This window comes from Monomorium pharaonis, chromosome 7 (genome assembly GCF_013373865.1).
Source record: "Monomorium pharaonis isolate MP-MQ-018 chromosome 7, ASM1337386v2, whole genome shotgun sequence".
In the NCBI taxonomy this organism is placed as follows: Eukaryota; Metazoa; Arthropoda; class Insecta; order Hymenoptera; family Formicidae; genus Monomorium; species Monomorium pharaonis.
In genome coordinates this window covers 22,380,463-22,639,826 of record NC_050473.1, presented here as the reverse complement: position 1 = coordinate 22,639,826, position 259,364 = coordinate 22,380,463, and the positions used below count along the sequence as shown (strand labels likewise).

At 35.6% G+C, this 259,364-nt stretch overlaps 5 protein-coding genes, 1 long non-coding RNA gene and 1 pseudogene across 13 annotated transcripts; 3 read left to right on the top strand and 4 right to left on the bottom strand.

Moving 5' to 3' along the window:
- Nucleotides 1-1,646: 1,646 nt before the first annotated feature.
- LOC118646675 lies at nucleotides 1,647-2,474 on the bottom strand. Its single transcript, XM_036290127.1, has one exon. It carries the CDS (start codon nucleotides 2,472-2,474, stop codon nucleotides 1,647-1,649), a length of 828 nt encoding a protein of 275 aa, XP_036146020.1.
- A 26,369-nt stretch (nucleotides 2,475-28,843) lies between these two features.
- On the top strand, nucleotides 28,844-209,024 carry LOC105836049. Of its 3 annotated transcripts, none has more exons than XM_036289467.1 (4): nucleotides 28,844-28,951; nucleotides 29,212-29,331; nucleotides 162,597-162,761; nucleotides 208,617-209,024. In XM_036289467.1, exons 2-4 carry the CDS (start codon nucleotides 29,259-29,261, stop codon nucleotides 208,829-208,831), a joined length of 453 nt encoding a protein of 150 aa, XP_036145360.1. In that variant the 5' UTR covers nucleotides 28,844-28,951; nucleotides 29,212-29,258; the 3' UTR covers nucleotides 208,832-209,024. The 3 variants fall into 3 exon arrangements, with proteins under 3 accessions (XP_036145360.1, XP_036145361.1, XP_036145362.1); XM_036289468.1 differs by lacking the exon at nucleotides 28,844-28,951 and adding an exon at nucleotides 28,973-28,990; XM_036289469.1 differs by lacking the exon at nucleotides 28,844-28,951 and adding an exon at nucleotides 145,324-145,430.
- LOC114254196 lies at nucleotides 120,471-123,866 on the bottom strand (annotated as a pseudogene).
- LOC118646476 lies at nucleotides 125,644-127,196 on the bottom strand. Its single transcript, XM_036289470.1, has one exon. It carries the CDS (start codon nucleotides 126,118-126,120, stop codon nucleotides 125,710-125,712), a length of 411 nt encoding a protein of 136 aa, XP_036145363.1. The 5' UTR covers nucleotides 126,121-127,196; the 3' UTR covers nucleotides 125,644-125,709.
- Nucleotides 209,025-231,968: 22,944 nt separating the features above from the next.
- On the top strand, nucleotides 231,969-247,599 carry LOC118646472. Its single transcript, XM_036289449.1, has 2 exons — nucleotides 231,969-231,973; nucleotides 244,719-247,599. The coding sequence occupies exon 2, from the start codon at nucleotides 244,721-244,723 to the stop codon at nucleotides 246,404-246,406; it is 1,686 nt and encodes a 561-aa protein (XP_036145342.1). The 5' UTR covers nucleotides 231,969-231,973; nucleotides 244,719-244,720; the 3' UTR covers nucleotides 246,407-247,599.
- LOC118646479 lies at nucleotides 232,944-239,212 on the bottom strand. The gene is made up of 2 exons (XR_004964054.1): nucleotides 234,211-239,212; nucleotides 232,944-234,123 (listed from the first exon to the last, which is right to left on the bottom strand). It is a non-coding gene; the product is annotated as an uncharacterized LOC118646479 (long non-coding RNA).
- LOC105840177 (trichohyalin) lies at nucleotides 239,230-242,912 on the top strand. Of its 6 annotated transcripts, none has more exons than XR_004964047.1 (2): nucleotides 239,230-241,676; nucleotides 242,411-242,843. XR_004964047.1 is itself a non-coding variant. In XM_036289458.1 (2 exons), exon 2 carries the CDS (start codon nucleotides 242,014-242,016, stop codon nucleotides 242,884-242,886), a length of 873 nt encoding a protein of 290 aa, XP_036145351.1. In that variant the 5' UTR covers nucleotides 239,251-241,676; nucleotides 241,931-242,013; the 3' UTR covers nucleotides 242,887-242,912. The 6 variants fall into 6 exon arrangements, 3 of the variants coding, with proteins under 3 accessions (XP_036145351.1, XP_036145350.1, XP_036145349.1); XR_004964046.1 differs by having other exon boundaries at nucleotides 241,931-242,769; XR_004964045.1 differs by having other exon boundaries at nucleotides 239,230-241,695; nucleotides 241,931-242,769.
- Nucleotides 247,600-259,364: the final 11,765 nt, after the last annotated feature.

The window sequence follows — 259,364 nt, the reverse complement described above, 5'->3', positions numbered from 1 at the left end:
TGTGTTGCGCATAATCAAGTAATGGGTAATAAAAGGTCTAAATATAAAAATATAATTGCACCCTTACTAACAGACACAAAAGTTGTACAAGGTACACTGAGCACTATTACATTAAATGACAACAAGCTCGATTATGTACAATGGGATGATCCCAACGAGCTTGTGCAACGCCTTCGATTGCTCGAGGCCTTACATCAGGCAGGGCACAATGTTCACGACAACGAGATTCTATCAGTTATCGAGGAACTTGATTCAGTTATCGCGAAGCTGATTTTAATTTAAATTAAAACTGCGTGAAACAAATCACTTAGTCAACCTCAAAATGTCAATCAACAAGTTTAGAACATCGCTCGGAAGAAGCGGATCCATACTACCAATGGAGCGGATTAGTCAGAAATTACGTGCGCGATAACGCCCTTTGCGTGGATACCACTGACTATGATGCAAATTCATGCAAGATTCGACGTGTAGCGCTGCCTGTAGACGATAGTGATGCAGCTAATAAACGATACGTGCAGCAGACCACGAAATTTTTTAAAGACCAACAAGATGAAATCAAGAGGAAGATTGAGAGAGTGGCCTTCACGTGGACACAGTACATATGGACACAGTGCAAACGGACACGGTGCAAATGGACACAAAATAATGTACACGTTTCAAATGGACACGGTTCATTTCGACACAGGAATTTTGGACATCGTAATCTTGTACACAGGAAAAAATAAATTCTGGACAAATTACAATTTGGACACGATAAAAATGTACACCGTGCAATTGGACACGTAAAATTTATACACTGCAAAGTTGTACACCGCAAAGTTGTACACCGCAAAGTTGTACACCGCAAAGTTATACACCACAAAGTTTTGCGTGGAAAGTCGCAAACCCATGTGGTGCAGAGAATGGTTTGCACATACACACACACACACACACACACACACACACACACACACACACACCGGGGAAGGGGGGGTGCAAGAGGAGTCTTCGGCCTGCCACTCCCGCACTCACTCCGTCGAAGTCGCTAACCGATGTTGTACATTGCAAATAAAGTAAAGTTTATATGTATTAGCAGATTGCCAATACAATATACACGATGTACAACTTTGCGATGTACAAGTTTGCGGTGTACAACTTTGCGGTGTACAAGTTTGCAGTGTACAACTTTGCGGGTACAAATATTACGTGTCCAATTGCACGGTGTACATTTTTATCGTCCAAATTTTAATTTGTCCAGAATTTATTTTTCCTGTGTGTTATGTGCTAAGTACTGGGAATAGGTCCATGAATGAATGTTTACACCTGAATTGATGTAACTACCGTAATCTTTACTTCACAGAAAACATACAGAAAATGGATACACGGGATCTTAACACGGCCATCTGTTTTCTTCAACTAACTCTCCTATCGGTCCTACCGATTCCGCGCGATTCTTGCACGCCGACTATGCCCTCTCTTGGCATATAAAAATATTCTGTTATCCTAAATACCGATAATCTCTAACCGAGCGAAACTATAAATCTCGACATACTCTTCCCCCTGGAAGACATTCCAGTAGAAATATTATAAAGTCGCTTAATTAAAATTGAATGAAGGGTACAGCCTCCTCGGACTAGCTTGTTGGAGCTCCAGACACCGGCTCGTCGTCATGGAGGGGAACAAGAGTTTTGTGGTCGCTTAAAGGAACGATTATTTGAGCCCTTCAACGTCACAACCCGAGTAACTCCATCCTGTCCAGGGTGTATCTCAGTTATCCGGGCCATTGGCCATTTTAGCGGAAGCGAATGATCCTCACGAACAATAACCAAGGTTCCCGGTTTCAAAAGGTTCACAGTCGGGTCATTCCATTTGTTTCGCATTTGTAGCTTATGTAAGTATTCTATCTTCCATCGGTTCCAAAAGTGCTGTACCAATTGCTGTAGGTGTTGGTAACGATCCAATCGATTTCTGTTGACATCAGTGAGATCTTCCTGGGGTAGCGCCGCTAAGGTATCTTCAATTAAAAAATGTACAGGTGTTAAGGGAATAAGATCAGAAGGATCATCGGATAAAGGAAACAATGGACGGGAATTCAGACAGGATTCTACCTGTGTCAGCACGGTGTACAATTCTTCGTACGTCAAAGAAGTATTAAACAGAACCCTATTTAGATGCCGCTTTGCAGACTTAACAACGCTCTCCCACAACCCTCCAAAGTTTGGCGCAGAAGGGGGAATAAAATGCCAAAGTATTCTATCCTCCTCTAAAAATGCTGTTACACTATTCTGAAATTCGGTCGTCGACAATTTAGCGTACAATTCTGACAATTCAGTTTTCGCCCCAATAAAGTTCGTACCGTTATCGCAATAGATATGTTTACACCTCCCTCGCCTAGCAGTAAACCTTCGCAAGCAATTAAAAAAGGCATTCGTGTTCATATCCGTAGCAAGCTCCAAATGCACGGCCTTGGTCACGGTACAGACGAAAACGCACATGTATGTCTTAATATTAGCAGGACCGCGCACCCGTAGTTTTATAAAAAAAAAGGTCCTGCGTAATCTAGACCACAACAATAAAATGCTCTATTTGGTGTAACTCTATTAACCGGAAGGTCGCCCATAACATATTGTGATGAGGGTGGGTTTATGCGAAAACATCGGCTACAAGACATTATTATATATTTGGCTAATGTTTTTTCTAAAGTTATCCAATACTGTGTTTGTAATGCAGCTAACAGTAATTGAGGCCACGTGTTTGAGATTCAAACTTTAACATAAATATTTTCTGTTTCCCGTCGTGAAATGTTGTCAGGAAATCATCATCTCATCTCGCCGAGCCGGAGCGTGGACCCGTGGATTTCATACGTACACGCCGTGATCGCATGAGGTGCCAGGTCGATCGGCTGCTTGCTCTTCCCCGATGTTCTTTTCCTAACGACGAATATTGGGGGAGGGTAAAACGCGTTACCATTTTTCAGCGCGAATTTTAGGCAGTCTTGCGCTCGCTCTCGCCCGCCAAGCACTTCGATTTTAATAAGGCGGTAGCGCTCAGTGTACCGACTCATTCAAATCTCACTTTCTGAAAAAGTTCAAATCCGGTCCTCTACTTTTTTTAATTACATATTGTGTTGTATCGAGTCACGAATTTCTCCTCCGCGCAGTGCTAATCTTGCGGGAAGCGAAATCGAGCAACGCGCTTGCGATCCAACAGCTGCCTCGCGATCCATCGTCCGTTTCGACCGTGTGCAAGATTTCCGCTACGGTGGGGCGTTGTGAAACACGCTCGGCAAGATATCCGTCGCGAAAATGAAAGGCAGGAGGACAACTGTTTGACCCGAAGATTTCCGCTCGTCAAAATCGGCTCGTCACTCCCGCACGCTTGCGTTCTTCGTGAGTCGCGATCGTTGTACAGTTGAGTGTTAATAAATAAACGGTGCTTGTGAATTTGAAAACTCCTGCATTACTTCATTTGTTCTTGTGCATCCTCCAGCGAGTCCGCGGATTCGCGCAACACGTTCTCCGCTCAAGTCTGAGCGGATCCGGCCTCTAGCGTGCACGGTTGCCGTCGGCAAACGACTTCGCGCGCACACCCCGCATGGAGCATACGAAAGTGACGATGTCGCATGATTAATACCGCGAGTGGACTTTGAGGAGATAGTATCATAGGATGTCTTTGATCATATGGTATTGGCGCATTAATTAATCTACCTCCGACTCTGAGTAAACCCTCTTTGTCAAGGAACGGTCGTAACTTAAGAATTCGACTATGCTTAGGTAACGGCTTATTCTTTCTTAATTCCGCAATTTCGCGAGAAAAATCCTGGCGTTGAGCAATACAAACCAGAACCTTTGTGCCCTTATTTAGTTCCTCTGCATTGAGTGCTCCCACCGATCTCTGAGCACGCGTACTACGAGCATTTTTGACAAATCGAAGACAGTAAGTAACTACTTGAGTAAGTCTTAATAACAATGAAAACCGAGTCAAGAGATAGCATAGATCAAGGTCCGACTTGGTGGAACTCATTAAAAATTGAGATTTGCTTTGTCGAATTTCTGGTATCACTGCAGGTATTCCATTAGGTTGTGTAGACCAACGCTGTTCATCTTCTGCTAACCATGATGGACCATGCCATCATAGCGTAGAATGAGTTAATTCTTGGGCCGTGATACCTCTTGAAATGATGTCCGCAGGATTATGATGAGTAGATACGTGATGCCAATTTTCCGTTGTGAGTTCTTGTATCTCACCAATCCAGTTGGCGACGAAGGTATTCCTCGTCCGGGAGATCCTGCAATCCAGTAAAGTGCTATTTCCGAATCGCTCCACCAATAGAATCTGCTTCGATGTACGTTCAAAGCGTTGCCAATTTTAGATGACAATCTCGCCAATAACAGCGCCAGTTAACTCCAGACGTCACTGGGTGTAAAGGTGCTACTTTCGATTTAGCTGCTAATAGATGTACGGTATGATTACCTTGTTCGTCCGTTGTTCTTATGTAAACGCATGCTCCGATTGCCCTCTCAGAAGCATCGCAAAATCCATGAACTTGAAGAGTATCTGCGTCTCCTCTACGCACTCGTCTGGCTACTACTGTCTCTGGCTACTATGTCCTTCAAATCCTTCCATTGAATCTGATAGTGCAATCACTCGGTGTACATTTCTTGTGGCACCGCCTCATCCCAGGTTATCTTTAACTTCCACAATTTTTGTAGCAATAATTTTGCACAAACTGTGACTGGGCCAATTAGTCCTAGAGATCAAAGATCTGCGAGACAGTGGATAATATCGTCCGTTTTGTCACCTTCGTTGAGAAGTTAATCAAGGTGGTAAACTGCAGGTCCGATTCTAGATCCCACAGCAATCCTAGTGTTTTGGGATCCTTTAAATCCTGGAAATGCCTTGGCCCATGATCTTCCGGTTTATTTTCTAAAATTCGACACTCATTGCTAGCCCACTTTCTTAATTCAAGTTCATCTTGAATATTTGCGTTAAATCCGCCTTCAACTTCCTTGCCTCATTTAAATCTTCAATGTCAAAAAGTCATCCATATAAAAATTGTGTTCAATTACTTGACTAACTAGTGGATTCGTCTGTCGACAATCTTCGGCAATTTGCTTCAAGCATCGGGTAGCCAGATATGGTGCGGCCGCCATACCATACGTTACAGTATTCAATTGGAAGGTTTTTACTTCTTCCCCTTCATTTTCCCGCCAGAGTATTTGCTGAAACCATCACTGGTCTGGGTGAATTAGCATCTGGCGGTACATTTTTGTAATGTCCGCTAATAGAACATAACGGTTCTGTCTAAATCTTAATAGATAGTAGAACAGCTCATCCTGGATGATAAGTCCAACATACTGCACATCGTTGATACTTAGCCCAGTGGAGGTCTTACATGATCCGTCAAACACTACACGAATCTTGGTGCTAGTACTGCTCTCCTTTGTCACGGCGTGATGTGGCAAGTAATATGCTGGTGGTAAGTTGTCCTGATCCGGTGGAATCTCCGACATCTGACCCAAATCTTGGTATTCTCTCATGAAATTGATATATTAATCTCTTAAGTATTGATTTCTTGACAATTTGCGTTTCATCGCTACTAATCGCTTCATGGCAGTAGAGCGTGACTCGCCTAATTCCGATACGCTAGGCTTCAATGGTAGCCTTACCACAAACCGACCTTCTTCATTTCTGGTAGTCGTCTCCTTGAAATGTGATTCACAAAATTGGTCGTCTCTGGACAATCGTCTTAGATTTTGCGTAGAACACTCCTCGAATTCCCAAAATTGGGCTACTTATTCGGACAATTGTTGCATTGTGCTCAGGTGGCACACTCGCCTATGATCCTGTGATGCGGCAGAAATCGGCACCGCTAAGGGACCGACTAAAATCCATCCGAGTTTGGTTTTTTGTAATACTGACTGGGTGGCAGGTAACTTGATCTGGCCCACACATAGCAGGTCCCAGAAAATTTCACCTCCTATCAACAAGTCCACGCTGCCTGATTTATCAAAATCTGGATCCGCTATCGTTATGTTTGCTGGAATGCGCAGCGCTGCGGCATCTATCATCATATTCGGCATATCTTCGAAAATTGTAGAGACCACCAGACACGTGATGGTGATCTTATAATCATTATGCTGTGAACCTATCTGCACTTGAGCCTTATGTTTAATGCGCCGGTTCCATGCTTCCAATCCACCCATCTGATGACAAACTGGAGTTAAAGAGATGCCCAGCAGCTTACACCATCTCATTGTAATGAAGTGAGACTGAGAACAATTATCCAATAATTCTCTACAGTTCCGTGGTTGTCCCTTCGTATTCCAAATATTTACTCTCGCAGTACTACCTTGGGCTCCTGCTCCGCGGCCCTTACCATCATAGTGGTACTATTCGTTGCTATCTTAGACTCTTCCGTTGGAGTAACATCCGCTTGATGTTTCGTTTGATTATTCTGCTCGATATGAAGTAAGGTGTTGTGTCTTAAAGGGCACTTCCTGCATGGGCCCAGCGTACAGTCCGCATTTCGATGCTTGCCTCTTAAACAATTAAAACAGTCGTTTTTATTGCACCTTAGAAATTCTGTCCTTGACGGACAATTTTGCAAATTCCTCACAATTGTACAAGTAATGAGATGACCCACACATTGGGCAGCCGGGTATCTCAGCAGATACATATGTTGCGCTTGCCGTCCCTCTGGTCTGCGATCCTAACTTACCACTCTTTGTTGTCGTGGAAGGTCCTGAGTTTGGTTTGCTAGTCGACCCTTGATCTAAACTCTTCTCTAAGTATTTGCGCTGTTTTGTGAGAAACTCTGTCATAACTCGCAAGGTGGGTTTTTGAGTTAAGCTCAACACGTGTTTTTCCCACTCTCGCCTCGTATAAACATCTAATTTAGTAGACATTAAAAATATTATCAACGTGTCTCACTGATCGGTGGGCTTATCCAGTATTTTTAGTGATTGGAGATTATTTTGTACATCATCAATTAATTGCTGTAAAGCAGCCCTTACTCATGGGGGTTAATTCGAATAACACTTTTATATGATTATCTATTAACGCAGTAGTATCTTCAAAACGGTCCAACAATCTCTTCCATGCACTATCGTAGTTAGCTTCTGAAACCCCTAATGATTCAATTGCGCGTCTTGCATCTTTTTGGAGAGCGGAATCTAAATAATGAAATTTTGGTAATTTTAAGTATGTTCGGGTTGTCATGAATCATGTGTCCCTGAATTTAACTTACTGATCATAGGATCCATCAAATTTTTTCAGTTTAATTATCGGCAACTTTGAACCCACCTTTACCCTCGCCTGACCGTCATCCGTCAGGGTTGCAGGCAGATATTGTTAGGCCGTTGTAATCGTTAACCGAGCCTCTTCCTGCGCACGCAATTTCTTTTCTTTATCCGCTTCTATAAACCTTCGCGCACGCGTGACTAATTCATAAAAGACATCTTCAAACCGCGCTCTCTCTAATTCCTGAATCGGAGCTTGGTCCGTACCTTCCGCAGCTTCTTCTATCTTTAATTGAATAAATTCAAATCTATCAAACAATACTTCTACTTTTTCTAATTTTATAGCTAAACTAATCGTATCTTCCCCGGGTGTCATTTAATCTAACGCAGTCTTAAACCGTGTTAACCTAGCCTTCATCTGGCCTCGCTCAAAAATCAATTGCTTTAATTCAGTCATTTTAATACAATGCTGACACAAGATAGAAATGGATATGGATACTTCCCGGTAAGAAGTGTTGACTATTCGTTGTCACAATGGTTGGTCTCGTCCTCGGATTCTCGTCAGCTCGTTAACTTAACCGTCGTCCTCTCGTTCTCGCTTGCAACGTCGCCTTTTCTCGCTCGCTCGTGCAATCGCCGCTCTCGCTCCCTCGCAGGATCGCCTCTCTCGCTCGCTCGTGCAGTCGCCGCTCTCGTTTTATCGTGCAATCGCCGCTCTCGCTTCCTCGCAGGATCGCCTCTCTCGCTCACTCGTGCAGTCGCCGTTCTCGTTCCCTCGTGCAATCGCCGCTCTCGCTTCCTCGCAGGATCGCCTCTCTCGCTCGCTCGTGCAGTCGCCGCTCTCGCTCCCTCGTGCAATCGCCGATTATTAGTCCCTTGGATTGCAATATCGTTCGTTGAATTTCGAGAACTAGCTGGCTCACGCATGTGGCGCGTGGCTTGCGTCTACACCCTTTCGATTACTTGCAATGTCACAAATCCGGCTCGAAGGACCAAAATGTTATGTGCTAAGTACTGGGAAAAGGTCCATGAATGAATGTTCGCACCTGAATTGATGTAACTACCGTAATCTTTACTTCACAGAAAACATACAGAGAATGGATACACGGGATCTTAACACGGCCATCTTTTTTCTTTAACTAACTTTCCTACCGGTTCTACCGATTCCGCGCGATTCTTGCACGCCGACTATGCCCTCTCTTGGCATATAAAAATACTCTATTATCCTAAATACCGATAATTTCTAACCGAGCGAAAATAAATCTCGACACTGTGTACACAATTACTGTGTCCAAAATTCCTGTGTCAAAATAAATCGTGTCCATTTGAAACATGTATATTATTTTGTGTCCATTTGCACCGTGTCCATTTGCACTGTGTACAAGTGAATCATTCCCGATTGAGACGCTCCAAAGTAAAATGGGAATTGCAGTTCATATGCTAAACGAGTTTCAAAGACAACTCGACGCAGTGACTCATCGTGCAGAGTAAAAAAGTCAGTACATTGCATCATTTACATATCAAACATATCTGAGAAACAATTGCTAGTTGAAAAGTTGCATGCTCCTGCAAGAAGAAATTTTTCTCAAAGACGCATCATAGTTCGCGGATACGATAATCTGTGACAGATGGACCAAACCAAAATACCTTTTTAAAAAAGGTAAAAGAAGCGTGCCAAGTGTGTAATTTTTTTTTTAAGGAAAAAAATTATAAAACCCAAGATAATACTTTTGATCATTTCCAATTCAATCCAAGTGATATATAAAAAAATCCAATAATAGTTTTGATAAATTTAACATAAGTGATATTTTTTTATAACGAAAATAATCACAAATCCGAAATAAAACTTTTGATCAAATTCAACCTATATAAATATACATTTCTAAAATGATATAACTTTGATTATTAAAGTTATACCATTATTTTAAATACAAAATTATTGTATTTACATACACAAATTTTTCTACAAAAATAATGATATGTAAATATTTTGTGCCAATTAAGAATCAAAGATCGGCATCATCGATATTTTCAGTAATATTTTTAGCTTTAATTAATAATTACTTGATTAATAATTAATCAAAGACGAAAATTATTTGATTATTTGATTAATCAGTAATCAGAGACGAAAATTATTTGATTATTTGGTTAATCAATAATCAAAAAAAAAATTATTTGATTACTCGATTAATCAGTAATCAAATTTTTGATTGCTTGATTAATCGGTAATCAAAAACGAAAATTATTTGATTATTTGATTAATCGATAATCAAAGACGAAAATTATTTGATTATTTGATTAATCAATAATCAAAGACGAAAATTATTTAATTACTTGATTAATCGATAATCAAAGACAAAAATTGTTTGATTACTCAATTAATCAGTAATCAAATTTTTGATTACTTGATTAATCAGTAATCAGAGACAAAATTATTTGATTACTTGATTAATCGGTAATCAAAGACGAAAATTACTTGATTATTTAATTAACCGATAATCAAAAACAAAAATTATTTGATTATTTTGTTAATTAATAATTAAAGTAAAAATTTTTAATTACTCGATTAATCAATAACTAGAATCGAAAACTATTGATTACTCGATTAATCAATAATCGCTATTGAAAGTCTTTGATTATTAGATTAACAAGTAATCAGAATAAGATAATTTTTATTATTTGATCAATTAGCATTCAGACCTAAAAATTTGGCAATTACTTTATCGCTCAGTAATCAGGATCAAATGTGAAATATTGAATGAAATGATATTTTGATGAATGAAATAATATCAGCGTAAAGTAGCAATTACACATAGAAAAAAATAATATATTTAAGGAAATGTTTTTCTATTCAATTTACAATATAAATAGTAGATCCCCGGATTCTGCCGTTCCAACAGCTCCAAAACCGCGGCGCGCCCACGGAAGATCTTGAGAGTCACACTGCAGCTTTGTACTGCCTTTGCAGCGCTTTCAGTTCCATCACCCTGAGCCTGGCGTTCTTCCACAATATGATGTCACCGATCGGGCTTTCCAATCATTTTAGCGACTCCGCATCCGTACACCTGACAACCGGTGTTCCCGCCCTTAGAGAGGTGCCGTCCAATCTGGACAAAGTACTCTTCTGGATCTCCTTAAAGACAGCAGCCTTCAGCTACGCCAACCGCTTAGCAATTAGCATTGCGTCGGGGTACCTCTCCGCGATGATCACCTTCGTCAAGGAGTTCGCAGCATTTGCGTAAGCATGGGTTCCCTGGACCCTCTGCTTTTTTGTCGCCCCTTCCGCCGATTATGGGGTCTCGTTGGGGCCTACCGGGGATCTACTAATAAAGTAATTGCCCAATTTTTAGGTCTGAATGCTAATTGATCAAATAATAAAAATTATCTTATTCTGATTACTTGTTAATCTAATAATCAAAGACTTTTAATATTGATTATTGATTAATCGACTAATCAAAAATTTTTACTCTAATTATGGATTAACAAAGTAACCAAATAATTTTCGTCTTTGATTACCGATTAATCAAATAATCAAATAATTTTGTCTCTGATTACTGATTAATCAAGTAATCAAATAATTTTCGTCTTTGATTATCGATTAATCAAATAATCAAATAATTTTCGTCTTTAATTATCGGTTAATCAAATAATCAAATAATATTCCTGATTAATCAAGTTATCAAAAATTTGATTACTGATTAATCGAGTAATCAAATAATTTTTTTCTTTGATTATCGATTAACCAAATAATCATATAATTTTCGTCTCTGATTACTGATTAATCAAGTAATCAAATAATTTTCGTCTTTGATTAATGATTAATCAAGTGATCAAATAATATTAATTTATTATTATTTTTTTGCCGATCCCTGTTAAAAATAGGCACTACAAAATGGGAGTATTAAGTTTTTTCTCTACAAAAATAATGATATGAAGAAATATGCGCCAATCTATAAAAATAGATGTTTATTCTTTGGCTGGCATTCATAGTTTGATTATAAATTACAAATTAAATTACAAATATTACAAATAAATATTTTAATATAAACAAATATTTTACAAAGAAACTTGGCACCGCTAAACCGAATATTTTGCCAGCTCTCTTTCTTTTTCTTTTGTGCGTGCATCTGTGTGTGTGTGTCTTCTGTGTGTGTCTTCATATCATTATTTTCGTAGAGAAAAAACGTAATATTTTCATTTTGTAGTGTTTATTCTTAATTGACACAAAATATTTACATGTCATTATTTTTGTAGAAAAATTAATTTGTATGTGAATACAAAAACTTTTTATTTAAAATAATTGTTACTTTAATAATCAAAGTTATACCATTTTAGAAATTTATATTATTTAGGTTGAATTTGATCAAAAGTTTTATCTTGGATTTGCGATTGTTTTCGTTATAAAAAAATATCACTTATGTTGAATTCATCAAAACTATTCTTGGATTTTTTATATATCACTTAGATTGATTTGGATATGATCAAAAGCATTATCTTGGGTTTTATAATTTTTTTTCTTAAGAAAAAACCACACACTTGACGTGCTTTTTTAATTTTTTTTAGAAAGGTAATTTTGTTTTCAATTTTTCATTGATGTTGATGATTAAATAGATTAGGTGTGATGTATAGAGTTGTGCATTGGTTAAATATAGATAATGTTATAAGGATAAAGACCATCTTTTGTCACCAAGGTACTAACAATTATACATGTCACTAGTAAATCAAAGAATAAAAATTAGTGTTATTAAAAACATTTATTTAAAGTTTTATTATGAAAAACATTTATTTATAGTTTTATTTAAACCAATTAATAGCTATTGATTGACAATTACAGCAACATTTAACTGATTACAATTCTATATTACACAACATTTTATCTATCTCATTGATACCAGTGTAAAATTTGAGTTTTTACTCACTGATTAATTAATTTTACATTAGTGTTGATGATTAAATAGATAAAGTGTGACGTAGAGTTGTGCATTTGTTAAATATTGATAACGCTGTAAGGATAAGAACCATCTTTTGTTACTAAGATAATGGTAATTATATACGTTATTAGTAAACCAAAGAATAAGAATTAGTATTATTAAAAACATTGAAAGTTTTATTCAAGCTAATTAATAGGTAATATTAGAGCAACATTTAACTGATCCACAATTCTATATCACACAATATTTTATCTATCTCACCGATACCAGTGTAAAATTTGAGTTTGTTACTCATTGTCAGTGATTAATTAATTCTACATTGGTGTTGTTGATTAAATATACCCAAGTAGCAAGGTGTCGTCTAATTGACATCATTTTTTGGTCATTTTATGACGAAGCAGACGTCATAAGATGACGTCTAAATCTCGTAAAACTGACATACATTTGTCTCATTTTAACGACGTCTTATATTGACAAAAATATGTCATTATTTTCATATTATTGACGTCATTTTCAAAAAGCTAGTGTCATACATTTCACGGTATTTTATTGTTATTTTTATAACAAGACATAGGTTTTTAGATTACATCTAATAAAGACGACATTTTAACGTCATTTTTATGATTATCCCAGATAGTAAAAACCACTGTTATTTTGACATTTTAGAAAATATTTCGGGTACATGTTCTATATATGCAGTATTTGCATTGTGAAAATATCGAAATAACATAATTATAACGTAAAAAAAAAAATTTACGTTGTTTCTCAACAAGCATTGTTACCCACCACACCATAGTCACATCTGGGATTGCCTAACTTCCGCGGTCACTCATTCAACTCTGAACCGCCGTCGACGTTGCTTGACTTCGAAGATCGTACGCAACCTAACACTTCGTGATGATCCATGAACACTTGATGCTCATAAATACATATTTGTTATAGGTCAGTTCAATAGATGTCAGAAACATGAAACTTGTAGTTAACTCATATTTTTATAAATTGTTGTGCCCCTTATTTCAGAGACACAGTCCTAGTCAGAAATGATTTCTCGAAACGATATCGTTTTGATGTCATTAATATCGAAGAGCTGTCAATTTGAAACTTGTATCGAAATTTCAACATTTTCGAGTAACTAATAATTGTGTATAAATAAAGTATAATGAGAGTTCTCAACATTTTTTAATTTTTTAAGTATATATATGTGATATATAATCTTATATTCCCAAAGATTTCATTCAAAATTCGAATTGATGTTATTTAGATCTCATTTCGACGTTTTGACAGTTGATATTATTTCGATCTTATTTCAACATTTCCGGACGGAGAGAAAATTGACATTTGAATAATTCTGCCAATTAACTAATGCAATTGGTCAATTCTCTTTTCATTCGAGGTTTCAGATCGATTTTTAATATCGGATAAAAGATGCTGTCACCATGGTACAGATTTTTCACGTAAAGTATATCGCGTGATCAATTATATATAGAGATGTAAGGCCCTGCGCACAATAGAGAAAATATTAGGAATAGAAATTAAATATTAAATACCTATTAGGGAAAGAGAAAGAGAAAGAGAAGGATCTTCCCGCGTAATGTTTTTGATTGGTTACACGTAAGGGCTCCCGCACAGACTTTTGCATAACGCATAACATAAATGCATAAGAAATTCGATTGGTTGAATTTTTTATGCACTTTGCTTATAGACCAATCAATTTGTGCTTATGTACATACGTTATGCAAAAGTGTGTGCGGGGGCTCTAACGTAAAAAAGTTCATAATAATATATCTTATATTATTATGCGGAAAGATGCGAATCTTATTGAGGAGCACATATATAAACGCCTACGGTGCACTAACGGCAATCTTCTGAGATGTTACGGGCTGCCAAAAATTCATAAAAGTGATTACCCACTACGTATAATAGTGTTTTCCGTTGGCAGTCCAGTATATAACTTGGCTAGCTTCATACATGACATACTGCACCAAACAATAAAAAAACCTAATTCACACATTGAAAGTGGTTGATCTTTTTCAAATATTATTAGAAACAAATCTATTAATGACGATGAATTGTTAATTTCCTTGGATGTCACAGCATTATATACACAAACATCCCTAAAGAACTAGTCAGACTCAATCACGAATAGATGGGGTGATATAAAAGACCATGTAAAACTTACATTGCAACAGTTTTTATATGCTATCACTTTCGTCTTAGAATCAACTTGCTTTAAATTTAATAACCTCTATTACGAACAAGTTTTTGGCAGCTCTATGGGATCTCCATTGTCACCAATACTAGCTAACATAGTAATGGATCTCGAAACTAAATGTTTGCGCTCTCTTAAATTTACAATACCGTTGTATTATAGATACGTCGATGATATTGTTGCGATAGTCCCGAATGGCAAAATCGATGAAATTTTATCCGTTTTCAATAATTACCCAAATAGCACACGATATTCTACGGATATCCATCCTTGATCCATAAAGTGAAAAGTATATACAGGACATTATACATACATAAAATGAATATTTATGGATGGATATAAATGTATGTACGTCATATGTACATAATATAAATATACTTTGATGGATTAATTATTTATACATCTCCATGTATATTGTATGTATATTGTATTTATATACGTGCAGGTACGTATTGAAACATACATAAATGTACTTTCATGTACATCGGACAAACATATTTTCATGGATTAGTTTAGGATGTTTTTCGATGCATGTCGAATGTTTATTGTATGTATATACGTGCAGATACGTGTCGAAATAAACATAAATGTATATTGGATGAATATACTTTCGTGGATCTGTCTAGGATGTTTTCCAATGTATATCAAACAACTATTGTATGTATATACATGTATGTATGTGTCGAAATGAACATAAATGTATTTTCACGTACATTGGATGAATATACTTTCATAGATCCGTCTAGGATATTTTCTGATACACTTCAAATGTACATTGCATGTATATACATGTACGTATCGAAATGAACATAAATGTACTTTTCATATACATCGGATAAATATACTTTTGTAGATCCGTCTATGATATTTTCTGATGTCAAACGCCTATTGTATATGTATATATATATGTATGTACGCGTTGAAATGAACATATTAAATGTATTTTCACGTACATCGGATGAATATACTTTTATGAATGTCTAGGATATTTTCTGATGCATTTCAAATATACATTGCATATATATACGTGCATATACTTATCGAAATGTATACAAATGTACTTTCTGTGTATATTAAATGAATATACTTTCGTGGATCAGTTATGTATATTTTTTTGCCGGTGAAGGGTTTGAAAACTTGGCGCTGCAAAAAATTTGAAGTCTAAACATATATGATCTATATAGTTAACCATCTAATTAACTATTTAAACGCTTCAAAGTATCAGTGCTAAATAGATCGCAATTTCCATTAAATTATTAAGGTTATGGAAAAAGATAAAAACAATGAAATTAATAAGTAAATAAATTAATGCTATTTATTTTTAATGTTTTACAAAATTTACTTGCTTTTATAAAAAATAATATAATTGCGACAGTATATAACATATAGGTATATGTAGACAATAACAAGTATCCATATCGATGAGTCAAATTGGCGTAGCAGATAGAGTACAAGGTTCGTAATCCTAAGGTCCCGGGTTCAAACCTACCAGCGGCAAGTAAGAATAAAATAAAATAATATATATAATTTAAATTTAATTAATTAATAAAAATTTGTCCTAAATTTAGTATGTACTGTTGATAAAAATAATTAAAAAAAAAAAAATTTTATTTTATTTTTTTAACAACATTTTTTGACAACATATTGTTCACTGGGTATATATATATGATATACATAGAACGTGCATATATAATGTATATACATTGTATATTTTTGTGCTATTTGGGTACCACCAACACCTAAAATTTACGCATGAGCTCGAAAGTGATAAATCTTTCAGTTTTTTGGATATTAACATAATTAGAAAGAATGGAAAATTAATCACTAATTGGTATTAAAAACCTACCTATTCCGGACGATACATAAATTACCTCTCTAATCATCCGGTAAAACATAAAATCAACACCATTAAAAATTTAGTGGATCGAGCCATTCTTTTGTCTGACGATTCTTTTCATTCTGCAAACTTGCATAGTGTCAAAAATATATTAATTAATAATAGCTATCTGTTAGAGTTTATAACAAAACATATTAATAGAAGACTGAGGGATTTAAATTTTTCAACTAGAAGTAAAGAAGTGTCGCCATATACTTTCGACCCACGACATTGAATAGTTCTTCCATACATAAAAAACATTAATTACAATATTCAAATTGCGTATCATAAGTATGGCTTAAAAGTTATTTATACAATTATGAACAAACTAAACTCAATAATAAAGAAAGGCAAAGATAAATTAGACACACCAAAAAAAACAGAAGTAGTATATAAAATAAATTGCAATAATTGTGATGCTTGCTATATCGACCAAACAAAACGTCATTTAATAACATGAATCAATGAACATCGTCATGATATCAAGAAACATGAAAGCAATTTATCTCTTGTAAGTCGACATCGTCTAGATCTTAACCACGACTTTGACTGGGCGTCGCCGAAGATCTTACACAATGAGAAACATTTAAGTAAGCGTGAGATAGCTGAGATGATATTTATTAAAAAGCATAAAACAGTGATAAACTTACAGAAAGAGACTGAGAATTTGAATTGCCTTTATGACAAAATTATAAACCTTACTTAGTTTTAGTTTAATTAACTCATTTACTTACTTATTTATTCATTTTTTTACTTTTCTTACAATTTTTTTCCCCTTCCCCTTTATATTTTAACTGAATTATTAACTTTATATATATATATTTTTTTCCTTCTTCCTCTAACAATTGACACGTAAGTACTGTTTAATATGTTTATCGTCTTTGATTTTTTAATCTTTGTTCCAATGTGAGCTTGACAACAGATTCGTATAACGACTTTAGCGGTCATAGCATTGGAAATTCCCGTTACAAACATTTGTTGATTTCGTATGTTTGAACGTTCAGTCGCTCCGACACGTTTAACAAGATAAGGTGTGCAGACTCATTTTATGGTTATTAATTATGTTTCAATATAAAAAATTTGACAAACTCATCGTGAAACGTGATGCATTTAGTTATAACAGTCAATGTAATTGAAAATTCTCATATTAAATATAAGTCTCAACTGCTCTATCGTATGTCAATGCAATTAATTTTCTAATTAGTGACTCTATTATAGTCTACCACATGCTGGTTTCTTTGGGAAAATCTTCGGTGCAGGTACATGATTAAAGTTTAGCTGCGTTTTCAATTCAAGGTAATTGTATACTTGTAGATTTTACACATTTAAACTTCTGTGAATTACTTTTGTCACATCCGTCCTTGTTTAATGTTAGTATATTATTAAATTTATGTATTTTGTTTATAGACTATCATTTGATAAGGGCCTAAAGTAAGGCCGAAACGTTATGAACATTTACTAATAAACATTACTTAGGTACTGTCGATTATTTAATAATTTTCCAATTTGTCATTGTTCACTGGCTGATTGAAAAAAAGTTTCATATTGAATATATCTTATATTTTTTAAATTCAACCGTCTTTTATCTTAAATAAGTAAAAAATAAAGGAAGAATAATGTTACCTTTCCAACTCGAATCAATGGACGAGTTCAAGTCAGCAAAACGGCTAGGCCTGCCAAGCAGTTGAATATAATTGGTTGGATCCGAAGGTGGAAAACAATCATGTTTAATCGCTCGACAAGCAGACCTAGCCGTTTTGTTGACTTGAACTCGTCCATTGATTCACGTTGGGAAAGTAAAAATATTCTTCCTTTATTTTTGACTTATTTAAGATAAAAAACACTTAAATTCAAAAAATACAAGATTATTATTTATATTATTAATTTATATTATAACCGGCTTGAACTCGCTCAATAAATCAAAGTAATTTCAATTTCTAAATTAATTTCCTAATGAGAAATAGATTCTCGAAACGACGTCGTTTCGATGTCGAAACAAAAGTCGACAATTATTCGAAATTGGAGTCAAAAATCCATTGAATTGAACAGAAATTTCGAAAATTTTCGACTTCTCTTTTCGACATCGAAACGACGTCTTTTCGAGAAATCATTTCTGACTGGGGTATTTAGGGATCGCTACTGTAACTCCTCGGGTCAGGGTCCGTGAGAGATAGAGCCAATTGTAGAATAATACTTCACTATATTTTCTTACACTGAGTTACAGTAATTCGTACAAATAATATGTTGAGCGACACAAATACGTCGCTGTATGACACGCAAGTAAGCCCGCTCGTTGTCTTCCCTGCTTAAAATGACAGATAGATTATGATTGGATCTTACTCAATCACATAGAATTTCTATAATAATTAACACGATATCGTATTAATTACCATAGAAATTCTATCTGATTGAATAAGATCCAATCATAACCTATCTGTCATTTTAAGCAGGGTTTACATCGGTTTATATACACCGATTTTTGGCGTATAACCGGGGAGGGTACTTCCGTGGTCACTGGCCTTCGGTCAGTGCACTTGCTTACCCAGCAATTGCTAGCTACGCAGATTCTACCCCAAAATCAGGAAGTTTTGGGTGTTGTTTATTAAGCAATCGGGTGCGTTGCCCAGTGCGGCGCCTGGTATATAGGCCGGGCGATGTTGCACACGCGAGGTGTCACTTGACACCTTTATCGCTTGCGACATTCTTTGTGTGAGTGCATCACACTCATAACAAAATAAATATAAATTTAGTTTTTTTTCTGATTTTTACACATGCGAAATAACATGTGGAATAACTTATAAAAATATGTTTTTGCTCTGTTCTTTTGATAAAGCTAAATTATATCCCAGACAGCAGGCAATATTTATAAAATACATGTTTATAAAATATTTATAATATTTATTTAAATATTTTATAAATATTTATCTAAAAATTTTATAAACATTTTTGTGGTCTTAGATTTGACAAAATATTTTGTCAAATCATATGATATAAAAATTTATCATAAATTTTATAAAAATATTTATGAAATATTTATAAATATTCACAAAATATTACTTATACAAATCTTTATTTTTTATTTACCATAAATATCATATAAAATATTTAGTCTGTATTTTAATAATATGTTGAATAAAGATTTTTTTCTTCATGTATATAAAATATGTGTAAAATATTTATATAATATTTTGAAAAAATAAATATTAATAAATATTAATAAATATTTATCATAAATATTATGTGCTCTCTGAGATAATTCTAAAATATTGATGGTATTAATTACATAAAATATTATATTAATTATTAATAATGTTGTTTATTAGCCAATCTTTAAATGATTAATAGTTATAGGTAGCAAGGTGTCGTCTACTAGACCTCAATAATTCGTCATTTGAGGTCAAATCGTCAATTATTACAAAGAATTATAGTTAACGTTAGTAATTAGTCACTAATAAAACCTTATTAATATGTCGTTAATTAATTAAAATCAATTAATTGACGTTAATTAGTCAAGAATATGATGTCGGAAATACGTTGTAGGATGGATAAATGACTGACGTAATTAATAGGTCAAAAAATGACGTTACGTCTTATTTTGGTAACATGACGTCCACGAACCTTAAATGACGAATTATTGACGTCCAGTAAACGTCACCTTGCTACCTGGATATGAAGTGTTACGTAGAGTTGTACATCTGTTAGATATTGATAATGTTATAAAGATACTGGCCGCTCTCGCTGTCTTTCTCTCTCTCTTTCTCTCTCTCTCTCTCTCTTTCTTTCACTGCCTCCTTTCCTCTCTCGAAGTTCTTCCATCAATGATCTCACGAGAACCTTAACCCTCGGAGAACACATAGGGTCAATTTGACCTTTACCTCGAATTTGATTGTAAATATCTTGAAAGCATTTTAAAAATTAGCGGGCCTGGGGCCTTCTACCTGTAGTTTGGGGTACTAACTATATGTTAAGATGCTCCTTTTGTACAGCGCAACACCTAATAGGTGTTAGACATTATTCGAAGTCGGTGCAGGGTCATGTTGTGTACTAAGCGTTGGTTTTTCAGTAGTGAGTACGATGGCATATAGTTTGCGGCCACGTATTCACAATGCCTTAGTACGTGTCGAGCAAGAATATTTCGATGGCAACAGTTCTTCTGAGGAAGATAATGTGTCAGTACAGTTAAACACTGACACGTCGTATTTAGATTATAGTGAAGCCGATGCCGACGATAAATAAGTTAACTTTTATCAAGAGTCATTTAAATAATGAAGTATTCACATATATGTAATAAGAAATAAATTTTTCTAAAACTTTTTCACAAAAATGTTTAATTTTTTTTACCTTAAAAATCACTTTCATTACTTAACAAAATAAATACCTTTTTTTTTAAGGTACACTAAAGTACAATTTTTTTTCTTGACTATCTTTCTACTACATTTTAAGAATACACACGTAAATTTTTAGCCAGAAATATTAAAAAAATAAAAAAATACAATTTTTTCCGTAAATTACGTTTTTTTTTTTCAAAATACAATTTCTTTGTGAATTTTTTAAAATATGTAAATAATTCCAACACCATTTTTTATTCATATCAATTGATTTAACAATGTTCCAAGTACATTTGGGAATTTTTTCAAGCTGATCGCACTCGTCAATTTAAAATGGTGAACGATCAAAGTGTGTGTAGGGTCAGTGTTCCGTCGAACAAAGAAATACTTAAGGAATTTGGGAGAGATCCTTCACGTATAGCGTCTCCGTAGATATGTCGACCTTTTCCACATAAAAAAGCGGGGATAACGGACGGAGCGGGGGAATAAGGCAAAACGAGCCTAATATTCGATCTTTTGTTAACCTCACTTCTGTGTAATGCTTCGAAGAGCGAAGTAGTCGAGCCAGTGCGTATTTTATATTACAATCGAATCAGTGCGATACCGAATCGCGTAAGTGTAAAGCAGATCGCAACAACGGTTGTGAGACCGCACTTACAGCGGCGCAAACGTACGCGCCCGATATTATTCGAACGATTATTCGTAAGCGGACCCCCGGCAATCGAAGTATCTCTCTACGAAGGATACTTACATGTGTTAGACGTAACGCGAATCTACCAGCGTCTCCCCATCGAGAGCGAGATGCTTGCGTTAATTGTAACGCAGGTAGCCATGTATCGCATATATGCGTTAAACGTAACGCGAATCTACCAGCGTCTCCCCATCGAGAGCGAGACGCTTGCGTTAATCGTAACGCAGGTAGCCATCATATACGAATTTATTGCTTCATAATTTATCTAATCAAACATTCTTCATTATAATTCATCGTAAGGGGTTTTTATGCCTCCGGGCTTTTCCCCTTTGAGCCAATAAAGGTTATTTCCTTGTGCTCAAATCGTGACATAATTATTTTCTTTACCCACCAAACCTGAACCACGGTAACTTCTCCATGTTGGAGCCGTTCTCCGTTTCCGACCATACAGTCAATGACCTACAGTGTTCTTCGTGATCGAAAAAATAGGTGTGTTCTCCGAGGGTTAAACAATTATCAATAAAGAACAATTCGCGAAACAGAGAAAAACCTCGGAAAAGTTTCTCTCTGGTCTCCAACTGTCTCATGTTGCGTATAAACTTACAGCGAATCAGTATCATGCCTCTCGATGTTTCACATAAAAGACACATCAGTCATTGTTATAGATATAACGATATAAATAACGATATAGTAACTACTTCACGAAACTGTCATAACAACATAACTTCACATTATATACATGTCACTTTACGCAAATCCCTGGCAACCCACATAACTTATTATATTAGGTATACCACTTTGCTTCCGCCGTTTTTTTTTTTCAAAATTCGAGGCTTTATTGTGAAAAACTGGTTATACATTTACGATTCAAAGTATTGTCCATCGCTGGCCTCTTTTCTCCCATCTTTCTGGCAGCATACGAATCCCGCGTCGAAAAAACTGGTCATCTTTTGAGACGATCCACGAATCGATCCAATTTTTCACTTCTTCATAAGAATGGAAGTGCTGGTCAGCCAGGCCGTGTGTCATTGATCGAAACAAGTGATAGTCAGAGGCAGCAATGTCCGGAGAATACGGCGGATAAGTAGAACTTCCCATTTCAACTGTTGTAGTCCCAACCCTCGTTGGGAGTACGTTAGGGATCGCTGCCAGAGATCTCGACCCTCTGAGGAGAGTGAGTCCCAGATGCGCACAGTAATAAACGGACACAGCAAGCTGAGTGAAACGGACACAGACCAAACGGACACAGTAATAAACGGACACAGTGCGAAACGGACACAGTAACAAACGGACACAGTGCGAAACGGACACAGTAACAAACGGACACAGACCAAATGCGCACAGAGCGAAACGGACACAGACCAAATATGCACAGAGCAAAACGGACACAGTGCGAAACGGACACAGACCAAATGCGCACACTGCACATGCGCACGGACCAAATACATACACGGAAAGTCGCAAACCCATGTGATGCAATGAATGCTTTGCACGCACACACACACATACACACACACACGGGGGGGTGCAAGGGGGGCCTTCGGCCCCCCTCCCGCACCCATCCCGTCCAAGTCGCTAACCTATGTGGACTTTACTCTGCTTGCAATGTACATGGATTACATTTGGTCCGTGCGCACGTGCAGTGTGCGCATGTGCAGTGTGCGCATTTGGTCCGTTTCGCTCTGTGCGCATTTGGTCTGTGTCCGTTTGTTACTGTGTCCGTTTCGCACTGTGTCCGTTTCGCTCTGTGCGCATTTGGTCTGTGTCCGTTTGTTACTGTGTCCGTTTCACTCAGCCTGCTGTGTTCGTTTATTATTGTGCGCATCTGGGACGCTCCCTTTGAGAGGAGGGTATTTAGTCACTGTACACCACTCTTTGTGTTGAGCACTTTTATTATAAAGTCTGTTTTTACAGTGTGCGGTTAGATCGCGACCCCGCAAGGCAGAGTGTCGCGTCTATGACTGCACTGTCCACGACCCCGCAAAGCAGAGTATCGTGTGTTATCTCGGATTGTTACTTCGGATTGACCCGTCCCTCACTTTCTTTTGGCGGTTTATATGGCGGTCTGTAAATTCGGTGGTCGAATCGAGAGAAGGGGAGGATTGCGTGAGAGCGTAAATTAGTTAGTATTCCAAATTCTTGCTTAGCAAGTGCTGTCTAAGGAGCATTGCGCTAATTGTCGAGCGGATTGCGCGGAACCTCGCGCAATGCGCTCGATGCTGACTGCTGCAGCTGACCGACTTACGTCATCGGTGCTACTGACACCTTTCTTATCGTTATGAGTGTGTCACTCATAACACAACGTTTTCAAGTATATTTTGACATGAGGTCGAGCATGCTGCAAAATCACTTTATCGTATCTATCGTTGCATTGCGGCCGTTTATCTTTCAGTGCTCGGCTCAAACGCATCAATTACTTTCGATATCAATCGTCTGTGATTGCTTTAGTCGGTTTTAGTAGCTCATAATACACTACGCCAAGCTGGTTCCACCAAATACAGAACATGACCTTGGAGCCGTGAATATTCGGTTTGACCGTCGACTTTCTTATGATTTTCTGCGCTTGGGGTTATCGTAATCAACCCATTTTTCGTCCCCAGTCACAATACGATGCAGAAATCCCTTCCGTCTTTGCCTTGCAAGCAGCTGTTCACAAGCAAACAAACGCCGTTCAATATCTCTCGGCTTCAACTCGTACGGCAATTTCTTTGCTTCTGAATCATTCCATGACTTTCAAGCGTTTTGAAATGGCTTGTTGAGTCACTCCTAATAGTCCTTCCAATTCTTCTTGCGTTTGATAAGAGTCTTGATCAAGTAATGCCTCTAATTCTGCATCTTCTCTCTTCCACCGCTATGCCGGTCTTTGATGTCAAAATCACCGTTCTTGAATCGTTGAAACCACTTTCGGCACGTTCTTTCATTAATAGCGGCCTAACCATACGTATTTGAGAGCATTCGATGAGCTTCAGCCGCAGATTTCTTCATATTAAAGAAAAAAATTAAAACTTTCCACAAATGACAAGAATTTGGCTCGTAAGCTGACATTTTCAATCCAGAATAATTTTATGATGCAGACACAAATTGACTAATACTCTGATTGCGTTATGTTTACGTTTTATTAATCGTATTCTATATTTTAATATTTAGAAATACACTGGCGCAAAGAAAAAATGAGACAAAAATTTTGACCGAATTTTTAGGCAATCTTCAAAGTGATGCAACTTTGCGAAAAATTATCCGAATTACATGTACTTTCTTTTAAATTAAAGGGCAAAGACTCTACTTGGAGAATCCTTAGACAAAAGTTTGATTTGTTAAGTGTGAACTTTTTGTATCGCATAAAAACCAAACATGTTTTTTTTATTTGAAGAAAGTAAAAGTTTGTTATCATTTTTCACACGTTTCTTTCTCGTTAAAATAAGGCTAATATTAATCCAGATTCTTAAAGTTTATTCTTTTCTAAGCAATTTAAAAAAAATATATGTCGATACGATGTTTTTTGTTGATTGCACACGAGTTTGAAATTTGCACTGCATTTTAGGGTATAATTTATAGGGATATTTTAGGGAATAAATACTAAAATATTATATTTTAGGGAATAAATACGGTATTTTTTGAATATCATGAATTTTGAGTATTAATATGACATTGCATATTGATTTTCGTGTTTAACTCAATCATACCGCCGTCATTAAAATGACCCAATATGCACCACATAGAGATTGGCGGTTGGATTTTGCACATCATGTGGCCCTGAAAAGGATTTTTTTAATAAAATTTGAATTTTTATTTTTTATGTATGATTATGTGTATATGTATGTTTACGTGTATGTGTGGTTACGATTATAGATTATAGACGTTATGAGTATAGATGAATGTGATCTTCTTTTGACTTCAGTGAAATTGATACGTCAGCTATCCGTTATATTCAGATCAGTAAGCACAAATTTCTACCGATGAATTTCATTCATCATATCGCTGTCATCAGAGTGACCCGACTACGTGGAGATTGACGGTCGGATTTTGCACATCATGTCTCTGAAATTCATCGGTGGAAATTTGCACTTACTGATCTGAATATAATGGATAGTTGATGCACCAATTTCACTGAAGTCAACAGAAGCTTCGCCATTTTAGCAGCCTGCTCAGATCACACAATAAATATACACATTACTGATACACAAAAAATGAAAATTCAAATTTCATTTAAAAAATCAGCCCTTTTCATATGATGTGTAAAATTAGATCAACTTCCACGTGGTGCACATCGGGTCACTCTGATCACGACGGTATGATCAAGTTAAATACGAATAAAATCAATATGCAATATCGTATCGATACTAAAAATTTACGATATTAAAAAAATATGGTGTTTATTCGCTAAAATAGCCTAAAATGCAGTGCAAATTTCAAACTCGTGTGCAATCAACAAAAAACATCGTATCAACATGTATTTTTTTTAAATTGCTTAAAAAAGAATAAACTTTAAGAATCTGGATTAATATTAGCCTTATTTTAACGAGAAACTTGTGAAAAATGATAACAAACTTTTACTTTTTTCAATTAAAAAAAAACATGTTTGGTTTTCATGCGATACCAAAAGTTCACTTAAGAAATCAAACTTTCGCCTAGAGATTCTCAAAGTAGAGTCTTTGCCCTTTAATTAAAAAAAGATACATGTAATTTGGGTGATTTTTCGTAAAGTTGCATCACTTTGAAGATTGCCTAAAAATTCGGTCAAAATTTTTGTCTCATTTTTTCTTTGCGCCAGTGTATTTCTAAATATTAAAATATAGAATACGTTTAATAAAACTTAAATGCCTTTTTTAAACACATTTTTTGGATATAAACACTTTTTCTGAATATAAAGTTTGAAAAATATCATACGTTTTTTTTCACTTGACAGTGAAACAGCTACATAGAAAAAAAAGGTTATTTTGATATCTTTATTTCAAAATAAAAACCTTGAAATAAGGTAATATTGCGTTAAATCAAAAAAGTTTACTTGAATGAAGATTTATTTTTAAATTTTATGTATTTTAATCAAGAAAATAATATTCTTGTTATTAAAAACAATTTTCTTAAATAGAAAGAAAGAAATGTTAGATAGAAAATATTGTACGTTTAAATCGAAGATTATAGTTTTCTTAGAATAAAATTATCAAAATAATTATAGTATATACTTGAAATAACAATTATAGTATTGAAATAAGACTATAATATTGTTGAAATTTAAGATTTTCAAATTCTTTTAAGAAAATTATATATTGTTGCATGTATATAAAATGAACGCGTTCATATGAGTATATAAGAGTTAATTTTACACTTGCTTTTTTTCTGTGTACATCTATAAAAATATTACTTTTTGAAAAATGTAGCCAAATAATACAGCTATGCAAAATAATGTTTTTTTATAATATTTATGAGTATGGTTTAAAATGTATGATGTATGTATAAATAATGTTATATATATCTTTGTGTGTGTGGAACGTTGAAATCATAACATTTGTATTAAAGTAAATGAATTAAGTATCCGTATCTAATAAATCAATTTCTCCATCAATTTGATATGTCAGAGTACCACCCTCAAGAAAATAATTCTTTAAAATAATTTTTTTTAAAGTGTTATCTTTTACATTCAGGCTTCGATCTCCACATCTAATTTTCCTTGATGATGATTGTACAGAATCCATCTATACAATATAATCCATCGATACAATAATAATAAGCAAATCAAGTTGATATTTTAATTACAGTAATTTTTAGTATACATTGTATTATTTTAAAATAGTGATAAGTCAGAACTTTTTTTACAACTTATTCTAATACAGTAAAATACAAAAAAGAAAGGACTTATGTATAATATTGTGTACAATTTTGTTTTGATAAGTTAATCTAAACCTTTAAAAATTTTATAAAACTGTTTTAATTCAATTCATTACTTAAAAAATTGCAAAATCTTCATAAAAGCCACCAAAACAGCTACTTAAAATGCAATTCAACAAATTTATAATTTAACCACGGACAGGAATAAAACATAGGATTCCATTTGGCATAGAATACACATTGTCGTTTCTTAAACAAAAATTTCATGGGCTTCTAGCAACGAATCAGGTGCTAACTATGACGTATACGCACTTCTGTATCAAACCGCTGAAACTCAGCAAAAAAACATCGTAGAAACAAAATTCAAAAAGAGTTTTAAAGCTTGAAACTTCTTTTTTTAAACGCTTTTTACCGATTTTAATTTTTTTTTTCTGGAGATATGGCATAATGATAAATCTTAAACCTTTAAAATAAAAATTTTTAATGCGACTTTGCTGCGCTGCATCTGACGTGAAAAAAATTATAGAAAATTTTTGTTATTTGTATTTTGTAGCTGGATTTTTCTATTTATTTTGAGTAATTATTTATTGTGCGATTTTTTTGACCGAGTGATTGAGATTTAAAAAAAATGGACATTTTGACTTTAATCGCTTATTACTCGTGAACAGATTAGGGTACAGCGCTCCGCAGAAAAGCAATAGAAAGATGAAAATTTGCACTTTTGAATACTTTTTCATAGATTTTCTCTTTCTAACAACAAATCACGTTCAAAGATTGAGTAAAAAATCACATATTTTTTTATTTAATTCAATATATGTCGTAAAGAAAGATTCAATTACATCTCTAAAGCAAAGTTTTATTGTACAATTACACTATCGTGTGTGTGTGGGGGGGGGGGGGGCATGTTATGTGCATGTTCAATATTGTGTGTTACCTCCTCTTTAATTACTGCTTGTAAACGTTCTCACATGTTTATGCATCTTTCAATAATATCCCATAGAATTTCATACATTCGAAAGTGCAGCCTTTCAGCCTTTTATCGCTTTGTTGCGGAGCGCTGTACGTTGATCAGTTTACGAATATTAAGCGATATGTCAAAATAACTATTTTTTTAAATCTTAATAACTCAAATCTTAAAAATCGCACAGCAATAAACAACCACACAAAATAAAAGAAAATGATTCTGCTACAAGATGCAATTAACAGAAATTCTCTATAATTTTTTTCACGCCAGATACAGCGCAGCAGTTACATTAAAAATTGTTATTTTAATGGATCAAGCTTTATTATTGTGCCATATTTGTAGAAAAAAATTGAAATTGGTAAAAAAGGTTTGAAAAAGTTTTGGACTTTAAAACGCTTTTTAAATTTTGTTTCTACGATAATTTTTTGCTGAGTTCCAACGGTTTAAAGATAACCCAAATTTTTTGTATATAAAAAGTGTTCTCTATTTTTTAGTGGTGTATATATGTAATTAAATAAAAAAATAAATAAATACATAATGACGTAATTATACATAATTATACATTTATTAATATGACATATTATTGTATTAATATTATTAAAAAATAATAATGTATGTATTTTTCCAATATTTTTTATGATGTTATTCCTTTAACAAATTAATTATCAGTAGAAACATTAATTACAAAGTGCTACGAAATATGTATCATAGGACTTATAAGTACAAATCCAAATAAAAGATTTGGTTTAGCGATAGGAAAATCTATTAGTCTTGGAGTTATTCGTAGATGACTCTACTCGCCATGTTCTTCTCCCACTGCCAACCATCTCAATATATTTGCTTTGCTCTCCCTTCCTCAATCAGTGTCAGTATTGTTCAGTGACAGTGTATGACTCCGACGCTAGAGTTAGTGATCTTATGCCACGCCAGAGCAGTATATTAATAGTGCATGCTTTCACAATTTTTTTGATCAAATGATTTCTTTACGTTTTTATAATTATATTTTTTTACTCTTTTTTTGTTTTCACTTTTCCTTTTATTTTTTTTCGTTCTCTTTATATACCTTATTTATTTTTCTATTTATATATATTTTTATTTACTAATGTTGTACCCTATTTGTGAGTATTACAGTATTTCGTCATACGTTAGTGCAACTCTCTTTTCAGTGAACATTTATTTATCAATCGTTCTAAGAAGAAAAAACTAAAGGAAGATGAAGAAAATCTTTAGACTGAGATTTATAATTATCACCCTATGCAGCACTATTTTATTTTTATGCTATGGAGGTAAGTAATAAGAATATATTAAACTATATATTAAAAAATATAAAGTTTTCCAATTTTGTTTTCTGGCGGAAGTAAAATATATTATCAATATTTTTTTGGAGATATTATTGACAAAAGACATTACATCTAAATATTTAATCGTTCCTCCTTAATATTTTAAAGAATACGTTATTAAGTATTAAAATCTCTAAAAGAAAGGACATATTCTTTTACACGTGTCTAATCTCAAGTTTATAAGATAATACATTTTTTTATACGACTAAAGTCTTTAATTAATGTTTCCAATATTATGTATTGTATCAAAAAAGATTTTAGATTTGGTTTTTATAAAAATATAAATGTTAAAAAAATAAATAGTAATATAATAACTTTATTATTCAGCTTTACAAATTTTTTCTTCGTCTATTTTTGAAAAATGTTTATAAATTGTTGAAAAATTGTAATAATTAATTTTTATTATAAACTTGAATATAAATATAAATTTCTTAGACAGAGGTTACATTTCTAAAGCATTTTTTATATTAATAAATAGATTTTTTGGAAATATCATTGAAAAGATAAAGAGATTTTAACTATAAAACAAATCATTCTTAAGTCGTCATTTATTAAACTTGAAATTTGAGCAGCTATGAAGAATATGTTTCTTAGATTTTGATATTTAATGACATATTTTAAAGAAAAAAGTCAATATCAATGACAAACAATATTTATAAATTTTGTAAACAATCATGTACGTATGTAGAGGAAAATTATTATCGCTTTTACTGACATACTTTGTTTTCGGATTATCTCACATAACAAAAAAAAATCTGTAGAATTATGAACTGCCAGAATATTGCAATATCTCAAAGATTCGACTTTTTGCATTAGTTTCATATATTTGATACAGGATGGATTTAAACTAATAAATCTATTGTGAAAGAAAATTTTAGAATTTTCTAACCTTTATAAATCACTCCCAAATAGGAAACTCATCCCTGATACAAAAAAATATAATCTTATTTTTCATTTTATTATCATATTTTGATTTGAAAATTTTGTTTTATTTGATACAGGATGGATTTAAACTAATAAATCTATTGTGAAAGAAAATTTTAGAATTTTCTAACCTTTATAAATCACTCCCAAATAGGAAACTCATCCCTGATACAAAAAAATATAATCTTATTTTTCATTTTATTATCATATTTTGATTTGAAAATTTTGTTTTAGAACACACACACACATACGCACGCGCGCGCGCACACACACACACACACACACACACACACACACACACTGGAATTGCTTCGTCTTCAGGGTTGTAATATTTTTGATATTGTATGATGTATAATCTAATTTTCATACAATTTGATATGCTATATAACTAAAAAGAAGCAATCTTCATATTTGTCCATTTTTTTTACATAGCTTCGCCCTTTCTTTTTAAAATAAAATAAGAACGGTGTCGATAACTTCATTTTTGTGAAAGTTATGATTTTTCAAAGAAGGTGGTACATATATGTATCATTGGCTGTTAGAAAAATATACTAACGTTTTTACTTAAGAAAAGGTAAAAATATATCACAAGTTTAAGTAAAATATATATTTTTTACTTTTGAGATAACCGTGATTATTGCTTCTTAGAAAAAAATTGTGTATACCGATATACATATTATAAAGATTAGAAACTATGAATACTTGTCATGATGTATCTCAATGTATCTCAATTATTTTATATGCATTTCAATTAATTAACACGTAGGTACATTAAACGACTAATATAATATGTACATTAATTTTGCATTTGAAATAACACTAACAATAAAACAATATTGCACAGAATAGAATAAAAATACATTTTATTATATTTATTCAATACAATGTAATAGTTTTATACATCGCATACTAATGTTACTAAAAAAATGAATTTTGTTTTAAACATTTTTAATTTAGAAGAAAGAAGTATCGGCATACTACTTTGTTTTGGGATAATATTTCTCAAATAAAAGTTAAAAATATAAATATAAATTAGAAAGTGTTTTGTATCAAATAGAATATAGTAGTTCTCTCTCTCTCTCTCAATACTATTTCATGTTTTGCAATAATTTTTGCAACACAACTCAAAAACAGCATCTAAGGAAATGGAATCCAAAGACGGCATACGTATACAAAAAATTAATGTTATTTTTTTGTCGATTTATACACTTCATATTATTCTCTAGGCTTTGTGTTGTTTTGTTAGATATACTTAATAGGCAAAATCTTTTTTTCGCATCGTCATACAGTTATGCAATATCGCATTAAAGATAAAGGTTGCCATAAATGAGATCAAAGTTGCCAAACTTTGTCAGCATCCTCTCTCTCTCTCTCTCTCTCTCTCTCTCTCTCTCTCTCTCTCTCTTTCTCTCTCTCTCTCTCTATTAAACGTTTAAATATTTCTGTTGTTCTAAATATAAAAATTTTTGAAGATTGCAATAGACCTATAAAACATTACGATTACTAGATAAAATTACTCAACTTTTGAGCTATTCTTACAAAAAAATATACTTTTTACGTTTAACAGCAATTTTATGTTTTAAACAGGGAGAAGATTGCAAGAAAAATATTATAAAGGAAAGAATATAAACATTGACATTGAGTTTTCGCGTCGGGTTACGTGCGTTATGTAAATACGTTTTCTTCGAATAATTTTCGGTCACTATTAAATAATTAATCGGTAGATAACTAATTAATAACAATAAACAAGATTTGTTCGAGTGTGAGTGTGTAAACCTGCAAGAGCATTGAAACATGATCAAGTGCGTGAGTAAATTCGATGCGTATTGTATAACAAAAAAGAAAAAACTTATCGTATGATTTATCGATGCTTATGGAATTGTTATATGTGAACCCTTACAGAAAGAAACTACAGCCAATAAATATTACAATTGTGTAATTATTACAGGACTGACTGTAGTTATCACAGAAAGGATCACAGTAATCTGTAATTATTACACGCTGTTGTTACCACAGTGCGTGAAATCCCTATAATACGGAATACACGTCTAGCCCATAAAGTGTGTAATCCACTACACGTGTAATCCATTACATGTGTAATATATTACACTGTGGTGACTTGTGTAATAGACTACACGTGTAATCTACAATATGTGTAATACACTACTACACGCGTGTAATGCATTAAACGTGTAATGCCACTAGCAATCCATGAAATTTGAGATAGCGAATCTTATCATATAAATTATTTCCATAAATATTGTTTGACATTTAGATTTATTGTATCACTTTTTAACCACATTGAATGTACCGGCCATAAACAATGTACAAATTTTATGCACGTAATTTTTAAATAAATGATTTTTTCCATTATTTTACATTATATATTTTTTTCTATGTATAATTATACGTTATGGATTATTTTCCTGTAATCCCGCGGTGATATTACAGGCTATTATCCTGTAATCTCGGCAATATATTACAGGCTAGATATTACAGGCAAGATATTACAGGTTATTTTTCTGTCATCCGAGCGTGTAGTGCGAAAATATTACAGAATATTACAATACTTCAGCCTGTAATTTTGTATAATACTTTGATATGTAGTTCCTGTAATATAATTTTCTGTAATCCGCTGTAGTTTTTTTCCATAAGGGAAATATTACTTATAAAGTATAGTTCATTCTTGGTAAAATTATTTATCCGTTAATCAATATGAAGACATCGAATTTCCCATAATCACCCATGTTGGATGGTGAGTTGCGCCGTGAATCTCCATCGCCGTTGATCCTCGGATGTACCGCAAAATCCTTTTGACCAAGGCCCAGTGTCTCATCTTTGGCTTTTCCAGAAACTGTGATGCATAGCTGACCGCAAAGGCGATATCTGGCCAGGTGGTCACTGCCAAATACATCAAGCAACCAATCGCTTTGCGATACGGTGCGGATGTCAAAGTAGTATCATCAGTATCCCTGAGATACTAATCAATAGGCGTTGACACAGGTTTTGCTTCCTCCAAGTTTTCTGTTGAAACGTCGGAGTACCGACTCGGCATATCCCTGCTGATGAATGCTGTGATAGACCCATCTTCTTTTTGAGAAATCTGCAAGTTCAAGAAGCAACCAAACTTCTCAATAGTAATTTCAAACCTTGACTGCAACTGCTTTAGGAACTCCTCGGCGTCATTCTGCTTTGTCGCCGCCACCAACCCGTCATCAACATACAAAACTACTAAAAGTTTATTCCCGTTGACGTTTCTGACGAATAAGCAGGGATCTGCGGTGCTCTCAGTCAGATCAAGAGCTGACAGAGCTTCCTTGAAGCATTGATTCCAGCAGCGAGGAGACTGCTTGAGTCCATATAAGCTCCGTTTTAGCTTGCACACTCGATTAGTTCCATCTGTAACGCCCTCCGGTTGATTCATATAGATGTCTTCGGTGAGATGTCCGTTTAGGAATGCCGTCTTCACATCAAACTGAACGAGATGGAAATGCTCGCTAGCTGCGACACTTAGTACCAATCGAAGAGTATCAAAACGCACCAGGGCTAAAAGTCTCCTGGAAATCCACACCTGGCTTCTGGTTGAAACCGCGCACAACCAGTCTGGCTTTGTATCTGCCAATTTCGCCATTTGGATTCCTTTTGACTTTAAATACCTAGCGATTTGTGATGGCTTTTCGATTAGGAGGCCAATCAAATTTCAAGTAGAGTTCTTTGCCAATGACTGGAGCTCGTCTTCCATGGCAGCTTTCCACGACTCTCTGTCAACAGATTTCATCGCGTCGTTGTAACTTCTTGGCTCAAGCTCAACTATATTCATTTCGGCATAGCGCTCCGGTAGACGCAGTGTCGTTCTATCACGCAGACGTCTGTGACTCACGGACTGATGCACAGGTTCAGGCTTAAAGTTAGCTGCCTGCTCTTCATCAGCTGACCGAAACTCGTCTTTTACATTAACCTCAGGATCTATCTGTTCCATTATGACGCTAGCTTTTGTGCTATCTTCATCGAGCTCAGCCTCTGGTTGAGTTCTTGCGGGAATGACTCGCACTGGTGTCGCTGTAACAATCTTCTGCTCCGTAGATATGACAGCTATGGCTTTCCCTGTCGCTTCAGGCTCAAAGACAACACTTACTCCGTATTTTTTTTCATTTCTAATCCAGACTCTGTACCCGTCGATGTCATGAGAGTACCCGACGAAGACTCCTGGTTGACCCTTCGCATGCCACTTGCAACGCTTCTGCTCAGGAATTTGCACAAAGCAACTTGTTCCAAAAACATGTAGGTTCCGCAAAAATACAGACTTTCCAGTAAAAATCTCGTAAGGCACTTTTTCATCCTCTCCAGCAGGGCCTGATCGATTAAAGAGATAGACAGCGGTGTTCACTGCTTCCGCCCACAGTGACTTAGATAACTTCTTCGCCAAAAGCATTGTGCGAGCAGACTCCACAATTGTACGGCTTGAGCGCTCCGCGCATCCGTTTTGTTCCGGTGAATAAGGGTTGGTAATCACTAGCTGTATTCCGTTGTCTCTTAAAAGACTCTTGACCTTCTCATTGTTGAATTCAAGCCCTCCATCGCTCTGGAAAATCTGCAATGGTCGTCCGCATTGATTTTCAACAAACTTCAACAGGTCCTTGATTTTCCCAGCGACCTCTGACTTCTCTTTCAAGAACTGCACAATGCAAAACCTTGAGTAGTCACACGTTAAACAGATGAAATACTTGGAGCCTCCCAACGACTGCTCTTCCATCGGTCCACAGACATCAGCATGAAATATTTTAACAGCTCTCATTGCTCGTTGCGTCCTCGACTTGAAAGTAGCCCTCTGCTGCTTTTCCTCGACACACGCCGTACAAAAGAAATCATCTCTTGTGACACTTATGGCACGCTCTCACAGGAATTTCTCCACATGCCGTTTGTTTTGGTGGCCCACACGTTCATGCCACACTTGAAAAGACTTAGTAACTGCCAGGTTCTTCACAAAGAGTAAAGCCAGGCCTACTTCACAAAGAGAATTCTGCGCACTCGTTGCGCGAATGTGTAGCTTGAACAACATTCCATATCTCTCACCACACAAACGTACAATTCCATCCTTGACAAACTCGCACCTCTGCTTATTAACTCACGTATCCAAACCTTTATCCAAAAGGACAGCAAGTGACATCAAGTTGCAATGACCATCAGGCACATACATTACGTCATCAATGTGGCAAGTCAACCACTTTCCGTTTACCCAGGCTTCACAGTCGTCCTTCCCTTACCAACAGCGTTCATTGTTGAATTGTTTTCAACGTAAACTGTCACTGGATTTGCAAAAGCTTTATACGACACAAACCATTCTTGATGGAAAGAGTAATGATTTGTAGCTCCCAAATCCATCAATCAAGAGTCCCGCTCGCATTCAGCTTCTATTACAAAAGCAAAATCACTAGCTCCCTGTGAACTACCTGCACCTTGTGAATCCTTGTTATCTTGCGACTTCTTGTCCTTGTTCTTCTTGCAGTCCTTTTTCACGTGCCCTTTTTTACCACAAACGACGCACTTTGGCACTCACTTTTTCAGACTGGTTTCTGCTCTGAGACACGTGTTGAATTAGTAACGCTCTTGTGTTTAATACTATCTGCTGCAAACAATGCTTCCTTTTTTTTTTTGCTTCACCTTGTGCACGTTGCGACGCGAGTCGTCGGCAGTGAGAACTGCAATCAGCTCCGTCAGCGCCTGCTTATCTTCTGGGCGTGCCCACCAAGACTGACGGAAACTCTCGTAACTTTCCGGTAACGTGTCTAATAAACGTACCATAAGCGATAAATCGTCCGGCTTTACGTTCAACTGGCTCAATCTAAGAACAACTCCCTCGAATCTCGCAATATGGCCGACCAAGTCGTCCTCAGACATGCAAAAGCCGAAAAACTCCGATTGCACCGCGTGCGCAGCTAGCTTTGTCTGCTGCTCAAAGACGGCGTGCAGTTTCTCCACATTTCCCTTGCGCTTTCACAAGCGACAAACAATGATAACACTTTTGGATCAAGCGTTCTCACCAAAATTTGAGAAGCCGCACAATCAGCTTTATCCCATTTTTGCAAAAATTCCGTGTGGGCAGCACGCTCCGCGTTATTTGCACTTCCACCAACGGGATCAGGTTTTATCAAGTCGCCGGTGCATACTTCATAAGCTCCCTCAACGGCTCGCAATAAATTCCTTGACGAAAACTTCTACGTGGTCCAATTATTCTTCCCAGTTAACTTTTCAATTTCATGTATAAGCTCCATGCTTCCCAGCGATCACCAGCAAAAAATCTCAGTCCAAAGACAAAATTTCATTCACGTCGAAAAAAAGAAAAAAGAGAAAAAAAAGAGGGTCCGACCACGCAACAGATTTTACTCGAAACAAAAGATCAATTTGCAATCACTTTTCAGAGGAACCACGCTCTGCTACCATGTTGTGGTTTGATTTAAAAAAAAAGGAACAGACAATGATTTTACTTTCACTGTTTATTTTAAGTTTAATACAATAGAAACTCAAAAATCAAAAAACAACAAGCAAGTGTTCGGTACGAATTGTCTGACTCGACTAACTTCCTCTCCATACCACGGAAACGAACAGAAAAAGGTGGGAGTAGAGCGCGCTACAAGCGACGAGATTCGACCAATCAAATCAACCTTACATATATTTAAACGTAATATAACCTATTATGAATAATAGCGAATATCCTAAATCGTTATTTTCCAACACAAAATTTCGAAACATTTCGACTTTACAAAGTCTTCTTCACTCGTAATAAAATAACTACATATATAATTTAAGATAAGAATATAATAAAGCCAAGAGTATAATTAAATTGTTAAAAATTAATAACATTCGAAAAAGAACTTAAAATCATCGCATATTGTCGGTAGAATTGTGCCATACAGATAGTGAGATAGTGATTGTGCCATACAAAAGTGATAGAATAAATAATACAATTTTCAAATTTGTTTTACATGTTGTTGGCAAAAAAGTAGAGTTTACGGTGTTTTTTCCGTTCAATAGAAAAAAAAAACGTAGAATCAGAAAATTAAAAGTGCTGGTATTATCGATCAAAATTAATAGTTACAAAATCTTGTCAAAGAATTTAAAATGGTCAAAACGAAAGGAATATGTGTAATTTATGGACACGATAAACTAATACACGTATTATTAAAAAAACCGACAGTCTTACATATGTTGATTACTAATAATATAATACAGAACAAAAAAAGCTAGATTCAGACAAAGCGTTAAAGAGAGTGTAACGTTCGGCAGTCAGAAGCGATGTGAGCAGACTTATTGTCTGTTACCTATTTTAGACAAAATGTTAAATAAACAATAATATGAACTTATTATCGAGGCACTCTGTGTTTTTTTGTAGATTTATACTGTTAACCTGCTTCTTAATATGAATCATTTCTGAAATTAACTTTTTTTTTGGTAACTTTTTTGGTTCCGAATTTAAGATTTTAACGTTATTCCAATCAAATAAGTGGTCGTTTTTTAACAGGTGTTCTGTTATCACAGAGTGTCTCAACGATTCTAGTTTAAAATGATTCGCATGTTCTTTAATTCTGGTGTCAAGATGTCCTTTTGTCTATCCTATATATGACGCGTTACACTTCTTACTGCATATTTTGTAGACAATGTTTTTCATTAGATTTATGTCGGTTATATCCTTCTGCACTCTGATAAACATGTCTAATTTGTTAAGACAAAAAAATTTTTTCTTAATAAAGTTTTATTTGGATTTTATGTGGGTGATTTGAGAAATAACTTTGTTCGCATACTAATAGAGGGTGAAAATGACATCTGTATATGTGGTCATAAAGTTTCGTTTCTATAGATAAATATTGTACGGTCACAAGTCATTCTGATGTTAAGTCGTTGTTTGCCAGTTGCTTATACACAAGCATTTTAAGTGATAGTAAAAAATGAATAAAATTGGATTTCGTGCTGTGATTTAATTCCTTTTCTGGGAGGAAAAACAGCGAAGAAAATTCATCAAAGAATTTTGCCTACATTGGATGACTCATGCCCTTCCTATGAAACTGTCCGACTTTGGGTAAATTAGTTAAAACGTGGCAAAAAAAGCATCAAAGACTCATCACGTTCCACAGCCCGGAAAACAGTTGTAACGTCAGAAATCATCGATATTGTTTAGGCTGACGGATAAATAAAACTGCACGAGTTAGCAGTAGCCACAGGAATTTCAATTGAGCGGATTAATTTTATTTTGCATAATGAATTACAAATAAAAACACTATGCACAAAATGGATGCCATGTCTGCTCACTCCGGAATAAAAACAAAATCGTATGTGAACATCGGCCGACTGTTTGAAAGTGTTTCAGAAGAATCTAATAGATCTTTTGCAGGGTTTTGTGACCATGGATGAAACTTAAATTTATCACAATACACTGGAAACAGCATCTAAACAGTAGTCTGCACGAGGCGAACCGTCCCCGAAAAGACGCTGGAAGAAAAGGAAGTAATTAATCAGGAAAAAGGAATTTTTCTGATTGACTACTCGGAAAAGAGAAAAACCATTACTGAAGAATATTACGCGTCATTTTGGAAGAGTTTGAAGGCAACGATCGCAGAAAAACATCCGGGAATGACCAAAAGAAAGGTGTTATTCCACCATAACGGTAAACCAGCGCATTCTAGTCGTAACTCTCAATAAAAATTGATTGAACTACGATTTAAAAGAAAGCGGTGCACTTAAACACCGTTCATTTGGACACGTTGCAAGTAGACACGGTTCAAATGAACACGAAATTTTGGACCGTTCACTTGGAGCTTTTTTTATATTTTTTTAACATCTGCTCCTGAAACTCAAAGTTTTTGAGTTTCAAGAGCAGATGTTAATCCGAGGGAGCTAGTTCGGATGAATAGGGTAGATGTAGAAGCAATTTACATCGAGTGGCCTTCACTTGGACACCGTTCAGTTGGACACGTTAAAAGTGACCACGGTTCAAATGGACACATAATTTTAAATACGGTTCAATTGGACACCGTTCATTTGAACACCGTTTACTTGGACACAAAAAATGCGCACTGTTTACTTGGATACCGTTTAGTTGGACACAAAAAGAAACAGACACACACACACAAAGGCATGGGAGGATGGATACAAAGAATTAAATAAAGAGGTTATATCGGAGGTAAGAGTACTGAGAGCCTCGAAGAAACACATCGAGTCTGAAGAAATCACGAATCTGGAGAAACGTTGGCACAAGTGCGTTGAACTTCGAGAGGACTGTGTCGAAAAATAAAGTATGTTATAAAACTCAAATTGTTCTCTTTAATATCAAACTAAGTATTTATCAAACCACGTAAAATTAACGTACGTAAAATTAAAAAATTCAGTCTAAGTAATACACATTAACTTTCTTTACAATAATAATGTAATAATCAAAATATTTTGCGCCAATTATAATAATGGATATTTATATAAACATCTACTCTATTACTATCCTTTGGCCAGTATTCATAATTAAGATATTGGCTGCTTTGCGCCTATACAAGGATGAAATGAAGAATAGTAATGTAAAGCAGACAAATAAATATTTTATTACAACTAAATATTTTATAAATACAAATCAATGAATATATGGGTGATGTGAATCAACGCGGAAATCAGAGCGCCAATAACAAATTTTTTTTTAAAATTTCCAAATTTAATAGAAGAGAAGGTGGTAATATTGCCAGTGCGGATAATATGGCTATCCATATTATCTTTGTTATTAGCTGACGAATTCTAATAATTATTTATGATATTATTTGTTTATTAGCCTACTGTTATATAATAATGATAATATTACAAAACACAACAGGCAACATTTGTCATAAGGCATTTTATTTTTAATTATTTCGAAAATTTTTTAAGGTACATTTTAACTTTTAATTATCTATACTTCCTTATTCTTTTTAAACTTAACCGCATTATCACCCAAATATATGTACACTTGAGTATTATTAACTCTTTATTCGGCTGTATATATTTCAAGTTATATAAAATTAAACGATGATATAGGATGTCAATATAACAATCAAAGTGTGCTAGTGAGATTTTTTCAAGTTAACGTTCTCAAAGCCTATTAATTTAATACTGTTGTTGTGCCCCGTGGGTTTCGAGACACAGTATTGGGGATCGCTGCCGTAACTCCTCGGGTTTCACAAAGATAACGCCGATAGTAGATTAACACTATATATTTTCTCTAAACTTACAACTTATAACAATTCGTTAATTAATAAACCCATACAAAAGATATTATATCGAGCAACATGGTACACAAGTTGCTGTATGGTACACAAGTAAGCCCGCTCGTTATCTTTACATCGGTGTTTATACACACCGATTTTTAGCGTATAACCGGGGAGGATATTTCCGCGGTCACTGGCCTTCGGTCAGTGCATTTGCTTAACCAGCAATTGCTGGCTACACAGATTCCGCCCAAAATCAAGAGATTTTGGATGTTGTTTATTAGACAACAGGGTGCATTGCCCGGTGCGACGCCCGGTATGTAGGCCGGGCGATGTTGCATGCGCGAGGTATCACTTGACATCTTTATCGCTTGCGACATTCTTGGTGTGAATGCATCCCAATCACAATACTGTTAATTAAGACTGTTTAAAAGCTGTAAATTTAAAGGTGTTAATTTTTTTAAAGCCTTTATAAATAAGGTTTATTAGATTTAAGGTTATTTTTATTTAACTTCCATTAAATGTAAATAAAAATCACGTGTTTTGATATAACAACTTATTTGATATAAATATATATGTTTCTAACAAAATACTGTGATCTTTTTAAACAAAATCTTTTTTTTTTACATTTATTTTTGTAGTGGCCATATTATCTTTTTTATTTTTCTTCGCCCATTGTGCAGTATCGTTACATTTTTATAAATAGTATATAATATAATAAGTATTTTATAACTATGAATTGAAAATCTAATGAGCAACACTTTGATGAACATAATCGTAAAATTTCAATTCAAAACGTTGATTATTATATAACAAAGTTATTAATAAATTAAAATATAAATGCGTTAGCATATTACCAGATTATCACCTTCTCCTCTATAAAATAAAAAAATATTAATTTTACTTAAAACATAAAAAAACAACGCTTGGTGTATAAAAGATAACTCGTAACACTTTACAAAACCGTTTGCGTTTCGACTTACTTTAAAGTCATTATCAACAGTGAATAAAAACATTCAAATTGCCGGAGCAGCAAATTAATCATTATTTAACTTTGTGTCACGGAAATCGTTGACAAAAAAGAAGCGTGTGACAACAACGATCCATGGACTCAAACCACGTTGTGAAACATTAATTCCAAAATGTTCATCCAAGTTAGTATACTGGATAAAATTGCAATCGGTGCCATAGATACTCCGTATATCGCACTTTCACAATATGAGTAACAGTTGTCAAAGTAAAAACGTAATACAATAAGTTAAAAATGAATAAATTTGACAGAAATAAACAAATGAATAAAACGATGTTTAAAAATGCGTCAAGTATAAGAGAGTCAGAATAAAAAGAACAATGTTAACAGTCCCGCAGTAAAATAACAAATAAATGTTTTATTATAAATAAATATTTTCAAAAAACTTTGCGCTACTAAACCTTCCGAATAAATATATTATGTTGTGAGCGTTTACTTTGAACGGGAGTTCTTTCCAAAAATAGTTCTGGGATTCGTCCTGCCTTAGGGGTTAGGACCCAAAGGGTAAAGGTTCGGCTCGTCATTTAAATGAAGAACACTTCTTACTTGTTTAATTTGTCTTCTATATTTCTTCGTTCAGTGCTTGCAATCAGCTGTGTTGCACGCCGTGGTGTTAAATGACACTTGCGATAAGGCATATAGTAAACTAGCGTGCTCACGTCGTGCGTGTGTTGTTACTCTCCGCTCGGTCACGGCGTGGTCGCGCTTATATTCGATGGTTTCGTGGCACAATTTTGGGGCCACTGATCGGGCGTCGGTGGCTTTCGCGAGGCTAAGCGTTTCGCTTAGCCTTTCGGTACGCGGTAGCCTTTCGGTCCAATTGTACAGCGTAGGGCTTTATTTCTAGGGTGATACGGAACTGCTTCCGAGCGGTTCCATATCGTGATGTTGTAAGCTTACGGAAGTTGCTTGGCACTTTCGTGAGCGCGACGAATTCCTGTGTGTCTTTCGAAAGAGGTGTTTCTCGCAACGTCTTTCAAAAGATGACGCGTTTCACAATAGTAATTATTGGCTATAATTATAATAATATATTAATTGTCGACTTACAACAATTAATTGTGCATTGAACTCTCTCTCCCCCCCTCCCCCCTCTCTCTTTCTCTCTCTTTCTCTCTCTCTCTCTCTCCCTCTCTTTCTGCTGCGAGATGAACATGTCGAAGGTCGCTCTACGAATGCAGTGCATTTAAAGTGATCAAGAAGTGAAAGAAAATTATAACAAGGTATCGTGGCTGTGAGAACGTAAGGACCATATAGGATCAAAGTTCTCTAACAAGAATGTATGGATCTATATGGAAAATCATATCTATTTCCCATGCGGGTCATACATATCGCGACAGGTAGACATTGATAGTGACGTGTATCTTAATTACAATTACGTGCGTGAGTGGGCGCCCGTATCGATAGGATCGGCGTCAGCCGGTACTTACTAATATGGACGATGAATATGCAGAATATAGATATGCCGCATGTAAGAAGGTAATAAAAAGTCAGGTTGTGACATGTAAGTCATCTGTTAAACTCTTTTTTTCATCCAGGATGTGTAAGTAAACGTAAGATGTATGATAGAAATCGAAAATATGTCATGTCCTGGCCCATTTGAGAAGTTTACAGTTGACAGTGAAAATGATATGGGTGTGAAAAAAACGCCAATACTGACGGGAAGCAGAAGAGAAAGATTGAGTTCAACAGGATTGACAGGAAGTGGCGAAAGTAAAGCGATAGGTGTCAACGTGGGCATGGATACGAAAATTGATTGGCTAGTAAGAACTATGAGAGAGATGAAAGATGAAATGGCATACAAATGAGAAATAAAAATGCTGATTAAGGAGACAGTGCAAGAGAAAATAAAAGCTATTAAACAAGAAATGGAAGACTTACGAAAAGTAATACGAGGAGGAATGTAGGCGTCAGCGGAAAATGTGCGCGGCAGTTTCAGTGAAGCTACGAAGAAAAAGAAAAAAAATATCATAATCATCAAACCGAAGATGCAGCAAAAAAGTGAGGCCATTAAAAAAATAATAAAAGAAAAGGTTGATATTAAGAATATATATATATGCCAATAGGAATAACAAAGGTATAAAAAGAAAGAAAAGGAACAGTAATTCTAGGCTGTAAGACCGGAGAAGAAATAGATAAAGTAAAAGATGTAGTACAGTCTAAGCTAGGTGACAATTATAATGTTACAGAATCACTAAAAAAACGGCGAAAATAAAAATTGTCAATATTAGCGAGGAAGCAATAGAGTTGGATGATGATGAACTAATAGATACAATCAAGAAATAGAATAGTATTGGTCAATCTCGTATAAGCATAGTTTAAAAAATCCCAAAAATAAAATATATGAATGATAGTCAGGCTGGAAGGAAAGGAAGAGAATGTATTATAGATCGAACATAGCGAGAGAACAAGCGTGGCCAGATCGGGACGCGTACCCCCGCACCCTCCCACCGAGGAAATTACTATCCTCTCCACGGACAGGGAGAGCACGCCAAGGAACACCGGCGGCGCCGGGGCGACCACGGGGACGACGAAAAAGCTGCCCAACAAGACTCCGCCGTCCACCAGCCGAGGCAGAGCCACAACGAGGACGAGGAATCGGGCAGCCAGCGTCCTAGTCGAGAATAGCGCTCTGTAGAGCCGGCGGGCAGCTCTGGATTGGACATCGTCCAGAGCGATGGGTAGCGCGACGTCGCGTAGGAAGAGGATATCAACAAGGAAGACCCCAGCGAAACAACCCCCCGTGTGGTCTCCCAGCCTGCCGCCGAACATCAGCGGCAGTCCAGCCGGAGGCCCCAGGAGAATTCCATCTCTCTTGCCCGCGACGTCGCTACAACAACACTGACCACCTGCACGGTGACGACGACGACGTGCGGGAGCCCACTGGACTGCCCGCAGGGGACAGGCAAACGTCACCACGCCTACCCCCTCTCCCGACCATCGTGGAGGCGTCACCGTGCGCGGCGTTCATCATGAAGACTCCCACTAAGCCGAGACCACCAGCACCACCTAGGAGGCAAGTTCAGGAGACGAGGAAATGCCCGGCGCCATCTACAAGACTGGAGAGTGAGGGGAATGAGGGTGAGACGTGGAGGGTGCACCTGGGGAGAAGAGCGGGGAAAAAACGCCTCCCCAACCCCTCGTCTGACTCCGAGTGCCCGTTGGCCGCGTGCGCGCGTACCCCGCCGAACTTTCGCGAAAACGCCAGCCATCGCGAGAGTCTTAATATATTGGACTTAAATAATAATGAAGCTACGGCTCAAAACAGCGAACCTGTCCCATCAACTACGACGGAGGCGGAAAGCTATCGCGAGACATCATCAGACCGTGGGGAGGCAGATAACCGGGAACGTGCTGCACAGGTAGGTGCCATACATCCAAATGTTCTCACATATGTCTGCGGTGTAATGGGTCGGCGGCGTGCAACTGTGTCACCCAACATGCCACTTCGTGAGGAAGGTGACGCACCTCCAGCCCCGGTCGTCACGGGGTCGGGAGTGGCACGACGGTCGGCGGCGTGCCGACATTCCAGCTGGCCAGCCGCCGCGGGATCACCCGGCGCCTGCGACCGTCGCAAGGCAGCGTATCCAGGCGTTGTACAGGTCGAATCGTCGTAAGGCGGTTTGAGAGGTGCTCCAAGGTCCCGCCGAGTCGTGCCAGGTGTCGATTCGACGGGTTCAGGAGTACTTCGAACGACTATACTCCGGCTACCGAGAGAACCTGTCCGGCGCCGAGGTGCGCAAGGCTAATCACACTGACTCCTCGTGGCGGGGTAATTTTCCTATCTCCTGGATCCCTTCACGCAGCGAGAGGTGGACCGTCGGCTCCGGCGTATGAGTAACTCTGCGCCGGATTCAGACAGTGTCTCCTACAAAGACCTGGTGGAGCGGATCCGGGCGCTGGGCTCCTCAGCACAGTATTTAATGCGTGTCTGCATCTCGAGGCGGTTCCCGCGTCCTGGAAGACCTCCAACACTCTTCTTATTATAAGAAGGGTGACCAGAACGTGTTGGAGAATTAGCAATCTCTCGCTCTGGCACACTGTCCCTAAGCTTTTCGCCGCGCTCTTGACCGACTAGTCGATCGCCTACGGCCTTAGTCCCGCTCAGAAAGGCTTCCTGCGGGACGAGGGGTGCTATGAGCACAACTTCGTCCTTCAGGAGGTCTTGAACGACGCGCGGAGGACCCGGAAGCAAGCGGTCATCGCGTGGCTGGACCTGTCCAATGCGTTTGGATCGATCCCGCACGAGACGATCCGTCATGCGCTAACTGGAGCGGGTGTTCCACGGGGTCTCATAGCGATATGAGATTCCATGTACGATGGTTGCACGACGCGGGTGCGTGTCGCCAACGGATTCACGGCGCCAATCCGCAATTTCGCTCAGGCGTCAAAAAGGGTTGTCCGCCAAGCCCTAATGTATTTAACATCGCCATCGACTCGGTGCTGCGTGCAGCCACCAAATTCGATGACGGATATCAGCTCTACGGCTACCGCTGGAGCACATTGACTTACGTGGATGACATTGCACTCCTGTCATCGACGCCCGAGGGAATGCGAAGACTACTCAATGCAGGAAACGGAGGCAGCGTCGGTAGGGCTGCAGTTCAACCCTGCCAAATGTGCCACATCGGTGCAGGCAATGGCGACAGGGTCCTGCCGACGTCATTTCGTATCCAGAGCCAACCGATACGTCCGCTGTTAGAAAATGAATTCTATGAACATCTTGGGGGGGTTCCAATAGGATTCTCCGACCAGACGCCCTACGCCACTGTCGGGGACATCGTCTTCGACCTCCTAGCGGTTGACCGTTCCCTCCTCACTGGCAGAAATTTGATGTAATGGCCACTTTTATCCCGCCCCGTTTAGATTTTCTGCTGCGGGGAACCAGGGTCTTGAAGCGTCCTCTCATGACCGTAGACAAAACCATCCATCGCTACGCGAAATCCTGGATGAATCTCTCTCAACGAGCGAGTGCGGAGGGTGTCTACGTGCCTCCCAAATGGGTGGGGATATGGATTCCTCCTGCTCTCAGATCTTGCCGACGTCTTCTTCACCGCTCACGTTTTCTGTATGCTTACGGTCCGCGGTCAGGATGGTGGCGTGGAAATCGTTAAGGGGAGTGGTTCATCGCAGGATCGGCCACGTCCCTAGTTGCGAAAATATCGTCAGTTTCCTCTCCGGCTCGCTGGAAGGGAACCTGAGGGACGAAGGGGAGGCTTCGCTGGATGGCACTCACTTGGACACGGTTCAAATGGACACGGTGCTTTTGGACACAATATCTTGCGCACGGTTCAAATGACCACGGTGCATTTGCATACGGTGCATTTGCACACTGTCTATTTGGACACAAAGAAATTCTATTAAAAATACACCAGTTATATGCACGTGACCACCGGATATTTGCACACGAAAAAATAATCACCGTTTACTTGGACACGTGTAAAAGTTGCACACCATTCATTTGCACACTATTTACTTGCACACCGTATTTGCCTACCACTCATTTGCACACCAAAAAATGCGCACCGATCATTTGCACACGGAAAGATGCACACCAATCATTTGCACACGGAAAGATGCGCACTGATCATTTGCACACGGAAAGATGCACACCGATTATATGCACACCGTTCATTTGGACACGGTGCTTTTGGACACCGTTTATTTGCACACCATTTAAGTCGCAAACCTATGTGGTGCAGTGAATGCTTTACACACACACGCGCGCGCGCGCGGGGGAGTACAAGAGGGGTTTTCAGCCCCCCTCCCGCATGTACACATTGCAAACGCAGCCATAATGTATGAATATTTAATATGCGTTTGATTGAACGTTGTGCAATTGAACGGTGTGCAACTGAGCGGTGTGCAAATAAACGGTGTCCAAAAGCACCGTGTCCAAATGAACGGTGTGCATCTTTCCGTGTGCAAATAATCGGTGCACATTTCTTGGTGTGCAAATGAGTGATGGGCAAGTGAACGGTGTGCAAGTAAATAATGTGCAAGTGAGCGGTGTGCAAATAAATGGTGTGCAACTTTTACGTGTCCAAGTAAACTGTGGGCATTTTTTCGTGTGCAAATATCCGATGGTCAAATTTTATGTGTGCATATAATTGGTGTAATGTTTTTAATAAAATTTCTTTTGTGTTCAAATGCACAGTGTGCAAATGTACACTGTGCAAATACACCATGGCCATTTGAATCGTGCGCAAGATATCGTGTCCAAAAGCACCGTGTCCATTTGAACCGTGTGCAAGTGTACCGCTCTCGGCTTCGCTCTGGTCGAGGACTCGGAACGCCGCACGGAGACAGTCCGAGAGGTTGTTGCTGCGATGGCGGTGGGTCGGTGGAGATGGAGGAGATGATTGGAATGCCGAGGTCCCAGAGGAGCGGCGATTAAGATTCCGCCTGGAGCGCGCGGCCAGGTCGTGGGTCGGTAGCCCTCAGCTGTAGCAGAGTACTACGCGAGCACTTTGCTCGCGAAAAAGGACCAGGGAAAGGTCTTCGAGGTGTCGTCGCGGTGCCGAGTGAGCAATCACTTTATCCGCCGCGGCAGCTTCACTCGCTTTGCCGATTGGCGCTTTATTCATAAGGCCCATCTCGACGTTTTGCCCCTCAACGGCGCGCGACGTTGGAGGGAAGGAGACAAGTGCTGTCGGCGGTGCGGTGAAGTATCGAAGACAGTTCTTTCTGTTACTGCGGTGTCCACTCTGCCGCAATAAAGCTGAGGCACAAAGCCGCATTGCACCGCCTCTGGAGGGCTTACCGTCTACTAGGGGAAAAGCGGGTTAACCAATCGAGTGAATCGACGGGGAACTTGGGGAGCTACGACCTGATCTCGTGATCAGGCACGAGCCCTCCAGGAGTGTCGTCATATGCGACGTGACGGTGCCCGTTGGCAGACTTTCGAGGACGCTCGCGCGAGGAAAATCGCCAAGTACTCGCCACTAGCGGAGGAGCTCCAACGCAAAGAGTACTGTGTGGTCGTGACGGCTTTCGTCGTCGGTACTGTCGGGTCATGGGATCCGAGAAACGAAGTGGTGTTGAGACTCTTGCGAGTTGGCGCCCCGTACGCGTCTATGATGCACCGTCTGATAGTCTCGGATACCATACGTTGGTCTAGGGACATATATGTGGAGCATGTGTCCGGCATCAGGCAGTACGAAGCTCTTTCTCACGTTGCCGGGGATGGACTCGTGACACCGCCTCGAGCCGTTCGCTGACGCTGGCTCGCCGGAGAAATGGAACAGTGGCGCATCGCATAATCGTATGAGTGAATGTCGCTTAATTTAACATAGTCTTTGTCTTGGCCCCGTCTTTTAACCGTAGAGGAGGGAGCGGTCCAAAATGCACTTTATTATATTTTTAAGGAAAAGCATTATTATTAGTATTATTAATATTATTTGATTAGTGCATGGCGCCCCTCTTGACTGGTTTTATCTATCTATTTATTTATTTATTTATTTATTCTGTCTTTTTAAGTTATCTGACTCTATCTTCTCTTTTATCTATTTACTTATTTATTCTTCTGTACTTATTTATTTTATTTCTACTATTTATTTATTTATTTTTATTATTTACTTATTTATTCTATTTATTTTATTTATTCTATTTATTCTATTTTTATTTTTTACCTATTTATTTCCTTTTAATCTTTACTCCTTTGTTAGTGGGGCCCTAAATAGCCGAGTGTAAATGTTGCGAAAATCATATTTTAGCGTGTGTTTTAGCGTGTGCAAATTGCGTTGTGAACTGATTTAATTTTTAATTTATATGTAATGCCGCGCGTACCCCTGGGACTTTTATTATTTCTGACGACCGTTTTCTGTGATATTCGCAGGGGGCGCCCATTTTTCTGTGATAACGAATCTCCCCAGCATGCGAGCTGGAGGGATGAAAATATGTGATAATAGCGCGGGCTGGGGGAAGCGTCTCTCAGCCCTTAATTAGTTATTATACCTACTGGCGAAGGGGGGGGGCATTGCACCTACCCATAAATTAGCTAAGTTTTTGCGCGCGGCCTAGCCCGCTCATCCGAGTGAGTCCCAGATGCGCACAGTAATAAACGGACACAGCAGGCTGAGTGAAACGGACACAGTAACAAACGGACACAAACCAAACGGACACAGTAATAAACGGACACAGTGCGAAACGGACACAGTAACAAACGGACACAGAAACAAACGGGCACAATAATAAACGGACACAGTAATAAACGGACACAGTAACAAACAGACACAGACCAAATGCGCACAGACCAAATGCGCACAGACTAAACGGACACAGTAACAAACGGACACAGTAACAAACGGACACAGTAACAAACGGACACAGTAACAAACGGACACAGTAACAAACGGACACAGTAACAAACGGACACAGACCAAATGCGCACAGACCAAACGGACACAGTAATAAACGGACACAGTAACAAACGGACACAGTAACAAACGGACACATTAACAAACGCACACAGACCAAATACGCACAGAGCGAAACGGACACAGTGCGAAACGGACACAGACCAAATGCGCACACTGCACATGCGCACGGACCAAATGCATACACAGAAAGTCGCAAACCCATGTGATGCAGTGAATGCTTTGCACGCACACACACACACACACACACACGGAGGGTGCAAGGGAGGCCTTCGGCCCCCCTCCCGCACCCACCCCGTCCAAGTCGCTAACCTATGTGGACTTTACTCTGCTTGCAATGTACATGAATTGCATTTTGTCCGTGCGCACGTGCAGTGTGCGCATGTGCAGTGTGCGCATTTGGTCTGTGTGCATTTGGTCCGTGCGCATTTAGTCTGTGTCCGTTTCGCACTGTGTCCGTTCGCTCTGTGCGCATTTGGTCTGTGTCCGTTTGTTACTGTGTCCGTTTCGCTCAATGCGCATTTGGTCTGTGTCCGTTTGTTACTGTGTCCGTTTCACTCAGCCTGCTGTGTCCGTTTATTACTGTGCGCATCTGGGACGCTCCCGCTCATCCTATGTACCTGCCCCAGGGGGGATTTGTTCCTTCTGGGGACTATCTTTTAAAAATATAGATCTATAATAATTGAAGTAGATGAAATAACACATGAATTAATGTTAAAAAAAGAAAAGTTGAATATAGGCTGAAAAAAATGTCCTGTGTTCAATCACTTTAGCATAAAGAGATGTTTTAAGTGCTGGGGATTCTACCACATTACAAAAAACTGTACGAGAGATGAAACGTGTCATAAATGTGCAGGAAAGCATAAAGCAAATGAATGTAGAGAGAAGCATAACAAATGTGTAAACTGTATGTTTAAAATAAAACCACATAATTTAAAAATAAAAGGCGATCATTATGCTCTGGATCCGGAATGTCCGACATATAAGAGGGCTATCAAAGAAGAAAAGAGGAGAGGTGGATAAGGAACCAAAAAATAGCAACTACAGAAGGAAGAAGAACAAATAATATATACAAATGCGCAAAATTTAATGGCATACAAGCACGAGATACAGCACAAGATTATGAAGAAATTAAATCCTGCAGTCATAACATATTCGGAGTCTAGACTGATCGCTGAAATTGAAGATAGTGAAATAAGTGTACCGGGATACCGTGTGGTTAGATGCGACGCGGAAAATAGAAATACAGGGAGGATTGCTTTATATATAAAAGACAATATTAAGTATGAGATAGTAGCATTGAAATAATTAGAAAGAATCGTTTGGTGCGTTGCAATAGAAGTAAAAGAAAAATTGTTTAAAGAAGTGTTAATGGTAATATATCATTCACCGAGAGCGTCACGTGGAGAGTTTATAGGATTCTTAGAGGAAATAGTAAAAGAATTAACGATAAAAGAAGAGTGTATAATATTAGGAGACTTTAAAATAGATTGTATGACAGATTCTTTTTATACAAATAAACTACTAACGACTATGCAAAGTCTAGGTATGAAGCAATATGTTGATAAACCAACGAGAGTTACCGAAAATAGTAAAACAATTATAGATCTAGTTTTTGTGAATAGTTTTTGCGAAAGAAATAAATGTACTAGTAGATTATAAATCTAAGATAACGGATCATGCGTGGATAAAAGTCGTGATAAATATGAACAAGATTGTAAATAAATATAAAGAATTCAGTGGCAGGGATTATAGTAGATATAACGCAGATGAATTTGTTATGCTAGTGGAGAGTAAGGAAGAAAAGGACAAGAGTTAGATATTAATATAAGAGCAAGGAAATTAATCAATATAGTAGATCATAATCAGTATAGTAGATGCGCTTGATATCTCGGCACTTAAGAAAATTTTTAGAAGACCGAAAATATGAGAAGGAAAAAAATGGTATTCAAAGGAAGTAGAAGAGTTAGCGACTAAAAGAGATGAGGCATACAGAAAAGCACAGTACGATAGCACGGAACAAAACTAACAACAATTTAAAATTGAAAGAAATGCACTAGTTAATTTAATTAGAACAAAGAAAAAAGAATACTATGAAAGCATGATTGATCATAATAGTAACACAATCTCACAACTATGTGGAAAACACTAAAAGAAATTATTAGAAGAGGATCAATAGGCGCAAAAGATGTAGAAAATATAGATTTTGAGATATTAGACAATAATATAGAGTGCGGTATAGCTGATAAATTTAACTTATATTATATACGGAGTATTAAAGACAATAAAATCTATAGATAGGAATTATACAACGAGCACAAATAAGAGAACTATTTATTGTATTCAAAAGAAGGGAGAGATTGAAAAATTTGAATCAATTACGACAGAACAGTTAAAAGTAACCATTAGGGAATTACCAAAAAAGAAAGGTACAGAAGGAGGAATAACTAGCGATATATTAAAAACGGTGTTGTGTGTCATAGAAGAAGAATATTGTCATATAATAAATAAGTCATTGAGTGAGGGTTGTTTTTTGAAAGAGTGGAAAACATCCACGATAATTCCAATACCAAAAATAGAAAAACCAAAAAGGGCAAGTGATTATAGACCTATTAATATACTACCAATATATGAAAATATATTAGTGATAATAGTTAAAAAACTGAACTTTACCTAGAAAGTAATAATATCATAACGGAACATCAGTCGGGCTTCAGAAAAAGTTATTCGTGTGAAACAGCATTCAAACAGTTATAGATGAATGGAAATTGACTATTAGTAAGAGGCAAATAGTAGGAGTTATTTTTGTAGATCTTAAACGAGCATTCGAGATAATTCATAGAGAAAGATTATTAGAGAAATTATATCAGTACGGTATTACAGGAACAGTTCTAGAATGATTTAGGTCGTACTTAAAAGATAGAATGTAACAAGTTCAGTTTAATAATGAATGGTCTAAAATACTGACTACGGAATACGGAGTGCCACAGAGTTCGGTATTAGACCCATTGTTGTTTATAATATATGAATTATATTGTTAATGTTTGCTCGGAGGTATGTAGTATAACAATGTTGCGGACGATACCTCAATATATGTAACAGGTGAGAGTAGTGCGGAAGTAGAGAGAGAATTGAACATTGCATTTAACGTAGTTGAGGAATGAATGAATACTAATAAACTGAAGATAAATGCGAGGAAAACGAAATATTGTTAGTTAGAAGTATAAGAAAAGAATTGAAAGGCAAGACTATTGTGAGGTGTTTAGATGGAAATGAGATTAAGCGCGTAGAAATGATAAAGTACTTAGGTGTAGTTATTGATGATAGACTTAGATTCAGCGGTCACTGCGATTACATGCTAAAAAAAATAGGAAAAAGAACAAGTTTTTTAAATAGAATAGAGAACTATATCTCTGCTTACACTAGAATCTAGTGTAAGCCGAGACTAAATGTACGACATATAAAACAATTATAGCACCTTACTTTAAGTATTGTGCGACGCTACTAATTGATATGGGAGATACACAGCTAAGTAGGCTTCAAAAAGCGCAAAATAGAGCCATGAGAGTCATATTGCAATGTGACAGACGTACCAAAGTTAAATGCTCCAAACGCTGCAATTTATGACCATAAGACAAAGGCTGTACTATAATATGTGCACATTTATTTTTAAATCTTAGATAATATGATGCCGGAGCAATTTAGTAATAGACTTAGAATAGTAGAGGAAGAACACGAAACTATTAAACAATTAAACATTGTAATCGTTTAGAAATGTTTAAACGAATGTTGAAAGAGTTTGTCATAAATGATGTAGCATAAGATTGTATATCTATTGAAAATAGCTGAGAAAGTTTATAAAAGTCAATCTCTCCCCCTCTCTCTCTCTCTCTCTCTCTCTCTCTCTCTCTCTTTCTCTCTGCGCATGTGAGTATATGGATTGATGTGCCGCTTGTTGTCCTCCGAGGCCTTTGTTCGCATATTCTCTGTCAAGGGCGATTTCACTTGACTCCGTCAGTACTCTGTGAGTACCTCCACTTGCATCATACTGCAGTATTCTATATTTTTTCGGATTTAGTTCTCTTGGGTCCTTCTGGAATAATTTTGTCGGAATGATGTTGCCGTTGTCTCCGCGCCTGCGCTCTTTGCTGTTTTCTCGGTCGGGGATCTTGCCTCGTATGTGACAATATCACGGACGCTGCTTGTTTGGGAGCGCGTTAGCTGAGCGTGCTTGCTGTCACCATGCGATATGACTCTCTCTTGTAAAACCTGTAAAAAGTTTGTTGCTACTTACGCTTTGCACTGCGTGTGCAATCCTAAGCACGTTTTTCATGCGGAATCCGTGCACTTCTCCCACGACTGGTCGACTGATAAAGGTCTCGTAGATGCTATTAATCTTCGCTGCCCTATTTGCGGGGCTTGCAGTCTCGTCGGTCCGCGTGGCCCGTCTGCATCTGTGGTTGCTGCGTCGGAGGCTAAAGGTATTAATTCTGGCTCTTTCAGGAAGCTGATGTCGAAGCTTTTCGAGAAGGCTTCGAGCATCGAGTCCAAGCTCGATGAGGGGAGTGGTTCACTTGGACACAGTACAAATGGACACGGTGCAAATGGACACAAAATAATGTACACGTTTTAAATGGACACGGTTCATTTTGACACAGGAATTTTGGACACAGTAATTTTGTACACATGAAACATAAATTCTGGACAAATTACAATTTGGACACGATAAAAATGTACACCGTGCAATTGGACACGTAAAATTTGTACACCGCATAGTTGTACACCGCCAAGTTATACACCGTAAAGTTGTACACGGTAAAATTGTACACCGTTCATTTAGACACGTAAAGATTGTACACCGCAAACTTGTACACCGCAAAGTTGTACACCGTGTATATTGTATTGGAAATCTGGAAACACATATAAACTTCACTTTGTTTGCAATGTACAACATGGGTTAGCGACTTCGGCGGATGGGTGCAGGAGGAGGGGGGGCGAAGGCCCCTTTTGCACCCTCCTTGTGTGTGTGTGCGCGCGCGCGCGCGCAAACCATTCACTGCACCACATGGGTTTGCGACTTTTTACACAAAACTTTGTGGTGTACAATTTTGCGGTGTACAACTTTGCGGCATACAACTTTGCGGTACACAAGTTTGCGGTGCACAAGTTTGCGGTGTACAAGTTTGCGGTGTACAAATTTTACTTGTCCAATTGCACAGTGTACATTTTTATTGTGTCCAAATTGTAATTTGTACAGAATTTATTTTTTCTGTGTACAAAATTACTGTGTCCAAAATTTCTGTGTCGAAATGAACCGTATCCATTTGAAACCTGTACATTATTTTGTGTCCATTTGCACCGTGTCCATTTGCACTGTGTCCAAGTGAAGGCCACTCGAGAAGAAGGGTGGAAGATTGATATTAGTGTTCATGGATATGAAGGCGGCTTTTGACTCGTTGGATAGGGAGGTACTGATGAAAGCGATGCAAGAGAGAAGGATTAGGGAAGGATTGGTGAGGAGATATGAGGACGTATTAAGGGAGTCGGTAAATAGGGTAAGAGTCGGGAGGTGCGAAGGAAACAAATTCTGGACGGAAAGGGGGTTGAGACAGGGCTGTCCATTAAGTCCGTTTTTATTTATTAAATGTTAAACAACATTGCTTTCGCCGTTTTCCAATAGATGGCTGTAGCGGTAAGTGATGGTCAAAATAAATAGACATCATACAACAAGCTTAGGCATTTGTAAACATAACGCCATCAAAATATTAGTCGATTTGTGTCCGCATCACAAAGTTATTCTCAATTGAAAATGTCAGCTTACGAGCCAAATTCTCGTCATTTGTGAGAGGTTTTAATTTTTTGCTTTAATATAAAGAAATCTACGGGTGAAGCTCATCGAATGCTCTCAAATACGCATGGTGAGGCCGCTATTAGTGAAAAAACGTGCCGAGAGTGGTTTTAACGCTTCAAGAACGATGATTTTGACATCAAAGCCTAACATGGCGGTGGAAGAGGAAAGGTTTTCGAAGATGCAGAATTGGAGGCATTACTTGATCGAGACTTGTGTCAAACGCAAGAAGAATTGGCAGGATCATTGGGACTGACTCAACAAGCCATTTCCAAACGCCTGAAAATCATGGGAATGATTCAGAAGCAAAGAAATTGGGTGCCGTACGAGTTGAAGCCGAGATATGTTGAACGGCATTCGTTTACTTGTGAACAGCTGCTTGCAAGGCAAAAACGGAAGGGATTTCTGTATCGTGACTGGGGACAAAAAATGGGTTCATTACGATAACGTCAAGCGCAGAAAATCATGAGGACTTCCCGGCCATGCTTCCACGTCGACGGCAAAATCGAATATTCACGGCTCCAAGGTCATGCTTTGTATTTGTTGGGACCAGCTCGTGTATTATGAGCTACTAAAACCGACTGAAACAATCACAGGCGATCGGTATCGAAAACAATTGATGCGTTTGAGCCGAGCACTGAAAGACAAAAGGTCGCAATACAACGGTAGACACGATGAAGTGATTTTTCAGCACGACAATGCTCAACCCCATGTCGCAAAGGCCGTCAAAACATACTTGGAAACGTTGAAATGGAAAGTCCTATTTCACCTGCTGTATTCTCCGGACATTGCTCCTTCTGACTATCACTTGTTTTGATCATTAACACACGGCCTGACTGACCAGCACTTCCGTTCTTATGAAGAAGTGAAAAATTGGATCGATTCGTGGATCGTCTCAAAAAATGACCAGTTTTTTCGACGCGAAATTCGTATGTTGCCAGAAAGATGAGAGAAAGTAGTGGCCAGCGATGGACAATACTTTGAATCGAAAATGTATAACCAGTTTTTCACAATAAAGCTTCGAATTTTGGAGAAAAACGGCGGAAGCAAAATTGTACACCTAATACTATACTGCTGGCGGATATAGATAAAGAGTTGAGTAAAGGAGGTTGGGGCGGAGTAGAGGTAAGAGGAAGAAAAATATACTCGTTAGCGTACGCGGACGATGTGGTGTTGCTGGCAAAGGATGAAGAAGGAATGATAGGGATGTTAGGGAAGTTAAAAGGGTATTTCGATGGGAAGGGATTGGAGGTGAATACAGGAAAGGCAAAGGTAATGAGATGTGGTAGAGGGGAGGGAGGAAGAAGAAAAAGATAAATTGGAGATGGAAAGGCGTGAAGGTAAAAGAAGTCAATAGTTTCAAGTATTTGGGATACACGGTGACGGCGAACGGGAGGCAGGAGACGCACGTGGAGGAAAGAGTCAGAAAAGGGGCGGCGATACTAAGTCAGGTATGGGAAATAGGAAAAAGGAGGTTCAGGAAGGAGTGGAGAAGGAGAATTTGGTTATTTGATAAGTTGGTGTGGTCAGTGGTGAGTTACGGGGTGGAAATTTGGGGTCGGATAAGGAGAAATGAATCGAAAGATTACAAGAAAGGTACTTAAGATGGTTATTGGTAGTGGAAAGAAATGAACCGAGTACATGGTTTATGAAGAGCTGCAAAGGGATAAATTGAAAGGAAAGGCGGGATTGAGAGTATGGGGTTACTAAAAGCTAGAAGAGAGGGGTGGAGAGTTAGCAAGAGGATGTTAGGAAGAGATATAAAAAAGAGCAGGGAAAGGTAGAGCAAAGGCAGGATGGAAGGAAAGGCGGAGAAACTATGAAAAAAGAGTTTGGGTGTCGAGGAGTTGGAGAGACTAAGATAGGAGGGGTTGTTAAGAGGGAAAGATGTGATAAAGAGAGAAAAGAATAGACACAGGAAGGAGAGATAGGAGAGGATCGGTAGTTCGTGTTTTAATAGATGATATAGTAGAATCAAAGGTAAGAATATTCCGGAGTACTTAAAAAGAAACTGGGATGAAAAAAGGTGGCAGAGAATAGCAAAGTATAGGTTAGGTAGTGAAATGAGGAGGGAATGTATTGGGATGATGAAGCCGGGAGGTGTTGTAGGATGTGTGGGTGGGGAGAGGAGACATGGAAACACATTTGGGAGGAATGCGTAGACTGGGGGAAGGAAAGAGGATGGCAGAAGATGGTTGACGAGGTGTTGGGAAAGAAGGGTGAGGGAGAGCGGTGACTGAAGAGATTGGATAACATATGGGAGAAAAGGAGGAGAGAGAACGGGGAAGAGAGAATTCCGGGGCGAAAAAAGGGAAGGGAATGAATGTGGACAGAGTAGTGAAGAATGAGGAATGAATGGGATGAGCGGCTGAAGCGGAGGTCCACGAATGAATATGAGATGAACGGATGGTAGAATGTATGTGATCTCTCTCTCTCTCTCTCTCTCTCTCTCTCTCTCTCTCTCTCTCTCTCTCGCGAAATAAGATTAAATAGTATACGCCGATGAAACGGCATTTGTTGTAAGCGGAGTGGGAGTTCGCCTGTACTCTGCAAAGAAATGGCAATAAACTATTTATCTATCTATTAAAAAAGATGAATAACACGATAAAATATTTAAAAAATTGATTTTATAATATAAATATTATAGTTTTAATTTATATATTCTGTCATAGTTAAATATTTTGTAGATACCGATATTAAATGGCAGTATTGCCTCATTATTTTTTAACACACTTATTTCAGAGGTGGAATGCTTTTTCAAAATATTTTGTGCAGATTGTAATATACTATTATTGCTGCACTTTCTTTTAGCGGCAATATCTTTCAAAAGCGATAAATCCTTCATTGGCTTATTATTTTTAAATTTTATTATGGGCAGCGTTTTTGAATATAGTTTTTGAATAGGTTTTGCCATCTTTATCAGAATCAATAATTTTTTTCTCTATTACGACAGCTTTTTTGTATTCTCGACATCAGATATCTAATCAATGTCCGAAGACGGCTCAGCCAGTTTTACTTTTGCAATTCCACTTTTATATGAATCTGGAATATTACAAAGTAATTAAAATGCAATTAAAATTAATGCAATTCTGATTTTTTTCTTATTAAGTTATAACTTTTTTTTATTTAACGTTTTTATTGTTTACATTTAGACTGATAACGCAAACGTGATATAAATATCTATTATTTAAATATGCATCTGGAGCAGTCACTTGTTTATTATACTCACTTATTGTCCCAAAAATGCGGATAACTCTTACAATGTCCCAATTTATGGTATCTGGTTCCTCACATTCAGAAATATTTTACGAAATCTTTTTATGTTTCCGTAGGTTGGTCAGAAGCATTCCAATGTTCCTTTTAACCAACTGAAAGAAACTAATTTTAGTCCGTTCTCAAATTCGATGATAGAAAATCGATTCATCTTTTCTTGTGTAATGTATTCTGCAATATAAAATCTTAGTGAAGTATTTATATAATACGGTATACATATGTACAATGCACATGTCCAGAATGAAAGTAAAACGTCTTTGGATAAGATTTTAGACGCGCAGCTATTTTGATATAAAATTACAGTTAATATCTATAGATATACACACACGCACATAATATATGTATATAAATATGTACATATATATTAGAAGAGAAGGTGATAATATAACCAGTGCGGATAATATGGCTACCCATATTATCTCTGTTATTAGCTAACGAAATCTAGTAGTTATTTATGATATTATTTGTTTAGTAGCATACTGTTATATAATGATGCTAATATGACAAACACAATAGTCAACATTTGTTATAAGGCAGTTTTACTTTTAAGAGAGAAATTTCGAGAAATTTTTAAGGTATGTTTTAACATTTAATTACACATACTTCCTCATTCTTTTTAAACTTAACCGCATTATTACCTAAATGTACCCACACAGCACGGGGAGCTCCCAGGGAGCTCCCGAGAAGCTCACAAAATTTTTCATAAGGTTCATTTAAGCTTCAAAAAAACTCACACGGAGATCTCCGGGAGCTTCTATGTCTGTTTTTGGAAGCTTTCTGAGAGCTTCATTTAAGCTCGCAGGAAGTTCAAAAATCATGTTTTAAGAGCTCCCTGCGAGCTTTAAAATAATTCCCGGGAAGCTTCCATATAAGCTCGCTGGGAGCTTCATCTAAGTTTGCAAGGAATTCAGAAACTATGTTTTAAGAGCTTCTGTGAGCTTCAAAATAGTTCTTGGGAAGTTTCCATATAAGCTTCCTGAAAGCTTTTATGTCCGAATTTGAGAGCTCCCTGAGAACTTTATTTAAACTCGCAGGGAGTTCAGAAATCATGTTTTAAGAGCTCCCTGTGAGCGTCAAAGTAGTTCCCGCGGAGCTTCCATATAACCTCACGGGGAGCTCGTATGTCTACTAATTGCGCGCTCCCTGGAAGTAGCGATTATGGGTTACAGCAAAGTATTTATAGTCCTCATTTCTCAAGATTAGTCTGTCTTTGCCTCGCCTATTGCGTTTTACTATACGCGAAACAAAAACAAACTGATCTTGAGAATTGAGGTTAGTGATAAACAAAGTGATAAACAAAGCTTTGTCGGCGAAAATTCTTTTAGGGACTTTCTTTTCTAATCAAGGGTAAGCTTTGGTTAAAATTTCAGCGTGATCGGAGGTTTCACCTTTTCGGAAGTTTATCTACATAAAAACACAATCTAAAATTATGGTATTATAATACATCATACTTAAACTGAAAATATGAAAAAAGATAATATCAATTTTGACAAAACACGATTAAACAGACATTTATGAAAGATGAATACAAAATTATATAATAAATATAATGTACGAAACTTTATGTGAACATTTTCCGTATTCATAGTCGTTTGACTATGAATACGGAAAATGTTCACATAAAGTTTCGTACATTATATTTATTATATAATTTTGTATTCATCTTTCATAAATGTCTGTTTAATCGTGTTTTGTCAAAATTGATATTATCTTTTTTCATATTTTCAGTTTAAGTATGATGTATTATAATACCATAATTTTAGATTGTGTTTTTATGTAGATAAACTTCCGAAAAGGTGAAACCTCCGATCACGCTGAAATTTTAACCAAAGCTTACCCTTGATTAGAAAAGAAAGTCCCTAAAAGAATTTTCGCCGACAAAGCTTTGTTTATCACTTTCTTTATCACTTCCTAAAGTTGCAAACATTTTTACTGTATATCTCTGAAAATATTGATTTTAAAGAAAAAAATTTCAAACAAAAAATGAAGCTCATAAAAAGCTCAACAAAAAAGGTTATATACATTTTTGTCGACAAACTTCTTTTTCTTCGATTTATGGGACCCGAAATTCTATGTCTGGATTCGATGCAAGTTGCACAGAATTATATATAAGCACGTTGCACCGGTCGCACGTTGTCGCAACTCAAGCGACCAATCACCAATCAAGCGCGCCTGACCGACGTCATACGCTATTGGGTATGTTCGCGTCACATGCCCCGACATGCTCCTATTATATGTGATTGGATCTTTCTTTACAACAATACCTTGAACTAAATGAAAACCGTAAAATATGCGATCTTTTACGTCAATTTTGAACGCGATTTGTTAGAAAAAGTAAATCTGTAAAAAAAATTAATAACAGCATTCAAAAGTGCAAACTTTTAGCTTTTCAACGCTTTTTTGCTGAGCGCTGTTGATTTGTTCACGAGTAACAAACGATGAAAGTCAAAATGACCATTTTTTATTAAAATCTCAATAACTCGGTCAAAAAAAATTGTACAGCAATGAACAACCACTCAAATTAAAGGGAAAAGTTCCCGCTCTAAGATGCAAGTAACAAAAATATTCTATGATTTTTTTCACGCGAGATGCAGCGCAGCAAATTCGCATAAAAAATTTTCATTTTAACGGGTCAAGCTTCATCGTGCCACGTTGGTAAAAAAAAGATAACTAAAATCGCCAAAAAGCATTTGAAAGAAGATATTTCAAGCTTTAAAACGCTCTTTGGATTTTGTTTCTACGATGATTTTTACTGAGTTGCAGCAGTTTGAAAATAGTCTAAATTTTCGGTATACAAAAAGTGTTCCCTATTTTTTTTTTGAGTGGTGTATTTCAAGTTAAACAAAATTGAACAATGATATATGATGTTGTCAATATGGCCATCTAAGTGTGTTAGTAATATGGTCACTTTCGAGATCTTCATATCGACAAAATTCCTCGATAAATCGATTAAAGGCTTAATTTAAGGCTGTTAATTTTATTAAAATCATTTATACAAATAAGGTTCTTTAGATTTAAAGTTATTTTTATTTAACTTCTACTAAATGTGAATAAAAATCAGCTGTTTCGATATAACAACCTGTTTATAAATATATACGTTTCTAACAAAATATGTGACCTTTTTAAACAAAACCAATTTTTTTTACATTTATTTTTGTGGTGGCCATATTACCCTCCCTATTTCTCTTCGGCCCATTATGCAGTATTGTTACATTTTTATAAATAATATATAATATAATAAATATTTTATAACTTTGAATTAAAAATCTAATAAGCAACACTTTAATGAATATAATCGTGAAATTTCAACTCAAAACATTGTTATTAACAAAATTATTAAATAAAATATAAATGAGTGGCCATATTACTACCTTCTCCTCTATATATGCGCAATTCGGGCTATTACTTTGAAACTTTCCTAGTACACAATACATTGACAGTACATTGGTTAATATTGGCTAAACATTGATTATATTGGGAATGCATCGGCAAATGTTTTCCTAATGTAACACCAATATTGATCATAAAATATTGGTTTCAAATTAGAATGCAATTAACATTCAATATAAAAAATTGATCGGTTCAACATTCACCCAATGTTGAACCAATATTGGGAATATTGCTTTTACATTACTTCTCAATATTGCACCAATGTTTTGTGCTACTAAGGTTGTACAAACACACTATCGGTCTGTTTTAAGTATGTATCACTGGGAAAACGAGTTAATTTTGATTATAGGGAATTTTCTACATTTTATTTCAAATATTCTTACACGACCAAAGGCATACAGCAGTGTCTTCACGCATAATTTGTACACTCAATTGTTCTGACGCGAGGATAGACAGGATCAGAAAACAAATTTTCACTACTTTAAGCTTTCTGTTAATTATAATTTTTTTATTGTCGTTACGTTTAACTAAATTCAAAACTGACACTACAGTTCTATTTTCAAATAGAATATAAATACAATTATTACTTGTGCTATTGGAATGAATCGTATGATTTGCGTAATATTTTCTATTGAAAAGAAAAGTTACGAGCATCTATTAAAGATCCGTTTGAGTGAACTTTTTTAAAACAAACTTTATTATTTTTTATTGCTTCCTTAATAGGCATATTAAAATTATTGAGTTTAGAGTACCTTCTTGACAATTGTTGAAGAGGTTTCTCATTTTTTCAAACCATTTTCTTTATGTTTGACATATAATTTTCAAATCTGAAAGCATTAAACTCGTCAACTGATCCGTACTTCCGTATGTCAGAACAAATATGTAACAAATTATGCAAATTATGAGACATAAATTTAGCTCTGTAAACTTTTTTGAAACATTTTAAAAAGTACTCTATTAACATTTGGGCTCATATAATATTATTATTATCTTTCGAAAGAACAGGACTGGCAAAGATTGTTACGACAATTAGTAATGTTACAAAATTGATATACATATCTTTCCTTAATATGCCTCATTAGCGGTAGAATTAGATTGTTCATTAGTTGGCTATTTTACATTTATTCTATTTTATGCATGCGTTTTAACTTAATTAATTCGATGTTCAGTGCGGGTTTAAAACGCGCACTTCTTTTCCGAGATACGCGTATATAAACTTGCCCTGCAATATCTTTAGCGGCGCTCTGATAACAAAACGGAAGAGGACGAAAAAGAAAGCGAGAAAGACAATATGGCAAACACGCTATACTGTAACGACATAATCACTAAGCCAAACATGGTCCTTCAACCTGGATCTGGGTGCAGAGGAAGGTTGAAATAACTATTGAGCCATAGCAGCTCGCAAAGAAGTTAAGTTTGCAAACCGACGAAAAGGTCGTTGTGGAAAGGGAGAACTTACGAGAAGCATCCTTGTTACGGAATATAAAGGCCCTTCGTCCCGGGGGTCCATTGAGAACTTTATCAACGGAAGAATCGCAAGCGTGCACATTGCGTAAAGGATATTACAGCGTTTCATACGCGTGAACGACGGTTTAATTGTAAGGTTAGATAAAATGTGATCTTACGAACGATAAGAAATATCACTTTAAAATATGGCGAAGTCTATCAACGTGGAATTAGCGGGATCAAAATCTCGAAAAAGGAAAGACTGGTTTATCGCGGTTTAAAACGTATCGCGGCTTGAATTCGATAAATCGAATAGTAAAAATAAATGAGATTTCTCTTAGAATCTCTAAATTATAAGAAAATTACAAAATATTTTTAGAAGCACAAATTCATATAACCGCACTCGATGATACTATTTTTGCAGACAATCTTGATGCGGAAACAGCTATAGCGGAAGATAAATATATAAGACTAAATTTAACAGCGGAAAGGATAATTGCAAAAAGAAGTAATAATCTTTCAGAAGACAATAATTTGAATGAAACAGTCGTAGAAGTCCACGATGTCGGTAGTCCAAGCAATGTAGCTTTTCGTGAAAAAAATAATGCGTACGTAAATAGTCATATTCGTTTGCCGAAAATAGAGCTGCAGACGTTCGCAGGCGATTACGCAAATTGGTACGGTTTTTATGATATGTTCAATTCATTAGTACATTCAAACCAAGCAATAAATGATATACAAAGATCCCATTACTCAAAATCGTCATTAAAAGGGAAAGCTGCAGAAATTATATCGTCTTTGGAAATATCAAGAGCGAATTATGCTGATGCAGAGAAAGATATGATAATAAACGTTTAATGATGCAAAATCACATAAAAACGATTTTTGACTTACCAACGATAAAAAAGGAAAAAAAACGGTACTACTATGAGGCAGTTGTTAAACGTAATTGTAAAACACACCAGAGCTTTAAAGGCGCTAAAGAGCCGAACACTGGGACGATCTGCTAATCTACGTGGTAACTACTAAATTGGATAGAAGGTCTGTACAAGAAGAGACCCACATAAAAATGAAACCTCCAATAGACATCCATTAGACGTCTGCCATGGAAGTTTGAACTTCCAGTGAACGTCCATTAGACGTCCAATATATAGAGCCATTAGAAATCCACAGTTCCGCATTGCGTACGTCTATTAGACCTCCATTAGACGTCGTCTAAACATCGACGATGTTTTGTAGATCATTAGTAGAGACTTCATGGAGCCTCGATAGATGATTGACGAAATAAAAATTTAAAATAAAAATTTTATTTTTAAAAAATTATTTTTATCAACAGTACATACTAAATTTAGGACAAATTTTTATTAATTAATTAAATTTAAATTGCATTATTTTACTTTATTCTTATTTGCCACTAGTAGGTTTTGAACCGGGGACCTTAGGATGACGAACTTTGTACTCTATCCGTTACGCCAATTTGACTCATCCTATATGTTATAAACTGACGCAATTATATTATTTTTTATAAAAGCAATTAAATTTTGCAAAACATATTAAAAATAAATAGCATTAATTTATTTACTTATTAATTTTATTGTTAAATTTATCTTTTTCCATAACCTTAATAATTTGATGGAAATTGCGATCTATTTAGCATTAATAATTTGAAGCGTTCAAATGGTTAATTAGATGGTTAACTATATAGATCATATATTCTAAAAAAAATTGAACAGTACATTTATTATTCTGTTTTTGTTCAGTACATGATGAATTTAGATTTTGTGCATTTTTTTGTGCGCAGTAATTGTAGACAAACCGTTATTTTTGAAAACATTATCTTTATGACAATTTTTTTAAATATCAAATGGATCTCTCATTCAGGATGTTATAGTGTTGTCTGATTTCTGAGTCAACTACGACACGCATGGACGGCTCAAAAATCGGACAGCATTGTGATATCTTTTATGAGACATTAAGCTGATATCATTTAGCTGATGTCATAAGGATAACATTTTCAAGAAACTTAAATAAAACTCTTCAATGAGATATCTCGAAGACCTTTTTTAGTACACGTCTCTGATAAATGTTATCATTTTGACATCATTTCCAAGATATTTAAATATTTTCTTAAAAAAGTTCTCTTAAAGTTTTCATTCTGACAAGCGTGTTATTTCGGTAACTTCCACCATGGAAGTAAATGTTCCATACAGTTATGGAAGTTTAATGGATCCCTAATGGACGTCTATCTAACCTCCGCCATGGAGGTAATGTCCAATGGAGCTAAAGAAGTTTACTAAACCTCTAATGGACATCCCATGTGACTTCTACCATGGACATAGACGTCCGACGGCTCTATGAAGGTTTAATGGACGTCCATTGGACATCCACTGGATGCCAATTTCTATATGGGAAAAGTGCCATAGAAACCAATGCAATTCCAAATCTCTCCGAACTGATTTTTTGTCTAAACGATGTCACATGCTCAAGGCTATCGCAAAACGAGTATAAGTAAGTACTAACCCACGTTCAATTAATCACGTAAAATCCGCATCCGCACATGCATCCATTGTAAGTATAAAATGTACCTATTGTCAAGGAGGGCATGCATTACATCGGTTAAAAAAATTTCAGAGGCTATTAATACCCGACAGATCTGATCATATTAAAGTTAAAGAATTGTGTATAAATTATCTTAAAGGCAAGCATCTCGCTAAAGATTAGTTGTGTCGGAAGTCGATTCGGAAGTTCTTCTCGGAGGAGTAATGGTGATTCGTCCTGCTTTAGAGGTTAGGACCCAAAGGATGAAGGTTCGACTCGTGATTTTAAATGTTAAACACTCTTTACTTGTTCAGCTCTTGAGCTTTATTCTTGACTCAGGCTTGCAATCAGCTGTTGTGCGTAATGATATTAAGTGCCACTTGCGTATAGTAAACCGTAGTAGTAAACATAAGGTGTATAGTAAATCGACGTAGCTTGGGCGTGTTATTTTACTCTCCGATCACTGCGCGTATTGGCATATATAGCCCTTTGTTAGTTTAGCGCGATTTTAGGGGCCAGTGACTGGGTGTGTTGAGCAACTCCCGCGAGGCTAAGCGTTTCGACATTCGTACGCGGTAGCCTCGCGACTTACTTGTGCTGCGTAAGATTATTATTTAGGTCGATGCGGAACTGCGTTCGAGCTGTTCGAATTTTGTGAGATCACGGAAGTTAGCAGAAACTTCTACGAGCACGGCGGATTTCAAAGGCATTGCGAACAATGACTTTTTTCGCAACGTCTTTCGTCACCTACGTTGTAGTTCAGGCTATAACAGATTGTTTATATAGTAACTGTAAGATTTATGGCGGCAGACCTAATTCATTATTACACAATGAAAACGATACGTCGAAAAAAATTGCAAAACCTAAAACATCCAATAGGCTTCAAGTGGCAGCGAGACATTATAAAGAAAACGTTATTTGTAGTTACTCAAGAGCCGAAAAAGTTAGCAGATCAAATATTATTGTCTATAGCGCTAGTCAAAATAAAAGACGTTGATGGAAATTATGTAAAGGCTAGTATTCTACTGGACAGTGGTTCGCAATCTAGTTTTGTTTCTGAATAACTAGTTGATAGATTAAAAGTTATAAGGCGCAAATTGAAGTAAAGAGTATTAATCACAACAAGTATCTCACGCGTTAAAAACAGTAAAATTATACAGACCTGTAATGTATTATATTGCCTATAAAATAACTCAATACGCGCCGATCGTAAAAACGAACATATCTAACTTAAGCATTCCTAATAATCTTAGACTTGCCGATCGGCAATTCAACGTGCCAAAACCAATAAATCTATATATATAAGTCGCGATGTATGTATGTCCGTAACTCTTCGGACTGCTTCGTCATTTGTGGTCCGATCTTAACGCCACTGGTGTCAAAATTTAACAAATTTTCCGGAGACTGCTACCATGGGCTCGAATTTTTCAAAAACAGATTGTTTAAAAAATGATGGGCAAAAATATACGTTTTTTGGACTAAAGTTTGTATTCTAATGAACTCCTCCGTCATTTGTGGTCCGATTCCTCTTGCAACTGGTCTCAAAATTTAGCATTTTTTCCGGGAATGGCGCCTATGGACTCGGATTTTTCAAAAACAGGGTGTTTCAAAAATGATAGGCCTTAATATACGTATAAATGACTGAATTCTGTTTGCCCGCGAACTACTCCGTTCTTTTTGGTTCGATCCTCTTGCAATTGGTCTCAAAATTTAGCATTTTTTCAGGGGACGGATACTAAGGGCTCAAATTTTTCAAAAAAGGGTGTTTCAAAACTGATTGGCAAAAATATTTATGACTGAAGTCTGTATGCCCGCGAACTACTTCGACATTTGTCTACCAATCTTAATGCAAATGGTCTCAAAATTTAGCTTTTTTTCCGGGGATGGCTACGATAGACTCCAATTTTTAAAAAACAAGGTGTTTAAAAAATGATAGGCCAAAATATATGTATAAATAATTGAAGTCTGTATGCCCGCGAACTATTTCGTCATTTTTCTGGGGAAGGCTTTTATGGACTCAAATTTTTCAAAAACAGGGTGTTTCAAAAATGATAGGCCAAAATATACGTATGAATGATTGAAGTCTGTATGCCCGCGAACCACTCCGTCATTTGTGGTCCGATTTTAATGCAAGAGATCTTATTTTATTCCAAATTTTACGAGGATTGCTGCTATGGGTTTGGTTCTTCGAAATACAAAGTTTTTCAAAAATTATCTATATTAATTAGTAACGAATAAGCGTTTGTCTGTATAACCGCGAACAACATCGTCATTTGTAGCTCGAATCTCTAACAAATGGTCTCATTTTATTCCAAATTTAATGAGTAAGGCTGCAATGGGATTGGATTTTCCATATACAAGGTGTTTCATTTAAAGACTTACATTTCTTAAAGTTACGCCATTCATTTATAAAACACCCTGCAGTATACGGAAAACCCAAACCCATGGCTGCCATCCTTAAAAAATTTGAAATAAAATAAGATCATTTGCAAGTGGTTTAGGTCACAAATGACGGTGTAGTTCGCGTCATACAGATAAACGCATATCCATTACTAATCTATATAAAAAAAATTTTCGAAACGACGTTAAAGTCAGAATGTCATTAAGAGGTCAACTAACGTTTTCAGAAAAATGTTTTTAATTTAACTCAGCGAGCACAGAAAGAGTAAATGTAAAAGACGGGAATGTTTTATTAACGTTATTTTATGTCAACACGGATTAATCGGGCCTTATATTTTATAAATCCAATAACATTATAACAATATTTTAAATATAGGTACCACCGAATTCTGAAAAACTGCAGTATTTAATATGATTTATCTAAAAGTAAAAGAAGAGGGAGGTAGTTTTTTTACCGAGATATATTACAAATTACATAATTGTAATTGAGCAACAAAAAATTGTTAACAAAAGAAGTATTATGAGATTTTTTTGATAAAACGTATTTTTAACAAGTTCGTAAATAATATCAACTATAATCCTTCATATCTCAGAAATAAAAGGTATGCTCAATTCGAAATTTTTAGGTGATAAACGTTTGATAATATGCAATCATTTACCACCAAAATCGTATCAAAACTCGATGTCCACGAAACAGGCGATTAATGCGGACGCTCTTTAACCCTCTGCTTACACACCTTATTTTTCTCCCGATTCCTACAAAAAGGGGTTACGCAAACCCCAAAATTTCGTTAACTTACATCTCCAAATGTATATAATCAATTTTAACTTCTTTTTTTTTTTTAATTGAAAAGAAAAAATCTCAGAATTATGATGGTCTTGGCTGAAAAGTCGAAGATATAAAAAGAAAAGAGATTTTTTAAAAAGAATGAGAAAGGAACGAAAAATTTTAGAAAAAAAATTGCCTTTCTTTCAAACGCCCGTATTTACTAGAAAAAAATAGATAAAGTAATTAAAATGGTGATTAATGGAAAGGGGAAGAGTTGTACTTTAAGAATCTATCGTAATTTTTATGATTCTGTTCAAAAAATATATTTATTTCGTAATGTGAATTTAGTAAAAAATGAATGCAGTTCAAACACAATAATAAAAGAAAATAGTAATATTTATTTAAAAACCATAATTATTAATACACAAAAACATAATTATTAATACAAAAAATATTTATTACAGAAGATTTTATTTGTTATAGAAAAAATTTTTAATTTGTAATGCTACAATTGCAGTATATTTTCACAAAGTGATTGCGACATTGGTAATATATATAAGTACTGTATGCGTAAATGATACATAATGAACAAAAAAATGACTTTTATTTACCCTTCAAATTTGGAAATTTTGAAATTTTTTGTTACGTTGATATGAATAGATAAAAATATTTGCCAAGTTTTAATTGTCTTCACTACACCGTTTAAAAAAAATAAAATATAACTTGAGATACTTGTGCATTTTCACTGTCAAAAGTTTAAACTCATAAGTGAAAAAAATCGCAAATATGTGAAAAATACCTTTGTAAAAGTAAAATTAAGACTCCAACTATCGTTCAAGTTTCTTACATTTACTATATAGATTTACTATGCGTTAGGCGTAAATATTTAAGTATTTCAAATTATATGTACTTTTGTCTAAGATTGTATGTCCGATACATCCTTAAATCATCAGAGGGAGTCTAAACAATCGAAATCTGAGATAATGATTAGAAAAATAAAATGAGTAATAAATACATAAATAAATGAATAAATCAGTTAAAATATAAGTTGAAAGATTCATTGCATGTTATTTTGAAAAAGATTAAAAATTTTATTATAATAAAAAAATTTTTTAATTTAGAAGAAGGTTTAGAGGATTTAATTATAATAGAAGAAAGTAATTGATGTTAAAAAAAATGAAAAACATTTCGACGATGTATAAAGCGGTATTTCGAAATACAGGTTGATTCAAAGAAGAATTTTTAAACAATGTTACTGCCAACATTACAGAAACAACCTGTATTTACATGCGAGTATTTAGAGTCCGCGGGCATACAAACCCGGTACTTATATATGTGTGCGCGTGAAGAAAGAGCTTTTGAGCCCGCGCGAAGAGCGGGCGAAAAAGCTAGTTTATTAATAAGGGCCGAGATGTTTGGGATTTGTTGTGCATGAGCCAAATAAAACTCGGCAAATATAAATCCACATTGCAAAAGACCTTGCTGAGGTAGATAGTATTATATCTGATAGGGTCGAAGTGTATGTATTTAATTTATTATTAATTAATTTTATAAATCAATATTTTGTTATTTTTTTCTAAAAGCTGCCATAGATTTAGTAATCCATTCAAATAACTGTTTTAAATAAGTTCCTTTTTTTTCAATAAAATAACAGCCATCTTTATTTTCTTTATTACCTTAATTTAAACACAATAGAACGATTTTTCTGGTTAGGAAAGTATGGTATGTACTGTCTGCCTAACATATTATATTAATTTTTCTTAAATTAGAACGTTTTTTAAAGTTTAATATCCTGTAAATTTCTTTTTTTCTTTATCTTAGTTCTCCGAAAGTTTTTAAATACATATTGAAAGCTGCCATTGATTCTAAATTGTCATATACAGGCTAAAAGAAACATTCTCAAATTAAAGGCCTGCATTTATAAAACGACCAGTAATAACTCTAATATTCATTTATTCACGTACTTCTAACTAAATTCAATACAACATTGTGTTAAAATTTCAAAAATATCAGTGAAAACCATTTTTTACACTTAAATTATGGCCATCATTTTTGAAACACCCGATATATCCAAAATCAAACCCCATAAGAACACTCCCGTTTTCGAATGCAACATTGTGTCAAAATTTCAAATCCTGCCATTGGTTCTAAATTGTCATATACAGGCTAAAAGAAACATTCTCAAATTAAAGGCCTGCATTTATGAAACGACCAGTGATAATTCTAATATTCATTTATTCACGTACTTCTAACTAAATTAAATACAACATTGTGTCTAAATTTTAATGATATTAATGAAAAACTATTTTTTACACTTAAATTATGGCCATCATTTTTTAAACACCCGGTATATCCAAAATCATACCCCATAAGAACACTCCCGTTTTCGAATGCAACATTGTGTCAAAATTTCAAATCCTGCCATTGATTTTAAATTGTCATATACACGCTAAAAGAAACATTCTCAAATTAAAAGCCTGCATTTATGAAACGACCAGTAATAAATCTAATATTTATAAAACCTTTCCGGATATATGGCATATTTTTTATTAAAAAACTGCAGTCTTGCGATTCGGAAATCCGCACACAAAAAAATGATTACTGGTATCAGTGTTACCTAATGTGCACCGTGGGGAGGTTGCTCGATCGAATTTTGGACATTATGTGACCCTGAAAAAAGCGAATTTAGATATATTGCATGAAGATGTTGAATGACTTTGAGGGTGTCTGTTTTTATGCTTGCGCGCATCCTCTGGTGTGTGTGTAATGGAAATCAGGACACTGGGATTTGTCACTTCCCCAGTATTTTTTTATTCCAAACCCTCTCTGCTACACTTGTGTGTGTGTGTGTGTGTGTGTGTGTGTGTGTGTGTGTGTGTGCGTGCGTGCGTGCGTGCGTGTGTGCGTGCGTGTGTGCGTGCGTGCGTGCGTGCGTGCGTGCGTGCGTACATGCGTGCGTGCGTGCGTGCGTGCGTGCGCGCGCGCGCGTGTGTGTGTGTGTGTGTGTGTGTAATGGAAATCAGGACTCTGGGATTCGTCACTGTTTCAGTATTTTTTGATTCCAAACCCTCTCCGTTACATTTGTGTGTGTGTGTGTGTTTTAATACCTGCTGGTATTACCTCCGTTTGCTTCGATGATGGCTTGCAAACGTTGCCTCATGTTAATGCAACGAGCAATGTCGTTTTGTAGGACTTGATCCCAAATTTCTACTAAAGTGTCAGCTAACTTTTGTAAATTATGAGACTGTGGTTGTCTTTGTCTGAGTCGTCTACCAAGCGTGTCTCAGACATGTTCGATGGGATTCAGGTTTGAGCTAACAGGCGGATTAGACCGAGACCCACATAGAAATTGACATCCAGTGGATGTCCAATGGACGTCCATTAAACCTCCATAGATCCATGGGACGTCTATGTCCATGGTGGAAGTCAGATGGACGTCCATTAGAGGTCTAGTAAACTTCCTTAGCTCCATTGGAGGTTTACCTCCATGGCGGAAGTTAGGTAGACGTCCATTAGGGATCCAGTAAACTTCCATGGCTCCATTGAAGGATTACCTCCATGGCGGAAGTTAGACAGACGTCCATTAAAGATCCAGTAAACGTCCATGGCTCCATTGGAGGTTTACCTCCATGGTGGAAGTTAGATAGACATCCATTAGGGATCCATTAAACATCCATAGCTCCATTGGATGTTTTCTTCCATAGTGGAAGTTAGATGGATGTCTATTAGGGATCCACTAAACTTCCATAGCTCTATGGAACATTATTTCCATGATGGAAGTTATACAGACGTCCATTAAGGATCCATTAAACTTCCATAGCTCTATGGAACATTTATTTTCATGGTAAAAGTTACCCAGACAACACGCTTGTCAGAATGAAAACTTTAAGAGAACTTTTTTAAGAAAACATTTAGATATCTTGGAAGTGATGTCCAAATGGTAACATTTATCAGAGACGTCTACTAAAATAGGTCTTTGAGATATCTCATGGAAGAGTTTCATTTAAGTTTCTTGAAAATGTTATCCTTATGATATCACAGCTAAATGATATCAGCTTAATATCTCATAAAAGATATCACAATGCTGTCCGATTTTTGAGCCGTCCATGCGCGTCGTAGTTGACTCAGAAATCAGACAACACTATAGCATCCTGAATGAGAGATCTATTTGATATTAAAAAAAATTATCATAAAGATAATGTTTTCCAAAATAACGGTTTGTCTACAATTACTGCGCACAAAAAATGCACAAAATCTAAATTTATCATGTACTGAATACAAAAACAGAATAATAAACTATTCAATTTTTCTTAAAATATATGATTTATATAGTTAAAATTATCTAATTAACCATTTGAACGCTTCAAAGTATTAATGCTAAATAGATCGCAATTTCCATCAAATTATTAAGGTTATGGAAAAAGATAAATTTAACAATGAAATTAATAAGTAAATAAATTAATGCTATTTATTTTTAATATGTTTTGCAAAATTTAATTGCTTTTATAAAAAATAATATAATTGCGTCAGTTTATAACATATATGTATATGTAGACAATAACAAGTACCCATATCGATGAGTCAAATTGGCATAGCAGATAGAGTACAAGGTTTGTAATCCTAAGGTCCCGGGTTCCAAACCAGAGGCAAGTAAGAATAAAATAAAATAATTTAATTTAAATTTAATTAATTAATAAAAATTTGTCCTAAATTTAGTATGTACTGTTGATAAAAATAATTTAAAAGAAATAAAATTTTTATTTTAAATTTTTATTTTGTCAATCATCCATCGAGGCTCCGTGAAGCCTCTATTAATGATCCACACAACGTCTAATAGACCTCTTTGACGACCTCTATTGAAGGTCTAATAGACGTCCACAGTGCGGAACTGTGGATTTCTAATGGCTCTATATAGGACGTCTAATGGACGTCCACTGGAAGTTTAAACTTCCATGGCAGACGTCCATTAGACGTCTACTGGAGGTTTCATTTCTATGTGGGGAGCTAGCTACATAAAAATAGTATTAATAAGCATCATGGAAAGTCTCTAGCTAAAAAGAGTCCTTTGGTATTGCCGAACACTAAATCGCCAGTCTGCCTGAGCGATCAGGAAGATTAAGGGGGAGGGGCGGGCGGATAAAGATAGTAAATTTCATGATAAAAAAAGAATAAGATTCAAGCATAAAATCTGCGGAAATGTTTAGTGTTTATTGAAACAAAATGTCATAATTATTGGCAGACTGTTTGCTGGAAGAGAAAGTGTCATAATTATTGGCAGACCGCTTCAAAGTGGCAAAAAATTAGTAGTAAAAAAAATCATAAGGTTCAAGGCTAAAAATTAATATAATAATTGTTTATACGTTTAGAAAACGATATGCAAAAAGGCAGACTGAAAAGTGAAAGATAACATCGAGGCAGACTGCGATAAAGAGCGCGAATCGTAGTTCGGGTGATCGCAGTGTGCGCTTGTTGCGCTTAGCAAATAATAGTAAAATAATAGCAGAGAATAATAAAATTTAAGCTAAAAACTTGCGCTACCTCCTTAATAATTTTAAAATAAGTTCAATAAACCAAAGCAGATCAAAATTCAGATGCTAATATATTCGTAGAGTTAAATGAATGTAGTGAGTGCTAATAATACGCGATTTTACCATTCTCTTTACACTGAAGTATTCATTTTTTAAATGATTTTCTAAACCTAGATGTGTGAGATGAACTTGTAACAATACATCACAGACGCGCGCTAATTGACTTTTTATTTTTTACTTTTTAAAAATAAATTGCAACGATGATTGTATAGATAATCATCTATAAAAATTTGACAGCTGTAAAAATTCAATGTATTTAACGTTAATTGTAACAATTAAATAAATGTAATTTATTCAACGTTGGCAGTTTTTAATAAACACAAAAAAATTTGCAGAGAGTCAAAAGTAAAACCATGATTAAATTATATATTTGACGAAATCAAAAATTTTTTGGTGTTTCTCTCTTTTTTTCTCTCTTGCTATCTCTAGTTAAATTCTTTTTTATAATATTCTTTGTTTTCTTTATAAAAAAGTAGATATTATTTTCTATAATATTTATGCTGTCAGATATAAATTTCTAAAATTTATATAACAATTAAACGATAACAATCTTTCTAGTATTTTCTGAGATATTAAATTATTTATTTACACATTAATTATAATTTATTTACATATATAAATGATTTACTTTATTTTACTTTTTTTCTTTTTTTTCTTATTTCTTCTTAAGTATTTTTAATTTCGTTTTTCTTGTGAAAAACTGTCAACAATGAAATCACTTACATGGCTTTTTAAGGGGCTTCGGCCCCTTCCCGCATCCACCCCGTCCAAGTCGCTAACCCATGTACTATCTGTAATGCGAAATCGTATCGTGTGCAATCGGGTCCGTGTGCAAACGGGTCGGTGCGCAATCGGGTCCGTGTGCAATGGGGTCCGTGTGCAATCGAGTCCGTGTCCAATCGGGTTCGTGTCCAATCGAGTCCGTGTCCAATCGGATCTGTGTCCAATCAAGTCCGTGTCCAATCGCGACTGTGTCCAATCGAGAAATACTACTGTGTCCAATCGCTTATGTGCGCAATCGGGACAGCCCCTTCGTCAACAGGATGGTCGATAAAGAATAATACAAAACACTCTGATCAGTCTTGCAGCTTAACAATGTAATATATTTGATATCACAATCAATTAATTAGGTAATGCGGTTCGACAGTTCAATACGACAAAAGACACGACGATCGACATGAGGATCGACAATTCACACGACATGTAGGTTTGTTTTTTATTCCTGTACTGCTGCACTAGTGCAATAAGTTAGAATGAGAAAAAATATATTTGTCTTATTCTAACTTATTGCACCAGTGCAGCAGTGCAGGAATAAAAAACAAACATAATTATACGACACGCAGACTTTCTGACACGTACATACACGACGTGTGGTACCCAGTTTGATATAGAGTGTCGAAAGTTGAAGCACGCGGCAAAAACACAGCCCGATATTCTAGAACGCTCGATAACGTCATCTCCGGTGAGATTAGCGCCGGCGGAAATCACCTCGCAGCGATTTACTAACCTTAATATCGCGTTTTCACTAGCTCGATTAAGTTAGGCCTCTTACACATGCGTGAAACGGAATGCATTCAAGCTCGAACTCGGGCTATGCCGTATTTGTGCAATGTTAGGCCTTGTCTACAATAAAGATTTAAGCTTTAAGCCATAAAAAATTGATTAGTCAGTATTTTTATAAAAATACTTAATTGTAATTAGTCAATTTCTTACGGTTTAAAGCTTAAGTCTTCATTGTAGACTGCGCCTAAACGTTAGAATGTTAGAGTGATCTAGGTTGCGTTCCAAAATTCATTGCCAGTACTGAATATCTGGTAGTGTACATATATACGATGAGTCTTTTGTTGTATACGTAACATGAGCTAGGGCAGTGATTTTTGGAACACAGCCCTGATTGTGGTTGGTGAAATTGGCCCTAAAGATGGTGACTTCAGCCTCATTAGTGACATATTATAACGCATGAATGAAAAACATACAAATTTTAAAATACTACAAAATTTTACCTAAAAACCGCTAGAAAAAGCTAGAAAAATATTTCATAAAGTTAGAATTACCGCTATCCGCATTTTTAAAATTTACCAGCTAGATGAGCTTTGAAAAATGCTAGATCTAACGGGAAAACCGCTAAATTGGCATCACTGGGGCTCGCGCTGCGCTTTCACTTGGCGCGAGCCACTACCGTGTCTCTTGATTGGAAATCTGCAAACACATGTAAATGTGTGTGTGTGTGTGTGTGTGTGTGTGTGTGTGTGTGTGTGTGTGTGTGTGTGTGTGTGTGTGTGTGTGTGTGTGTGTGTGTGTGTGTGTGTGTGTGTGTGTGTGTGTGTGTGTTCCCAACCGTGCGGTGTCCAATAATGCGGTGTCCAATCGTGCAGTGTCAAATCGAGCCGTGTCCAATCGTTACGTGTCCAAACGGGATACTCCACACTTAGCATTCCCTTAAGGGTATACTAAAGCTGCTCTGTTTTATCGATTATTTTGTGTATTTTTAATTCACTAATCCTTTAATTGTATTTACAGAATTAAAAATCCTTTTCCACAATTAAAGTTTAGACGGTAACATTATGCACACGTAAGAATTTTATATAAAAAACAAAAAAAATTTTAATTTGTAAATTTATACTTTAATTGTGGAAAAGGATTTTTAATTCTGTAAATACAATTAAAAGATTAATGAACTGAAAATAATAAAAATAATCGATAAAACAGAACAGCTTTAGGACTAAAAACAGCGACTCTTTTATTTGAGTTCTATAAAGTATCAGAAATTTATTATTTTATTAGTAAATATTTTTTAAATTATTTTATAGTAAATGAAATAATTTAATTTTAACAAATTCCTATGTATATTTAATTTTTCAATAAAAATATTTTTAAAAAAGTTTAAATCTATTTCTATTTCTATTTCTATTTATTTCGAATAAAAAAACTTTTAAAATTGTTTATTTAAACATAGATTGTGTAAGTACCTACCCAAATTCATGTTGATGCAACACTATACACTCTACACAGGAAAAAAAATTGAATCTGTAACCGTGGAACGAAACTAACAAGGCGACTGTTCAAGTGCAATTGTTTTTTTATTTTGTGGCGATCGCGTCGCCACATGCCTGCAAACCGGCAGGTTGTTGCCCGAAAATAAGCGCGCGAACAGCGACGAGAAAAATTGACAAAGCCGCGAAAACGAAAAACAACGATAGTTAAAATCGGGCAACAAACCACAATAACAAATCAAAGACGGAATCCCAGGAAGGGATAAGTGCGGAGAGAACGGAAAAACACGGGTTAACAAGAAGTCGTCTACGAAATACCGAATGATTAAGACCTACACGTCGCGTCTGGTGTACTAGCGGATTCGAATAAAGATTAATATACTCGCAAATCGTCCATCTCGTAATTTCGTCCGGTAACTCTCCCACACGTACACTCCAACCCTTTCACGCTAAAATTTATTTTCGCAACGGTTTCTATTTACTACGAAATGTCTGGTATTTCACCTATTGTCGTCCTGCTCATCAATGTATCAACACTATAATAGAATATGCAAAACGCGGTCGATTGTATTAGCAACATTCCAGTTATATACAATATATTATATTATGTAAATGCGAGATTATTTTGTAAATTAGATATTAAGAAAATTATAATAAAATTATTTTTTCATAATAATTTGAAAAATGTTTTTTATTATAAATGTACAATCATAACTGGTTAAAAAAATTTTTTTTAATTTTTTTAATAATTAAAAAAAATTTTTGTTAATAAAAAATTATTTTATTTTGTCCATTAGTTGCTAAAAAAAAAACGATTTTTTTCTGCCGCTTCAGATATAGCAGCGCGGACTTGCGCGCGAGCTGGACTCATAATGCACATGCGCCATTATGGGTCCAGCTCGCGCGAAAGTCCGGTCTCTCATTCAAACATTAAAAAACGCTTGCATTTTAATATTTGTTTCATCGGAATTTGTCATCAGTTGCTCTCGTAAATAAAACATATAGAAATTTCAGGTTTCCTCTACACAATTAAATATCAGCTCTTAATGTTATTAATAAACGTCACAGTGATTTAAAACAAAATCATTATCTCCGGTCCTAATAAACATAGAATAAATTATTTTTTTAATGCAAAAAAAAAATTTTAGTAATCGAATGACCGATTTGGTTTTTTAACATAATGAATACCCCGATAGCACAGAGAGTTCAAAAAGAACTCAATTTTATGTCATCAATTATGAATTCTTTTTGCATCTTAAAAAGAATTTATAATTGGTGACATACAATTGATTTCTTTTTGAACTCTCTGTGCTATCTGGGTATACAGCTGCTTCATTTATTTATGAGAAAAAATAAACCTTGTTTCAAGCCCTTTTTAAATAATTTACATAAACATTTTACTTAGCTTTCAAGTGCACATGGAAGCATAACTTAAGAAATAAAACGCACCCTCGCAAGATAATGTATGATGGCTCTATACTGTAGAGTAACGTTGCAAAGAAAGCATTTTTTTAATAATTACCTTTGTGCTAAATGTTATAAATGTTTGAAGCTAAAATTTTCAGGACTTGCGGAGAATAATAAACGCTGTTATTTAAGCCCTATAACAAGAATTTACCATAACTTGTTTATTAGTTATTAACAATGAAAGAAAAAGCAAATTTTAGCTGTTTTTAATTTTTTCTTCTTAAAAAATAAACCAATTGTAACCTTTGACGGCTTATTTAATAGACATTTTTAATACCTATAAGCTCATATTTTTTATTTCTCGCTAACAATAACAAATTTCTTTTTATTGCCAAAAAAAAAGAAAATTTTCACTTTCTTTCATTGTTTACACAATAATTCCCAACTTTTTTCGAAATGCATTTTTGTTTAATATGTTCATATGATTCTTTCGAATAAGAATCTGCAATAAAAGTGTAATTTATATTAAAATGCGTAGACAAGGTATATATTTAATAGCATTTTATTAAATATGTAGTTATTGATTTTGAATTTATTTAAGAACGTGTAAAATTCTTTTTCTACCTTAAAATTCGTGATACTGTTAAGTTGCTTTTTAATGATGTTATAAATCTCAATAATTATCATTATTTAAATTGTGTTCGGTATATTATTTAATTGTATTGAATTACGAAATCTGTTAATGATTATTATTAATCTATATCTGTAATTCAATTCTTTGTCAGAATTAAAATTCTTGTGTTCCTTCACTGCTGGCTTATTATTACTTGTGAGTTTCGTAGAACTTTAGTTCTTACGAAACAGTGTAGAAAGTCGAAAATCCATAAAATAAAATTTTAAATATAGAATTAAACTCACATTTATCTTGTAAATCTTTTTTGATTATAACTTTTTAACGAATTACAAGAGACGGTTAAACTTTTTGAAACTCACTCAGCGTTATGACCTAACAACGTGTGTCAAGGTCAAGATCATTGGAGCTGGCGCCCACCATTGCCATATTTTCTTCAGCGTCTATCTCTGCGCCTATTATTGATCTTTCATTGCTTTTCATCTCTCTACACGTCTTTCCAAGTAGTTGCGTGGCTATTCATGGTTTCGTGTATTCGAGCTACGATCCACCAAGAAAAATCATGGTTGATTACGAAGCTGGGAGGGGGTCCAAAAATGACCAAAAATAGGGCACATGATTTATGGACGGCTACCAACAAGGAAACTTTGCAAACCCAAAAATTTCAATTTTAATGAAACTTGGCATAAATGTAAAAGGGGTAAATATGGTAATACATATTTATGGGGTATATGAATTTAGAAATGTTTCGTTTGGACTCAAAAACGGTGAAGCGGTGAAATCACCCTTTAAACTTTAAAGGGAAAGACATTTTTGCCTTTTCACGATATGTCTTGTAAAATATCAAAATATCCAAAAATGTTTAATACCAAAGTTTTACAGCATAAATACTTCTGTTTAACTATGTTATTTATTTAAAAAAATTTTTTTAACATTTTTTTAAAAAATAAATAGCTTAATTAAATAGAGGTATTTATGCTGTAAAATTTTTGTATAAAACATTTTTGAATATTTTGTTTAGTTTACGAGATGTATCAAAAGAAAACAAAAATATTGTTGCCTTTAAAGGATGGTTTCACCTCTTCAAACCATTTTTGAGCCCAAACGGAAAATTTCTAAATTCTTTTGCAAAGTTTTCTTGTAAGTTATTTAGCTATTTACTTGTTGTCAATTTGTATGTATAGTCGTACTACTAATTTGTTACCCCCTTTCCAGCTCCCTACAGGGTAAATAAGCCACTTTTGGCCCTTGGGTCCATGGGAACTTTCATTCAGAAAGTTATGAAGCGTAACTTATCACAATATCAACCATTTCGACAGGTTTCCAAAAGTCCATAAGGTGGATCCGTAGTCTTTTATATTAGTTAAATAATTTAGCTTGAGGATATTTTTATAAGAAAAGAAATATGAAATCACGAAAAATAAAGATGAAAATTCTTTTATGCTCCATTATAACTTTCTTTAATATCTATTACTTTTTGATTGCAAATATTTTCTTTATATAAATCTTTAAGGGATATCTTTAACGCTTGATATGCATTTTAAATTAAAAAATGTGTATAGTTAATCTTATTTCCAAAACGTAACTGCTATTGCGTAACTTCTATTGCGTAAGTTATGTAATTACATTAATTTTTTAATAATTTTTAGAGTAACATAATTAAAGACAGTAAACTACATATACTTATATGATAATAATCACCCGAGACAAATATTTTATATATAAATATATATGTTTATGCTAGCTTCTTTTCTTTTGTAAAATTTCTGCTTGATATAAAAAATAATAATCATACTGACAAGACAGAAACTAATTAAAAAATTAATTTTTATATATTTTTAAATTTTATGTATATTTATATACGTTTTATATAAAACATTTTTTCCCGTGTAATTAATGAAAATAATATAATATAATATAATTGTTTGTACATATAATGATTAATGAGCCAATGAATTATATATTGTTAAATTTTAAATTATATTTATTTTCTCTCTCTCTCTCTCTCTCTCTCTCTCTCTCTCTCTCTCTCTCTCTTTGTAATAAAAAATTCTTCCTCTCCTCTTATTTGTTTGATAATAAAAACAATTTTACATTATTACAAGGAATTAAATAAGAAAATTAAATGTAATTGAAGACATTTTTTATAATAAATATTTTATAATTATATATATTTTGTATATATAAATATTTTCTTACAAATTTTTAATTATTTTTATAGTTTGAGACAGAGTCGTGTATACAAACTTAGGTAGTTATTATCTAAATAATATATGTCATGCGGAAAGTCAAGATTATATATAGTTAATGTTGATAATGCGCCTGCTTATCTTCTTTCTGTTATGATCTTTAACCTTGTTGTCACATGATAATAACTGTGTTAAGAATAATTTTGTAAAAAAGCATTATAGCGTTTGCTTATTTTATTTTAAGTCCAGAGTTCCTACGTTCTTAGTGGCCTTTTTTAATGAAAAAAATCATGTCACAAAATCATGTCACAAAATTACATAACGAGATTATGTAACAAATCACATAAGTAATGACGACTAAGCACGTAACAAAATGTTTCAAACTGTTACCTGAGTTTTAAAAATCATGTAATTTGAAAAATTGCATGATTTTTTTAAAAATTATGTAATTTTGTAGAAGTACATTCTTTGAAAAGTTAAAGAATTTAATCTACTATTTTTTTATAGACAAAATCATAATTCCCAAAGCATTATGTGACTTCTTAAAATGACAATTTTTCAAATAACGTATTTCTTCAAAATTACATAATATTCTTTAAAATCATGTAATTTTTCAAATTACGTGATTTTAAAAAGTCAGGTAACAATTTGAAACATTTTGTTACGTGTTTAGTCGTCATTAATTACGTGATTTGTTACGTAATTTCATTATGTGATTTTGTAACGTGATTTTTTTGAATTTTTTGTCATTTATTTGAATTTTTACTTTTTACTTTTAATTTACGTCATTTATTTGAATTTTTACTTTTTCACCTAAAGATATTGAATATACCTTTTAAATGATATAAGCCCATTTCTACCAATGTAGATTAACTTTAATCTCGGATTAACTTACTCTTTATCTCTTTCTAATTTTTGGAACTAGAATGAGATAACAAGTAAATTAAATAAAGATTAAAGTTAATCTACGTTGGTAGAAATTGGCCATAATTGAATTAAATTTGATGACTAAATGTACATATATCCGACATATAAGAACGCTTTATGCAGTCTATTAGTGGTATCCTACATTACTCTATTCCTATTATATTTTATAAGCTAATTTCTTTATTGCTTCAATCTTTTGTTTATTATATTTACTCTGGAAGACTTTTATCTATAATACAATGGTACATATCAATTTATTTGTACTAAATTTCTATTATATGTTACACACATAAATACTTACTCAGATAATTAAAAAACAAAATATTTTGTAATCTTCTTTTTCAATTTTTTGTATTATTTTGTAGGAACCCAAATAGAACATAAATATCACAATGACATCATGATGACAGCACTTAAAAGTAATTTCAGGAGTCATAATGATTTCATTTGATACATTTTTGGTGATGTTTTAATGACATATTTTTGATACATAAATGACTTTAATATGATTTTCAAGAAGAAGAATATTACACAAAATTAAATAATAGTAACCTTTATTATATTTTATATTTAATATCAAATTATAATATTATTATTGCTATAAAAAGTAATCCATAAATTTTATTTAAAACTTATTAAAAAATATATATTTTTTATATATATAATATGTATTTATATATTTTTTTAATGTACATATATACAATACATAACAAATTAAAATAAAACAAATAATAAATCTTTATGTCAAACATGTATATGAAGAACTGCTCTCGTTTCGGTTGTACGAATGTGTTGAGGCTAATTAAAATGTAAAATCAAATTATTTTGCTTACCTAGTATTTGGTTTACTTAGAGTTATATCAAATATTAATATATAATATATAATAAGGAACAATCAAAACGTATCACATATTTATTTGTATAACTAAATTTTTCGCTGATTGCTTGTTTGTAATCAACATGACATTTTTTTCTCCGCTTGTGTTATATTGCTATTAGGAAATGCCTTTAAAACAGCACCTATATACAAAATAGAGATCAATTATGTTATTTATCTGAAAACATAAAGTATTATTAATAAAATTAAACTTACAAATAATTGCTTCATGGCTCCGTATTTTCAAATTTTAGCTTCACTGATTCAAAAAAATTTGTCATACAAACCAAAGAATTTTTTATAACTTTTGGCAGAATACGGCCGACAGCTGTATATTTATCGGTCTGTTCATCAACTTTTATTAGGTTGTGAAAATAAACTACCTGAAAAAAAAAGAAAGGGCATAGCGGAATAAGCAGGTAAAATCTGCCCCCGCACTAATCAAGCTCAAATTGATATCATTAGTTGGCACTCTTGAGATGTAAAACTTTTCCAAATATTAGTTACAAAATTGCATTTTTGGGGGAGTTATGGAGGGGGAAAGAAAAATAAAGAAAGTGGTTTTTTTCGAAAATGGTTGGACCGATTTTAATGAAAAAAATATATGTTGCAAACATCGTTTAGACAAGTTTGAGAAAATTTTAAGTAATTTTTGTGGTAAAAAAAAACCCGATAAAAAAATTTTTGAATTTTTTATGAATTTTTTTGGGGGTGATAGTTCTGAGATACCACTTTTATATTTTCACAAAAACATCTCTAGATCTTCTTCTTTAACACATTTTTTTTTTAAATTAATCGGAGTGGTGGAACATGATTAAAAATAATAATTCACACCGCGCCGCCGTGCCGCGCCGCGCCGGCTGGGCGACCGGGCCGCGGCGCACGGCGATTGTTGTCATGTTGAACTTACATACTAGTTGCAGTGTTGCAATGTTTAGTTGCCAAGAAAAATTATAATATAATAATATAAAATATAATAACACATATAATATTTCCAGGACGTCTGCAATAGGAGCGTCCTAGATGCGCACAGTAATAAATGGACACAGCAGGCTGAGTGAAACGGACACAGACCAAATGCACACAGAACAAATGCGCACAGACAAAATGCGCACGGACCAGATGCATACGGAACAAATGCGCACGGACCAAATGCACACAGACCAAACGGACACAGTAACCTACAAACTTATTACATGGGTTGCGACTTTTCGGGCATCTCTATCGACGGGGTGGGTGCGAGAGGAGGGCGAAACCCCCACTTGCACCCCACATGTGCGCGTGCGTGCGTGCGTGCGTGCGTGCGTGCGTGCGTGCGTGCGTGCGTGTGCGTGCGTGCGTGCGTGTGTGTGTGTGTGTGTGTGTGTGTGTGTGTGTGTGTAAAGCATTCTCTGCACCATATAGGTTTGCAACTGTGCGCATTTGGTCCGTGCGCATTTGGCCCGTGTGCATCTGGTCCGTGTGCATTTGGTCTGTGCACATTTGGTCTGTGTCCGTTTCACTCAGCCTGCTGTGTCCGTTTAATACTGTGCGCATCTGGGACTCAGTCTCTGCAATTAGGCTATAAAACTTATCGTTTCGGAAGTTCATCACGAAGAGATTGCAGTACGTTTTTAAATTCCATATGTTCGGGGTGCTTTTTTAATGTGAGTCCCCTTGCCTCTTACATTATTTATCATCGGTGTGCTTTTTTAATGTGAGTTCTTTTGCCTCTCACATTATCTATTATCGGCGTGCTTTTTTAAAGTGAGTCCCCTCGCCTCTTACATTATTTATTATCGGGGTGCTTTTTTAATGTGAGTTTTCTCGCCTCTCACATTATCTATTATCGGAGTGCTTTTTTAAAGTGAGTCCCCTCGCCTCTTACATTATTTATTATCGGGGTGCTTTTTTAATGTGAGTTTTCTCGCCTTTCACATTATCTATCATCGAGGTGCTTTTTTAATGTGAGTCCATTCGCCAAAAAGATAATGTGAGAGGCAAAGGGACTCACATTAAAAAAGCACCCCGATGATAAATAATGTGAGAGGCGAGGGGACTCATTTTAAAAAAGCACCCCGATGATAGATAATGTGAGAGGCAAGAGGACTCACTTTAAAAAAGCACCCCGATAATAGATAATGTGAGAGGCGAGGGGAATTACTTTGAAAAAGGACCTCGGTAATAGATAATGTAGGAGGCGAGGGGACTCACTTTAAAAAAGCACCCCGATAATAGATAATGTGAGAGGCAAGGGAACTCACATTAAAAAAGCACCTCGATGATAGATAATGTGAGAGGCGATTTCCTCGTGGTAAACTGCCGAAACGATAAGTTTTATAGGCTAATTGCAGACGTCCTGGAAATATTATATGTGTTATTATATTTTATATTATATTATAATTTTTCTTGGCAACTAAACATTGCAACACTGCAACTAGTATGTAAGTTGCCCGGTCGCCCAGCCGGCGCGGCGCGGCACGGCGGCGCAGTGTGAATTATTATTTTTAACCATGTTCCATCACTCCGATTAATTTAAAAAAAAATGTGTTAAAGAAGAAAATCTAGAGATGTTTTTTGAAAATATAAAAGTGGTATCTCAGAACTATCACCCCCAAAAAAATTTATAAAAAATTCAAAAAATTTTTTATCGGGTTTTTTTTTACTACAAAAATTACTTAAAATTTTCTCAAACTTGTCTAAATCATGTTTACAACATATATTTTTTTCATTAAAATCGGTCCAACCATTTTCGAAAAAAAACCACTTTCTTTATTTTTCTTTCCCCCTCCATAACTTTCCCAAAAATGCAATTTTGTAATTAATATTTGGGGAAGTTTTACATCTCAAGGGTGCCAACTAATGATATCAATTTGAGCTCGATTAGTGCGGGGGCAGATTTCACCTGCTTATTCCGCTATGCCCTTTAATTTTCAATACCGTTTTTAAATTATAAGTAAGCGCATGTTCCAAATAAAAAATTTTTTATTAAAATATAAATTTTATAAAAATATATAAAATAAAATAATTATAATAAATAAATACCCAGATATTATAGAAAATCTTCATAATAATTATTGCATTTACAAAAGTAAAAATCATATTTTTTGTTATAAAGGAATTTTGTGATTATAATGATATTGAAATAGTATGATGTTTCATTCATGCTACTTCAAATTTCTTGTAAAATTTTTATTTTAAAAATGTTTGAATAATTATTGTACAATTTCATATTGTAAAATAAATATTTTTCTTTTGTTTTGCAATAACTTGTTTTATAATATTTGTTTTATAATTACAAAATTATTTTCTAAAGTATATTAAGCAATAATTATTTAAGTTAAGATCATTTTCCGTTGTATTACAATTATAGCTACATATAACTACATGTATTACATATACGAATATATATATATATATATATATATATATATATATATATATATATGTATATATATATAACTACATTTATTTCTAGCATTAACTTTTTAAAGCACATATTTTTTACTACATATTATAAAAATTAAATTTAGAATTTAAAATAATTTAAAAAATTAGGTTTTTAAGATTAGATTTATAATTATGACAATATATCATACATTATATTTTAAAATTAAAATAATACTAAATTTGTTTGCATACTTTCCTGTCTGGGAAATAAATATAAAACAAAGTTATTATTGTAATAAAAAAACTTAAATATAGCTATTGATTTTAATTTGCCAACAAATAATATCACTATTACAAAACAAGTAATAAAATTATACTTACTAACAGATAGAAGTTATCATCGGACATTAGGAACTGTTAAATTCTAAGAGCCTCTCCATCCTTTAAAGGAAGTGCAGGAAGTCCTTTTGGTATAATAATTTTTTCTTCCTTTAGGGTTAACTTGTGATAAATTCTTTGAAGTATCAGGATTACATGTTCTATTTTTCCATTCAGTTCTTCCTATCTATCTACTAAAACTTGGAGAACAGCAGCAACATGAAAATCTAAAATATGAGTAATATGATAATCAAATAAAATCAAATGAAAACTTTTAAAAAATTAAATAATGTTTTTATGTTAAATAAAACGAAAAATAATTTATCAATAATAATAAAGTTTATTCCGGGCTTTCTTCTGGAGTGCCGGGGTGTTTTCAAGGGGTGCACCAAACCCCGTACATCTCTTTCAATCACATACGTATACATATATATCGTAACATTTCCTTTCTTACAATCATTTCTATTCCCCCTACGCGTCCTGGCCATTGGGCAGTCTCACAACTCATAACTCTCTCCCCTCCTCGCCCTCTCTACAACAATTCACCCTTCTCCCCATTTCCCCTCTTCGTCTCTCCTCTTCTTTCTGTCCTTCCTCTTCTATCCTCCCTTATTCCTTCTTCCCTTTTCTCCAACTTTTTTCTCCTTCATCCCATGTCCATCTTACTCCTTCTACCCAATTTCCTCCCCTTGGTGCCCTTTTCATCCTCTATCCCCCAACTACTTCCCCTCCGCTTTTCATCCCTTTCCTTCCTCCCCTATTGTTTCCTTGCTATTCCCCTCCCTCTGCTTCTACTCATCCATTTTCTTCTCATTCCCCTCTCCACCCCTCACTACTTGTCATTACCTTTTTTCCCTTTTCCCCTTTCCTTCTTGGCCACTCTCATGATTCTCCCTGTTCCTTCCTCGTTCTTCTTTGTCATCCACTCCTTCCCCTTCTATCCCTCCGTCCTCGTCTCCTTGCCTTTCTCCCTTCTTCCACCACTTTCCTCTCCTCTCTCTTTCACTCTTCCCCCTTTTCAGATCATCAGCCATCCTCTTATCATTGCCGTTATATCCTCTCCCTTTTTCTTCTCCAACCTGTGCTCCGTACTTCTCCTCCTGCTCCTGTTTTCGTTCAGCCTCCTTTACATCTCCGTCTCCGGCACCTCCTCTCCTTCCGTTCGTTGATCCCCCTCCTCCTTTCTCCTCTCTTTCACTTCTCCTCTTCTCTTCTCTCCCCTCTCCTCTCCCGTCAGTCCTGCCCGATCCTTCCTGTCCTCATCTCTTCTTTCCTCTTTATACTCTCTTTTTGCGACTTTCTTTCTCTACCCTCTTTGCCTTTAACGTTTCTCTCCTCCTTTGCCGCTGCTCTCCTCCCATCCATACTTTCACCTTCACTCTCCGACCTGTCACATCCGTACTTCTCCGACCTGTCACATCCGTACTTCTCCGTCTCCTCCTTCTGTTTCTGTTCTGCCACCTCTCTCCCTCTCTCCATCTCCGGCACCTCCTTTGCTCCTTCTTTCCTCTCCCCTCTTCCCTTCTCACTTCCTTCAGCTCCTTTATTTCTCTCCAATTCTCCATTTCTCCTCATATTTTTTCTCTCTCCTCTAAATTCCTATTTATCTCGGCGGACCACGTGCCAGTATTATTCTGTTGCGTTCCTAAACCACGCTACCGCCGTCCCTGTCCAGTGTTGCCAACTTTTTTCTTTCACCTTATCTACCAATCCACTTTCATCTCTCTCTCTCTCCATTGGCCACTGCTTCAATAACTCGATACACCTCGTAACGATCCCGCTCCACAGTCCTGCCATCTACGATCTCTACTGCCTTCTCGGGCTCTCCTTCGCTATCCCCTCTCCTTGGTCTCAACCGTTGCTCCATTACTTGCCTTCTCATCTTCTTTCCCAACTCCAAAATTTCTCATTTTCACTGCAACTCTTCTACTTCCTTTCGCATCTTCTCTCCAATTCCACCTGTGTCCCTTGGCACTTTCTCCAACATTATCCACTTTCTGACTCTCTTAAATCCTCGCATCTCCACTTTTCAAACACAAAACTCCAGAGCACTCAAAACCACTTCAACACTCCATCTTCCATCTTCTCCAAATAATTTATCAATATTCAACAAAAATATATACAACAAGTATTCAAGAAACGATCAAAATAGCTAGTTAATTTATTTAATGTATATTTTTCATCAATGATGACAAAGAAGCTGAAACATTAAATAATAATATGCTTTAATAGTCAAATCATGATATATTAGTATAATTAATCATAAAATGGATTTCATTTACTAGTTAGTAAAAATTTGTTATAGTCTAATAACACAAATTACACTTGATTGAAAAATTTCATAGTTATGGGACGTAGAATTAATATCTTTGTTTGTAGAGATATTCCCAACAGAATTTGTTTTTGCGAGATATGAGGATGTTTCATATGTATGATTTTTTTCCACGGGTGAATTATTTGATGGTGGTTTAACAGATAAATTATTGAAATACAATAGATTGTTGTTTACTGTAACGAATAATTAATTAGAAGTCAATATTCGATAAACTCATATGATTAAATAACAAATAATGTTAATTTGTGCAATATTAATACAAATAGTATTAATAATATCATATATAAGAAAATTGAATATAAGAAAATTATACAATAGATACCTACGGTTTGAATAGAATTTCGAAGTTGTAACTTTTATGGATAAATAAGTTTTAACTGCAGAAGAGTTTTTATCCAAAACTGCAGGTGAAGTACGCATTTCCGTAACTTCTGAAAATAAGTAATATAAAAATTTTTAGATGTATATAATAAAAATAAAATAAGTTAAAACCAAAAACTTTTTAAGATAAAAATAAAACAATAAAATTTGATTTAAGAAAAATTTGGTACCAAGTTTTACTTTGTTAATCTACTTTCTTGTAAAAATGTAATAAATAGTATATTATCATTAAAATAATATTTTAATATACACGTAAAACGATTTTAGTATACGATGTATGTAAAATTTCAACAAACGAATCAAGTATATGATTTGTGTAAAGTAGAAACATACCATCATTGAAAAGAGATTTCCTGGAGAGTTTTCCTTATCTTTGAGACAAGTATTTTGCAATGAAGAAGATGAAGACTGTAATTGTGACACATTAGATACAGTACAATAGGACGGAGGAACAACTTTACGCTTTATCTAAAATTTTTTTTATCTTCCCGTTAAAAGGAAAGGAGATGGGCTTTTATTTTTCAAAAGTGTTTTTACTTTTGCTTTAATATCATCTGCTGTAGAAATGTCTGTATCACTGTTATCAGTAATGACACACATTAAGGGAGGAATACTTTATATTCCTTAATTTCTTCGGAGCAAAATCATCAATTTCTGAACTATCAGATTCTTGATATCTTGCAGGTTTGCGTCTTTTTCTACATTTCTCTACATCAGTTTCTGCAGCAGCAGTATCGATGATGCTTTCTTCTTCTGCTTTAAAACAAGCTTTACGTGCTTTTGCATAAGTGACTGAAATAAAAAGCAATTAATTATAAAGAAAGGATGCTAATTAATAAAAAAGTTTCTTTTAATTATAAAATAAATTAAACATATATATTCCACAGATCAACAATTTATGAATACAATTTAAAAAATGTTATTTTTGTACTTAATGCTTTAATTGAAAATTTTGACAATGTTTTTTGATAAAAAAATATAGATACTTAAAAAAATAAAAATACATCATTATAAAAAGAATTCGGTTTTTTTAATATAAACTTGTTTTTATTAAGTAAAGAAAAAGAAAAAATAAATGTTATAAATAAATAAGAAAATAATATAAATAACATGCTATTTTTATTCTATTTCTTGTAAATTATTATATTAAATCCTATAAATGCATTATTGCTTTATTATTATATTACTAGATAAAGCAATGTTTACCATATGTAGTATACATGATTTCCATTGGTATACCTTCGAAATCATCTTTTGGTTCCGTTAAACTCATAACCAATCTGCTGATTCTATCACTCGGAAATTTTTTGGTGGCCATTTGTAAATGTTGAGATGATAATTTATCCATGATGATGGAACAACAGCTACAGTTTCTTTTTGTTTGTCATCCAAGCAAGGAAAGGTAATTATGCAGATAGAGGGCAATCTCACTGATTTCAATGACCTTGATATATGTTGCCAGGGTCATTATTCTGAACAACGTTTCCCTATATCCCCTACATGTTACCGTCGCTCGGCCTTAGTTTCCGAGTTGTATACAAAAATTTTTTTTTTAACTTCTTGCTGTAATTTCATTAGTTTTGAAACAAAAAGGAGAGTACCCAGGCAGCAAGGTGACATCCACTGGACGTCATTATAATTCGTCATTTAAGGTCGCGGACGTCATGTTACCAAATTAAGACGTAATAGTAACGTCATTTTTTGACCTATTAATTACGTCATTCATTTATCCATCCTACAACGTATTTCCGACGTCATATGCTTGACTAATTAATAACGTCAGTTAATTGATATTTTATAAATATTTTATAAATATTGCGTGCTGTCTAGAGTATAATTTAGCTTTATTAAAAGAACAGAGCAAAAATTTTTATAAGTTATTCCACATGTTATTTCGCATATGTAAAAATCAGGAAAAAAACTGTAAATTTATATTTATCTATAAAAATATTAGTTAACTACAAGTTTCATGTTTCTAACATCTATTGAACTGATCTATAACAAATATATATGTATTCATGAGCATCAAGTGTTTAGGGATCATCACGAAGTGCTACATACGATCTTCGAAGTCAAGCAACGTCGACGGCGGTTCAGAATTGAATAGGTGACCGCGGAAGTTAGGCAATCCCAGATGCGACCATGGTGTGGTGGGTAACGATGTTGTTGAGAAACAACGTAAATTTTTTTTTTTTTAATTATATTATGTTATTTCAATATTTTCACAATGCAAGTACTGCATATGTAGAACATATACCCAAAATATTTTCTAAAAAGTCAAAATAACGACGACTTTTACTACATGGGATAGTCATAAAAATGACGTTAAAATGTCGTCTTTATTGTGACGTCAACGGTCTGTGACATTAAACCGTCATTTTAATGTCATTAAGACGTCAATTAGTGACGTCTGCTTCGTCATAAAATGACCAAAAAATGACGTCAATTAGACGACACCTTGCTACCTGGATAGAGTGCAGAAAACTCGTAGGAGAGGTGCAGAAAGAGAGGCATCGTCCCTCTGCTTTGCTCTGTAAGCAGGGGGAGGTGTAAAAAATGGGGGTAAAAAAGATTAAAAAATGTATCATTGTTTTCTGACTGAATATGGAATGAAATTTGTGAAAAGTCCTAAAGTTATGTGGTATAGAGAACGCGTGGGCTCCGTCCCTTCCCCTGCAACCCCTCCTGTAATTTTCCCTAACCCTAACCTACCAATTTTATGTCGTTATTTGGTTAATGCAAAAACATTGGAAACGAACAGCGTGGAAAGTCGCAAACCTATATGGAACTGTCCCAGGTAGCAAGGTGACATTAATACGACGTTAATAATTCGTTATTTAAGGTCGCGGACGTCATGTTACCAAATTAAGACGTAATAATAACGTCATTTCTTGACCTATTAATTACGTCAGTCATTTATCCATCCTACAACGTATTTCCGACGTCATATTCTTGACTAATTAATAACGTCAGTTAATTGATCATTTTACGACGTATTAATAAGGTTTTATTAGTGACTAATTACTGACGTTAACTATAATTCTTTGTAATAGTTGACGATTTGCCCTCAAATGACGAATTATTGAGGTCTACTGGACGACACCTTGCTACCTATAACTATTAATCATTATTTAGAGATGGTTAATAAACAACATTATTAAAATAGATATAATATTTTATATAATTAATACTATCAATATTTTAGAATCATCCCAGACAGCACATAATATTTATGATAAATATTTATTAATATTTATTAATATTTATTTTTTCAAAATATTATATAAATATTTTACACATATTTTATATATACAAAGAAAAAAATCTTTATTCAACATATTGTTGTACCCCTCGTTGTGAGTACGACTACCCCGCAAGGCAGAGTGTCGCGTCTATGAGCTCGTTGTCCACGACCTCGCAAAGCAGAGTGTCGTGGTTGTGTATTTACAATGAGTTATATCGGCAATACACGACCCCGCAAAGCAGAGTGTCGTGTGTTGTCTTAGTTTGTCTACTTCGGATTGACCCGTTCCTCATCTTCTTTCGCCGGTTTATATATCCGATAATTCGGTAGTTGGATCGAAAGAAGGGGAGGATTGCGTGAGGGCGTAAATCGGTCAGTATTCCAAATTATTGCATAGACAGCAAGTGCTGTCTAAGGAGCATTGCGCTAATTGTCGAGCGGATTGCGCGAAACCTCGCGCGATGCGCTCGATGCTGACTGCTGCAGCTGACCGACTTACGTCATCGTGCTACTGACACCTTTTTTATCGTTATGAGTGTCACTCATAACAATATTAAAATATAGACTAAATATTTTATATAATATTTATGGTAAATAAAAGATAAAGATTTGTATAAGTAATATTTTGTAAATATTTATAAATATTTCATAAATATTTTTATAATATTTATGATAAATCTTTATGATTTGTCAAATCTAAGACCACAAAAATATTTATAAAATATTTAAATAAATATTTATAAAATATTTAAATAAATATTATAAATATTTTATAAATATTTTATAAATATTGCGTTCTGTCTGAGGTATAATTTAGCTTTATCAAAAGAACAGAGCAAAAACATATTTTTATAAGTTATTCCACATGTTCCCAGCTAGCCAGGCCTGTTAAAATCACATATCGTGAAAGCTTTACAGCAAGGATTGTTTCAATTTTGACAACAATTTTATGACAAGTAATTGTCTGTTGCTTTGTTTTCTAAAAGTTTTGAGCAAATTTACGGCAAAAGTTTTCATTACACGATGCTGCAAATAACAGAGAAAGACTTGTACATAAATATTACGTATAGAAATTACAAGATTTGTTCCGACACGATAAAATGCAAAATTTAAGCAAATAACAGAGCAAACCTTGCTACACGACATGACAATAAATTTATGGCAGAAACAGGAAATCTTGTTAAGCCCAGAATAACGGCAAATTAGTAGCAAGAACAAAATAAAACTTGCCGAGCATACTTTCGCAACAAAATTGCGACAAGGTGTGTCCGTAAACAGCTTAGTTTTTGTTGGCAAGGCTTGTCGCAAATAGTATGACGCACATTTTATGCAAATAACAGGGTTGCATTACCGGGTTTTAAATTTTATTTCTGACTTTACTATCTATCTCGAGATGGCGCATTTCTCGTGAAAAAGATTTACCTACTGGATTAATAAAAGGGGCTCGTCGAGAACAGAGAACCAAGTACAATTGCACCATTCACATTTGATATTGGACTAATCAGTCTAATATTTTATTTTTGTTGATCTAAATTTCGACAATATTTGTTCTGTTCTTGCCACAAATTTGCTATCATATTGTGCATAGCAAGGTTTGCCTTGTTTTTGCCACAAATTTACTATCATGCTAAGTACAGCAAGGTTTGCTCTATTCTTGCCACAAATTTGTTATCATATTGTGTACAGCAAGGTTTGCCTTGTTCTTGTTTCAAATTTGTTGTTATGCTTTACTAGCAAATTTTACCCTGTTATTTGCATAAAATATGCGTCATACTATTTACAACAAGCCTTCCCAGCAAAAGCTAAGCTTAATGCGGACACACCTTGTCGTAATTTTGTTGCAAAGGTTTGCTCGAGTTTGCGGCAAACTTCGCGCAAAGTTTGCGTCATTTTGCTAGCTGGGTTATTTCGCATATGTAAAAATCAGGAAAAAAACTGTAAATTTATATTTATTTATAAAAATATTAACTACAAGTTAACTACAAGTTTCATGTTTCTCGCATCTATTGAACTGATCTATAACAAATATGTATTCATGAGCATTAAGTGTTCATTACTTTTTCCAAAGTAATGAACTCACCATTAGTGCTCATTACTTACCAACCTACCATTAGTGAGGACTAAAAAGTGGCGCTCGTTTGCTATTCCTTAGGATGTCCTGAGGACGTCCCGGGATAAAATCAAGACGTCCTCAGGATATCCAAGAAGTCCGTCCTGGACGTTCTGAGGACGTCCTAAGGACGTCCGTGTGCTATCTGGGTATATAGGACATGTACCCGAAATATTTTCTAAAACGTCAAAATAACGGCTTTTACTACCTGAGACAGTCATAAAAATGACGTTAAAATGTCGTCTTTATTAAATGTAATCTAAAACCTATGTTTTATCATAAAAATAACAATAAAATACCGTCAAATGTATGATATTAGCTTCTTGAAAATGACGTCAATAATATGAAAATAATGACGTATTTTTGACGTCAATTTATATGACGTCGTTAAGATGAGACAAATGTACGTCAGTTTTACAACGTCATTTAGACGTCATTTTATCTCGACATTATGACGTCTGATTCGTCATAAAATGATCAAAAAATGCCGTTAATTAGACGACACCTTGCTACCTGGGGTACAAGCGTGGACGTCGTTTACTTTACGTTTCATAAATACAATACATGATATCAGTGTTTTATGTAAAGTAAACGACGTCCACGCTTATACAGTACCACATGGGTTTGCGACTTTCCACGCTGTTTGTTTCCAATGTTTTCCAATGTACGCATTAACCAAATAGCGACATAATTTGTTTTAATACAAAATCGCTTTCTTACAAACTAATTTATATATTAAATTAATACATATAACATTATACACCCACGTATAAAAGAAAGAGAGAAAAAGAGAAACATTTAAACGTACGCACGCATAAAAGACTAAAATATTAAAAATCACTTCCTTATAATTTTGTAAATTATATACTAAACACACACACACACACACACACACACACACACACACACACACACACACACACACATCCCGATGCACGCACAAAAGAAAAAGAAAGAGAGCTGGCAAATTATTCGGTTTAGCTTTTCCAAGTTTTTGTAACAAAATATTTATTCCTATTAAAATATTTATTTGTAATATTTGTAATTTATTCGTATTATAATACTTATTTGCCAGCTCAATATTATGTCCTTTATTTCTTGCTAATATGCTTCCTGACAATTGTATTTTACAGGCGCGCAGCAGCCAATAATTTAATACGAAAGGCTGATATTTATAGTTTGACCTTGTATTTAAGATTTTCTTAAATTTATAATTAAATTACCTTTATAGTTAACAAAATTGTATCTAAAGATAAACTTAAGACAATCTTAAAGCCATATCAGACTAAAAATTGAAATTGAGATTAAATTGGAATTTGATCGTTCAAAGCAAAGTTAAAAAATATTGGTTTTGTTCCTAATTGGTTACATTTCAATTTAGTCTCAATATCAATCTTTAGTCTGATGCAAGCTTAATGAAAAATCAAACTATGAATATTTTTAATTGGCGCAAAATATTTACATATCATTATTTTTGTAGAGAAATTAATTTGTTTGTGTAAATACAATAATTTTTTATTTAAAATAATTATCACTTTAATAATCAAAGGTATACCATTTCAGGAATGTATATTACTTAAGTAAAATTTGACACACTTACAATTAGTATATATTACTTAGGTTGAACTTGACACACTTAGTATATAATACTTAAGTTGAACCATCCAAAAGTATATACCACTTAGGTTTAATTTGATTAAAAGTTTTCTTGAATTTGTGATTTTTTTTTCTTATATTACTTAGGTTGAACCATCCAATAATTTTTTGCTTAAAAGAAAAACCAAACACTTGGCGCCTTTTTTACCTTTTTTAAAAAGATAATTTTGTTGGATATCACGCATTTTGTAGTGTTTATAGACCACTTAGATTAAATTTGATGTATATATCACTTAGATTGAATTTAATGAAAAATGTCTTATTTGATACATAAATTAATTATTTTTTTCCATTCCATATATCACTTAAGTTGAAGTTGATCAAAAGTTTTATCTTGAATTTTATAAATTTTTTGTTAAAGGAAAACCACACACTTGGCGCTTTCTTTTACCCTTTTTAAAAAGGTAATTTTATTTGGATATCACGCATTTTGTAGTGTTTATAGACCACTTAGATTAAATTTGATGTATATATCACTTAGATTGAATTTAATGAAAAATGTCTTATTTGATACATAAATAAATTATTTTTTTCCATTCCATATATCACTTAGGTTGAAGTTGATCAAAAGTTTTATCTTAAATTTTATAAATTTTTCGTTAAAGGAAAACCACACACTTGGCGCTTTCTTTTACCCTTTTTAAAAAGGTAATTTTGTTTGGATATCACGCATTTTGTATTTTTTTATAAACTACTTGGGTTTATAGACCACTTAAGATTACACTCTAAAACTTTCTCTTTGAGAAAAGTTTTACTAAAAAGCTAAAGTTTATGTAACGGATATAATACTATAAATTTTTAAATAAAATTTTTCTTTAGAGCATGTTTTGGAGCCAGGCCTAAGTTGAATTTGATCAAAACGATTATCTTGAATTTGTGTCTTTCCTTAAAGAAGCCCACATCTTTTTACCTTTTTTTAAAGGATAATTATGTTTGGTCACTAAAATGTTATTTGATGTGACATAGACTAAGTGATATTTTATTTTAAGGAAAAAATCCTAAATCCAAGATAAAACTTTTAATCAAATTCAACTTAAATAATATATACCTTTGGATAGAAAAAATCACATTTACCTAATCAGCAAGCAATATTTTTAAAATGTTTTTCAAATATTTATTTTTAATTATTTTTACATTATTAATGTTTATTGTACAAATAATATTTATTTAATATTTATTTAACATTTATTTTATATAAATTATTCATTTTAAATAACGATTTAGAAAAAAATATTTATAAAATGTTTATTTAACGTTTATTTAATATTTAAAAATAATTAATTTTTTATTAAAAATAGTTTTAAAAAATTATTTATTTAATGTTTATTTAATATTTATTTTATATTTAAAAAAATATCTAAAATAAAGTTTTTAAAGATATTTATTTAATATTAATTTAATATTTATATTTCAATCATTAATTATTTAAAATCTCGATTTCGGACAAATATTTATATAGTATTTAATTAATATTTATTTAATATATTGACTTTACATTTTAATAAATTGTTTAAAATAATATTTACGTAACATTATTTATTAAATGTTTATGTAATATTTATTTTATCTTTAAAATAATATTATTTAAAGTAGTACTTTAAAAATATTTTTTTTATATTAATATAATATTTATGTTACAATGATTAATTATTTGAAATAATAATTTAGGACAAATATTTATATAATGTTTAATTTATATTTATTTAAAATTAATTTAACAATTTAATAAATCGTTTAAAATAATATTTATATAACATTTATTTAATGTTTATGTTATATATTTATTTTATTTAAAAAAAAATACTAAAAATAATATTTTATATTTATTTATCTAATATTAATTTAATATTTAAGTTACAATATAATTATTGTAACTTAAATATTAAATCAATATTAGATAAATAAATATAAAATATTATTTTAAATATTTTTTTGTAAATTATAAATTATAAATTATAATTAATGATTTAGGACAAATATTTATATAATATTTAATTAATGTTTATTTATTATTAATTAATATTTTAATAAATTATTTAAAATAATATTTACGTAACATTTATTTAATGTTTATGTAATTCTTTTGCATTTAAAAAGTTGTTTAAAATAATATTTTAAAAAATATTTAAATAATGGTTAGAAAGCTTCATTAATTATGTAGCGTAAATCAAGTGTAAAGAGGAAGTGAATCTATGTAATGAAAGATTCACAAAAGTGTATAAATAAAACCTCTGAGATTGAAACATCGGAACATAAAGAAAGTGGAGATTAAGACAACATTGCACTTATTGAAACAATATGGCATATTAACAATACTCAAAAATTATAAGAAATAACATTTATTTTTTATTTTTTTACGAACAGAGCAAAAATAGACCTTTCCATATTTCATATACTATTTCACACACGTGAAAACCAGTAAAAAATTGTAATACTTTATATTTATTTATAAAAATATAAGTTAACTATACATGTTTCATCCTTCTGACAACATCTATTGAAATAATGTATAACAAATATGTATGCATTAACATAAAGTATTCATGGATTATCACGAAGCATTGGGATGCATGATCTTCGAAGTCAAGCAACGTCGGGAGTGGTTGACACTTGGATGGTTGACCGTTTTTTCAGGCGCAGAAATTAAATATGTTCTAACAGGTACTGTGGCTGTGGGGCTTGGCTGAAATATGTATAGTCTTTTCCCCTTTACAAAATTATCGTAGAAATTTATTAGATTGATGAGGTTACGTTGAATTTATCAAAATTATTTAATAATGCAATCAATTTTTTGCTTTTGTTATGAATATGTTTAGTAAATATTTAAAAAATCATTTACCAAATGTCAAAAAAATATTTTCTTAAATTTTAAAACAAATATTTATTAAATGTTAAAAAAATATCCCAACATTTAAAAAAACGTTTTTTTAATTTAAAAAGGGGAACTTATCTCATTATTTTTAATGTTTTTAGAAATGTTTTTTAAAATGTTTTTTAAATACCATTGAAAACATTTTTGTTAATATTGTTTTGCTGATTGGGGTATAGTCCCTTGTACAGTGCACTTTTCACATGCATAATAGCCACCATGTGCAATAAATTGTTTTACAAATGAACGAGCTTCAGCATCCAAGACATAATTACTAATTCTAAATTGATATATATTACCATTGCTCCATTTAAACCCATTTTCTTGTAAATCTGATACTTCAGTAGCAAATTTCTCCAGATAAATATTAACACCATAAGGTTTCCCAGGGCTCAAATAAATGACAATTATAAAAGGATGTTTAAAATAAAGAATAGGTCAGAAATGTTTTTCTGAACTTTTATATAAAGAAATATCATCTATACTAACATCTATTATTATTTTATCATGTTGATAAATATATCCATCAATAAGTAATTGTTGAATATTAAGTTTTATTCTCCTTTGTACCAGAACAATCCATCACCGATATTGCAGATATTAACTTTTCTTGAAGCAATAGAGTCTTGTGACTCTTGGGTAGAAAAGGAAAAATTGGCTGTAATAAAGCTAATAATTCATCTACTTTTTTTGACACTCCACGCAAAGCCCATTTTTTAACTTTTTAAATAAATTGTTTTGTTATTCTTTGTCTTTAAAATTCGATGTTACATCCATATCACCTTCATAAACTCGCCCACCATCATCTTTATCTTTGTTATCGTTTATATGACCTTTAACAACCTTATTTTCACTGTTATTAATGGAATTATCAGAAGAAATGCTACTTAAACTATAAGAATTTGAATTTAAACTATCAGTTTCCTGAAAATCTACTTCTCTTCCATTATTCTCATTTCTACTAGAATTATTAAAGAATCAAAATTGCTACGTAAATTTGAATTGGAGGTATCCATTTTTTAAAAAACCTCTCTTCCTTTCAAAAGAACTCTCAAGTTCAGAATCAACATCAGTAAAATTTTTACAACTTTTATTGTCACTGTTATTATCATTACTACTGTCAAATATATCAGATTTTGTAGCTTTTGTTTTAAACTTTGTTAATCTGATTCGTTTCGCAGCACTACTTCTATATTTTAATGCTATCTTTCGTTTCGTAGAGGCAACCTGTCAGATTAAAATTGATATCAAATTAAATATGATATGGCATAATGAAGTCAATATAAATTAAAAAATAAACTCAAAAAACAATTAATTGTAAAAAACTCACTCCACAAATGTACTCTCCCCAATAAAACAGTATACGAAATCCACGTTAAATCCACATAGAATCCATATAGAAACGTAGATTCCATGTGAAAACAAAGTGGATTCACATACTGTTTTATTGGAAGGAGAGAGAGAGAGAGAGAGAGAGATTGATTGATTGATCTTTTATTAGCTTTCTCAGCTATTTTCAATACATATATATACAATCTTATGCTACATTATTTAAAACAAACTCTTTTAACATTCGTTTAAACATTTCTAAACGATTACAATGTTTAACTTCGGGTGGTAATGCGTTGTACATTAACACACCCTCATAAAATAAACTTTTTTGCGCGCTTCTTGTTTTTCGAAATTCAATAACAATATCCCCTGTCTGCCTAGTTTCGGGTTCTCCCTCTACTATTCTAAGTCTATTACTAAAGTGCTCCGGCATCATATTATTTAAGATCTTAAAAATAAACATACACATATTGTAATACAGCCTTTGCCTTATGGTCATAAATTACAACGCTTGGTGCATACATTTAACTTTGGTACGTCTGTCACATTGCAATATGACTCTCATAGCTCTATTTTGCGCTTTTTGGAGCCTACTTAACTGTGTATCTCCCATATTTATTTGTAGCGTCGCACAATACTCAAAGTGAGGTGCTATAATTGTCTTATATATCGTACATCTGGTGTAAGCCGAGATAAAGTTCCCTATTCTATTTAAAAAACTTATTTTCTTCCTTATTTTCTTTAGCATGTAATCACAGTGATCGCTGAATCTAGGTCTATCATCAATAATTATACCCAAGTACTTTATTATTTCTACGCGCTCAATCTCATTTCCATCCAAACATCTCACAATAGTATTGCCTCTCAATTCTTTTCTTATACCTCTAACTAACATATATTTTGTTTTCCCCGCATTCATCCTCAGTTTATTAATATTCATCCATTCCTCTACTACGTTAAATGCAATATTCAATTTCTTCTCTACTTCCGCACTACTCTTACCTGTTACATATATTAAAGTATCGTCCGCAAACGTTTTTATATTACACATATCCGAGCAAACGTTAACAATATCATTCATATATATTATAAACAACAATGGATCCAATACCGAACCCTGTGGCACTCCGTATTCCGTAGTCAGTATCTTAGACCATCTATCATTAAATTGAACTTGTTGCATTCTATTTTTTAAGTACGACCTAAACCATTCTAGAACTGTTCCTATAATACCATACTGGTATAATTTCTCTACTCATCTTTCTCTATCAATTGTCTCGAAAGCTCGTTTAAGATCTACAAAAATTACTCCTACTATTTGTCTCTCACTAATAATCAATTTCCATTCATCTATAACTGTTTGAATTGCTGTTTCACACGAATAATTTTTCCTGAAGCCCGACTGATGTTCCGTTATGATATTATTACTTTCTAGGACCTCAATTTGCTTTTTAACTATTATCTCTAATACTTTTTCATATATTGGTAATATATTAATAGGCCTATAATCACTTGCCCTCTTAGGTTTCTCTACTTTTGGTATTGGAATTATCATGGATGTTTTCCACTCTTTCAAAAAAACAACCCTCACTCAATGACTTATTTATTATATCGCAATATTTCTCTCCTATGACACAAAACACCGTTTTTAATATATCGCTAGTTGTTCCTTCTTCTGTATCTTTCTTTTTTGGTTATTCCCTAATAATTATTTTTACTTGTTCTGTCGTGATTGACTCAAATTTTTCTAGCTCTCCCTTCTTTTCAATACAATAAATAGTTCTCTTATTTGTGCTCGTTGTATAATTCTTATCTATAGATTTTATTATGTCTTTAATACTTTGTATATAATATAAGTTAAATTTATCAGCTATATCACACTCTATATTATTGTCTAATATTTCAAAATCTATTTTTCCTACAACTTTCGCGCCTATTGGTCTTCCTCTAATAATTTATTTTAATGATTTCCACATAGTTGTGGGATTGTTACTATTATGATCAATCATGTTTTCATAATATTCTTTTTTCTTTATTCTAATTAAATTAACTACTGCATTTTTTTCTATTTTAAATTGTTGCCAGTTTTGTTCCGTGCTATCGTACAGTGCTTTTCTATAAGCCTCATTTCTTCTAGTCGCTAGCTCTTCTATTTCCTTTGAATACCATTTTTCCCTTTCCCATATTTTCGGTATTGTAAAAATTTTCTTAGGTGCTAAGATGTCTAGCGCATCTACAATACTATTAATTAAATTCTTTGCCCTTACATTAATATCTAACTCATTAATATCTAAATCATATCCTTTTTCTAAATTACTCTCCACTAGCTTAACAAACTCATCCGCATTATATCTACTATAATTCCTGCCACTGAATTCTTTATATTTATTTGCAATCTTGTTCGTATTTATCACGACTTTTATCCACGCATGATCCGTTATCTTAGGTTCGTACTTGACTTCTACATTTATATCTTTATTCGCAAAAACTAGATCTATAATTGTTTTACTATTTTCGGTAACTCTCGTTGGTTTATCCACATATTGCTTCATACCTAGACTTTGCATAGTCGTTAGTAGTTTATTTGTATAATAAGAGTCTGTCATACAATCTATATTAAAGTCTCCTAATATTATACACTCTTCTTTTATCGTTAATTCTTCTACTATCTCCTCTAAGAACCCTATAAACTCTCCATGTGACGCACTCGGTGAATGATATATTACCATTAACACACCTTTAAACAATTTCTCTTTTACTTTTATTGCAATGCACCACACAATCCTTTCTAATTTTTTCAATACTACTATTTCATACTTGATATCATCTCTTACATACAGAGCAACCCCCCCCTGTATTTCTATTTTCCGCGTCGCATCTAATCACACTGTATCCCGATACACTTATTTCACTGTCTTCAATTTCCGCAATTAGTCTCGACTCCGACAATGCAATAACTGCCGGATTTAATTTCTTCATAATCTGATGCTGTATCTCGTCCTTATGTGCCATTAAACTTTGCGCATTTGTATATAGTATATGTTCCTCTTTCTTCTGTGATTGCTATTTTGCATCCTCCCAGCCGGCCCTTCTCTTTTCCTCTTGTAGAACTCTCTTGAACGTCGGACATTCCGGACTCACAAGGGAACGGACAGAACTGTCCCTCACCGACTTTAATGAGCTTCGGATATGTTGTAGAAGATAAGAAAATATTAGACCCATATTTTTTTTATCTGCGTATCTCGACGTTTAGGGGTTGAAACCACCTCTCGAAAATAACGCATTTTTTCGTTTTTTGCGAATATCTTTGAAAATATAAGGTTTATGAAAAAATGTTTTATATGAAAGTTTTATGGTATTTTATACTTTTTACAATTGTATATTTATATTTTTTAAAAATTTCAAATTTTTTAATTTATCCCACCCCCACCCCCTTTTTTTAACATTTTAAAAATTTTGTAAGGACAAAAATTAAAGAGCATTAAAAGCCGAATCCACCCATATATAATAACATATTGGTTCCATCATTCTCAATTATTAGCAAAACGAAATAGTAATCTCACACTATAGGTGCCGCTCTAGAAGTAGTGTTGCGTTATTTCTTTAGTCGCGTTACACTCAATAACTGCCTCTTCTGCGTATATTTTTATATTAAAACATAAAAATGGATTAATCTTAATTATATAATACGCAACGTATTACACGATATAAAGCATAAATGCATATATATAACAAAAGTAGCATATATATACGTATGTGCCTACATACATTTTCATTGTTACAAATGCGAATATAAATTAATATGAAGCAAAATATTTTTTAACATTTAAAACTGCAAATACAACATAACGAAATATATAACATCAAAAGAAAAATATAAAACATAAACTGCAATAACTATTTGCATGATTATATTATTTACACTATATGCACGTAGCACGCTCTGATAATAAAGATAATATAAGTATATAAGTATATAATTTAATTTAATTTGAAGTTTGAAAATACATTATACGAATGTATATATACATTTTGCATATGACACGGACAAATAACTTTAATATCAGTGTTGATAGAGGGACCGGTTGTTTTTGCGCAAGCGCATCACGTGAGGCTTCAATAAAATATCTATTAGTAATAGGAAGAAGATCTTTGATCGTACATCTTGCACACGACGTATAAATATAGTAACAGTGATAGACGGATCGGTTGTTCTCGCACAGGGGAGAGGCTTCAATAAAATATCTATTAGTAATAGGAAGGAGATGTTTGGTCCCCATACAATTTTGCAAAAAATCTTATCAGTATTTATCAAATAAAATACAATATTTATAAATTATTCTATTTAATACAAGAAAATATACATGCGTGTTTAATATGTGAAATGTGTTCACGTTTTTATAAATTTGCAAAAAAATTGTATGGGGATTAAATATCTCCTTCCTATTACTAATAGATGCTTTATTGAAGCCTGCGCGAGAACAATCGATCCGTCTATCACTGTTACTATATTTATACGTTGTCATGTGCAAGATGTACGATCAAAGATCTCCTTCCTATTACTAATGGATATTTTATTGAAGCCTCACGTGATGCGCTTGCGCGAAAACAACCGGTCCCTCTATCAACACTGATATTAAAGTTATTTGTCCGTGTCATATGCAAAATGTATATATACATTCGTATAAATGTATTTTCAAACTTCAAATTAAATTAAATTATATACTCTATATATATTATCTTTATTATCAGAGCGTGCTACGTGCATATAGTGTAAATAATATAATTATGCAAATAGTTATTGCAGTTTATGTTTTATATTTTTCTCTTGATGTTATATATTTCGTTATGCTGTATTTGCAGTTTTAAATGTTAAAAAATATTTTGCTTCATATTAATTTATATTCGCATTTGTAACAATGAAAATGTACGTAGACACATACGTATATATATGCTACTTTTGTTATATATATGCATTTATGATTTATATCGTGTAATACGTTGCGTATTATATAATTAAGATTAATCCATTTTTATGTTTTAATTTAAAAATATACGCAGAAGAGGCAGTTATTGAGTGTGACGCGACTAAAGAAATAACGCTACTTCTAGCGCGGCACCTATAGTGCGAGATTACTATTTCGTTTTGCTAATAATTGAGAATGATGGAACCCATATGTTATTATATATGGGTGGATTCGGCTTTTAATGCTCTTTAATTTTTGTCCTTACAAAATTTTTAAAATGTTGAAAAAAGGGGTGGGGGGTGGGATAAATTAAAAAATTTAAAATTTTTTAAAAATATAAATCTACTATTGTAAAGAGTATAAAATACCATAAAATTTTCGTATAGAACATTTTTTCATAAACCTTATATTTTCAAAGATATTCGCAAAAAACGAAAAAATGCGTTATTTTCGAGGGGTGGTTTCAACCCCTAAACGTCGAGATACGCAGATAAAAAAAAATAGGGGTCGAATATTTTCTTATGTTCTACAACATATCAGAAGCTCATTAAAATCGGTGAGGGACAGTTCTGTCCGTTCCCTTGTCAGTGCATCATGGTTATCTTTTATCTTCAGGTTGTACGTTTGGTTTTTATTATTTATAAAAATATTAATAATATTTATGCTATTCTAATCCAAAAATATAAAAAATATTTCGAGTTTATGTACCAAAAATATTTTTTAGTATATTTTAAAAATATATTTTATACATTGTTAATAATAATTTTTGTATTATTTCTAAATAATTTATGAAAAATGATTATATAACTTTAAAATAATGTTTTTTATAAATAAATTTGTAAAATGTTTATAAAAATTTATGTTAAATTTTTTGTGTTATCTAGGTTGTTTTTGCATTATTTTGCGATGCGAAATCGTATCATGTGCAATCGGGCCTGTGTGCAAACGGGTCGGTGCGCAATCGGATCCGTGTCCAATCGGGTCTGTGTCCAATCAAATCCGTGTCCAATCGGGTTTGTGTGCAAACGGGTCGTGTGCAATCGGGTTGGTGCGCAATCGAGTTCGTGTGCAAACGGATCGGTGCGCAATCGAATCCATGTGCAATCAGGTTCGTGTGCAAACGGATCGGTGCGCAATCGGGTCCGTGTGCAATCGGGTCTGTGTGCAAACGGGTCGTGTGCAATTAGGTCGATGCGCAATCGGTTCCGTGTGCAAACGGGTCGGTGCGCAATCGGGTCCGTGCGCAATCGGGTCTGTGTGCAAACGGGTCGTGTGCAATTAGGTCGATCCGCAATCGGTTCCGTGTGCAAACGGGTCGGTGCGCAATCGGGTCCGTGTGCAATCGGGTCTGTGTCCAATCGGGTCCGTGTCCAATCTGGTCTGTGTCCAATCAAGTCCGTGTCCAATCGGGTCCGTGTCCAATCGGGTCCGTGTCTAATCGGGTCCGTGTCCAATCGGGTCTGTGTCTAATCGGAAAATACTACTGTGTCCTCACTCCTTTTGTATCAATTTTGTTTAGATACTTTTAAGTGACAAGTAAAGTCATAATGTCATTATGATGTCATTGTGAGATTTATGTTCTATTCTACCTGGGAATCACCATAGGGAGAATAGAAAAGTCAGAAAAATGTCAAAGTGATGTCATAATGTAGTCGAATTTTACTATATTAAAATATCAAAGTGCATCAAATATTAATTTTCTAGATATTTATGTGACATAATTTTAATTATTATTATTATTATTTTTGTACAGAAGATTAATGTGTGTGTGTATAATTCTTTATTTAAAGTAATTGTTATTTTAATAATTACAATTACATTTTGGTTGGAATAAGAAGGCCTTGATATACATCACTTACAACTAACACTACCCAAGTGCACCACGCCGATCTTCTTGAAACTTTATACCTACATAGTACATCAAAAAATATTAATGCGTGTTCTTTTTATTTTGGCTAACAAGGCGTTTTAAGGTTAGAAAACGCATTCAAAAATTTAACACCCCATAGCACAAAAGTGAGTCCCAGATACGCACGGTGTAAAATGGACACCACCAATCAAATTTTATAAATTTATCCTAACTTTAACTAAAGCAGTAATCTGATTGGTGTCCGCTTTATTGTGTGCGCATCTGGAATACTCCCTAGCACAATGATAACGCTACTTCTGAGCGTCATTCTCTTGCAGCTTTTACAACATTACTCTATATTTGATTTCATTGCCCAGATAACAATTTGTGCGGGGTCATGTTATCTTCATGGCGCGGCGCGATTATCACACCGTGCATGCACGAACCCCACAAAATAATTTAATATACACTGTATATATACTATGTATATACATTTATGTATATTGTATATACTATGTATATGGTTTTGTACTACACCGTACATACATTGCATATGAAATGTATATGCAAATGTTACAAGAAAAATATCCATTACAGATCGGAAGTATATTCACATGTACATGATTCGTATATTACATGCATATACATCATGTATGTCTATTTATGTATATTCTATGTATATGGTTCTGTATTACACCGTATGTCCATTGCATATGAAATGTATATGCAAATGTTACAAGGAAATCCATTACAGATCGGAACAATATACACATGTACATGATTCGTATATTACATGCATATACATCATGTATGTCCATTTATTATTTATTGCACATACATAACATGTACATAGAATATACATGATACAAATTTATGGGAGATTGTTGCGTGCGGTACCGTACTTGAGGCACAGTAATAAAAATGAGATATAGTTATATCTAAAAAGCGAGCGCGGCGTGTGCTTGTGCAGAGGGAGGTATGTGGTAATGATTCGGATCGCAACATGTATGTAAATGAGCTGCTCCCTAAAGAATTATACGAATTACTGAAACTGACTAAGCGTGTCGCCAAGGACAGATCATACAAGTATGTTTGGGTGCGTGGAGGTTGCATTAATGTGAGACACTCTGACGGCAAGCCTGTTATACAAGTCAATTCTAAAGCTGATCTTGACAGGCTTGTTTGACATTCCGTTGATCCCTCAACTTCTGTCCTGTTGAATGTCTCGGGTTTAAGTACTGCTCAATTTCATGTGGCTCAGTTTAATGCGAACTCCTTGCTTGGACATATTGATCTTATTAGACTAAAATTCAATTCTAATTATCACCATATAATTTCTGTATCTGAAACTTGGCTTCACGCGGGTGTTTTTGATGACCTTGTAGCTTTAAACGACTACTTTTTAATTCGTAATGATCGTGTTGGACGAAGAGGTGGAGGTGTTGCCTGCTATATTCACAGCTCACTACGTGTTACGGTTATTACAACTTCTCAGGGATCTGACATCGATGCTCCTGAGATCTTATTATGGAGCTACGCTTGCTGAACAGTGAGACTGTATTATTCGCGTCTGTTTATAGGAGACCCAAGGGTCTTCTCTTAAATGAATTCATTGATGCGCTTACCAGTGTCTCCCACTCATATAAGAACATAATTATTGGTGGAGACTTAAATTGCAACCTTCTCTTTACCAACTTTGAGGCTAATCATCTGAGAGAACTTATGTCAAGCGTATCAATGCATATTGTGCACTCGGATGCTACACATCACACAACCACTACTGACTCGTGGCTTGATGTCATGGTTGTGGACGACAGCGAGAAGGTCCTGAGGTTTGTCAGGTCTGAGTCCCCATTTATAGCTGGTCACGATCTCATTGAGCTGTCTCTCTCCTTCGGCATGAACGCGGAAATTGAGCGTACCATTTTGAGGCATAATCTTAGGGACATTGATAGTGATAGGTTAAATGTTTATCTTCAGTCCATCCTTGAGAGTTCTACGTTTTGTGCTTCCTTCCATGCCATCTTTGATAATGGTTGTGATGAACTTGATGATCCGACTAACGTCACTAGCGTAGATGGACTTTGTGCGGTGCTCTGTGGAGCTCTGCATGACGCGTTGGATGCATTTGCTCCAAAGCGCGAATTTGTCATCAGGAAGCCCCCTGTGCGTGCCTCTTGGCTCACAAACGAATTCAGAACACGTCTTTGTACACGTAATCAATTGTATAGGAGGGCAAAACGTTTTGATGATTTACTTGCTTATGCCACTTACAGATTATTTAGAAACAGACTTAACGCAGATATTAAACGTACGAAAAATGAGTTTCAGTTAAACTCTCTTAAAAATATTACAGATCTTGCTAAACTATGGAGAGAGTTAGCTCGTCTAGGTCTAGTGAAGTCAACTTTTGTTTCTCCTCTGCAATTTTTTACACCTGATCAATTAAACTTGTTTTATGTATCTGTTTCTAATGCTCAGTTGCCTTGCTTGGAAACTGATTTCATTTCTACTATCACTCGTGGTTGTCTGTTCATCTCAATATCCTGAATTTGTTTTCTACGCTGTATCGCTTAGAGATGTTCTTAAACTTATGTCTGCGAGACCGCTACATTCCTATGCGTCGGGTTCTGATGGCATACCTCTTTACTTCCTGCGTATTGCTTGGCCTACAATCTCACAATCTTACCTACAATCTTACCAATCTATTTAATTACTCACTGAAAAGGTCGTCGTTTCCGTCTCAATGGAAACGTGCTCTCATTCGTCCTCTTTCGAAAATCCGGATATCTTCATCTCCGTCGGATACAAGACCAATTGCAAACCTGCCAGAGCTTTCTAAAATACTTGAAAGAATTGTCGCTGCACAAATCACGGATTATTTAACTAAATACAATCTCCTAAATCCAAGACAGTCAGCATATCGACTGGGCCATAGTACTCAGTCAGCACTTTTGCGAGTATGTGACGATATTAAGGAGGGTATTGATAGTGGACTCATCACAATCTTGGTCCTTTTTGATTTTAGTAAAGCGTTTGATACGGTTCCACATTTAGGCTTGCTTGTTAAACTCAAGCGGATTGGATTCTCTGATGCTGTCCTCACATGGATTTTTTCGTATCTGACTGGACGTTCTCAAGCGGTGATGAGCGATACGGGTGAATTCTCAAACTGGCTGTCTACGTCATCTGGTGTCCCGCAGGGCTCAGTACTTGGTCCACTCCTATTCTCACTCTTTATTAATGATATTAGTAATGTGTTGCAATATTCGTCTCACATGATGTTTGCGGATGATATTCAAATCTATCTCTCCTGCCGATTGACAGATATACATCAAAGTCTTGAATTGGTGTCGCAGGATGCAAATGCGATATTCAGTTATGCCGAGTCAAACGGTCTTAAATTGAATTCTGCTAAATCAAGTGTGCTTATTTGTGGCAGTCAAGCTTATGTGAAAAGCATTAATCTTAACGCTCTTCCACCTATCATAGTAAATCATGTGCCTCTTTCTTTTGTGAACGAGGTTAGGAACTTGGGTGTTGCTTTCACATCTACTCTTTCTTGGAAGAAACATGCTTTGCAGGTGTCACAGAGGGTTCAGTATGCGTTTCATAGACTAAAATTTAATAGAAATTCCTTTTCCACTAATTTAAGAATTAAGTTAGTAACGACATTGATTATCCCGCTGATTGATTATTGTTGCCTGGTATATCATAACTTGAGCAAGGATTTGAATGCCAGATTGCAGAGAACTGTTAATTGCTGTATACGTTTTATTTTTAATCTTAGATGGGATGAGCGCATTACGCCATATAGACGTCGATTGGGATGGCTTTCTGTTGAGAATAGAAGACTATATTTTCTTAGCTGTCAGATGTACCGTATTGTTTTCTTACAGTCTCCATCTTATCTGAGCGAGCTTTTCTCTCGACCTGACCCCTCATTGAGGAGTTCTGGTCGCCTTGCAGCTTTATCACAGACCTTTCATATACCTTTTTGTAGAACCACCGTGTACATGCGCTCTTTTCGTCTTTCTTCAATACGTTTTTGGCATTCTATTCCTAGCAACATCAGATCTTCACCCTCCCTTGCATCCTTCAAGAACCTTCTCTACTCGTACTTACATCAGTCTGAATCTAATTAAGTATTCTGTTCTTCTAAACTTCGACTCTGTCTGATTATCTTGTTAAAAATGTCATATCAATGATTCTATGTAAGCTGCTATCTACTCTAATCATTGTTGAAGTTGCGCTTGTAACTATTAAAATAGATCTTAAGCTTTAATTTTAGTATGTTATTAATTTTAAGTGATGTATTTGTGTGCAATTTTCGATACTTCGAAAAATTTTCTATAGTTATTAATTAAAATTGTTTAAATTTAAGTAGGTTAAGTTGCACTATATTTTCTATCGATATAAAACGGCGTAGTGCATTATTAAAATCTTTAAGTAGAGCTATACCCTTTATTTTTGTTTTAGTTTAAACTGCGTTTGTACTATTACTAGTTTTAGTCTTAATTTTAGTTGATATCAGTTTATGTGATACGCTATTTTTTTATTACTTCCTTTATGTTTCCATTGTTTATTAGTTGTAACTGTTGAATTTTTAGTTGTCTCAGGCTTTATTAATTACTTGGCTTAAATCGCCTTATGTTGAGTCATATGTGGGAAAGATCTTGTTATTCTGCTTAAATTTTTATAACTGCTATGTTATTTGCTGAACTTGCATTCCTTATGTACTGCTATGTACTATCTTTGCCCTTTAGCTAATGCTTGGGCATAAATAAACACAATAAATCCCCCCCCCCCTCTCTCTTTATCCGCTCATCGATCGCTTTCCCTCCTCCTCCTCTGCTATCTCTCTCGCTCGATACTCCATTCTCTCTCCTCTCCTCTCCTCCCTCTCCCTCTCCCTCGCCCCTCTCTCTTCCCTCTCTCCTCTCCCTCTCCCTCTCCCATCTCCCTCTCCCTCCCCTCGCCCCACTCCCTCTCCCCTCCCGCTCCTCTCCCTCTCCCTCTCCTCTCCCTCTCCCTCTCCCCCCTCCCTCTCCCTCCTTCTCTCCCTCTCTCCTCCGTCTCTCTCTCCTTCTCCTCCCCTCTCCCTCTCACCCTCTCCCTCTCCCTCCCTCTCCCTCTCCCTCTCCCTCTCCCTCTCCCTCTCCCTCTCCTCTCCCCTCTCCCTCTCCCTCTCCCTCTCTACTCTCTTCTCTCCCTCTCCCTCTCCCTCTCCCTCTCCCTCTCCCTCTCCCTCTCCCTCTCCTCTCCCTCCCTCTCTCTCTCTCTCTCTCTCTCTCTCTCTCTCTCTCTCACTCTCTCTCATTATACAAATAAACTACTAACGACTATGCAAAGTCTAGGTATGAAGCAATATGTGGATAAACCAACGAGAGTTACCGAAAATAGTAAAACAATTATAGATCTAGTTTTTGCGAATAAAGATATAAATGTAGAAGTCAAGTACGAACCTAAGATAACGGATCATGCGTGGATAAAAGTCGTGATAAATACGAACAAGATTGCAAATAAATATAAAGAATTCAGTGGCAGGAATTATAGTAGATATAATGCGGATGAGTTTGTTAAGCTAGTGGAGAGTAATTTAGAAAAAGGATATGATTTAGATATTAATGAGTTAGATATTAATGTAAGGACAAAGAATTTAATTAATAGTATTGTAGATGCGCTAGACATCTTAACACCAAGAAAATTTTTAGAATACCGAAAATATGGGAAGGAAAAAAATGGTATTCAAAGGAAATAGAAGAGCTAGCGACTAGAAGAGATGAGGCTTATAGAAAAGCACTGTACGATAGCACGGAACAAAACTGGCAACAATTTAAAATAGAAAGAAATGCAGTAGTTAATTTAATTAGAATAAAGAAAAAAGAATATTATGAAAACATGATTGATCATAATAGTAACAATCCCACAACTATGTGGAAATCATTAAAAGAAATTATTAGAGGAAGACCAATAGGCGCGAAAGTTGTAGGGAAAATAGATTTTGAAATATTAGACAATAATATAGAGTGTGATATAGCTGATAAATTTAACTTATATTATATACAAAGTATTAAAAACATAATAAAATCTATAGATAAGAATTATACAACGAGCACAAATAAGAGAATTATTTATTGTATTAAAAAGAAGGGAGAGCTAAAAAAATTTGAGTCAATCACGACAGAACAAGTAAAAATAATTATTAGGGAATAACCAAAAAAGAAAGGTACAGAAGAAGGAACAACTAGCGATATATTAAAAACGGTGTTTTGTGTCATAGGAGAGGAATATTGCGATATAATAAATAAGTCATTGAGTGAGGGTTGTTTTTTGAAAGAGTGGAAAACATCCACGATAATTCCAATACCAAAAGTAAAAAAACCTAAGAGGGCAAGTGATTATAGGCCTATTAATATAATACCAATATATGAAAAAGTATTAGAGATAATAGTTAAAAAGCAAATTGAGGTCTACCTAGAAAATAATAATATTATAACGGAACATCAGTCGGGCTTTAGGAAAAATTATTTGTGTGAAACAGCAATTCAAACAGTTACAAATGAATGGAAATTGATTATTAGTGAGAGACAAATAGTAGGAGTTATTTTTGTAGATCTTAAACGGGCTTTCGAGACAATTGATAGAGGAAGATTATTAGAGAAATTATACCAGTATGGTATTACAGGAACAGTTCTAGAATGGTTTAGGTCGTACTTAAAAGATAGAATGCAACAAGTTCAATTTAATGATAGATGGTCTAAGATACTGAGTACGGAATACGGAGTGCCACAGAATTCGGTATTGGGCCCATTGTTGTTTATAATATATATGAATGATATTGTTAACGTTTGCTCGGATGTGTGTAATATAAAAATGTTTGCGGACGATACGTTAATATGTGTAACAGGTGAGAGTAGTGCGGAGATAGAGAGGAAATTGAATATTGCATTTAACGTAGTGGAGGAATGGATGAATATTAATAACTGAAGATGAATGCGGGGAAAACAAAATATATGTTAGTTAGAGGTATAAGAAAAGAATTGAGAGGCAATACTATTGTGAGATGTTTGGATGGAAATGAGATTGAGCGCGTAGAAATAATAAAGTACTTGGGTATAATTATTGATGATAGACTTAGATTCAGCGGTCACTGTGATTACATGCTAAAGAAAATAGGGAAGAAAATAAGTTTTTTAAATAGAATAGGGAACTTTATCTCGGCTTACACCAGATGTACGATATACAAGACAATTATAGCACCTCACTTTGAGTATTGTGCGACGCTACCAATAGATATGGGAGATACACAGTTAAGTAGGCTCCAAATAGTGCAAAATAGAGCTATGAGAGTAATATTGCAATGTCACAGACGTACCAAAGTTAAATGTATGCACCAAGCGTTGCAATTTATGACCATAAGACAAAGGCTGTATTACAATATGTGTATGTTTATTTTTAAGATCTTAAATAATATGATGCCCGAGCAATTTAGTAACAGACTTAGAATAGTAGAGGGAGAACGCGAAACTAGGCAAACAGGGGATATTGTTATTGAATTTCGAAAAACAAGGAGCGCGCAAAAAAGTTTATTTTACAAGGGTGTGTTAATGTACAACGCCTGAAGTATTACCACCTGAAGTTAAACATTGTAATCGTTTAGAAATGTTTAAACGAATGCTAAAAGAGTTTGTTTTTAATGATGTAGCATAAAATTGTATATATATGTATTGAAAATAGTTGAGAAAGCTAATAAAAGATCAATCAATCAATCAATCTCTCTCTCTCTCTCTCTCTCTCTCTCTCTCTCTCTCTCTCTCTCTTTCTCTTTCTCTTTCTTTCGCTTTCTCTCAATTTGACAATAACACTTTTTAACATACATTAATTATAATTTATTTATATGTGTATATATGTGACTTACTTTATTTTATTATTCTTACTTTTCCTTCTTTTTTTTTTAACTATTAAAATTTTTTTTCTTTCTCTCTTCTTACCAATTCTTTCTTTCTTTTATCTATTCTTCTTCTATTCTACTTTACCTTCATATACAGTGTTTCTTCATATTGACTGATCTCAAAATAATTATTTCCATTTAAAAAAATGAAAATTTTATATAATATACTTATCTGATTGTATAACGGATATTACGTTATACTATTTCGCAATCTAATATGTGTACAGAAACTAAATAAAAACTTGCTCGCCATTAACCTTGGGCACGTCATATCATTAATCCCGAACTGTCACATTATCGCCGTGAAACTCGCCGCGGACTCGTCTGCTAACGTCAAAGTATATTCGATTACGAACGCGCATTTCTCATCGGATCTACGAGACTTTTCTTATAAGAAATTATTAACCGTACGATTTACAGATATATCACTTGACAGCGATTTATCATCATATCAATATGCAGTATATATTTTATACGAAACTAGCTGTCACAAGTAAATCTTAGAAGAGCCCTCTCGTGTTGAATTCGTGTACTCGACAAAGACCAACAACATATCTTAAATGAAAAATTTACATTTTGGACTTTGCGTCGCTATATCTCCGCTCGTAGAGCACGCACAAAAAAAATAAAAACATTTTTTTTATAAATCAAATCCAAGCTTTTGATTGAACCTAGTTAGAACTCGATCGATTAAATCGTTATTGAGATCTGATAATCTCAGGTGATCGCAAGTCGCGTACTCGCGTAAATGTACGGTGGTCTCGCGCTGCGCGTTCACTTGGTGCGAAACACTACCGTGTCTCTTGATCTTTTAATTAATTTATCTATACTACTCGATTCAGAGTTTTAGCTTGATTGGACAGCAATTTCATGAAAGAAAATAAGATTTAAACAAAACAAAATTATAATTTTTTCGAAATTTTTTTCCAAAAATGATTATAAAGAAAGTTTGATTTGTTAAATAAAAAAACTGACATCAGATTTGGGAGAAACAGACTTCAAAGATATAGAATTCCAATTTTTATCAAGATCCCGCGACGTTTTTAATATTATAATTAAATTTATTTTTCCGAAAATTTAAGAAGAATTGTGGCCTTTTCGGCGTAAACGAGTTAAGACATCTTGAGACGGTCTTTAAATAAGATTAGAGTATAAATACCTGCAATACATGTATATTTGTTACACTCTAATTTATTATATTATAGTGTTTTCTATCAGACAAAATCAAGCTGGGTTAACCTATTTCTTTTTCTTCTAGAACTGGCCTATCACAGTTATTCTATTTTTTAATAAAATGGCTGTGATTAACCTTATAACATCATTGAGCTAGTTTACACCGCGCGACCTGACCTATGTCCTGACCTATACCCCGACCTAAGGTATTCTACTTGTAGTAACAAATTTTTTACACCGTGTAGACCTATACATAAGTGTGGACTAATGTAGGTAAGTAGTTTACATGTGAACGCTATAAAGCAGGTCCATCTATTAGCATTTACTGGTACACTTACACCGCTTTATAGTACGCGTTACGTTGTATGGCCTAAGATGGGTCAGGGATCGTGAAAAAGTGGCCTGACCCAAACAAGTTCACGAGTGTTTACCATATATGTAATACTTCTATATTGCTAACGTCCTAAGATAGCACGGTGCAGACGTATATATCGTGTCTTTCTCCCGTTGGTTACATTTTGCGTTGCGCGCATGCGTTGGCTCTCTCTCAAACGACTAATGGTATACTTTTTACACAGGCGTCGCAAGCGATATATGAATACAATGTATAAATTAATTACGATTTAAAAAAACCGGCAGCAGCTGCTTATAACAGTGCTATGTTATTATGTTATTAGTGAAGAGGAAAAAAACCAAGAGAAAAATCCAGGTATGTATATGAGTATTAATATCTACGATTATACGTGCCAATGTAAGACGTTTGTGGCTATTTTCGGCTTTAGTCATTTTATCATCGCTTGCGACGCCTATGTAAGATAAAAAGTATGCCATTGGTCGTTTGAGAGAGAGCCAACGCATGCGCACAACGCAAAATGTAACCAGCGGGAGAGAGACACGAGTATACACGTCTGCACCGTGCTATCTTACAGCTTTCAAAGGACGTTAGCAATATAGGAGTATTACATATATGGTGTTTACCCATCGTTGTAACCTATCGTATTTGAGTCGAATATAGTGTATAGGTCGCGGACTAAACGTACGGTATAAACTAGGTCATTAACCGCTCCCCGAGCGATTAACCTAAGGCCGGTCAAAAACGCTATTAGTGTAGCAATGCAACGAAAAAGAACAGACCTATAGTCTCGCACTGTGCGTTTACTACCCTTACGGAAAAAACACTCTAATTTTGAGAGTTTACACTCAAAATTGAGTGTTAATACTCGATTTTGGGAGTTTACTCCCAAATTTAGGTGTATACGGTCAAATCTTGAGTATTTACACTAAAGATTAAGTTGATTTATACTCGAACATTTGTGTGTACACCCAATGATTGAGTGTTCATACTAAAGTTTGAATTTAAATACTGAATATTTAAAAGTATTGTGGCGGCTATGACTGCTGACAGTTGACAGCTGCACATGTTCCGAATGTCACTCTGTCTGAAATTATCTTCAGGCAGATTGAGGAAATTCTTCCTGCCGACAGACGTCGCATTATGAATTAACTCGTAATTAAGATGACTAATCAGATAATATATAAGAAGGGACGAATCGACGTCTCTTCGCACATCGAGCAAATGTAGTACTAGCTCCAACTAAAACGAAGATCTCCATGACCGAGCGATATTCCGAATACCTACCTTGGAGGTTGATTCCAATTGATCTACCGGAGCCGAGACTCTATTGACGCCTCAATCCAGACAACTCATCAAGAGGCTTCAACTCAAACCGAACCCCTGGAACTACAAGCGGAGGAAGCGACTTCTCGGAAGAAACTGAAAAAGGCTTATCTTCCAGAAACCTCGACAGAAGAGGAAGAAGAAGGAAGAGAGAGATACGGGCCGATCCTAGTCACATTAACCAAGCCTCACATCTCCTATAGGGAGAAGAAAATTTAAATACATTTTTCTCGCGCTGAAAGGCGCACTTAAGCAATAAAAATTAATTTCAGGAAATAAATATAAAAAACGAAGTCGACCTTGTCTAATTTCTGGCGAGGAGGTTCTCCTTAAGTATACTCTCAACATTTAGATATAACACATAATAAATGAGTGTATACTTCCAACATAAAGTGTGACCACTGAAACGTTGGGGATGTACACTCAACATCTATCGGTTGAAGATACACTTAATATTGAATGTGCACTCTCAAACATTGGATTAGAAAATATTAAATAAAAACAAAAGCAAAAAAAGCAAGTTCAACCGAGATTAAAATTAATCTACATTGATAAAAATGGACATAAAACGAATATCTAAAATAAACATTTAACTAGAATGTTCAGCTGGCTTTGAGTATTAATTTGAGTATTATTTTTAACTTGGACGTTTGCCATCTAATTGAATGTTAATTTCAGTGTTATTCTTAAATTTAGGACTAACATTGAAATTAACACTCAATTAGATGGCGAACATTCAAGTTGAGAGTAATAACACTCTAATTAAAAGTAAATTAAAGAACGAACACTCAAGTTGAGTGTTTACACTGAATTGAGTATTTACCCCTTGTCCCAAATTATACTCAATTTGAGTATTTTTTTAAGTGTTATTTTCAGTGTTTTTTCCGTAAGGGTAGCGCAGGACGTAACACATATGCAGTATCATAGACAAACTATAGACGGAGCGTTTTACGAAGGGTAAGAGACGATCACGGTAAGGGGAATGCTAGTGCTAGATCGGCCATTTTCGTCACCAACTGGAAATATTCGGCTTTCTCTTCTTGGCTGTTAGCTTTCAGGGTGCGCCGGCTCTTACGGAAAATACACTAAAAATAATACTTAAAAAAATACTCAAGTTGAGTATAATTTGGGACAAGGGGTAAACACTCAATTCAGTGTAAACACTTAACTTGAGTGTTCGCTCTTTAATTTACTTTTAATTAGAGTGTTATTACTCTCAACTTGAATGTTCGCCATCTAATAGAGTGTTAATTCCAATGTTAATCCTAAATTTAAGAATAACACTGAAATTACCACTTAATTAGATGGCAAACATCCAAGTTGAAAGTAATACTCAAATTAATACTCAAAGCCTGCTAAACACTTTATAGTTGAATGTTTATTTTAGATATTCGTTTTATGTCCATTTCTACCAATGCAGATAAATTTTAATCTCGGTTGAACTTGCTTTTCTTGCTTTTGTTGTTATTTAACATTTTCTAATCCAATGTTTGAGAGTGCACACTCAATATTAAGTGTATACCTTCAACCAATAGATGTTGAGTGTACGTCCCCAACGTTTCAGTGTTCACACTTTATGTTGGAAGTATACATTCATTTATTGAGTATCATATCCATATGTTAAGAGTATACTTTCAAATATTCAGTATTTAAATCCAAACTTTGGTATGAACACTCAATCATTGGGTGTACACACTCAATGTTCGAGTATAAACACTAAATCTTTAGTGTAAATACTCAAGATTTGAGCGTATACACCTAAATTTCCGAGTAAACTCCCAAAATCGAGTATTAACACTCAATTTTGAGTGTAAACTCTCAAAATTAGAGTGTTTTTTTCGTAAGAGTATATATTATCTGATTAGTTGTGAGTTAATTCATAATGCGACGTCTGTCGGCAAGAAGAATTTCCTCAATCTGCCTGAAGTCAATTTCAGACAGAGTGAAATTAGGAACATGTGCGGCTGTCAACTGTCAGCAGTCATCGCCGCCACAATACTTTTAAATATTCTGTATTTAAATCGAAACTTTAGTATGAACACTCAATCATTGGGTGTACACACAAATGTTCGAGTATAAACACTCAATCTTTAGTGTAAATACTCAAAATTTGAGCGTATACACCTAAATTTGGGAGTAAACTCCCAAAATCGAGTATTAACACTCAATTTTGAGTGTAAACTTTCAAAATTAGAGTGTTTTTTTCGTAAGGGGAGTTTTTCTCTTTTTCTCTATTCCCTGTTCCTCTCTCTTGGTGATCCGCCCCTCCACTTCTCATTTCACAACATATGTTAGCCGAACATAATCGAGTCTTACGAAATAAACCGAGCTGGCACGAGTGCTCTTCTCCTCGCAAATCACAGCTCTCCTAGTAGGGTTTTTTATGGTGATAACATGCATTTTCTTTGGAACAGATTGAAGCGATTGAAGATTGCATATTGTTGTTGCAATTACTCGCCTGGCGCTTGGAACATTTTTTCCGTTCTTTTGTTTGCTCTTTTTCAATGTTATTATTTTTATTTAATTGTTTGCAAAGGAAAAATATTCTTGTGGTTAGAAAAAATCGTATAATTATGTGCGTAACCTCGTTGCCATGTTTTGTACAACTGACTATAGATAGAGGTAATAGTTCATTTTTTTCATTTGTGATGTTGAATAATGTATCAGCATTAATGTCACACGTTTTAACCGCTTCAATTGTTTCTCGTTCTAAAATCGATATCAAGTCGACTAGTGCAGCCGATGGATGTTTAAGGTTTTCTTTTGTTTTTAGCAATATTAATCGATGTTTCTCTGGTATTAGATCATTCAGTCCTAATACAAACGTTTTGAGACAATCCTGGCACACTGTGGATTGCTTATCGTCTCCAAATTTGACAAACCTCAGACCTTTCCTAGCAACATATCCAGCAATATAACTTAATACATAGTCGGAGCCCCCCTCCCGCACCCACCCCGTCCAAGTCGCTAACCTATGTGGACTTTACTCTGCTTGCAATGTACATGAATTGCATTTGGTCCGTGCGCGCGTGCAGTGTGCGCATGTGCAGTGTGCGCATTTGGTCCGTGCGCATTTAGTCTGTGTCCGTTTCGTACTGTGTCCGTTTCGCTCTGTGCGCATTTGGTCTGTGTCCGCTTCGCACTGTGTCCGTTTCGCTCTGTGCGCATTTGGTCTGTGTCCGTTTGTTACTGTGTCCGTTTTGCACTGTGTCCGTTTGTTACTGTGTCCGTTTCGCACTGTGTCCGTTTATTACTGTGTCCGTTTGGTCTGTGTCCGTTTGTTACTGTGTCCGTTTCACTCAGCTTGCTGTGTCCGTTTATTACTGTGCGCATCTGGGACTCACTCGGATTTTTTATGTCTTTAATATGTAAAAGAACATTTAAAAGTTCTCCGCCAGATATGTTACATCTTAGTGGTATTACTAGCAAATATGTTGGTACTGATTTATACATTTGAATGAAAAGCTGAGAGTCCGGATATTCGTTGGATTTACAGCAATGCCGCATGATGCTGAAAAATGCTGAAATAGAAGAATACGATTATATGCAAATAATATAATAATACCATAAGTTTAAAAGTAAAACGATTGTATACCTCTAGATTGTCTTAGTTTAGACGTGCAGTCATTAAAAATTTGAAATCACATTTTTGTACAAGAAAAGTGTAAATTTCTAAAGCTGCTTTCAAGAATACTTTTAATCTATAGCATGTTGATTTTGTTATAAATTCATAATCTTTTTCTTTAGCTACTTTTTCTCATGCTTGCAAATATTGAAAAATGTTTTCTATGTCCTAGACCAGTGAAAAAAAGTTTGAAGTTAATAATAGTACTCGTGCAATATATTTATAAAATATGAATTATGGAAACTATTACTTTCCATGATTGATTGTCTGATTTTAATGCATCAATCGGCGTTCGACTATTCATTACTATAATCAATGCTTTAACCCTGTTACCTTATAAAACTTTATAGATCCATCACAATCCATTAGATTTAAATGATCATTTTTGAACAATTTCACTGCATCAACGACCCTGAAAAACTGCAAAAACAATCATTCTTACTTGTTGGAATACATTTGTAATATACTTGTACTAAAATTGATAATTTTAATTACTTGAAATGCCAGCGCAACGTTCATTTTCTGGTAGTATTTCGGATTTATATGTTGTTCTGTTAATTTATATTTAACTTTGAGATTAAAAGATTTTGGATTTTCTATCGCAAGTAAAGCGTACCAATGTTTTAACGACACGGCACCATCTGGTGTCTAGAAACAACAAAAAGCACAACGATAACAATGAAATCTTGTATTAATTTATGCACACGTTAGTAGTATAGAGAGGAGAGTTCTGAGCCATGGAGCTCCGAGCGGGGTGCGGGGCGCGGGGAGTATTTGTAGGCGCTGCGGAGGTATGACGTCACGCGGGGAAGGGTAAGGGTCAGGATGATATCATCCAGACCTTTTAAAAAAATTCCGGTTTTATGGGGAAAAACTGTTCTTGTGAGATAACAATAGATTATATTTGTTATGGGTAGAAGGCTGATATCTGTAACCTTTTTTCTCTCTCGTGCGCTCTCACTCTCTATTCATTGCGATAGTATCTAGTATGCATCAAGCATGTGTGTGTGACATATATATATATATATGTATGTTTTACCATCTCTTTACATATTTTATTAAGATGTTTATTATTATTATTATTATTAATGTTTATAAATATAAACAGTTTCTTCGCGCCAATATTTCGGCTGCGCTAGGTAAGAAAAAGTATAGCGTTGAATTACGACTTTTAGAAACGTCTACCTAAGGTACATAGTACAAAAATGTGTACAACAATGTTATCAGTTTTTTTCATCAGACCTGGCTCGAACGTAAACTGCTTTAACGTATTACTCTTAACCGAAAAATTCATGTAAAAAATCATATCCTCACGTTCAGGTCAAGGGATATAGACGAAATATAACTGCTTAGAAAGTGCATAGAGCTACAGTCGGTGTGAGACCTTTGACGCAAAGAATCGAAGTAATTCTCAAAAATGGCTCTGAATAACGCGGAAGTAATTGATATCGCGAACGATGCAATGGTGGTAGATATCGAGGACGACGTGGATAATGTGATAGACATCGTGGATAATGTTCAAAATAACGAGGAAGATGTCATCGTGGACGATGCTGACGACATTATAGATGTTAACTTTGAGGATGTGATGGACGATGAGGATGAAGAAAGCGTAATATCAGAGGACAGCAATTATGCTAGTGATCACAGTGAAGCATTTAACGATACTCTCGAGAAACATCTAACACATGCAGAAATAAATACGATAACCTTGCGTACAAAACATTGTGCGATATATTTTTATTATACAACAGGAGGCACTTATTCAGCATGTGCTGAGTGTATAATGCGAATAGCAGACACAGATTTCCAAATAATGCACCGCAAGCTTTCGCAAGCATGTAACTAACGCGTTTGGTAGGCTGGATAGCAAGTATTGTTCGAATTGCAGACAGCCTATGTTCGTGCTAATTCCATGCAATATGTGCCCAGTGTGCACACAGTAAAAAGACGTTGTAAAAAAAAGAAAACATGGAACAACTTGATCAAGTAAGTTTTTTTAGATATATATTTAAAGTATATATATATATATATAATGTTAAATTAAGAAATTAATTAATAATTTATTTTTTTCCCAGCCATGCATATGGAGAATATGGATTGACAGATGTATGGGATCAATTATTTGGAATGCCACCGTTAATGGATAAAAAATCATGAAGTTTTGGAATTAACAAAATATATACTTGAATTTAATTATTAAATAATGTATTATTAAAAAAAAATATATGTATTAAATATATATAAAATGCAAGTTTCACTTTCCCATCCAACAATATATCTCGTTCGCTCTCTCACCCTCATTCCTCACATGCTCTTGCTCTCACTCATCGCTTTTACCCATCGCACGTTCTCGCTCTCACTCGCACTCATCACACGCTCTCGCTCCCACCCGTTACATACATATTCCCGCACGCTCACTCGCTCACTCACTCATTGTGTACGCTCTCGTTTGCTATATTTTTTTTTATTAAGGAAAAAAAAAGATATATGAAATAAAGAAAAAAACAAGTAATATAAGTTTTACAAATATTTATTTTTTTTTTTATATTTATACATATAAAGAGATGTAATAATTTTTCTTACATATTAAACGCTAAAGCTAGGAGCTCACAATCGACGAGCCGATGTTTATCAAAAGTGTCACTGCTGCGTATCGCGTTAGGTATTTGATCAGGATTTGTTATGTTGGACGCGATATTGGAGAACCACGTAAACTGTATGTCGACATTATCGACGATTTTAAATAGTCGATCAAACGTTAATTCGATACAATCATCAAACTCGAACATACAGCGTATGGTCGGCTCAGTCATTATCATGCGTACGTTGTTAGATTCTAAACGTATAAAGTTGGCGTCGTTGATCATACAAATTCTAGCCGTTAACGGTCCAACGTTTATGAAGTTGTTTGCGTTTTTGTAATTAGTCCGAAGGAGATTGAGAACGTTCAGTCGCTGCTCGTAGAGTCCCTTCCACATTTTGAAAGACATTATCAGTTCGTTCCCCCGATGATCTCCTATGGATATCTCCACGTAACTAGGTGGACCAACATTGATGCCAATCTTAAGATATTTGTACCATGTACTTGTTAGCGGGTATCGCCTGCTTAGTATGCGAATCGCGCGACACTCCAACAAAGTACTGTAGAAAAAGCAATAATATAAAAGTAATATTTTACAAGTAATAATATAAATGTTGAAAAATAAAAGTAATAATATTTTACAAGTAATAATATAAATGTTGAAAAATAAGAGTTCACAAAAATCAAACTTACACGTCACATTTCTTCTCACACAACATAGTATCGTAACAACGTTTCGTACCACTGCTGCTGCTTTCTTTGGCGGAGAACATTTCGTTCGAGTAGGTCATACAATACTGATCGTATGAAAAATAGTCTGACTTACCAGTTACGGTAGAGGGGGAAAATTTTTTTTAAGAGAGGGAAAAATTCTTCAAAGAAAGGGAGACACAAATGTTGAAATTTAATATCCTTCCTTCGGGAAATAATCTCGAACATGTTTCGATTCAAAAGTAAAAAATGCTAAGAGAATGTAAATAAACGTACAAGAACATTAAAAAACGTTAAGTGTAAAACGTGAACAAACGTTAAACGTATGTGAACGAACGTGAAACGTATTTTTAACGTTTGTTCACGTTTTTTCACGTACGTTTCACATTAGTTCACGTTCATTTATATTTGTTTCACATTCTTTTACGTTTTACATTTAACGTTTATTACGTACTTTACGTTTTTCACATACGTTTAACGTTCACGTTTATTTACGTTCGTTTCACGTACATACCCATACAGCACGGGGAGCTCCCAGGGAGCTCCCGAGGAGCTCACAAAATTTTTCATAAGCTTCATTTAAGCTTCCAAAAGATTCGCCCGCAGCTGCTATGTCCGCTTTTGAGAGCTCCTTGAGAGCTTCATTTGAACTCGCAGGGAGTTTATAAATCATGTTTTAAGAGTTCCCTGCGAGCTTCAAAGTAATTCCCGGGAAATTTCTATATAAGCTTTCCGGGAGCTCTTATGTCCGCTTTTGGGAGCTCCCTGAGAGCTTAGATGAAACTATCAGGGAGCTTATATAAAAGCTTCACGGGAATTATTTTGAAGCTCGCAGGGAGTTCTTAAAACATTATTTCTGAACTCCCTGCGAGCTTAAATAAAGCTCTCAGGGAGTTCTTAAAAGCGGACATTGGAGCTGCCGGAAAAAATTTTATTTTTATATTTTCTCAATTTTCGGAAGCTCTCTCTGAGTTGCGAAGGCCCACGAACTCTCTTCGTGTAACAAAAACAATATATATTACACTTTGCTGCTAGTGAAGTACTAACTGCTAGGTAAGCCGTGAGTGATGGTTTTCTTTTATAAGCCTTTTGGAGTAAATTTTCTCACGAGAAGGAAGAGCGCCGTGCCTTCGCTTAGTGGTGATCTTGCGAACTACTCGCGGCTTATGACTATACATGCAGTACATTAATTTACCCGATATGTTCAATCTCTGGGAGTTTGTTTTGTCAAATTTTGTAAACTTCTTAAAAACTCAGCAAAACGAACTCCCTGAGAGCTTGTTTTGTCGAATTTTGTAAGCTTCTCGGAAACTCAGCAAAATGAACTCCCTGGGAGCTTGTTCTGTCAAATTTTGTAAGCTTCTCGGGAGCTCAGCAAAATAAACTCCTTGGGAGCTTGTTTTGTCGAATTTTGTAAGCTCCCCGGGAACTCAGCAAAATGAACTCCCTGGGAGCTTGTTCTGTCAAATTTTGTAAGCTTCTCGGGAGCTCAGCAAAATGAACTCCCTGGGAGCTTGTTCTGTCAAATTTTGTAAGCTTCTCGGGAGCTCAGCAAAATGAACTCTTTGGGAGCTTGTTTTGTCAAATTTTGTAAGCTTCTCGGGAGCTCAGCAAAATGAACTCCCTGGGAGCTTGTTTTGTCGAATTTTGTAAGCTTCTCGGGAGCTCAGCAAAATGAACTCCCTGGGAGCTTAATCGGAGCTTTGTGCTGTATGGGTACATAAACGTGAACGAACGTTAAACGTATGTGAAAAAAAAAACGTAAAGAACGTAATAAATGTTAAATGTAAAATGTAAAAGAATGTGAAACAAATATAAATGAACGTGAATTAATGTGAAACGTACATGAAAAAAAACGTGAACGAACGTAAACAAACGTACAAGAACGTGAACAAACGTACAAGAACGTTAAACAACGCTAAAAAGTGTAAAGAACCTAATAAACGTTAAATGTAAACGTAAAAGAACCTGAAAGAAAGTTAAAAACCGGAAAAATAACGTAAACAGATTGCAAGGATGGGGATAATAAGAAAAAAATGATATATTTAGATATATGTTTATTTAGATAAAGAGTATATATTTATTTATGACAATGCCACCAATTAAATATTTTAAATACATTTTGTAAAGCGCAATTTGTCACATGTTGTGTACAACGTAAGGTATGCGTAACATCCATCTCGTTTAAAAATCCTATATCTTCATAGTGTGCCTCAATATTTTCAACGTATATGTCTTCTCTCGCGTCATCCAGGAGTAAATTCTGCAACCACTTTCGTTTGTCGTGTCCTTTGACGTATACGACGGGCGATGTTTCGTTCTTAGTCAGCGTCGTTGTAATCAATTTCTTAGCCATGTCATATAAAATTATTCCATCATTCCATTGTAATCCATGATGATGCGTAAGCAACCACAATGCCTGACGTTTGTCGGCGTTGTTGAGTCGATGTCATGGCATGGAATTTCGAAAAATGTAGTGGGAAAGTTCAAATCCATCTCCGAGAGCGGCAAACTCCTTAACAATAAACTTTCCTCTAACAAAAAAACCTTGCAAGTTCACGAACGTTGGTACGGACATGACGGTGTCTCTGTATAGGTAATCGAGAAGACTGCGTTCGACCTTCGATGCATTGTAGATTTATATACCGTCTCCAAATTGATTTCAGGAGAAAAGTATGGCGGTACACTTAGGTGATTTTACGCACAACGTTGGTCAATGGGTTGTACTGAACCACGCGATCGTGTATGATAAGACAGTACGCGGTGGCGCTCGCGAGTACGTTCTCTTTGCATTCAAACTCTAAGCGCACATCCACGGTCGCGCTTTTGACCGATTCATTTTGTCGAGAGCAATCGATGATTACGAACGGGCCTTTTTGCCGAAAAGTTGTGACAGTTTGATTCGGCTCGAGATAATCATATCCGTAATAGGTTTTACAGAAACGTGTGTATGTGTCGTAGAGAATCGACCATTTATTTTTTGCAAAATCCAGATTCATATCGTCATACGGATAACATTCCGAGTTTAGATATAGTTTTACGTTTGTCAATTTGCAATGATCGAATCGACTCGCGTTCTCGAGCATGACGTTCTTCCAACCGGCTTGCAGAGCGAAAATGATATATCGTGGCTTTTCGAGTTAAGTAGCAATCTTAATGGCCCACGAATGTTGGGTTGTGCGTTGCAACAGCGGAAACCCCCTACAGATCCCATGAACGAAAAGCCATGCTCAGATATCGTCCACTTTCGAGAGCACGCAACATCGACAGTTTATTTATCTCGTTCAGCAGTACGTGTGGCATTCGCCACTGTACTTTGAATAATTCAATTTCAGGCTCTCTCGTCGGTTCACCAACTAAACAATTGTTGTCGTTGCGCGCGCGTATCAAGATCAACTCATGACGGGCGTTAATCACCACGCGTCTGTAATTTTTGCAAAATCCCAGTAGCATGTTGAGTGGTACACAAAAATTAAAATATCCGTTCGGGGGATTCCATGGATCCCAGCCGGCGTTCCTTGCGATTACGCTTCTGTCGGATGACATAGTTACATAGTTCTTGAGAGAGCTGGTTATTCCAACGTTTCTGTTGCGATCAATCTCCACACCGTTGAGCTCGTATCAAATCTCATCGAACATGAACGCAATGCAATTATTTCCCAATGTCACATCAGATCCCTCAGCTGGTTTTTTTATCGTAAGTTTTCCCTCAATGTATAAAAAACTTTCCGATGGTAACGTGTATAAATCTTGCTGTTGTATAGGTATTCTTATCTCATCGCTGTATTCGAACGTTGTGTTGGCGAACGGATTATATGTGTGAGTCGCGATCTTGACGATGCGATCGTCAAAGATGGGCTTGTCCTCAACATTTAAAATGCTAGTCATTGTCGCACCACAAATCCCAGAGATTTTAAAAATTCAACGTTTGACACGGTAAGCCTCTTTTTCTTGGAAGTCTGATGACAGAATATTACCCAAAGGTATAGCAGGAATATCGGATGACTTTTGTAACGTTAGTGCTTTCGTCGTAAAGATGTTTATTCTTCTCGCCCGTTCCGATGCGTTCAGTACGAGCATTTCACGTTTACGTTATCGTTGCAGCCGTCGTTGCACGTGCAATCTGACGGTGATTTCTTCTCCTCGAAAATCAACCAATCGTCCGTTCTGATCGACAACGCGTATCGTCAGATCCATAACGCTTCGCACAATGATCGGCAGGTAAATGATTTGCGACGGTCTTTCCGAGATCTTATATCCAGGCGGCACATTCGATGAAAACTCGTCTATCGTGTGCACGCTTTTGTCGTTGCTGTACGCACCCGCGGTCACGTTGCACTCTACGCGGATAATGTTCACATTCATTATGTTGATCGACACGTCCGACTCGTGCCATATTCGCGGTTCCAATATACGCTTCGACGTGAATCTCAACAGCGAGCCGATGTTGTTGGGTTTACCAAAGTTTATTTTATAGGCACATTTGATCTCACATCTCATCGTATTATAGTTTGCACGAATCGTTATCGGGTATTCTCTGTCTTCATCTCCACCATTATTGACTTTAATCGCGATGTCACCGTGCGGACGTATTTGCGAAATTTCGCGTTTCAAAAATTCATTTATGGCATGCAGCTCGTACGATCCCTCGGGAATCGTAATCTCCACGTTGTCTTTGCCAAAGTAAAATTTATTGTTCGAAGCATTCACGTTCGGTATCGTGTTATATGTTTCAAAGATCGCTAGACCTAGCTCGTAGTAGTCGTCACTCAAATCTATGGCCGGAGAGTACCTAGCCGCGAAGATGCTGCTTTTGCCGCTCAGCATAAGCGTCATCGACATGTTTGAACGAATACTGAGTTTAAACAGCGCAATGTCAGTCTTTAAATCGATTATAAAAATAGCAGGCAAAGTTGTCCACGGATACTCTGATCATAGGTTTGGTAAGACGTTTAGTTATACTCCATCGTTGTTACATTGTTCCCAAAGTATCGCACCAGTTCTCTAGGCGGTCTAAGATTGCCGAAACTGTCGAAATACACAACGCGATTTTTCCTCTTTGCGTACGCTACCCAATGAGTACCAGGACTCGTTACATCGCCTAGGTTTACGATACCGCTCTCATTTAGACGCACACCGCTCATTGGTAACGCGTTACGCATAAACACTTCTCTGAAATATGGAATACGCATACGAATAGCCAGTTGCAATAATTGTACATTCGTCGTCGCACCCGTGGGTATTTTTAACGTTTCTTTGATGTTTTTTTTTTATTTTACACCTTTTCCATACTTGTACGGGGCGAAGTACAGCCCTCGCCCACCTTGGTACGGGGCGAGATACACTCCGCGACTTTCCATCGCGTGATTGTGACGCTGCAGCTCCTCAAGCTGACGTCGCGAGGCTTACTTGTCGTTCACCGCCTTTGCCACGCTGGCCGCTCCGCCTATCAATGATCCGAGTGCGCCTAGTATTTTTTGGTAAAATCGGTAATGCACCGCCTCGTTTTGCTGTCGGAAGTATACGTTTTTTTTTCTTCGTAGTCGTCTTCTTCTTCACACCCATACCGATCTTTGTCTTGGCTTTCATGGCTGCCCAGACGGCAGCAGCGGCGGCTCTTTCTCCGAGAGCCGAATCTTTCGCGATTACGCGTTTTCGTGCTTTGTTGGCGAGTATCTTGTCCGCTGCGTGTCTGTCGGCAAGCTCGTTGCTCTGAGAATATGCAATGTCGTGTTCGCGGCACGCCGCGTCCAACGGATTTATACCCCGATCGCCTCTAGCTAATCGCTTTTCCAAGTGCGTTCCCGGCCCGCAAAACTGATAGCCTGGGATATGTAACTCGAAAGGAAGCGCGTTTATAGCGCGATTCAACAGATGACCGCAGCCGCTTTTTACCGATTTGTTCGTCGCGAAAGCTGACATTCGCTACAATTCTTGATCAACGGTGCTGGGCCGTCGATGTGCATTTGCTGCCACGGTTGATTGTAATGCTCGTTACAGCGACGATAGCTTCGAACCTCTTGATCCGCTTTTAAATGTTCCGGAAGCTTATCCCACACGTGATCGATATAGTTGCTGTACTCGCGTAATAGAATAATCTTTGACACGAATTGTAACTGCTCGGTGCTTAAATCGAGAATATTGGAAGGATGTGATAGTATAAGATACATGTTAGATACTGAGTGATGCGCGGCTTCGCACACTTATAAATAGGGTGTACGATCATTCTCTGTAACCATATTCTAAGAACATGAGATTCGTGCGACAACTGTTGACGATTTGCGTTACAAATTACGATGACAAGTTACGGCTAATGAAAGGTGATGGGGAGAGGTGTAAACATGTTGCCGAATACTATACGCGCCATCATTTGCGGCCCCTCGAATTGCGGTAAAACCAACGTACTCATAAGCTTGTTGGAAAGTCCGCACGGCGTACGTTTTGAGAACGTGTACGTGTACTCGAAATCGTTGCAACAACTTAAATATCAATATTTGGAGAATTTGTTGACGTCGATCGACGAAATTGGTTACTTTACATTCTCCAATAACAGTGACGTGATTTTACCCAGCGAGGTGCGTCCGAACTCAATCTTTGTCTTCGACGACGTTGCATGTGACAAGCAAAATACCATAAGAGAATACTTTTCAATGGGTCGACACTCGAACGTTGACTGCTTTTATCTCTGTCAATCGTACGCGAGAATACCAAAACATCTTATACGCGACAACGCAAACCTGCTGATTTTGTTTAAGCAGGATGGTACCAATCTGAAGCATGTGTACAACGATCATGTGAACACCGATATGTCATACGATGATTTCAGTGAATTATGTCACGATTGTTGGCAGCGTGATTATGTATTTCTAGTAATAGACAAGGACAGTGCGTTTACTAACGGACAATACAGAAAAGAATTTAACAAGTTTGCGGTGCCACGGAGCAGTTAGTCGTTGTCGATACGTTAACGTTGGACGAACGTCGACATGGTTGAGAACAAAGATATGCGCGAGCGTGAGAAAATCGCTAGAGAGATTGAGAAAACGAGCGAATCGATCCGAAAAAAATATCGCGCTTTGAAAACCGGTAGAATCGAGGAGAATATCGCGACCAAAAGACATTTTGAACCATTGATCGAACCGCTGCAAAAGATTATTGACAATTCCGGCGTGCGCGCGATAAATGACGAGCCGCGGGACAATGACGTAGACGTCGAGACATCGTTTGCTCAGAAGAATGCGATACAGAGTAAGCAGAGAAGTTTGCAAACACCTGAGGGTGCAAAAGCGTTGTCGCAGCACTTTGGTCCATTAAGTCAAGAGTACATCGGAGATTTCCTCAGCGGTCATGGTGAAAAAGAGAAAATTATAGATATCGTTTACGGTGTTTATCTGGGCAAGGATGGAATGATGCTTGGTAGTAAAAAATTTGACGTGGAAAGCGAAGATAACATAATTGTCGACGGCATGCAATACGTTGGCACACCGGGTCTTTACGAGCTGATCTTTAAGAGATATCCCGATGATTCTCTCTACACGGAAAAACGAAAATATAAAAACATATTGTTGGTTACAAACGCGCATAAACGAAATCACGTTTCACACGGTCGATTATTAAGCAACAAGGGATATAAGTATAAATATGTGATTGCACCATTATTAAAAGATGAATTTAAGATTGGAAAAGGATTATCTCACGTTATGACACTAAATGATAACGCGATCGATTACGTGCACTGGGACGATCCCAACGAGTTGGTGGATCGCCTGCGATTGCTCGAAGCCTCGCATCGAGCCGGTAACAATGCACATGGCAACGAGATGTTATCCATCATCGAGGAACTTCGCGAAGCTGATCTTATTATAAATTAACTCTCACATCACCAAAACAAATTAGTCGATCGACGTCACTCGCATCGCATCAACGTCAGAAACAGCAACAATGAGCAACGAACGACGAAGGGACGGTTACGAACGTTTAACGAACAACTACGAACGGTTCCTGAATCAACAAAGGACTCAGGAACGATTGTCAGACGGCTATCATATGGTACAGGATCGCTATCGAACGACTCAGGAAAAATTATCGAATAGTTATCAAACAGCCATGGATCGGGTCAGAAATGGTTACGAACACATATCTAATTGATCGGTGCCGGAAGGCAAAGAACGGCTATTGAAGGATGATAGAAAAAAATAAAAAATATCGTTTAAAACGAAATATAAATCGTAGTATAAGTTCATCGCATGTTATTACGCGATCGATAGTTGCGTGCGAAACATGAGACCGTCAAAATCCAATGTTAGTTCCGAGAGGCAGCAGCTTGTCGAGGAACTGCACGCTCCGGCAAGAAGAAATTTTCCACGAAGACGCGTCATAGTTTGTGGATACGATGATCTATGGCAGGCTGATATCGTCGAGATGATTCCATATTCACGTTTCAACAGAGGCTACCACTATATTCTCACTGTCATCGATGTATTAAGCAAACGCGCGTGGGGTGTACCTCTCAAGAGCAAGGGCGGAAGCGAGACGTCTGACGCTATCTCTGAAATAATTCGAGAGAGCGGAAGACGCCCGAAAAATTTACAGACCGATATGGGGAAGGAGCTGTTCTGTGGAAAAACTGGTGGCGTTGCACACAAACACGCACACCGCGGTTTCGCGTAAAGGTCCTTGGTTAAAGGTTTATGGTCAATGAGATTAACACTATATTTACACTATATCACAGTTTATTATCTATGTACAAACGCGAGTTATATATCGCGCTATTATGCAGTCCGGTGTACAGTTTATTAACGTTTGAGGACCACCGTATCCTAAATTGTACGTTTCAAGTTCGTATAGTTGTTCGCATTCGCGCACAAGATCGACTTACAATGTTCGCACTCGCGTATAAGACCGATTTATAATGTTCGCATTTGCATATAAGATCGACTTAACACTTTTTGTATTCGCGTATAAGATCGACTTAGACTGTTCGTATTCGCATATAAGATCGACTTAACACTTTTCGTATTCGCGTATAAGATCGACTTATGATTATTCGCATTCGCATATAAGACCGACTGAACTGATGTCTACACGTAACAACGCATCTACTTAGACTGCTCGAAAGCCTGACGAGATCTTCCTTGGCGACAACCCCTTCCGCTGGTGTAATTTTTCCGCATTGCGATTCGATGATGAACCACGAATTGACGTGCTTTGATTTGAAGAAGAGCGGCGTATGGACCAATAAGCGATTTGTGTGATGGTCTTAGCGGGGGACGGGAGAAGAGTGTTTTCGCGAACACGTTTGTTCATGTTTTCTCGCGTGCCGCCAGGAAATCTTCGGCGTAGATACGATGGGACAAGCAAATTTACGATCTGCATTGTCCTGTGACACCTGTCACATAATTTAGGTTATTTATCGATGTTTTTTTGGACGGACCGGGAGGCACCACCCGGATCCGCTGCGTGACATACGCTTGGAGTCCGTAGACCTGCGTCACGTCTTAATTGTATCGATATGCGTGCACGACTTCGCTTTCGTACAGGAGCCATTTTACAACGCCAATGTGCAGAAAGTATTGAAGAAACACAACATTAATCATTATTCCACGTATTCGGTAATGAAGGCGTCGGTCGTCGAACGCTTTAACCGCACACTGAAAAACATGTGGAAAATGTTTACGCTCAACAGTAATTATAAGTGGATTGACTTGTTACCGCGCCTCGTGTCGAATTACAACACTCGAAGACACCGAACGATCGGTATGCGACCCGTCGATGTAACCCCCGCTGTGGCAGAAAGACTATTGACTACGGTGTACAACACTATAAAAATTGCGGGTCCGGCGAAATTTAAAGTGAGCGATTCGGTACGCGTGAGCAAGTACAAAACGGTCTTTGAAAAGGGCTACACGCCAAATTGGACAACCGAGGTGTTAAAAATTCTTAAAGTATAGCATACCAATCCCGTGACTTATCTACTCAAAGACTATCGAGGAAAATCTATAGCAGGAGCGTTCTACGAGTATGAGTTGCATCGCGCGACTCACCCTGACGTATATCTCGTGGAAAAAATATTGCGCAGGAAGAGAGACAAAGTCTATGTAAAGTGGCTGGGATTCGATGGATCGCACAATTCATGGATTGACAAGAAAAATGTAATTTGATTCGTACAAAAAGTTTTTTTTATTATAAACATATAAAAGTACAATGCAACTATATAAAAGTATAATGTAACCATATGAAAATAAAATACATTTTATAGTATACACAAACACACATGATGCTTGTTTATTATCCTTCAATCATACATCCTTAATACATGTAAAAAATCTTAATTCTTACGAGTTTTAGACATATAAAATACGCATGAAAATGCAAATTATGAAATAAAAAATTACAAAATATAAAAAATTTATAAAACTACATAAAACGTAAAATATAAAATGTAAAATAAATGTAAAAGGTAAATTATATAAAGCGCTAAATGTAAAATTATAAAATAAGTGTAAAATGTAAAATATGTAAAATATAAATTATAAAATATATGAAACGTAAAATGTAAAATTAGTAAATATATGTAGAATATAAAATACATTGAATGTAAACTACAAGATACATATAATATTACAAAGGTATCCGATAATGTCCCCACGGCAATGTCTCGACCAAATCAGGTATGAGATATCGTTTGTCGTCATACGGACTTAGAGCAATTTTCGTTTCGGATATTGTATATACATCGTGTAGCACATATCTTATGCATGACTGACGACGCGTCATCTCGATCTCATCTCTTAAACAGCGTGTGTAATCATCAAATGTAATAGTACGCGCCACGACGCTACATTTTACACCTTTTGCCTTTTTAGTATCGTTCCTTCCATCCACCTTCAATGCGTACATCTTTGCTTTAAGTCCAACGAACTCGGTCATTATTGCGCCATTGTTCTCGTCTTTCATTAAACCAGACATACCGTACGCGTTGTCGACGGGATAATCGCTCGTGTCAAACTTAGCGATATCGCGTTTCATTATCTCGTAAATATCCTCACTCGACGTGGTATATGAGACTGTCGGTGTCGGTGTACATAACTTTACATTTGTTTTTGTACAGCAGTAGCATGTATTCATGGTGAAATTCATATAAACATGTTTTAGAAATATCTAAGATACACATGCCTACGTAGATCGGTTTGTAGAATTTCACCTGAAGTTTTTTGAGTTCGATAGCAATTAAATTTTCGGCAAAAATACTTCGACTGTGAAAATTGGGTTTCGCAATCATTGCCTCCGCACCATACTGACCCTTCCATTTCGTCAATAATTTAACGTCTACATGATTGCGCACATTCTCCATGGTTTTTCCGAATACTGCATTATTCATCAATTTATACAAGTTTTTTTCAAAATCATTTTTTGCACGGATTTGGAATTGCGTGTTTAACTCTATGTATTTACAGAGCCATGGAGATTGTGCGAATTTTAACACGCGGTGTATCTCTGCAATACGAAGACCGTGACGCGTGCACTGCTGCAGGTTTCGATAGTGGATGACGTAACGTTTCTTTTTATATAAGGTTGCTAGAAGTTTATTTTCACGCTTGCCGGGTGATTTATCGCGCGTCGGGCAGAAGAGTAGGTCGGTGTGCGAATCGTGAAGGTCTCGAGGATACTCGAGATTGACCTCAAGAATATATCCTGTGGGTGAATCCGGAGCGATTGCGTTTACGTTGAAATTTGAAACATCCTCGATCCATTGAAATTCGGTGTATGGTAATGGTTGACACATTGCCCAGCCGTACAAGTTATTAACGTCAAAATACATAAGTTATGACGATGGTTTCAATGGATCATACGTTTGCATGTCTTGTTATTAGCCTGCGCGTATCTGCCAGAACATTGACTTAGACCACCACGTATACCGCGCTCGATGAACATTACCATGTCTATGTCAGTAAGCAATTCAAAAGTGATATTAGTATATTTTAACATCGCACCCCACGTGTATCCGGGGAGAGTGTAATAATGCGCCGGATCGAGAGCATAACTTTCGATATATTTATCGCGGAAATTTTCAAAAACGTCGGCTAATAATAAAACATCTGTTTTTAAATACAAATCGCTGTATTCACCCATAGTTTGGATGGAGAACCGATGCCAGACATTAACGGCGTGCGCGTAATCGCTTTCAGATACTGTGTTATCGGTCAGGGAACTGAAAAATGATTCGCGCGGCGGTAAACACGTGTCCTGCAACTTATCCACGCAATCCACGTACTCGTACGGAAATATACCCTTTCGTGTCAGTAAATCGAAATCCTCGTCGGACAAGTGTGAAAATTTTGAACGTACAATTTTTAATTTTTCTTTATCTAGAAATGATACCAATTTTTCGAGACTAGTATTAAAAAATTTGTAGGAGTCTATAAACCGTAGCTTTATATGATTTTGTGGGTCTAATTTATTTGCGGTACTTATAACATGCTTTGTGAATGAAATGTACTTTTCTTTTGTGATGGGTAACAAGTCAATTTTTCCTTTAAATATTGTCGCTATTTCCTTAATAATAAAATGCGAATCGTATCCGGATAAATTATGGAAGACTACCGGTATGTACAATACATTTTGATAATTTAAGTTGCAAGAAGAATGCGCGGGACCGCGGTAACGACCGGTCAGATGGCAATGATCACGCACCCGTTTATCATCTGGTGCAAACGATTTTTCACAGATATGACACTGTGTAGCGTTACGGTATGCCTCCAATTGCTCTTTTGATAACGTTTCCATGGGAACATTAGCGGATAAAATACATTTAACTCGATGCGCCAATTCTTCGAGTTGTTTGGCGAACCATGTGACACAATCTTTATTGCGACAAAACCGGTATACGGATAACGCGTCGTCATACAAGCATCGCACGTAGTATCCAATGCTGAATACCTCATGTTGTTGATAGGCACACGTCATCGGCTCCGTATCAGGCTGTGTCTTCCGCAGTACGCATTCCAGGTCAGCGTAGACGATGAAGGGTACTCGCTCCTTGTAGTTTACGTTGCGGAAAGTTAGCCACTTGTCCTTTTCCGCCGGCAATATGATGGTGCAATCATTCATCTTTTGACAGTCTACAGTGTGTGATTGCAGCCTCTCACAAGATGAAAAATAGTGCAAGCACCTGTAAAGATATATATATATTTTTTTTAAATATATAGAAACACGAGAGTATTTATTTTTTATATAATATACATACCGATCACAAATGTATTTTTTTCCATTATGCTTGCTCACTTGCAAGCTCACTAGGCAGGATAGATTCCTAAAGCATGCAAAGTGTCCCACGCTGTCTTCGCGCGAATCTTCCACGTATAGAAGATTAACATGCTTCTCCCTCTTGTTACCCGTTAGTCGTAGTGTATAAATCTCCACCTGTGCGACAGAGGCGATAATTCTCATCCCGTAAACGTTGACTGACACATCGTTGAGTCTCTCAAATTTCTTACTATCCTTTAATGTAACGGGAAACTTGATGTCATCGAACTTTAAAACCGTTGTATAATGCGGATACGATGACTCCCGATACGAATATTCTTTAGCAGGGTGCAAAGCGGCGACCACCGACCACGCAAAACACGCATTGTCCATCGATTTTACATTCACTACCGCTTTTTTCAAAATTATTTCTTGCGGCAATGTCACGTAACACCCTGCGTGTAAAGGATTGTACTTATTTATATTAATAGTCAAATTTAATATACGTGAAAGCGCCCACCCGCTATCGCGTTCCTGAAACTCTTCGAGCGACGCTAACGTAGGCTCGATGACGTGTCGCTCGTACCAGTCGTTCAAGTCCAATGTTCGGAATAATTCACAATTTTTCGTGGTAATGCTTTTGTTAGCGCGCTTTTCACCCGTTACAAATTTACCGTTAAACGCGGTATTCACTTTTATACTGTCATGTGTTTCTAAAACGTTCCGCACTCGCTCTATCACTGTAGCCCTATCACCTGCGTCTTCGAGAAACTATCGCGGTTCGATGTAATTTGTGTTAATTATCGCACCAATTAGAACGCGGTTTTCAAACGCGGTATCTATCTCGCGCCATACGAGTCTTTCCTCGTTATCACTCGCGTAATTACCGCCGACGTGCTCGAAATGTTTTCGTAATCGCGTCTTTTCACCTTCGAGTCGCGCGATCCTCGCCACTAACGATTGTCTCTGTCCGACGGTGACTCGAGGACGCTTGACGCGACTACGTTCCTCAAGCCGCTGTATAAATTCATCGCATTGTTGCAACCATGCACAATATTCAACTAGAGTAGCGACTCTGCCAGCTTGCTCCAGGAGCTCAAGTTCCTCTTGATCAAATTGTTCCATGTTTTTTTTCAACACCTTTTTAACACTTTTTAGCAATCAATTACTTCCACGTTATTCAGAGAATTACTTCGATTCTTTGCGTCAAAGGTCTCACACCGACTGTAGCCCTATGCACTTTCTAAGCAGTTATATTTCGTCTATATCTCTTGACCTGAACGTGAGGATATGGATTTTACATGAATTTCAGTATACCTCGGTCAAGGATAATTTTCGTAGCAGTTTTCGTTTGAGCCAGGTCTGATGAAAAAAACTGATAACAGTATTGTACACATTTTTGTACTATGCATCTTAGGTAGACGTTTCTAAAAGTTGTAATTCAACGCTATACCTTTTCTTACCTGAGCGCAGCCGAAATATCGAAGAAACTGTTTATATTTATAAACATTAATAATAATAATAATAATAAACATCTTAATAAAATATGTGAGATGGTAAAACATACATATATATATATATATATATATGTCACACACACATGCTTGATGCATACCGGATACTATCGCAATGAATAGAGAGTGAGAGCGCACGAGAGAGAAAAAAGGTTACAGATATCAGCCTTCTATCCATAATTTATGGATTTTTAAAAAATAACAAATATAATCTATTGTTATCTCACAAGAACAGTTTTTCCCCATAAAACCGGAATTTTTTTAAAAGGTCTGCATGATATCATCCTGACCCTTACCCCTCCCCGCGTAACATCATACCCCCGCAGCGCCTATAAATACCCCCCGCGCCCCGCACCCCGCTCGGAGCTCCATGGCTCAGAACTCTCTTCTCTATACTACTCACATTCATAGAATTAATACATGGTTCGCTGTTACTAACCCAAATATTCTCGTACCGATTGTGCTTGCAGAAGAAATTTCTCAAGCATTTTATTAAATGGGGGAAATCTGAAAAAACCACAGGCGTCGTTCCGGGTCCATGATATGCGGAACACTGACTTCCTTTTCCGTTATTCTAAATTTGTCCCACATAGAGCGGTTCTAAGAAGCACCATCTGATGTTACCTCGTCAACTTTAAAGCCGGATTTCTCGACCAAAATTATGCATTTTATAATAATTTGGTGCAAAACTGTTTCACATGCATTTCCACAACTAAGAAAGCATCCTAGTGTTTGCATCCACTTGCCTTTAAAAAATTGAAACATAAGCACTAATGTGTGGTCTCCTTTTTTTCCTGTCTGGTGTTTTGGAGTGTATTTTCCCAAATTTGTAAAACCCTCAAGTTGAAGATTGTTACGATTAAATGCGATTGTTTTGAAAACTTTCATCTCATCTAACAGCAAAACGCAATAAAAACGTAGAAATTAAATAATATAATAGAAATATATAATAACCCAGCTAACCATTTGCTGTCAAATTGTCAGCAGACTGCTAAAAATTTCTTGCGGAATCAGGCTGCCAAAACCATGGCCTACTGTGTCCTCGAGTGCGTCCCAATTGCAAGCAAAAAGTGTTATCAAATTGGGTGCAACACCAGAGCAGACCTGTCACTAGCAATACAATGACAAATTCACGCAGCAAATTGAGAACAGATGTTGCAACGTAAACTCACAGCAGATTTGCGCCAAATATGCAGCATATCTGTATTCATAAATGATGACAGATTGGCGACAGATTTGTCAAATCTTTTCATTTTCACAGTTATGATTTTATTTGAGAATCGATGTAAGCAGTCTCCTGGGAAGATTTATTAATTCAGGAATAGGAACAGATTGAATAACCCGGGAAAAAATGTATATATCTAATTATATATAATTTTGTATAACTTTGTAGATCTAATTATGTATGGATTTTGACCTGATCTAATTAGATCTAATTAGATCTACAAATTTATACAAAATTATATATAATTAGATATATACATTTTTTTCTCGGGCAGAGAGAAAAGTTTTTTGGGATTTAATAAATTTTCTTATAAAGGATTTGTTACCAAAGCTAAAATTTAGCCATGACAGCTAAGATGTGTCTTTAAGACGTAATAAAAAATACATATGTCCCGAAAGCTCACTACGATAGCATAGGTTGATCCGGTTTCTGTCACCGTGGATGGTCTGCTCATGTAGCCTTTGGAGTGTAAATTGCATTAGGAGAAAGGTGCCGCATGAGTCGCCTAGCGGCAATCCGCGAACTACATACTTTTTAAATTTATATAATATAGAAGTTAGAAATTTAATTACATTCACCATAATTGTGATTGCATTTATTATATAAAAATGGTTAATTCGATTGACTATAATTTCTATTTGATATTCTACTATATTATTATTTTAAATTATTATAATTTATAGTAAAATTTTTACCCTGTTTGGGACAACTATACATATATGGTTATTTACACTAACATTATTGATTATAGCAATAATAACTATAAGAATAATATTTGCAACTATAATTATTTTACTATGCAATTATAATTTCAAATACTAGATACTTTTCTCTCAGTATATATGCACACATAATTAGATATAATTATATGTTTTTAAATTAGATCAAATTTTTAATGGGTCCCATTTAATAGATCACATTTTTGTGGTAAATATGGTAAATTAAAATATATTTTTATGAATAGAAGATTATTTATTTATACTTATATTCATTTACATAAACATTCTTATATAAAATATTTTATACATATACAAAAAAATATTGCTCAAATTGTGCAATAAAATAAATCAACATTATTAATAAAAAAATTTTTTAATTAAAATTTGTCTAAAATTATAAAATATTATAAATTATAAAATTTATGATATGCAATAGAAATTAATCTTCCCAGATAGCACAGAGTTCAAAAGGAATTCAATTGTATGTCACCAATTATGTTACCAATTATGAATTCTTTTTAAGATCTTATTTATAAAAATAATTCTTTTTGTCTTATTATATCTTAAAAAGAATTCATAATTGATGACATATTATTGAGTTCTTTTTGAATCTCTGTGCTATCTCTGTGCCATCTCTGTGCCATATCTGTGCTTCAATTATGTGAACGATAAACTCTGTGTACGCACGCATACATATATTGTGCGCGTGAATGCGTTGTCGACGGCGTACGCTCGCGCTGAATGCCGGAACCACTCAGAGTTGAGCGCGGAGGGCTTGTTGCGCGAATCCGGGGACTCGCTGTAGGAAAGGATGAGCACAAAAAATGTAGACTACTCAGAAGTTGTTTCGTTTAATTCACAGTCACTCCTTTATTGGTAATAACACACAAAAAAAGATGTCAATGTATTTTCTAGTCGAACGCTCGGTTCCTGCCTATCGTCGTCGCGACGGAAATCTTACCGGGCGCGTGTCAAAACGCCCTAACAGGACGGAAATCTTGAGCGCGAACGAGACGGAAGGATTTTACGCGAGGTAGACGTTTGATCGCGAACGCGAGATCAATGTCGCTTCTCGGAAAGTTAGCACTATGCACTTCGCACTCGCGATCCGCGACAATTCTACAATACAAAAGAAGGAAACCTTAAATTCAAAATGAATTGAGTTCAAGTTTGATACTTGAGACGAGGAATACCGCCGAGTAGCGGATGTGTTAGAGTTTTAGAGAAGGCGAAAAACCGAAAGAAAATTGTAAGTTGCTTGGCGGGCAAGAGCAGGCGCAAGACTGACGATCGGTGATCGCGCCGAAACGTAGTGCGATCACCAAACGCGGAAAATCATGCGGTCCTCGGATGACACGCACGGACTCACAGAGTCTCGAGTCATGCCGGGAGCGAGTGATCGCTGTGTTACCGTTCGCTCATCGCCGAAAGCCGTTGACACGGCACGTCGACGACGCGCGAAATGAAGCAACGAAAACTCGTGTTTAGAGCTCGAGCTCTAAACATATATGAAAATAAAATTACTTATTCTATAATATAAAAATGGTATTTTTATGCAAATTTAATGCAAACACATTATTATATATATTTTAATCAAACATAAAAGTATATATAAATTTGTATATAATTTAAATTGAAAAAATTACAATATAACTTTGAATAATATGATATGGAATTATAAAAATATTTTGATATAATTATATATAATTATTTAATCAAAATAGAATTCTAATATAATGGTGTATAATTCAATATGGGTTTATAAATATCTTGATATAATTATATATATTTATTTACTCGAAAAGTAATTTTAATAAAATGTTGTATAATTCAATATGGGTTTATAAATATCTTGATATAATTATATATATTTATTTACTCGAAAAGTAATTTTAATAAAATGTTGTATAATTCAATATGGGGTTATAAATATTTTGATACAATTATATATAATTATCCACTCAAAAATATAATTTTGCGTAATTTGATATAAAGTTATAAATATTTTGATATAATTATATATAAATTAATGTATAAATTGATCTTATTATATGTAATTATATATAATATGATAAAATTATACATAATTAGATATAAACTTTTTTTCCCGGGAATTTACCCCACTTTCTCTTTAGCATCTAATATTTCCTATAGAGGGACCTCAATTGACCTATCTATTTTCTCCCTTTATATTGCAGGTATATCATCTATTCTAGGTGCAATTAATTGGTAGTTCTGTATCGTAAAAGTATAATGTGGCGGTCCTCCGCCACATCGGACTCCTCCGCAGGCGCAGCGAAGGAAGGTAATTTTTGCTTACCTTAGTCGCGCTGCGAGTGGTCTTTATGTAGCAAGTTGACTGCATTTTACTCCCGAGAAAGTAGGCCGTCTATCGACGGTGCCGCACTTTTTATTGCCAATTTGACATTTCGACAGATCTGCTGCGTTTCTGATATCAATCTGTCGCGTACTTTAACACACAAATGTTGTTGCATTTCTACAGACAATTTGCTGACATTGTTTGCACTTTGGTGTTTGTCGTCAATCTATTATCAATACTTTCAATAAATCTGCTCGCAGTTCACTATTATTTTATCATGTATTCTGATGACAGACGTTGCTAAATATTTGCTGAATATCTGCTAATAGTGTTTGCAAGATATGTTTCTCATTTGTCGCCTTTTTGGCAACAGAATTTGTTGCCAACATTTGTCACAGCAGAAATGGTTATCGGGGAATATAATCACAATAATATAATTAGTATAATATTAGTATAATTAGTCTAATATAATTTGTAGTAAAAGAAACGTTAAATTATATAACATACATTATATATATTAGTACTTTAACAAAATTAACGTACCACACACATTAGAGGGTTCCATTTTTGCACTTTTTTCTTTTAATACTTTAAACGTACTTTTTTGGAATCCGTAGCAACTTGCAAAATTAATTGCTTTAATGTACTGATTTAACGTATCGATACACACATAAAAAAGTAAGGATGCTGTGATTTCGAAGGTGGTTATACGTTGTCTTGCTTTTGATCTACAATAACAAGCATTCATATACCCACTGTGTGGTGTATCTTATGCCTTTATTATTTTTTACTTTAGAAGTTGTAAGACATGCTTGCACAGACAATTGCTAATTAATGGGAAGTTTTAATATAGCATCTTCTACTGCCTGTGTATTTGCCTGAGCGCATTTCTTTCTTATACATTCTACTTGTTTTTTTAGACTTACAACCTATATTATAAAAAAAACATCACGAAATAAACCAATAAAAACTACTGAAACAACATTTTTACTTACAGATAGTTAATGATCAGAAAAATATTCAAAAATGTTTAGAAAATTTTCCTTCTTTTAAAGTCTTACATTATTTAAAAAATATTTTTACATTTTTCACGGAGATATTTATCATTTTTGGACAATTTTTGTAGTAGTGTGGGCATCTTTAATGTTTTACGTATTTTTCTATAATCCCATACAGCACCGAAACTTTCAACAACAGTGCTGCAACGTTACAATATTACGAGTTGCAATGTAATATTGCAGAGACGCTTCAGAAACATGCAATATCAATATTACGCCGGAACTTTCCAGTAATGTTGTAGAAATATTATAAAATTCCAAAAATATACATATTAAAAAATATGCATCAAGTGTTCCAATATACGTGCAACTTCGTGTAAGAAGACATTTGTGACATTTTTAAATAGTTTTGTGAGATTTACATATTTGGATTTGTGTGCAATATTTATACCAAAGATTATAATCTTTTTAAGATTTATAATAGAACAATAAATTAAACAATTTTTTAAATAAAAAATTGTTAAATTTTACTATTATTTTATAAACCTCAAAAAGTGCAATTAATCGGCTATAAATATTAATGCTAAAATTTTTATATGTATTTATTAATATTATTGCTTTTGACAATAACTAAAATAATGCTACTTAATAAAAATAATGCTACTTAGATAATAGAATATTCTGTAAATTTTTATTTCTATATAAAATGTAATAATAATTTTCTAATTTTCTACTATGCTTCTAATATATTTTAATAGGTAAACTTTGAAAATGTATAAAAATATTTAAGAGAAATTTTAAAAAATTCATTGCAATTGCGTAAATTCACAATTTGTTATCGGAATTTTGGATGGAAAAAGATTATAAAGTTACACAAATTGCAACAAATTTCTTTTTAACTCTCTTGCCTTTATATATTCTCAAAGTTTATCTATTAAATTTAAAGCGTTATGCATACTTATAGCAACGCGTTTTAATGCATCAAGTACATTACAGTGATCTTACATTGTAATATTTCTCAGGGCGGACATTTTAGCGTTGCCGCAAACTTGCAGTAACAGTGCAGAAACATTTCGCAACGTCTATGCAATATTACAATATTTTAATGTAAGGTTTCTGCAATGTTTTTGTAATCTTTCGGTACTGTATGGGATGTTTTGTACTGTTATGAGTGACACACTCATAAGGATAAAAAAGATGTCAGTAACACGATGATGTAAGTCGGTCAGTTGCAGCAGTCAGCATCGAGCGTATCGCGCAAGGTTTCGCGCAATCCGTTCGACAATTAGCGCAATGCTCCTTAGACAGCACTTGCTGTCTAAGCAATAATTTGGAATACTGACCGATTTACGCCATCACGCAATCCTCTTCTTCTTTCGATCCAACTACCGAATTATCGGATATATAAACCGGCGAAAGAAGGTGAGAAACGGGTCAATCCGAAGTAGACAAACTAAGATAACACACGACACTCTGCTTTGCGGGGTCGTGTATCGCCGATACAAATCATTCTAAATACACAACCACGACACTCTGCCTTGCGGGGTCGTGGACAGCGAGCTCATAGACGCGACACTCTGCCTTGCGGGGTCGCGATCTATTCACTGTAAACGAATAATACAATAAAAGTGCTCAAGACAAATAACGGTGTAAGTGACCAAATACCTTCCTCGCGAGATCTCTGGCAGCGATCCCTAATCGTACTCACAACGAGGGGTACAACAGTACATGGTAAACATCTTTGGCGCTGCCCACCACGTACTGAACTATCTCTTATCACATCCAATATCACTTATCACATAATTTTGAACTAAAAAGATGAACAACAATGTAATAAATAGAAATATAGAAAACTAAACTTCGTATTTTCAATTAAAGAAAATATACAAATAAAAAATTTCCCATTACAATATTATTTTTAAAAAGTTAAACACATGATGATAGTAAATAAATATTCACAAGTACCATCTGATTCATATTCAGGTCGCACGGAAAAGAAACAATTAACAATATTCTTTAATTGATCTGTAATGCTCGTTTCTTCATTCTGTTCTTTTAATTTCTCCTTATTAATGGGGCTCAATACATTATAGTACATAATCACTAGTGGAAAAATAAATGAAACAACATTTTCTTTCAAATTCGGTACCTTACGTTGCACCATAATAATTGTACCGTCTGCCATATGAAAGATATCTTCTTTGATAATGTCATCTTTCTGAAAATGCAAATCACAGATGCAACTTGTTATGCTAAAAGTATTAATATCCTTTGCAACAATTTCACTGTCACGCCAATTATTGAACATTTTTTCCGTGCAAGCTGTAAAAAGGCTTTTTCTTTTAGAAGTTTTTTTTTCTACCTTTTGTAATACATCCACGTATTCAACATGCCATTTTACAATATTTTATTAATACAGGTAAACAAACAGAGATACAGCCGGACTAATCGGGTAAGATTAATTATTGCAAATGGCAGCCATGGCTATGAATCCATTCTTTCAACGAACCTTCTAATTAGGGTCTAAAAACAAGGTCACTTTTGTTTTACAGAGATCGTACTCCTTACTCTTACTCCGTGATCTATAGTCTATGTGCAGTATAGCACATAAGCGCCTCTTGTATCAAAAGTGGGGCTTATTGAGCCTAAGTCGATCGGTTTAGCCGTTTTTGAAATCCGAAATTTCAAGTGCTCGCAAGTCGTGTATTCGCGTATAAAACGGTCGGCTTGTTTACTTGGTGCGAGCCACTACTGTGTCTCTTGATTCTCAATATACTTTTATGATACTTTTATAGTAGAGGTACATTTACGATTATTACATTACATATCATAACTACTTCTTGCACTTCTCGCACTGTGATTGACTGCCAAGTGGTCAATAGCGAACGCGCTATAAGATATACTTAGAAATTTTATTCCGCTCAGTCTCTCAGCATCTCAGCAATAAAAAATGCAAAATAAATACTTGGGCTTGTATTCCGATTTCACTTTTATAAAATAAAAGTGCCGATCAAAGTACTATAACTGTGGCAATACAAGTTATCATATCTGAACCAGGGTTGAGAACTATAGTTCTCAGTTATAACTCGTTATAACGAGTCACTTGTAACGAAGTTACAGTTACTTTTTTTGGTAACTTATAACTTAACTTCTTTACTTTTCTCCATCTGTAACTTAACGCAGTTACATTTTTTTGGCAACTAATAACTATTTTGATAGTTACTTTAATAGTTGCTTTTTTTGGAACATGCGCCAAAATTTTTAATCAACAACCACAAATAACTCATTATAACGAAGTTACAGTTACTTTTTTTGGTAACTTATAACTTAACTTCTTTACTTTTCTCCATCTGTAACTTAACGCAGTTACATTTTTTGGCAACTAATAACTATTTTGATAGTTACTTTAATAGTTGGTTTTTTTGGAACATGCGCCAAAATTTTTAATCAACAACCAGAGAAAGTCAAGTTCACAGAAGAGGAATTGTATCGATTCTTAAAATCGAATAATTGCAGTATTAATATGCTAAATAATTATACTGCAATTAGGAAACTTTTTATTAAATATAACACAGGTATTCCGAGTTCTGTATCTGTGGAATACATGTTTAGCATTGGTGGCCATAAAGAGGTTATCTTAATGATGATATATTTGAATATCAAATTCTATAAAATTTATAAAAATTTTTATAAAAATTTTATAACAAAAAAATATTCTTTGCGGAAAGGAACTACAGCGGATTACAAAAAATTATATTACAGGAACTACATAAAAGTATTACACGAAATTACAGGCTAAAGTATTGTAATATTTTGTAATATTTTCGCACTACACGCTCGAATTATAGGAAAATAACCTGTAATATCTAGCCTGTAATATATTGCCAACATTACAGGTTAATAGCCTGTACCCAGATAGCCAAGCGAGATTGAGCATATCGGGCAAATTAATGCACTGCATGTATGTTGTGAACTTGCCCACAATTTGCTGTCATTGTAATTTAACGTGGAACAAAGTTAGCATCAGGAGGGCAAATAACCTTCATGAGTTTATGAAATTGTAAGTGCATGCATTGAGGAATAATAAACTTATCACATTGACAGCAATTTTATGTACACTAAATGAGAACTTTGTAAAGGTAAAAGTCTAAATCGTATATTACTGTTATAAGAATTAAATAAAATATATGCATGCATGTTGACAACTTGCCGTCAGTTTGTTCAATTCTAACGAAGAATTTTACATAATATCAGAACAATAGACAGTTTGAGGAAACACCTTGGCTTTAGTTTGATGAAATTAATAGGGAATAAGTGACAGCAAAATGACAACACGTTGCCTTCATTTGGCTATCTGGGTAATATCACAGCGGGATTACAGGAAAATAATCTGTAAAGTATAATTATACATGGAAAAAAAGTATATAATGTAAAATAATGAAAAAATTATTTAATTAAAAATTACATGCATGAAATTTGTTCACGGCCGGTGGCCAACATCCAATGTAATCAATATTTATATAAATAATTTATATGATAAGACTCGCTATCTCAAATTTTATGGATGGCATTACACGTGTAATGCATTACACGTGTGTAGTATATTACACATGCAATGGATTACACGTATAGTGAATTACACACTTCATGGACTAGACGTGTATTCCGTACTACAGGAATTTCACGCACTGTAGTAATAACAGCGTGGAATAACTATAGATTACTGCGATCCTTTCTATAATAACTACAGAGTCCTGTAATAAATACACAACTGTAATATTTATTGACTGTAGTTTCTTTCCGTAAGGAATATGAATCAATGTTTGACAACCAATAAAACATTATATTTTATTTAATTCTGATAACAGTAATATACGATTTAGACTTTTACATTTACAAAGTTCTCATTTAGTGTACATAAAATAACTTGTTAAAGAACATAATTAAGCACATAATATACAACAATTATTAAAGCATAAAATGTAAGATTCTTATTTCTTATATTTAAAATAATGTACAATCATTTAAGAAAAAAGTAACTAAAAAGTAACGATTTGTTATTTTTTTAGTAATTGTAACTGTAACAAGTTATTTTTTTTATCGATAATTTGTAACTGTAATTAGTTACTTTTTCAATGAAAAAACTATAATTATTTACTTTTACAAAGTAACTTTCCCCGACTCTGTTCTGAACGCACTTTTACTTTTAAACACGGATCGCCAGGCACTGCATAAAAGTGCGATTTATCGCAAAAATACTATTCTAAACTACTTTTATAGCACATTTATACAATTTTTAATAAATGTATTATTAATATTTTTTTATAAATTTTTATTAAATGTGCCCAAGTCTCTACATTTTTTTAATATAAAAGTACAACTTTAAATAACTCTAATGGTATTTATATGATAGATTTTTTTAATAAAAAATAAAATAAAATAAACAATAAAATAAATAATTAAATAATAAAATAAAATATACTGTTTATTATATTTTATTTTATTATTGCTTTACTATCATGATACTATAATGATATGGTTAATGGTTCTCGTTTCCTTTATCCGGAACTGGGATGTTCCAACAAAAATTAAAATATTACAATGCAATAAATAAATAATGTATAAATTAAAAAATAGGCAAAAATAGGCAGTTGATTACGTCAGCAATATTCAAAATTTTGATCAATACTCATTTGCACGCAATGGTGCCTGACAAATAACTGAAAACACGATCGACAACAGCGTACTTTAAGTGCAAAATATGTTGCACTTTAATTTCACCTTTGCACTTATAATCCTTTATGAAAAAAACTATTGAGATCCAATAATAACTGTTCAGAAAAACTATTGGCAAATTTTCAGTAGTTTTTTGGCGGACTACTAAGGAAACTATTTGGGACTAAATAGTATTTTCCAATAGTAACTATTCACAAAACTATTAACAAATAGTTTCCTATAAGAAAATACTATTGAGATTCAATAGTAACTATTCATGAAACTATTGACAGTTACAATGTAAATAGTTACTACTAGAGAATTAGTGGCTTAAATAGAACTCTCTAACAATAAGTATTCGCAAGGCTATTGATGAATAGTTACTATTCAGATGTGAATAGTTACTATTGAAAGATTATTGACTTGAAGAGTAATAGCCCTAATCATAACTTTTGCCAGATTGTAGATGTTGAAGAATGGTTTTGCCATTTAATTCAAAATTAATTATTTAGAAATTATACATTTTTACATCAATGTTTTTCACAAATGAATAATTATGAATAATTTAAGTACAGTAATCAGAGCCCCCGCAGGGATTTTGCCGCAGTATCCTCTATCACCAAAATTCCAACTCTACTGTACGAACACACGTCCACTCTCTACTCACCTCACGCCGGAAGTCCTTATAATTTAAGTACAGTGAACATACGTATTTGTAAAAATAAATAATTACTGAATAATTTTAAACTAAATAACCATTCGTCAACGATCTGGCAAATAAAGTTATTTTATCAAATAGATTTTATCAATATATTAATATATCTTTTCTAATTAATGTTAATCAATCATGTGAATCAAATAATCAAAAATCGAATATATTATATATTATCTTACAAAGTGAACATTATAAGAAATGTAAGAAATAAAATAATTTATTATAGAATATTGTTTTTTATAATTTTGTAGAAAATTTTTCCGCCAGGGAACTGTGTAATAATTCTTTCTGATAATATCATGTATAATACTATATTAGTACTTTTTCTGAATATATTAATTACCCAATATTAATAAAATAATACAATAACTATCGTCATATATTATATAATATATATAATATATAACTTGTCGTTTTCTAATAATTATCGAATCTCCATTGTTCAATAGTTCTATTGAAATTAATGCTTCATTAGTATTCTAATTATCAATAGTAACATCACCAATAGTATGCTGCATAGTTTGTACAGCATACTATTCCTCAATAGTAACACTAGTAGTAGTCACAGTTGTATAAAACTGATAGTCAAATAGTGTACCATTCGTCAATAGTAACACCACCAGTAGTCATATTTTATGAAACTAATGGATCAATAGTATACTATTTGTCAGTGGTAACTCCCTCAATAGTTACAGTTTATGAAACTATTGGATTAATAGTATACTATTCGTCGTACAGCAACACTGCTAAAAGTGTACTCTTCGTCAGTAGTAAACTGTCAAAAGTTACTATTAACCCATTAACACTCAAAAGACACGCAATTTTTCGTTTATTTTTGAGCTTTATTCTCAATAGGAAAAATGGAAAATATTTTGACCAAAACCATGTATCTTGCTATTTTTGAGTGTGCTCTTTCGATTTCCGGAGTTAAAATTGCATTCTTATGTCTCAGAAAACCAATATAGCAGACTTTAAGTGGAAAAATACTGAAAAATTGGAAAAAAAAATTTTAATAATTTTTTTCGAGTAGAAAAAGTATTAAGATCTATTTCTAACCGCGTCCAAAGGTGGATAAAATAATTGAAGTTTAATGAGAAGTTTTTTTTTAACTCCAATTCACTTCAACTTTTTCAAAATGGCGGAAATTGCAAGAAATTTAGTGAAATATAGATTTTTTCTCAATAATTCTATGAAAATCAAGCATTGTCAAGCTTCATAGTATGAATTTTGGATGAATTTAACATTATTGTTCATGTTTCATCAGAATTTACAATCTTAATAATAGCGGATCCAAGATGGCGAATGGAAAATCAGAAAATGTCAGAATTTCCAAATAAAAAATATCGTATTCTATAAAAAAATTTCTTGAAGAAAGTATTCTTATCAATTTTTCATTGGATGCATTGTTTTTAAGAAAATAAAATTATAAAGTTTTGAAATTATAATCACTATAACACTTATTCTTGAACTATCAGGCCAAAGAAGACTATCCTTCGTACGTTTCTACTATAAACTATTTTAAGGGTTTCTGAGGTTGCTGATTCCAAATTTGGTGATAGATTTTTAAAATTCATAATGGTGGATTTAATATAATGGATGGAATATAAAAATGTCAGAATTGTTAATAAAAAAAGAAGTCCCGCAATTTTAGTATTTTTCAAGTAATGTACTTAAAATTTCCGTCCGTTAGCCGTTACTCATGAATGTTTTCCAACTCTTACCACGTGGACGGTTAAGAGTCTTTGTTTTTTTTTTTATTTTAAAACTTGATATTTTTTAAATTTTGTATTTTTTAATATATTTTTTAAAAATAACTATTGCTGAAACAAAACTTACAATAATATAGATTACACGTATTACAATATTTCTGAGTTCTAATCACACATGTTTCTGAGGAAAATTTCTTCTTGAGAGTTTTAGTATAAACATCGTGCGATTTCGAACGAAGTTTTTTACCATTGTCAATACCATATGCGTTGACGTACATGATGGTCACTGCAATAATATTTTGCCATGCATACGTTCAAAAAAATGGACGTGGGTAGTTTGGATAAGACTAACTCAAACTGCGATTGTTAACTCAGTAGTGATGTACAACGCATCTGACTTAGAGAGAAAAAAATAGGATCAAAAGAATTTGCAATGAGTATTGCGAGACATTACCTTGACAATGGTAAAAAACATCGTTCAAAATCGCACGATATCTATACTAAAACTCATAAAAAGAAATTCCTCTAAAACATGTGTAATTAGGACGCAAAAATATTGTAATACATGTAGTTTATATTATTGTAAGTCTTGTTTCAGCAATAGTTATTAAAAAAAAATACAAAATTTAAAAAACAAAGAAACATACCAAAAATTTTAAAATCCAAAAAAAACAAAAACTTTTAACCGTCCACCTCCACGTGGTAAGAGTTGGAAAACGTTTATAAGTAACGGCTAATAGACGGAAGCTTCATCAAGTACATTACTTGACAATACTAAGTTTCTTGTTTTATTGAGAATTCTGACCTTTTTATATTCCATTATATTAAATCCGCCAATTTAAATTTTAAAAATCTGTCACCAAATTTGGAATCAGCAGCCTTTAAAATAGTTTATAGTAGAAACGTACGAAGAATAGTTAGATTATTCATATGTACGCATTTTTTACGCAGTAGATAATGATTATAATTCACTTAATGAGTTGTTTTATACATGTATACGCGCTTTTAATTTATAGATTTTCTTAAGTAAAAAAAAATTTTGTATTAAATATATTTTGAAGCTTTTCCCTTTTTTTACCTAAAATTATTATTACCGTTATATTTTTTTCTTTTTCTCTTTTTTTTCCTAAGAAATATTTTAGAATCACGTGAGTGTCAACTAGGTCTTTTTGTTTTCCTTTTTTCCTCGTTTTTTTTTCCCATTAAGAACGGATTTTGTCCAAAGACAATTGAGTGTTTCTCGATCCTGTGCATCGTATTCCACAGGCATATCAACATTTGTTGATATGGTTGTGTCGCCAGTTTTACCACTGTTATACTTTTTATATTGATTCAAATAAAATTCTTTTATATTAATCTCAGGAGAGCGACAAATAATCAATTCATCCTGCCGATATCTTCGCGCACGAACAGAGTAGTTATGATTTTGTAGAAGATGAGTTCTCAAACAGAGCAACACATCTGAGCAGCATTAAGTGCTGAAATTGGATCAGATAATCAATTAACGAGGTTGCATTCTTCGCTTAAAATTTTTAAGAGTAAAGCGGCATTATGCCGGATTTGTTTTTAGACACTCAGGTGATCTATTTAAATTATTATTATTCAAATAAGTTATTCTAACTTATTTTTTTGTCTAAGCATTTATTATTTTATTTTTATATATTTCTTTTGATAGAAAAGGAAAAACTTCTGAAACACTATGATTATTTGTCTTATAGTAACATTTAAATTCTAAAGTTATCTTATTTTGGCAATATGGAACAGTGTTATGTAATAAGTTTTCGTAACGTTATATCTTACATAAATATGCAATATAAATTTTAATCTTAAATTAATGTTTATAAAACAATGAAGATATAAAATTATGAATACATGTAACTTTAATGTCGATAAAAATATTGATAGAGAAGAAAGGTTTCTTAAAAATGAATTTCTATATTCATTAATGTCTGATTCGCTTAAGTTATATTATATTTTCTTGGTTATTTTTCTACTTTGTTTTATAATTTAACTTGATTTATATATGAAGAAAAGACGCAATTACAGCATGGACAATTATTGTATTTATCATTCATTCGACTTGTCACGCGAAATTTCTAAACGGGATATTTTGTTTTGACGCAATAATAACGATTACTTAGATTATAGAATCTTATCAAACTAAGATTTTATTAGGCTTATAAACAAGATTGAATATTGAGTTAAAGCTTGTAGCTTAGTTAAAACCTTTCAATTAGATTGAATTGAATATATTGATTTTTTAACACAAATATTTTTTTTTACAAATTTTAGGAATATTTTCAATTTTAGAAAAATATTAATAATTAAAGATTCTTAGTTTTTTTAAATTTTGTTATCTATATATTTTTTTATTTTTTATCTAATTATTATTCAACCTTGGTTATGTAATTATTATTCTATTTGTTATCCTTTCAATTATAAGCTAAAATTATATGTTATTTTGTCGTGAAAATAAAGGTATTATAAGAATAAAACTAACAATTGACATTATTAAAGAATTTTACAATTATCTATTCCTTATCTACTTATAAATCTACTCATAAATTTATATTCAATATGCTGCTATCCTTTGTGATGTGCTGGATGTCTTTCATGTTGATTCCAGCCAATAGTTATTTGTTTGTTTTTGCTCTCGCTATGATGCTCGAGCTTAAATTATTGTTGCGTTTATTGTCCTTTTTTCTAAGGATTCGTATTTATTCTTCTCGGTTCCTTTTCATGCGGCGAGATAATTGTTTAAAAATGATGAAGAAGGATGTAGTGTGTAAATTTTTCTACATGACGTGCATGTGATTCAAGGATCCATTAAATGGATAGAAATACATGTCGCAGCATGTGATTTAAAAGTAAGGTAATGTAACTGATTATTTTGCAAAATATTTTTGAGTTTAGAGGTTTTTTATGGATTCCAAATATTGTCAATCCTTTTATCTCTTGTTGATAAGTAGGCTGTATAATTTTTTAAATTTTATCTTTGGTTTATTCAATGTAAGAAAACTTGGAATTAGAATCTTGGTTTTTTTTTTTATTTCCATAGGCTGGGATCTAAAGATTTCTCGTCGATATAGTTGAAGTGCGTATATTATTTTTTGTGTAATATTAACAAATTGTGGATATCTGTTGTAATATTTTTATATAGTTGTATATTGGAGAATTTATTCGTAACTTGCTTAGAATTTGATTTTGTTTATCCTTGTTTAGTTCTTCGTCCTTGTCGCGTGTTCTTCCATCATCTTTGGCATCATTTATTTTGTCTGGTGGATTATTTCTATCTTCAATTTTATTTTTTTGTCCTTGCGAATCTAGTTGTTCCTTGTCTTCTATGTCTTCGTCATCTTCAGCAAGGTATCCTTTGTCCGAGGGATTATTTCTGTCCTCAATTTCTTCAGGTTTATATTTATTTTTCTTCGAGCTCTTGAATAATTTTTGTTGACAAATGTGATGATAAACGTATAACAATGTAGTAATAATACTAATAACGTAGTATAAAATAGTAATAAGCTTATAATTTCTTCGGTCTTGAAATTGTATTTTGTTAGATTTAAGAGACTCGTGGACTAATATCTTCTCTTTAATTTGTAATTTTAGCGGTTGATACATTTCCTCGTGTATAAATAATATTTGGTTAGAGTTCCTAGCAGGTACATCGTTAGATAACGAATCTCCCATTTTTTCATCAAGAGAAGTTGAGTTTGAGGTCTTCGTAGCTTTCGTCCTTTTTATTGGAGTCTTTCAGTATCGTGGAAATTAATTTCGCATTTTCCGGATCATTAAGGTTAAGAATTTCATCGCCATTAATTTCATTGCCGTTTATTTCTTCTTTATGTTTCGATTTTCTTCTCCGCATAAATTTTTCTATTGTCTTCTGTGATTGGATTTGCATTGATACAAGGATTTTTGAAAGTGGTTTATTTTTCTTCTTGGAATCATATAATTTCCTTGCATTATAAAATTTAGTTATTCTTATGAGCTCTTCAATAGCAATATAAAAGATTTTATTTTTATTATATTTATTTTTTATATTTATTCCAATTCTTGGGAATTTTAATTTTTTCAGATAAACTAAGGAGCTCTTTGTTTTTTACTTCTTTAGGAAAAATCGTGTTGTATCACATAGTAAGGTTTGGTTACTTTCCTTTTTGCAATCGACTGAAGAATACATTAAAGAATTTTGGAGATCTTCCTCTATTGTATCATAATTTCCAAGGGGGACTTGATATTCCTTTCCCTTTAAGATTTCAGAATTATTTATTGATTTACGAGGGGTTTGGTAACTTCCCCCTCCAAGGATTTCTGGATCCCTGGGCAGCCCGAGGAATGTTTGAAAATCTCCTCCCTCATAGATTTTTGGACCTCTGGTCAATTCAAGAGAGGTAACTTCCCTCTTCAAGAATTCTTGGATCCCTGGGCAATCCAAGAGAGATATGGAAATCTTCATTTCCAAGGACTTTTGGATCACTACTTAATTCACGAGGGGTTTGATAACTTCCTCTTCCAACTCGGGAATCTAGAACTTCGGGAGAGGCATAGGAGCCTGATTTTTGTTCCAGAATAGATTTTTCCTTCAAATTTTTATTTTTTTGTGTTAGTGTATGTTTATCTTTTTCTTTAATTTCAATTTCGTCTTCGGGTTTGTTTTTAATTATCCCTTCTTTTTTATTTAACATTTGAATTTCTTTATTTATTGTTTTATTCTCTTCTTCTATTATGTTTTTATTTTCATTTATAATTTCGTCTTCATCGTTTTTCAAATTTACGTTATAATTGTTGTTCGTTTTATCTTTATTATTAATATTGTCTTTTATTTCTTCCTCATCAACTTCATGATCAACAAATAATAAGGATTTAAGACGTAGGGTTGGTACCTGAACTTCTATTTCTTCGTCCAAGTTACTTACAACATTTATATACGTCTTTCCTAAGATAACTTCCGCTATAGTTTCTATCGCATAAATTCCATGCGCTATTTTTAATCTAGGTATATACCCGACTTTTATTTCAGAGTTTTCTACTCTCATATAAAATGGTGATTTTAATCGTGATGCTACTACAATCATTTCAGGTGAAAAGAAGGGTATATTAATTCCAAAAACGTCTAAATGTCCCTTTGCATAATTTATTTTTGCGGAAGTTTGGTAAAAAAAATCATTGCCTAATATACTTGGTTGTAAGATCGGAAAGTCGTTAGTTACAATGTGAAAAGTTATTTCCTTTCCGTAAAAAAGTAAATTAATTTCTCTTAGAGTGTAAGTTGGATAATTGTAAATACCATTTAATTCTAATATGTTGTAATTAATTGTTTTATTTTTGGGCACAAAATTTTCTTTAATTAAATTTATTTCATAACCTGTATCTAATGCAAAAGTTATAGGAGAAGTTGATTCACAAATTTTTATCTGAACAGTAGGCGGATGGCTATGCTTGTCGAGATTTATCATTATGGGGTTCCCAAGCGTTTTTGTTAACATTTTCTGTGACGCCCATGGATGTGAAACTCGTTCGGTCCCCTATTGCATACCTGACTTCGAAGGAGCCGTCGGAGTTTTCCGGCTCATACATATAATTGTTACTCGTGATACGTAGTTCGTATCATTATCATATTTCGTAGATACGAAATATAGGTCAACGTGCCGATAGGCCCGCTATAACCCGTTTCGAGTCGTATGTCCGTCGGTCCAAGTTTCGAGTCAACGAATTGAATCGCTTTAACTCGGAATCGGACCAGGTGCAGTCTTTGTTCGGGATAAGGGAAGGTCGTTGAAATGTAAATGAATGATAAAATTTACGTAAAATTAACAAAGTATTTATTCTAATAACACATAAAAATTAAAATAAAAAGAAAGTACAAATGAGTGCTGAAGTCGTGGTTTGACATAATTTGTTGGCTATGAATTTATAAAGATTAAATTACAAGAATGGTTCTAAATAAATTGCGCAAGAGTTTACAAAGTTTAAAAATACGCAAAAGGTTATAAAAATAGATTTTCGGTTGAGTTTACAAAAGTTTTAAAGTTTAACAAAGGGTTATTAATAAAATTTTAAAAATACACAAAGGTTATTAATATAAATTTTGGAAGTGTAAAACTAATGGGCAGCTTTTTGCTTGTGAGTGACATTATATCTTAAATAATTCATTATAAATTAAATAATTGAACGGCAGCCTCGGAATCCGCGCACTGAAATGGCCGGTCGGACTCTCGAGCGGGGGTCAGGGCTCGCATCTGCAAACCGGGGAAAGAAGGGGGACGAAAAACTCTAAGAGGGAATTATTTATAAATAATAGGAGCTTGTCTTAAAAAATTAAAACAGAAGGGAGTAGCTGAATAACGTAAAAACAAAGAAAGAAATTGTGATTGTGGGACTTACTGGTTCTCGAATAAATCCGTTGGAATCGAAGGGATTTCTTGACCGGATGGAACGGCACTAAAGTTTATTCGCGCACTGATTCTACATGATTACTAACTAACTGACTAACCAACAACTCACTTACTCATTGACCAACTAACTAACAACTGACAACTCTCTCCGTAACTCTAAAAACTCTAGACGTAACTAAACTTACAACTAACTCGTTTTCTTCAAGATTTGGTATTATATATATTGAGTCTTACAAGGGGAGGATCCAGATGTAGGTGGTTCAAATATTCTAATTGGTAGGACTCTTTTTCAGGATTGTGTAGTGAATTCTAAGTTTTCTTATTGGAGAAATAGTTTTTCCTCTTTGCCCAATCATACGTTGAGTAATCTGTCGAAAGTTTCTTTGTTTCCTCTCACATTCCTTAATTTTATCGAAGGGATCCTATCGCATAAGTTATCTTCCCTTTGGGTTTAAGAGATAAATAATGTTTTCTATCGTGCTAGACGTGCTACGGTATGGTTTGCAGATGGAGGAAACGGTTATTTATTTTTTGCTTATGTTTAGATACTTTATTGCTCATTTTTTGTGAGGAAACGTGAAACTTTGCTTAGATTCCATGTTTGGTTTTGAATTGCTATCTTCAGAATTTCTTATTTGTTGACTCAATATTCAAAAGGAGTCGGAATTATCAACTTGGTCGTTTCGTCCATCCATGTTTGTCATCACGTTTCTAACAGACTAATCCTTGACGCATAAAAAATTATCGGAGACCGTTGAAACGAAATTTCTTTTGTAAATTATTTATTTCTCTGACGAAGGGAAATCGTGGAGTCTGCCGGACGTGTGAACACATTTAATTTATTAATAAATTCTATTGTAAAAAGATTTTTGTTTACCATTGATGAGGCTAACTCGAAATATTTTTGATAAAAGACAATATAAAATTTATTTTGCTTTATTATTTGCTTTTTAATCTTGTTAATCTCATTTATTAATATTCCTGACTCTTTATATTATATTATTCTTTTTTTTTATATGTACTCTTGTAATAATTGTTTTTTTACTATATTCAAATTGTTTTATAAGCGACTGAAAAGGTGACTTTGTAAAGTCGAAACGTTTCGCAATTTTAAATCTAATTTACGCCAAGTTGTTTCGAATAAAATTACATATTGTTTTTATTAAATTTAATTTTAGTAATAGTTGTATTAAGAATTAAAAATAAACTGTTTAATAATTATTAGTTATTAGAAATATTTATAGCACGTTTATTATATAATGTATTTATAATAATTTATATAAAAGTTATCGATTAATTACTTCTATGTTAAAAATGGACCAAAATATTAATCAAAGATTAAAAATAATTACTTAAAAATTACAATTTGATCAATTAAACTATTAGATTGTAATCCTAATTCATTTTATTTAAATTAGTTGAATCCTAATCTCTAATTTACAATCTTCTATTTAATATTTAAAAACAATTAACTTTTTATTTAAAAAATTGTTTTACCTAATTGCTGGATATATATTTCTAAAATATTTTAGGTGCAACTAAGTTACAATTAAGATATTTATAAAATAATTCTGTATTATTTTCGAACATTAAAATATTTTATATTTATTTTACAGGTGATGCTATGCAATGTTATCAGTGTAATAGCCGCAATAATAGCCAATGTGCCGAACTTGTTCCTCCAGATTCCATGAAGATAGATTGTTCAGATCTTAAAGATGGTGCAAAATATACAATGTGCCGAAAAATTACACAAGTCATTGAATTTAGTGTCAATGGATGTATGTAAATAATACTATAATATTATGTATATAATTTATTTAACATATTTATATTAGTTAAATTATGTCATAATATTTACTCCTCTATATTAAAAGCATTAATTTATTTTAAAAAAAAATAACTCAACGTTTTATTGAAGGATATATACGAAAGGTTACAAAAAACAAACAAATCTAAAAAATTAAACAAAAATGTTTTTATTTGTAAACTATTTATTGTGAAAATAATTTTTCTCTGTATAATATATAAGTATAAAAAAAATTGTAAGCTCTGATTATTACTTTGAAACTACTATTGAAGATACAGTGGAACCCCGCATTAGTGAACTCTGCGTTAGTAGAAACTATCCCCTCCATATACTCTCAATGTATGTGAGTAACGTGAGTGGGGGATAGCAAGACAGTCGCGTAGTAACCAGTTTTCGTAGTTACGACGTGTTTATAAAGATCGAGATTGGTGCGAAACTGACTTGATCTGAGACATCGCTCTGCTTGCAATTTTATGATTAACAGACCCCAAAAAACAAGAAAAGGGTTGACAAAAAATGCGCAGTTCGGAACTACGTTTTGTAGCGGCTTGCCAAAAAGATCGCCGTCGCCAATGCGCCGCTTTGATCCTACAGCCGAATGGATTGCCACTGCGACGCGGGCACATTAAAAAAAATACGGAAACAATCAAATTTTCCACATTTGGTTTTATAAATCAAGTGCCGAATACATTTAATCTTGAAGTGTAAACATAAACTGACTAGATGGTAATACCGCCACGTCCCTGAATTTCACAGAGTTGGAGTGATCACCCCACGTTAGTAGACTCAAAGCCCCAAACAGTCTACTAACGCGGGGTTCCACTGTAGTTCTGTCACGTAGGACCGGATTTTGTGATACTTGAGAGACCTATTAAATTTGCCAGAAAAAAATTTTTATTGCTCATAATTAGGAATATAAAGTTTACTTAAGCTACTACTTTTGTGTTACAAGTGTAATAGGTCAGATATTCCTTGCGAATGCGGAGAGTTTATCTGCACGGGTGAAAATAACCGATTCGCATATGTTACACACAATATTTTTTGTTACTTGTGCCTTGAAGTGTGGACCTTGAGTGCTTTTGCGTCCTTACGAATTAATAGGTACCATTAGGTTCGCGAAATTCTGCGAGAATTACCATGTGTGTCGCGAGATAGCATGCGCATGCGAGTGAAATAATAAAGCTAGACGTAAATAAATTCAGTTTGTCGTGGATTAAATTAGGCGATAGTGCTGAAAGAAATACTATTTTCACGCTATCTATTAAGAACACAAAAACAGTGAAGTACTGGGTTATCGGTAAATGACGACTTTGTGGACGGAAGAGAGCAACGAGGATAATTTTCGACGCACGTGCAACAAAATAGTACATTATACAATAATAAAGGCGCAAATTCAGCCTTCTATGCAGGTGTGCAAAAAGTCATTACACCCGTGTTGCATATCGTATTTTTTGTTACTTGTGTGTCGATAGTTCCTTGAGTGTCTTGAGCTCTCAAAAATTGACAGGTTAACTGAGGTTAAGTTTGCAAAAGCGGCAAAGCGTAGATAAATTCTGTAAGAGTTTTACCATATGCATATCGCGAAACGGCGTGCAGTGTTTAAATGATTAAACGTGCTAAAAAAGTCATGCTGAAATGTTTTTCACGCTATCTATTAGAGGACAAGAACTGCAATAATGTTAAATGCTGAAATTGGTGACTTACTCACAAAAATGTGACACGAAAAGAACCACTTTCGACGTACATGTAATAAAAAATAAATTTTTTAAATAAATTTATGATTGTACACTTTTCAATGTATATGTGTCATTTTCTGTAACTACATCTATGGCTACGATTTTCTAGCTCTCTAACAAGGGAACGGACAGAACTGTCCCTCACCGATTTTAATGAGCTTCGGATATGTTGTAGAACATAAGAAAATATTATACCCATATTTTTTTTTATCTGCGTATCTCGACATTTAGGGGTTGAAACCACCCCTCGAAAATAACGCATTTTTTCGTTTTTTGCGAATATCTTTGAAACTATAAGGTTTATGAAAAAATGTTCTATACAAAAGTTTTATGGAATTTTATACTCTTTACAACAGTATATTTATATTTTTTAAAAATTTCAAATTTTTTAATTTAACCCACCCCCATCCCTTTTTTTCAACATTTTAAAAATTTTGTAAGGACAAAAATTAAAGAGCATTAAAAGCCGAATCCACCCATATATAATAACATATGGGTTCCATCATTCTCAATTATTAGCAAAACGAGATAGTAATCTCGCGCTATAGGTGCTGCGCTAGAAGTAGTGTTGCGTTATTTCTTTAGTCGCGTCACACTCAATAACTGCCTCTTCTGCGTATATTTTTATATTAAAACATAAAAATGGATTAATCTTAATTATATAATACGCAACGTATTACACGATATAAAGCATAAATGCATATATATAACAAAAGTAGCATATATATACGTATGTGCCTACGTACATTTTCATTGTTACAAATGCGAATATAAATTAATATTAAGCAAAATATTTTTTAACATTTAAAACTGCAAATACAATATAACAAAATATATAATATCAAGAGAAAAATATAAAACATAAACTGCAATAACTATTTGCATAATTATATTATTTACACTATATGCACGTAGCACGCTCTGATAATAAAGATAATATAAGTATATAAGTATATAATTTAATTTAATTTGAAGTTTGAAAATACATTTATACGGATGTATATATACATTTTGCATACGACACGGACAAATAACTTTAATATCAGTGTTGATAGAGGGACCGGTTGTTTTCGCGCAAGTGCATCACGTGAGGCTTCAAAAAAATATCCATTAGTAATAGGAAGGAGATCTTTGATCGTACATCTTGCACACGACAACGTATAAATATAGTAACAGTGATAGACGGATCGGTTGTTCTCGCGCAGGCGTGAGGCTTCAATAAAGCATCATCTCCTTCCTATTACTAATAGATACTTTATTGAAGCCTCTCGCCTGCGCGAGAACAACCGATCCGTCTATCACTGTTACTATATTTATACGTCGTGTGCAAGATGTACGATCAAAGATCTCCTTCCTATTACTAATGGATATTTTATTGAAGCCTCACGTGATGTGCTTGCGCGAAAACAACCGGTCCCTCTATCAACACTGATATTAAAGTTATTTGTCCGTGTCGTATGCAAAATGTATATATACATCCGTATAAATGTATTTTCAAACTTCAAATTAAATTAAATTATATACTTATATACTTACATTATCTTTATTATCAGAGCGTGCTACGTGCATATAGTGTAAATAATATAATTATGCAAATAGTTATTGCAGTTTATGTTTTATATTTTTCTCTTGATATTATATATTTTGTTATATTGTATTTGCAGTTTTAAATGTTAAAAAATATTTTGCTTAATATTAATTTATATTCGCATTTGTAACAATGAAAATGTACGTAGGCACATACGTATATATATGCTACTTTGTTATATATATGCATTTATGCTTTATATCGTGTAATACGTTGCGTATTATATAATTAAGATTAATCCATTTTTATGTTTTAATATAAAAATATACGCAGAAAGAGGCAGTTATTGAGTGTGACGCGACTAAAGAAATAACGCAACACTACTTCTAGCGCAGCACCTATAGCGCGAGATTACTATCTCGTTTTGCTAATAATTGAGAATGATGGAACCCATATGTTATTATATATGGGTGGATTCGGCTTTTAATGCTCTTTAATTTTTGTCCTTACAAAATTTTTAAAATGTTGAAAAAAAGGGATGAAGGGTGGGTTAAATTAAAAAATTTGAAATTTTTAAAAAATATAAATATACTGTTGTAAAGAGTATAAAATGCCATAAAACTTTCGTATAGAACATTTTTTTATAAACCTTATATTTTCAAAGATATTCGCAAAAAACGAAAAAATGCGTTATTTTCGAGGGGTGGTTTCAACCCCTAAATGTCGAGATACGCAGATAAAAAAAAATATGGATCTAATATTTTCTTATGTTCTATAACATATCCGAAGCTCATTAAAATCGGTGAGGGACAGTTCTGTCCGTTCCCTTGTAAGACTACATTCTCTTTGGCGCTCACGATGCTTGTAAGCATCATTTGTCCTTGTTTAATATTTGATGGACAACAAAGACAAAATAATACTCACAGCGCTGTAAACTTCAAAGAGAATGCAGCCTAAGTCTCTATAAGTCTCTATGCTTGCGTATTAAATGTATACAAGTATATAGCGTGTTGAACGAGTTGGTAAAACATTTTTTGTACTTTTTGTTTTCTTATCGGCGAATATTGTTAAGATATATCACGTTAAAATAAATTGCGTCCACATATGCACGGTGAATGGGTAATTTGGAGATTTCCAAACACTGATAAATAAAAAATGTCAATTTCAGAATTCTTTTTACACAAAACGAGCTTGTTGAAAACATAGCAACACCGGCGTTAGCTGTCAAGAAGATGAAAAAAATTGATCTACATTATTATAACAAATGATTATTTAATTCAAAAATTGACAATAACAATCCACATTATATTTTTATTTGATTTCAATAAAAACTTATTTCTCTTTCATTCTTACGTGGATAATTTTTATAAAAATTATCGTAAAATATTAACTTTTCCCTACAAATTGAAAAAAAAATTAAAGTCTGTACGATCTTTTTGGAGTTATTAAGATTTTAAGAAAAAATGGTCATTTTAATTTTCATCGCTTATTACTCGTGAATAGATCAACGTATAGCGCTCCGCAAAAAAACAATGGAAAATTGAAAATTTGCACTTCCAAATATTAATTGATAAGTTGGGAAAAGCGCTTAGGCAAATTTGGCACAAAATTCCGCAGAAAATTATTCAGAGGTACATAAACATATAAGAACGTTTACAAGCAGTAATTGATCAAAGAACTTTAGTATTTATTATTGGGGAGTAATCGTACTATAAAACTTTGCTTTAGCGACGTGATTGGATCCTTTTTCACGACAATAATTGAAATAAATAAAAACCGTAAAATATGCAATTTTTTATGTAATCTTTAAAAATGCGATTTGTTGTTAGAAAAAATAAATCTATGTAAAAATTAATAATAGCATTTGAAAGTGCAAACTTTCAGCTTTCCAATACTTTTTTGCTGAGCGCTGTACGTTGATCTGTTCACGAGTAACAAGCGATAAAAGTCAAAGTAACCATTTTTCCTTAAAATTGTAATAATTTCGCAAAAAAAATCGTACAGAATTCGATTTTTTTCAATTTGTAGGGAAAAGTTCATATTTTACGATAATTTTTATAAAATTTGCGAGAAAAATTCACTGCACCCCATGGAGCGCGTCAAAGTATAAAAATTTTTGAAGACAAAACACGTTCTTATTCTTAAAGAGATGCCGAAAAGGGAAAAGGAGAGGATCAAAATCTGACAAATGCTCTTTAAAGTAGAGACATCAAGCTTTAAAATGAAAAAAAGAACTTTCGAATAGGATAAGTTTTTGCGAAGTTACAATTATTTAAATTTGAGTGAAATTTTGGTAAAAATTTTTGTTACGTTAATTTTGTTGCTCAGTGTATATATAAACTATTTAAAAAATCTGTAAATGTGCTTAACATTATAAAATGTATGATATCCAAACAAAATTACTTTTTTTAACTTTTTTAAAAGTAATTTTGTTTGGATGTTACTTTAGTGTTAAAGATCTTTTTTACAGAGTTAATATATACACTGGCGCAAAAAAAACGAGACAAAAATTTTGACCGATTTTTGGGCAATCTTCAAAGTAATGCAACTTTGCGAAAAATCGTCCAAGTTACACGTACTTTTTTTTAAATTAAAGGGCAAAGACTCTACTTTGAGAATCCCTAGGCGAAAGTTTGATTTGTTAAGTGCAAACTTTTGTATCGCATGAAAACCAAACATGTTTTTTTTAATTAAAAAAAGTAAAAGTTTGTTATCATTTTTCACAAGTTTTTCGTTAAAATCTGGCTAATATTAATCCAGATTCTTAAAGTTCATTCTTTTCTAAGCAATTTAAAAAAATACATGTCGATTCGATGTTTTTTGTTGATTGCACACGAGTTTGAAATTTGTACTGTATTTTAGGGCATTTTAGCGAATAAATACGGTATTTTTTGAATATCATGAATTTTGAGTATCAATATGATATTGCACATTGATTTTATTCGTGTTTAACTCAATCATATCGCCGTCATCAAAGTGACCTGATGTGCATCACGTGGAGAATGACGGTCGAATTTTGTACATCATATGGCTCTGAAATTCATCAGTAGAAATTTGTACTTACTGATCTGAATATAACGGATAGCTGACGCACCAAATTCACTGAAGTCAACAGAAGATCACATTCCTCTATATTCATAAACCCACACATACACGTAAACATACATATACACATACTCATACATAAAAAATAAAAGTTCAAATTTTATTTAAAAAAATCAGCCTTTTAAGGGCCACATGAAGTACGAAATCCGACCGTTATTCTCCACGTGGTGCACATTGAATCACCTTGATGACGACGGTATGATTGAGTTAAACACAAATAAAATCAATGTACAATATCATATTGATACTCAAAATTCATGATAATAAAAAAATACCGTATTTATTCGCTAAAATGCCCTAAAATACAGTGCAAATTTCAAACTCGTGTGCAATCAAAAAACATCGTATCGACATGTTTTTTTTTTAACTTGCTTAGAAAAGAATGAACTTTAAGAATCTGGATTAATATTAGCCAGATTTTAACGAGAAATTTGTGAAAAATGATAACAAACTTTTACTTTTTTCAATTAAAGAAACATGTTTGGTTTTCATGCGATACAATAGGTTCGCACTTAACAAATCAAATTTTCGCCTAGGGATTCTCAAAGTAGAGTCTTTGCCCTTTAATTTTAAAAAAAGTACGTGTAATTTGGATGATTTTTCGCAAAGTTGCATTACTTTGAAGATTGCCTAAAAATCGGTCAAAATTTTTGTCTCGTTTCTTTTTGCGCCTGTGTATATATAAGAAAAGTTGTGTAGACCCGAGAAGTGCGCGTTTTATCATCGCTTTCCCGCTTACGTGATTAACAGTCGAGTCCGCGACGAGTTTTATGGCGATGATGTGACAGTTTGTGGTGTATTTACACAAATATTTATTAATGTTTTTCACATACTTTGCAACATTTTTATTACTTTTAATTTCAAAAAACAATATTCTTGTTTATAAATTTGTATTCTTCCTATATATTTGCTGGAGCCGTTAATTCCAAAAATCGCCACGGATATTACTACAATCAATTTTAGAGATGTGCACGAAGCGAATAGACTGAGGTTGACTTGACATTACAAATGCTTCGAAGTATCTGCGTAAACTCAACTGTAGCTGTAGCTCACTATGTTCAACATTGGTCTGTTTTTAGTAGCTGCATTAAATTGATATAATTAGAATGAAAAAAATATGGAAATTATTCAATTTAGAGGAGGGAGCTCCGATGACCTCGACCTTGATATGTTGTCAAGATCACCCTCCTGAATGATTTTTAAAAGATTTTAACCATCACTCGTGATTCATTAAGAAGTTATTAACAAAAAAAGTAATAAGATATTTTTCGTTTTATTTATTAAAGCACCAAATATTAAGTTAAAAACCTATGTGGTATGGCACAAATGCGGACATCGTTTCGCTGTGTAAGCAGAAAGGATATGGGTGGAACTCACTTTGCGTAAAAAATCGAAAACTCATGTGGTGCAAAAAAAACATGGGCGAGATGCAGAGGCAAGGACTTCGCTTCTCTTCTTACATTCTCGCATTAATATTTATAACATATTTTATCTCCGTGGCGCAGAACAATGTGGAAACAAACAATGTGAATGTTGTTTGACGTAAAAAGTTGCAAACCTATAGGGGAGCGGTGGACAAAACGGTGAGTTAGGAATATTTTCCGAACAACGCAGCGACATCTAACAGGAGCGACATGAATTTTGAGGAAAAAGGTTCCCGATGTAATTTTAAACAGGTTAAATAATTTCTTACATTCCAATGCAAATTTGTAACAAATGCACCTTGTTTTTGGGCCTTCGCCGAACTTTTTCCGGATCATTTAATGCAAGTAAGTATTGAAAATCTTTTTTTAATACAAAAACAAGTTTTATTTCGTGAAAGTGAACCCCTTAAAAAATAAATTAAGCTTTTGTTCGTTAAAAATATTAATTTGCCATTACATAATACATTGTCACTCGTAAATATGATTCGGAGGCAGAACGAGGAGGGGCAAAATGGGGAGATTTATGGGCTTCTTTTTAGAATGCAAAAAATAACTAATCGCATACGTATGTGTTCCAGAATAGTACGGAATTATAAAAAAAAAACATCGAGGCAGTTAGAGTAAGGATGACAGGTCGCTGTTTTAAGTGTCGTTACGGGTGTAAGCAATACCCCAACTGCTGTTGCTGCTCGGCGTTCCTCAAACAACTTTGAACGACACGTAAAAAAATGCGAAACGATCTTGAGTGCGAGGTAGAGAAAAAAATGGGCCATTTTACTAGAGTTTTCAGCTTTGAACAGGAGAAGGAACTGGTTCAATTTTTGATTTCAATGGAAGCCTGACGTATGAAAAATTCCGCAAAATTGCATATCAACTAACTAAAAGGAATAACATTCTACATCCATTTAAAAAAGGCGATAAAGCTGGAATTGACTAGCTGAAAAATTTTATGAAACGCAATATGGAACTGAGTCTGCGCACGCCCGAAGCTACGTCAGCTCATGAGGATTCAAACGAGTATCGGTATAACAATTTTTCGACATTTTGTGTTCTTTTTATGAGAAATACGGCTTCATTCCCAATAGAATTTTCAACTGCGACGAGACCGGAATTTCTATAAATCCTAAGGGACCCGCTCGAATCATTGCAATGAAAGGTCGGCGTCAAGTTGGGGTAGTAACATCGTCAGAAAGAAGCGAAACTGTAACGGTGAAAATTTGTTTTTCGGTGACCGGTACTTACGCGCCGCCAATGTTCATTTTTCCAAGAAAAAGAATGCAACCATCATTCCAAATGGGGCTTCCGCCAGCTGCATTCTCAAAATGCAGTGAATCAGGTTGGATGATCAAAGAGCTTTTTCTCAAATGGTTTAGGCACTTCGTCGCTTTTACAGGAGCAACTCCCGAGGCCTGTTTTGTTGATCCTCGACGGACATTCAACTTACACAAAAAACATCGATGTTATCGACAAAGCTCGGAAAAACGGCGTCATTTTGTTCTGTTTGCCGCCTCATTGTTTCCACAAGTTACAACCGCTTGATATTGCTTTTATGAAACCACTGAACAAGTTTTTGGATGACCAAATCCGCATGTTTCTTCGAGGGAATCCTGAAAAAGTGGTAACATTGGCTCACGTCTCATCGCTCTTTGATGCAGCATATGCAAGAGCGACAATTATGACAACCGCAATCAATGGTTTCAAAACTGGAATTTTTCCATTGAATTCCAGCGTTTTTATTGTGTCCAGCGTGTTCATTTTGCTCCTTCGTTGACAACTGACATTAAACTTTCCAGCGAAGCATTAGCAGCGTCCGAGCTTGTCTTGGAAAACGCTCGTAAAACACCAATCCCGTCGACATCAACTACTGAACGGTGTAGCAGTCAACCTGACAACTCCAACAGCAGTACTTTGAAGCGATTACGCTGCAGGAGATTATGCCTATTCGACGAATTGCTCAAGGTACTCAACGTGTCAGTAAAAGACGAGGAAAAACTGCAGTACTCATTTCGTCACATACAAAACACAGCTGCTCGAAGAAATTGCTCAGAAACAGGCAAAAAAAAAAGAGAATGCTCCAAATGAGCTTTTATCAGATCCCAGAAGAGGCCGAGGCCGACCTGCAACCAAAAGTCCAAAGACTCCTAAAAGAGGTCGAGGCCGACCTCCGGTCCGAGTCAAGTAAGAAAGATAGCCAGCTCTATGTGTTTCTATTTATTGCAAAAACTGTTTCACTTGATTTTTCAATAATTTTCGACAAGTATACTAATGTAACAATTCCATTTGAACAATAAATTGTTTATTAATTATGTGTTATTACTGCTTTTAAGTGATCCCCGCTCCTGGGACAAAATGGGGAAAAAGTCGCCTTTTAGGAAAAACAATATTTTATGAGGTTCTCTAAAAATATATGTACTTTTTTGTACTTTGTTAAGTGTTTTATCGGACAACACTTTTATGGACAAGTATTTATACAGTATTCGTAAAATGATTTATTTTTCTTACAGAAGAAAAATTGCATTGAATGTTACGGTCCCTGTTCTGTCCCTCGCTGCCCTACGGTGCAAAAAACGTGTAAGCGAGATGCAAAGGGTGAGGCCTTTGACCCTTCCCCTATATCCTCACATTATTACAATATTGACAATTTTTTCGTTAATTTTTTAATAAACAAACGTCAATTAAAACTTTTTGACAGTAACTTAGGAGAGTAATAAATATTGACTTTATAATATTAGCAACATATGTATAGTCAAGGTCATCGGAACTATCTCTCTTATACTGAATAATTACCGTACATCGTATTTATGAAACTTTCTTTGTTAATAACTTTCTAACAAATCACGAGCCTCAAAAAAAATTTTTGTTTAATACTAATCCGGCGGACCAGACTAGTCAATCCTTATGTATTTTGACTCGCCAAATCCAAAGTCCAAATTGCAAAATTAGCTCACATTTTCTAACCTAAAAAAAATTCTTTTTTAATGTTAGTCTGGCGGACCAGACTAGTCTATCCCTATGTATTTTGACCCGCTGAATCCAAACTCAAGGTCAGAATTGCTGAATTGGCTCATTTTTTCTTAAATTTAAAACAATTTCTTATAATGTTGATCCGGTGGACTAGTATATTTTTACTTATTTTAACCCGCTGAATCCAAATTCAAGGTCAGAATTGCTGAATTAGCTCATTTTTTCTTAACCTCAAAAAAACACCTTGTAAAAAAAGTTTGGGTTACAAATGTATAATCCAGAGCGTGCAAGCTTGCATAACCACATTACCCGGGGAAAATTCAATAGGTATGACAAGTTTGAGCTTCTGTGAATAAATAGCGTGGAAAATTCACTTCCTTTTTCTAATACCCAGATAGTCAAGTAAAGGCAACGTGTTGTTATTTTGCTGTCACTTATTCCCTATTAATTTTATCAAACTAAAGCCAAGGTGTTTCCTCAAACTGTCTTTTGTTCTGACATCATGTAAAATTCTACATTAGAATTCAACAAACTGACGGCAAGTTGTCAACATGCATGCACAATTGCTGTCAATGTGACAAGTTTATTATTCTTCAATGCATGCACTTATAATTTTATAAACTCATGAAGGTTATTTGCTCTTCTGATGTTAACTTCGTTCTACGTTAAATTACAATGACAGCAAATTGTGGGCAAGTTCACAACATACATGTAGTGCATTAATTTGCCCGATATGCTTAATCTCGCTTGGCTATCTGGGTAGCAAGGTCTATCTCCCCCTGCTTACAGAGCGAAACAACGTCCACGCCTATACTTTACTACAAGGGTTTGCGACTTTAGATTTAAAATTGTGGCCAAATAGCGAATTAAAAATGTTTGAGTTAGGTTAGGAAAAAATACGGGGAGGGGGTGCAGGGAGAGGGGCGGAGCGCCCCCTCCCGTCCACACGTTCTTTAATCACATTTAAATTTATGTTTGTGTAAAAATTCGGCGCCCAATATTCCGTCGTATTTCACAGGAACATTATGAATTACATATACCGAGTGGCTAATTTTTCCTTCTCGAATCGGAATACGTATACGAGTTTTTCCTATAGTTGTAATTGAGTGTCCGGTAAGGCCGGTAATTTCGATTTTTACTTTATGAATAATGGCGTCATCTTTTAATGTTTCTAGTTTTATGAAAGAAATGGTTGCGCCGGCATTGATGATAAATTTGATTCTTCTTCGTTCGCCTTCGCATACGGGCAGTGCTAGCATGTCCAAGTCTGTGTCACTGTCCATACGCTTTACGTGCGTAATCTGATACGCTGCGGCTGTGCGCGTCGAACTTGAGACATTGCTCGAGCTCTCGTCGTTGTCGCTGCTCGCTAATTCCGAGCATCTTGTCATTTTAATTTCTTTATTCTTATTTTTGCTATTTTTAGCCTTTTTATAGTTTTTGGCTCTTCCTTTGGGTCACCTTCCTTTTTAGGGTGCCCGTGTAATTTCCAGCATTTGTTCCGGGCGTGTCCGGATTTTTTGCAGTAATCGCAATATGCATTTAGTGTATTTATGCAAGAGCGTCCTTTCGGTTTCGGTAATTTAAACTGATTGACATGTCGACTGTTGCGACATTCTCGTTCATCGTGGCCAGTTTTCCCGCACTTTTCACATTGGAGAGTCTGTTTATGATTATTCTGCTAAGATTCAGTGTGGGCCTCTTTTCTGTGTGCATTGGTTCGTGCATTAGGTCCCTTGACCTTTCCTTCTACGCTCGCTTTTGCGATTGTTTCATAATGTTGAGTTGCCCGATCCCTCGAAGTCTTATTAATCTCGGGGATTATATTCCATGCTTCTTTTAAGCTTAAATATTGGATGTGAGATCCGCGCTGGTGCCATAAATCTCTAAGCAATTGCGCATGTGAAATATCTAGCGCGTGGCTAGTAAGGCGTCGCGTATTCCTGGCCATTTTCCTTGGCAGAGAGTGGAGTTTGTTTCGATTTCCAAGTTGAGAACGAAGTTCGCGAATTTCAAATAATAGCTCATGGAGCATGTTCTTCATGGGGTGTATCAATCGCCTATTTATTTGTGGCGCTGCCGGTGTATTTCCATTTTGCTCGTGTGAGTCCCGAACCTCTTGTGATTCTTCTTCGGGTTTTTCCCGAATTACGCGGGGTGACGCATTTGGCGGGAAGCGTGTCGACGGTCGCGCTACGTCTATCCCGCTGTGTTGGTGAACGTGTGTCCATGTTGTCGTTATTTATTATACTAAAGACTCTGGTCCCTGTATTGGGAACACGCGTTCGATTGTTATATTCGGAGAGTTCGCTCGACTATCCAAAATTCGAATCGCGTTATCCAATATTGCTGTTAACGCGTCTTGAACTACGTTAAATGCTGTATTAATGTTTTGCTCGGTGAACATGGACGTTCGGTTATAAGCATGCGTGCTGAGTTCGCGTTACGGCTTATTTATCGCGTATGTCGCGTTGCGCTAGTACGTTTGCATTCGTATGCCTTTTGAATTACGGTAGCTATCCTAGTTATTTCTTTTACGGTAATCGCAGTTACCGGGGGTCAACCGATATTTTGTTCTATTCGCATTACAATTTTGTATCGTCCTACGCTGGTTCCATGTTACAATTTAATGTGTGTCGGACTTACATAAGTATGACGATAAGCTGCATGGTGCGGCGATCAGCTGAACCTCGTCGCGGTAGGTCTCGGCGTCGTCTCGAGTTTCACTGTTATCGCTGACGCGTTGTGTATGCTCCGACGTGACTGGCTTTCTGGCCTGTACAGCTGATTGTTCGGTGACGCTCGGCTCCTCTTGGATCTTCTTTTGGTAGTGTAAATCCCACGGTTGTCACCACTGTTGTACCCCTCGTTGGGAGTACGTTGGGGATCGCTGCCCGCGATCTCGCGAGGAAAGTTTTTAGTCACTCACACCGTTCTTCGTTTTGAACACTTTATTGTAATGTCTGTTTACAGTGTGCGGTTAGATCGCGACCCCGCAAGCCAGAGTGTCGCGTCTATGAGTTCACTGTCCACGACCCCGCAAGGCAGAGTGTCGTAGTTGTATATAATACAATGTTTTGTGTCGGCGATACACGACCCCGCAAAGCAGAGTGTCGGGTGTTATGTCAGTTTGACCGCTTCGGATTGGCCCATCTCTTGACGACTTCTGGTTGACCCGTCTCTTGACAGCTTCTGGTTGACCCGTCCCTCACTTTCTTTTTGCGGTTCATATATCCGTTAATTTGGTAGTCGGATCGAGAGAAGGAGATGATTGCGTGAGGTCGTAAGTCGGTCAGTGTTCCAAAATCTTGCTTAGACAGCAAGTGCTGTCTAAGAAGCATTGCGCTAATTGTCGAGCGGATTGCGCGGAACCTCGCGCTATGCATTCGATGCTGACTACTGCAGCTGACTGACTTACGTCATTGGTGCTACTAACACCTTTCTTATCGGTATGAGTGTGTCACTCATAACACTATGTGAATGAGGTAGTAGAGATTGAACGAACCATAGCATAAGAAAAAAATGGCCGACAAGGACGTCTTTGCAACCTGGGTCTAAAAACATCATAAATAACGTTAGTTGAGTTTTCAAAAGTTCTTCTTTCACCTCTTCATATTAAATTAGGACTCATAAAACAATGGGTGAAAGCTCTAAATAAAAAGGGTGAATGTTATCAGTATTTACAAGAAAAATTTTCCAACGTCTTTGATGCAAAATTGCGGAGAGAAATTTTCGATGAACTTCAAATACGTAAAATGTTGAGAGACGACAATTGTGTCACCAAAATAAATGAAGACGAAAGAGCAGCATGGCTGAGTTTCAAAGGTGTCATAGAAAATTTTCTAGGAAACCACAAAAGTCAAGATTACAGAGAAAGGATGGCGGAAATAATGGAGAACTATAGAAAACTAAGTTGCAATGAATCTTAAGTTGCATTTCTTGGATTATCGACTACTTCCCAGTAAATCTAGATGATTATAGTAAAGAACAGGGAAAAAGATTTCATCAGAACATCAAGGAGATGAAGAATCGATATCAAAGCAAGTGGAATGTGAACATGATGGCTGATTTCTGCTGAACGTTCAAACGAGATGTCTCCGTGAAAGGGAAAAAATATAAGAGAAAGTCATTGCACAGAACCTTTAAAAATAAAAAAAGTTAGATATAATAGAAGGAGTAAATTTTCTACGCTATTCATTCACAGAAGCTCATACTTGTCATACATATTGAATTTTCTCCAGGTAATGTGGCTACGCAAGCCTGCATGCTCTGGATTATACATTTGTAACCCAAACTGCTTTTATAAGGTGTTTTTTTCAGGTTAGAAAAAAATGAGCCAATTCAGCAATTCTGACCTTGAATTTCGATTTAGCGGGTCACATGTGCAATAAAGATGTTGACATGTTTTGCTACATTTGTGGTAAATTTGAAGTTCCAAACAATCATAAGAACATAACTACCAAAATCAAAGATTTTTATAAAGTATGCTTTGGTTTAGAAATTGCGAACCAAGAAACTAATTAGGTTTCTTGATTTGCAGGTAGGTACCAAGTAGTATTATTAACTACCTAACTTCATGGTTAAAAAGAAACAACTTAGTGCCAAGAAAGGTAAAAGCTTCTTATTATCGTGAGAGAAAGAATTTTAGAAATACTTTACTCAAAATAAAGATATTTCACTAGTATATGATATGCTATAATATAAAGGTATTGATGAATAAATTGAAACCTGATTGTTACAAGAGCGATAAGTGGAAGTTATTTATTGACTCTTCCAAACAAATCTTGAAAGCAATCTTGCTACACAATACAAATGTGTATGCTCCCATCCCTGTGGCGCATTCAATTGCAACAAAAAAAGAATATAGGAAATTGAAAACAGTTTTAGCAAAAATTAAGTATACCGAGCACTGGCAAATCTGTAAGAATTTGAAAATTATAACTATGATATTGATACGACAATTAGGTTACACAAAAGAGCCGTGCTTCTTGTGTGAATGGGACAGTAGAAATCGTCAGAACTATTACTCGAAAAAAATGTGACCAAGAAGAACGTCATTACATCTTGGACATATAAATGTTACAAACGATTCCTTAGTGGCTTAATAGATCCTTCAAAACTTTTCTCTCACCCCTTCATATTAAATTGGATCTAATAAAACAGTTAGTTAAGGCTTTAAATAAAGACGGTGAATGCTTCCAATATCTTCAAGAGAAGTTTACGCACATCTTCGATGCCAAATTAAGGGAACATAGCAGTTTGTCGGATTCAAAAAATCAATTTTTTTATTGCATTTTTCGACAGTTTGAACCTTTAAAAATGTTGTCCTAAAACTGTTTTTTTTTAAATTCCAATAAGTAAAAAAGTTACACAATATATTTTGTCGGGCAGTGCACAGGCGTGCGCTTGCCTTTTCTAACATACGGGCACAGCACGCGACGCGGGAAACTCGCATAAGTCGGTGTCTCTCTAAAAATCAACAAAAAGAGACAGATCTTGAACAGGAGAGTTTCCTGTATGGCCTAGGAATTGACGATGATAAGTTGAATAAATTCAGTTTTACAATAGAGTAACATCGTTCGAAAATTTTTAACGCGTTTTTTCTCAAAACCGTGTTTTTAAAATTGGTAACAACGATAACTTGAAGACGGATCAACCGATCTACCTTTTTTTTAACTGAAAACTTATGAAATTTGCTTGTCGTTGTCGTATCCGATTTTTAAAATTCGAATTTTTTTTCTTTTTTTTTTAACAAACAAAAAAAGATTTTTGGTCAAAAATCGGCATTCTGATTTTAAAAGTCCGTCATTTTGTTTAAAACTTGAATTTTAAAAATCGGATACGACAACGACAAGGAAATTTATTCTTTTTTAAGATCCCGTTTGGTTTTTGTGTTTCGGATAAACAGGCAAGGAGATATTATTGTTACCGCGGAATCATGCGTGGCGCGCACGGTAATTACACGACGGTGAAAGGAGGGAATTTTTCAACTAAACTGGTATAATAAAATTTGTACGAGAATTACAAAAGGTGTACTTTATTATGAAAAAAGTTTCATTTTTATAGTTAGTCTCTTGGCTCTGAAAAAAAAATTCATGAAGAATACCTTTTTTTGGTAGCGCCAAGCTGCTATGCCCCCTTAAAAAGAGTTTTCAATGTCAAATTAAAATACTGTTAAGGGATAAAACTTTTGTCACTAAAATAAATACTGAAAAAAATGCTTGGCTGAGTTTTAAAAATCAAAAATTTTCTAGAAAATCACAGGAGAGCAATATACAAAAAAATAGTATTCGAAACCCACATAGAAATAAAACCACCAATGGATGTCCATTGGACATCTGTCACGGAAGTTTGGAACTTCCAGTGAACGTCCACTGGACATCCAATACGGGGCCGTTGGAAATCCACAGTTCCGCATTGCGTACGTCCATTGGGGAGCGGTACACTTTTGGACACGATATCTTGCGCACGGTTTAAATGGCTACGATGCATTTGCACACTGTGCATTTGGACATAAAGAAATTTTATTAAAAATGTACACCAGTTATATGCACATGTAAAATTTGCGACCACCGGATATTTGCACACGAAAAAATGCCTACCATTCACTTGGACACGTAAAAGTTGTACACATTCATTTGCACACCATTCATTTGCACACCAAGAAATGCGCACCGATCATTTGCACATAGAAAGATGCACACCGATCATTTGCACACGGAAAGATGCGCACTGATTATTTGCACAGGGAAAGATGTGCACTAATCATTTGCACACGGAAAGATGCGCACTGATCATTTGCACACGGAAAGATGCACACCGTTCATTTAGACACGGTGCTTTTGGACACCGTTTATTTGCATACCGCTCAGTTGCACACCGTTCAATTGCACACCGTTCAATCAAACGCATATTAAATATTCATACATTATGACTGCGTTTGCAATGTGTACATGGGTTAGCGACTTGGACGGGGTGGGTGCGGGAGAGGGGCCGAAGGCCCCCCTCGCACCCTCCATGTGTGCGTGCGTGCGTGCGTGCGTGCGTGCGTGCGTGCGTGCGTGCGTGCGTGCGTGCGTGCGTGCGTGTGTGTGTGTGTGTAAAGCATTCACTGCACCACATGGGTTTGCGACTTAAATGGTGTGCAATTGAACGGTGTGCAACTGAGCAATGTGCAAATAAACGGTGTCCAAAAGCACCGTGTCCAAATGAATGGTGTGCAAATAATCGGTGTGCATCTTTCCGTGTGCAAATGATCAGTGCGCATCTTTCCGTGTGCAAATGATTAGTGCGCATTTTTCCGTGTGCAAATGATCGGTATGCATTTTTTCGTGTGCAAATGATCGGTGCGCATTTCTTGGTGTGCAAATAAGTGGTGGGTAAGTAAACGGTGTGTAAGTGAATGGTTTGCAAGTGAGCGGTGTGCAAATTGTTGTGGGCGAGGCACTCACAACCGATAGAAAAATTAAATATTATAGTATAATATTGAATAATATAATAACATTAAATCTGAATTAAGAAAGATGTTAGAATAGCTCGCCGAGGAAGGCTACTTATCGCGAGGTGTCAAGTAACTCGTGCGTTGCCGGTCGACCATCACACCGGTCAACGCACCGGGCATCGCATGGAATTTAGCGAAGTTCAGTTTAGCAACGATCATGCCACCGGAAATACATATTTGCGTTTTGGCAATTGTTGCTAAGCTCGCGAATATTTCCCGCGCGCCGGATGCGCGCTGTTATGACCATATATGGTCATGCAAAGAGCTTATTACCCCATTATTATACCAAATCTGCGGCACTACTTAAGCCGCTGCCGGACAGCGGGCCGCGGGATCAGTCGTAGTCAATTAAGCCGATACGTACGGCCCGCGAAATTAGCATACGAACTTAGAGTTCGGGACTTAGTTCCAACGTATCTCGAGCGAGCAGATATACAGCGCGCTATCTCAGAGCCGCGCGCCGTATCTTATCACCTCTGAGTAAAACGACACAGCACCTTCGCCGATCGCAAGTGTAAAGAAAGCCTTGTAACTACAGAGAATAAACACTTCTTTTGTTAATTACTAATAACAAGTGTGTTGGTGATTCGAGGACCCTGCCAACGAAAGCCTCCTTTCGCAAGTTCCTACTCCTAAGGTAGCAACAAACCCAACAAGATTATTTGTCGCACCGCAAAGTACGGCAAAATCATTCTGTTGCACCGCAAGGTACAACAAAATTGGTGGCAGCGGTGGGATTCGACTGCCAGGAAGGACGTGCATTTACGAAGTCAAATACAATCAAAGGCCAAGGGACCTACGTCACGAGCCGAGAGCAGCTGGACGACATCAAGAATCAGCTGACCGAACGAGCCCGCCGAGCGGAATTTAGCCACGGCCCAACGCAGCGTTATCAGCGACACCGGAGCACTGACCTACCGCACTACGCAGCTGACGGCATGGAGCGAATCGCAGCGTTATTGTAAGTCGAAACATATTTGTAAAAGCGTATACGAAGGGCAAAACGATAAGCCCTAATAACGTAACGTGCTGATCCCCCGGTAATCGAAAACTGGTTATCGTAAACGTAATTAATAGACGTGAATGTCGGAAAATAACGACGCCGCTATAGCAAACAACTCGTGGTTGCATAGCGACCAAGCCACCCAAGCTATTCAGTATTGCGCACAAGACTTCGAAGAAGCACACAACAGAATCCGTACAGAACTAGACCCCTACGATAACGAGCTACCCGAAAACGTCGTCCGCGAACGAGAATTCCCATTCGCGAACGTCGACGCGAGTTTATTTCACTATAACGAACTCAACGCGACACGACAACACCGTGTAGAACGACGGACGAGACCGTATGAGAGCCGCACCCCTAGCCGCGTTTTATCACGAGGCGAGTTTTCACTCACTTCCTACGAGTCCGATATTTTCGACCCAGCGGAACTTTTCCAAACGAACACGATGAATAACGACGAGCAAACGGAAACTCAACAGTTCATCGTCGGTGCAGAACAAGAGATACAGAACCTGTACCGAGAATTAAGCACAAATGCGCCAAGACCCGCACGCACAACTGCTACGTAAAGAGAAGACGTGCAGGAAATAAGGGAAGCCCTACGCGTAATGATGCACGAAGTCAGGATACTGCCGAGATTGACGAGGTGCAAGAGACGAATTCGCGAACACTACGTACAAACGCACCTCGACAAACGCGATATAGCTGGCATGAAACCGCGTTCGAATACTCAGACAACGACGTGCGCCGACAGAGAGGCCGCTGAATTTTGTCGTTAAAAGAAGCCCGCGGCATGATACCCGAGTTCGACGGCAACGCAAATAAATTGCAAAAATTTCTGAGTGCACCTACGCGATCGAGAATGTAGACCCGTCGGATGAAGTATCCTAATTAGGGGCAATATTATGCACTAAACTAGAAGGACGCGCCATGTTAGATTTCCAGAAGCGTAAGCGATTTCCTACAATTAAAAACGGAACTGGAAGCATGTTATGCGAGCAAACGAAGCACAACGCATTTACAGCTCGATTTTAATACTCTGAAGCAAAAACCTGGGGAAAGCGCTCGAGCTTACGGACTGCGTATAGATAAGCTTACGATAGATCTGTACGAGTCAATGATCGAAGGCCGATAACAATACACGGCAGAGCATAAGCGCATCATTTAAAAAATGCTGCAGCAAACATTATTTTATAAACTTATGTAAATGCAACTTTTAAAAAATATAACTTTATTACTTTTGCAACTTTTACATACAGAAAACGTTAGCATATTAACAATAAATTACCACAAATAAATGATATAAAAAATTTATTTATACATTCTTATACTCCCTATCTTGAGCTTAAAAAACCTAAACAATTATAAAATTATTATAAAATTATTTATTAATCTATTCTCATTAAAGTTTAAAGTTTCCCACAAATAAATGATATTAAAAAATATAGCTATAAAATTGGATATTTATACAAATCAAAAAGTTTTTTACTTTACTAATACTTTGCAATATTATCATTTGACGATTAACTTATTATAGTTTAACAGAAGGTAAAGAAATGTAATAAAAATAAATGTTTAAATATATAATATATACACCACATTACAAGCAATAATATGAATATTATTTAATTTATTATAAAATATAAAAATATTGTGTATTGAGTGTTTTTATATTAAATTTTATATTACAATAAATTAATGTGCTTTATTTATATTGTTATTTAATGTTATATTTTTAAAATATTTTCTAAAAAATTATTTATTTTAATAAAAGTTTTATAAATAAAATATATAACGTTAAATAATTATTACATAACAATGAAAATTTTAATCAAAAATTGTATACAATTAAAATACATAGGCAGTATAAAAGACATTCTTTACAAACATTATTTTATAAACTTATGTAAATGCAACTTTTAAAAAATATAACTTTACTACTTTTGCAACTTTTACATACAGAAAACGTTAGCATATTAACAATAAATTACCACAAATAAATGATATAAAAAATTTATTTATACATTCTTATACTCCCTATCTTGATCTTAAAAAACCTAAACAATTATAAAATTATTATAAAATTATTTATTAATCTATTCTCATTAAAGTTTAAAGTTTCCCACAAATAAATGATATTAAAAAATATAGCTATAAAATTGGATATTTATACAAATCAAAAAGTTTTTTACTTTACTAATACTTTGCAATATTATCATTTGACGATTAACTTATTATAGTTAAAAGAAGGTAAAGAAATGTAATAAAAATAAATGTTTAAATATATAATATATACACAATATTACAAGCAATAATATGAATATTATTTAATTTATTATAAAATATAAAAATATTGTATATTGAGTGTTTTTATATTAAATTTTATATTAGAATAAATTAATGTGCTTTATTTATATTGTTATTTAATGTTATATTTTAAAAATATTTTCTAAAAAATTATTTATTTTAATAAAAGTTTTATAAATAAAATATATAACGTTAAATAATTATTACATAACAAGAAAATTTTAATCAAAAATTGTATACAATTAAAATACATAGGCAGTATAAAAGACATTCTTTACAGACATTATTTTATAAACTTATGTAAATGCAACTTTTAAAAAATATAACTTTACTACTTTTGCAACTTTTACATACAGAAAACGTTAGCATATTAACAATAAATTACCACAAATAAATGATATAAAAAATTTATTTATACATTCTTATACTCCCTATCTTGATCTTAAAAAACCTAAACAATTATAAAATTATTATAAAATTATTTATTAATCTATTCTCTTTAAAGTTTAAAGTTTCCCACAAATAAATGATATTAAAAAATATAGCTATGAAATTGGATATTTATACAATTCAAAAAGTTTTTTACTTTACTAATCTTTGCAATATTATCATTTGACGATTAACTTATTATAACAGAAGTTTAACAGAAGGTAAAGAAATGTAATAAAAATAAATGTTTAAATATATAATATATACACAATATTACAAGCAATAATATGAATATTATTTAATTTATTATAAAATATAAAAATATTGTATATTGAGTGTTTTTATATTGAATTTTATATTACAATAAATTAATGTGCTTTATTTATATTGTTATTTAATGTTATATTTTAAAAATATTTTCTAAAAAATTATTTATTTTTATCTTTTACAAATTAATTATAGATAAACATTATGTGATTTACTTTGTAATATTACATTAAATTTTTCAACAATAAATATTCATACGGTTTTAATGTACTGTAATGTACATAAAGGAAAGAGATTCTTTCTTACTTTTGACTCTTCTGTAATTCTTCTCTATTAGAGGCTCCTCCCTCGCTTTATTTTTTTTCTCAAGTGAAAGATTTCTTTCTTATTTGCTTTCTTTTTTTTAATGAAATTTTTATTTATAGTATCCTGTTTTCTCTATAAAAGAAGTTGATATTGTATTTTATAGTATTAAGCTTTATCAGATATTTTAAACATGTAAATAATTTATTTTATTTTACTCACACACACACACACACACACACACACACACACACACACACACACACACACACACACACACACACACACACACACACACGCATAATATAAAAAAATAGTAATTAAAATTAATTTATTTAAACACACGCATACACGCGCGCAGACACACGCCCATACACGCATAATAAAAAAATAGTAATTAAAATTAATTAATTTATACACACGCATGCACGCGCAGACACACAAATTAAAATTAATTATCTTTTTTACAAACTGCTATTATGCAAAATGTTTACTCCACTCACAAACAGTTATCGTCACGTTAGCACAACTTTTCAAGTAATACTGCTAATTCCGTTTTATTTACATCACGTTACTATGTTACATTGCTATGTTACCCATAAGTTTGTTTATATTTTATAATAAAAATTGAATTACTGTATTATTATACAAGGTGTCAAATAGCGCGTCTGTGGTCTAATAATATATATAAAATAATAAATATAAAATACAATTGAATCATGCACATACACAGGCACAGCCACGCGCGCACGAACACACCCACGCACGAATGCACGCACGCACGTACGCACAAATAATTTTTTTCACAGACATACTTTGTCACGCAAACACATAAACAAAATTATAATTAATTACTTTTTAATAAAAAAAAAATTAAAATTAATTTATTTACACACGCATGGCAATATAATGATCCAGGAGCTCTAGCAGTGAGCGGCATTTATACTAATAATGAACTTGAAAATTTGAGAGATCACATTATGTTTTCGGCAGAAAAGAACAGTATATTAAATACAATGGCACGCGGCGTAAAAGGAGAACCAACGTTATCTCAAGGAATATCACTATCACACCTTTTGGACGAAAATTCTTTGGAAAAAATAACAGAAAGTACATGGAAAAAAATCTGGGGAACATTTTTATCAGTCGGAAACGCAAGCGCAGGAGTAATTGGAATATACTTCTTTATTAGAACAGTTAAACTTATCATAGACACTGTTATTCATGGATATGCATTACATACAATCTATGGATGGTCAATTCATCTTATTGGAGCATTATGGGACTCAGTGACAAATTTATTATTACATCTGGCTAAAATAGGAAATGAAGAAAAATCAAGAGGAAACAAGAATGAAGAATCAAAAGAAGAAAATCAAAACTCTGAAGAATTTAAAGAAGATCAAACACCTAAACTTGAAAAAGAAAACGCAAAAATAAACACTTACAACATTCAACATAAACAAATTGCAAGTTATCACATTGAAAATGAAAAAGAAAAGATAATCCACAATGAAGTACCAAAATTATACCCATCGTTATAATTTATAAATAATTTGTTTAAATTTGTAAAAGAACAATAAGTGGAAAAACCTTTTAATTAACATTTACTAAAAGATTAATTTTCAAATAGATCATTCAATACATTTTTAAATAACCGCTTATTGTACTTAGCAGCCGCAAGCGCAGAAGAGAGAATCAAGGGTCCCGCCGTGAGTAACACGAGACGGAAACCCGACTCGCCGAAGCACGACTACAAGTCAGATGCCCGTCGCCGAAATTGCGACAAATACGGCCATTATAGTAAAGATTGCCGGAATAACAGGAGCGGTAACCGACACGCCCTGCCGCAACCCGACAAACGCATAAACGCAATAGACAAACATTGCAAAAAGCGCGGACACACTTGCAACGAGTGTTCGGATCTCCACGGACGGCAAAGGTACCGAACGCGCAAGGAAAGATGCAAAGCGCCGAGATAAGGGGAGCAAGAAAGAAAGCGATAACGCAGAAAAAGAACTCCGACTCCGAGCATAGTAGCGAGGAAGAGGGAGAGACGAGCGATAAGCAGAGTACGCGCGCTCGAGGGTATCATGTGACGCACGTAAGATAAGACACCGCATGATGCGATGGTCTTGACCTAATTACGCTCCCAATCAAAGACACGCACGCTGGCGAACTCGACGTGTTGTTCGATTCAGGCGCGACGCTCTCTTTAATAAAGGTAAAAAACCTAAAAGGAAAAACAAAAATCTATCCCGAAAAAGTAGTCTTGGTAGGAATAACTGGCCACCGAGTGCATACTATCGGAAAGATGCAAGCCACCATTAAGATAGGCGAGCGAGAAATTAAACACGCCATTTATGTGGTAAAGGACGATTTCCCTATGGAATACGAGGAAATAATCGGCCAAATAACAAAAAAAGAAGAAACAAACACTACACACTACACTTAAATTATAACTTATGAACTCCAACTAAAAACTAAGAGAGGGAGGAAGTTCCAGTGTTTACTCCTCTGCCTCTCTGCCCCCCTCTTCCGAGGAGTCCTCATACTAAGGATAACGTTCCTCTAGGGAACCAAAATCGCACTTCCACTCTTTCTCAAAGTCAGAAAATTGTTCTAACAAATAGTCAACAAGACTCCGGGGCGGAGGAACCACGAAAGGGTCACCAAAGTCTAACCCCTCGTCCTCCCCCTCAGATTACTCCTCTTCGTCAGAGGAACGACATCCCGCTCCTCTTCGTCCGAAGCATCTTCACACACAATAAAATCGCCCGATTTAGACGACGGGAGCGGCAATGCCGGCACTAAAACTTTCATTTTTTTTACGCGAGAGACGACGAATAAAAAACATCTCGCACGACAGCTCGGACAAGACTGAGAGCAGTCAAAGATAGTTGACCAAAGGCGACTGCAATAGTAGCTGAGATAAATAAACATTACACCTTTCTCACGCACAATTAAAGAAGAGCATAACGTCAACGAGATAAAATAATGCTGATTAATAAGATGCGAGGTAGTAATGATAAACCACCTTGCAGGGGACTTCTCACATGTATCTACCCTTAACAACAGTCAAGGAAGCGACACGCCGTATCAAGTGGAGAGATTTACCCATCATCCGGAGATATACTATGAAAAAATAGGAAGACTCCGACAAATTGAATCGCAATGGAAATTAATAATTAAAATAAATACTGCGTCTTTATTAAAAAGACTGACGCAAATTGAAAAATATGTGCAAAAAACAGACAATTTACGTAGCGATAATAAATAAAGCCATATGCGACAGCTTCAACGCAGCCATAACAAAAGAATACCAAAGGACAAACCGACTGATCCGTATAACTGATACATATAAAACGCCGACAGTACAAAAACGAGGACTGATCGACGGAGTAGGTTCAATAGCCACATCGCTATTCGGTACCATGGACGCCGACGACAAAAAAGTAATTGACGAGCGACTCGCAATGCTACACGATGCACAACAAAGCACGCAGTACAAAATCAACTAAAAATAATACAGGCGACTATAGCACACATCGACGAAACTGAAAAGACGATACAACATAACGAATACCTCCTCGCAAACGCGACCAAAAACTTAAAGCTAGAATTACTAGAAAGCGAACGCGCAAACAACATACAATCGAATTTTATAATTATCAACACCGTACTATCAGATTTAACTCGCGATGCGGAAGACGTTTTAAATTACGTCACATTATTAAATAAGGGTATGATGCACTTCAGATTAACGCCTATAGACCACATAATACAATTGCTTAAAGACGCGAACTCCCAACTCCCGGAAGGACTCTATTTTCCGTTTAGAGCGAACCAAGAAGAATGGTTAACCATTAAATAATTTGCAATTGTAAGCGCGTACTGCGATAGCACAAATATATACACGATTTTGCGTTTTCCATTAATATCAGCGTCTAAATACGAAATATTAAATGTAATTGCACTACCTGTGCCAGAGTGTAACAACACATTTTTAATAATAGATATCAGTTACCCTACCATAGCGACAGACGGGGACCAGCACACGTACATAACTTTGTCGCGTATCGATTTACAAAATTGTATAAAAATAAATAAAGATTACCTATGCGAGCGAAACTATCCTGCGAATAGGATTAATCCGCACTCTGTACGCGAAATCAAAACATTTCTAGAAACCGATAGGTATAACGAAAATTGTAATATTAAAAACATAGCATCTAACTAATTTTTGGATAGCATTAAGCGACTCGCACTCATGGCTATACTCCGTACAAGAAAAACAAACTGTAACATTATACTGTAAAGACCACGGACAGATAAAGGAAGTCATTGAAGAAACAGGTAAAATAACATTGAAGAATAACTGCAAATTAATGACTGAAGACACAATAATAAAGTCACCTAAGTTATTACACGAAATAGAAACGTATCTACCACAGTATAATATTTCGATACTAGAGAACGAAACAAAACTAATCACAGATGCAGTGCAACCGATAAAATTAAAAAATATTTTCCTACATTCCTCAAAATTAGAGGACTTAAACAAAAAAATTATTAAAATGGACAAAAAATTAAATGAAGTATCAAATTCAATTTTTCAGTCACCGCACTTTATCTATCCAACGGCTACCAGCGGAACAATTATTGTAATAATACTAGCAATAATAATAATCGTTATTGTTATAAAAAAGAAAAAACGAAATAGCCCTGAGAAGCGAGTCGCATTAGATATAGATGCGGAATATACAATTTCCAGATCTATTTTAAAGCGTAGCAGTAGCACGCGTTTTTAATTAAAATATACAAATACTTCGTACCTCCGTTTTTGTTTTTTCAACAGGGGAGGGATGTTGTGAGCGAGCCACTCACAACCGATAGTAAAATTAAATATTATAGTATAATATTGGATAATATAATAATATTAAATCTGAATTAAGAAATATGTTAGAATAGCTCTCCGAGGAAGGCTTCTTATCGCGAGGTGTCAAGTAACATGCCTCGTGCGCTGCCGGCCGACCATCGCACCGGGCATCGCGTGGAATTTAGCGAAGTTTAGCTTAACGATCATGCCACCGGAAATGCATATTTGCGTTTTGGCAGTTGTTGCTAAGCTCGCGAATATTTCCCGCACGCCGGATGCCCGATTTCTTTGTAGTACATAACGTAATTTCCTTTACCTCCTCTATTTTCTTTCCCCTCTACCTCCAATTCACCATTTTCCATCTTCCTCCATCTTTTCTAAATCTCATTATCTTCGTCTTTTCACATTTAGTACCAGCTCCTTCTCCTATAAATAATTTTCCAATCTATCATACTCCGCATTTCCCCTTCCTTCTTTGCCATTAACACTATATCATCTGCATAAGCGTATACACCTTTTCTCCTCCCAACTCTATCCCCCCCTCCCCCATCTCATTCTGCTCATTTCTTCCTCTAAATTTGCTATTAGCACATTAAATAAAATTAGACTTAATGGGCATCCCTGCCTTAGCCCCCTCGCTGTCCAAAATTCACTATTAATCTCCTCTCCCACCCTCACTCTACTCTTTGTCCCTCTCAACAATTCTTCCACCCTCTCTCTCTCTCTCTCTCTCTCTCTCTCTCTCTCTCTCTCTCTCTCTCTCTCTCTCTCTCTCTCTCTCATTGGCCGAATGGGTGGCGGCGTTGCTTGCTATGTCCATAAATCGCTTGGAGCTTCCATTGTCGCCATGTCTGACAGCGGTCATGTAAACGATCCGGAGTATCTAATTATTGATATTCGCTTGCCGCACAATGATTCTGTCTTGTTCGCATCCATTTACAGGAGACCCAAAGGCTGCTTCCTTCATGACTTTGTTACATCGCTTACTAGCTTCTCTCATCTGTATAAAAATATTATTATTGGTGGCGACCTCAATTGTAACCTGTTGACCAACCAAGTAGAAGCATCTTATCTACGCGATCTTATGTATAGCCTGTCTCTTCATATTGTTCACTCTGATGCCACTTTTCACACGGCCACTTCCGACTCGTGGCTTGATGTCTTGATTGTTAATGACCGAGATAAAATATCATCTTTTTCTAAATCATTATGTCCTTTCATTGCGGGCCACGACCTTCTTTCTCTCTCGTTCTCTATTAAGACTTTTATCAGCACCGAGCGCTCCATTCTGCGGCGCTGTTATAGACACATTGACAATTCTGAGTTCCTCGAGCTCCTTAATGTTAATGTCGAGAAAGTTTCTGCCACATGTAATATTTTGTCTGACAGTGCCATTGTTAATGAATCATGCGAAACGCTTTCTAACGTACTTTGTAATGCGCTCGATGTATGTGCACCCGCCCGCGCTTTCGTGATCAGGAGGCCACCGGCACGATGGCTGACTGATGACTTGAAGTGTCGTCTTCGTGCTCGCAACACGAAGTATGTATAAGCAAGCTAAGAGTTCAGGCAGTCTGCTTGGTTACTTGAGATACAGACATTTTAGAAATCAGCTAAACTCCGACATTAAACGTGCAAAGAGTGAATTCCTTGCTGACTCTCTCGATAATATTGATGATCCGGCTAAGTTGTGGAGAGAGCTTGCCCGTCTTGGTCTTGTAAAGTCCACTTTGGCTTCCCCTCTTCATTTCTTTACCTTATCCCAGTTAAATTCGTACTATGTCTCAGTCTCTTTCGATCTTCCATTGAGTCATTCTGACCTCAGCTCAGCCATTTCATTTATTTTTATACCTTTACCTGTCCACCCACACGCCCAGAGTTTTCGTTTTCTCCTATCACTTCTAGTATGATTTACAAGCTCATTGTTGCCAGCCCTCTTCACTCTTACGCTTCTGGTGTCGACGGCATTCCTCCTTTTATACTACGCATTGCTTGGCCGTGCATTTCGTCCTGGCTTACTGAGCTTTTCAACAATTCATTGAAATTCTCTTCTTTTCCAACTGCTTGGAAGCGCGCTCTTATTCGTCCGCTTTCTAAAATCAGCAAACCGACGTCCCCATCTGACACTCGACCGATAGCCAATCTGCCAGCGATGTCCAAACTCCTTAAAAGAATTGTGGCTGATCAAATGGTAGATTATTTAAACGAACATAATCTTTTTGATCCAAGGCAATCGGCATACCGCTCTAGCTATAATACACAGTCTGCTTTATTGCGTGTTTGCAATGATATCAAGGAGGGAATAGATGCTGGACTTGTTACCATCATGGTACTTTTTGATTTCAGTAAGGCATTTGACACCGTTCCGCATCTTCTACTTCTCACCAAGCTTAAAAAATATGGTTTTTCTGATGCGGTGATCATGTGGTTTTACTCATATCTCACTGGCCGTTCCCAAGCAGTAATTGACGATGTCGGAATCTGCTCAGAATGGCTTCCTACTTCCTTAGGAGTTCCTCAGGGTTCTGTGCTGGGTCCCTTATTGTTCTCCCTTTTTATCAATGACATTAGCAATGCTTTGACCTTCTCAAGCCATATGCTCTTCGCTGACGACTTGCAGATATATCTTTCCTGCTCTCCGAAAGATATTCTGCGTGGCCTTGAATTAATATCAAGGGACGCTGAGGCTATATCTGAATATGCTGTAGCAAATGGCTTTAAATTAAATCTTACCAAGTCCAAGTCGATCATCTTTGCTAGCCATGCTTACTTCAATTATATTGATACTTCCCTTCTTCCTAAAATTACTGTCGACTCTACACCTTTGAGTTTTGTTAGTGAAGTGAAGAATCTGGGTGTAATTTTTTCCTCTAACATGTCATGGAGTAAGCATGTCAGACGAGTGTCTAGAAATGTTTATTTTGCCTTAAATAGGTTAAAGTTCAACAGGAACTCTCTCTCAACTGAGCTTCGAATTAAACTAGTGAGCACTCTGATACTGCCTCACATCGACTATTGCTGTTTGGTCTATCATGGACTTAGCAATGATTTAAATATCAAGTTGCAAAGACTTGTGAATTGTTGCATTAGATTCATCTTTAGTTTGAGGCGAGATGAACATATCACACCATTTAGACGTCGACTTGTGTGGCTTTCCGTCGAAAATAAGAGGCTGTTCTTCCTTGGTTGCCTAATCTACCGCATTCTCAATCATCAGTCCCCTTCATATCTCAGTGAACTCTTCATTCCTCTTGATCCTTCATTAAGAAGATCTAATCGCACAATGACATCATCACATATTTTTCATATTCCTAATCATAGAACTACTTCATATCGTAATTCCTTTCATTTATCGGCGATTTATTTCTGGCATTCTCTTCCAGACAACATTGTTTCCGCTCCCTCACTTGCATCTTTCAAGACTCTCCTGCGATCATTTCTTCTAGTATCGGAGTTAGCATGATCTCTGCTGCACCATCGAAGCACGCCTGTTCACGCCTGTTTACCGTTATTTTTATTTTCATTTTTATTTTTTATTTTATTTTTATTTTTACTTATATTTCTAAACTTATTTGTACTTAATTTTACTTTTTTTCTTATACTTTTTGCTTACTCTTGATTCTTAGTCTTGCTTTGACTCGTCCTTCTTTGCGTTATATAGTTTTAGTTTTAGTTTACATTAGTTTTAGTTAGGTTAGATTAGTTTAAGTTAACCTACCTTGTATTCTTATGTTGCGTTTATTATTCTGCGTTTTACCTAACTTTTGTTCTTGATATTTTTTCTTTACTCCATGTAACTTATTCTTTGCCCTTTAGCTTATGCTTGGGCATAATAAATATCTCTCTCTCTCTCTCTCTCTCTCTCTCTCTCTCTCTCTCTCTCTCTCTCTCTTTCTCTCATTGTCCTACATAGTACTTTCCTATCTACTAAATCAAATGCTGCTTTTAAATCTACAAATAGCGCTACCAGTCTACCTTTTCCTTTTTCTATTTGCTTATTAATCAGATAATTCAGCACGTATATGTTGTTTATCGTTCCCATTCCCTTCCTAAAGCCTGTCTGATTATGTGGTATTATCCTTTTTCCTTCTATCTCTTCCTTCAGCCGCTAATATTGCTGTGTAAATTTTATATGCCGTTGGCATCAGTGTCACCCCTCTATAATCCCCCACTACCTCTCTTTCTCCCTTCTTCAATATCAAAATCACCTCTCCTTCCATATCTCCGGCCACCCTTCTCGTTTCCATATTCTATTACAGAATTCCCAAATCCAATCTTTCATTCTTTTCCCCCATATTTTCATACCTCATTTGCCACTTCATCTACCCCCGCTGCCTTTTTTTCTTTCAACCTTTTTATTATTTCTTCCATCTCCTTTCTTCTTATTTCTTCCTTTTCATACCTCTCTCTTCCTTTCTTCTTTCTTCTTGTTACTTGCCCTTCTACTCCTCCCAGCAAATCCATAAAATAATTCCTCCATTCCCTTCCTTCTATCCCCTCATTTCCACTCTCTCTTCTCTTTCTCTCCCTGTTTACTATTTCCCACACCTGTTCTTCCGTTCTTGCCTCTTGCGTTATCCTTATCCATCTTTCCGTTTCTTCCCTTTTCTCCCTCCTACATAACTCCTGATACTTTTTTCACTCTTAATTTTTGCTCCTTTTCTCTCCCCCTCCTTCTATTCCCTCAGTTTCCTTCTTGCTATCCTCTTTCCCTCCCTGCATTCCTTGCCCCACCACTCCCTCCCTTTTCCTCTCCTACATCTCCTCTCTTCCTCTATTTTTTCTACCGTTCTCTTAATCTTATCCCTAGCCTGCCCCATTCCTCCTGTATCCTCTTCCCTAACCATACTTCCTCCATTTCTCTTCTAAACATCTACGCTCCTTCCTCATCCCACCATCCTCTCCATTCCCTTCTTTCTTTGTTTTTCCTTCTTCCCCCCATCCTTCTCCCTATAAGCGTTACTTCCACAGAGTGATGGTCCGAGTCTATCTTCTCTCCTATCTCCAACCTAACAATCTTTTCTCTTATTTCCTCATTTCTTATAACGTAATCTACAACCGTATTTCCTCTGCTTCCTGTATACGTAAATTCCCCTTCCTCATCTTCCCCCCCCCCTCCATTAAATATATTTCACCCCCCTCCTCCACAAATTCAACAAATCTTTTTCCCATCCTATTTATTTTCTTATCCTTTGATCTTCTCCCTTTCTCCTCCTCTTCTCCCTCCCCTTAACCCCCTTCCCATCCGCCTCCCCTTCTTCCATTTTCGCGTTAAAGTCCCCTCCTATAAACGTTACTACCTCCTTTTCTCTCTCTTCTACCCTCCACTTCCGTCTCTATCTCCGTCCCTTTTTCTACCAGTTTTATTCTCATCAAGATCCCACCCATCGCCCTTCCTTTCTTATTCTTCCTTCCCACAAATTGTACCCCCCATTTATATCCTTTCGGTAAATTCTTTTTCAACTTTCTCTATTTCTTTGAGGCCTATAATACTCTCTCTAAATCTCCATTTACATACACCCCTACTATTCTCAACCTTTCCTTTTCCAATTTAACCATCCCCACGATCATCTCCACTTCCGTCCTCTATCTTCGTCCCTTTTTCTATCAGTTCCAATTTTATTCCCATCAAGATTCCTCCCATCGCCCTTCTTTTCTTATTCTTTTTTCCCGCAAGTTGTACCCCCCCATTTATATTTTTTCGGGAAATTCTTTTTCAACTTTCTCCATTTCTTTTTCTCCACTATAGTCTCTAACAACACTATCACCTCCCATCTTTCTAATCCCTTCCAAAAATCTCTGTCTTTGTTTACCAGTCCGGCCACGTTCCAATAACATACTCTCCATTCCTCTCTCCTCCCCTTCTCCCTTCCTCTCTCTCTCTATCGCTCAACTACCTGTTCCCTTCTCCCTCTTCCTAGTTCCTTTCCCCCTTTTATTTCTTCTCCCTTACTTTACCCTCTTTGCTTCTTAATACTTCCTCCCCTTCGTCCCAAGCCCACCACTCTCCGTCAATGTTTATCTTTCCATAACTCACCCACGCTCTTCTCCCCGTCTCTTTTTCCACCTTTGCTATTTCCTGCAGCCTCCATTTAATCCTCTTTTTCCTCCATGTTAAGTCCTCCCCTATCTTTTCCCTTCTTCCCTTCGGTATCTTTTTCTTATTCATTATTTTCCTCTTCTGCTCTTCATTTTCTAATTTTATCAACAGTATGTCTCTCCCTCCCTCTCTACTCTACTCACCTCCTCCAATTTTGCTCCTACTCCTATCTCATTTAACAAATCTTTCACCGCTTCTCTCTTTTTTCCTTCCTTAATCTCTAGTCCCCTAATTATCACGTTCCTCCTTCTCTCTTTTCTCTCTCTCATTTCCCATTCCTTTTCTAACCTCCTCATTCTCTCTTCCACCCTTTCCCCACCTTCTCTATTTTTGTCTCTCTCTTCTCTCCTTCCATCTCCCCCACCCTCTTTTCTAATTCCTCAATTCTACTCATTAATTCTTTTCTTTCTTCCTACCACCTTTTATCTCTTTCCATTTGTTCCCTTCACATCATTTCCATTCTTTCCTCTAACATTTTTAATCCCCCTCTCACACCCTCAACCCCTCTTCTTTTATCCGGGTGGCACTCACTTAGACACGGTTCAAATGACCACGGTGCATTTGCACACTGTGCATTTGGACACAAAAGAAATTTTATTAAAAATGTACACTAGTTATATGCACACGTAAAATTTGACCACCGGATATTTGCACACGAAAAAATAACCACCGTTCACTTGGACACGTAAAAGTTGCACACCATTCATTTACACACCGCTCACTTGCACACCATTCACTTGCACACCGTTCACTTGCCCACCACTCATTTGTACACCAAGAAATGCGCACCGATCATTTGCACACGGAAAGATGCACACCAATCATTTGCACACGGAAAGATGCGCACTGATCATTTGCACACGAAAAGATGCGCACTGATCATTTGCACACGGAAAGATGCACACTGATCATTTGCACACGGAAAGATGCACCCCGATCATATGCACACCGTTCATTTAGACACGGTGCTTTTGGACACGGTGCTTTTGGACACGGTGCTTTTGGACACCGTTCAATTTCACACCGCTCAGTTGCACACCTTTCAATTGCACACCGTTCAAGTCGCAAACCCATGTTCAGTGAATGCTTTACACACACACACACACACACTGGAATTGCTTCGTCTTCAGGGTTGTAATATTTTTGATATTGTATGATGTATAATCTATGTATGAATATTTAATATGCGTTTGATTGAACGTTGTGCAATTGAACGGTGTGCAACTGAGCAGTGTGCAAATAAACGGTTTTCAAAAGCACCGTGTTTAAATGAACGGTGTGCAAATGATCGGTGTGCATTTTTTGATGTGCAAATAATCAGTGCGCATCTTTCCGTGTGCAAATAATCAGTGTGCATTTTTCCGTGTGCAAATGATCGGTGCACATCTTTCTGTGTGCAAATAATCGGTGTGCATCTTTCCGTGTGCAAATGATCGGTGCGCATTTCTTGGTGCAAATGAGTAGTGGACAAGTGAATTGTGTCCAAATGAGCGGTGTGCAAATGAATGATGTGCAACTTTTACGTGTCCAAGTGAATTGTGGGCATTTTTTCATGTGCAAATATCCGGTGGTCAAATTTTACGAGTGCATATAACTGGTGTACATTTTTATTAAAATTTCTTTTGTGTCCAAATGCACAGTATGCAAATGCACCGTGTGCAAATGCACCATGGCCATTTGAACCGTGTGCAAGTGCACCGCTCCCTTTTTATCCTGCCACATATTTTCCATCATCTTTTTTAAATCCTTTATCTCTTTTATACTACCCTCCCCCTCTCTTCTAGCTTTTCCACCTTCCACTTCCCCCCCGCCTCTCTCTCTTTCTTTCTCTCTCTCTCTCTCCCTCTCTCCCTCTTTCTCTCTTTCTCTCTCTCTCTCTCTCTCTCTCTCTCTCTCTCTCTCTCTCTCTCTCTCTCTCTCTCTCTCTCTCTCTCTCTCTCTCTCTCTCTCTCTTTCTCTCCTCTCCCACCCTTGTCGGCGGTCCCGGCGTTTTCTTACTCCTATGAAATAGGCTCCCCCCTTCTTCTTCTTCTCTTCATCCGGCTCCTCTCTTTTCCTTTTCATATACTCATTTACACTACCCATGCTCCCTATGCTACTACATCTCTCTCTTTGTTTTCTCTCTAGTAAGTTGCCTACTCCCTGCTCTCTTTCCACGCTCTCACCCTCTACGCTTCCCCGTCCGGCTAGACTCATCTTCTCTATCTAATTACTCTCTATGCCTAACTGTCACCTACTCTCTTCTTATCTTCCCTCTCACAACTCTTATTCTATGCTTTACCCGTCACTTACAACTCGCTACCTACTCTTTATCCTCTCTTTTCTTCCTGCGTCCTTTTCCTAATCCTTCTTCTTATTTACTCTTTTCACTCTCCTCTTTCTATCTCACTCACTCTCACCTTGCATTAATTCTTACTTTCGCTCTATGCACCTTATAATGCTCTCACGAGATAACCGCGTGTTCGCATGCGTCGCACTGGAAACGGAAGTTCTAAATTCTGTCTATATTTTTGGTATTATCTTTTTACTCTTTACTTTGTCCTTAAGTCTTTTCTCTATACAGTATCATTGTATATATTTTATACGGCGCGTTTTATTCTTCTGTAGTTTTTGACATTCTCCCTATCTTCCTTTCTGGCGCTATCACTCTTTCTTTCCATCGCTCTGGTGGTCCGTCTCCACGTCACATTTTGTTAATTGTTTCTGTTAATCTTCTGACGAATTTTGGGTTTCTATATATCCAAGTTTTATTTTTAATTTTATCTCCTTTTGCTGCTTTACTTTTCTTTAACCTGTCGATTTGCTTCTTTACTTCGGCTTTATTTATTTGGTTATCTTCCGGTTCCGCTCTTTGCTCTTCTTTTCGCGCTCTTGTACACGTGTCTTCTCCGTTCAATAGATCCTTAAAATATTTTCTCCATTCTTCTATATTTATTTCTGTTGTAATTCCTATTTACTTCTTTCTTTCTCTATTAATATAAGTTAATGCTTGACTTTTCTTCTTTATTTATGTGATCTTTTCTTCTACTTTTTCTTGTAGTATTCTTTTCTTGTCTTCACAGACATTTCTATACTTCTTTCTTTTTTGTAAATATTTTTTTTATTTTCTAGTCCTTTTTCCATCTTTTTAACGTTTACTTGCTTCCACTTTGTTATACAATCTTTATCCCATCATCTACTGTATCCTATTTTACACTTTTTAATCAAAATTTTCTTCTTTGCATTGTTTATTTTTTGTAATCTTTTTTATTATATCCTTAACTTCTTCTTTGTCAAAATTTATTAACTTCTATATATTAGATTTTCCCATCTTCTTCTCTCTCTCCACCTCTCTTCTTCTATTTTCTTTTCTCCTATTTTCTCTTGATATAGTTTGACAATCAGTGGGAGGTGGTCTGATTCCATTTCTTTTCCTACCTTGAAATTTTTTATTTTATTTTTCGCCTTTAAATTTGTCACTATATAATCAATTACCAAATTACCTCTTGCTCCTAAGTATGTAAATTCTTTATTTTTGTTCTCTTCTACATTTCCATTAAGAATGTCCCATTCTTTTTGTTCCACCTGTTACGTCCAGTTTTATAAAATTTAACTCTATTTGGTTGGAAGGATAATTCAGGGAGAACAGGTAAGGCAGGGAAGGACGTAACAAAACGTAGAATTCCCGTAGACACACAAATTAAGAAATGGTAGGTGCCTCGGTTCGAACGCACTTTTTGCGACTGATAAATGTGGGTCAACGTGCCGGTAAGCTCATTATAACTCGTTTTCAAGTCGTGCGTCCGTCGGTCCAAGTTTTGAGTCAACGAATTAAATCGCTTTAACTCGAGATCGGATCAAGTGCTATCTTTGTTCGGGATATTTCAGTGAGAGGGGAGGTCGTAAAAACTTAAATAAATGACGAAGTTTTACATAAAATTAACAAAAATATTTATTCTAATAACAAAATAAAAAATAAAAAATAAAGAAAATACAAATAAGCGCTGAAGTCGTGATTTGACAATTTTGTAATAACAGTGGTATAATCGAATTAAAAACGCATAGTGAGTACGTATATGCAACGAACCTCCTCGTCCGCCGGCTTCCATCGTCCGCGCACGAGCCGACCGAGCGTCCGTCGGGTCGCTATACGGGCACCGGCCCGTCATAAAAATCCACATTTCGTTGAGACGATTTTTAATCCGCGGGCTTTCCCCGTCGCTCTCCCGATCGTCAAGGGAATCGAGTGCAAGCGGAGCCTCTCTCGAAAATCCCCAAACCTCCACCCGGACGGGTATAAAAGGCCATCCCGATGGAGTAGAACTTCACTTCTCGACCGACCGTATTCTGGGATTCCGTTCCGCCCAATACGCCGAGAAGCCCCTGCGATCAAGTCCCAGAGTGAAGAGTCTCCGCTTTCGCCAAGCGCTTTTGGCCACGATCGCCTCCAATATCTTTATCCTGAGCTCACCAGTCGAGAGTGAAGTGTTCTCCGTCTTTGCCGAGGCAGTCTCGGCCACAGCTTACTCCGATCCATCTCACGGCCCGGTCACACGAGATCGAGAGCAAACACGGAGCAAAGAAATAGTCGAAGGGTTTACTAAATGGTTACAAGGGGAAAACAGAGATGCTTAAGATTGTGAGATAGTGTAAGGATATCTTGAAGATCGCATGGGGGTTCCTCAAGAATGTGAGATGTTATAAGGATATTTTGAGGATTGCGCTGGGGTTCCTCAAGATTTTGAGCCGGTGGAGGTATTCTTAAAGAATCCAAGTACTCGGAGTAGACAGCGTCGAGTAGTGCGCGAGCTCGCCGATTAAACTCTAAGAGGGAATTATTTATAAATAATAGGAGCGTATCTTAAAAAATTAAAACGGAAAGGAATAGATGCGTAACGTAAAAACAAAAGAAATTGTGATTGTGGTACTTACTCATTACTGATTCTCAAACAAATCTGTCGGAATCGAAGAAATTTCTTGACCGGATGGAACAGCACTAAAGTTTATTCGCGCATTGATTCTACACGATTATATTCTTTAACTAACTAAAGCCTTCGGCAGACGATACGATTTTTCATGCTAAATCGCATACGAGGCGTTTTACTACGTATTCTCATTGGCTTACGATTGGTGACACAATCATCCGAGCCAATCAAGACATGTATTAAGATGCCTCGTATGTGATCTAGCATGAAAAATTGTATCGTGTGCCGATGTCTTTAGACTCACTAATTGGGTAACTGTTTGGTAACTAACTGCTGCTCTTCAAGATTTGGTATTACATATATAGAGTCTTACAGAGGGAAAATCCATGTAGGTGGTTCAAATATTCTAATTGGTTGGACTCTTTTTCAGGATTGATTTTTCAGTGTGATGGGTGAATTCTAAGATTTTTTATTGGAGAAATAGTTTTTCTTTTTTGACAAAAGTTTCTCTGTTTCTTCCCACATTCCTTTAATTTTATCGAAGGAATCCGACCTATCGCGTAGGTTATCTTCCCTTTGGGTTTAAAAGATAAATAATTCTTTATCGTGCTAGACGTGCTACGGTGTGGTTTGCAGATGGAGGAAACGGTTATTTATTTTTTACTAATGTTTAGATTCTTTATTGCTCATTTTTTTGTGAGGAAACGTGAAACCTTGCTTTGAACCCGAGTTTGTTTTTGTATTTCTACCTTCAGAATTTATTGTTTGTTAACTCGATATTCAAAAGGAGTTGAAATTATCAACTTGGTCGTTTCGTCATTCATGTTTGTCGTCACGTTTCTAATAGACTAATTCTAGGCGCATAAAAAATTATCGGAGACCGTTGAAACGGAATTTCTTTTGTAATCTTATTTGTTTCTCTGACGAAGGGAAATCGTGGAGTCTGCCGGACGTAACACACAATTTTTTAGAAAATCTTTTCTTTTTTATTAATTGTATTGTCTTTTGAGATTCCTTACTCTTTATCTATTTTTTTTTCTTTACATAAATTGTCCCTGAAGCCAATTCTTATGTTGAAGTCTCCTCCTATTATTAATTTTGTCCTATCTAGTTTTTCTATTATTTTTTCTAATTTCTGTCTTAATTCTTACCTTTGGTTATATAAGTATGGATTGCCAGTAGCTAACTTCAGATTAGTAGCTAAGATGTGTCGCGCCATCATCGACCAATTGAGAAATTCGAGAACTAAAATAACGTCAGCTGTTATGAAGCTTGTTCTCAGAGCGTTTAGTTTGTCAACAGTATTCCGAATTATATATTAGTATTAATGAAACGGATGTTTATTAAAGTAACATTTTTACTATTTTTTTAGGTTTTCCAGTGATAAAAATAATACGAAAGTTATAATTTTTTGGTATCCGCGATTAGATACGTATAATATAATAATCGTTACAGCGCAAGTTTTCAATTCTTTTAGAATAAATAAAAAGTAAAATGTTCCAAATGTGTTTAATAAGATACATTAAGAAATGTTAATAAATCTATTTAATAATTTTAATACGCATTCTCATGAATTTACGGAAATTCTCAGCATAATAGAAAACCACGGATTTATATTAATAAAATTAATTCCTCAGTTATTTTTTAAAATAAAATTATATTATTATGGAAAACATGTTACTTAAAAAATGCATAATACATTTCTTCGACATAACTTAATAAAAACTATTATTTTTTAATACTTATATATTGAAAAATAATAGTTTTTGTTAGGTTATGTCGAAGAAATGTTCAACTATTATTATTTATTATATATTTTATATTGTATTAAAAATCTTATGTTAAAATTTTGTTTTATTAAATATATCTTAATTTTAAATATCTGAATACATATGCTATATTTTAATTATTTACGTTTAACAATAAAAGTTTTTTATATATATTTGTGTAACTTATTTACACTTTAAATTTTTCTTCTGACATTATATTATCTTTATTTTATTAGTTTATTTTCATTAAAGCCTATAATTAATATTGATGTTCTATATTACTTATAAACTGATGTTCATAGTTAGCATCTAGATTTAAAATCATTTTTAGTTTATTTTCACATACTACAAAAATTATTTCATTTGTTACGGTCTTAAATATACAATCCGACTAAAAACACTAGTTATAAAATATAAAATATATTTTATTTTAGTTAATGCTTTTTATGATGTGTTTATAATATTTCCCGCTCTTTGGTTGATGGGGCAAAACCTAAATCTCGGAGAAATTGGCTACGGATTTCAATACGGAAATGAATGGGAAAAGTAGGGCACTAGCAGTCCATACTTATAGTATAGTCCTCGACTAAGAGGAATAATGAAAGAAATAGAAGAAGAAGAAGAAATAATAGATAACAGTCAAGAAAGAAGATTGAAAATAGAGAAGAAAAATAGAGAATTTTACTGCACATATTAACAGAAACATGTAAGAATTTATTTAATAATACGATTTGACTCTACTATAAGTATAGTCAAAAATTCTTACATGTTTCTGTTATGTGCAGTAAAATTCTCCATTTTCTTCTCTATCTTCAATCTTCTTTCTTGACTGTTATCTATTATTTCTTCTTCTTCTTCTATTTCTTTCATTATTCCTCTTAGTCGCAGACTTTATCATTTTAACTTTCTCGACAATCTTTAAAATTATAATTACAAGAAATGTAATACGTAATATAGAAAATTAGATATGAAAATATATAAAATATAAATTACTTAATGAAAAAGACATATTTTTCGTATTATTACATAAAAAAATACTCACACATGCATATGTATATATATATATATATATATATATATATATATATATATATATATTGTTGCGTACGCCCGGCGAGACCGCACTCTCTCTCTCTCTCTCTCTCTCTCTCTCTCTCTCTCTCTCTCTCTCTCTCTCTCTCGCGCGCGCGCGCGCGCGCGCACTCCCGCTCGGAATAAAGAAAGACACTCTTTCTCGAGAAACTCTTTAATGTAACTTGTGAATACAAATAATCTAACACAAACAGAGAAACAGAGTACTTTAGTTTGGATTGACAGCTCCGAGTCAAATCACACGAGCGTATCCGCATAAACAACGCGGTTGCTAAGAAGAACGCCGCGCAATTGAGATCCGAAATACACCGAGCGTCCAGCGTGTTCGCAACAATATTTATATATTGTCACTTTTTTCTCCACGCGGGCTCCAAAGCCGCGATCAAAAAGGCAACAGCGACGAAGGAATACCAAAGACCAAAACGGCCCGCGTGCCTACCCTGGTGAAAATGTAAAATCGGAGCGTAAGTCAAATGTAAAGAGAGAGTAATAGAAGCGTTAACAAACCTTCTACAAAGCGTTTCAATTTACGCTTCGTAGAAGGTTTGTTAACGCTTCTATTACTCTCCCTTTACATTTGACTTACGCTCTAATTTTACATTTTCACCAGGGTAATATCTCGCGTGCGAATCTCGATTGCGAATGAACGACCGGGTTGAGCGCCAGACGTGCTCAACGGCACGTCAATTCGCGAAATTCACCACAAGAAAAGCCTTAATCCACGCGCGAAAAACGGCCAGCTCACCTAAGAGACGGGCAAGGTCTAGGAGAGGCGCATACTACACGATAGTGCGGAACGCGACGGAAGTCAAATAATTACACGGCAGATAGAATAACAAATAACAAAGTTTATGGCTTGAGAAAAAAAGGAAATAAATAATGGACCGAACAGATAATGGATCGTATTAGACGACCTCCGCACGCACGAATATCCCACTCGATAATTCCGACCGTCCTGCAGCGCGCTAACGCGGTATTTACTACGCATCATACGATTTATCTCGGACGAGCGTAACGTGTCGACAATTCCGGCAACAATGGATTGCAGAATTTGCGAGGCCGGATTACGACCACGCGCTCTCCGTTATTTGACCCGCGACGTTTTTCCCGATACCGATCTTAGCACGAAAAATACTCGCGAACGATATCCGAGGGGACTACTTTTCCCACGCAGCGCTACACGGCTCGCACGGGCGAGGGCTTTGCGGCGCACGCGGATCGCTAACTTCCCGGGAGAACCGCCAACGAGATCCGCTCTCCTCCTTGGCCACAGTACCCGACACAATACAGCCCCCTCGCTTGAATCCGACTCGACACCAAAATCGTGAGGCCGCCCTGCGGCTGACGCAACACTAACACAAATTCACGTGCAAAATTCGGATGCAGAACGGGGTGGCTCGCTGGTCAGTGGCTTTACACACGATGGACGCGAAAGATACGGGGCGCCTCATATAACTTCCTCCTGGCTCGTCCTCTTCTCCGCCACCAAGTCCCCGTCTGTGGGCGAGTCCACCAACGCCGCCGCCTCTCCGGTAACGATAATCATATCACCAAGTTCGCCGAATTCGGAAAGGCGCTCTGATACGCACGCGAAAGCCCGGGGGATTGCGGTCGATCCGCGATCGACACCGCGAACCCCCACTAAGGGCTGCGCGTTGACCTTCGCGCATCGCATAGCCTTATCCTTCTAGAGGCTTTTGCGAAGACAGAATTTTCCGTCGCCTTCCTCCGGCGCCTCTCGCCAGCCCTTGCCACCCTCCGCTTCTCGCGAGAGAGGCCCGCATTCAGTGGGAGGCAATTCCGCGGCTTCTGCCCCCATGTCGCCACTTCCGGTGTGCCCACGTTTTATTCTCAGCCAGGGGCACCGACTTTTTCCATCCGCCGGCCTCGGCTTTCCCGGCTACATTGCGCTCGCTCGCGCTCTGTCCGTTCGCCTCGCCTCTCTAATGGTTTCTTGCTCCTCGTCGCCGTTACTAGTCGAGCCGGCGAAATTCCTTCGGCTTACTCCTCCTTCCGCACTCGTCCCTGGCTCGCCACTGAACTCCTTGGTGATTACGCGGCGAGGTACCCGTCGCAATAACCGAAAAAAACCGAAATACTTAAACCTAATTAATCTATTCCCTTCGTAATTCCCCCGGGAGATCTGTTTCTCGCTTCTCGCTCGTCCGCCCGGCGCGAATTTGCAGCCTATGATGGGGAGGAACGTTGCTCGTCGTGGCAGCGAAACTGTCATGTCATTATATGTGTGTGTGTTTTGTATCGCATGAAAACCAAACATGTTTGTTTTAATTGAAAAAAGTAAAAGTTTGTTATCATTTTTCACAAGTTTCTCGTTAAAATCTGGCTAATAATTAATATATATATAATTAATATATATATATATATATATATATATATTAATTATATATATATATATTAATTATTAGCCAGATTTTAACGAGAAACTTGTGAAAAATGATAACAAGCTTTCACTTTTTTTAATTAAAAAAAACATGTTTGGTTTTCATGCGATACAAAAGGTTCACACTTAACAAATTAAACTTTCGCCTAGGGATTCTTAAAGTAGAGTCCTTTCCCTTTAATTTAAAAAAAGTACGTGTAATTTGGATGATTTTTCGCAAAGTTGCATTACTTTGAAGATTGCCTAAAAATGGGTCAAAATTTTTGTCTCGTTTTTTTTGCGTCAGTGTGTATACATATATATATATATATATATATATGTATATATATATATATATATATATATATATATATACACACACATACATATTTATAACTACTTTTCTACTAATTTCCCGAATATACATATTTTATATCATTCATTAACTCACAAAATGGATTCCTTCAATTTTTTTTATTTCATACCACCACAGATATTCACACATATAATCAACTAACATTTTCTCTAACATCACCTCTACTTAAACGAACTCGTAAAGTACGCCACAATGATTTCATCAATAGTTTGTGTGTAAGCTCCACTTTTCGGATCCACAAAATTCTCCGAATGATTTACAGTTTTATGAACGTAACCATGTTTCTCTAAATTTATATATCCTTTCCAGCAATCACTATGAACTTCTGTACTTATTGCTATATGCTTTTGTATTAAAGGTAACAATGTATTTTCATCTCGTTTATTATAAAAAAAATTTCCAAACGATACTTATGTCCTCCACGCTCTATCATACTTATCAATTTTTACATACAAACGATAAAAATTAAATATAAACATACTCAAAATCAATATAACATTAATTAAATTATAATGAACAATTGAAAAAATCATACCAAATATCCATGATCCCTCACGCAAACATCCTTTTTCAAATTTTTTCCGACCAATTTTGCACTCATCAATTTCAACATTATTCTAGGATTACCAAGTAATCTTTCTGTTTCATATCGTCTATCAAGAGCTATGGTGAAAATTTCTCTACAGAATGAAAATCTATCTACAATTGTTTCGTAAGAAACTGTCTCACCATCAACAATACTACATTCATGTATATATTGCCTGCTCATAAAAAAATTTTCATGCAAAAGCATATGTTATTATTATACGACTTTCAAGACTTTGATGACAAAACTCGAACCATGTATTATGTGCTGCTGGTATATTATGATCATATTTTCCAGATTTATAGCGTCAAAAATAACCCAAACTTCTTTTTGATTCAAAATAAATAATCTTTTTTTTATGTTTTCCACATCATTTTTTAGTAGGAATTAATTGTAATTCTCTAAGCCACTCGTTGACAATTGTCATTTGACGATCACTTAACTTCTTCATAAGAAAAAATAAATTGACACGATTTGACATTTTAAACTTTGTTGAAACATACGTCTGTACACAGCACTCGTTATGAATCACTGTCTTCTAATACTACAAGCTAAACTATTAACTCGCGAACAATATAAACAATACATACCCTCAATATAATACACATAGCTGAGTCAAGGACAAAGTGTCAATTTCCAGCCCCCGTTGGGGAATTACCCCCGTCAACATATGTCAAACATCATCAAAACATTGTATATTAAAATATACAGAAAATATAAAAAATAATTTAAAAAGTGGCTTAACCTTTGAGTCGCCAAAAATCCTTTTAGTACACTTTTTTTCTATCCAAATGAAAGCTATTTATAAAATTTGAATAAAATCGGAGCTGTACTCTTCTCACTTATTCAAGCCCGCCGCCCAGACCTTAGATCCCGCAGCTATCCGTAGCCAATCAGCACACGAGATCCACGGTTACAGCCTAGATAGAAAAGATTTATTAACGTAACTTAAATTACAAAGAACGAATTTGTTTGGTTTTTGTAAAAAATCTTTCATATATAATTAAAACAACAGCGTTATGTATTAAACTTTTGTAAAACCGGAATAAAATTTTTATAACATTAAAATATTTAATTATGCTTTAGTTATACTCAATTATGTTTATACAGAATTTATATTAACATAAAACAAATTTATTTTTAAGATAAAAAAATTGATATTTTTTACAGTACCACCTGATACGCGAGTTATTCGAGGATGCGGATGGGACGAGTCAAATTATAAGGGCAAGTGTTATCAACGAAGTGGCTTCGGTGGTAGACAAGAAGTTTGCTCCTGTTTGACTGATTATTGCAATTCAGCAACACCTGGACCAGGAGTTTTGCTACCCCAACGCTTTATTTCTTCATGTATTCTAATCAGCTTACTGTTAACGTTCTTGTAGAATTAAATATTCTTAAAAAATAGTCAAATTTTCTGTAGAATTTAGTTGTAAGACTATAATGAAAATTAGATTAGGAATAAAAGAAAAATTAATATCTTATTAATAAAATTAATATCTTATTATAGCTTTCTACTGAGATTGTAAGCACTAATAATTAAAATAATAAAATTATTCATATTAAAACGCAGAAAAAGAAATCGGGAAAACAATTTTATATAATACAGATAATTAAGAGAAAAAGTTATGTGTTGCATCAAGTTCGCGCGCAATAACAAAGCAAATAGCTAATTGTAAGTATATCTATATATGCGTTACCTATTTACCAGAATTGAATCTCAAGTTTTTAAATTAAACTGATTAAGTTCTCTTATTGGACAACACAGGGAACCAGGTAAAACTTTATGCAAATGTTTATAAGGAGGTAGACCGCATTAACCCTTTGAGTCATAGTCGGACTCTGGAGTCCCAACTTTTTCAAATTACTTTTTTAATTATTTAGGGCACTAAAACCTGAATTTTTTTCTGTTTTTGGGATTTTAATCTCATCAATATCTTTATTAACATTAAGGTGCATGTTATTTTCACAAATTATTTATAAAATTATTGCATTGTTAAGGGGATGCTAAACTGCTCGTCAAACTTGATCGAGGTCGATAATGTAGTCATTTAGGCACGTCATTAACAAAATTTTGTATGTATTTCTTTCATAGATTTAGAAATCCTTTTCCAGAATTAAAGTTTATGTATTCCGCACACTGTTATCGTCTATATTTTAATTGTGGAGAAGAATTTTGGAACAAATTGTACAATTTTGTCGATAAAACAGACAGGAGCCCCTTAAACACGTAAAACTTTTTTTCTAAAGTTCCTAGGCTTATTCTAAAAACACAGTATTGTTCTTTGCTGAAATGCCAAGTGCGCCTCATGCTTATTTTATATGTACAAAGTCTAAAACTTTTATACGCAGCAAATGTTTTCACGAATCGACTACAGAAATCGATAACAAAATTATAATTTTCTAACTTTCTTTCGTTTTTCGTATGAAATTGATCGCAGCACACCGCGTTACTATCTGTACTTTAATTTTGGAGAAGGATTTTCAGTTCCATGCAATCAATAAAAAGATTTCAGTGTCCGAAAAATTAGTGATAAAACAGAACAGTTTAATATTAATAATTAATCAACAAAAAATGCTTTTTTTACAGAAAAAATTTATATCAGAACGAACATTACGTAATATTAATATGACAATTGTAATCTAGTGGTTTTTGGAGTTGTTGATTATGAATCCGATATTAGAATTTCAAAATTCAAAATGGCAGATTTAATATGGAGGACCGAAAATATTTTAATTTAGTTTATTTGGATAAAATTTATAATACAAGGGTTTTTGGGATTGCTGATTACAAATCTGACATCAGAATTTTAAAATTAAAAATAGCGGATCCAACACGGCAAATCAACATTTTTTAAATTTTGTTTATTTGAATAATATTTTTAATTCAGAGGTGTATGGGGTAATAACTACAAACCTTACATTAATGTTTAACTTATTAATTTATGTTATTATAAAGAAGGGTGTTAAAAAAAGTCAATTTTTGCCTATCACATGCAACCTATACGAACCTTATTTTTCTATTCTATGGGTCATATGTATTGTAAAAACAATAGTTATAAATGTATATTATAATTGGAACATTTTAGAATTCATTCAGATTTAAAGCAAAGTGATTGTATTGAAATAAACATCTTATAATGTGCTGCGTAAAGAGCAACGACACCGCGGTTTGTCACATCTACATTATTTTACGACTCAAAACTGCCTCTTTACGTATATACGAGTATCTAGGTGTCATTTAGATGTTATCTAGGTACTGTCTCGGAAACTCCTAAAAACTAATATATATTGATCTTGAAGAACTTAAAAAAACCATTTAGCGTACTATATATTAGATCTGCCATTTTAAGTTTTGAATATTTTTAATCAGATTTGCAATCAGGAATTCAAAGAACTCCTATACATCAAATTTTAACAAAAGCAATAAACTTGGGAATTTTATGATTCTCTGTTGGATTCGCCATTTTGAAATTTAAAATTCTGATGTCAGATTCGTAATCAGCAACCCCGAAAACCCCTGTATTATGCATTTTACTCAAATAAACTAAATGATACAGGACAATGTTAGAAATTGTCGATTTTCGGCATCACTTGCAAATGGAAAAAACCTATTCCATATGATTCTTAGACCCATATACAATGCGAAAATACAGCTCAGAAAGCGGGAAACCCTGGGGAAAACTTTTGCCAAGTAAATTTGTATGTCAAAAATGACTTTGCAAGGTGCTGAACATTATACATCCATCTTGATTTTCTCAATGAGAATTAAAAGGAAAAAGTTCATGGAAAAAAATTAAGACTTTGGTCGCTGAATCGCTGTGCTTAAAAAAATTGTACCTTGCTCTTCAAAAGTAAGAGTAGCATCACGACTCGCTTTATAAGAGGACCAAAGTCCTAATCTTTTTTCCATAAACATTTTCCTGTAAATAATTCTCATTGAGAAAATCGAGATGAATAGTATAATGTTTTATTCAAAAGCATCACAAGCATATAATATTTACAAGAAAAAGACATTATTAAATCTACATTGTTTTTAATCTATGTTGAAGAATAATTAAAATAAATAGTTCATAAAAAGAGTTGATAATGTTTGCCTGGTAACTATTTTTTTCCATGTTTTCACCATTACATATTTTCAATTAGCTTAATATGGTAATTGATTAAGTATTTAAGATTAAGCATAGAAGATGGCTTAATAAAGTCTATATTTTAGATTCTATCCAACAAAAATGATTTGACAAAGATTAATAAGAACTATCATATCTCATTTTCATTAAATTCTCTAAACGTTTCGTTCTAACTCCATTGTCTTTATTAGAGATTAAAATGTATTTTGAAACTCAAGACTGATGAAATTTATTATATACATGATTTTAAAAAGTATTCAGACAATAAATAAGCGAAGAAAAGCTCATCGTCGGTGACATCGTACTTGCGCTGGTGCGTATGTTAACAATTAACCACACGGTCAGTATTTGGATAAGTTAATGGCATAGAAAGACAAAAACTGATCTGTAACATATCCCACATAGAAATAAAACCTCCAGTAGACGTCTAATGGACGTCTGCCATGGAAATATAAACTTCCAGTGGACGTCCATTAGACGTCCAATATAGAGCTATTAGAAATCCACAGTTCCGCATTGTGGACGTCCATTAGACCTTCATTACAGGTCGTCAAAGAGGTCTATTAGACGTTGTGTGGATCATTAATAGAGGCTTCACGGAGCCTCGATGGATGACTGACGGACGTTTCGTGGATCATTAGTAGAAGCTTCATGGAGCCTCGATAGATGATTGACAAAATAAAAATTTAAAATAAAAATTTTATTTCTTTTAAATTATTTTTATCAACAGTACATATTAAATTTAGGACAAATTTTTATTAATTAATTAAATTTAAATTATATTATTTTATTTTATTTTTACTTGCCTCTGGTTTTGAACCCGGGACCTTAGGATTACGAACCTTGTACTCTATCTGCTATGCCAATTTGACTCATCGATATGGGTACTTGTTATTGTCTACATATACATATATGTTATAAACTGACGCAATTATATTACTTTTTATAAAAGCAATTAAATTTTGCAAAACATATTAAAAATAAATAGCATTAATTTATTTACTTATTAATTTCATTGTTAAATTTATCTTTTTCCATAACCTTAATAATTTGATGGAAATTGCGATCTATTTAGCATTAATACTTTGAAGCGTTCAAATGGTTAGTTAGATAATTTTAACTATATAGATCACACATATATTCTAAGAAAAATTGAATAGTACACTTATTATTCTGTTTTTGTATTCAGTACATGATAAATTTAGATTTTGTGCATTTTTTTGTGCGCAGTAATTGTAGACAAACCGTTATTTTTGAAAACATTATCTTTATGATAATTTTTTTTAATATCAAATGGATCTTTCATTCAGGATGTTATAGTGTTGTCTGATTTCTGAGTCAACTACGACGCGCATGGACGGTTCAAAAATCGGACAGCATTGTGATATCTTTTATGAGATATTAAGCTGATATCATTTAGCTGATATCATAAGGATAACATTTTCAAGAAACTTAAATGAAATTCTTTCATGAAATATCTCAAAGACCTCTCTTAGCAGACGTCTCTGATAAATGTTACTATTTGGACATCATTTCCAAGATATCTAAATGTTTTCTTAAAAAAGTTCTCTTAAAGTTTTCATTCTGACAAGCGTGTTGTCTGGGTTAACTTCTATCATAAAAATAAATGTTCCATACAGCTATGGAAGTTTAATGGATACCCAATGGAGCCATGGACGTTTACCGGATCTTTAATGGGCGTCTGTCTAACTTCCGCCATGGAGGTAAACCTTCAACGGAGCCATGGAAGTTTACTGAATCCCTAATGGACGTCTATCTAACTTCCATCATAGAAGTAAATATTTCATAGAGCTATGGAAGTTTAATAGATCCTTAATGGACGTCTGTCTAACTTCCATCATAGAAATAATGTTCCATAGAGCTATGGAAGTTTAGTGGATCCCTAATAGACGTCCATCTAACTTCCATTATGGAAGAAAACATCCAATGGAGCTATGGATGTTTAATGGATTCCTAATGGATGTCTATCTAACTTTCATCATGGAAATAATGTTCCATAGAGCTATGGAAGTTTAGTAGATCCCTAATAGACGTTCATCTAACTTCCACTATAGAAGAAAACATCCAATGGAGCTATGGATGTTTACCGGATCTTTAATGGGCGTCTGTCTAACTTCCGCCATGGAGGTAAACCTTCAACGGAGCCATGGAAGTTTACTGAATCCCTAATGGACGTCTAGCTAACTTCCGCCATGGAGGTAGACCTCCAGTGGAGCTAAGAAAGTTTACTAGACCTCTAATGAACGTCCATCTGACTTCCACCATGGACATAGACGTCCCATGGATCTATGGAGGTTTAATGGACGTCCATTGGACATCCACTGGATGCCAATTTCTATGTGGGATGTAAATGACCTTTCTCGGTCATAAAACAAGTAAATAAATAAATGAATAAATAAACTAGGCATGTGTCAGAGGACATTAAACCCACAAAAGCAGCACCTTGCAAAGTCATTTTTGACATACAAATTTACTTGGCAAAAGTTTTCCCCAGGGTTTTCCGCTTTCTGAGCTGTATTTTCGTATTGTATATGGGTCTAAAAATCATATGGAATAGGTTTTTCCCGTTTGCAAGTGGGGCCGAAAATCGATGATTTCTAACATTGTCCTTTTTCGATCCGCTATATTGAATACGCCATTTTAAATTCTAAAATTCTGATGTCAAACTCATAATCAGCGATTCCAAAAACCTATATATGTATATGATGTTTATATTTCATAAAAGTATCTGTAAAAATTCGTGACTCAAAGGATTAAACTGAACTTCTGTTCAGAAAAGTCCTTTACCGTTTTGCAATTTTCGCAATAGTTAAGGGGTTATTGACTTGTAAAATTTACTTAACCCGGCCTACCGGCAAATGCAAGCGTGCCGGGCGCCCGGCAAATACGCGACGAAATGCGATCGATTCCCCAGCGCTTGAGCCTTGAGATTGCTAAGCGCGCGGGGAGAATTGTTCATAACAAGTGGCAATGACTACGCACAATCCACGCGATGGATTCTTCTATTGAGTTAGAATGGTTCCTTGCTTTTTTTTAATAAAAATAAAATTTTCTAACGACAAAAAACATGTGTGTACGTGTACATACATGTGTACAAAAAGATATTAATTCTAATGCTTAAAAGAGGAAACTCATATAAACAGCCTATTTTTTAAGAATTTTTTTTGAAAAATGTAACGCATAGATTGATTTAAAATTTAAGGTACAATTTATGGACATTACAGTAGTAGTTGATACTAGGCCGGTTCTAACCCTGGTGCTCCGAGGGGGGAGCGGGTGTGCGGGGGAAACTCGTAGACGTGCGGGGGCATGACGTCACGCGGATCAAGGGGTCTCGCGGCGCGGGAATTGCTAACGCGGGATTTTCGGGTCCGCGACCGGTAGAGGGGGAATCGGGGTCCGCCGCCGCCGCCCGCCGCCGCGCGCCGCCAATCGCCGAGTGCATGAGAATACATACGCGATGGGTGGGAGCGAGAGAACGCGATGTGCAGTATGCGATAGGTAGTATGCAATGTGTGTGAGTGAGAGCGTGCAAGAAATGAGAGCAAGAGAACGCGATGGATAATATCATGCAATAAGTGTGAGTGAGAGAGCGTGTGATAAGTGTGAGTGAGAGAGCGTGCGAGAATATGTATGTAACGGGTGCGAGCAAGAGCGTGTGATGAGTGCGAGTGAGAGCGATAGCATACAAAGTATAAGAGAATGACGATAACATTGTGGAAAACGGGAGCAAGAGAACGTGAGTATAAGAGAGAATATGAAAGAGAGAAAACAAGTGTATGAAAGAGCAAAAGAGCGGGAGCGCACGGGAATACCAGAGAAAATGGGAGAGGATAGTATGATGTGTAAGAGTTAGAGCGAGAGCACGCAAAGTATGATAGAGAACGATAATTTTATAATAATCATTTAAAGAGCGCAATAACGGAATGAAGAACAATACGCGTACATAAAAATAATCTGAACTATTTATCGAGGATTGAAGTGCGAGTGAAAGAGCGTGCGGGAATATGTATGTAACGGGTGGGTGAGAGAGCATGCGATGAGTGCAAGTGAGAGCGATAGCATACAAAGTATGAGAGAGAACGATGATAACATTGTGGAGAACGCGAGCAAGAGAATGTGAGTATAAGAGAGAGAATATGAAAGAAAGAAGACAAGTGTATGAAAGAGCGAGAGAGCGGGAGCGCACGAGAATATAAGAGAAAATGAGAGAGGATAGTATAATGTGTGAGAGTTAGAGCGAGAGCGCGCAAAGTACAATAGAGAATGATGATTTTATAATAATCATTTAAAGAGCGCAATAACGGAATGAAGAACAATACGCGTACATAAAAATAATCTAAACTATTTATCGAGGATTGAAGTGTGAGTGAAAGAGCGTGCGGGAATATGTATGTAACGGGTTCGAGCGAAAACGTGTGATGAGTGTGAGTGAGAGATCTTGCAGGAATATGTATGTAACGGGTAGGTGAGAGAACATGCGATGAGTGCAAGTGAGAGCGATAGCATACAAAGTATAAGAGAACGACGATAATATTGTGGAGAACGCAAGCAAGAGAACGTGAGTATAAAAGAAAATATGAAAGAGAGAAGACAAATGTATGAAAGAGCGAGAGAGCGGGAGCGCACGGGAATACAAGAGAAAGAGGGAGAGGATAGTATGATGTGTGAGAGTTAAAGCGCGCAAAGTACGATAGAGAATGACGATTTTATAATAATCATTTAAAGAGCGGAATAACGAGATGAAAAACAATACGCGTACATAAAAATAGTCTAAAACTATTTATTGAGGAATGAAGTAATCACTCACCGGAAAAGCAGCCCCATGCCTCAGCCCAAGAACTAGTTCATAAAAGAACAAAAACTACACTAAACTATCATTATACTACTATCACTACACTGAAACTATCACTACTAAAAACTACTAAAACTACTAAAACTACTATCAATTAATACTATAATTATAAAAAATAATGTTAGAGGAGAAAGTCACTCCTCCCCCTCTTTGGGGGAGTCATTATCTCCCTCGTCCTCCTCCTCCTCCTCCTCAAAGTCTGATACCCCCATGTAGTCCATATTGGGGACAACAAGGGGTTGGAGGACCTCACGGGGGTCACTGTCACTGTCACTGTCACTGTCACGGTCACTGTCACGGTCACGGTCACGGTAACTGTCACTGTCACTGTCACTGTCACTGTCACTGTCACTCTCTTCTCGATCGGAGACTTTGCGAAGGTCTATAAATTCATCCACTATTTCCCCCGCATCTTCATCAGCGTCTACAATTGCCAAAATGCCCGGAATGGGCGATGCGGGGGGTGATGGAATATATACATGCATGATATAAGTACACGACGCGATGCACACCGTAAAAAACAGTGGACGACTAACATAGAGAACTGAGAAGACAGCACGACAGTCGCAAGAAAGCTTAAAAGAGCTGACATATCAAAATGATAGGCTTCAGAGAAAGCGGGATCACATATCTCAATCATGACACGATAATCCGCCTTAATCTTTTATACCTGCATGCACTTTAACGAAGGACCACGTTTACGAATACGAATATGTCTATGAAACTACATTGCATAGTATTGAACTGGACGCTAACATAGAGAACTGAGAAGACAGCCCGACAGTTGTGCACCTTAACGAAGGACTACCAAGCAATTCACAATATCGAATAGAAAATTAATAGTTTTTGCAACCCTTTCTTGTTCATTCTCATTCTCTCTCACCCTCATGCGATCTCTATTTTACATACGGTTAGATAGAAGTATGAGATGATAACATGATAGAGAACTCGAGCAAGAGAACGTGGGTAAGAGAAAACATGAATAAATATGGTTTTATTTTATTTCCGTTGATGCGAGTGCGTGACATCATGCAGATCGGAGTGGTCTTGCGGCACATCACTTTCATTTTCAGATTATATTTTATAAACATTACAGATTTTATTAAACATTTACAAGGAAAAGCAAAGAAAACATTTTATTTTTGAAAAAAATTAATCGTTTGAATGTTACATCGAACGGCTGATTGGGAGGAGATCACGTTTCGCAGGCACGTTTGTCACCATGGAACAAGGAGGAGGAAATCGCCCCTCCGAGGTCTGCGTTCGCCAGCATCACCATGATGCTCTTTTCCTCTTATGTACTGCGGTTTTCATGATTTCTCTTACACTCATTCGTATATGGTCATCTCCGTCGACTTACATGTTATCTCTCGCTCCCACCCGTACGCAATGTCTCCAACCGTACGCTCATACTGTCTTATCATTCCGGGTCTCTCATCCACTGTATTCACTGTATTTTTCATATGCAATCACCTATGAACATACATGTGTTTCCATCCATCACACCTTATCTATGTACCTCCTACTCAGTCCTACATGTGCCATTTTACCTCTAAAGGAACAAGAATTATGGAAAACAATTTCGAAAAATTAAATTGTATTCAGAAAAATGTGTATGATTCATCAAAGATATAGTCTTAATGAATTTATATCAGTCTAAGTAAAGAGCACATTAAACATGAATCGAACGTATTATACATCAATGAAATACATCCACCAACCGCTAAAGAAGCATAGAAGCGAGAAAATAAACTAAATAATTATTTATAATTATTTTCATTTATTTGTCATGCAAAGTGTTATATTATACAAAATATTATAATACAAAGCGTAAGCAATTATTTACTTCTATGAGACAAGTTTCATCATATTTTTTATGCAATAATTTTACAGCATTGCTTTTATGAAATTATTCGTTTGACATTGCAGCGAACAGCTAATTGGGAGGAGATCGTGTTTCGCAAGCGCGTTCCGCGCATCTTCACCTGAGAGTCTCCAAGTGAGACACGCGTTTGACTAGACGCGGAGTTGAGCGTAAAAAGAATAGTCGCTTGATAAATTTTACTGAACTACATCAAACATCAAACATTAAACCACCATCATACATCTATGTTTGCTTTTCAATGCATTCTTGTTCTCTCTCTTTCTCCCATTCATTACGTTCATACACGATCATCTCCGTCAACTTTATGATATCTATCGTTCCAACCCGTACGCAATGTCTCCGACCGTGCACTCATACAGTCCTATCATTCTAACTCTCTTTCATCCGTTGCATTCACTCTTCATCTATGTACTCAACCCTCCTCCTCCTCCTCCTCAGTCCTGAACAAACCATATTACCGCTAAGGGAACAAAGATAGTGAAAAACAATCTCAAAAAATTATTTATAAATATTTTGAAAAACATGCAACACGTAACTTATCATATCCCTTACAAGAATTTATCTCAGTCAAAATAAAGAGCACGCAAATCAAACATATAATATATCAATCAAATCACATTATATCATACATATCAAACCACGTTGTATATCTATTGAACCGTTATCATTGTGGATCAGTACAGCCAATTATAAGCGGACTGTGCAGATTCGATGTGCGAGCAAAATTCAAGAACTATCGATACCAGCGGTCCTAGCACATCTTCGGTGTGAAATTACATGCAAACGTTTAAAAAAAATAAAAATTCAATACGAATTGTAAAGAATAAAATTGTAAAAAAGCAATAATGTATTAGATTATTACATAAACCGATATAATATAAACGTTAATGAGAAAATTTCTCTATACTAAACACATCCAGTGCTACCGCATCATCAATATCCTCCTCATTGTTCAAAAATATCTCTACACACACTCTACAATCTTGCGCAGGTTTAACTTCAATCAGTTTTTTGTCACAGAAAGAACACTCTATCACAGTTGCCAATGGATCATCCTGCGATAATTTGCTTCTAAATCCATGTGATTCTGGAGTTCGACACCAGCTTCTGAATCTTCCCGGCTGATAGCATCTAAAACATTGGCGTCTCCAAGGAAATTCAGTCTCAATGAAGCATCTTTCCATGGGCTTTATGCATAGATCCGTCAAGATATTTGCATATCTTTCAGGATAGTCTTCTGGGCGCACCCTATCAAATTGTCTCACCTCTTCAGGGGACTTGTTCAAGGGAATCTTCATCTATAAACATTATCTATTAAACTCTCTCTATATATTTATTTTAATGTCTTAAAGTCTACTTTATTTTGTATTGTAAAATTACCTTTATTTTCTCAATCGTTGACTAAACTTCTTAGATTTGCACTGTTCTTGTAATCTCTCACTCGCTGACTTCTCAGACTTGTAGTGGACGTTTGACGTGAAACAGCGGACCACTTCATTTTATATCATGAAAATACATGTGTCTTACATATGAAATAATTTAGACTCAGCTTCTGACGTGGAATTTTTTTATCTGGTGACCACCAGTTAAATATATTAAATACATTTTGTAATACAATTCTTAACATGTTTTTCATATCATGTAGCGTATCACCGACGTCATATAATATTACTTTATACTGAAATTATTCGTTTGACATTGCAGCGAATAGCTGATTGGGAGGAGATCTCTCAGTCCTACGCAAACCATATTACTTGCTAAGAAAACAAAGATGGTGAAAAACAATCTCTAAAAATTATTTATAAATTGTATTCTGAAAAACACGTATAATTTATTATATCCCTTACATTATCTCAGTGAATTTATCTCACAAGGGAACGGACAGAACTGTCCCTCACCGATTTTAATGAGCTTCGGATATGTTATAGAACATAAGAAAATATTAGACCCATATTTTTTTTTATCTGCGTATCTCGACATTTAGGGGTTGAAACCACCCCTCGAAAATAACGCATTTTTTCGTTTTTTGCGAATATCTTTGAAAATATAAGGTTTATGAAAAAATGTTCTATACGAAAGTTTTATGGCATTTTATACTCTTTACAACAGTATATTTATATTTTTTAAAAATTTCAAATTTTTTAATTTAACCCACCCTTCATCCCTTTTTTTCAACATTTTAAAAATTTTGTAAGGACAAAAATTAAAGAGCATTAAAAGCCGAATCCACCCATATATAATAACATATGGGTTCCATCATTCTCAATTATTAGCAAAACGAGATAGTAATCTCGCGCTATAGGTGCTGCGCTAGAAGTAGTGTTGCGTTATTTCTTTAGTCGCGTCACACTCAATAACTGCCTCTTCTGCGTATATTTTTATATTAAAACATAAAAATGGATTAATCTTAATTATATAATACGCAACGTATTACACGATATAAAGCATAAATGCATATATATAACAAAAGTAGCATATATATACGTATGTGCCTACGTACATTTTCATTGTTACAAATGCGAATATAAATTAATATTAAGCAAAATATTTCTTAACATTTAAAACTGCAAATACAATATAACAAAATATATAATATCAAGAGAAAAATATAAAACATAAACTGCAATAACTATTTGCATAATTATATTATTTACACTATATGCACGTAGCACGCTCTGATAATAAAGATAATGTAAGTATATAAGTATATAATTTAATTTAATTTGAAGTTTGAAAATACATTTATACGGATGTATATATACATTTTGCATACGACACGGACAAATAACTTTAATATCAGTGTTGATAGAGGGACCGGTTGTTTTCGCGCAAGCACATCACGTGAGGCTTCAATAAAATATCCATTAGTAATAGGAAGGAGATCTTTGATCGTACATCTTGCACACGACGTATAAATATAGTAACAGTGATAGACGGATCGGTTGTTCTCGCGCAGGCGAGAGGCTTCAATAAAGTATCTATTAGTAATAGGAAGGAGATGATGCTTTATTGAAGCCTCTCGCCTGCGCGAGAACAACCGATCCGTCTATCACTGTTACTATATTTATACGTCGTGTGCAAGATGTACGATCAAAGATCTCCTTCCTATTACTAATGGATATTTTTTTGAAGCCTCACGTGATGCACTTGCGCGAAAACAACCGGTCCCTCTATCAACACTGATATTAAAGTTATTTGTCCGTGTCGTATGCAAAATGTATATATACATCCGTATAAATGTATTTTCAAACTTCAAATTAAATTAAATTATATACTTATATACTTATATTATCTTTATTATCAGAGCGTGCTACGTGCATATAGTGTAAATAATATAATTATGCAAATAGTTATTGCAGTTTATGTTTTATATTTTTCTCTTGATATTATATATTTTGTTATATTGTATTTGCAGTTTTAAATGTTAAAAAATATTTTGCTTAATATTAATTTATATTCGCATTTGTAACAATGAAAATGTACGTAGGCACATACGTATATATATGCTACTTTTGTTATATATATGCATTTATGCTTTATATCGTGTAATACGTTGCGTATTATATAATTAAGATTAATCCATTTTTATGTTTTAATATAAAAATATACGCAGAAGAGGCAGTTATTGAGTGTAACGCGACTAAAGAAATAACGCAACACTACTTCTAGCGCAGCACCTATAGCGCGAGATTACTATCTCGTTTTGCTAATAATTGAGAATGATGGAACCCATATGTTATTATATATGGGTGGATTCGGCTTTTAATGCTCTTTAATTTTTGTCCTTACAAAATTTTTAAAATGTTGAAAAAAAGGGATGAAGGGTGGGTTAAATTAAAAAATTTGAAATTTTTAAAAAATATAAATATACTGTTGTAAAGAGTATAAAATGCCATAAAACTTTCGTATAGAACATTTTTTCATAAACCTTATATTTTCAAAGATATTCGCAAAAAACGAAAAAATGCGTTATTTTCGAGGGGTGGTTTCAACCCCTAAATGTCGAGATACGCAGATAAAAAAAAATATGGGTCTAATATTTTCTTATGTTCTATAACATATCCGAAGCTCATTAAAATCGGTGAGGGACAGTTCTGTCCGTTCCCTTGTCAGTCAAAATAAAGAGCACATAAATCGAACATATTATGCACCAATCAAATCACATTATACATATCAAACCACATCGTATATCTATTGAATGCGTTATCTATGCGTTATCAAACCGCATGGTATCGAACTACTATTAAACCGCTATCGAACCGTTATCTTTGTGGATCAGTACAGACAATTATAAGCGGACTGTGCAGATTCGATGTGCAAGCAAAATTCGGGAACTATCGATACCAGTGGTCCTAGCACATCTTTGTGTGAAATTACATGTATTACGTTCAAAAAATCTGAACGCAATACAAATTGTAAAGAACACCAATACGAACGGCTAAAAATTTATTATCGACTTGAAGGCAGTTTGCGTTATCAACTGTACTTTACTTCTGAAGTGCTCCTGTAATTAAGGACATATTTTGGTAACTTTTAAATCATCTAAAATTTTTACAACTACCACAATCGAATGTGTATTGAATGTGTATTACATATTATATGATAGGAGATAACTATGAAAAAATTAAGAACGCACAATCGCGTATGTATAATATAACAAATCCTGTTAGTGGTGTAATGTTATTACCTTATTTATACATGTCGCATTGGTATTTGTTAATTATTAATTTAAATGAAAATACAATTCTTTATTTAGATCCACGATTCGTAGAAAGTCCTGATAAACAACGAGTAATTAGAGCATTTAAAAGTTATATTAAGGAAAGTTCTTTGTTAGACATATCAGGCAAAAATATATGTAATACACGATGGCGCGAAGTAACATGCAGTGATAGAACACTCCAAAATGATTCTTTTAACTGTGGAATACTTGTAATACATTACTTAGTATAATACACAACAAATCGTTTGATATGTTGTTCAAACCTAACAAATATAGAACTACAATCGCTACCTCGTTATTAAAATCATCTAGATGCATGAAAGATATATGCCAATATTGCTTCAGTGATCGTAACATAGCTTTGGTCATGTGCAATACCTGTCGCCGTTGGGTACATCAATTGTGCCTGAAAAGAAAATTTAACGAGACAACAAATTGGGAGCATCAAGATGCAAAATATAGATGCTTATTATATTCCAAAGGTTTTCGACCATGGATGAAATATGTTAAGTAAATTTTAAAATAACAAATAAATGTGTATTTTATTTGTCTTCAATTTTTTAACTTTTTGACATATTCGCACTATTATATTTAGGTAATGCAGATCAAATAATATATGTCATTTAAATAACTGTATTTTGCAATAAAAATAGGTATCCTTAAAAAGACTATACATCTCGGTTAAGGAATTCATTTTCGGCGAAGTTAGAATTTTTTCAGTCATTTCGGGGGTGGTTTTTCAAGTATAAGGGTGTCTTCGGGTGTATCGGAATATTATGTTTAATGAATTACTATTGTACACTGTTTTTACATCTATTTAATGTGTTTTGTTTATTTTTTGTATTGTAATAAATTCGCTCCAGGAACATTCCAAACTTCAATCAGCTAGAAAAAGCGGGATCACATATCTCAATCATGTAACGATAGCCCACCTTAATCATCACTTATACCTGCACGCATCTCAACGAAGGACTACCAAGCGACTCACAATATCGAATAGAAAAAACTCATAGTTTTCGCAATCTTTCTTTGTTATGTTCTTCTTTCTGCTTATTATTACTTAAATATTTATTTAAATAATTTATTTAAATAATGAATATATACTACTAAAAAAAAATAGGGAACACTTTTTGTATACCGAAAATTTAGGCTATTTTCAAACTGTTGCAGGCAAATGTCTACGCGGCATTTTGAAAATTTCGTATACGAGCTCAATACACTACGAGAGTCGTCTGTGTACTGAACATTTATTTCAAAGTCTCTTTGTACGTAAACATTACTTGTAAACATTACGGTATGTATGTGAGTAAGTAATCATAATGTTTACATGTAATGTTTATGTATAGAAGCTTTAAAACAGATGTTTTAACAAACACACAGACGATTCTCGTCGAGTATTGAGTTTGTATACGAAATTTTCAAAATGCCGCGTAGACATTTGAACGCATTTAAAACAACATAAAACGACATCTAAGAAGTCGCAAGGAACAGCCGCGAGCGCGCGCGTGACGAACCGCGAGGTTTTTACCTTTGCTGAGAAACACACACACATGCACACGGAGTGAGTCCCAGATGCGCACAGTAATAAACGGACACAGCAAGCTGAGTGAAACGGACACAGTAACAAACGGACACAGACCAAACGGACACAGTAATAAACGGACACAGTGCGAAACGGACACAGTAACAAACGGACACAGTGCGAAACGGACACAGTAACAAACGGACACAGCCCAAATGCGCACAGAGCGAAACGGACACAGTGCGAAACGGACACAGACCAAATGCGCACAAAGCGAAACGGACACAGTGCGAAACGGACACAGAATGCGCACACTGCACATGCGCACGGACCAAATGCACACACGGAAATTCGCAAACCCATGTGATGCAGTGAATGCTTTGCACGCACACACACACACACACACACACACACACACACACACACACACACACACACACACACGGGGGGGGTGCAAGGGGGGCCTTTGGCCTCCCTCCCGCACCCACCTCGTCCAAGTCGCTAACCTATGAAGACTTTACTCTGCTTGCAATGTATGTACATGGATTGCATTTGGTCCGTGCACACGTGCAGTGTGCGCATTTGGTCCGTGTGCATTTGGTCCGTGCGCATTTGGTCTGTGTCCGTTTCGCACTGTGTCCGTTTCGCTCTGTGCGCATTTGGTCTGTGTCCGTTTGTTACTGTTTCCGTTTATTACTGTGTCCGTTTGGTCTGTGTCCGTTTGTTACTGTGTCCGTTTCATTCAGCTTGCTGTGTCCGTTTATTACTGTGCGCATCTGGGACGCTCCCCGCACACGTGCGCGCGTGCAATGTGCACAATCCGACCGGCATCTTTCACGTGGTGCAAATTGGATAACGCTAATGCCGGCGGTAAGCGTTATTTAAAAAGATATGTAAGGTTGACTTTGTAACTTGGTCAAAAGGTGTAGAAAAATTGTTGAAAAAACGTTTTAAGCAATTTCAGCAACTTTAAGAATGATAAACACGTGGAATACAAATGTTTTATTTCATGAACGTTAGTGTTTATTACTGGGGAGTAATCGTACTATTAAACTTTGCTTAAGCGATGTGATTGGATCTTTCTTCATGTTGTACCCCTCGTTGTGAGTACAATTTTGGGATCGCTGCCAGAGATCTCGCGAGGAAGGTATTTCGTCACATACACCGTTATTTGTCTTGAACACTTTTATTCTTGTATTCAGTTACAATGGGTAGATCGCGACCCCGCAAGGCAGAGTGTCGCGTCTATTAGCTCGTTGTCCACGACCCCGCAAGGCAGAGCGTCGTGGTTGTGTGTTTACAACAAGTTATCTCGGCGATACACGACCCCGCAAAGCAGAGTGTCGTGTGTAGTCTTAGTTTGTCTACTTCGAATTGACCCGATCCTCACCTTCTTTCGCCGGTTTATATATCCGATAATTCGGTAGTTGGATCGAAAGAAGGGGAGGATTGCGTGAGGGCGTAAATCAGGCAGTATTCCAAATTATTGCTTAGACAGCAAGTGCTGTCTAAGGAGCATTGCGCTAATTGTCGAGCGGATTGCGCGAAACCTCGCGCGATGCGCTCGATGCTGACTGCAGCTGACCGACTTACGTCATCGTGTTACTGACACCTTATCGTTATGAGTGTGTCACTCATAACATCCCTCCCCCCTGATAAAAAGAAAATAAGGGTACTGAATTTTCGCTTTTTCGCTTATAGTTATATCGCGTCGTCAGATTGTTTACAATTTTCGTTTTTTCGACGCTTATAAACTATATATAATTACAATAATAATTACAATAATTACATTACAAGGTGTCGGATGTCGTATATACAATCTTTCGTAAAAAAAAATTTTCTTTTGACTTAAATGACGAATTATGCGCAAAATAGAATGTTTAATTTTGGGTGCCCTATTATAAAATTTGTTTCTGTCTTCTTTTGAGGTATTCTCCTCGTTTCGGTTTTACTTTCTTTCTTTTTCATTATGCTTCTATGAACGGTTTTAGTCTATTTGTGTGTACACGTGTTGACGTCCTGCCCTTTTTTATTGTATAATTTGCGTCTGAGTGTTTTTCAGTGATTACGTAGGGTCCCGTCCATTTTGCGTCTAGTTTTTTAGATCTCACGCGGCGGAGAGCCTCATCATACAGGAGTACTTTATCTCCTATCTTGTATTTTATTTCTTTAGTAGTTTTATCATAATATTTCTTGGCCTTTTGTTTTTCTTTTTTAATTTTTTCCCTCGCGATCTGGTTCGTTGCCCTTATTTTTTCTCGCAGTTCCTGTGCGTAATCCTCGTAGTTATACGTAGGATTCGGGGGTCTGCTCAGGGCTGTCGGTAGTTCGGCTTGTCTTCCGAAAACTAGTTCAAACGGAGTGAATCCAGTCGCCGTGTGGGGGGTAGTATTATACGTATGCATTGCATACGGGATCCATTCGTCCCAGTCCGTCTGCTCTTTATTTATAAAATGTCGCAGATATTCCGCTAATGTTCGGTGCGATCTCTCAAGGGTGCCGTTGCTCTCAGGGTGGTAAGCAGTGGTTTGGATTTTGTCTATTTTCAGTAGCTTACACGCGTTTTTGAAGATTTCGCTTGTAAAATTTGTCCCTTGATCTGTCAAGATACATTCAGGTGTACCGTATTCTAGGACAATCTTTGTGACAAACTCCTTGCTTACCGTGTTTGCCTCTTGATTTGGAATCGGCATCGCCTTGCGGAATTTTGTCAGGTGATCTTGGAACGTTAGCAGGTACTTATTTCCATTTGCTGTCTCTGTCAGTGGTCCCACGATGTCCAGAGCGCATTTTTCGAATGGTCGGCTGGGGGTATCCGTAATTACTAACGGTATCTTATTTCTTTTAGATAGTTTGTTTTTCTGGCAGAGTTCGCATTTTTTAATATGCTTTTCTACGTCTGCCGTTATTCCGGGCCAGTTATATTTTAACCGTATCCTTTTTAGGGTTCTTTCGACCCCTTGATGCCCTCCGGTGGGTGCATCATGGTATTCGTGTAATATTTGCCGCTTTTCTTCTTCCGTGTAGCTTTGCGCGGTTTCATTATTTTCGTTTTCTTCGTCTCTCGTGTGTATTTGACTGTGCTCTCTGTCTTTGTCTAACGCGAGCATTTTATCAGTTGTCTCCGTAATGTGAATCTCTGGTTTCACGTTACGGCTCAACGCATCGGCGTTTGCGTTCGCGCGTCCGGCCTTATGTACGATTTCGTAATCGTATTCTTCCAATTTTAAACGCCACCGGATTAATCTCGATCCAGGGTCGTTCACACTGAATAGCCATACAAGGGGCTTGTGGTCAGTGATAATTTTAAACTTAGTGCCGTATATGTACGGTCTGAAATGCTTGACGGCCCATACTATAGCCAGTAATTCTTTTTCTGTTGTGCTATAGTTTTGTTCTGCACGGTTTAGCACTCGACTCGCATATGCTATGGGGCGGTCTTTGCCTATCGGTCCTTGCGATAGTACGGCTCCTACTGCGTAGTCGGAGGCATCCGTTGTTACGTTGAATTCTTTTGAGAAATCAGGATACTGAAGTACCGGTGCGGTCATTAGCTTCTCTTTTAGTATGTCGAAAGCAATCTGTTGCTCCGTGGACCATACAAATTTTTCTGACTTTTTTGTCAGTTTAGTTAGCGGCTTAGCTATCCTCGAAAATTCGTTGATGAACTTTCGGTAATATCCGGCGAGGCCTATGAAAGATTGCACGTCTTTCACCTTCTGAGGTGCCGGGAAATCTTTTATCGCCTGTAATTTGGCGGGATCAGGGGAGATTCCCTCTTCTGAGATTATGTGTCCCAGGTAATTTACTTCTTTCCGCAGGAACTCACATTTGTCCGGCTGCAGTTTTAAATTGGCTTTTCGTAAGCGCTGTAGTACTTCCTTTAGACGTTTATTATGGTCTTCCAGACTTGAGCCATAAATAACTATATCGTCTAAGTATACAAGGCTTTTTAGCCCTTGCATTCCCGTGAGAACTGAGTTCATCAGCCTCTGGAATGTTGCAGGTGCATTTTTTAAACCAAATGGCATTCGATTAAATTCGTAATGTCCATATGGGGTGGAGAACGCTGTCTTTTGCCTATCGCGTTCTGCCATGGGTATTTGGTGATACCCTGACGCTAAATCTAGCGTAGTAAAATACTTGGCGTTTCCTAGTTGGTCCAAAATTTCTTCGATATTGGGCAATGGAAACGAGTCGCCGATCGTTAGATCGTTTAATTTTCGGAAGTCGATGACTATCCGTAGTCGCGGTTTTCCGCTTGAGTCAGCTTTTTTGGGAACCACTAATAAGGGTGCATTCCACTGACTCGTACTTGCTCTGATTATTCCATCCGTGAGCATCTGCTTCATTTGATTATTTACTTCCTCCTTGTGCTTGGTGGGGAGGCGATACGGCCGTACGTTTACAGGTGCCGTGTCAGCGCGCGTGTGGACCTCGTGTTGCACGGCGGCCGTGCAAGACAGGGGTTCTCCGCTCAGATGGAAGACGTCTTGATAATCTTCGCATAAGCGCAGGAGGGCCTGCCGTTCCTCTGAGTTGAGGTGTTGCGTTCGTAGCATTTGTCAAATCCGCTCCTTCCGAGGGAGGTGAGATTTGTTTTTTGGTTCAGCGACCACGGTGTAAATCTCGTGAGGATTTTTCTCGCTTAAATCCTCTACAGTAACGACCGGTGTGTTGATCCGTATTGTCTTATCACTGGTATTGATTACACTGATCGGACATGAAAAATTTTTTGGTTTTACAAGGCATCTGCCAATGTAAACCCCTGGAGCTGGTTCCTGGGCCCGTACGACTCCAGTTGTGTTTCGATTAGTCACGGCCCTTACAATTGTTTCGCTGCGAGGTTTTAACATGGTTTGTTGATATGATTTAAATTTCAGAGTAACGTCTCTTATTGTTAACTTTTTCTGATTATAATCGCACGTTACTTGTTGCTTTCGTAGGAAATCTAATCCTAGGATGCCATCGTATTCTAGCGGAAAATCATCCTTTACTACGTATATCGGATGCTTTATCTTATGCTTGCCTAGCTCTATTGTTGCCTGTATTTTTTCTATGGTGTAGACCTTGTGGCCTGTTATCCCGACGAGGGCTATTCTTTCATGGCGAATTTTGGTTTCGCCTTTTAAATTTTTTACTTTTATTAACGAGAGTGTGGCTCCGGAATCGAATAACATGTCGATTTTTCCTGATTTGGTTTCTCGTATTGAAAGTGTGACTAAGTCGAGTCCGCTATCTTTGTGTGCGTCTCGCTTTACATGCGTAACTTGATACGCGGCGGCGGTGCCCGTCGTGCTCGAGTCATCGTCCGAGCTCTCGTCGCTACTTGCCGTATCGGCATGTTTTATCATTTTGACGGCCTTACTTGTACGCTGTTTAGCGTCCTTTTCTATTTTCCTTTTTGGCTTTGCTTCCGGGCGATCCTCGTCTTTCGGTGGAGGTCGTCCATGCAGGGTCCAGCAGTCGTTTCGGCTATGGCCCGTTTTCTTGCAGTAACTGCATTGTTGTACTGCTGTATTTACTCGTGGCCGTCCTTCCGGTCGGGGTAATTCGAACCGGTTGGCGTATCTGCTGCTTCGGCAGTCTCTTCCATCGTGCCCGATTTTTCCGCACTTTCCGCAACGGATGGTCGGAGCACGGTTATTGCGTTGGGCATTTGGCATATCCCGCCTATTGCCGTTGAGGCGCGTGCTTGCCCCCTTAACTTTTTCTTCCGCACTAGCTCCTGCGATTGCTTCTTGAAGCGTGTACCGTTGGGCTCGAACTAATAGCTTTATTTCTTCGTGTAGCCCTATCTGGTAGTTGTAAAGGGCTTGTTCCTTGATGCTCTCAAGTATCGCCCGCTGCTGTTCTATTGTATGGTTTTTTCCTTCCTCCATGGATTCGTACAACTCCATGGCCAAGTTGTCTACTCTTCGTCCAAATTCTTGAGCGGTTTCATTTGACTTTTGTTTCAGGGAGTTAAATTCGAGCTGCAAATGGGCGGTGCTGCGCTTGCCCAGATATTCATTTTCTAATTCCCTTTTTAACTGGTCGTAGTTTTCTATATCGCGAGTGTGGAAATCCATCATCGCCTTGCCCTTGAATTTAGTACATAGTATCGCGTCGAGGAGTATGAATTCGTCCGACGGATGTATGTTTTTCATCGCATAGGAGCTGGCGTTTAAAAATTCTCGTACTCGTTCCCTCGAAGTTCCATTAATTTCGGGGATCATATTTCGCGCTTCTTTCAAGCTTAAATTGTAAGTGTTGGTCCCATGCCGATGTCGTACATCTCGGGGTGAGTGCCCATACGACAGATCTAACGCATAGTTAGTCGGTTGTCGCGTATTTCTAGCCGTTTCTCGCGGCGGCGGCTGTGCTTCGTGTCGGTTTCCAAGCTGGAAACGAAGCTCGCGAATTTCGAATAGCAGGTCATGGAGCATCATATTCTCCATGGGATGCATCGGTCGCCTATGAATTTGTGGCGCCGTCGGTGAACTTCCGCTTTGTTCACTCAAATTATTACGGAGCTCTTGTGCTTCCTCTTCGGGTTCTTCCCGGATTACGCGAGGCGACGCATGTGGTAGGGAGCGTGTCGACGGTCCCGCTACGTCTGTCCGCGTTGTTGAACGTGTGTCCATATTGTCGTTTATTAGACTAAAGTCTGGTCCCTGTATCGGGAACGCGCGTTCAGTCGTGATATTTGGCAAATTTGCTCGACTATTCAAAAGTCGAAGCGCGTTATCGAATATTTCTTCTAACGCGTCTTGAACAACGTTAAGCGCTGTATCAGTGTTTTGGTCGGACATTTACGTTCGAGTGTAAGCGCGTGTGCTGAGTTCGCGTTTTATTTCGCGGTATCGTATGTCGCGTTGCGCTAGTGCGTTTGCATTCGTATGCCTTTGAAGTACAGTAGCTATCTTAGCTATGTCTTTTTACGGTAATCGCGGTTACCGGGGGTCAACCGATATTTTGCTCTATTCGTGTTACAATTTTATGTCGTCCTACGCTTGTTTCGCGTTACAATTTAATGTTTGTCGGACTTACATAAGTACGATGAGCTGCATGGTGCGGCGATCAGCTGAGCCTTGTCGCGGTAGGTCTCGGCGTCGTCTCGAGTTTCACTCTTATCGCTGACGCGCTATGTACGCTCCGGCGTGGCTGGCTTCCTGGCCTGTACAGCTGATTGCTCGGTGACGCTTGGTTCCTCTTGGATCTTCCTTTTGGCAGTGCAAATCCCCACCGCTGCCACCACTGTTGTACCCCTCGTTGTGAGTACGATTTTGGGATCGCTGCCAGAGATCTCGCGAGGAAGGTATTTCGTCACATACACCGTTATTTGTCTTGAACACTTTTATTCTTGTATTCAGTTACAATGGGTAGATTGCGACCCCGCAAGGCAGAGTGTCGCGTCTATTAGCTCGTTGTCCACGACCCCGCAAGGCAGAGCGTCGTGGTTGTGTGTTTACAACAAGTTATCTCGGCGATACACGACCCCGCAAAGCAGAGTGTCGTGTGTAGCCTTAGTTTGTCTACTTCGAATTGACCCGATCCTCACCTTCTTTCGCCGATTTATATATCCGATAATTCGGTAGTTGGATCGAAAGAAGGGAAGGATTGCGTGAGGGCGTAAATCGGTCAGTATTCCAAATTATTGCTTAGACAGCAAGTGCTGTCTAAGGAGCATTGCGCTAATTGTCGAGCGGATTGCGCAAAACCTCGCGCGATGCGCTCGATGCTGACTGCAGCTGACCGACTTACGTCATTGTGTTACTGACACCTTATCGTTATGAGTGTGTCACTCATAACATTCACAACAGTACCTTGAATTAAATGAAAACCATAAAATATGCGATTTTTTACGTAATCTTAGAACGCGATTTGTTGTTAGAAAAAGTAAATCTGTGAAAAAATTGATAACAGCATTCAAAAGTTCAAACTTTCAGCTTTCCAACGCTTTTTTGCTGAGTGTTGTATGTTGATTTGTTATCGAGTAACAAGCGATGAAAGTCAAAATGATTTTTTATTAAAATCTCAATAACTCGGTCAAAAAAAATCGTACAGCAATGAACACCCACTCAAATTAAAGAGAAAAGTTCCCGCTCTAAGATGCAAGTAACAAAAATACTCTATGATTTTTTTCACGTGAGATGCAGCGCAGCAAATTTGCATTAAAAAATTTTATTTTAACGGGTCAAGCTTCATCATTGTGCCACGTTGGTTAAAAAAAATATAACTTAAATTGCCAAAAAGCGTTTAAAAGAAGAAGTTTCAAGCTTTAAAACGCTTTTTGGATTTTGTTTCTACGATAATTTTTCGCTGAGTTGCAGCAGATTGAAGAGCCTAAATTTTTGGTATACAAAAAGTGTTCCCTACTTTTTTTTTTTTTTAGTAGTGTATATCTTGCGACACATCATTCTCATTTTCAGATTATATTTATTTTTGAAATGTTTAATTGTAAAATAAAATTAATCTTACCGAATTCGGTCGACCGATCGCGAAATGCAGGGGTATAACGTCACGCGGATCGAGGGGGGGGGGAGATCTCGCGCCGCGCCGAAATGAGTTCGAACTGTTTGAAAGGGGATCGCGTTTCCCAGTCACGTTTCAGGGTCCGCGACCACCGTCGCCGACGCCACCGCGGTACTTGCGTTTTCCCTCTATAATTTCTCTCTCTCTCTCGCCCGTACGTTATATCTTTAACCGTACAGTCTTATCATTCTCTCGCTCTTTCTCTTTTATTCGTTGAGCTCTTTCATACACAGTCTCCCATTCACATACGTGCGCTCCTGCCTATCTTATCTATGTACCTCAGTTCTGCACACCTCTTACTGCATACCTTCTACTCAGTTCTGCACATGCCATTATACCGCAAAGAAATAGGGGAAGAAAAACTGAGTTAGAATTATTTATAAATTTGCTTCATTTTGTTAAAGCTCATTTATATTGATTATTGTCATTACTATCCAATTGTCAAAGAAAATAAATCATTTAAAGAAGTTAATAATACATTAAAATATAAAGTTTGTAAACTAAAATGGTTAGCATATAAGAAAAAATATTAGTAGAACTGAGAGTAATGGAGAGGGGGGAGAGGGATTATGATATTCTAAAGAAACAATCCTGAGGGAAAATAATTTCAAGTAATGATTTAATAGTAAGAAAAGTAAAAGAAAGTAAAACATTATTTATATATAAAGTATAATTTTAATTATATATAAAGTATAAAGTATAAAAAAGTATATATAAAAAGTATAATAATAAAAAGTAATAATAAAATGTAATAATAAAGAAGTATAAAATAATAATATTTAAAATAATAAATTTTAATAAAATAAAGTACTTGGGATTACTCCCGATCCTTATCGAACAACGGTTTCATGCCGAATAGTCTTCTCAGGTCCCATACGTCGGCATCGAGACCGTATTCCCCGTATGCGTATTCGATGTTTTGCTCGTTCCTCCATTGGTCGGTTTGGCAGAAGTATCGTCTCCACCAAGCTGCAGCTATATTAATAAATCCTGGGATTCTAATTTCTTCAAATCCAAAATACGGCTGAAAAAAGAAATGACATTTTTAATCACGCTGTGCTCAAGCTGCACCCAAAACAAATTTTGGCATCTTATATTATATTTTATATACCTGTTGACCAGTGGGCCCACGTATTGACAGCATTTCATTCAGCCTTATAATTGAGGTGTGGCTGGACGGCACCCTTACGTATGTACGGCCGTAAATGGCCGTTGTCGATCAATGAGGGATGTCGCCCACGTACTGAAAAAATTTAAAAACTGATAATAAATAATCACGCGAATATTCACTCATAACGTACAAAACTGGATAGAAAATACTACATATTTAAATCAAAGATTATAATTTTTCTTAGAATAAAATTATTAAAACAATTATATTCTTAAGATAACACTTACAGTATAATAAAAATGTAATAATAAAAGTATTGAAACAAAACTATAATATTTTAAAATTCAAGATTTTCTTCTAAGAAGATTATATTGCTTATATGAACCAATAATCGCGTTAATTTGGAAGTAATTTTTTTCCATGTACTTACCCCCACAATCGGATATTCAATTCGAATTCTGTACATCGTTGTTCAATCGTATGTTTGTTCAATCGTATCAATTCTAAACACTAGCAGTCGATGGCGCGAGACACTGCGAATTGACGTTGAGGAGCTTGACTAACGTTGAAGAGCAGACCCCATCATTATATACTAAAGATGTACGTGACTTTCATTTGAGAAATAAATTTGAAAAAGATTCTCAGCAATATCAACTTTGTAGAATTTTTTTTCTGCGCTTACCATTGTCTAACAAGAACTAAAACGTATGAGATTTATCAACAAGATCGTTTGATATAGTGTTCGTTTGATATAATGGTCAACACCTCGGTCAACGTCTCGGTCAACGTCTCTGTCAAAGTAAAGCATATTAAATATCATATCAAATCACTTCATATACATCAAATTGCATTATACAGCTGTCAAACCACCATCGAATCGCATTGTATATCTGTTGAACCCACAATTGAACTACAATTGAACCGTTATCAAACCGCATTAGGTCTATAGAACAAGATCATACAGCTATCGAACCGCATCATATATCGAACTATTGAACCGTTATCAAATCGCATCGTACAGCAGTCGAACACATCTATCAAACCACAATTGAACTATCACTTGAGAAATAAATTTGAAAAAAATATGTTCTCAGCCACGCCAGCTTCGTAGAATTTTTAATCTGCCATTGTCTAACGAAACATACGCGATTTATCAACGAGATCGTCTTATATGATGTCTCGGTCAATGCCTCGGTCAACGTCTCTGTCAAAGTAAAGAACTGCTATCGAACTATTATTCAACCGTTATCAAACCGTATTATACAGTTATCGATCCACTATTGAACCACTATTGAACCACTATCGAACTGCATCATATAGCTATCAAATCGATATCAAATTGCATCATACAGTTATCGAACCGCATCGTACAGCTATCGAACCGTTATCAATCTGCATCATACAGCTACCAAACTGCTATCAAATCGCTATCGAACCATTATTAAACATCTATAGGGAAAGGGTAGAAATAAAAAAATTTTAATGCGTTTATATATTTTTATTTAAAAAAATTTTGCAATTATTTTGGTGTTACGACCACCAGTTAAATATTTTAAATACATTTTGTAAAGCGCAATTCTTAACATGTTTTTCACATTGTATAGTATTACTAACATCCAGATTTTTCAAAGATTCAATGTCTTCGTAATCGGCATCTAATGTCTTGATATATATCCCATCATCGGTATCAAGCATGTCCGCCAACCATTCTCGTTTCTGTCCCTTAACGTATACGATAGCATTGTCGTTATCCTCTCCCGTATTACACACAGCAGATGTAATCAGACGTTCGCCATGCTGTACGGGATCACCCCGTCCTTCCATCGCAATTTATGATGATAGGCAATTAACCAAGAAGCGCAAGACTTGTCGGATTTTGTAAGAACATGCCATGACATGGGGCTCGCAAAAATGTAATGCGTGAGAACGGCTTCTTTTCTCAGTACCGCTACTTCCTTTACGACAAATTTATTAGCGATAACGAATCCTTGCAGATCCACAAATCGGTATGATCATGACGAGTAACTTTTCAAGACTGTACTTTAACGTCAAATATCTCAGTTTTTATCTGTTTGATGTTACATGATTTTGCGCACTACGTTGGACAACGGACAGTATTCAATTATGCCACGCAATTATTTCCAAGATTTGTCTCATCCTTGTCTTTATCATCTTTCTTCTTCATCACCAATCTTCCTTCGACATAGAGAAAACTTTCACATGGCAATGTGTATAAATCCTGCTGTTGTATGGGTATCTTTATTTCAGCCCTGTATCCAAACGTAGTGTTGGCGTACGGATTGTACATGTGAGTCACAATCTTGATGATGCTATCGTCAAAGATTGGCTCGCCTCCAATGTTTAAGATGTTAGCCATCTTAGATATTTCGTACGGCAAATCCTAATGATTTAAAAAATTCAACGCTTGATGCAGTGAGTTTGTTTTTATCAGACGATTAAATATTTTTAACTGATGTAAAAATTGTGTTAGACGATCGAATATTCTTGATTGGTGTAAAAGTTGTGTCTTGCATCTGATCATTCAACACGAGCATCTCACGTTATCGTCTTTGTATGTGTAATTCCTCTCCGCAAAAATCAAGTAATCGTCCTAATCCACAATGCGAATCGTCAAATCAGTAATGCTCCGTGCGACGATTGGAAGATAAATGATCTGTGCAAGCGTTTCCGGTATCTTATAACCTGGTGGTACACTCGGTGATAACTCGTGTGTACACATTTGTCGTTGTTGTATGCACCTGCAGTCACACCTGCAGTCACACATGCAGTTACATTCTATGCGAATAATGTTTACGTTTATAATATTTATAGGTACATCTGATTCATGCTACAGTCGTGATTGAAGAATATGATGCGACGAAAGTCCCAACAGCGATCCAATGTTGTTAAATTTAGTAAAATTTATCCGTTCGATAAGCACACATAATTTCGCTCTTCATTGTATTATTGTTGGCGCAAATCACCAGCGAATACTCGCTCTCTTCATCTTCTTTGTGAAACGACCTCTTTCCCGCAACATCGGAATGCGATTGTAAAATTATGCGTTTCAAATATCTATCTATATCACGCAATTCATACGAGCCTTCGGGAATAACAATTTCCTTGTCGTCTTTGTCGTAGTAAAATTTGTTATTTGTCGAATTTACATTAGGTATGGTACAGTATGTTTCAAAATCTGTGAGACCAAACTCGTAATCGCCATCGTTCAAATCTACGGCTAGAAAATAGCTTACCGCGAGGATGCTATTCTTGCCGGTTAGCGTAAACGTCAGTGACATGTTGAAACGAATACTGAATTAAATTGTGCAATGTTAGCCTTTAAATCGATTAAATTATTAACTGTGTAACGCACCTCCCGTCCGCCGGCACCACCGACCACGCGCGGTCCGGCCGAACACCCGCCGGACCGCAAAAACGGGCACCGGCCCCGTCTTAATCGCCGCATAAAAAGCGTCAAGACGAATCATCGTCTCCGCTCCGCGTTTCTCCCCGCGCTCTCCCCAACCTCCACGGGAGGAGAGCAAGTACGGGGAAACCCGAAAATCCAAGAGAATCCCCGATCCTCTACCCGAGAGGGTATAAAAAGCCGCTCCGGTGGAGGCTGCGACCAGTGTTGCTGTTCGTGCCGCTTTTTTCGCGCAAAGAGTGCCAGTTCAGTCACGTACGAAGTATGAGAAAAGCGAGGTACTATTATGTCCCCTGCTTAAACATTGTGAAAAAAAAAAATTTAATTAAATTAATAAAAAGAATATAATAAATTTAGCCCCAAACCGACCCCCTCGGTCGGACTTACGCCTTTATGACGAGCGCGACCGGACGCGTCACGTCACAGCATATACCAGGATATCAATTTTGTGGTCCGGGTACTTGGCTGAAAAAGTGATTGGTTAGAGGTGATCGGAGTATTAATCCGTTGGACGCGGCGTATCGCGAACACGACATTGCGTGCTCTCGAAGCAACGAACTCAGACACGCGGCTGACAACATACTCGCTGCAGAAGCGCGAAAACGAATTACAGCAAACGATTCAACTTTCGGAGAAAGAGCTGCCATTGGGCTATGAAAACCAAGACGAAAGTTGATAAGGGTTTGAAAAAGAAAAAAAGTGATAAAAAAAGTAAGTAAACGAATACTTCCGGTAGCGAAACGCGGTGGTGTTGTACCGTTATTGGAAGTTCTCGGGTCATTGGTTGGCGGAGCGGCGGGAGTTGCAAAGGTTGTGAATGATAACAAGGCAGCGCAGCGTCAGCTGGAAGAATTGAAACGTCATAAACGCGCCATGGAAAGTCATGGAGTTTATCTCGCTCCATACAAGCGTGGACGAGTAGTTTCGACGAAAAAAAAACGTCGAAAAGACGTTAAAAATGCCAAAAGGTGTAACTACCGACATACAATTATTACAGTTAGTGAAACATATGCGCATTCCATACTTTAGAGGAATTTTCATGCGTACATTACCGACGACAGGAACATATCGAAACGAGAGCGGTATTGTAAATTTAGATAATGCTGAAGGATTGGGCACATACTGGGTGGCGTACGCGGAAAGAGGAAATCGTGCTATATACTTTAGCAGTTTCATAATCTTTGACTGCCGAAAGAACTGACGCGATATTTAGACGTAACGCGAATAGTAGAATAAAGTACAACCACACGCCTTATCAACGTTACGATCCAAGCAACTGTGGTCAACTGTGTCTGCGTTTTCTCCAAACAGTTGTAACGGACCGTATTTCCTACGCGGACTAGCTCGCCGGGATCGGGTGTAGGAAGGGTCCCTGAGACAATAGACTCGATATACGAAATAAAATAAGATAATATATTTAAAAATCTTTGATATGTACAGCTATTTACAGGTAAAGTGTATATGTGTTCATGTGTATCATGTGTCGCTCGGCGACACGGCTATTTACAAGAGAGGTGTGCGTGTGTCTGTGTGTATTACGTGTCGTTCGGTGAAACAGCTGTTTTCGCTGTCAAGCGTGTAGACGGTTCGGTGATGGTCGCGGTGCGAGGCGACGAGCCGGCGGGCAATGCCCTGACGCGTGAATCGGCGCTTCGTGGCGCGGTGAGGTGGGCGGCACGGTGAGCGGTACTATCGGAGTCTCGAGCCCGGTGGTGTGCGGTGCGCGGCGTGAAGCGCGGGGTGTTTTGGCCGTGCGAGGATTTCGAGACGTATGTAGCGATCGAGAAGATGCCGGTCTCGATCTCGAGATCTCTCGAGGGAGACGGAGAACCCTCCACCTCCGTTGTGTTCGAGCCGGGTGATCGGGCGTTTTTTTAAGGAAGGTCTGTAGCCGAGAACTCTCAGCGAAGGCGGAGTACGCTCTACCCTCTGCTACGGAGACGAACTAGAAGTTAAAATGCGAGCGGTACCGAGAGCTCTCGGTTAAGACAGAGAACACTCTACCCTATTTACCGATTGTAGGAAGCTTCTCAGGATCGTACTCTGGTCGGGATCGGGATCCAGCGTACGGTCGGAGCGAGAAGTGTCGCAGCCAGTGTTGCTGTTCGTGCCGCTTTTTTCGCGCATGCGCAGCACAATGACGGTTGACGCCGGCGTGATACAGCGGTGTAATGTGGACTCAATACGTGGGCGCAACAAGGGCACGAAGTATTTTGACGGGCTGCTGCTGGCTGCTGCTTCTGACAGTGAGATGGTAGGTCTGATATGTAAGTTAAGATGTAAGTTAGGAGATAAGTTAGGAAGTAAGTTAGTATGTAAGTGTTTTATGTAAGTGTTTTACGTAAGTGTTTAATTAATTAACTTTTTTTGTATATTTTATTTTATATATTTTATATAATGGAAAATTTAAATAAAAAAGGAGCTAATAAAAAAGTAATAAATCGGGAATTTAAAACTTGTTGACTAGATGAAGATATATTTAAAGGCTGGCTGACTCCCCATCCTACAGAGAATAAGGCATTATGTAGTTTATGTAATAAATCCATCAGATGCTGCAAAACAGATTTAGTAAGGCATTCGCAGAGGGCTAAACATATAGAAAAAATTAAAGAAAATTGTCAAAGTCTTGATAACAATAATAATAGTAATGATAATAATGTAATTTCACACTCGGATAAAGTTAAACGTGCAGAAATAAAATTAGCAGCGTTTTATGCAGAGCATAATGTTGCTCTTTATACCGCAGATCATTTAATACCTTTGTTAAAAGATATTTTTATAGATTCAAAAATTATGCACGATCTTACACTAGCTCGATCTAAGTGCGGCCAAATTATAAAAGAAGTAATTGCAAAACGTGAGACAGAAAAATTAGTTAATATTTTACAAAATCATAAATTTTCAATATTAATTGACGAAAGCACTGACATTGCAGACACAAAACTTATGTGCGTTCTTGTTAAATTTGTTTCACCTTTAGATAAAAAAGTAAAGACACAATTATTAGAATTAGTCTCATTAAATGCATCCGACTGCTCAGCAAATAAAATTTTTGATACTTTTAAGAAACTTTTAGAAGAAAAAGAAATCCCGATAAAAAATATAATTGGAATAACAAGCGATAACGCGTCAGTTATGATTGGATGCAAGAATTCATTTTTTTCTCGTCTGCAATCAGAAGTACCAAGTGTCATATTACTAAATTGTACTTGCCATTCTTCCGCGATTATTGCTAGCAAAGCTTGTGAAAAATTACCGTCATCGTGTGAAAGTTTAATAAGAGGAGTTGCAACTTATATATCGGGTAGTGCTAAGAGATGTGCTATTTTACGCGAATTCCAGGATTTTTTTAATGTTGAAAAAAATAAAATTTTAAAATTATCAAATACAAGATGGCTTGTTTTACATAAATGTGTTGTCAGGCTTCTCAACAATTGGGACGTTTTAAAACATTATTTTCTTTTTTCAGTAGCCGAAGATAATAGTAGATCTGCGGAAATTATTCTAACTCAATTAAATGACAACACAATTAAAGCTTATTTATTATTTTTGAAATATTCATTAAATTTTTTAAATAGCTTTAACGGTCTTTTTCAGTCACGCCAAATTATGATTCATCAATTATTTGAAGAAAGTCGAAAATTAATTCATCAAATTGCTCAAAATTTTGTAAAACCCGATGCTTTAAAAAATATTGTTACTCTGAACATAGATGATGACAAAAATATACAACACCTTAATAATATATATTTGGGGCCCGAATGCGAATGTTTATTAGTTACACAATCTGTAGAATGCGCGCAAGAAATTAGAATAAATTGTTTAGATTTTTAGGACTTCCGTTTCCGGTGTCATAGAGAGTGACAGGTGTGTGTGTGGCGTGTGAAAGAGCGAGTGAGTAAGGTGGTTAAGAAGCAGAGAATAATTGCGAGAGGGGTGGCAGTGAGAGAAGGTACGTTAGGTGGAGTAGGGGAAGAAGAGTAGGAGAGGAGAAATTAGTAATTAGTTAATTAGAGACGAAAGAGAATTGAGTGGGCAGGTTAGAGAACATAGAGAAGGTAGGGGCTAGAGAGAGGCAAGCGAAGAGAAATAGCGGGTAGGAGGGAGACACGAGCGACGCGAGTGGACGGGCGGAGAGTTAGAGAGGCAGGCGAGTGAGTTCGTAGGAGCGGTATAGAAAGAAGTAAGTAAGTTAGGAGTACAATAAGGAGGATATGGTGGAAAACGAAAATAGAGAGGAGGAGGGATTAGGAGGAGAGGAACAGGTGGGGGAAGAGGGAGATAAGGGGGGAGGATTAAAAAACAAGGGGGATGTAGCGAAAAAGAAGGGGAGGCCGACAAATTTAGAAAGGCTGACTAGGGAAAGAACAAGAAGCATGAATAGCATAGAAGAAATGTTGATAAGGGGAAAAAGGAAGGAACGAGAGCAGGATGAGGAGGGGATGGAGATAATGGAAGAGGAGGAGATACTTAAAAGAAGCAGAATAGGAAAGGGGTCTCCGGAAACGAATGAGTGTAGAGGGGGCAATTTGGGTAAAATATTAGAGGAATTAGGAAAGCTGGGAAAGAAAATGGATGAAGGAAAGGAGGAGTTGAAGAAACAGATAGCAGATCTAAAAAATAGGTGGGAGGAGGAAAGGAGAGAAATGAGGGATAGGATAGAGTTGATGGAAAAAAGAATAGAAGACTTAGAAGAGAAATTGGAGAAGGAGGGGGATAAAAGGAGGGAAATTTTAAAAGAAGAGGGGAGAAAGGAAGGAAAGGAGGGGGCAGGGGAGATAACGAGAAGAATGAGAGAGGTCGAAGTAAGGTTAGACAAAAGGGAGAGGGAATCAAGGAGAAATAATATAATAGTCAAAGGAATTAAGATAGGAGAGGGAAAGGTGGAAGAGACAATAAAGGAGCTTTGGGGGGAAATGGGTATAGAAGAGAGCCTAAGAGAGGTAAGGAGAGTAGGAGGGGTAGACAGAGAGGGGAGAGGGATGATGTTAGTAAAGTTAGGAAGCTTGGAGAGCAAGAGGAGAGTGATGGAGGCAAAGAAGAGACTAAAAGGTAGAAGGGAGAGGATAGATGACGATTTAACGAGAGAGGAGAGAAGAGCGAGATGGAAAATAGAAAGGGAAGCAGATAAAGAGAGGGAAAAAGGGAAGAGAGTTAATGTAGGATATATGAGGATGTGGGTAGATGGGAAAGTAAAGATATGGGATGAGATAGGAGAAATGTGGTTTGGAGATAAGGTAAACGAGTAAGGAGAGGCAGTATGAGGGGAGGAAAAGGGGAAGGAGGAGAGGGGAAGGAGAGAAGGGGAGGGGGGATGGAACGAGGAGGGGGGGGATATAAAGTAGGATTTTGGAACGTAGCAGGGTTGGGGAATAAAGACAAAGACTTCTGGGAAGGATTGAAGGATTGGGATGTAATAGTAATGAGTGAGACGTGGGTGGATAAGGGGGGATGGGTAAAAGTGAAGGAAAAGTTACCGAAGGGTTATGCGTGGGAGGCACAGTGGGCGGGTAGAGATAAATTAAAGGGGAGGGCAAAAGGGGGGATGGTGATAGGAATAAGAAAGGAGATAAAAATAGATAGAAGTGAGCAGGGGGGGGGAGATAGAGGGGGTGTTGGTAAAGAAAATATGTTTAGGAGATGATTGGTGGAGGGTGATAGGAGTTTATGTAAATAAAGACCTAGAAGCTAAAATGGAGTCGTTGAAAGGGTGGATGGAAGGGAGAGAGGAGGGAGTGAGGATGATTATAGGAGGAGATTTCAATGTAAGAACGGGTAGAGAGGGGGGAAGATATATGGAAGGTGAGGGGAAGAGAGAATCGAGAGATGTTACGGTAAATAGTGAAGGGAGGAAGTTCTGTAGGTTTATAGGAGAGATGGGATACGCGATTATAAATGGGGATGTGAAGGGGGATGAGAGAGGGGAATGGACGCATGTGGGATGGAAGGGAGGATCGGTAATTGATTACGTGATCGGGGACGAGGAAATGAGAGAAAGGCTGATTAAAATGGAGGTGGAGGATAAAATAGATTCGGATCATCAGCCAGTGTCGGTGTGGCTAAAAGGAAGGAGGAAAGAGAGGAGGAACAGAGAAGAAAAAGATAGAGGGAGAGAGAAAGTAGTGTGGTCGGAGGAAGGGAGGAAAAGATTTGCGGAGAAGTATGGGGTTATAAATTCGGGGGACATAGAGGTGGAGGAAGAATGGGGAAGGATGAAAAGGAAGATAGAAGAGGCTATGGGGAACATGGTAAAGAAAAGAGTTGGGGGGGGGAGGAAGGGATGGTGGGATGAGGAGTGTAGAGAGGGGAAGAGGAGAGTGAGAAGGGAACTAAGGAGGTGGAAAAGAAAGGGAGGGGATGGGGAGGAGTTCAGGAGGGAAAAAGGGAAATACAAGAGACTATGTGAGGAAAAGAAGGATAAGGAGAGAGAAGAGTGGGAGAAGGAGGTAGCGAGGGCGAGGTCGGAGGGGCAGGTATGGAAGATAGTAAATAGGGAGCGGAAGAAGAGAGGGAGGGTGGATGAGTCAATAGAAATAGAAGAATGGGACGGTTACTTTAGAAAGTTGTTGGGAGGGGTGGAAGAGAGGGTAAGGATGGAATGGATAGGAGAGAGGGTGGAGGATGAGGAGGAGGAAATAGGTAGGGAAGAGATAAGGAGGGTAGTGAAAGGTTTGAAGGTGGGGAAGGCATCGGGAGAAGATGGGATACCGAATGAGGTGTGGAAATATGGAGGGGAGGAGTTGGAGACTAGTTTGTGGAAATTATGTAATAGGGTATGGAAAGGAGAGGGTTGGCCAGAAGGGTGGAAGGAAGGAATAGTAGTACCTATAGTGAAAAAGGGGGAAGGAGTAAAAGTAGAGGAGTACAGAGGAGTAACGTTATTGCAAACGGCGTATAAGGTGTACACGGCAGTATTGGCAGAAAGGTTAAGGATAGAGTTAGAAGAGAAAAGTATTTTGCCGCCGAGTCAAGCGGGGTTCAGAAGGGGATGGGGTACAGTGGATAATGTGTACGTCCTGAACTATTTGATGAACAGGCAATTAGAGAAGAGGGGGGGGGGAATTAATCTTATTATTTGTAGACATGAAGGCGGCTTTTGACTCGGTAGACAGAGAAGTTTTGGTGACAGCAATGAGAAAGAGAGGAGTAAGAGAGGGGCTAGTCAAGAGATGTGGAGAGGTGCTAAAAGAGACAGGAAGTAGGGTAAGGGTAGGAAAAACGGGAGGGAAAAAGTTTTGGACAGAAAGGGGTGTAAGACAGGGGTGCCCGTTGAGTCCGTACCTGTTTACCTTGCTTTTGGCGGATATAGATGAAAAATTTGAGAAAGGAGGATGGGGGGGAATTGAATTGGGGGGAAAGAAAATATATTCGCTGGCATATGCAGATGATGTGGTGCTAATAGCGAAGGATGAAGAGGGAATGAAAGGGATGATGGGTAAATTGGAGAGTTATCTGGATGGGAAGAAGTTGGAAGTAAATACGGAGAAAACAAAGATTATGAGATGTAAAAGAGGTGGGGGGAGAAGGAAAAAGATAAACTGGAGATGGAAAGGAAAGAAGTTAGAGGAGGTAAATAGGTTTAAATACCTGGGGTACACGTTGCTGGCAAATGGAAAACAGGATGGGCATGTAGAAGAAAGAGTAAAAAAAGGTTCGGCTATTTTAGGACAGATCTGGGGAATAGGGAAAAGGAGGTTTGGAAGAGACTGGGGGAGAAGGCTATGGTTATTTGATAGGTTGGTGTGGTCGGTGGTAAGTTACGGTGTAGAGATTTGGGGATGGAAGAGGAGAATAGGGGTAGAAAGATTGCAGGAGAGATACTTGAGATGGATGTTAGGAGTAGAGAGAAGTGTACCAGGATATATGATAAGAGAAGAATTGCAAAGGGATAGATTGGAGGGAAGAGCGGGAATGAGAGCATGGGGTTATGAAAAGAAGTTAGAAGAGGGAGGAGGGGGAGAGCTGGCAAGGAGATGTTGGATGGAGATAAAGAAGAAAGCGAGGGAGGGCAAGGCGAAGTCGGGGTGGGAAGTAGAAAGGATAAATTTCTATAAAGAGAGGGGATGGGAGATGGAGGAGGTGGAGAGGCTAAGGGAGAAAGGGAAGCTAAGAGGAGAGGAGTTGGTAAGGAGAGAGAGGGAAAAGCAAAGAAAGGAAAGATGGGAGGGAATCAGGGATTCAAAATACAATGGGTGGTATTGGAGAGTAAAAGGGGAGGGGATTCCGGAATATTTAAAAAGGAATTGGGAGGAGAAAAGATGGCAAAGGATGGCAAGGTATAGGTTAGGGGGAGTAATGAGGGGGGGGAGATATTGGGAGGAGGAGGAGAGGAGGACATGTAGGTTATGCGGATGGGGGGAGGAGACGTGGGAGCATGTTTGGGAAGAGTGTATAGACTGGGGGGTACAAAAAAGCTGGCAGGAGATGGTGGAGGAATTATTAGGGGAGGAGGGGGAGGGAGAGTGGTGGATGGAGAGGTTAGATAGACTAAGAGAGGACAGGAGGATAGAAGAGGAGGGAGGGGAAAAGGGAGGGGGAGAAAAGAAGGTAGAGCGCGTGTGGATGAATGAATGTAAAGGAAATAGAATGGAAGAAATGTACAGCGGAAACGGAGGTCCAAGTGTGAATGGCTGTGGAGGTATGAATGCTCTTTCTCTCTCTCAAGCGAGTGTGAATGTGAATGCGAGTAGAGCGGCGGATAATAGTTTAAGGGAGGCGAAGAATTATTGTGAGCGGAGCGGAGGTCCGCTTGTACCCCGCAAGGGATAGCAATAAATATTATTATTATTATTATTGTTTAGATTTTTATAAGACGGCAATCCGCGAAATATTAAAACGATTACCTTATAAAACTGCTTTTTTCGAACAATTAGCTTTTTTAAATCATAAGATAGCTCTTTTTGATGATAGTAGAATTAAATTTAGAGATTTATTTTGTATTGGTTCACATATAGATTCCATAGATGTAACAAAATTAGCATTTGAATGGAGAATTCTGCCGTCAGTTTTTAATGATTTTGAGAAAAATGAATTAGCTTCCTTGCCGATAGATGAAATGTGGAAAAAAATTTTAGATTTTAAAGATCATAATGGGGAAAAAATGTTTCCAAATTTAGAGTTATTAGTTCATGCCGTTTTTTCGCTTCCTCACTCAAATGCCGAAGCCGAACGAATTTTTTCAATAGTTACAGATGTAAAAAACAAAAAAAGAAATCGATTATCTATTGATATGATTTCCGCGCTTTGTGTAGCTCGATCCAGTTTTCAGGCTGACGGCATTAATTGTTTACAATTTGATGATATTGATTCGAGACATTTGGAATTACATAATCCACAAAATTTAAATTCAAAACAAGGCAGTTCATCTGATGGAAATTAATTTTTTTCATCTAATTTTGTGTTATTTTTTATTTTGTAAAATAAAATGTCAGTTGTGTATATTGATATAAAATAGTGTTTTTAGTTTTATGTATTGATAACTTGAAAATTTTGTTTCTTTTTGTTCTTTTTAAATATCTGTTATTGTTTATTATTATTTTTTATAGATTTATGTCCGTCTAGCCAACTTCTTTTTAATGGATGTTACAAACTTATTTCTCTTGTATCAAATATGCCACTAATTCATACTTTTATGTTACAGATTTAATAGGCACATATTATTAATGTTATAATTTTATTTAATATTGCCATATAATATTAATTTGTTTTTAATTTTAAATTTTAGTCAATAATCAAAAACATAATATATAACATTGTTAAATTTGAATATTTGCTTTTTCTTATTATTTATGTACAAAGTGCAATACATAACATAATTATATTTTAGTATGAAAGAATGTATTTTTATTATATGAATACTGGTAAGGTTTTTGGCAGTTTTCCTTACCCTTGCAACAAATGTTGGTATTCGATTTTTAATATGATTCTGCCAAATTAAATATTTTTTATTCTTTACACAAAAATGTGGTCATAGGGTGCGTTCGGGGAGCTCACTATTAGCGCTACGCAGCACTACCGCTGTTCGCGGAGACGCTGGATAGCGCTATCAAAATTATGATGACGTCACTGTCCGTAGCGTTTGACGTCATAAACGCGCGCTATCCATGCTACTGCTTCAGAGGTAGTGCATGGATAGCGTTTGGCTCAATCCCCACCATTGTCTGTTTAAACATCACGTGCTATCTCTCTTTTAAGGTTAGAGAAAATTTATGCGTGATCTTGAAAGAAGAAAATAAGAAATTGTTTATATGTCCTAATGAAAATATTTAATTAAAAATCTCTCTTCATTGAGAGAGAGAGAGAGAGAGAGAGAGAGAGAGAGAGAGAGATCTGTTTCATTAAAATTTATTAAATTTATTAAAATATATTAAAATTCTTTAATATATACTCATTTAAATTTGTTAAAATTTCTTAAAATTCATAAAATTTATTTTATTACATTGTTATTTATTATATAAATAAATTTTATAAATTTTAATAAATGTTAAATATTAATTTTTAATAAATTTTAATGCATTTTAATAAATCTTAATAAATAATAAAAAGGGATTAAATAAAAAAGTTTCTGTGAAATATTTCATTAATATATTTCTATCAAGATGATCAAGACTGGATCTTTGAGTTTAATATTATTTTTCATCAAAATATGTATATAATAATATATACTATTTTGATTCATTACACTGCATGTACTGTTTGTCTTAAAATGCAATCCTTTTCTGTACCAATTGCAAATATGTAAATGACTTAAGTATCATTATCAATTTAATTATCAATTAAATTAATAACGTAATCATATATTATTTTAAAATTTTAGTTTAAATAATTAATGCAATTCAAGAGCGACAGTATACGACATAGTGCAAAAGAACATAAATTTACATAAAAAAATTATATTAGGCATAAGCTTTAAACATATAATATTATGTAAAATAAATATAAATTAATAATTAATTTATTTGATTGAGATAGAAAAATGGAACAAAATAAAAATTTATAGGAAATTGTTTAAATTATTTTATTTTATTACATATAAAATAATTTTAATTAAAAAGTAATATATAGGACTTATTAATTATTATTTAATTTATTTAAAAATTAAAAAATTTATTTAATAAGATCGTAAATAACTTTAATAATTTTTATTTTGTGAACTTCAATAATTTCAATTTCCATTGAAAAATTTAATTGTTTAATAATCATTTTATAATTATTAAAATATTGAATATAAAATAAATGTAAACAAATAAGTATCATATATATATAAAGAAAAATAATAATAAATATACTAAGTAACATTGTTAACATAAATAATTATTAATATATATATATAAACATTTTGTTAATATTGCTGGCAGTGTCTAATCAACTGCCCAACAGTGTTTGCTACGCTATAGCTGTTCACGGAACTCGCTATCACTACCGCGCTATTGGCTCCACGAACAGTTCAGATAGCATTAGCGTTTGTAGCGTTAATAGTGTCTCCCCGAACGCACCCATAATGTTATTTTTAAACACCCTTTCCTTACCTCTCCTTTTTTACATTAATATATTAATAATAAATAATTAATAATAAAATAATTGACTTATTGTTATATTTCTACATGTATATGTATGTACACACTTTACGCGATATTAATTTTTTATTTTCTTTTATACATTATTAAGTAAGATTATAAATTAATTACATTAAATTATTTTTAAATTTATTATATTCTTTTTATTAATTTAATTAAATTTTTTTTTTCACAATGTTTAAGCAGGGGACATAATAGTACCTCGCTTTTCTCATACTTCGTACGTGACTGAACTGGCACTCTTTGCGCATGCGCGAAAAAAGCGGCACGAACAGCAACACTGGCTGCGACACTTCTCGCTCCGACCGTACGCTGGATCCCGATCCCGACCAGAGTACGATCCTGAGAAGCTTCCTACAATCGGTAAATAGGGTAGAGTGTTCTCTGTCTTAACCGAGAGCTCTCGGTACCGCTCGCATTTTAACTTCTAGTTCGTCTCCGTAGCAGAGGGTAGAGCGTACTCCGCCTTCGCTGAGAGTTCTCGGCTACAGACCTTCCTTAAAAAAACACCCGATCACCCGGCTCGAACACAACGGAGGTGGAGGGTTCTCCGTCTCCCTCGAGAGATCTCGAGATCGAGACCGGCATCTTCTCGATCGCTACATACGTCTCGAAATCCTCGCACGGCCAAAACACCCCGCGCTTCACGCCGCGCACCGCACACCACCGGGCTCGAGACTCCGATAGTACCGCTCACCGTGCCGCCCACCTCACCGCGCCACGAAGCGCCGATTCACGCGTCAGGGCATTGCCCGCCGGCTCGTCGCCTCGCACCGCGACCATCACCGAACCGTCTACACCAGTGCTTGAGCCTAGTTGCCCTTTTCGAGCCGATTCCCGAACGCGCCGCCTCCTATGCCCCCACTACCGCGCGCGGCCTTGACGGCCGAGCCGCCGATCTCGCCCGTACGTTTTGTCTCAGGAGCAGCTCTGTATAAGAAATAGTGCCCTGCACCACAAAATTCATTAAAATTACTTTAAGTAAATAATTTTTGTTTTTATAAACAAAAAAGTACTAACTTTTTTATTACTAATTTATTTTATGTAGTATAACAACATGTAAACACCCAGATAGCCAAGCCTGCAGGAACAGATTTTGAGCAGAGCATGCTATCAATTTTTGATGACAGAATGGCAACAAATTTTATACAGAGTCTGTAATATCCAACGATGTCGGCAAACTGCTGTCAGAAATCAAGCAGAGCTTGCTAACATAATCTGACAACAGATTGGCAGCAGAAATCGAGCAAAACCTGCTGATATAACTGACAGCAGATTGGCAGCAGAAATCGAGCAGAGCCTGTTGACATAACCTGTAGGTAGATCGGCAGCAGAAATCAAACAGTATGTCCGTTACTTTATAATCTTAATTGCCATTTAAATGCCAATTAAAACTTGCATTAATATGTTTCTATAGAAAAAAACGTAAGAACAAAGTTTGCGGCAGTAGAAATTATTGAGAAATTAAATTATATCATTGTCTAATACTTTTGGCCAATCCTGTATACATACATATATTTCTAATATATTAGGGATCGTAAGAAAATAAAATTATTATTAATTGTCAATACATTTTTAATAAGAGTTTAATTGTTCTCTCGCCGATATACATTGTATTGAAAGATTAAGTACTTTATTGTATTGAGCTACCGCGCGATAACGGTAAATTTGAAATAACAGAAATGATGCCTAAACTCTTATTAAAAATGTATTGACAATTATAATAATTTTATTTCCTTACGATCCCTAATTATATAAAAATATATGTATGTATACAGGCTTGGCCAAAAGTATTAGGCAGTTATATTTTTATAATTTATCTGAAGTTCTTTTATCTATATTATTTCCTATTGGTTACTTGTATTATACATAAGTTTAAAGTATATGTATAATACCGGCAACCAATAGAAAATAATACAGATAAAAGAATTTCAGATAAATTTAAAAAGCCCAGACAATACGCTTGTCAGAAAACTTTAAGAGAACTTTTTAAAGAAAACATTTAGATATCTTGGAAATGATGTCAAAATGGTAACATTTATCAGAGATATCTAAGAGAGGTCTTTGAGATATCTTATTGAAGAGTTTCATTTAAGTTTCATAAAAATGTTATCCTTATGATGTCAGCTTAATGTCTCATAAAAAATATCACACAATGCTGTCCGATTTTTGAGCCGTCCATGCGCGTCGTAGCAGAAATCAGACAATATTATAACATCCTGAATGAGAAATCCATTTGATATTTAAAAAAATTATCATAAAGATAATGTTTTCAAAAATTAGTTTGTCTACAATTACTGCGCACAAAAAAATGCACAAAATCTAAATTCATCATGTACTGAACAAAAACAGGATAATAGATGTACTATTCAATTTTTCTTAAAATATATGATCTATATAGTTAACCATCTAATTAACCATTTGAACGCTTTAAAGTATTAATGCTAAATAGATCGCAATTTCCATAAAATTATTATGGAAAAAGATAAATTTAACAATGAAATTAATAAGTAAATAAATTAATGCTATTTATTTTTAATTGTTTTGCAAAATTTAATTGTTTTTATAAAAAATAATATAATTGTGTCAGTTTATAACATATTGGTATATGTAGACAATAACAAGTACTCATACCGATGAGTCAAATTGGCGTAGCAGATAGAGTACAAGGTTCGTCATCCTAAAGTCCCGGGTTCAAAACCAGCGCAAGTAAGAATAAAATAAAATAATTTAAATTTAATTAATTAATAAAAATTTGTCCTAAATTTAGTATGTACTGTTAATAAAAATAATTTTAAAAAAATGAAATTTTTATTTTATTTTTTTATCTCTAGTTGCACTTTAAGATATCCGATTTAAGAAATCTTTTAGATATCTGCTTGATTTCTGCTGCCAATCTGCTGTCAGGTTATGTCAGCAGATCCTGCTCGGTTTCTGCAATCAATCTGCTGGCATGCCATGCCAGCAGGCTTTGTCAACAAATACTGAGCTTAATGCGGACACAGAATGCTGTGGATCTGCAATGGGTATCTGATTGAATTTGCTGCCAATCTGCTCGCAATCTGCTAGCATTTTGCTATTAGGGCACATAATATGTAAATTAGAATTTTGACAATAGTTTAATTTTTACATCACCCGTGAGGTATTTTTATTGATGCTTTTTTTTAAGTGGTTTTCTCAGTAGGCCTAATCCACTAAAAGATGAAATATAATATATAGCTTGGCATTCTTCTAATTTTCCTGTCGTTTTTATATATCTTACAATATATAAAATTTTGTTTTCCTGCCAAGCTGTATATTATATTTCATCTTTTAGTGAATTAGGCCTACTGGGGAAACCACTTAAAAAAAAACGCATCAATAATAGTATCTCACGGGTGATGTGGAAAACTATTGTCAAAATTCTAATTTACATATTATGTTTTTACATATTGTTATACTACATATAAAATAAATTAGAAATAAAAAAATTAGTACTTTTTTGTTTATAAAAACAAAAATTATTTACTTAGAGTAATTTTAATGAATTTTGTGGTGCAGGGCACCATTTCTTATACAGAGCTGCTCCTGAGACAAAGCGTACAGGCGAGATCGGCGGCTCGGCCGTCAAGGCCGCGCGCGGTAGTGGGGGCATAGGAGGCGGCGCGTTCGGGAATTGGCTCGAAAAGGGCAACTAGGCTCAAGCACTGGTCTACACGCTTGACAGCGAAAACAGCTGTTTCACCGAACGACACGTAATACACACAGACACACGCACACCTCTCTTGTAAATAGCCGTGTCGCCGAGCGACACATGATACACATGAACACATATACACTTTACCTGTAAATAGCTGTACATATCAAAGATTTTTAAATATATTATCTTATTTTATTTCGTATATCGAGTCTATTGTCTCAGGGACCCTTCCTACACCCGATCCCGGCGAGCTAGTCCGCGTAGGAAATACGGTCCGTTACAACTGTTTGGAGAAAACGCAGACACAGTTGACCACAGTTGCTTGGATCGTAACGTTGATAAGGCGTGTGGTTGTACTTTATTCTACTATTCGCGTTACGTCTAAATATCGCGTCAGTTCTTTCGGCAGTCAAAGATTATGAAACTGCTAAAGTATATAGCACGATTTCCTCTTTTCGCGTACGCCACCCAGTATGTGCCCAATCCTTCAGCATTATCTAAATTTACAATACCGCTCTCGTTTCGATATGTTCCTGTCGTCGGTAATGTACGCATGAAAATTCCTCTAAAGTATGGAATGCGCATATGTTTCACTAACTGTAATAATTGTATGTCGGTAGTTACACCTTTTGGCATTTTTAACGTCTTTTCGACGTTTTTTTTTCGTCGAAACTACTCGTCCACGCTTGTATGGAGCGAGATAAACTCCATGACTTTCCATGGCGCGTTTATGACGTTTCAATTCTTCCAGCTGACGCTGCGCTGCCTTGTTATCATTCACAACCTTTGCAACTCCCGCCGCTCCGCCAACCAATGACCCGAGAACTTCCAATAACGGTACAACACCACCGCGTTTCGCTACCGGAAGTATTCGTTTACTTACTTTTTTTATCACTTTTTTTCTTTTTCAAACCCTTATCAACTTTCGTCTTGGTTTTCATAGCCCAATGGCAGCTCTTTCTCCGAAAGTTGAATCGTTTGCTGTAATTCGTTTTCGCGCTTCTGCAGCGAGTATGTTGTCAGCCGCGTGTCTGAGTTCGTTGCTTCGAGAGCACGCAATGTCGTGTTCGCGATACGCCGCGTCCAACGGATTAATACTCCGATCACCTCTAACCAATCACTTTTTCAGCCAAGTACCCGGACCACAAAATTGATATCCTGGTATATGCTGTGACGTGACGCGTGACATATTATACATATGTCCATAGTATATATATATCCATAGTAATATATATATATACTATGGACATATGTATAATATTATGCATGTATTACCTATTATGCATATATATACATAATATATACATTGTATATCAAATTGTTTTGTGGGATATATTTAGGTACACACCCGGTTTTATTTGCATATATACTTGGATATATATATATATATATATATATATATATATATATATATATATATATATATAACATGTACAGTGAATATACATGATACAAATTTGTGGGGAATTGTGTGTTTCGTGCGGTACCGTACTCGAGGCACGGTAGCTAATGAAAATGAGACTCGAGGTCTGATTTTGGAGTTGCAAGTGACTTCCGCAAGTGACTTATATGTGCAAGAGAGAGTCACTTGACTCCGGAGAAAGGGCTAAGTTGCATCGCCTAGCGGTGATTGCAAGAATTACTCCTTACGCGTGGGCGTGCAAGTTCACGTTATAAAGGAAAAATATCTTGCATATGAAATGTACATACATTTAACATTGTGCGCTGTATATACATACTAAATACATTAATAGATATACATATTATATACCATAATGTATATTCGAATCATGTATATGAGATGTATATACATTTAACATTGTACGCTGTATATACATTTCAAATACATTAATGGATATACACATTATATAACATAATGTATATTTGAATAATGTATATGAGATGTATGTACATTTAACATTGAATGCTGTATATATATTCCAAATACATTAATGGATATACACATTATATATTATAATGTACATTCTAATCATGTATATGAGATGTATATACATTTAACATACAAGATATTTCTTTTACATTATGGAAAAAAATGCATATACATAAAATGTCCGATGTTATGTGGGCTGTGACGTCATTCATCCGAATAAAGCGCTTCCGAATTCCATTTTTATCTTTGATGACGTGGCGTGTGACAAACAAAATACGATAAGAGACTACTTTGCAATGGGGCGACACGTGGATGTCGATTGCTTCTATTTCCGTCAGACTTATGCAAAGATATCGAAACATCTTATACGCGACAATGCAAATTTACTAATTTTATTCAAGCAGGATGGTACCAATCTAAAACATGCGTACAACGATCATGTAAATACCGACATGTCTTACGAGGATTTTAGGAATTTATGTCATACTTGTTGGCAACAAAAGTATGAATTTTTAGTGATAGATAAGGATAGTGTACTCGCCGATGGTCGATATCGAAGAGAATTTAATGACTTCGCAATACTATAAAGCAGTTGTTTTCGATATGTTGACCAAGTAGCATTTCTCAACATGGATAACATAGATAACAATATGCATCGTGAGAAGATTATGATAGAGATTGCAAAAACGAGTGATTAAATTCGCAAAAAATATCGCGTTTTGAAAGCAGGTAAAGTGCAAAAAGAGATAGCGTTGGAGAAACACTTTAAGCCCATTGTCAAACCATTAAAACAAATTTTTGAAAACACCATTGGTGTATCTCAACCGATTAAGAATGAAACGTTCTTTCCGAGGGAAGACGAATATGCAGAACCAAAACCCAAACAAAAACGATCAAACGCATTGTTTAACAATTCTATAATGACCTCTACCCCTGTTAAAAAACAATGAGACGATCAAAAACTATACCAATTAATTTGAATGAAACATCGCAAATATTACATGAAAATGATTTATCGTACAGTCATGCGCCTTCTGTCGAAGACGTTTTTGAAATCGCAGCCAATGAACCGCTTGTGACATCAGTTCGACAACAGTTAGAAACACGTGAGGGACGTAAAAAGTTTCACACGCACTACGGTCCATTAGAACAAAAATATATGGGGGCTGTTCTGAATGGTAAAAAACCAAACATCATAGATACTGTTTACGGAGTTTATTTCACCGATATTGAAACAATGTTTGGTAATAAACGTATCGATACATAAGAATGACAATATAGTAATAGATGGTAAAATATACACGGAAACATCATATAGACAAAAAGATGTCTTTTAGAAATCTAAAAAACATCTTGCGATTTCTTGCGACATCTCGCATTTTTTACGAAAAGATATCTTTTCGCGATCTAAAAGATGTCTTATGCAACAGTTTGAGATATCTTTTAGATATCTGGCGATGTCTAAAAGACATCTTGAAGAAATCTAAAAGATATCTAAAAGATGTCTTTTAGAAATCCAAAAAATCTATATGAGACATCTTAAAGATGTCTTTTATACGTCTTGAAGACCTTTTCTAGAATTCTTTTTAGACATTTATAAAGGTTTATACATTTATGCGGAGGCTCAGAGAGCTTTCTCCGAGAAGAAGTGCGAAGACCCGTGGAATTCTCTCCATCAGGATACAAAAAATTTATTACGTAGGCTCTAAGAGGGTTGAGAGCTTACTACGATTGCTATCATAAGTTAATCCATCACCGTAAGTGATCTTCTCATATAGCTCTCAGAATGTAAATTTCATCACAAGAAAGGCAACATCGCCTATAGTGGCGATTCCGCGAACTACATCACGACTGCGGATGCATGCGTGTGCACATTGTATTGTGGCGGATGTTTCACCGCTACATGAACTACTAAATTATGATTTAAAATGTCTTTTTTTCAATGTTGAGTAATAAATATATAAAGACGTTTATAGATATCTTAAAATAATTCTAGAATTGGTCTTCAAAGTATATGTATAAAAGACGTACATTTTTAACCTCTAGATCAACCCTTTTTTGGCCGACTTTTTAAATTTTAATACTAAAACATTTTTGTCCTTGTCAATGAAATGAACTACGAAGAAGATAACATCACTCTAACGCCTAATATTATTAGGCTTTTAGTTCGAAAAAAGTGATTATTTTTTTGTTGTATTTGGACTTTATATTACTATTTATTGTTAAAATGATTGTTTAGCGTCATTTGCAATAAAAATGTTGAAAAATATGTATATAAAAATATGATTATGTTGCACTTTATGAAGTATGAGACAGTATATAAAGTGTCATTAAAGTAACATATCAAATTATTTTGAAATAAATGCATATATTATGTTAAAAGAAGTAATTTTAGCTAAATGAATATATAGTGTTTTCGATAAATTTAATTATAAGCCTAATATAAGGCTTCTGGCCAGGAAGAGGTTAAGGGGTTACACCAACCTAGCGGGAAAAAAATTCCATTTTTTTTTATTACATTTTCGTGAAGCTTCAAGTTTCGAGAATATATCCTGAAAGTTTTATGTTGATATCTGAAAAAATGCCGGAATTACAGAAAGTTGAGTAAAACAAGATCGAGCGTTCGAGTGCTCGAATTGGAGCAATATCAACATAAATCGCCACTGGACGATGATGTGATTAAAGCCATTCGTCCAATATTTGAAAACAACTTTCTAGTGATAATTTACTGGAGAAATGCGTCGGTGGATTTACGCAAAACGTTAACAAAAGTTTGAACAATCTGATTTGGCGCATAGCGCCAAAAGTGCAACACAGCGGTGCACACGTTGTGCAAATTGCTGCCAATATTGCTGCATACACATTTAATGAAGATGCTGCCGCATATTTATTAATGATAATAAAAGAATAGTGCTGCATATTACGAAAATCAAGACCGAGCGCGCATCGATGTGGCCGAAGAACGAGCGCAGAAGGCGACGCGCGAAGAAAGGATTGCTCGCCGTCAACAGAAGTCTTCACAGAGCGCTGCTGTTATTGATATGGAAGGAATCTCATATGGCCCCAGAATTGCCAACTAGAGGTAAAGTGCAAAATTCGGCTATTAACAATAGTAGAACTAAACTTGAAACTTTAAACGCGTTTTTCTCAAAACATGGTTTTCAAAGTCGGTGACCACCAGATCTCAAAAACTAATCGATGGATCGTTTTCAAATTTTTACACAATATTCTCAGAAACATTCTTTTGTCGGTGACGGTCTAGTTTTTTTTTATCGATCTTCATTAAAAATTAAAAAAATGAAAAGGACAAAAATTTTTCGTTTTTTTTTTTTAATTTTAACTCATCGCCATTTTGTAACAAACGATAAAATCGACAATCGGCGATCGTCACCGACAAACCACTACTGTTAACTTAAAAACACTATTTTGTTTTTTTGTTTCAGATGGATCGTTTAGACGGGACAGTGGTCACCGCAAAATGCGTTTTTCCAAACCTCAATGTGTGTCAGTGGCCATATTTCTGCTTTCCGTCGCCATTGTTTAATAAAAAAATTTTTTTATATTGTCGAAACATAAGTCAATAATCACCCAAAATTTCATTTAATTCCCACTACCCGTTTAGGAGGAATAAAATATCAAAGTTAGGCCTGTTTTTCGACTGTCTAGGTTGGTGTAACCCCTTAAGATATCTTGTATAGATCTTTCATTTAGATATCTTTGACATGTCTAATTCGAAAATTTTTAAGACATCTTTTAAGATGTCTTTTAGATGTCTTTTAGATATCTTTTAGAAATTCTATGAAGATATCTTCGACAAAATCTTCTTAGATATCTTTTAGATATCTTTTGGAAATCCCTGGTAAAAATTTCTATTAGAAACAGATAGAAACAGTTAGAAAAAGATAGAATTTCTAACAGTTTTTAACGGAATCCTATACGTTGTATCTGTAAGCTTAAAGAAAAGACTCAACTACTATCGGTTTCTATAAGCAACACTATCGCATTCGCAAATGCAGTCAGAAATTGCAACAGCGTGTAACTGTATGTATCAGTAATTTATCCATATATCCGCATTTATAAGTTTTTGCAGATATAAATTCTGTCCGTTTTTGTTTGCAACCTGTATGCATCAAATGCTGACGATATCTGTCTGCAATTACGGATGCTGCCTCTGTTTGCAACGTCAACTTATAGGAATTTATTTGTAATTACGGATACAATGTTTATCCGTTTCTGTCCACATTCTGAACGCACCGAGTGTAGGCAGTATCTATCCGTAATTACGGATACTACATCCACCTGCCTCTGTTTGCAACGTCAACCTATAGGAATTTATTTGTAATTACGGATACAATGTTTATCCGTTTCTGTCCACATTCTGAACGCACCGAGTGTAGGCAGTATCTATCCGTAATTACGGATACTACATCCACCTGCCTCTGTTTGCAACGTCAACCTATAGGAATTTATTTGTAATTACGGATACAATGTTTATCCGCTTCTGTCCACATTCTGGCATCCGTAATTACGGATAGATACTGTCTACACTCGGTGCGTTCAGAATGTGGACAGAAACGGACA

What these genes read in the sequence shown, in the direction of transcription:
- LOC118646675 (XM_036290127.1), bottom strand. Translation starts at nt 2,474, where the DNA reads ATGTGCGTTTTCGTCTGTACCGTGACCAAGGCCGTGCATTTGGAGCTT.
- LOC105836049 (XM_036289467.1), top strand. Translation starts at nt 29,259, where the DNA reads ATGAAGAAAATCTTTAGACTGAGATTTATAATTATCACCCTATGCAGC. An exon ending in TTTATTTTTATGCTATGGAG is followed by an intron (nt 29,332 to 162,596) that starts GTAAGTAATAAG and finishes TTTATTTTACAG; the next exon opens with GTGATGCTATGCAATGTTAT. An exon ending in TGAATTTAGTGTCAATGGAT is followed by an intron (nt 162,762 to 208,616) that starts GTATGTAAATAA and finishes TATTTTTTACAG; the next exon opens with TACCACCTGATACGCGAGTT.
- LOC118646476 (XM_036289470.1), bottom strand. Translation starts at nt 126,120, where the DNA reads ATGTCTTTCAAAATGTGGAAGGGACTCTACGAGCAGCGACTGAACGTT.
- LOC105840177 (XM_036289456.1), top strand. Translation starts at nt 241,852, where the DNA reads ATGGTGGAAAACGAAAATAGAGAGGAGGAGGGATTAGGAG. An exon ending in AGAGGAGGAGGGATTAGGAG is followed by an intron (nt 241,892 to 241,930) that starts GAGAGGAACAGG and finishes ATAAGGGGGGAG; the next exon opens with GATTAAAAAACAAGGGGGAT.
- LOC118646472 (XM_036289449.1), top strand. Translation starts at nt 244,721, where the DNA reads ATGAAGGCGGCTTTTGACTCGGTAGACAGAGAAGTTTTGGTGACAGCA.